Source organism: Dama dama, chromosome 1 (genome assembly GCF_033118175.1).
Source record: "Dama dama isolate Ldn47 chromosome 1, ASM3311817v1, whole genome shotgun sequence".
NCBI lineage: Eukaryota > Metazoa > Chordata > Mammalia > Artiodactyla > Cervidae > Dama > Dama dama.
In genome coordinates, this window is record NC_083681.1 from 64,706,662 (window position 1) to 64,962,480 (window position 255,819).

At 43.0% G+C, this 255,819-nt stretch overlaps 2 protein-coding genes across 4 annotated transcripts; both read left to right on the plus strand.

Moving 5' to 3' along the window:
* The first annotated feature begins 65,574 nt into the window (after window positions 1-65,574).
* On the plus strand, window positions 65,575-68,671 carry FJX1 (four-jointed box kinase 1). The gene has a single exon (XM_061140278.1). It carries the CDS (start codon window positions 65,807-65,809, stop codon window positions 67,118-67,120), a length of 1,314 nt encoding a protein of 437 aa, XP_060996261.1. The 5' UTR covers window positions 65,575-65,806; the 3' UTR covers window positions 67,121-68,671.
* A 46,075-nt stretch (window positions 68,672-114,746) lies between these two features.
* Window positions 114,747-225,567, plus strand: TRIM44 (tripartite motif containing 44). 3 transcript variants are annotated; one of them, XM_061151958.1, is made up of 5 exons: window positions 114,752-115,643; window positions 134,551-134,628; window positions 159,271-159,510; window positions 170,081-170,100; window positions 220,518-225,567. In XM_061151958.1, the coding sequence occupies exons 1-5, from the start codon at window positions 114,984-114,986 to the stop codon at window positions 220,543-220,545; spliced, it is 1,026 nt and encodes a 341-aa protein (XP_061007941.1). In that variant the 5' UTR covers window positions 114,752-114,983; the 3' UTR covers window positions 220,546-225,567. The 3 variants fall into 3 exon arrangements, with proteins under 3 accessions (XP_061007950.1, XP_061007959.1, XP_061007941.1); XM_061151967.1 differs by lacking the exon at window positions 134,551-134,628 and having other exon boundaries at window positions 114,747-115,643; XM_061151976.1 differs by lacking the exons at window positions 159,271-159,510; window positions 170,081-170,100; window positions 220,518-225,567 and adding an exon at window positions 136,011-137,249 and having other exon boundaries at window positions 114,747-115,643.
* The last annotated feature ends 30,252 nt before the right edge of the window (window positions 225,568-255,819 follow it).

Here is a 255,819-nt window from a genome sequence, read left to right on the forward strand (position 1 = left end):
TCAAACACCATGTTCAATGCAAATAGTAAGAAATGGGGTAAGATTTGGAAAACAACAGAATAGGACAGTATGTGCCTAATTGTGGGGCAAGCACTGTAGGGCTTTACTTACAAAGAGGGCATCCCAGCCCCAGGAGCATTCATCATGGACACTGGGGAGGCAGCCCTGGATTCACCTGTTCATTCCCTATGCTGCCACCCAGGGTGCACCAGAAATGGTGCTAAGACATGGACCCTGCTTTCATCAAGCCCAGAGCCCAGGGTTCAGTTCAGTTCAGTTCAGTCGCTCAGTCATGTCTGAATCTTTGCGACCCCATGGACTGCAGCACGCCAGGCTTCCCTGTCCATCACCAACTCCAAGAGCTCACTGAAACTCATGTCCATTGAGTCGGTGATGCCATCCAACCATCTCATCCTCCATCATCCCCTTCTCCCACTTTCAATCTTTCCCAGCATCAGGGACTTTTCAAGTGAGTCAGTTCTTCGCATCAGGTGGCCAAAGTATTGGAGTTTTAGCTTCAACATCAGTCCTTCCAATGAATATTCAGGACTGATTTCCTCTAGGATGGACTGGTTGGATCTCCTTGCAGTTCAAGGGATTCTCAAGAGTCTTCTCCAACATCACAGTTCAAAAGCATCAATTCTTTAGCACTCAGCTTTCCTTATAGTTCAACTCTCACATCCATACATGACCACTGGAATAACCATAGCCTTGACTAGACAGGAATTTGTTGGCAAAGTAATGTCTCTGCTTTTTATTTATTTATTTCATTTATTTTTATTAGTTGGAGGCTAATTACTTCACAACATTGCAGTGGGTTTTGTCATACATTGACATGAATCAGCCATGGAGTTACATGTATTCCCCATCCCGATCCCCCCTCCCACCTCCCTCTCCACCCGATTCCTCTGGGACTTTCCAGTGCACCAGGTCCGAGCACTTGTCTCATGCATCCCACCTGGGCTGGTGATCTGTTTCACCATAGATAATATACATGCTGTTCTCTCGAAACATCCCACCCTCACCTTCTCCCACAGAGTCCAAAAGTCTGTTCTGTACATTTGTGTCTCTTTTTCTGTTTTGCATATAGGATTATCATTACCATCTTTCTAAATTCCTTATATATGTGTTAGTATGCTGTAATGATCTTTATCTTTCTGGCTTACTTCACTCTGTATAATGGGCTCCAGTTTCATCCATCTCATTAGAACTGATTCAAATGAATTCTTTTTAATGGCTGAGTAATATTCCATGGTGTATATGTACCACAGCTTCCTTATCCATTCATCTGCTGATGGGCATCTAGGTTGCTTCCATGTCCTGGCTATTATAAACAGTGCTGCGATGAACATTGGGGTGCACGTGTCTCTTTCAGATCTGGTTTCCTCAGTGTGTATGCCCAGAAGTGGGATTGCTGGGTCATATGGCAGTTCTATTTCCAGTTTTTTAAGAAATCTCCACACTGTTTTCCATAGCGGCTGTACTAGTTTGCATTCCCACCAACAGTGTAAGAGGGTTCCCTTTTCTCCACACCCTCTCCAGCATTTATTGCTTGTAGACTTTTGGATAGCAGCCATCCTGACTGGCGTGTAATGGTACCTCATTGTGGTTTTGATTTGCATTTCTCTGATAATGAGTGATGTTGAGCATCTTTTCATGTGTTTGTTAGCCATCTGTATGTCTTCTTTGGAGAAATGTCTGTTTAGTTCTTTGGCCCATTTTTTTGATTGGGTCATTTATTTTTCTGGAATTGAGCTGCAGGAGTTGCTTGTATATTTTTGAGATTAATCTTTTGTCTGTTGCTTCATTTGCTATTATTTTCTCCCAATCTGAGGGCTGTCTTTTCACCTTACTTATAGTTTCCTTTGTTGTGCAAAAGCTTTTAAGTTTCATTAGGTCCCATTTGTTTATTTTTGCTTTTATTTTCAGTATTCTGGGAGGTGGGTCATAGAGGATCCTGCTGTGATTTATGTCAGAGTGTGTTTTGCCTATGTTCTCCTCTAGGAGTTTTATAGTTTCTGGTCTTACATTTAGATCTTTAATCCATTTTGAGTTTGTTTTTGTGTATGGTGTTAGGAAGTGTTCTAGTTTCATTCTTTTACAAGTGGTTGACCAGTTTTCCCAGCACCACTTGTTAAAGAGGTTGTCTTTTTTCCATTGTATATCCTTGCCTCCTTTGTCAAAGATAAGTTGTCCATAGGTACATGGATTTATCTCTGGCTTTCTATTCTGTTCCATTGATCTATATTTCTGTCTTTGTGCCAGTACCATACTGTCTTGATGACTGTGGCTTTGTAGTAGAGTCTGAAGTCAGGCAGGTTGATTCCTCCAGTTCCATTCTTCTTTCTCAAGATTACTTTGGCTATTCGAGGTTTTTTGTATTTCCATACAAATTGTGAAATTATTTGTTCTAGTTCTGTGAAAAATACCATTGGTAGCTTGATAGGGATTGCATTGACTCTGTCTCTGCTTCTTAATATGCTGTCTAGGTTGGTCATAACTTTTCTTCCAAAGAGTAAGCGTCTTTTAATTTCATGACTGCAGTCACCATCTGCAGTGATTTTGGAGCCCATCTGCATATCTGAGGTTATTGATATTTCTCCCAGTAACCTTGATTCCAGCTTGTGCTTCATCCAGCCATAGCCCAGGGTAGGTTCCCTAGATAAGAAAGTTCTTCTAGAAAATTCTCTCTAGCCACATGGGAGCTTCTCTCCCACAGTTGTCTCTCTGGGTTGGTAGATTCACTTTTCTTTTCCAGATGTGCCCCCTACAAAGTGGAGGAAATTAAGGTCTGGTCAGAGCAGAGAGTGGTATCAGTATGTGCCAGCCATGCTGCGTAAGTTAATTAACCAATACCACACTTCCCTCCACAAAACTAGCCTTTCTTGATTGTTGACTTAGAAGGAGCTGGGTGGCATAAGGAAAAATAGACTCAGCGTTCTGTCAGTCATCATGATTACTCCCAGCCCCATATAAGGCCCCAAATAGTGCATCTTTTTTTTTGGTAATGATAGGAATATCCTAGACCTGAAAGTATTGATTATTTTTGAGACTTCCCTGTGGTCCCATGGTTAAGATACCACACTTCCACTGCAGGGAGCGTGGGTTCAATCCCTGGTCAGGGAACTAAGATCCCACATGCTGTGCACAGCACAGCCAATAAATAAATAAATATAATTTTTAAAAACAACTTCAAAGAAGAGTAGCTGAAGACTGGACCAGAACATTGGCTAGGATCTCTTCCTGTCTGGTTCCAAGATCCTGTTGGCTGCTACCCATGTATATCTGATTGTCAAGCTCCTCTCATCTTAGCAAAATATGTGGTAAATGAATTCTCCAAGCTGGCCTCAGGACCTACAATATGCATGTTCTACTTCTACTAAATCCCTAGCCAATGGAAAGGCCATTAACTCACATCACCTTCTCATAGAGCTGATTCTTGACCTCTCAGAGCTAAACATTATTTGACCATCATCTGCCACCCTCTGAAGTTTGGTCAAACAGAAAAATCAGGACAAGTGCTATGATACACAATAACTGTCCAATCTCTCTCTCCATGGGGACCCCTGGGATTCTAAGTCTTTGCAAGACTAGTGAGGACTTATCCATGACCTTCAGTGTATTGTTTCAGAGAGAATGGAAGACCCCGTGATAAGAAGCCAAAATTTAAAGCCAGGGCACCATCAACATGGATTTATTTGAAAGGATAACTCAAACAGGGAGGGATCACAAGAAAGAAATCAGTGATGTGTTAGGACTGGGAAGTGGAGCAGTAGCAGGCAGTGAAGCCACCTGAACAGAGCACTGAGCATCCCTTTGGGACAGTCTTGTCTTCCAGTGTGCGTGATGAGAAAGACTTTAAAGCCCTTGAGCAGTCTAGGGCACCAAAAAGACTACTGGGTTATATATGAACTCACCAATGGGAAGACCACGCTGATCACTTTGGGACAAAACCCCCCTTTTCCTGCAAACTCTGGTTTTTACATCTTCTATTTAGCTTCTATGAAAGTCAGAGCTAGAAGAGAAATCACCCCCACAGACTCTACCCCATTTTTCAGATGGTAAAACAGTCCCAGGGAGAGAAAGCAACTTGCCCAAGGTCAGGAACATTACTGGGACCTTGGGGAGAAGTTGCTGTCTTCTTTTGATTGGTCCTGGAACTAATTACCCCTTATTCAAAACAAAACAAAACAGGCTATGACTCTTGCTGGCCTCAACAGCATATCTAATGGAATGGGATCATTGGTCATGAGGCCAGAGGGCACTCACTCTCATCCTAGTTATGAATGTCCACATAGCACTTCTCCAACTAGCCAAGTATCTTCAGAGCCAGAGCACCAAACAGCCCCCAGGATAACCCCTGAAGGCGGTCCAGGTGGTGAAGCACTGCTTCCTAATGACATAAAGGCTTGGGTTTAGAGAATATCACAACGGCCAAGGTGTGCAAGGGCTGTCCTGGGCTCAAGGCTGCTGAAGATGATAAAATGTTTTGTCTGGAAATTCCTGCTGTCACTCTTGGGGAACAGTTCTGAATGCTGCTTCCATCACCAGTCTTAGCATTTGCCCCTCTCCTTCCCATTTTAAAACTGGGTCAGAAATCCATGCTCCAGACTGTTCTTGCCTTCTCCTCCCCTGCCCTAATCTGTTACTAAGGTCACCCCTTACAAAAGTTACACTCCCAGAGCTCACCACTCAGCAGCCCTCACACTGATTCCCCAACCCGGAAACTTGTTTATTTCAATCCCACTCCAGCTCTAGCTTGCCCTGGAGAGCCCTCAGCCACCCTCCCGCTGCCCCCACTGGAGATGTCTCCTCCCAGCCCTGCACCAATCCCCCAACTCAAAGCCTCTGAGTCTGAGAAGGGCCAGGAAATCTCCAGAAATGTTTTAGGATTGAGAGAGAGAGAATTTTTTTTCCTCTTATAAAAGAATTCAGAAGACTCAATGTCCCCTTTGAAGAAGACTTCAAATTGTGTTTCATAAGGAAGTCATTGGATGTCATTGGACTCATGATGCTTGACATTCAGACAGCACTCTGTGTGTTGAAAACTCTTTGGTAAGGGTCACCCTATGCTCTCCTTTCAAGAGTCACTAGACTTCCTTCAGTAACACAATGAGTTGTGAAGAAGTGTATTTGCTGAGATGTCGGTCTGCTCCATTTACTGCAGCAGAGGCTCCTGCAGGCTCAGACCTAGACCTCATATCTAGTCTTCATAATATGATTATGCTCTGGCCAAAGGAATAAGCGAGGAGGTGATGCATAGGCCAGGCACTTCCAAGCCTGGCCTATAAAACATCCCATGAAATTCTCTGCTTTTTCCTTCCCCATCTGCCAGCTGAAATGGAGAAGACTTCAAGAAGTTAGAGCAGAGCCCCAAGTAGAAGGATCCTGGATCCATGAGTCACTTGGAAAAGAGCTGATCCGGAACACCCATGCTGGGGTGTTGCAAAACTGAAAAATAAACTTTCATTGAATGGTGCTACAGAAATTTGGGGATAATTTGTTATAGTAAATTTGTTGACTAATATGTAATTCATTACTCTGTTTTTTTGGAGGTACTAACTCAAGTCAACAAAAAGAATCCTTTGGCCTCAAGAATCTGTCTGTTTATGATTAAAGGATCTTGAGAATAACAGAGAAAAAATATTTGCAACATGTGTTAAGGTCAAGGAGTTACAACTGAAACACAGAATCCTAAACATTAAAAAAGTCATCTAGGGACTTCCCTGGTTAAGGGTCCAGTGGTTAAGACTTTGCCTTCCGATGCAAGAGGTGTGGGTTCAATCCCTACTAAGGGAGCCAAGATGCCACATGCCTCAGGACCAAAAAACCAAAAATATAAACCAGAGGCAATATTGTAACAAGTTCAATAAAGACTTTTACAAAATTATTTTAAAAAGTAATCAAAAGATACAAACATAATTCACAGAATTACAAATGGCTAGTAAGTATATACAAGGTATTCATCTTCGTTAGTGATCTGGGAAAACCAAATTAAAAGAGCAAAGAGAATTTGTCACTGATTAGAGTGACACTATTCAGTGTAGGCAAGGGTTTAGGGAAAGATACTTTAGTAAGACTGTAAATTGCTGAAGCTTTTTGAAGGATAATTTGACTCTACCTATTAAACAAAATGTGCTTCCTACCAAAATGTAAAATCTGTGGACCCTGTAGATTAGCAATCATACTTCTAAGAATATTTATAAAAGGGCACAGGATATATATTAAAGGATTATTCATTGCAGTCTTTCTTGCTATATCAAAAAACCTACCTAAATAACTGTCAATATGAGAATGGTTAAATAAATTATGGTACAGACACATGTACCACATGAAATGTTATGTAGCTGTAAAAAGAACGTATAAATGGCCATCCAAATGAAAAAGGCAAGTTTAGGGTTCAGTAAATAATTAACAAATGAGTAGATGTGCATGTGTAAAAGATTACCAGGTGGGGCTTTTCCGATTGTCTCTGTATTCTGCTAAAGCCCACGTTTAGGCTTGGGTGATGAAGACACACACGTTCTAAGAGAAGTTCTAGACACATCCACACAGGTCTTACCAGGAGGTGCCCTTCCCTACGGATCCTGTTGACCCACCTCCAGGTCATATAAGAAAAGGCTGAGCTTCAGTAGAGAATATCTTCTGAAGGGAATCCATGGGAGTAGAGAGCAAAGTTGTGTTTTTCCTCCTTTCCCCTTCAGACTGAGGGAGATGCTCCCTGAGAGAAGCACTCATGGAGCCTGGGTGTGTCTGTCCGCCAGAAGAAGCAACCACATCTCACCCTTCAGCCTAATGTACATTGGGAACAGCTCACAAGCTCACTACAAGGTACTGCTACCTAAAGCAGACAGCGAAAGGGTTCTGGAAGAATCTGAAAGGTAGCGCTTGGAGTTTGGCAGTATGGACATGGAGAGAGACACTAGCCTGAAAAGGCAGAAAGGTGTGAGGCTGGCCAAGGCTCTCTGTGAGGCTGGAAAAAGGACAGAAGGCATCAGCAGAACCCATCTGTGCTTCCAAGGTTGAGCATGTCATGGAGGCACGAGTTTCCTATGCACTGAACCACGACCACTCCTAGTATTTGCAGGTCCCAGACCAAGAGGACAAAGGGAGGCCCACATATCCCATGTCTAAATATTTTTAAAGCATGAATCAAGCTAAATAAAAATAAATAAAACATGTTCTACCAGCCTACCTTGACAAATATACTTTCATAATGACGGGGAGGAAGGCAGACAAGGTGGGGTGCAAGCTTTTGTTGTTCAGTCGCTCAGTCGTGTCTGACTCTTTGGAACCCCATGGACTACAGCATGCCAGGCTTCCTTCTCCTTCACCATCTCCTGGAGCTTACTCAAACTTATGTCCATTGAGTCAGTGATGCCATCTGATCATCTCGTCTTCTGTCGTCCCCTTCTCCTCATGCTTTCAATCTTTCCCAGTATCAGGGTCTTTTCTGATAAGTCAGCTCTTCGCATCAGGTGGCCAAAGTATTGGAGCTTCAGCTTCAGCATCAGTCCTTCCAATGAATATTCAGGGTTGATTTCCTTTAGGATGGACTGGTTTGATCTCCTTGCAGTCCAAGGGAGTTTCAAGAGTAGTCTCCAACACCACAGTTTGAAAGCATGAATTCTTGCCATGCAAGTTTGGGGAGCTATAACTCATCAAATGGTATAAAAGAGATTGATTTCCTTGTGGAGCAAAGGGCCTGGGGTCTCTGAAGAGCTGACATTTGGGCATCAACCACACAGGTTACAACAGTGCCCGTCAAATAAGACCCCTCTCTTTTTTTCCTAATTCCTTCTTCCCCATCCTGGAGGAGACAAAGGCCACCAAGGACACAGCGGTATAGGAAGGGTCACAGAACAGATCACATCACAACCACGCCTCCTCCCTCATCAGGTCAGCACTGAGCTGGGGCTGGGCATCCTAGGAGGGTGGTGGGGAAAGAAACTTTGAATTAGATGAGAGATGATAAAGTTTCAGTTTATACTGGCCTGGACTGTTGAATACTTGCCAGTCGTCAGAAATCTATGAGACCATCTGAGATGCTGAGAAGGGAAATCATTTGAGTTTGGTCAAAGCAAGAAATGGGAGGGGGGAATTATACTAATTGCTGACTGCACGCTACCAAGTTTCACCCACTTAATTAACAAACAAACCCCAAAACTCAAACCAGTTAGTAATACACTTGTATATGTAGAGAAATTTTACAATAATCCCTAGTGTAGTGGTTACCCCAAAAGAGGACGAATGAGAGGGGGGAGGGGACATTTTGACTTCTCAATTCATACATTCTGAGTTTCTTTTGTTTAAAAAATTTTCTAGAAAGACATATGACTTTTGAATGACGTATAATAGCCTCCAGTTGCCCAATAAAGCACTTAGCAAATCTCTTCAACCCGGGGGAAAAAATCTAGCCAAACACAAGATCTGACTTGGGTATAACTTATTTCCCTTCCTAAAGTTGCCACAAGGCCAAACTCTATGATTTTCCTAGGGGGAAAAATGTTGTTTATTATTCCAACTGTTGCCATAGTAGTCAGTGTTTCCGTGTTATCGTCTTTTTCTCCCCAGACATTACTCCACTAATACATGTTCCAGACCTGCAATCTGAGGCATTTCAGCCCGAAGGAAACATACTCGCACTGATGTAAAATCAAATGACAAGGCCGGCTCTGCCCTGGAGTCTGAGTCCTGGCGTTTTCGGTCACTGCATCAGGGGAGGAGAGTGGAAGTGATCTCTGGATCACAAGGGTTGGATCCTGCAGAATTTTACCCAATCCCACAATGACCCACTTTCTCCCCCCATACCTTTGGGCCCAGCTACCAGAACTGAGAATTCACCTGCCAATGCAGGAGACATAAGAGACGCGGGTTTGATCCCTGGGTTGGGAAGATCCCCTGGAATAGGCAATGGCTACCCACTGCAGTATTCTTGCCTGGGAAATGCTATGGACAGAGGAGCCTGGAGGGCTATAGGCAAAGCGTCGGACATGAATGAGCACCTGAGCACACCAGAACTGAGATCATCTCATAAAAGCAACAGAAAAAAAAGAAGAAAAGTGAAGCCTGGAGAACAGTTATTAGAGAGCATATCCCCGGCTATACTCACATCAGCCAAATAAAATGAAGAATCAGAGCAATTCTTCGATTTTCATCAAGACAACTGTTGTCTAGATATCAGTGAGGCTTCCAGCCTTAGTGGGATAGGGGCTTTTTCAGTTTTCACTCAACTAGCATAGTATATGAACCGGCAATAACAATATACACTATTATTCTAATGACACCAAGGATTCTTTGGGACAAGATGTTTCTTCTGGTCATTCTTTCTGAGTTGGTGTTTCTGTGGAATTATTTCTCTTCACTCCCTGACTGACATCCTTTTTCTCTTGTCTTCTCTCCATCCTACCTGCTATTCACCAAATACCCCATTACTTCAGTCCTTCCAAGTACTGTTGTATGTATGTTGTATGTTGTATGTATGTTGTATGTTGTATGTAGCAGACTTTTACTGAAACGTATAATCAACAGAATTACAGCACAGTAAAATACAAGAACTGCCTTAATTTATTGGGCTGGCCAAGATATAAGATGTTATAGAAAAGCCCAAACAAACTTTTTGGTCAGCCCAATATAATTATTTGCTTCTATATGCCTAGACCATCCCTGGAAGCATATACTGCAGAAGGACCTGGAGTCAGAGGCAGTAGGGAGGCTCTCATTTATTCAATAACTTCTGACCAAGCACCTAATATAAGTCACACACTGTTCTAGGGAGGAGATTCCCAGGTAGCTCAGTGGTAAAGAATCCACCTGTCAATGCAGGAGACGCAGGAGATGTGGGTTCGATCCCTGAGTCGGGAAGATCCGCTGGAGGAGGAAATGGCAACCCACTCCAGTATTCTTGCCTGGAGAATCCCATGGACAGAGGAGCCTGGTGGGCCACAGTCCGTGGGGTTGCAGAGTCAGACACCACTGAGCACACACGCACACTGCTCTAGGGACTTGGGATATAGCAGCAAACAGGACAGACAGACATTAACTGTCTTCATGGACCTTTTATTTTGTCAGTGGGTGACCAAATAAAAAACTGTCCACTGAAAAACAAATGCACAGCTTAAAAGTTGAGAATTATGTTTTAACCAGCAGACTTACTGAGGACTTAAGCAAGGGATGAGTGAGTGAGTGCTAAGTCGCTCAGGCATGTCTGACTCTGAGACCCCATGGACTGTAGCCCACCAGGCTCCTCTCTCCATGGGCTTCTCCAGGCAAGAATACTAGAGTGGGTTGCCGTGCCCTCCTCCAGGGGATCTTCCTGACACAGGGATAGAATTCACACCTCTTAACATCTCCCACAGTGGCAGGTGGGTTCTTTATCACTAGCACCACCTGAGAAAACCTAAGTAAGGGTTACAGCTTCTCAGATAGCTCAGAGGGACTGTTCCAAAGAGTCAAGGAAGAAGCCAGGATATACTGAAGTTTCTGCAAACAAAACAAATCAGGAAGTCAAACATCAAAAGATTACTGCTAATTAAAGAAAAAGTCAGACATCTCAAATGAATGAGTTTACTGCTTTTCCATGTAGAGGAAAATGCGAGAGTCTGGGCTTACTGAAATTATTCCTTTGATATGCACCTTAGCTATCTAGGGCCAGTATCCTTTTTTTCCTCCATCCTGAATCCCCTCAGGTTGCAGACTCGAGAGGGGAGAGGGGCTACAGTGGCTGATGGCTTGATGGCCACAACATCTTTTGTTGACTAAAATGGCAGGTGACATTCTTTGTCCAAACAGCAAATTAAAAAGTAAGTAAACAATACAGTATACTAAATAATGATGTGCAATGAAAAAAACAGAGCCAGTAAGAGCTTAGAATGCAGGGGATGGAAGCACTGCAGTTGTAAATAAGCAGACAGTAAAGTCCCACTGAAAAGGCAACATTTGAGCAGAGGCTTGCAGAGTGAGGGAGGGGGTCCAGAGGATACAGGAAGAAGAGGCCTTCAGGGGAACAGCTGGTACAAAGGCCATGAGGCCGGAGCCTGGTGTGTCTGAGGAACAGCATGGAAGCCAGTGTGATGGGAGCACAGTGAACAAGAGGGAGAGGAGAAGAAAGGGGGTTAGAAAGGGAGGCCTAGAAAGCCACCATCAGGAGTTCGGGTTTTTCTCTGAGTCAGATGGCCGCCATTGGAAGGTGTTGAGCAAAAGAGTAACGTGATCTGACCTGTGTACTAGCAAGAACCCTCAAGCCACAAGGCAAAGCATAGACATAGTGAGACAAGGCCTTCCGGGAGCCCAGTTGGAAGGTGATTATTGTCATTCAGGAGACAGACTAAGATGGTGGCTCTCACCAAACTGGTAGCAGATTCTGAATTTTTTAGTAGACTTTTTTAGAGCAGTTTTAGGTTCACAGCAAAATTAAGCAGAAAACACAGTGAATTCCCATTTATTCCCTGCCTGTTTCCCAACATGGATAGCCTCTCTCTCTGTCAATGTCCTGCACCCCATGGGTACAGTTTCTTATAACCATGAACTTGCACTGATGCATCAGTTCAGTTCAGTCACTCAGTCTGCAACCCCATGGACTGCAGCATGCCAGGCCTCCCTGTCCATCACCAACTCCCGGAGTTTACTCAAACTCATGTCCATTGAGTTGGTGATGCCATCCAACCATCTCACCCTCTGTCATCCCCTTCTCCTCCTGCCTTCAATCTTTCCAATGAGTCAGTTCTTCACATTAGGTGGCCAAAGTATTGGATATTGGAGTTTCAGCTTCACATTAGTCATTATCACCCAAAGTCCATAGCTTACAATAAGAGTTTTCTCTTGGTATTTTACGTTTCATGGGTTTTGACAAATATGTAATGACATACACCTACCATTGCAGTGTCATCCCTGACACTGCCCTAAAAATCCTCTGTGCTCTGCCAATCCATCCTTCTCTCTCCCCAACCCCTGGCAAGCAGTGATCTTTTCACTGTCTCCATAGTTTCCCCTTTCCCAGAATTTCATACAGTGGGAATCACAGTCTGTAGCCTTTTCAGATGGGCTTCTCTCACTTAAGGAATATCCTTTTATGCTTCCTCCATAATTTTTTATGGTTTAATAGCTCATTTATTTTTAGTGCTAAATAATGTTCCGTTGTCTGGATGTACCACAGTTTACTTATCCATTCACCTCCTGAAGGACATCTTGGTGGCTTCCAAGTTTTGGCAATTACAAATAAAGCTGCTATAAGCACCCCCATGCTGGTTTTTGTGTGAACATGGGTTTATTTCAGTTCATTTGGGTAAATACCAGGGAGGATTCTGGATTTATTTTGGTATCAGAATTTTCAAATGGATCAGTGGAGTATGAGAAAAATAGAGAATATCTTGTATAGAGCAGTTTGGAGAAAGAATTTCAAAAGTTAAATCTTGGATATATTAGCAGGGGGAGGTCCATTAAACACTGGAGTAGAGGGCCCAAGTGAGCAGTTATTATATGAGCCTGGACTCCTGGAGAGACGTGTGGTAGAGACACAAAGTAAGGAATCATGAGTACATACATGAACTTAAAGCCAGGATGTTTGATGAGATCACACAGGGAGTGAGTATAGTTAAGAAAGAGGATCAAGGACTAAGCCCTGGGGTCCTCCAGCATAAGAGGAAGGCAGGAAGAGAGAAACCAGCAAGGACCTGAGAAGGAGCAACCGTGACTAGGAGAAAAACCAAGAGAGTGGGATGTGCCAGAAGCCAGTGAAGAAGAAAGTGTGCCAAGGAAGAGGGAGTGATCAACCACGCAAATGCTGGTGGGAAGTCTAGTAAGATAAGGACTGAGAATTGACCACAGATTAGGAACATGGGGGCTTCCCTGGTGGCGCAGACAGTAAAGATTCTGTCTGCAATGCAGGAGACTGTTGCAGTGAAAAGGAAAAAAGAGGAAGGAGTTTTTCTCTTTCTTTTTCCTGAGAACAAAGAAGATGAAGAAAACAGTGAGCAGGGCCTGAACATTCCTAGTTGTTTTACTTTAACAGCTCCTAACTCTACATGGCTGTAACTAAGTTTGTTTGTCTACCCACTAACTCTGCACGAGCTACACTTCACATTTTTTTCCCTTTGACTCTTTGCTAAATACATCCCCTATCTGGTGTTTACCCTTACAACACCTTTCCCCTTGTTGTTACAGATCAGAAAGAAGGCCACAGAAACACAAAACTGCCAGACTCAATTACTGGGTTACTGATGCCCGTTTATGATTGTCTTTGAAACAATGCAAGAGGAAGCAGTCAAGATCCTATCACCTTTGTTCCTCATCACCTGACTGCAAGCCCTTGCCCTATAGAAGCCCCTAGACTCCTCATGGAGGGGGGCATAGTTCTTGAGGCAGGAGCCTACTGGGTTCCCTTCTCTGCCGGCTAAGAATAAAAGCCACATTTCTATTTCCTTCAAACTGTGTCTTCATATTTTTCATTCAGCTTTGGTGGGCAGAGAAGGTCAAGATTTTGGCCAGAAACAAGACCTGGGTTCGATCCCTGGGTCAGGAAGATCGCCTGGAGAAGGACATGGAAACCCTCTCCAGCATTCTTGCCTGGAGAATGCCATGGACAGAGGAGCCTGGCGGGCTACAGCCTATGGGGTTGCAAAGAGTAGGACACCACTGAGCTACTAACTTCAGCAACATGGAGGTCAATAACCTGACCTTGAACAGGCACTACTGTGTAGCGGGGGAGAAGAAAGGCTGGGGTAGATTCAAGACACGTGTTTTCAGTGGGGTTGACAGCTCTCTCAAGGGAGGGGAAATGAAATCTTGGGGGATGGAAAAATATTCTTGTTTAAAAAAATTTCATGTATAAAATATAGATAAACATACAGTACATAAACAACTCTATAGAACATCTGCAGTATTAAATGTCATGGGTACTTAGTCACTAAGTTGTGTCCAACTGTTTGGGCTGTAGCCCTCCAGGCTCCTCTGTCCATGGGATTTTTCAGATGTCATGGGTAGGAGAAAGCAATTTTTTTTAAACAAGACAAGAAAGGTTCCTTAGCGGGACAAAAATGGAAAAAGAAAACTTGAGAAACACTGGTTCAAGAGACAGTGTGAGGAAAGGGATTAGAGACAGAAGATAAATAATGCTCGAGCAAAAGTTGCCGCAAAGGAATCAAAGAAATGGAGCAGTAGCTGGTAGAAATCATGGAGTTAAGAGGAGTGCCTTTGAAGTATTTAATAATGGTAAGTGTGGGCTTCCCAGATGGTGCTAGTGGTAAAGAATCTGCTTGCCAATGCAGGAAATGCAAGAGACGTGGGTTCGATCCCTGGTTTGGGAAGAAGCCCTGCAGTAGGAAATGGCAACTCACTCCAGTATTCTTGCCTGGAAAATCCCATGGACAGAGGAGTCTGGTGGGCTACCGTCCACGGGGTCACAAAGAGCTGGACATGACTGAGCGTGCACGCACACACAGACACACACAGACACACACACACTATATATACAGTGCATCTCTAGCTGCGGCAGCACCACAGCATGTGGGATCTTAGTTCCCTGACCAGAGATTGAACCTGTGTCCACTGCGTCCCCTGTGCTATAAGCGCTGTAAGGTGGATTCTTAATCACTGGACCATCAGGAAAGTACCAACAGGATGCTCATAAAGTGTCTCAGCTCAGTTCAGTTCAGTCGCCCAGTCGTATCTGACTCTTTGCGACCCCATAGACTGCAGCACGCCAGGCCTCCCTGTCCATCACCAACTCCCAGAGTTTACTCAAACTCATGTCCATTGAGTCAGTGATGCCATCCAACCATCTCATCCTCCGTCGTCCCCTTCTCCTCCCACCTTCAATCTTTCCCAGCCTCAGGGTCTTTTCAAATGAGTCAGCTCTTCGCTTCAGGTGGCCAAAGTATTGGAGTTTCAGCTTCAACATCAGTCCTTCCAATGAATACCCAGGACTGATCTCCTTTAGGATGGACTGGTTGGATTTCCCTGCAGTCCAAGGGACTCTCAAGAGTCTTCTCCAACACCACAGTTCAAAAGCATCAATTCTTTGGTGTTCAGCTTTCCTTATAGTCCAACTCTCACATCCATACATGACCACTGGAGGGAAAAAAACGTGCTTATTAAAGGTCAGATGAAGTTCTTAACCATTCGCAGATGTGACCTCAGTTTCTCTTCTCAACAACTCTGTCAAGTGAGCACCCTCACGGATCTACATCTGCAGTTAGGAAAATGGAAGCACAGAAAGTTTAAGAAACTCACCTGCCCAAGACCACGCTGCTAAGAAGTATTGGCCCCAAATCAACATTTTAAGATTTATCCTAGATCCTTTCATATTGTTTGACTTTGTTCTCTTTCATAGATGAAAATATTATACATACAATCACACATTGTCAAAAGTTAACACTGGGCCTTTCTCCCCTAAAATTGGTCATTCCCTGTGGCAGGGAATTCCTCTAGGATGGATTCCTGTCTCCTCTACCCTTGGGTCCTCCTCTCCCAGGAGATCTTCTCCACTCTGCTCCAGTTATCAGCTTCCCAAACCCTACCTCTGATGACTTTACCTCCAGAACAATTTTCAACTGCCCATCCAAATTCAGCCACAGCCTGGTTGTGGGGGGTGTTACCTTTCTCAGTTCAAAAAGTCCACCAATGCTTATCAAGCTGATTTCCTTCACAAAAGAATTGCCTGCTTCTAAGGTGAAATTAATTATCAATATAGTGGAAATAAAAACAAAGGCAATCAGCTCGTGCCCTGGAATGCAGACATGCAGCCAGCCATTATATTTGTTAAATTGTAATTTTTCCTGCTACACAGGAATCTTGATCACCCATCCCCACTCCTCCTCTCCCCACCAGTACTTCCTCCTACAGAAAGGAGTTTTATTAACATAACCCAGAAGCAATGTGAGAAAAATTCAAGTAAAAAAAAAAAAAACCTTTGCTTTAATTAGGTGAATTTTTCAGGGAAAACTATATTTGAAGAGTAAATTATTTGTATAATTGTCTTCATTCTTCACTTACTTGAACAGGTTTAAACCAAGTCAGAAGCAAAATGGCTTATTCTGGCTGATAAGCCCTAACCAGTATTTAAGACATATCTATCCATGACAAATTATTTTAATTAAGGCCCGATTTGGGAGCCAGGGCATTTTTTTCTGATCTACAAGGGCCAAATGCAATGGATTCAAAAGAAAACAAATCATTTCCTGGAATGGCCTGTCTGTAAGGCTTTCAGGGCATGGTCCATGCACACACCACCTTCCCAGGCTTGCTTTCTGGTCTTCAGGTCTATCAAACCACTTCCTGCTAGTCTCTCCCATAAATATTTCCAACAACCTTTGGCATGACCCTACCCTCATCCAAAGAAACTGGTCTTGTTCCAGGATCCTCGTTCCGGAACATCCACTGGCCAGCAGTTAATATCCCCAAGGTGAGCTCATTTAGGGTGGGTGGGGACTTGGGGGGAGTTCCAGTGAGACCCACACCTGCCCTCTGCCACTCTAAGGCCCACAGATTATTCCAGAATGTCTTTGCTATCTTCTGACATTTGTCTATAAACATAAGTGAGAAATATACCTTGTAATTCTCCTTACCATCTAGCTCTTAACTGTTGACATCAAACACAGCTACTCACATTGCCAAAAACAAACAGCAATTTCAGAGTCAGTGCAGTCATCCTACCAGAAGCAGGAGAAATATTTTATTTTTCCCCATAACCCTCTATTTATGAGGCGATCTCTCTCAGGAAGAAGGTACTCTTTCTGCTATTATGCAGAGGTGTCCCTTCCTTTTCCCCAACTCCTAACTCTCACTCTTCCACATTTTGTCCCTCAGGTAGCCTCTAAATTACTTACTGTTGGCTCCAGTCTAAACATAGAGGGGTATGTTTGTGTGTGTGTGCTCAGTAGCGTCTGACTCTTTGTGACCCCACGGACTATAGCCAACCAGGCTCCTCTGTCCATGGGATTCTCCTGGCAAGAATACTGGAGTGGGTTGCCATGCCTCCTCCAGGGAATCTTCCCAACCTAGGGACCAGGGATCAAACCCGTGTCTCTTGTATCTCCTGCATTGGCAGGCAGATTCTTTACCACTAGGCCACCTGGGAAGGCCACCACAGGTAAAAAGAGTGCTCAATTCTTGTCCAGTGACCACTTTCATCCCAGAAGATACTATTTTCATCTGGATTATGGCATTTCTTTCTCTAATACTACCTTTTCCCCTTTGTCCCTACTCAAGAATCATATATGAATAGAAATGCATGAGAGCAATATTACTTTATAGATTATCCCAAATCCATTGTAGTGTCTCACTGTAAGTTGATTCACTAATATCAGCATTTGTTATGGATGGTAAATTACTCATAATATATCTGGCAGCTGATTGCAGGGACATGGAAATTCTTTGGTTGTAATCTACCAGAACAGAGTCTAGAAAGAAGAGAAATATAGAGGGAAGATAAACTGGTTCAGTAAGTTAAAGTTATGAATACTGGGCATGAAGCAGAAAGCACCATGGTTAAGAACTCGAGACATGGAGCAAAATCGATGAGGCCTGAAACTTGTTCTGCCCTCAGTAACTTTAAGACTTTAGGCAAATTATTTAAAACCTTTCTTGATCCTGAGTGTCATAATAATAATACACACCTCAGAGCACTGTTGTGAGCATTACAAGGGACAATACTGGTGAAACAGCAAGCACCAGGTGAATCCACACAGTGCTGGTTCCGTTCAGCGATGTGCAATCCACGGTCATAACCCTCTGGGAGGGAAAGAGGGGTCATGGCTGAAAGTTTTGCAAAAACAGTTTCCATACTATTGATAAAGAAAATATTTCAACCCATTTCTGCATGGCACAGATGTTTTAATTAAAAAATATGTAGCTGATTTTGCAATACTGTGAAGTTATTGCTGGGGCTCATATTTATATGATGGGAAACCAATGTTTTGAGACAATAAAATGGTCCATATATTGTTGGATGTTATCTAGATGAGCCATTTTGAAAGTATACAGCTTTGAAATCTGTCTCGGATCCAGACTATTTTGACTAAATGTTTTGACGTTTAACAGTGTGAAACTTATCCAGAAATCTTGGTACTCAGATAAATAGGTTTCTAAAGAGTTTTAAATTGTTTGGATTAAAAATTCTTTAATTTTTAAATAGTATTAAAATATTACAAAAATATTTTGCCTTAGTGATCTGGTTTCAAAAAATGGTTTGAAACCAAACAGGCTTGCACTGTCTTAAAAAACCACTTACATGTTATGAAAACCACATGAAATAGATTTCAAATAAAATAATTTTAAGAAAACCATTCCAAAACCAGTATTTTGAAAAACTTTCCAAATGTAACCGTTGGTGGCAAAGACTCTCTTGAAATTGAAAAGAAACCAGATGTAAATTTCATAGCTTCAAACCTTACAAAATATCATTCTCTTCCACTACTAACAGCTACTTTATTTTAGCTGTTAGCCCAGGATATTCAAGCAGTGAATACAGGTATAGTTTAACACCTGAAAACATGCAGAGATGGAGGAAAAAAGGACTTGCTTTTTAGTGAAGCCTAGGTTTGAATTCCGTTTCTATCACATATTATCTGTGACATCTTGGCAACATCACTACTCTTTTTGAACTGCAGTTTCTATCTTAGATTGGGTTCCCCCAGAAAGCAGAGCCTGGCCAAGGATTTTTATGCAAGTATTTTTGAGAAACAACCTAAGAAAAAGATTGGGAAGTAACATAAGTACAACAGGATAAGAAAAAAAGCCATTCCCAAGGGGGTCTTCTAGAGTTAACCAGCACTGTGAGCACCCGGGCCCAGTGGTAGAGGGAAATTTTGAGGGCTACACGGAATGCCCAAGGGACAAAAGAGGAGACAGTCCTCAACGGGCTCCACCATTCACACCCAGATCACGCACGCGTGAGTGCCAGATAGTTTCTGACTTCCCATATGCAGACTTCCCATACAGCTGTCAGAGGGTCCTGAGACAGTGGAGGGGATTAGAATCTGCCACCCTAAAATAGGCCACTCTAGTATAAGGATTATTTTGAGTTAAAAGCAACTGAGAATCAACAGATGCAGGAAGAAGCCTTCTCAAAGTTTCCCTCATGTGACTTTAGTCAACAATTTCTGAGTACTCCGGCTGCCATAAATTCCCTCTCTGGGGAGTTTCATGGCTGTAAAAAGATGAAAAGACCACCCACACCTGCATAAACAAACATTGTCATAAACTTTCCTATGTCCCATTCATTTCTCTTAAAAACTCATGTGTCTTTCCTAAGAAATCTATTTGTTCTTCCCTTTTCTCCTCCCGCCCTCTCCCCTACCAAGTTAGGTATATAAACCTTGAACTTTAAACATTTAACAAGCAACTACTTCTTTTGCTAGCTTCCACTGGCCAATAAACTTGTCCTCTTATTAATCTGCCTTTGTTGCTTTAATTTGCAGGCCCCCAGACACCGTTCATAAGGGTGCAGTGGAATAGTTTTTCCTCCTCAATAGTAGAAAGTGAGAGAAGTGCGATGCAGCCTAGATGAGACTAGACGCAATGTACCTAGTCAGGTAGGTGATACCTTATGTCAAGCTGGCTGCTGCAGCAATGGCTGAAATAAACAGTGGGCCCAAGAAAGCAAGAGATACCCAATGGAGGTTCCTCACCCATACCATGGAGGCAAAAATTCCAACATTACAGGGGCTTTATTGACAGAGCCTGGGGGTTGCCATTTCCTTCTCCAGGGGATCTTCCCAACCCAGGGATCGAACCTGAGTCTCCTGCATTGCAGGCAGACGCTTTACCCTCTGAGCCACCAGGGAAGCTTGAAAGTCACTCAGTCGTATCCGACTCTTTGCAACCCAAAGGACTATCCAGTCCATGGAATTCTCCAGGCCAGAATACTGGAGTGGGCGACCTTTCCCTTCTCCAGGGGATCTTCCCAACCCAGGGATCGAACCCAGGTCTCCGTCATTGCAGGCGGATTCTTTACCAGCTGAGCCACCAGGGAAGCCCTGACAGAGCCTGTGTTTCCGCATATGGCCTTCATTCCTTGAACTAAAATCCCCTCTTTCCTATTTGCCTAGTGAACAATTCCTTATCATCAAATTCCTTATCCCTGTACTTTTTCCAGATCTAAAGTGAAAGAGGCACTCTTCTCTCCTGGCCTTCCTTCGTAAATCAGGAACATCTGATCTTGTCTCCATCCCACACTCCCCCCACCCCCACCCCCACCCCCAAGCCCTATACTCTCTCCTAGTGAGAAGCAGTAGCTCATCTGAATGCCGAGACGAGGAAAAATCCTCTTTCAGGCTAACCTGATCTTCCTCCATCCCTGAAGAAAGCACATATGCTCAGGCCCATGGCCTCCTTTCTTGGGGTCGTAACTGAGGCTGTGCAGGATGAGGCAGGTTCAGTCTCCCCTGAAGATGGTGATAAGGAAGGGAACTTGGGCAGAAAAAAGGAGCAACTGACCCCAGCCATAAGCCCAAAGCACAATTTCCCATAGTGTTTTACCAGCTACTAAATCTGAAATGCCGGTCCCTATCTGATACCTCAATCTATTCGATCCCTCTGTTACAACATAAGCTTGATAAGAACAGGAATCTTTGTTTTGTTCACTGATGTTTCCCAAATGGCAAGAGCAGAGCTTGGCGCATAGAAGGAGCTCAGTATTTATTTGTTCAATGAATTGCTGAATCCACGGGGGAAGAAGCATGATTAGCACTCTAGGAAACCCTCAACCACCTCCTTAGAGACAGAAACAGGCTTTCTTTTGTGCTCCCTTGGACCTCCCATTATGACCCTAACATAATGTAATTACTTGGTATGAAATCCAGCTCTCCTGTTTAACTTGAAGCATTCCTCAGGCAGAGCAGCATGGAGACCCACTCCTAGAAGATGTTAAAAAATAACAGCTGAATGAATGAAAAAGATAAGGAATTCGATGATATTACACTTTGTCTTCTTTTATTTCTAATGTCAGAGATTTTTTGTTTTAAAGTTAGAACACTTGACTAATGAATCACTCCCAAGCTTGTTCCAGAACTCTGAAGAGAAGAAACAGAAAAAAATCAAAATAAACCAAAAGGGCACATGTAGATAAGGACTCTTGGCTCTTCAGCATCTGTTTTTGAAATCCAAGGAGCGTAAGTGAGTCAAGGGGAAGGGTGTCAAGTTCTTTGAGGGTTTGCTAACATTGTTGTCAAAACTACAATGCCAGGAATGAAAAAAGAGGACTCAAGGAAATAACAAATGCTGTTAAAGCTTTAAAGAATTAGAGGATGGCAAATACATGGAGAAGAGGGCAACAGAGGATGAGATGGTTGGATGGCATCACCGATTCAATGGACATGCTGCTGCTGCTGCTGCTGCTAAGGCGCTTCAGTCGTGTCCGACTCTGTGCGACCCCATAGACGGCAGCCCACCAGGCTCCCCCGTCCCTGGGATTCTCCGGGCAAGAACACTGGAGTGGGTTGCCATTTCCTTCTCCAATGCATGAAAGTGAAACGTGAAAGCGAAGTCACTCAGTCATGTCCGACTCTCAGTGACCCCATGGACTGCAGCCCACCAGGCTCTTCCATCCATGGGATTTTCCAGGCAAGAGTACTGGAGTGGGTTGCCATTGCCTTCTCCGTCAATGGACATGAACTTGAGCAAATTCTGGGAGATGGTGAAGGATAGGGAGGCCTGGCATGCTACAGTCCATGGGGGTCACAAAGAGTCAGACATGACTTAGTGACTGAAAAACAACAACAAAATACATGGCACTTGTGGCAAAAAAACTTTCCCCAGTCTCCTCACTCCATGCCCCCACCTTGCCAGCCTTGGTAAACATCACTATTAAATGAGACAGAGCTTACTTCCTTTGAGTGCTCAAAGTTCTTCCCAGCCGGCATGGCAGAAGAACCCTACCTATTATTCCTGGTCTAGACCTGGTCTCTTCATCACCTCAGGCTGCCATAACAAAATACCATAGACTGAAGGGCTTAAACAACAGATATTTATTTCTTCACAATTCTGGAGGCTGGGAAGTCCAAGGTCAAGGTGCCAGCAAGATGGGTTTCATTCTGCAGCTTCTCCATTTAGGTCTTGGAGGGTCATTATCTTGCAAGCTCTGTGGTGTCCCTTCTTATAAGGGCACTAATCCCATCATGAGGGCCTCACCCTCGTGCCCTCATCTAAAGCTCATTCCCACCCAGAGGCCCCATCTGCATATACTATCACACTGGGGGGCAGATGAAGGTTTCAACACATGCATCGTTGGGGGAGTGCAATTCACTCCATAAGGGCTCCCTGGTGGCTCAGGGGCAAAAAAAAAGCCTGCCTGCCTGTGCAGGAAAAGTGGGTTTGATCCCCAGGTCAGGAAGATCTCCTGGAGAAGGAAATGGCAACCCCCACACAACTTAGTGACTAAAGAACAACAGCAGCAATTCACTTCACAGCATCTGGGGAGCTCCTTAAACTTTCAAAGGCTTGAGCCACTCACCTGGAGATCCTGATTTAGTGGACCAGCAGGGGACATGGGAATCTGGGTACTTAAAAGCCTTCCTGTGAGGAGTGTTTCAACACTGACATGGTTTAGAATTGCAGGCTCATGGTGATAATAAAAAGAAGACCATGGGGACTTCCCTGGAAGTCCAGGGCTTAAGACACTGTGCTTCCATGGCAGGAGACACGAGTTCAATCCCTGGTCGGGGAACCAAGATTCCACAAACAACACAGCCAAAAACAAACAAAACAAAACAACAAATAAAAACAGACCAACTTTCCATCTGTTTTATTATTGTTCTTAAATTCTCCAGACAGCACATTCCCTCATTGCCTGCACCTGCCCCCCCCCTTAGCTCACACCACCAAGCACTCAGCTCTTTGTAAGTAACTTTTCAATTGTGTAGACTAGAGTCACAGGGGACCCAGTTGGTGTTGACTGTCACCATTTGTTATGCATCTAGCAGGGCTTAGTATGTAGGTTCTCAAGGATATCTGCTCAATGAAGAGAAGAGTCAACACAGGTTGGGGCATGGCTATCCCAGACACCACCGTGCAACTCAAGCCACCTCAAGTGTCTAATTGGGAAACAGCATCTATGAACTGCCAAGGTTTGCCAAGACATTCACAGTGAAGGCAGAGGAAAACAAGGGCAGCTAATTCACTCTTTCTTCACTTAAGTTTCATTTAAAAAATTTAGAGATTATGGTTGTGTGTGTGTCGGTGCCCTTTCTTTTACTAAATGATATTAATAGTATAGACCTGCACATGTGGCTACTGAGCACTTGAAATTTGGCCTCTGCAAACTGAGATGTACTGTGAGTGCAAAATGCTCACTGACTTAGTATTTTTAAAAGTAAGGGATCTCATTAATATTTTTCTATTGATTACACATTGAAATTATAAGTTTGGATATGTTGAGTTAATCAAAATACATTTAAAAAAATAGTATGTTTTCCTATGGCACTAATGATCTGCTAAGTCCAGATACAACTCCCATTGAATACTAGTGTTAGTCACTCAGTTCTGTCTGACTCTTTGCGACCCCATGGACTGTAGCCCGCCAGGCTCCTCGGTCCATGGACTTTTTCAGGCAAGAATACTGGAGCGGGGGTTGCCAGTCCCTCCTCCAGGGGATCTTCCCAACCCAGGTCTCCAGCATCGCAGGCAGCTTCTTTACCATCTGAGCCACCAGGGACCCACTGAGTACTAGATAGAGACTGAATTCAGGAAAGAACCTCAGGCGCCATTTGACAATCTGAATCAAGAAGCCTGAGTTGCCAAAAGGCATTTTATAGACACCACCTGCCCCAGTCATTGAAACTGGAGTTTCTTGACCTCCAGGTATGTCACTAGTACTTTGTTTCTAAATAATTACAAGTAAGTTTGAATATACAAAAGTATATTTGCATATTACCTGCACCCATCCTCCTGAATACTTTAAGTCACCTCAAGAAGACTTCTGTATGTAAATGCTACATAAATAGTTGTCAGAGTGTGGCAATTAAAGACTTGCTTTGGAAATTTCTGGAATTTTTCTTGAATATTTTTGACCCATAGTTAATTGAATCTATGAATGTGAAACCTGTGGATATGGTGGGTCAATTATGCACACAATGGAGTATTATCCAGCCTTTAAAAAGAAAGGAAATTTTGACATATGATACAACAAGGATGAACTTTGAGGATGTTATACTAAGTGAAATAAGCCAGGACAAAAAGACAAATATGAGTATGAATACACTTAAATGAGGTACTTAGATGAGTCAAAATCAAGAGTCAGAAAGAACAGTGGTTGCCAGGAGCTAGAGGAGGAAGAAATGGAGAGTTACTGTTTAATGGGCGTAGAGTTTCAGTTTTACAAGAGGAAATGAGTTCTGGAGATGGATGATGGTGATGGCTGCACAACATTCTGAATGTATTTAATACCATTGAACTGTACACTTAAAAATGGATAAGATGATAAATTTTGTTATGGGTATTTTAACCACAATGAAAATTAACTTTGAGAATTAGTTTCCTTATAATAAAGTAAAGCATATTCAAGGACACCTCCTTGTTACTGCCATTGTTATTTTCTCATTTACCAATATCCTCTCTTTTTTCCTTTTCTACATAAACTGTTTAAAATTCAGAATAGTTTCAGATTTGCAGAAAATTGCAAAGAGCATCTAAAGAGTTCCCATATGCCCCACACCCAATTTCTCATTATCAACATCTTACATCAGTATGGTATCTTTGTTACAGTTAATGACTTAATATGGATATGTTATTATTAATTAAAGTCCACACTTTATTCAGACTTCCTGAATTTTTCCCTAATGTCCTTTTTTTTTTTTTTTTTTAATTCTAGGATCTCATCCAGGGATGTTATTTTTAGCCATCGTTTCTCCTTAGGCTCCTTTTGGCTGAGAAAGTTTCTCATAGTTTCCTTGTTTTTGGTGACCTTAAAATGAATCTGGTATTCCATAGATCAATATTGAGATTTTTCTTATACTTTCATCATGACTAAATTGGGGTTATGGATTTGCAGAAAGAAACCACAGAGGTCAAAGGCCCTTCTCACACAACATCGAAAGAGTTCCTTTCTCAACTTGACTTATCACTGATGATGGTGACCTTGATCACCTGGATGAGACAGTGTCAAGTTTCTACAAAATTCCTCTTTTTCCCCCTTTCATACCGAATCTTTGGAAGCGGGTGACTATGCATGGCACACATTGAAGCAGTGGGGAAAAAATACTTCAGTCCCATTCACAGAAAAAAAAAGTAGGTGAAAGGTTAAATCACTTTCCCAAAATGTCAAAATTAGTAGTCTGCAAAGAAAGGATTAAAAAACCCAGGCCTGATCAAGAGATTTTTCTTATGGCCTTTGGAGAAGTCAACAGAAATTCACATATAACAGAACTCACTGTTGGAAGTCACCACATTCCTTCAAAATACAGAATCTCATTGTCTTAGAAAAGGGCACAGGCTGAGAAGTCAACAGATACGGTCCCAAGTCTATGTCCACCCCTAATGGTCATGTGGCCTTGGACACTGAATACCTCCAGCCTTGAGCTGAGTCCTCTGGGAGAAAAAACAATCCATGTTTAGGAACAAGGACTCTGGTGTTTGAATCCCAGCCAAGTCACTCAGCTGTTAATCCTTGGGTGAGTGTCTTGCTGTCTCAAAGTTTCAGCTTCCTCATCAATAAAATGGTGGTAACAAAGACAAATCTCTGTCCAGAAATTCATATAATGGAGAAATATAATTGTACTCTCTATAACCCCAGTTATAGAAATATGCCTGCAGTGAGGGAGACCCAGGTTCGATCCCTGGCTTGGGAAGATCCTCTGGAGAAGGAAACAGCAACCCACTCCAGTACCCTTGCCTGGAAAATTCCATGGACAAAGAAGCCTTGTAGGCTACAGTCCATGGGGTCACAAAGAGTCAGACACTACTGAGCGACTTCACTTCATAACCCAGGTTAATTTTTATCTTGAGCTCTGTTTAGATATGAATGGCAGATACTTACCTCCATTGTCCCAGTGTTTTCTGCCCTTTTCCTGGTGATTGTGACCCAGTTCTGAGGTTAAAAAGAGCTAAGCTGTGGAGGGTTATCCCTATCATCTCATCCCTATCATTTAGCCATCACAAAATCTACAAAAATATCCATCTTTGATCTTTTTCATAGACCAAGCTGGTAGTCACAGCAGTCAGCAACACAGATCCCCACTGGATAGAACCTTCCCCCGTGTCTGGGGCTCTTGCCACAACTTGCTTGACACCTTTGGGTGCCTGAAATCATCCTCCTGCTCCCAGGCCCACTGGAGCATAGAAAACTGGAAGGCAGCTAAGGTGCCACCTGCTGAGACACATCACACACAGCCTCCCTCTCCTTTCCTCTCTCAGTCAGTCTGGAGGACTCTCTTAGATGGTCCCAGTGAATGAAGCTTGGTGCCTTGTTTATGTACAACCACTCTTTCCCATCCCTGGTCTTAGCTCTTGTCTAAGGCTCCACAAACACCAACAATCTTTTCACTTCCTAAGCCCAGGCCAACTGTTCCTGGAGAGGAACTTCTCCTGAAGGAGAAAGGATGCTTTGCACACATGACATTTTCTCCTAAATCTTTCATCTCTGCTTTAAGATACTGAAGTTCCTCCAAAGATCCAGGCTTTTAAAATATAAGATCCAGGAAAATTACATGCTATTTAGTTAACATGTAATAGATCTGTGGCTATTTTTAAGTGAGTTAAAAAAATTTTTAGTAGATTTTATTATTTAGCTGGGCTTCCCCAGTGACCCAGCATAAAGAATCCAACTGCAATGCAGGAGCTTCCAGGAGATGCAGGTTGGACCCCTGGGTTGGGAAGATCCCCTAGAGGAGGGCATGGCAACCCACTCCAGTAGCCTTGCCTGGAGAATCTCATGGACAAGAAGGGTGGCAGGCTGCAGCCCAGAGAGTCTCAAAGAGTCAAACACGACTGAAGCAACTTACCATTATTTAGTATAGTTTCTAATTTGGTAAGTATCAAAAGATATAATCCATATTAACAAGAGTTCTTTAGAGATCTCAATAAATTTTAAGATATAAACAGATGTTAAAAGACTAAAAAGTTTGAGAACCATTGAGTTAGTCTACAGCCATTTAAAAAAAATATCTACTATATGTTAAACATTCTTAAAGAGATGGGAGTACCAGACCACTTTATCTGCCTCCTGAGAAAAGTGTATGCAAGTCAAGAAGCAATGGTTAAAACCAGACACGGAACAACTGACTGGTTCAAATTGGGAAAGGAATACATCAAGGCTGTATTTTGTCATCTTACTTATTTAACTGATATACAGAGTATATCATGTGAAATACCAAGCTGGATGAATCACAAGCTGGAATCAAGATTGTCCTGAGAAATATCAACAACCTCAGACATGCAGATGATACCACTCTAATGGTAGGGTGAAGAGGAACTAAAGAGTCTCTTGATGAAGGTGAACGAGGAGAGTGAAAAAGCTGGATTAAAACTCAACATTCAAAAAACTAAGATCCTGGCATCCACTCCCATCACTTCATGGCCAAGAGAAGGGGAAAAAGTGGAAACAGTGGCAGATTCCATCTTCTTGGGATCCAAAATCACTGCTGACAGCAATTGCAGCCATGAAATTAAAAGACACTTGCTCCTTGGAAGAAAAGCTATGACAAACCAAGACAGTGTATGAAAAAGTAGAGAAATCACTCTGCCAACAAAGGTATGTATAGCCAAAGCTCTGGTTTTTCCAGTAGTCATGTGCAGATGTGAGAGTTGGTCCATAAAGGAGGCTAAGCACCGAAGAATTGATGCTTTCAAATTGTGGTGCTAAAGAAGACTCTTGAGAGTCTCTTGGACTGCCTAAACTGTCAAACCTGTCAATCCTAAAGAAAACAACCCTGAACATTCATTGGAAGGGCTGTTGAAGAAGCTGAAGCTCCAATACTTTGGCCACCTGATGTGAGGAGCCAATCCATTGGAAAAGACCCTGATGCTGGGAAAGATTGAAGGCAAAAGTAGAAGTAGGTTGCAGAGAATGAGATAGTTAGATAGCATTATTGACTCAATGGGCATAAATTTGAGCAAACTCTGGGAGATATCGAAGGTCAGAGGACCCTGACATGCCACAGTCCATGGGGTTGCAAAGAGTTGGACATGACTTAGTGACTAAACAACAGCATATGTCAAACAATGGATACTTTATACCAACAGCTGAGATGTAAAGCAGTAAAGTCAGAGTCTGTCCTTAAGCAGCTCACATCAAGAAGAGGAAATGTCAAATATTATTAATAGATAGACACTGTAGATTTATTTGTCAGAATACTCAAATAAGGGAGCACAAGGATGGCTCCAGGAATGCAGGGCCGATATAGCCTTTAACTGAGATGAACTCTCACTGTTTCTCCAAGATTAATCCTGACTCCTGAGGGGAATATAAAAGGGTAAGGAGGAATCACAAAAGAAGACAAGGCAGGGAAAAACAGTTCAGGCTGAAAGAATTGTAAGTCCACATAATCCAGGGTGAGAAAGAGCTGCTATACTCAAGGAAGAACAAGTAGGTATTAATATGGCTGGTGTGTAGGCCACACAAGGATTAGCAAGCAAAGACTGGATGCCTAACAAAACAGAAAATAAACAGACATTGCAAAATCTCTCATGTTTTCCCTATCAGCAGATGATAGTCATTAATTTCTTCCTGTCACGGAGGACATGGACCTCCATGACTCAGCAGAGATGACCCATGGAAAAGGAATTGGTGCTATGAGCTCTTAATAAGGCTCTTCAAACTAAACCACATGGTGCCTCACCTTGGAAAATCAACTGTGCTCCATGGTACGTAGCTTTTATACTTTTACGTTCAAACAAACCTCTATATTATAGCCTATATGTGAAAGTTGCTCAATCATGTCCAACTCGTTGCGACCCCATGAACTATATACAGTCTATGGAATTCTCCAGGCCAGAGTACTGGAGTGGGTAGCTGTTCCCTTCTCCAGGAGTTCTTCCCAACCCAGGGATCAAACCCAGGTCTCCCACGTTTACCAGCTAAGCCACCAGGGAAGCCCTACATTATAGCCTAGAATACACAATTCATGCGAACTTTTGCAACAAAGCATAAAATTTAAGAGGGCTTCCCAGGTGGCTCAGTGGTAAAGAATCCACCTGCAATGCTCATATCCTCTTTCTGACCCTCTCACTTGCTCATTCTGATGGACTTCACTGGCACACATTGGGAGTGGGCCTACGGAGAGGCTCACCCATCAAGGAACTCAGGACTGGTGTCCTCCAGCCAACTGCCATTGAGAAACCAAGACCCTCAAAGCAGCAGCCCACGAGGAACTGAATCTTGGCAACAACCATCCAGAAGTGGATCCTTCCCAAGTCAAGCTTCAAAATGGTAGCAGCCCAGTTGTTATTGTTCAGTTGCTAAGTCATGTCTGAATCTTTGCGATCCCATAGATTGCAGCACACCAGGCTTCCTGTCCTTCACCAACTCCCAGAGCTGGCTCAAACTCAATGGACTCAAGTCCATTGAGTCAGTGATGCCATCCAACCATCTCATCCTCTGTCATCTCCTTCTCCTCCTGCCTTCAATCCTTCCCAGCATCAGGGTCTTTTCTAATGAGCTGGCTCTTCACATCAGGTGGCCAAAGTATTGGAGCTTCAGCTTTAGCCTCAGTCCTTCCAACGAATATTCGGGATTGATTTCCTTTAGGATTGAGTGGTTTGATCTCCTTGCAGTCCAAGGGACTCTTCAAGAGTCTTCTCTAACACCACAGTTCAAAAGCAGCGATTCTTTGGCACTCAGTCTTCTTTATGGTCCAACGCTACATCCAAACATGACTACTGGAAAAACATAGCTTTGACTATACAGACTTTTTTGGCAAAGTAATGTCTCTACTTTTTAACACACAATATAGGTTTGTTGTAGCTTTCTTCCAAAGAGCAAATGTCTTTTAATTTCATGGTTGCAGTCACCATCCACAGTGATTTTGGAGCCCAAGAAAAGAAAGTCTGTCACTGTTTCCATTGCTTCCCCATCTATTTGCCATGAAGTGATGGCACCAGATGCCATGATCTTAGTTTTTTGAATGTTGAGTTTTAAGCCAGCTTTTACACTGTCCTCGTCCACCTTCATCAAGAGGCTCTTAAGTTCCTCTTTGGTTTCTGCCATAAAGGGTGGTATCATCTGCACATCTGAGGTTATTGATATCTCTCCCAGCAATCTTGATTCTAGATTGTGATTCATCCAGCCCAGCATTTCACATGATGTACTCTGCATATAAGTTAAATAAGCAGGGTGACAACATACAGCCTTGATGTACTCCTTTCCCAATTTTGAACCAGCCTAGATGATACCTTGATTACAGACTATGATCAGCCTTGAGCCAAAGTACTACCTAAATTTTGCCAGATTCCTGACCACAGAAACTAAGAGATAAAAACTGTTGTTAAATTATTAGATTTGGGGATCATTTGTTATGCAGCCATAGATAATAATAAGTGTATTGTCCTTTGTTATGTTAAAAATTGATAAAAATTGTCTTCACCTTTAGTAAAAGAGAGAAAAATTCAGTGCCTTTCCAGGCCAACAGTGTTCCAGAGAATGTGGCAGGTCAGAACTGGAAAATCCATTCCTCAGGAACAAATGTTCACATTTACTGTCTTTCTCCAAGGCATGCTATGAAATTTAGTGTTTAACATGCCCTGTCCAATTTCCTCCCACTTCTGCAATTACACAAAGTCAACAGGTATGTATGTTTAAGTGTCTTCATTCCAAGAGCTGCTACTCTCATTTAAACTGTCCAGTCTCTCTTCTTTTGCCTCCAAAAATTCAATAAACATGCTACTGCTTGTCAGAGTTGACATCGTCCCCACGGTAAAGAAGGATCTGAACTCAAAAGAGATTTTTATGTCTTTGTTTTCCCTGTTAAACTTCTCAGCCTTTTTCTGATATTTACTCTTCATGTCAGTGCCTGTATCTAGAGCATGGACTAATAAATAGTGTTTGCCTTGTAGTTCTGCTTTTCCATTAGCGTTTCCAAATTTAAGCTGGATCTGGCTGTGGCAGGCAAAATTGGACACTGGCTCTATAAGAGTGGGCTTCGAATTCAAAATTGGATGGTGCCTGGGGGTTAGGCAGCCTTCCCACCACCTGAGGCCCCAGAACTGTTCTCAGAGCCTGTGTTAGCCCAAGGCCTGTAACAATCAGACTCAACATGAGATTACATATACGCAAGGGTTTGTTGGGGGAACACAGGGGTCAGAAAAGGCTGGGAGAGCCAGCAGATGCAATGTGAGTCTGGCCCTGAGTGAATAAGAGAGAGAAGGGAAGTTGAGTGAGAACATCTTAGACCACCATGCAGTCCAAGGAAGAGTCTTCAAAGCTGTCAGGGATGGGACTTCCCTGGTGGTCCAGTGGTTAAGACTCCACACTTCCAAAGCAAGGGGTATGGATTCAATTTCTGGTTAGGAAGCTAAGATGCCACACGCCTTGGGGTCTGAAAACCAAAACATAAAACAGAAGCAATATTGTAACAAATTCAATAAAGACTTTCAAAAAATATTTTTCAAATTAAAAAAATTATATAAAAAAAGAATGCAGATGGAACTGCTTTTTTTAAAAGGCTGTCAGGAAGTCTCTAAACCAAAGCCAGCTGTCAGTGGAGTCCTGGGTCTCCTGGCAACGTGTCTACCTGAGTATCCCTGCCCAGCCAGTCGCTGGCTGGTGGTGGGAAGTGTAGCATTAGCCACTCTACCTCCCTGTAGTAGAAGACTGCAAGGAGCCTTCTCATGGTCACCACAGGGGCATTTAACAATGAAAATTCTGAGGTCAGTAAGGCAGGAAGCTTACTCTGGAATAATAGCACTTCTCTCAGAGGTAATACTTGATTTGTCTTTATTGAAAAACTGTGATCTCTATACTATGACCAAAGAAACAGAACTGTGTGTGTCTCATGAGTTACGTAGCTCATTTTCTGTTTTGCCATATTTCCTATTCATTCACTTCTTTCATTGACTCAGCAATGCTTTTGAGAGCCTAACTGTCCTGGTTACTAGAGAATCGACAACAAATAAGTCAACCATGGAAATACCATGTTTCAAAAAAGATGGACCTTAAAAGTGTGAACAAGGAAATGAAGATGAAAGTTTCTGATCATGATCATACCTTAAGGAAAACAAACCAGGATGATGAAATAAACAAGGATTTTTAAAGGGAGGGAGAAGAGAAGCTGCTGTGTTTGATCACATTTTCTGCTCCTTTTCTCATCACTCAGACTTTTCTGAAACACTCATAGAAACTGACTGCCATTTGTTTTCCTCCCCGGCATAAATATCCACTAGGTCTATTCACTCCAGCTTCTGCCTTCTGGTAACAATATTATTGCTGGAAAGTCATATCCCTGGAATACTGCGAGCTTCCCTGTATATCCCTCTGTACACAGGGGACAGGGTTGGTCCTGCAGTGATGAATACACATTTCTTCTGGGTTAGTAACTCCTCTAATTTGTTTTGGATGATTCTTATTTTTCCCTTTAAAAAAATAAACCCCAAACAAACAAGAGTCAAACAAGCCATGTGAGAATAAAGCCTACCAGGTCATACACAGTTCTGGGAACACTAAGCTCTCCCCTAATTAATCACAATGACTGGAGCATTAGCCACAGAACTGGATGAGGAGGAAGCATGAAATGGCAAGAATTCTGGGCTGAAAGGCAGAAGACCTGCATTTTGCCCCAGCTCTACCACTAACTAAATACACAATCTCATATAAATCCCTTCCTCTCTAATTCCTGGCACATAATAATACATAACACACATTGCCGAATGAATGAAACAGGATCTTAAGCTATCACTCTCTGTATCAGCCAGAGTATAGATTCAGATGCTATAACAGAGACTCCAAAATACAATGGCACAAACAACAAAGAAGTTTATGTCTCTGATATGGTAGAATAGTAGTAAGTAGGAAGGACTGATAACTGTACTCTATGAGGTTATCCTGGGACCCAAGTTCCTTCTACTTTCTTCTTCTGGATCCTCTAGGGTGACGCTGCATGGTTGGTGCTAATTCAGCAGCATCACATCTTACCTGCCAGAGTGAAGAAGCAGAAAGTGGAAAGCAAGCAATTTCCTTGTAAAGGAGTGATGTGGAAGTTGCACCTCCCAGTTTCCATTTCTGTTAGCAAGAGTCTGATCACATGACCACAAGGAACTTCAAGAAATGCTGGGACATGTGGCCTCCAGCTGATTATCCAAGTTCCCTGAGATCACCTGTGGAATGGGGTCAAGGGAGAGCCTCTTACTAAAAGGGGAAAGAAGGGATCTCCCTGGTGGTCCAGTGGCTAAGACTCTGTGCTCCCAATGCAGGGAGCCCAGATTCAACCCCTGGTCAGGGAACTAGAGCCCACATACCGCAACTAAGAGTTCACATGCTGCAACTGAAGAGTTCTCACGCCACAGCTAAGATTGAAGATTCTGTGTGCTACAACTGGGACCTGGTACAGTCAAATAAAAAAAATTTTTTTAATAAATAAAATAAAACTAGCATCTAAATAAATAAATAAAGAGAAAAGAAGACAATAGACACATTTGGACATTGAGTAGTCTCTGTCAAGACTATGACAAGATTCCTTACTCAAGTCTGTGGTTCTGATTAGGGATGAATTTTATTGTCATGATGTCTTTTGATCATCTTTTGCCTTTTTCCTAGAATTTTTTTGTTGATTCTAGCTTTAAACCCAATATTGGCCTAAACCTATTGACTTTGGACATATGCATTTTAACACGGGGTCCATGGCTCACACAAACCCCTGGGGGAGTCTTGAAAAAGTTTTATGAGGATTTTTTAATTGGGGGCTTTCCTTTTGATCATAGTATTAAAATTTAGTTTTACCATTTTCTGCATCGTTCTAAAGACATGACATAGTCACTCATGCCATAGGGTCCTAAAGGGCTTGTTTGTTCCAGTGGCACATATGTAGACTTAGCACAGAAATGTTATGCTCACCCCAAATTAAGGCCAGATAAATTAATAGTGTGCTGCACAGAGGGAGTTTCCATTGCAGTTCAAATAGAGAGAAATGGTGGAAAACTGGGTCATCGTATGGCACCCTGTAGGACAATTATATGAAACTTGAAAGAACTAATGAGGCAGTAGTCAATATCATGTTCTCATTTGAGAGGTAATTTGGTTTCAGCAAAACAACATCATCCTTCCCATTAAATTAATGTTGTTAAATTGAATCACATTGGCTTTTTGGTTTCAGCTTGTATTGAATTGAATTGTACTGAACTGAATTTAACTCACTTGAATATAACTTGGTTTTTGGCTTGCTACATATATCAGAGCTATAACAATATGCTTGAAAGCATTATAACTGTAGAAAGCCCTGGGAGGAAAGTGGAAATTTTCTTCTTTCAAAGGGGCCCATATATGACTAAGTTTTAAAAAGCAGAGTTATCATGAATAGTTCTGAAGTCTTGTGAGTAAATAATCCTCCCTGAGAGTGAGGCTCTCCTAGATTAAGATTCTAGCAGATCCTAAAACATTTTTACCCTGTTAACACTTATATAACACACACACACACACATACATACATATATGTTTTTAAGTAATGATTAGATGGCATTACTGATTCAATGGACATGAGTCTGAGTAAACTCCAGGAGTTGGTGATAGACAGGGAGGCCTGGTGTGCTGCAGTTCATGGGGTCGCAAAGAGTCAGATATGATTGAGAGACTGAACTGAAGTAATTGTTTTCTATTTTTTTCACTGGACTACAATTGCTTTACAATGTTGTGTTAATTTCTGCTGTACAACAAAATGAATCAGCTATATGTGCACATGTGGACCTCCTATATGTGGACCTCCTTCCCACCCCACACCCTGAGGTCATCACAGAGTACAGAGCTGGGATCCCCGTGCTATATACTTTAGTTTAGACCTTGTCTGAGTCCACCCCTCAATCTCAATGCCTGCTGCTCCAAAGCTGGCAACTTTAGAAATATTGGCAGCACTTCAGGAGCCAAAAAAATGTTGCCCCAAAGGGAAGGTATATACATTACTCTCTGCTGCTGAGTTCCTGGTGAGTAGTTGATTTCTACTCCCTGAAAGGACAAGGAAATAAAAAGTTCCTTTCTTTACCTCCCATCTAAACCATGACAGCAGTTTTGAGAGTAACTATATGACAAGGGCAATAAACCTCCCCTGGCCCCCAAGGCAATGGAGTAGAAAATGACATATATATAGAGGCTGGGCAGTGGTGCATTCATCAGTCTATCTGGTGCTTGGAGATCCTCTGGGATAAAAGGTGCTCTATAACTGTAAGTTATGGAGACGCTTAATCAACTATTCTCCCACCAACTTGTGTTCTGTCCATGATTTACTGGTACCTCTGTTTACCTACAGGATAATGGTCCTGGTGGACGAGAGTATGAGGAAATAAATGACTCAGTGGGTGATTAATCGTCCTGGTACAGCACAGGGTCCAGTACCAAGATCATTATTTCTATTGTATGACAACATAGAAAGAAGGAACAGTGAAGCATTGTGCATAAATAACAGGACATAGATTTCCTCTCTGCTCAGGAAAGTTCTCCGGTCCCTTCTTTTCAGACTACTCAAAGAGACCCAAACCAGAGTCTGAATTCTCATCTCTTTCCTGAGCCTTCAGAATTGATCTTGGCTAACCCATTTGGTGAGGAGCTAGGGACGTCTGAGAGATGGTTTCCATTCCATTCACTGCCAAGTACAAGAGGAGTGTGGTATTGCAACTTCGCCCTTTCTGGAGCTTGACAGTACGTGTTGTCTCTTAGGAGGCAGCTCTGGGCTGTGAGGATAAGAGGCAGCGGGGAAGAAGATAACTTTGGATTGAATGAAAACTATGAGAAAGGCCAGTGCAATATGGCAGAAAGCTCAGGGCACACAGAGCATCAGCTCTTGGCATTTTGACTAAGTTGACTATTTAACCCAGTTGCTCTAAATCCCACCGTATATTAGAAACATTTCATTTGGGAACCCTAAAGAAAATACCAGTGCCCAGGTCTCCCCCAGAACAATTAAATCAGAAGCTCTAAGAGAGAGGTCTGGGCATCAGCACGTTCCTCAGACACTAGTCAAGTGGAAACAGGATTTCTGAGCTGTGGGGGTAACCCTTTGGGAGCCTCGGGGCATTGATTTCATTAGGAATCCCTCATCAGCCTAAAGAGAACATCAGAGGAGGACAAAACACAAGAGGATTGTTCTAGCTCCAACATTACTGCTTCTGATGGGGAAATAAATCAGTGAGAGAGGATGGGGCCTCATTTTAACTAGTCTGGCTTTTAATAGCCCATCCGCTCTGGTTTAAATGCTTTTTGATAGCCCTGAGCATTTGACCTTAAGCAAAGCACTCGGATATGACCTTGACATTTACCACAATTAAACAAAGAAGATTTTCCTCATTAAATATTATTTTTGTTTCTTGGACCATGAACCGAATTGTGAATGAGATTCCATTTCAGGCAACACAGTGGCATAACCCTCAGTACCTCACAGCTGTTGGCAGCTTCAAGCCCTCATATGCCCTCCAAGGCAGGAGGGAGGCTGGTGTTTCTCACAGGACCTCTTTGCTACTGTCAGCTACTGAGAAATGTCATAGAGGCCAGCATCCTTCAAAGGGAGGGCGGGCAGAGTGCCAGAGAGAGGCAGCCCCACCCCCGTTCTCATGGATACACTATTCCACTCCCTGGAATCCTCACCCACTGAGATAGGGGGTGTAGATTATTTTTGGCAATATCTACCATGTTCAGGTTGAAACTCTCAATTCTTTCCTCTTCCACCACAGTACACAGAAAACCTGGAACGTTCTCCAGGGCCAGTGAGAGAGGAATGGTGAAGGGAGCTGAGAATTAAGAACTGAGAAGCCTGCCCACAAAAGCTCACCAAGACACAAGTGAGGAACTCCTGTAGCAGGGGCCACAGAGGGGTCTGGCCAGACCTGGGGGCCTGATGGTGGATGCGACCAAGTCATAGCACCGGCAGAACCAGTGAAATCCCAGGAGGGCTGGAGACAGCAGAGGGGAGATAGCTGAGCTTGCATCCTGAGGGCTGAGAGAACATCCCTCAGATACACCAGGCTTGGCTCTGAGCTGTAAGGCTGTGAGGTCAGAGGCTCAGGGGACCACACGCAGACAAAGGGCTCCCTCCCCTCTCCCCTGAGGATGGATATGGCTTCTCTGCCCTCCATCTCACATGTCCTCTTGGGAAAGAGCAAAGAACAACTTCTTGAAAAGAGAAAAACAGACCTGAAAGGAAACAGAACATCAGGGATGATTTTGAACCGGAAGGGACTGAGATCTCTTTCACATCTGTTTTTGTGTTTTTCTCCCAACTCTTAAGGGGGGCTTCAGAGTAGAAAGAGATCAGTTATTAAAATCAAGGAAGTTCCCTTCTGGTTCAGCACCCCTGAGCTCTAGTGCGTGAAGTCTGATCTCACCACTGCTGCAACAGAGGAGCAGGAGGAGAGAACCTCCATGCCTTGGAAGGAGAGGTGGTCTTCCCTTCCTGTTGGGAGAGAGAAATTCAGGGACAATCCCAAAGACTGCAGTTACTTTTAGCATACAAGTCACTAGACCCAAGGAGCCATCATTATAACAAAGTAGTCAGAAATATGAAGATTGATTTCTAGAAGGATCATTTGAATCTCTCCCTCCTTTTGCTTCTATAGCAGGTTGCTGAAAGAAGAGCTGAGAAAGGCCCCAGGAATCCAGTTTATGGGGGAACCAGCTGAGCCAGGAAGTGGTTTTTCCCAGGGGTCGAGAGATTAGCTTGAAGGTCTCAACTGGAAGAGTGCTTGCCAGTTTATTTTTGTCAGTTTACTTTTACCTGTTACACTAGAACAGTCCAAGAGCTGTTAGAGCTGAGGTTTACAGAACACGAACCAGCCTTGCCAAGTCAATGAGAAGAAAGATTAGGGGTGTAGCCAGTGGAAACCAAAACTGTGCCTCTGCCATGGACATGGCAGAGCTCAAAACCAGCCTAGAGAGCTGACTGTCTGAGTCTACTCAGTTCTGCTCAGTCTGCAGTTGTCTTACTCTACATCAGCCTCTTATCCGCTTAGCCCAGTCACACTTGTCCATGCTTTTCAGGTCAGATCCATTAGTTGAGAATCCTCTGAAAGTGATGTGTCACTTCTAATATTGTCTCTTGCTATGTAGTTGCTATTGATGAAAAAGCATTTCATAAAACCTGGACTCCTTTAAGGTTTCTTCAAGCACATCTCTACGATGCACATCTTAGTGATCCCTGTTCCTACTAGCTACTGCACAGATCCACGCCAGGGCTGGACTCATGACTCCTTCCACCAGTCTTGCAAATTTGGTTCTCAAGTGGCCATCACTGTGGCATACCTACAAAGCCCTAAGCACGAGGGCAGACGTTATAAACGCATTTTATTTAATCCTTACAACAGCCATGTAAATTTGAGTATCATGAGCCCCATTTTATAGAAGAAATGGAGATGGAAGAAGGTGAAATTACCTCTCCAAAGTTTCAGACTGAGTGATATATAAATCCAAAAATAAAAACACCCAGGCCCATCTTTAATCAAAACCCATGCTCACTTCAACACGATGCACTGCTTCTTTGCGTGCTAAGCTGCTTCAGTCGTGTCTGACTCTTTGCAACCCCATGGACTGTAGCCCACCAGGCTTCTCTGTCCATGGAATTTTCTAGGCAAGGATACTGGAGTGGGTTGCCATGCCCTCCTCCAGGGGATCTTCCAGACCCAGGGATTGAACCCGCATCTCTTACGTCTCCTGCATTGGCAGTCGGGTTCTTTACCACTAGTGCTATCTTTACAGCTGCTCTAACCAGAAAGCTGCCTGCAGCCACACACTAGTGCCTTCTCTCCATCCTGCTGCCGCTGATGTAGAACAAGACCATCTACCTAACTATGATTTTTCACTGTCATTTTTGTAGGAAGAGAATGACTTCTGGATGAAGTGCTAACCAAAAAAGTCTCACCCATGCCCAGATAGTCCCATCATCAATTGCATCAATAAGACTGACGATGTGTCTGTGTATGAGCACGAAAAGTGAACGTGTTAGTCGCTCAATCATGTCCAACTCCTTGCAACCCCATGGACTGTAGCCTACCAAGCTCCTCTGTCCATGGAATTCTCCAGGCAAGAATACTGGAGTGGGTTGCCATGCCCTTCTCCAGGGTGTCTTCCTGACCCAGGGATCAAACGTGGGTCTCTCACATTATAGGCAGTTTCTTTACCATCTGAGCCACCAGTGTATGAGTATGTTCAATATATATTCCTGTGGGTTGTCTATTAAGAAGATGAACTAGCAAGATGGGAAATGTCTGAATGTCTATCTGCCAGTTTATATTATACTCCATTGCTGTCTCAGGAGACCTGTCCATATAGCAAATATCATGCAGAAAACAAATGACTTAAATGGAAACACAAAACCAGTACATGCTTCCATCCCTGCACATGTGCTACTTGCACTACTGACTCCCATTATAGGTGCAGTCTATTTCTCTGCTCTCTTGTAAATTTGAACAGCTCTTGTGACTTCTTTTGGCCAATGGAAAGGAGAATGACCCTGTGCAATTTTTGAGCCAAGACCTCTAGAGATGTCTGCATCTTCCCTCTTGGAACCCAGCTGCCAAGGGAGGAAGCCCAAGCTAGCTTACTCCAGTGGAAAGACCATGTGGATGAACACCATGGCCCAGCTGAAACCTCAACCAACTGCTGGACCTGTGAATGACATCAGCCAGCATCAGCCAGCACCCAATCAACATGCTAAGTGACCACAAACACAGGAAAAAATCCAACTAATACCACATAGAACGGAGATGAGCAGTCTCAGTTGAGTCCTGCCCAAATTACCAGCCCACAAATCTTGAGCAAATAAGCTTAAAACTTAAACTTGAGCAGAGCAGGCTCAGTAATTGCTATTCAGCCTCACCAACCAGATAAGTCTCTCTGGTATAAGGGTACTGTGGCTCTCACAGGTTTTCTATGGAAACATGAAAAATGGGATAATATCCCCACCATGATACATTCTGTTCCTATCACATATGCTGCAGTCTTCCACAAATGCAACCAGGATGCTCTTTAGACACTGACTTTATACGAGGAGTTAATGTTCAGTTCAGTCGCTCAGTCATGTCCGACTCCTTGCGACCCTATGAACCGCAGCACGCCAGGCCTCCCTGTCCATCACCAACTCCCAGAATCTACCCAAACCCATGTCCATTGAGACAGTGATGCCATCCAACCATCTCATCCTCTGTCGTCCCCTTCTCCTTCTACCCTCAATCTTCCCCAGCACCAGGGTCTTTTCAAATGAGTCAGCTCTTCGCATCAGGTGGCCAAGGTACTGGAGTTTCAGCTTCAACATCAGTCCTTCCAATGAACACCCAGAACTGATCTCCTTCAGGATGGACTGGTTGGATCTCCTTGCAGTCCAAGGGACTCTCAAGAGTCTTCTTCAACACCACAGTTCAAAAGCATCAATTCTTCGGTGCTCAGCTTTCTTTATAGTCCAACACTCACATCCATACAGGACCACTGGAAAAACCATAGCCTTGACTAGACGGACCTTTGTTGACAAAGTAATGTCTCTGCTTTTTAATATGTTGTCTAGGTTGGTCATAACTTTCCTTCCAAGGAGTAAGCATCTTTTAATTTCATGGCTGCAATCACCATCTGCAGTGATTCTGGAGCCCAGAAAAATGAAGTCAGCCATTGTTTCCACTGTTTCCCCATCTATTTGCCATGAAGTGATAAACATTGCATATTTGTTTCCTGTTGCTGCTGTATGAATTAACAAAAATGTGGTGGCTTAAAATGATCCATATTGATCATCTGACAAAATGGGTCTCATTGGCTAAAAGCAAGGTGTCAATAGGGCTGCATTCCTTCTAGAAAATTATTTTCCTTGTGTTTTCCAACTACTAGAGGCTGCCCACACTCCTAGGCTTGTGATCCCCTTTCACATTCAAAGCCAGCAATGACCAATGAAACGACTCAATGACTCAATGAAAGTTGTCTTTCTCAATGGATGACTCTTTGACCTCCTTCCTCCACACTTAATGGCCCCTTTGAGTACACTGGACCCACCTGGATAATCTGGGATACTGTCCCTGCTTTGAAATCAGCTGATTAGCAATCTTATTTCTATCTGCAACTATAACTTCCCTTTGCCATGAAATGTAACATAGTCACAAGTTCCAGGAATTAGGACACGAAGATTTTTGGGGGCAGGGGGTCAGAGAGGGCATTATTCTGTCTACCACAGATAATGATCTCAGAAAGAGCAGCATCACATTGATCAGCAACGATCCACACGCAGCTCTTTGCCTGCATCTCTCCTAACGGTTTCAAAATGCCCTCAAAGGAGGGGTAATAAGAAGTCATATTGTTATGACATGTTGATCATGTAGGACAGAAAGGAAACCTTGTTGAAAACAAAATACATTTTATCTCCTGCTTCACTTTAATACTCCTGTGAAGGTCAAGTTGACAAGCCGTCGTGCTTCCCTCTCAATCATGTTGCCAATAACAACACCGAAATGGTGCTTGGGGCCTTCAGACTGGACCGTGTCAACAAAACTGGCCTCCCTGAGTAAGAGGCCATCTGTCTCAGTCTGTCAGATGCTACAGGATTTCTGGTGGCAATGACAACAAGAGGACGTGACTTCCCGTGTTTCTAGCAGTCTGCTGAGCGGTGGGAAAGAAGTCTTACAGCAGGCTCCCTTTCCAGAAGCCAGTGAAGGAGATGAGGGAAGAATGCAGAACTTTTCTGCCCACTTGGCCATATTCTTCTTGTAACTAACTGACAAAAGGTTGATTAAAAAGAGGATACTTTGTATCAAGTAGGTACACGGACTCATCTCATCTGTCCCAAGGTGTGAGATGCAAAGGATTGTCTCTGCAAATGTGACGGGGTATTCTTTCTCCCCAGGTCTCACGAATAAAGGAAGTGAAAGTGGGAAGTACAATGTAGTACCTTGAAGGGAATATACAAAGGGAGAACATGACATTTATATGGTGCTTTTGAGTACACACATATGTTTGTATGTGTCGGGGTGTGTGTGTGTATTCTGGGAGGACCATCAAGGGCAAATACACAAGAGACAAGCAGCAGACCTGAGACTAGATGACTTAGCATCATGACAATCAGATGATCGGACAATGGACTATGCAAAAGAAGTCAGTGTCAGGGTAGGGCACGGGAGACACTACAATGGTTTAGGTGTGGGCTTTGGAGTCAGAAAGAGAAGAGTTTCTTGTCAGACATGACAGAGGACATCAGGCAAGTTATTTAACTTGGTTTCTTCATCTATAAAATAAGGATAAAATAAATGTAAGCTTCAAAGCACTCTGAGGCAGATTGTTACATTGAATGTCCCCAACGAATCTCTTCTCCCAGAATCCATGCCCCTGCATATCTTCCTTCCATACCAACACTGTGCCTAGTCACTCCGTTGTGTCCAACTCTTTGCGACCCCATGGACTATAGCCCAGCAGGCTCCTCTGTTCACGGGGATTCTCCAGGCAAGAGAATGGAGAATGGAAAATGGAGTGGGTTGCCATGCCATCCTCCAGGGGATTCTCCCAACCCAGGGATCGAACCCAGGTCTCCCACACTGCAGGTGGTTTCTTTACCATCTGAACCACTTTGCCATATAATTTGCTTTGACCAACTGGACATCATCAAATGGGTCACCAATGGAACCTCAGTATTTGCACATTGAGGCTCGCCCTTTTGTAGTTCTGCTACAACCATCAAAGAAACCTAAGATATCTTGCTGGAAGGTCACATGGAGGAGACAGGAGACACCCCAGCCAGCAGCCCCAGCTAATCACTCATACATGTTTCACCACAAGGCAATCAGTATCTCAGACCATTCTATCCTGGTTGAGGGCTTCCCTTGTGGCTCAGCTGGTAAAGAATCCACCTGCAATGTGGGAGACCTGGGTTCGATCCCTGGGTTGGGAAGATCCCCTGGAGAAGGGAAGGGCTACCCACTTTAATATTCTGGCCTGGAGAATTCCATGGACTGTATAGTCTATGGGGTCACAAAGAGTCGGACACGACTGAACGACTTTCACTTCACTATCCTGGTTGAGCCACACAGGCAGATGATGGCAGTCACACAGATGACCCCAAGTGAAACCAAAGAATAAGTGCCCAGCTCAAAACGTAGAGTGCCGATCACATTTGTAGAGACAACCCTTTGTATCTTGTACCACCAACAGATGAGTCTATGCACCTAGTTGGTGCAAATTGTCCTCTCTTAAATCATCCTTTTAGCATTCAGTTATAGGAAGGGAAAGGCCAAGCAGACAGAAAAGTTCTGTGTTCTTTAATCCTTCCATCTCTTTCTCTGGCTTCTGGCAAGGGAGCCTGTGGCATTACTATATACCACAAAATAAACAGTGTTGTTTTAAACCACTAAGTTTTGGGGTGGTTTGTTGTGTTAACAATAGTTAACTGAGAAAAGTTCTTGTCAGGATTTAATCAGGTAATGACATGTGCCAACACAGCTCCTGACATAGAAACTGGCTTTCTATGTGGCAACGATTACCTTGGCTTAAGTCTAGACCTACCTACTATCTCCTTTCAACTGTTACCCAGCCCAACTGCAGTGACCTAAGGCCTTTTCTCAAAGGCCAATCACTCCAAAACAAAAACAAAAAATAAACAAAAACCCCACACCAGCATCAAGTCATGGAAAGTTACAGGTTTGAATCTTGGTTTGGGTTTTTTTTTTCGTATTTAAAAAATTGATTTTCACATAATGTGCTTCTGTCCTGTGCTTCATCGCTGGGTCATGTCCGACTCTTTGTGACCCTGTGGACTGTAACCCGCCAGGCTATTCCATCCACAGGGATTCTCCAGGCAAGAATACTGGAGTGGGTTGCCAGGCCCCCCTCCAGGGGAACTTCCCAACCCAGGGATCATACCCAAATCTCCCACATTGGAGGCAGATTCTTTACTATCTGAGTCACCAGGGAAGCCCATGAACACTGGAGTGGGCAGAGAAGAATCCCCTTCTCCAGGGGAATCTTCCTAACCCAAGAATCGAACCAGGGTCTCTGGCATTGCAAGTGTATTCTTTATCAGCTGAGCTACCAGGGGAGCCCTTTCATATACTAGAGGAAAATAATTAAAAATCAGGTAGTGCTACATGTTTTATAATGAAAAACAGTCCCTTGTTTTATCACTTCCATTCTTAAGTCAATCTCTCTTCATTTTAGGAGACTATTATACATATGTACATAATTATAAATATAATACATACTATAATAAAAATAAAAATATAATTTAATACATCATGAGCAAGTGGGTTTTACCTCAGGAATGCAAGGTTAGTTCAACACTAAAAGATTAATGTAATTCACCATATCAAAACACACAAAAAACTCTTCAAAAAACTTCCTGTATACAAATCTTCACCTCAGAGTCTGCTTCTGGGAAAGTTTGCCACTTGAGCAAATATGCTGAGTACTATCATCTTAAGCAAGGTCATGGAATGCAGTGATTTATGTCATTCAGGCTAACTGAATGACAGAGATGGATGGGAAAGCAGGAACCAGATGACATTGAAGTTCTGAGCCCAGACAACTCTGTGAATGGTGATGTTCTTACCAAGATAGAAAACACAACATAGACAGCAGGTTTGTGGGGGAAGCTAGGACACCTAAACTCAGCCATGAGTTTTCTAGCTCCACCGACTTCTCTGATATTTTGACTCCTCCTCTGAAAGTGATTCCCCCCAGGGCACATACCTAATGCATAGCCCAAGGCCCTTTGTCCCCTGGCCCTTGCCTGCTGCCATCCTCTTCCTTCCCTCTCCCATGGCCCCTATACCCATCCATCCTGACCTTCCTTCTGATCTCAAACCTGGCAATATCTGTTCCCATCTTAGGGCTTTTGCCCTTCACGATCCTTCTATTTGGAAATCTTCCCCTCAAGATCTGTACATGGTGGCCTGTGTCTGCTCATTGCACTGAGGCCATCTCTGACCTTCCCACCTAGAACAGCCCCTCCCCCACCACACAGTCAGCCTAGGTAACAGTACCTGGTTTATCTCCTTAGACATGCCTTGCGTGTGTGTGTGTGCGAAGCTGCGCCAGTTGTGTCCAACTCTGTGGCATGCTATGGACTGTAGACTGCCAGGCTCCTCATGGGGAATCTCCAGGCAAGAATACTGGAGTGTGTGGCCATGCCCTCCTCCAGGGGATCTTCTCAGCCCAGGGATTGCACCTGCATCCCCTGCGGCTCCTGCATTGCAGGCAGAATCTTTACTGCTGAGCCACCAGGGAAGCCCATAGACATGCCTTATATTATCTTATTTGCTCTTGCTCGTATTATTTACTAGCACTGAAAGGGGGTACCTTGAGCACGAGCTTGACTTTGTTCACAGGTGTCCTCATAGCAATGGAACATCATCAGTCATGTAATGGGCCATCAAGAAACAGACCCTAACTGACTGACGAGTAGATGGCAGAACTGGCACTCTAACTAGGGCAAACAACCATCCACAGATGCTGAGGGGTCTCCAGGATGCAGAACTTTCAGTGCTAAAACTAGGAAGGTTCCAGGCAAACCAGGAGAGCTGGTCATCCTAACTCAAACCCAGATCTACCAATTCTGTTTAGGCAGCACTCCTTCCTCTGTCCTACTCCTGCGGATTCCAGGACTATCTTATGTGAAGTCAAAGACCCCGTGCTTTACATCAGTGCCTGATGCAACGGAGACACACAACACATACATGTGGAATGAATGCATGAAGAAAATGGCATGGCTCCATTCAATTGAAGCTGAACAGAGTGTCCTTGTATTAGGTCCTTGGCTTGAACCATGTGGCCTGGTTGCTCAGCAACATCATGCCATGGGTCCTACCAGGCATCTCAGATCCTAAGTTGTGAGCTGCACTCAAGTCCCCAAGAAGTTGGCTGGTCATGTCTTATGTTCCCTCCACTAGGGCTGCTGGGTCTCAGCTATAAGCCAAAGACCCCCACTGAAGAAGCTCAGATAGACTCATGCTGTAGGGCAGGCGCAAACTCTAACAGAGAACCTAGAAGAGTGGCTCAGATGTACTTAAAAAAGAAGTTCTTTTCTCCTCGAGAATTTTATTCCTTCTCCTTAGAATGTGATGACAAACCCTGTAGTCCTGCACATAGGGATGGAAATGGGAGGGATGGAACCAAAGGCAGGTCAAAACAGTCTCCGCTCACATCAGCCTCAGGGAGGTACTGCAAGCGTGGGGAAGGTCATTGTGCATGACCATGCAAAGCTGTGTAAGTCTGGGGGACTTAGATGGAGAAAGAGAGTAGGTGGGATCCAAAACTGACTGCTCTAGCAATCAGGGTCTGAGCCAAGAGGCAAGGGAGCGAACCCTCTACTGACACAAAAACACATATTCAAGCCCCTCAGAGTCTCTGCAGCAAGAGAGGATGGGCATTAGAACCCAAATATCTGAGTCTGAATCCCCAAACTCTGGAGCTAATTAAGAAAAGTAACTCTGCTAATTAGCTCTTCCAGTTAACAACTGTGTGACCTTGGGCAGATTATTTAACTCCTCCAGGCATCAATATCCTCCTGCATAAATTGGGATTGCTATAGGAACTGGAGATGCATACGATAGGCCCTGCTGAGCGGTAGCTGTCATCATCATTACATTACAGGTTTACATCCCAGGGAAAACTTCTTGGGCTAAGGGTGGTGGGTGGTTCTGTCCCTGGACAAGGAAGGATTATTATTCCAGCCGTGCTTTACGATCTGGCTTTGGCAACCTCACAGCCAGATGCAAGTAACGAAGCGGGTGGTTTGGGATGCTCTCAACATAGACTGACTGAACCGCTCCCCACCCTCCGGTACAAATCCCTGACTTTCATTTAGATTTAACAGACTTGAGTTTAACAAGATAGCTATTATACTTTGAATAAATACTGACTGGCCAGAAATGCAATGCTCACTGTGAATTAGGAAGGAGGGAGGCCACCGCGGCTCCATCTCTGGTCTATCTCAAGGACAGCTCTGAATAATTAACTTACCATTTTGATAATACACAATGACCAGCCTATTAAACCAAGAATCCTGCATTTATTAAATGCGAACTTAGTGGCAGACAAACAAAACCTGAGTCAATAGTTGCCTCGCCAGTTATTAAAAGCGCCTGCCCCTGAGGATTTGTGTGGGAGGCAGACCACACGGTCCGGGAGGAGGAACCGAGGAGCAACAAGCTTGGAGAAGGTGAAGGAAGAGACAGGAGGCTATTGAAAGCCAGACCCTGCTCAGGTGGGAGGTATTACTCTGACAGTCTGAGGTCGGTGCCAAAGAAACCACTTGAATTCCCCACCAATGCTGTTACCACCCCTGTAGCAGCTAACTGGAAAATCTGCTTTTTGTTTGGGCTTTCTGGAAGTTATTTACTGCCCGTTGATAGGACTCAGAGACAGAAAAGATATGCAGAAAGTGGAGGATATCCTAACATTAAGACCTCTCACCTCAAGAATAATGGAGAATTGAAGAATACAGCCCTGTGTTATAGGTGACTATATGACTATACAGTAGAGATGTTAACAGTATGGGTTTTGAAGAGGAAACAATTATGAAGCTATTGATTGCAACCCCCACTCCAAACAGTTTAGACTTTAAGGAAATTAATTCTCACCCAGCAGGAAATTTAGAAAGACATAGTCTGAGCAGCTGAGATTAGACTCAGCTGCATATAACAGAAAACACCAAAAACAGTGGCTTCTATAAAACAGAAGTTTTATGTACACATACAAGAAGCCCAGATATAAACAGTCAAAAGCTGGCATGGTAGCTCCAAATCAGCAGGGACCCATACTTTTTGTGCTGCCATTTTTAGCACATGGCTTCCATCCTCAAGTTAGCTTCATGATCACATAATGGCTACTATACTCTAGCCATCATGTTCACATCCCAGGAAACAGGAAGATAAAAAGGGGCAGGGCAAAGGGCCACTTAACATCTTATCAGCTACTTGCATTGACATGGGAGTCTGGAAAATGTGTTTTGTATCAGGTACATTGCTACATCCATCAATATAGATTTTTACGTGACTAAAGAAGAAGACCAGAACAGACACCAGGAAGTCAACTAGAAGTATCTGGAGGTTTCTGTGATGGGTTATTTGGTGACTCACCCCACCATCAGGGACCAGATTCTCTCCATCTTGACTCTGCCATCTTCAGTACTGGCCTAGTTCTCAGACTGGTAGCACGTGGCTATGCAGCACTTCCAAATGTCTCATCCAGATGTGCTAATATCTGGAGGCAGAAGAGGGATGCTATTCCTGTAGCTCTCCTCTAGAAGTGAGAAGTGTTGCTGTTGTTGTTCAGTCGCTCAGTTGTGTCCGACTCTTTGCAACCCCATGGACTGCAGCACGCCAGGCTTCCCTCTCCTTCACCATCTCCCAGAGTTTGCTTAAACTCATGTCCACTGAGTTGATGGTACCATCCAACCATCTCATCCTCTGTCATCCCCTTCTCCTCCTGCCTTCAATCTTTCCCAGCATGATGGTCTTTTCCAGTGAGTCGGCTCTTCACATTAGGTGGCCAAAGTACTGAAAGCCACCTCCAAGCTGGGCTTTCCTCCCCTCTCAGATAGTGATAACAATTACTGCCTTGCAGGATGTTGTGAAGCTTAAATGTGATCATGTACATGAAGTACATGTGCATGTGATTTTACAGTTCTGTCTATATGAACAGCTTCATGCTCATGCTACACAAGTAATGTCATAAGTCTATTTCTCAGACATATCAGATCCTGCTTATGCTCCTATATATCAGATTGGAAGGAATCCCAGCCACCACACTCTGTTTCCTTCCCAGCTTTAGGGTGAGAGAGTTCAAAAAGCAGGTTCTCATAATTAGAGTATGCTTGCTTAGTCACTCAGTCATGTCCAACTCTTTGTGATCCCATGGGCGGTAATCCACCAGGCTCCTCTGGCCATGAGATTTTCCAGGCAAGAATACTGGAGTGGGTTGCCACTTTCTACTCCAGGGAATTAGAACATAAAAAGACCTAAATGACCCCATGAGGCATCCAGAAATGGTCCAGATCTCAGAAAAGCCTTCAGCCTCCCTGGTTTGGGGAAGGATAACTAAGGTCAGGCGAAGAGTATGAGAAATTACTACCTAACCTCAGGATCTAAGTAGGCTTTTAAAGAAGTTTAGCCTAAACCAGAAAGCAAGGAGCTCCTATGAGGGAACTTAGTCATTTGTCCAGCCATCTACCCATCCACCCACGCACTCAGAATTCTAGCACCCTTAGGTCCCTCCATAGCTCAGCACCAATATCTAGGCTCCACCCCCATCCAAAAAGTACCACTTTGCAAGCTTTTAGCCAATTCAGGTCACACCCTTGTGTATTAGTCAGGGCTCTCCAGAGAAACAGATAGGTAGATATAAATAATAAATATGAAATTTGCAAATTTCTAAATTTTATATAAATACAAAATTTATATGTATATATAAATATATATATAATTACTGTAGGAATATATAATTAATATAGGAATTAGTTCACATAGCTATGCAGGTCAAGAGGCCTCATGATCTGTCCTTTGCAAACTGGAGGACCAGGAAAGCCAGTGGTGTAATTCAATCTGACTCCAAAGGCCTGAGAATCAGGGAGGGTAATGATGTAAGTCCTCATCTGAGTCCTAAGGCCCAAGAACCAAGAGCATCAATGTCCCCAGGGCAGGAGAAGAAGGATGCACCAGCTTAAGCAAGTAAGTTCCCCTACCTGCCTTGGTGAGGGTGATCTTGTTGACTCAGTCTACTGATTCAAATGCTAATCCCTTCCAGAAACAGCCTCACAGATACACCTGGAAATAGTATTTCACTAGCCATCTGGGGCATGCTTTAGCCCAGTCTTGTCAATACATAAAATCAACCATCACACCCTGTCTTCTGGTTTCTCAAGTCCTTCTCCCTTCCTTTCCATCTCTATGCCTACCATCCAATCCCAGCCCACTCCCATATTAACTCCTGGCCCATTTGGACCAGTTTCATAATGGTCACCTATCTGCCTTTTGATAACCTGGTGCCATGAAGCATGAATCATTCACTGTAAAGCAATTCCTTGATCATTCTAGTCTGTTCAAAATATTTGTGCTGAGTATCAGATGGTAAAAAGTCTGCCTGCAATACAGGAGACCCAGGTTCAATCCCTGGGTTGGAAAGATCCCTTGCAAAAGAGAATGGCAACTTCCTCCAGTATTCTCGCCTGGGAATCATGGATGGAGGAGCCTGGTGGGCTACAGTCCATGGAGTCACAAAGACTTGGACACAACTGAGCAACTAATACTTCTCACTTTCACTTTCATAATGAATTTAAACACACCAGAAATATATAGACTTTTTTTTAAAGAAAAAGAAGAAAGTCCTTTCTCTTCAAATTTCCTTTCCCCAAAGTAACATATTGCTAACAGTCAGGTGTGTCCTCCTGGATCCTTTCCTAGTTCTACATATATTTTATACTTTTTTTCCCCAACAAAACACACTATAGTTTTATCAAAGTTACTACCCTACAAGAGATGGCATGCCTGGAAATCACATGAAGAACCATCCCTACAAGATTCCTCAGGACCACATTCACTCAAAATAATGGAAATTTAAATTCAGCTGCCTGCTAGGGGAGCATTCTGAAGCCCACAACTCCCATTTTTGTCGCTGTTGTATTTCTGTTGTTTCATTCTCCACTGGTTTAATTAATGCATGGTATTTTTATTTGTGTTATGGCCAGAAGCAGTTAGCCCAAAATTCACAAAATTTTTAATTCCAATAAAACTATGAAGTCTAACGGTTCCATTGCCAGGAATTTTAGAGGTTAGGATAGCCAGTGTCTGAAGCAGAAGAAAGAAGAAAAGCTTTCCCTGGGCATCTCAGAAAGAGCAGTCCTCGGAAGGTTCTCCAGCTGGGTATGCAGTCCTGGTAGGTCATGGGCCTTGGTCTCCCAACCATGCCCCAAAGAGCAGACTCAGAGCCTCGGCTTAAAATTATGTCATTACATTGCTGGCTTTGGGAGTAATATTATCTCATAATTCCCAAATTTGTTGTAGTTAAGACTGAGACTGCTGAACTTCCCTGGTGGTCCAGTGGTTGAGTCCACACTGCCAGTGCAGGGGGTGTAGATTTGATCCCTGATCAGGAAACTAACAACATCCCTCATGCCATGCAGTGCAGCCAAAAAATTAAAAATAAATAAATAAACAAGTGAAATACAAAGGAATAAATTTTTTTTAAAAAGCTGTGACTGCTCAATAGTTCTGATTGGTCCCAGAGTCATCAGTGATGGGTGCCAAAGCTACTGGGTCTTGGGCGCTCCTGAGCTGGCTTTCCCATACAGAGGAGGCATCAGGACCAGGTGACCTTGAAGACACACTGGCCAGATTTGCATCTAGCTCTACCATTTAAGTTGTTGTTGTTGTTGTTCAGTTGCTAAGTAGTGTCTGACTCTTTGTGAGCCTATGAAATGCAGCATGCCAGGCTTCCTTGTCCTTCACTATCTCCTGGAGTTCGCTCAAACTCACATCCACTGAGTTGGTGATGCTATCCAATCATCTCATCCTCTGCTGCCCACTTCTCCTTTTGCCTTCAATCTTTCCCAGCATCAGGATCTTTTCCAATGAGTGCACTCTTTGCATCAGGTGGACAAAGTATTAGAGCTTTAGCTTCAGCAACTATCTTTCCAATGAATATTCAAGTTTGATTTCCTTTAGGATTGACTGGTTTGACCTTGTTGTCCAAGGGACTCTTAAGAGTCTTCTCCAGCACCACAATACGAAAGAATTAATTCTTTTAAGAGCTGTGCCAAACTGATCAACATACCCTCTGGACTGTGCTTTCCTCATCTGTAGAAGAGTCTATGAAAATCCACCCGAAAGGGTTAGTGAGGATATGTGAGCTGCCTGGCTTGTTAGCAAGACTTAGTAAATGGTATCCGTTATCAACCCATCCGTTTGTTAGAGATGAAGTTCCTGCCTTCAAGTAAGTAGTTTCTGCTGATCTCCCCCAGCAACATCATCAGAAAAGAAAAAACTCACAAGGAAGGGGTGGATGGCCAAAGACAAGATTTACTGACACTGGGAAGGATGCTTATGGGGCTGCCAGGAGGGGAGAGAGCCAAGCCAGCCACTGTGGTGCTGATGTTGCCAGGAGGCACTGGGAGGACACAAAGCATTCCCCCAGATCCTCCGACTGGCCACACTCCCTGCTTCTCACTTTTTCCTCGGCCTCTTGCGACCCATGACGGCGCTCCTCTTTCCTGGGAAACACAAAAGGTCAGCATCAAAAATGCAATCTGGATTGGAGCTTGCCTCATACAAGACAGGACTGGCTAAATCACTGTGCCCCAGAGCAACGAAATGCTCCCTCCCTCTTCCTCTCTCTCTCTCTCACACACAGAATACACCCTGCATACCTTTGGATCCACTCTGCATGCCTCCTAAACACCATAAAATAACAGCTAGTGATAGAAAAATCAGAAATGCCCTATTCCTTTTCTTTACCCTAATAAAGGTCTCAAAACTCCCTTCCTAACTCTAGAGGCAGTGCTAGACAAAGTTATGGAAATTTTGGATCTGCTAACAGTTGGAGTCAAAAAGACAAGTATTGTTTCTGTCGTGTGGGTGTGTTTGCCATCATAATCAGCACTTATGCAGACCCAGGGCTGGTGTGTCACTCCGTGATGGATCACCAGGCATACAATCCTGCTTGGTTGTGATTTGTGTTGGTTCCTTAAAAGAGATACACAAAATACATTCTGTTAAGATCTTAGAGTACAGCTCTACTTATTTTGTGGATGGTTAAGAGTCTTCTCAATATTATTTTAAAAATAACACAAGATTATAATTTTTCAAAAATCAAACAGCACAGACTATGGGGGTAGGTACCTATAGCATCATGGTCCAGCTAAGACCTGTATTGGAATGTCTCACCTGCTATATTTATTAAATCCCATACCCTATTCAATTCTCATAAAACTCCTGTGAGGCAAGCACTAACATCCCATCTTAAAATCCATAAAAAAATTTTTATTTATTTATCTATTTTTGGCTGTGCTGGGTCTTCCTTGCTGGGTGTGGACTTTCTCTAGTTGTGGCAAGCGGGGCCTGCTCTCTAGTTACGGTTCATGGGCTTCTCATTGCAGTGGCTTCTCTTGTTGCTGAGCATGGGCTCTAAGGCGCAGGCTTCAGTAGTTGCAGCTCGCTGGCCCTAGAATATGCACATTTCAGTAGTGGTGCATAAAGGGCTTAGTTGCTCTGTGGCATGTGGAATCTTCCCTGACCAAGGATCAAACCCGTGTCCCCTATGCTGGCAGGCGCATTCTTATCCACTGCACCATCAGGGAAGTCCAAACTGCGCCCTTATATGCTTTCTTATATACTACCTTCCCTGTCATAGTGGCAAAGGCCAGGTGAACCAAAATGGTGGAAACAGCTGTCCTCAAATGGACCAACTAGATTTCCTCTCTTGGAACATAAACACTTGAATGGGAGGTGACCAGAGCTGAGACACGGTATACCTACACTTTTGAGGGAAGCACCTCCTGCTTGCCTACCTGGCGCTGCGGAGTTCTGGTGATTTCCAGTACCCAATTTTCAGGTCCTTCACTGATGCTGGGAACTACTTCAGCATCCTTCTATCAAATCCCATTTCTGCTTCTTTACTTAGCTAGTCCATTTCTGCCATTTGCCATCAAACGCACCACAATTGACTCAAGAGCAGTGAGTACAAATCTTACAATCACACAAAGATGGGGGTATCAAAATATCATGTTCTTTATTACTCTATATCTGATTTTAACTTTTAACTTGAGCCTTCACACACACCCATTAATACATACAGCATGCTTTTCCAAATGCATCAGGAAGGATAAAGGAAAAAATGTATATGATAAAAAGTAAAAGTGCCGCCCACACACAGGTTTTTTTCTTAAGGAGTAATGCTATTAATCACTAAGTATATCCTCTCAGGCATGTTTCCATGCAGCTGAGTATGTGGTTTTTAATACTTATTGAATGCCTACTATATGCCAGAAACTGTATTGGAATGTCTCACCTGCTATATTTATTAAATCCCATACCCTATTCAATTCTCATAATACTCCTGTGAGGCAAGCACTAACATCCCATCTTAAAAGAAAGAAAATCACGGCGGGAAGACTTCTACATAGTCTAGCCACCCTCTCTGAACCTAAAGAGCCTTGCAGATCTGTTATCATCCCCAAATAAGCAACCCTCTCAATGGAGAAAGGCAATAAGGTCAAGCACCCTACCTCAGTCTCTTGGCTTGGTTTTACCCTGTGTGAGCAAGGGTATCATGTATAGGAGCAGAAAAGTAAGAGAAAACTTCTTGTTTTTCATGATTTCTTCTCTGCCATCTCAGAGGTGTTTTATGACAACTACCCCTCCCCCATAATCCAATGATTAGCGATTACCCCCTCTTTCTGCCTCTGACTCTCATTGATTAAATCCTGTTTCTTAACAGAATCAGGCTGGCAAAGAAAATGATTTCAAGATAATCTCTCTCTTTTTTTCACAACCCTCTGGTTTTTCTTTCCTTCCTCCTTTCTGTCACACTTGCTAATGAGACAAACAGAAAGCACCATTTAAGGGAAGAGGGGCTTTTAAGTATTACAGGTTTTGGGGAACTGTCCCTGGGCTCCTTTTCCTGCCATCCTTTTTGGAGTTTTAGTGGTCCCTGTAACATACATTCAACAGGGATATGCAACCATGTGGAAAACCAGAGGTGGTGACAAAGTCTGCAGATGTGGACTAAACTGAACAAACAAAGTATGAATGCCGTGGGGATGAAATGCCATGGAAAAACTCTGATGTAGAATCCAGATAAAGCGTGGTCAAGTTCCAGGTCTGCCAGGAACTAGCTGTACATCCTTGGACTCATCACACAACCCTCCGAGGCTCAGTTTTCTCCTTCCCAAAACAGCAACAGTCACTGACGCCTGCCCTACCACCCTTCCCTGTGCTTGGTCCTCAGTCCTGTCCGACTCTTTGCAACTGCATGGACTGTAGCCCACCAGGCTCCTCTGTCCATGGGGATTCTCTAGGCAAGAATACTGGAGTGGGTTGCCATGCCCTCCTCCAGGGGATCTTCCCAACCCAGGGACCGAGCCCAGGTCTCCCGCATTGTAGGTGGATTCTTTACCAGCTGAGCTACAAGGGAAGCCCCAACCCCCTCCCTAGCAGGTTATTGTAAAAATTCAACAAGACTGGCACAGGAGAGAACTCAGCAAAACTGCAAGAAGCTCTAGAAATGTATCACCATCATTATTCCTCAGCCCTCCTCCTGCCATTCCTCAGGCCCACGTTGTCCCTAAAAGGCTATCGTTCTTTAAACTCAAGCAGGCAAGAAATGGCCTCTGTTTTTTTTTTTTTATTTCCTTCCTGTTTTCTTCTGGTGAAATGAAAAGGAACCAGAGATATTCAGGAGCCAGTCTCAGTGCCTGGTGCATAACCAACATGCCCAGCCCCATGGAGGCAATTTCCTGCTTCTGCGTGGCAGTTTCAGAGTCGGTTTGCAGTAGGGGTGAAATCAGAGGAGAAATTATAGCAGGTGACGGCCATCCCTGCACTGCTGACCTTAACTCAGGCTAATCTTGTCCTGAGATGGAGAGAGTGCTGTCCTCAGGACCACTGGGTCAGCCAGCCAGTCCAGCCCACTTCTTTTCCAATCCCTCTTATCCACCCCCATATGATATTAACCACGGGGAGCCTTCTGTGCTACAACAGGCCTCTCAGGAGATGGGCTGGGCTCGATCACCTAGCAGAGAGAAAGAGAGATGTAAATACCCGTTTCCAGCATGCCTGGTGTAAGACAACATGCCAGGACCAAGGAAGAGATGAGTCCCTTGTAGGAGGCCCCTTGCTTAACTGGCCAGGGTGTTTCCCAGCTCCAGGAGGTGACATGGCACATAGCAGTTAAGCTAACTTCTGTTTTGGGGCCGACCAGATTTGAAATTCTTCTCCTGTTACATAGCAAAAGTCTCCCGGGCCAATTAGAAGTCTTACTTCTCATGATACTCTGGTTTTCCCATCAATGAAATGGAGGAATACCTCCAAGGGGTGGAGAGGGGGAAGGTCATATGGACCGAATGCATGAAAAGCTCTCACACATCACACCACATGTAGAAAGGACCCCCAGAATCTTTCAATGGTGTCCCCCAGAGTTCCGTTCCCAACCTGATCACAAGGTAAACCTGCACCTGAGGGGGACGAAGCTGAGATCCTGCTGAGGCCTGAAGGGGAGCAGGCCATGAGAGAAGAGGGCAGTTTTGCCTGTTTCTCCACAAAGGGGAGAAGGAAAGCGAAAGGAGAGCTGGATGAAAGAAGGCTTTGCATAATGAGGTGACCCCAGCCCCACCCCAAAAGCCCCTGTAGATCTTCAGCAAAGTTACTAAACTCATCTCTTGGCCCAAGTGGATTTGGGGGTGGGGTCTGTGGATAAGGCAGTGAACCTCACATCCACGCTACTGTGTGTTGGAGTCAAAGGAATAAGCATAGAAGCAGGAGGCAGACAAAGAGAGACAAGCTTGAGGGACAGGCACTCTCAGAAAGGGAGGGAATGTTTCTGGACCCTCCCAGGCCATGGAATAGGAATTTGGGTCAAGATTAACTGGATCTCAAAAGAACAGGGAAGGTTCAACTAGCAACGGGGTTAAACCATTGTCATCTTCATCAACATCACCGTCATCATATATCGTTGACTGTCTTCCATCGAAGGCCGATGGAAAATGAAACCCCAGCGGCCAGGAAGCTAGCACATTCTTAACAAGGGCTGCATGACTGCAGAACTTCTACCCGTTTGCTCACCCACCTTCCTGTTGAAATACAACGCCACCTCTCCATTCACCATCCCCTACCAGGGAGTGTCCCTAAGTTACCCCTTGTTTCTGCATATTCCTTCAGCTCCTCTTCAGTCCAACAGCGATGACTCTGGCCAGGCCTGGAAGTCCCTCGGCCTCCCACTTAGGCTGCTCGCTATTCCAACGACACCCGCCGCACTGCAGTGAGCCCCCAGTTATAAATTACTTACCTACTGGCCATCATTTTAATGTAAATGGATTTTAAAAAGCAGCAAGGGAATATATTTTCATTTGGAGTTAAAGCATCATTTTTTACTTGAATTTGAGCTTGGTCTAGAGGAGATGGCAGAAGAATGGCTCTGAGGTTAATATAGCTAATGATTATGATGGAGATCTCAAGAGCTGCCGATATTTCACTCGCAGCCTCCTCTGGTCCAGCTTCGCTGCCTGCAGTACTTTTTTTTCGCAGTCACTTCCATTAACACCCACCACCTATGATGGAACCATTATGATAATATCTCTGCTCTCAGCAGCCTCGATTGGTCTTGACACATTATCACCCTAAGAGCTCAGCCACGTGGCACTCAGTCCTATTTATAATAACCCTTGGCAGAAGCCACCAAAATAAAACCTGGTACTTACGGGCCACCTTTCATCTAAGGAAATCAGAAAGCTTTACAAGCTTAATTAAGCTTCAGTATCTATCTGACTGATGAGATGCACGGGGCCTGGGGAAGCTGAAGAAGCACAGCCTTGCTAATTGCACAGCAGATAAGGCTCTGGGCTGCAACGAACAAAGAAATCAACAAAGCCAGTGAGAGTCACCTTCTTCAGTGGCAAATGTTTGTCGAGTGAATTTCCCCAGGGTGGGTTGAAAAATGATAGGTGAGTGATAAAGGGGCCACGAAGAATCTCCCATCTGGAGCTTCTCAGTCTAGGGAAGGGACCTGAGATTTGTTTCTTTCATGAAAAGAGGATTAAGCTAATCCAACACACTCAAGTGCTTTTAAGGATGAGGACACTGAGCTCCTGAAATGTAGGAATGAACTCAAGCATGGCTCCCTCTGCTCATCCCCAACATTCTTCCTCCCCAAACCCTGACCTGCAAATCCCCAGGTACCCTTCAAGACCTAGATTCACATCTGTCTCCTTGGTGAGGCCTTCCTCCTAATTCTCTAGTAGAATTAGTTGCTCCCGCCTCTGGGCTCTTGTGTGGTTCTTATTAATATTTCCATAATAGCCAGAGCAATTGATCATAGTTATTGAGCACTTAGCAAGTCTTAATGTGCATTTCATCCACACAATAACATACCAGAGGCAGGTGAGGATTTCACCTCCGTTTATCAGATGAGCTAATAGGTTAAGTGACTTTCCCAAGACAACACAGCTAGTAAGTGCAAGACTCAGCCTGGCTGCAAGCACATGCGCCACAAGACAATAGCAGACTGCTTGCCCCGCAGCACAGGTGTGGTGGAAGAGTTCTATTTATACGCCTGCCTTCATTCTGGTTTGCAAACTCCCGTGTGAGAGGTACATCATTTAGGAATCTTTTGGCCGCGAAGAACAAAACCCCCAACACAGAGTGGGTTAAACCTCCAGGGCACTGCAGAGGCAGGCTGGCTCCAGAGTGGATTAATCCAGGAGCTGGTGACATCACCAAGGGTGTGAGGACATCACCAGGGATCTCCTTCCCTCTTTCTGCTCTGCTCCCCTCAGTGTGTCCCCTGAGCGCCCCTTGCAGTTACATGATGACGGCCACAATTCCAGGCCTGAAAGCTAGACCTGAGCCATGGAGGAAAATGCCATATCTTTTCTGTGTCTTTTTGTCATGGCACAGACATCTTTTCCAGAAACCTCACTGTGGACTTCCCTTCTGGGGTCACTGGCCAGAATGGCTGCCATTTGTCTATGCCTAAATCCAACCCTGGCAAGGGGGTGGAAGGAATTTGACTGATTTAGCCCAATCAGGATTCAGCCTCCCCTCCAGCACCAGGCACAGGGAAGAGGATGGAGACCTGCCAAAAGCGGGAAGGGAAGGGGAAAGGGTGAAGAAGAAACAACCAGTGTTTCCTGATGCAGGTGTTAAAGACAAGAGAAAATCTGATGCCATCACTTTTTGCTCAGTTCTTGGCCTTTAGCACATGAACAATAAATGTCAGTTGAACTAAGTTATAGTAGAGAAAGAAATTCATGTCCCCAAATGCCCAGTCCAGAATTTTTACCATCATACCCTATAACTAGGGTATGATGATATATGACTGAGATATGCATCAGCAACTGCTTTGAAATTTACTAAATTAATTCACCAAGGCTCCAACTCTAGATTCTAGTCTCTAACACCAGTGGCTACAGGAACCTTTTCCAAAAGTAGGTCAAAAAGACAGCTACATGAGATAAAGAGAATCCTATAACCATTAGTCTCAACATAAATTAAAGGTTCGTGTCAACCTTGACTTTCTTTCCAGAAACAGTGTGTTCTTAAATCTGGGACTCAGACTTGCCTGGTGGTCCAGTGGTTAAGACACAGCACTTCCATTGCAAAGATCATGGGTTTGATCTCTGGTCAGAGAACTAAGATCCCACATGCTCCATGATACAGCCAAAATAACAACAACTAGGTCTCACTCATGTAGACAGGTTGATTGACTATGTTTCCAGACCTCCTTCTAGCTATCCAGCAGGATTTACCTGGAGTCAGGTGTGTATAATACCTGTCCCTAACAGCCAGATATGTAAAGATGAGATCAGTTAAGCATTTCTTGGGAGATTCAGATCATGGTCAAATAGATACCAAGAAAAGGAAAATGATCACCAAGCAAAAAAATAATGTACCCTAGGGGGAGACAGAGTAGAGAAGCAACTACAAATAATGAAACTGTGGCCCAGAGAGACTTGAAAGCTACCTGAAGTCACACAGCTAGTAACAGCTAAAACAGGAGTCATACCCAGTTTCAAGGAATATTGTACTTATCTCTGACATGGTCTTTCCCTCTCTTCTGTTTTGAAGAAGCATCCAGAAGGGTGCATGTTGGCATCTTTCCCCCAGAAAGACTTGCTACTCAGAAGACCCAGAATAGGTCAGGATTGAATGAGGCAAAGTAGTGAGAGAAAGCAGTGAGTTCAAGCCTGGCTGGAGGCTCTGGGAATTCAACAAGAGTTACACTGGGAACTTTGGACCAAATGGACTGACTCTGTAGGGAAAGGAAGAGAGTAAATTTTTCAGGGAAGATGCTCATCTGGGGCTTACAGAGGGTGCATTATGTCTCTCAAGGCTCAAGTGAGGCTCGGTGCAGGACAGCAACAGGAAGAGAAGGAGAAAAGTAGAGAAACAGAAAGAAAAGGGAATAATAAAAACTAGGGGTTTGGGATTAACAGATATATACTACTATATATAAAACAGGTCAACAACAAGGACCTATTGTATAGCATAGGGAGCTATATCCAATATCTTGTAATAACCTATAATGGAAAGAAATCTGAAAAAGAATAAATATATACACATATATGTATAACTGAATCACTTTGTTGTACACTTGAAACCAACACATTGCAAATTAACTATGTGTTGTGTGTGTGCTCAGTCACTTCAGTCGTGTCCCACTCTTTGCAACCCTATGGACACCAGGGAGCCCGCCAGGCTCCTCTGTCCGTGGGATTCTCCAGGCAAGAATACTGGAGTGGGTTGCCAAGCCCTCCTCCAGGGGATCTTCCCAACCCAGGGATGGAAACTGCATCTCCTATGTATCCTGCATTGCAGGCAGATTCTTTCCTTGCTGAGCCATCAAGGAAAAACTATATATGTGTGTGCATATATACATATATGTATACACATGTATATTGGACTTTGTCTTCTAAGAGCTTTACATAGAGGTGCTAATTTAATCAGGATAAACTGTAAGGTTATCACTATTAATCAATTCCTATTACTCATTTGTGTAGAAGGTAAAGGCAACCCACTCCAGAATTCTTGCCTCCAGAATTCCATGGACAGAGGAGCCTGGTGGGCTGCAGTCCATGGGATCGCACAGTCGGACATGACTGAACGACTAATATACACATACATATTACTCATCAGATAGTATACTGTTGTTGTAACTAGTAATACCAGGAACACTGGTATTACTGTGTTTTAAAGATGAGGACACAGAGGCACAGAAAGGTCAAGTAACTTACTCAAAATCACAGTTGTTAAGTTTTAAATCTGAACAGTTTGGTTTGAGGATTCATGCTTTTCAGCATTTTACTTAAGAGCCACCCCTGAGAACATTTCAGAGCAAAATCTGAGTTGAGTTTCAGTTCAGTTCAGTCACTCAGTCATGTCTGACTCTTTTTTACCCCATGGACTGCAGCACATCAGGTCTCCCTGTCCATTACCAACTCCTGGAGTTTATTCAAACTCATGTCCATTGAGTCGGTGATGCCATCCAACAATCTCATCCTCTGTCCTCCCCTTCTCCTTCCACCTTCAGTCTTTCCCAGCATCAGGGTCTTTTCCAGTGAGTCTGTTCTTCATATCAGGTGGCAAAGTATTGGAGTTTCAACTTCAGCATCAGTCCTTCCAATGAATATTCAGGACTGACTTCCTTTAGGATGGACTGATTGGATCTCCTTGCAGTCCAAGGGACTCTCAAGAGCCTTCTCCAACACCACAGTTCAAAAGCATCCATTATTCTGCATTCAGCTTTCTTTATAGTTCAACTCTCACATCCATACATTACTACTAAAAAAACCATAGCTTTGACTAGATGGACCTTTGTTGGCAAAGTAATGTCTCTGCTTTTTAATATGCTGTTTAGGTTGGTCATAACTTTTCTTCAAAGGAGCAAACATAGTTTAATTTCATATCTGCAGTGATTTTGGAGCCCCCAAAAATGATGTCTATCACTGTTTCCCCATCTATTTGCCATGAAGTGATGGGACCAGATACTATGATCTTCGTTTTCTGAATGTTGAGTTTTAAGCCAACTTCTTCACTCTCCTCTTTCACTTTCATCAAGAGGCTCTTCAGTTCTTCTTTGCTTTCTGCCATAAGGGTGGTATCATCTGCATATCTGAGGTTATTGATATTTCTCCCGGAAATCTTGATTCCAGCTTGTGCTTCATCCAGCCCAGCGTTTCTCATGATGTACTCTGCATAGAAGTTAAATAAGCAGGGTGACAATATACAGCCTTGAGGTATTCCTTTCCCGATTTGGAACCAGTCTGTTGTTCCATGTCCAGTTCTAACTGTTGCTTCTTGACGTGCATACAGTTGAGATTACTTGAATTTAAAATTTTTTTATATCTGCCATTTTCTTAGTAGTTTATAATTTCCCAAGAGTTTGGCCTCATCATTATTTGCTATGTGACTTCAGGCCAGTTACTGGCCAAGCTTTGGTTTCCCCATCTGCACAGTGGGAACAAGCCCAGTTGTCGGGACGGTGAAAGGAGAACACATGTGCAGAGCTCAGACCTGTGCCTAGCCCATAATAAGTGCTCAGTAAGCATTTGCTGTTAATGTTATTAGTAACATCTCACATGAACTTCACAACAACCGTATGAGGTAGGTAGGGTTTATCATCCTCATTTCTCAGATGTGGGAACTGGTACTCAAAGACATAGGAAATAACTAGCCAGAAATGCGGGACTTAGAAAACCTCCCAACCCCCAGCCTGCTGCCCTGCACCCACCCCTCAACTCCACCTCTTCTCTATTCTCCAGCAGGCACTCTTTTATGAGCCAAATCATTCTTCTAACAGGACCGTGGACAAGAGTGAAGCAGTTGGAAGCTGAGTCTCAGGGAGAAGCTCTGAGGATTGTTAGGAAAGTTCTCCAAGTGAAAACAGGTTCCTGTGTAGGGACAGATGAACAGCACCTGCCCTCATCCCTAAGAAACTGCCAGAAGGGCCAGCCTGCGGTCACACATTGTGGTGGACAGGGCCTTGTGCTGTCCCAGGGAGCCCCAGGGGGACAGCAGTGGGGGGTGTCCTCATGCCAGGAAGTAAAGGAGAATGGGAGCGTCTTCCTCTTACAGGTAAACAGAGAAGTGTTTTTAAACACTGCCTAAAACAATCATTTACATAATGGAGTTAAACTGCCTTCTACTTTGGGTTTGTTTTTTGTTTCTCTTTTATTCCTACAGTTTTCTGCAATTCTGCATTTCAATGCATTTGTTCAAGTTTCTATTAGTGCTTCCCATTCGGGAACCCGGTGCATTCAGTCCGATGTCTATGAGCAACTGGCTGTGATAGGGTCAGTCCACCTTCTGAGGTGCAAGGTCTTAGCTGACTGCTTCAAGTCTTCAGTTTCTTTATCAATGCCAGTAATGTGATCGGAAGATTCTGGGACTGGGTTGAAGTCAGCCCGCCTCGCCTGAAAATCATGTGCCTCCTCTTCTTCTCCGTCAAGTGGATCCTTCACCATTTTTTTTTTCTCTTTTATGAATGAAAGCTCTTATTTTGTATCTTTTAATGGTAAGCAGTTTTTTTTTTAATGACTTGTTACATGCTACTTGCAGAACCTTATCTCATTAACATTCCAATGATTTATTCAGCGAGTTGTTACTGAACACCCACTAAGTGCCAAGCATTGTGCCAGGCAGCCAAAAAACAGGTAAGACAGACTGCTCATAAAGTTTACAATGAACTGTCCTTTATAGTTATAGTTTCTGCTATAAAGACAGTGACACTAACTACTTTGGATTTCCCCACAGCCCCCAGGACATGGCATGGGCCATGGTAGCCAAGTAATATTCTCAGATTTAAGCCCTTAACTGGCCTGTTGAAAATGTATGCTTCTTTCTAGTTAGATGATATTCTACTTATGCCCACAAGGTGGAGATCTTGCTTATAGTTTATAACCAAGCTGAAAGCAAAGCATTCCAAAAAAAATAAAATTCTCAGAAGTTACACCAAAAGACAAAAAATTAAACTCAACTTACTGAGCACCTTTTTAGTGCAATATACTATGCTACCTGGTAAGACAAATAGAAAGTTGTTAAGATATAGTCCTCTGCCTTCTAGGGAAAGATGAGGGTAAGGAGCTTGCACAGAACAGGAAGATGGTACTTTCTAATGAAGTAAGATAGTACAGCAATAGTAATTTCATCATCAGATAAGATCTATATAAAGGCATGATATAGCTACCATGGGGTGCAGAAGAGAGTTAACCAAAACCCCGCATTTCAGCCAATATGGAAACATTTGAAGGTATACTGGGGCAGCTCTGGAAGTCTCTAGATGTGGTCTTCAGAGTTCTGCTTAGTCACAGACCTTAGGGTGCCTGCCCTATAACTCTAGAATGTTCATTTTTTGGCAAATACAGTATAATCAGTACCAGGTGATGCGCTGATGCAGTTGAAAACCCCCATGTGCATCTGATGGGGGGGATAAAGGCAAGAGAAACATGTGAAAGGAAACAGATTTCAAACAGTTGCTTTCAGAGGTGGAATCCACCCCCACCCCTCATCTTGTGTCTTACCTGAGAATCTTGGTTTGGATCTGGGACAGAGTCTCATGCACAGGCTAAGAGTGAGAGCCAGTTCTTATCCAAGAACTTTCCTGGTGGACTGAACTCAAAAGTGTCTGGAAGACAATGTAGTTTGCCAATTTTGTCTTTCATTTTATTATTATTTTTTGCTCCTCCACCCTCTTCCCCAAACACTTTTTCCCTTAAAACCATTAAACCAGTAAGTCAAATGCAATATGGTTGTTGTTTTTTTCATTTGTTGAATTGAAAACCACAGGTGGGGCATAAAGTGACTAGCTAAATGACAGTGAACCTTTAAAAATAAGAATGCTGGCCACTTGACTAATAATAGTGAACTTTCCAGATAGAGGGAAAATCAAGCGGCATGCCACTTGGAGAGCCCCGTTTGAATTTTAGTTTCTCCACTTGCTACCTCTGTGGTCTTGGGCAAGCCCGATCCCTTCTGTGTCCCCCACGAGAAAAATCGTGTCATTCTTAAGAGAAACGGTCTCTAAGGCCCCGTCCCCTGGACTAGGTCGGATCTTGGGTTGTAAGGCTGTCATGGCAACCTAAACATCTCCCTAGACTGTGAGCTCCGTGAGCAGGGGAACGCATCTGTGGGATTTTACTGCTCTGTGTCCAGAACCGAGGACAGACGCTTTGGTGAATGAAACCTGCCTAGGTGTTCTGGCACAGTGAGGTCGAATTCCCAGAGAGTCCCTCGGGAAAGGGCGAGCGACCAATTTCAAAGCGCACAGGACCAGGGTAGTGAGCGCGCTCGGGAAAGGTGGTGTCGGTTCAAAGTTGTTTGCTACAGATGGTTCTTCTAACCCGGCTGGAGTCACATCCTCTGTGGCTCGCAGAGCTCCCCGGGGATTTACAGAAGGCAGGGTGAATCACGCCGTTGGAAACAGACTAGGCAAGAAGACCCGCCCCCATTCACGCCGGGCGGCGCCCGGAGCTCGATCGGGGGTTAGTCTGAACTTTGCAAGAGGGACTCCGCGCCCACTGCAACCCCCGTGAGAGCCAGCGGCCCTTCGTTCCCACCCCGCGCGACTCCAGCTCCGTGCCGCCTGCTCCCACGCCCCCGCGCGGGCGCCTGCAGCCAGGCTTCCAGCTCCCGGCCCCTAAGTCCCCGACTGAGTGTGGGGCCGCCGCTCCCGCTTGGAAGGAGCCATCGCCGCTTTAAGGGGAAGAGGAGGGGAAGGGGGCGGAGGAGTGGGGGGCGGGGAGCGGCGGCGGAGGAGGGGGAGGGGGATTCCCCCCGCCCTCGCTCCCACGTGGTCCGGGCGCCTGTGAATCGCGCCCGCCGGAGGGTCTCACAGCGAAATACAAAAGCAGCTGAGAAGCGGCAGCCAAGCGAGTTCTCAGTGCCGGGCGGAGCGCTGGGCAGAGCCCCGCAGCCGCGATGGAGCTGAGGCGCCCGGAGCCCGGGAGCCAACGAGCTGCCGGGCCCGCCTCGCCACCGGGACCCGGGCGCCAGGGCTCGGCTTGAAGCGGCGGCGGCACCGGCGCGGCCGCGGAGCATGGGCAGGAGGATGCGGGGCGCCGCCGCCACCGCCGGGCTCTGGCTGCTGGTGCTGGGCTCGCTGTTGGCGCTGTGGGGCAGGCTCCTGCCGCCGAGGACGGAGCTACCCACCTCCGGGCCGCCCGAAGACCGACTACCGCGGCACCTGGCCCGGAGCGGCCGCCAGGAGCCCGCGCCTCGCTTTCCTCTGCCCCCGCCCCTGGCGCGGGACGCCCGCGGCGGCTCCCTGAAAACTTTCCGGGCGCTGCTCACCTTGGCGGCAGGCGCGGACGGCCCGCCCGGGCAGCCCCCGGGTGAGCGCAGGCGGCACGTGCCAACCGGGCGGCCCGGGCCGGAGGAACGCGCCGCGGTGCACGGGGGCGTCTTCTGGAGCCGCGGCCTGGAGGAGCAGGTGCCCCGGGGCTTCTCGGAGGCCCAGGCGGCGGCGTGGCTGGAGGCGGCGCGCCGCGCCCGGGTGGTGGCCCTGGAGCGCGGGGGCTGCGGGCGCAGCTCCAACCGGCTGGCCCGCTTCGCCGACGGCACCCGCGCCTGCGTGCGCTACGGCATCAACCCGGAGCAGATCCAGGGCGAGGCCCTGTCCTACTACCTGGCGCGCTTGCTGGGCCTCCAGCGCCACGTGCCGCCGCTGGCACTGGCCCGGGTGGAGGCTCGGGGCGCGCAGTGGGCTCAGGTGCAGGAGGAGCTTCGTGCCGCGCACTGGACCGAGGGCAGCGTGGTAAGCCTGACTCGCTGGCTGCCTAACCTCACCGACGTAGTGGTGCCCGCGCCCTGGCGCTCCGAGGACGGCCGTCTGCGGCCCCTGCGCGCCGCCGGGGGCGAGCTGGCCAACCGGAGCCGGGCGGAGCTGGTGGACCTGGTGCAATGGACCGACTTGATCCTCTTCGACTACCTGACGGCCAACTTCGACCGGCTAGTCAGCAACCTCTTCAGCCTGCAGTGGGACCCGCGGGTCATGCACCGCGCCACCAGCAACCTGCACCGCGGCCCCGGCGGGGCGCTGGTCTTTCTGGACAACGAGGCGGGCTTGGTGCACGGCTACCGGGTGGCGGGCATGTGGGACAAGTATAACGAGCCGCTATTGCAGTCTGTGTGCGTGTTCCGAGAGCGGACGGCGCGGCGCGTCCTGGAGCTACACCGCGGCCAGGACGCGGCCGCCCGGCTACTCCACCTCTACCAGCACCACGAGCCTCGCTTCCCGGAGCTGGCCGCGCTCGCCGACCCCCACGCTCAGCTGCTGCAGCGCCGCCTCGACTTCCTTGCCAAGCACATTTTGCACTGTAAGGCTAAGTACGGCCGCCGACACGGGACTTAGCATTCCCCGGAGGAAGACAGAGTGTGAGACCCCTGGCTGGGGGATGGATGATGGGAGGAAGGGCCGTCGCCTCTGCCACCTCCTGGGGACCAGCCGGCCAACGCCCAGCCGGAGACCCGAGCGCGAAGGCGACCAAAAACTTCCGCTTCACCCACCTGCCCCTTTCTCGCAGTCCCAAGCTGTTTCCTTTTCAAAGTTCTGGGAGGATGAGCTCACCCAGCCTATAAAGGCCTATAAAAGGATTCTTCCCTGTGCCAGCACGGAGTTTGCATCCAAAGAAACCGGCTGCTGCCGGAGTTTGGCCCCCGGGTGGCCGTCTCGGTAGGAGATACAGCCCCTTCCTTGGCAACCCCTCCACCCGCCCCTTCCCTTCCCGAAAAAGGCAAACTTCTATTGGAGCCATTGAGCTAATTCTGCAGTTTCCTACCGATCGCCGCGCTGGTGGCCCCGGAGCAGGGCTCTGACATTGGCTGGTGGAGCCCCTTCCTGTGTTCCCTTTGTTCCGGCTCCGTGATGGTGAGGTCACTGTTAAGAGCTGGGGAACCGCTCCGATAGGACAAAAGGAGCAGGACCTACGGAATGGGGGGAGTCCTGCAGACCCTGGCAGTTTGTCTGACTTGTTCCTTACAGCTTGTCGCCTTGGCCTGAAGGCTACATATGCAGGACTGCCTGTGTGCACGGAGTCAAAGAATGAATTTCTAATCCCTCCCCCTTCCCAGCCGGCCAAAATTTTGACGATGAGGATGTTCACCAGAAGGAAAAAAAATCTGTTTTATGCACTTTACTTTGTTTTTATTTTAATTTTTTATTGAGAAAAACTTTTTTTTTATTTGACAGAATTTGCCTTCTATGTATATATGTGCATAAAATGTGGTGTAAATATACTAAACAAACTTATATTTCAATAAAAGGGAGTTTAAAATTTAGAATTTTAATTCCTGTGGTTTTAACTATTGGAGGTATCTGACATCCTACCTGGTTTTTGAATAAGCTTTAGGGTTTCTCCCTTGTGGATGTGCTTTTATAACAAAGGACGAGTGTATGTATATCCCAGTTGTGACCACAGAACTTAAGAGAGCTGAACAAAGGCAAGAGCAGATTCCCTGTCCTGCTCACTCAAATGAATCCTAGTGCTGGAAATTTCAGAGTTCAGCAGAGAAAGTGGGGGATGGTGGAGAAAGACATGGAAGGAAAGTATTCTATTTCCTGGCAAATAAAACTTTGATATAAAAGGATTTCACTGTAATAAAGTCCTATATTAATCATTTGGCAAGTATGATAGAACCAGATGTGCAGACTAAAATATGACAAATGCCCACCCCCCCTTAAGCTTAACTACGGTGGTCATGTGTTACACCTGATTTTTAGGATTGTAATTACCGTGCATCTCAATGTGTACCGATAATAAGTTGAGCACATGTTGCAAACAGGTAGAGAAAGTCATAAATTAATTCCTCTCTTTAATCTCCCAGCATAAATTCCATTGCATCCAGGAGATCATACTCTCCAACATCTGGACTCATCCAGCTCTCTTAAGAGATTGTACTGGTCAATAACCCCCACCAGCCCTCCTCCCAGTCCCACCCCCACCCCCAGGTACTAACTGCATGGTCCCCTCAGAGCAGCCATTGTCAGAGCAGGAAAGTGTGTAGTACTTTGTATATGGCATGTGGACCCTCAACTTCTTGGAGATTTCAAACTTAGAAAACATCTTTGTATTTTCTTAAGCTTCGTTTTGACCCATAGGAGAGAGGAGAGAGAGGCAGTTTATTAATGTATTGTTTTAATGGCCCATTGGTGTTTTTTCTTGGCATTTTATTTGACATGTGGGTCCAAATGATCTTGCCTGTTATTTTCTTTTTATTTAACGACTTCTAACTCAAAGCAACTTTTGGCTACTTTAATAGATTTTTATTTGACTTGCATTTGTAAACCTGGGGTTTAATAGACTCATGATGGTATTAAATCTCTGGGTTTCCCATCTCACTGTGCATTACAACCCAGCATGTAATTTAACCATTTAATGCCATCCTTATGTTTCAGTGCCTCTGCTAAGACAACTCAAAAAAAGAGTCCATAAACTTTGTGGTGTAAGTCAAATATTTTCATAATACAGCCGCAGACGGTAGTGATAAGGAAAATCTTTTTCAAGACATCGTTAATGTGAAACCTCTGATAGTCACATCTTTAAAAAAGAAGCATTTTCCATTTCTGATGATTAGTAACTGTGAGATTTGCTGCCCAAATCAATAGAGGCTGCTCCAAGAAAAGGATAAATATTCGGCAATCTACATGTTTACCTGACATGTTCGTGAAGAAAAACCATGGGCAGAGGGAAGTTAGAAGTTTCACAGATGCACAGGAAATACACCTTGAATCCCATTTAACTTCAGCACTGGTACACTCTGGGCCAGCAGCATTCTCCACATTCCTCCTGAACTTCAGTTCCAAGCCCAGACTTGACCATGGTTAACCCAGAGCAAGAAACTAAGCATAATTTAAATGGTTCTTCTCAGATTCTTTGGTGAAGCATTTCTGCCTGTTCGAGAAACAAGTTTAATTACATGGTGGAGTTGTTAAGGAAACCAAAACTTCATTACAGAGAAGAGGTTTTAACTGTTGCTGTTGCTTGTGGATAATCGGTAGGCTGTGACATGAAAAGATCGATTAACATTTTGCCATGGTCAGTGAATGCTGCTAGGACCAAATCATTTTTCAGATGAAGGAAAAAAAAAAAAACTTTCAGGCTGTAGCACGATGTAAAAGAGTAATGAGTTCTGCAGGCAGACTATATTCTGAATTCTGTCCCTTACCTATTTACTTTCAGCAAGTCATTTAATTTAGTTCTCTCATCTATGAAATGGAGATTCAATCATAGTATTGTGGGATTTAAATGTTAACATAGAAAACATAGGATACATGCTGCTGCTACTGCTGCTAAGTCACTTCAGTCGTGTCCGACTCTGTGCGACCCCGTAGACAGCAGCCCACTAGGCTCCTCTGTCCCTGGGGTTCTCCAGGCAAGAGTACTGGAGTGGGTTGCCATTGCCTTTTCCAAAGGATACATAGAGATACTGAAAAAAAAACAAAAACTCACTTCCTATTGCTCTTTAAAAAAACAAAAACTCTTGCCTTTCTTACACTTCAGTAAATTTCTACTAATTTTCATTATCAAAGTCAAATTTAGAAGTTTCTAGTTCAGGTCCAGTTTTTTTATATTAATAATAAACTAATTTTTAAATGATTGAGAACCCTCTTCTAGCATACAATCCTGAAAACAGCACTGGATCCTATGGCCAGAGGCATAGATTTGATTTCTACATGAGCTTGAGTGGGTGGTTTCAGGACCCAAGCAGACCCCTGCACCAAAGGCAGCTACACTGCAAATATATGAGGGTGATATTTTCAAGAGTAGATGGCTCATTGAAAATCCATCACCACTTCTGGAAAGCATCAAAAAGTGATGAATCTTTGCAAGAAGAACAATCCTCCTCCCAGTTCCTTCTGCCAAGAGAAAGTAGGCAATTGACCTTTACTCTCTGGATTTGACTGTTGATTAATGCACTTTGTCAATGACATAGTTCTAAACTCTATTAAGAGTGCTTGCCCTCCTGTCTTCGGATCCTGAAGAAAAACAAATTATTTTAACACCTCTCAACACTTCTCCAACCTTCTGCCCAGGACTGCAGCTAGGAGAGTCCTCTTAAGGCCTAGAGGTTGATTATTTGGATTAAATGAGTAAATATTTGTAATATTCTCAGAACTGTGCCTGGCACAGCGTAAATGTAATATAAATGTTTGCTTATTCATGGGGTAGATCGTTTTCTTCTCTAAGTCAAAACCAGAGGCATTTTGAGCCCCAGACAGGATCCTCTTTCATAATCCTGCTGTATCTCTGAAGTCCCAGAACACTTTCTACATGCTTCTATTTTGGCTCAGGAAGACCAGCCAGAGTGCAAGAGCCTGGCAGGAGTTACCTAAAGCCCACAGTTGTCAGCTGGTTGCCTCCCTTCTGAGAATGCCCTTGTATGAGTTGTCGCATGCAACCCCCTCTTTTTCACAGGGAGGCTGTGCTTCTATTTCCCAAATGGCTCATCAGCTCCAGGGAGCAGTAAGCTGTGGAACTGTGTACCTTCTGAGCTACCCAATTGCCATGGATCATCCAAGCCTGGGCACAGATTATTTATCCCTCCACACACCTGCCCTATCCTACAAAACCTCTGATCCTGGGTGGTGCAAGGTTGGCAGGAGCATGAAAGGAGAGGGGAGTCCAGCTGATCCGAAAGCACAGAATTGCTCCAGGAAGGAATAGAATGTCAGCTGCCAAGGTGGCATGGAAACCACAGGGCGAAAATTGACACCCACCTCCAAGCATGCTTTGATCATTAAAGTCAAATGGAAAAGGCATTGTAAGCCCAGAGAGGAGAGCTATTTATGAGTCATGGACTTGGGAAAGTCATTTCCCCTCTCTGACTCCAAGTATCTTACCTGGAACAAGGGGTGTTATATTAGATCGGCAACTTCACAATGTTTTTCACCAGAACCTAGTGGCAACCCACGCTAGTATTCTTGCCTGGAAAATCCTATGGACAGTGGAGCCTGGCAAGCTACAGTCCAGGGGTTGCAAAGAGTCGGACACAACTGAGCGACTAACAACATAACATGCCCTTGTATGAGTTGTCGCGTGCAACCCCCGTCTTTTTCACAGGGAGGCTGTGCTTCTATTTCTCAAATGGCTCATCAGCCCCAGGGAGCAGGGAGCTGTGGAACTGTGCACCTCTGAGCTCCCCAAGTGCCATGGATCATGCAAAGCAAGACACACTTTATGTTGTAACCCAGGATGCACGCACATGCACACACACACAAACCCACCATTGAAACAAAACTTTCACAAAACAGTCTGTACAACACACTTTTAGATTCCATTCAATTTTATTCTATTCCTCCTCTTCCTCTGCTCCCAGTGCTAGTCCTGACCCTCTAAACTGATTTAATAACTCATCAGTGCAGCATAATCTACCCTAGGCAAAACACTGGATTAGGGGGCTGGTAAGCTCCTTTCCAGCTTCCCTGGTGGCTTAGACAGTGAAGAGTCTTCCTGCAATGCAGGAGACCTGGGCTCAATCCCTGGGTCAGGAAGATCCCCTGGAGAAGGGAATGGCAACTCACTCCGGTATTCTTGCCTGAAGAATCCCTTGGACAGAGGAGCCTGGCAGGCTACAGTCCATGGGGTCACAAAGAGACACGACTGAGTGACTAACACTTTTCACTTTTCAAGCTCCTTTCCACCTCCAAGTTTCTAGGGAAGTTCCATTTATAACCAGTTCACCACCTACTATAATTTTCCCCAGAGGGAATCTAGGCAGATTTCAATTTTGTATGTTTTCTAAAATCAAAAGACTGAAGTATATTGCAAAACGTAACTGGAAGAACTGCTCAAAATCTCACCTAGGGTCTTTACATAAACACCTTTAAAATCCCCTAAATGTGGATAGAATATAGCTTTCAGTTTGTTGCTACTATGTCTGCAAATGTTGTGAGGCTTTGGAAGGGAAAAAATTTCTTTGCATCTCTGCCTCAATATGGCCCAAGGACGACTCAGGAGGACGGTTTCTTTTCTGTGTATTCATAAAGATCAGATGTAAGAGTCATAATTTTTTAATGTGACTGTTTTACCAATTTCTCTTTCTGTGTCCTGCTGTGGGGGAAACTGCATTAATAAACTATGTCTCAATGCTGCCTAGCTGGAATTTTTTTCTCTGCAGGACTCCTCCAAATATAGCTAAAGGAATGCTCATTTTATTTATCTTTTCAACTTTCTTTCCATTCTGGCTATGTCTTCTTGATATTTTTGAATTTTTTCTCTTAATGGCACCTTAATTTGGGGGGAGAGTAGAGAACTAATTGTTCATTGAATAACAGCGACTACAAAAAAGTTTTTTTTTTCTCCCTCCTTTGATGCCATATGGTATCCTTTATGGCTTTAACAGTTATTTTACACTCTATCCCAGAAAAAATTAAATAGCTTATGAAACTGGCCTTTTTCCAGTATCAGCTCACAGATTTTACTTTGCTGAGAAATTGTGGGTTAATAATGGAGAAGTGTCACTTTTAATTTGATGGCCCTACATCATGCATTTGTCTCTGCCTGTTTACACCTTCCCCTTAATAATTTTTTTCAATGCTTCTTAAAGTCTTTGTCTCCATCCTATAGCTGGCCTAGAAAAGCAGGAAGAATGGGGGATGACTGTGGCCATGATCCTCTTTATCTTTTTCTTTTTAGTTTTGATAAATTACACACATCATAAAATTTGCCATTTTAATCATTTTTAAGTGTGTACAGTCAGTGATATACTATCAACGTGGTACAACCATACCATTATCTATTTCTAAAACTTTTTTATCAGCCCAAACAAAAGCTCTGTCATCATTAAGCCATATATCCCCATTCCTTCTTTCTACCAGCCTCTGGTAACTTCTAATCTACTTTCTATCGTTGCAGACTTGGTTATTGTTGGTATTTCATGTAACTGGAATCCTACATATTTGTTCTTTTTGTCTGGCTTCTTTCACTTACCCAGCCATGATCCTGTAGGCAACATGACAGAATGTAAGCAGTATCATCTGGGAACTGCACTGGGGTTTGATTTCCATAATTCAATAGACCTGGGTTTTCACACCAATTGATGAACTCATTTTCCTCATCTGGAAAAACAATGGGAAGGCTAGATGTTCTCTAGCATCCCTTTCAATTCTAGAAAATGCTGTGTTTTTATGTACAAATGAATTTGACCCCTAACTTCCAGTTTCTTTTCTCTACCTGAAGACTCCTTAAAAGTCTCAGGTCATGTGCTAAGTACTGTGGCATCAATGATGAGCAAGATAGGTAAGGCACCTACCTCTAAGGAGCTTAGAGTTTAGTGAGGAGGATGGAAAATAATCCAGCAGGAACAATGTGATCAATGGTTTTGCTCAGTTGTATCCAACTCTTTGTAACATCATGGACTGTGGCACACCAGGTTTTCCTGTCCTTCACCATCTCCCCAGAGCTTGCTCAAACTCATGTCCATTGAGTCAGTGATGCCATCCAACCATCTCATCCCCTGTTGTCCCCTTCTCCTCCTGCCTTCAATCTTTCCAGAGGAAAGTGCTGTGGGACCAGGTAAGCTAGTCTGGAGTAGGGGAGTCAAAGAAGTCTTACAAGTTGCCCTTGTGTTTGTCTTTGATTTTATGGAAGTCTCGAAGAAAAAAAGCAAGCTACAAAAAGGATTGTCATTGTATTTCTGAAGATGTCTTGTTGACCAGACTGCAGGAAGCCTTGATCTTTATAGTTTGTCTTGGAGGGTTGAGAGAGTCCCATGATGGTGGTTTAAGCTTTTGTTACAGCAGAGATGCCATCTTTTTTCTGCAATATGATATACACTTAAATATTAGTCATCCTGAGATTGGATTCATGGGAAGATAGAAATTCATATTATATACTGTAAAAGTTCATATCATAGAGAAATTGCTAATACTTGTGTCAGTAGTATTAATAACTCCTTTTTTGCTGAACAAGTGCTAACAAGTAAGACTTTCGGTTATGCATTTTGCCAGGCTGTTATGGAATTAGCAACGACAACCATGGATTAAATATTTACAGGTGTGGAAGCAAAGACTCAAAAAAGTAAATTTCCCACATGACTTGAAGGGGTGGAACTGTGGCTTGAAGTTAGATCTGTCAAGTTTCAAAGAGCAGGTTAAACTTTTTCCTTTTGTCTTCCTTCCTTTTTTTTCCTCCTCTTTTTAAAATCTTAGTCATTTCTAACTGGTTTCTTTAAGATCTTCTCTTTGTTCTTGATGTCCTGTAATTTCATTATGATGTATTTGGATGCAGATCTTTTATTCCTGATAGGAGCATGGTGTGTTTTTTAAGTCTAATGAGCCCTTTTTTTCAATCTTGAAAAATTTTCAGTCATTATCTCTCAATATTTATCTCTGAAATATTTTATCCTCTTTTATTTTTTCTGTTCCTTCTTTCTAGAAATATTACTGGGCATGTGGAGGACCATTTTCCATGGCCCAAGTTCTCTTACATATGTTTTATCTCTTAATCTTTCTATGCTGCCCTCTAAGTAATTCCCTCAGATCCTCTTCCAGTTCACTAGTTCTCTCTCCAATAGTGTCTAAGCAACTATTTTATTCATCTCTGGAGTTTTGTTGTATTTGTCTTGACTTTATTTTTATTCCTAAAAGTTCTATTTGGTTCTTAAAAAAAAAAAACCCAAACTTTCTTTTTTAGAGGAATTTTAAGTTTGTAGCAAAATTGAGGAGATAGTACAGAGATTTCCCATATACCCCCTGCCCTACATATACATAGCCTCCTCCATCATCAACATTTCCAAGTGAGAATTTCCAACCAGAGTGATTCATTTGTTATAACTGATGAACTTACATTAACACATCATCATCACATAAAATCCATATTTACGTTAAGTTTCACTCTTGGTGTTACACATTCTATAGACTTGGACAAAATGTCTATCATCATTAGTATCATTTAAGGCAGTATCCTAAAACTTCTCTGTACTTTTCCTATTCATTCCTTCTTCCTCCTAACCCCTGGCAACTACTGACCATTTTACTGTCTCTATAGTTTTGCCCATTCCAGAATATCATACAGTTGGAATCATATAGTATATAGCCTTTTCATTTTGACATCCAGTTAACTTTAAATTTTAGATAAACAATGACTAATATTGCAGTTTTAGTGTGTTGCATGCACTATTTGAGGTATGCTTATATTAAAATTATTTGTGGGGCTCCCACAGTATTCCAATGGTAAAGAATTGGCAGGAAATCTGCCTGCCAGTGCAGGGGACATGGGATCAATCCCTGGTCCTGGAAGACCCCACATGTCACAGGGCAACTATGCCCATGAGCCACAACTCCTGAAGCCCACCTGCCTGGAGTCCATGCTCTGCAACAAGAGAACCCAGTGTAATGAGAAGCCTGGGCACCCCAGCGAAGAATAGCCCCCTCTCCCCACAACCAGGGAAAGCCCGTGTGCAACAGTTAAGACCCAGCACAGACATAAACAAAAATAAAATCTTTTCTTTGTTTTTTTTCAAATTCAAAGTTACTTAGATTTCTTGTTTTCTTTTATTTTCCTAAATCTGCAATCTGAGTCATAGAAGCATTGTATTTCGTAATTCTGGATTTGAAGCTTATGTCTGTGTGTGCATGCTAAGACGCTTCAGTCGTGTCTGACTCTGCGACGGTAGGGAATATAGCCTGACAGGCTCCTCTGTTCATAGGATTATCCAGACAAGAGTACTGGAGTGGGTTACCCTGCCCTCCTCCGGGGGTTCTTCCGAACCTGGGGATCAAACCCCCATCTCATATGTCTCTTGCATTGGCAGGCAGGTTCTTTACCCCTAGCGCCACCTGGGAAGCCCACGAAGGTTATGTTCATCCAGGCTTCTATCTGTGACACTCCCATTTTGTTTAGGTTGAAGATGTGTCCTCCCCAAGACGTTTTGTCAGGCACTGTGTCAGGCACTCCAGGGTTAAAGGCAAAACTGGCTCACTTTTATATTAATTATTCTGCCTGGAAGTCAAAGTCCTAAAAGATAGTGAAAATTTAAGTACTAAACATATATGACTACAGAAGAGTCTTCCCAGAGAGTTTTATTTTCCCCAACCAGAGTTCAGGCTAAAACAAGCAATCCTGTCTCACATCCCCCTTTGCTGGAAGGATATACTTACCCTTTGAGGTACTTAGCTTTGTGGAGGCCTTGGAAAGATCCAAATCCACCCCTGTCATCCCCAAGACAGGGCACATTAAACCCAGATCATCTGATTACAAAGATCTCACACACACACACACACACACACACACACACACACACACACACTCCTACACATCCGAGCAGCCCCAATTTCAGTTCACACCTATCACTCTGATTTTGATTCTCTCTTTGTTTTGGAACCCGCTGGGAATTTTCCTTACATTTTTATGAGTTCAGCTATGCATTTAAAAAGATGTGTGTTATATTTTATAAAACATTTATAGGTGTTTTACCAAGGGAAGGTTTTCAGGTCATATAGTTTGCCTTATTGCTGGAGACAAAGTCCACCTGAGCTCTTTCTAGGCCCTGCTATCAAATCCCGCTTGCAATAAGCTGGCCCTTACTTGAGGATTAGATGCCCTATTTGGTTATTCAGAGAGATTTCCCCACAGTGGAGACATTTACTTTAATAGGATTTGACCTGAAATAATCCATGAAACAAGTGACCCAGGAGTCAGTAGCAAATTCTGTTCTGTTTGCCACTAGCAAGTTTGAGACGTGAGGCAGGAAAATGATTAAAAGGGGAGAAGAAAGGAAAAGATGGGGAGTAAAAGGGAAGGTGAGTGAGCAGGGGTTGTTGAAAAGCATCGCATGTGGTAGAGTGTCAAAGGGGCAGCCCTTGCTGCTGGAACATCTAGCCCTCAGACTAACCTTCCATCTGCATCAGAGCCAGCAAAAGTGATGCCACAAGGCAGGCAATAGAGCTCGTACCTCCACAGGTTACACTTAGGGTTAAAGAAAGGTCAAGGATCTTCAGAGAAAATTACTTTCCATCTGCAGTCAGCTTCCTGCCTCCACCGCTGCTCTCAAATATGCAAAATTCAGCCATGCCACTTGGTCTCAGGCCCCTTGACACTGAAGATTAGACTCTACCAACCTCGTGAAGAAAACAAAGCCTTTGCCATCACACGTGACTCTCAACCCTGCATTTCCAGGCTCAGCACATTTGGCTCCACCATTTAGTAAGCCCATTTCTAGTGATCTGTTAGCAACACCACAAATGCTAATGAAGGGACTCCCTGGTAGTCCAGTGGTTAAGACTCCATGCTCCCAGTGCCAGGGGGCAAGGGTTCTGGTTGGGGAACCTACTACAGACCACAGGGCACAGTCAAAAAAAAAAATGCTGATGAAGGAAGAAGTTAAGCATCTTTGACTTCTTAAGACATCAAGCTAGTAAGATAAGATGTTTAAAAAAAGTTGCTGTGCAGCTCATTTCTCCTCCATCTCTTTACAGTTGAGCCCTACCCAGAGTCTCCTTACAAAACAACAGTCATGACCCAACTCCACATGAAATGTGTGTCTTTTCTAATGCTGTGATCCTGGGTACATGATTCATACCATACAATTTATTATCACGCCTCTAGAAATAGCAGCTCAGAAGTTGGTGCTTCATGTGAAATCCCTGTTGGGTTATTTTCAAGTGATAACTCATGGCCCAGATATGTGTAGTTATATCAGTACAGTTATGTTGGTTGTTAGACTATCGAAATACTTCTAGCAAGGTTGATGAATGCTTATTACTGCCAGGAGTTCCCAGAGTGCCTCTCCCACTTTCCCAAGAACCCCAGGCCTCCTCTGAGTAATCCCCACACTACACTATGAACCAGTCACTAATAGGTTAACACCCAGAACAGCAGGAGGTCTCTTGGACCTCTTAGTGTTCCAGCATTAAGACCAACAGTAAGTTCTGATCACTCCTTGCGTGATATGAATATCATCCCCTGCGTATAGGGTATAACAGTACAAACTCTTGAAACAGTGCAGTTGTCATCCTAAGCCTTATCCTTGGTTCCCCTGCATTCTTCAAAGCTTTCATCTATTTGGCAAACAGACAATGGGCATCTACTTAGTCACAAATATTTCCTGGCTGCTTACTTTGGGTCAGGCAGTATTAGATGGTGGGGACAGGTCAGTAACTAGAGAGACATGGTTTTCTGATCTTCTGGAGTGTAGAGACTGGTGGAGGAGACAGACATTTAGCAAATCATTACTGTAATAAATGGGCTGACAGGAAAGTACATGACCCTATGAGAGTGTTAATAAGGGGACAACCTCACTTTGGAGGTTGAGGGATGTAGCACTCACTGAGCAATGAGTGGAAATCAGCCAGTGTTAGAGAGGAAAAAAAGGAGTGGAGAGCATTTCAATCAGGAGGAAGTACATGTTTGAGGCCCTGAGAAAAGGAGCTTAAAATATAAGAAGATCATGATTGAAGAGAGTGGCCCCAGGAAGAGAACTGCAGGATTTGAGGCTTCAGAAGTATCTGCTAAGTGCCAGATATCAAGGGCAGGAGATACATAACATGACCCTTGTTCCTTAGCCATATATACTAGTATGGTGGTAAAAGACTGGATTCTAGAGGGAGATGCTCTCGTTTCAATCCAGGCCCCCCCCCCCCTTTTTTTTTTGCTCTATCACCTTGGGCAGAGTTACTGATACTCTCTTATCTTCAGTTTCCTTATCTGAAAATTGGGATAAATAGGCCTAACTTGTTACTGACAAAATAATAATGGACAAAATAATAGTGGACCCAAACTTGGGTCCACTTGCCTACATGCAGTAAAGCCAATCTATTGGCACCAGGTCATGGTGAAGGAAAGTACAGCATTTATTGCAGGGCACCAAGCAAGGAGTCCAGGTAGTTAGTGCTTAAAAGGTACTCCCTGAAGACTTTCAGAGAAAGGTTTTTAGAGACAAGTTGAGACAGGAGGGTAGTGAGGTATGTGGTCAGCTCGTGGACATTCTTCTGCTTGGTTGGTAGTGAGGTAATTGGGAGTCAACATCACCAACCTTCTGGTTCCCACCAGTCTGGGGTCTACATGCCCATGGGCATCATATAGTTAATTTCTTCTACCTGGCGGGGGTCTCAGTATCTGCAAAACAGCTCAAAGGATATGGCTCAGAATATTATCTGTATCCTTTGAGGAGGAAATAAGCATCCTTGATTTTGTTTAATGGCTACCTTTGTTATTTTGTCTTGTTTGAATGGTTTCCTTTCTTTCTGCATTTTCTCACACCTCTGGTTAAATGTAGTCTTTGGAACTCAAGGAAAGCCTAGGAGGCTAAAGTTTTTCTACCGGTAGGAGGCAGAAGAAGGACATGATGGGCTCTCTTCTCAGAAGGCCCCATAGGGTCCTGCTTAGTTACACTTTCATGAGCTAACATATGTAAAGCACTTATGAAAACACCTAGCACATAGTAAGGAAACAGGAAATATTAGGACTGACCACTAAGGCACAAGAAAGAAGTAAAGCACAGATTAAGGGGCTCCTTATCTATCCATCTACGCAATTCAAATGTTGTTACATGGTTAAATATTCTGTCTTTAATAATCCCCTTTAAAGACATCCAGTGTTGTCTGTGTTATTATCACATCAATCGTTACAAGAAGCTTGCTTGTTGACCCCATTCCCATGACCCAGTCTACAAAAGCAGGTTCCATATGTCTTTAGGGGTTCATTTCCATTCTTTCCTGAACCAAGCTCTCAGCATATTCCTCAGAAGAAAAGCCACAGAAACTTAGTGATAGAAGATCATCCAGACAGAGTCAAAGAAATGAGGTCATCATCTAGAGTTGTTGTTGTCTTTTTTTTTTTTTAAAAAAGAAAGAACCAAAGAGGATTAAAAACCACCTGAAATCGATCACCATGAGAAATTCAAACTAGAAAAGGCCCAGCAAGGCCCAGCAGTACTTCTGACAGATTTACAGAAAGCTTTTCTGGGTGCTTAGCTGTTGCCTGTAGAAATGCACAGGGGTCTGGGAGAAAACAAATCATCCCAGGATGCCATCACAAGATTACAGATCCCTGGGGATTCTGTGGGGCTGTCATCAAAGCCATCATCGCATTCGTCACCCTGGCCAGGAACAGGAGAAATTGGAGGTGAAAAGGACCCATTAAATTCTTAAGTCTTTCCCCAGAGAATGCCACATGGAGATCACCCTGTGAATTGCACTCCTGTGAACTCAATAAACTTTGGGATTATCCAAGCTAAAGGCAGGGAGTGCATCCCTTGAAGTTATTATTTTCTGCAGTCTAGTTGGCCTGGGGTTTTTTTCACTCATCTCTGCTTCCCCCACATCCTGTGAAAGACCTTGCACATGAAGTTCAGTGGGCCTGACCCTCCCCTTTGCAAAAAGGGACTGCAAAACATATCCCACCAGGAGGACTAAAAAGACAGAGTGAACATTTGTCAAGGTTGGGGCCACACAGCATGCATTTTTTCAAGAGCATCTGGTTTATTCTGGGAAATTAACCAGTTGTAGATAATTTTGCTGAGTCCTAAAGTTAGATGCCCCCGTAGAGCCAACAAGTGGATATGTGATCTAAGCTCTGAATTCTCCCTCTTAAAACTTTGCTCCTTAAGCAAGAAAAAAATAAAAAGCTTAAAGCCTATTTATTCAATCTGGTGAGATAGTTGAGGGATTCCTGCTACCAGAACTTTCTGCAGCTGCCTAAGTCATATCCGTTCCAAGCCAATGACTTCTTCAATCTTCCTTTCAAGCCTATCAGTGCACCATTTCCTACCATGAAAGTCCTCTTTATCTTAGGTTTAGCAGAGCTTGTTTATGTTGCTTACTATTAAAGATCCCAAGAATACTCAAAAAGTAGAAGGAGTAGAAATGATTTCTGGGAAGATTCTCTGATAATAGATATTGCACCTAAAGCATTGTCACAGAGGTAGATGGGTGTGAAGACTGCAGGGTCAGGGGAGGAAAAATATCTGCTTCTTCCCACCAGCTTGATGGGTAGTGACCTTTGACCTGCTTGGTCTCCTTGTTCTCACCTAGCCCTGGAGCTGTGGAAAGGCAGACTTAGTGGCGTTGTGGGTTCCCTTGTAACAAGCAGCATGTTGGTAGATGTTTAACATTTGACTTTGTGTAGAGCAAAGGGAGAGAGGTTGATTTGTAATGTTTGTTAATTTCCATGGTGTAAATATTCCCACTGCCACCAATTTCAAGCTACCAATGTACTATCATTGAAAACAGAGTTGGGAAGAGATGTATGTGTACCATGAATTCTCCTAAGCCAGTGTGGGCCAGCTCCACCTCTACCCACCTTCTAACTATGGCAGCTGCATAGGAAGGCTTCTGGGTAATAATAATGGCTAATGTTTATTAAACACTTACCTTGTACAGGGTACCACTCTAGGCATTTCACAGGTATCATCTTATTTAATCTAATCATGACCTCTAAGGTAAGCAAGTCTCATGCCCACTATACAGATCAGGAATGGAAATACAAAGAGAATAAGAAATTATTCAAAATCATAAGGCTTAGAAGTTGACGTGCCATGACTTGATCCTTGATAATTTAGCCAGAGGTGTCCCACTTAAGCCAGACTGTCTGCTGACAGAGGGAATCAGATTATGAAAAGCTTCTCTCTTCTAGGGTATGGGAGGTTGCATCAGACTCAACATTCCAGCAGAAATAGCAGTGACAAACTCAATACAGAGTTCTTTTTTCTCCTTGAGTCCAGACTTTATTTTCTGTATGTACATTCTGATTATTTACCCCCGTCTCCCTAGACAGCATATTAAAAAGCAGAGATATCACTTTGCCAACAAAGGTCCATCTAGTTAAAGCTATAGTTTTTCCAGTAGTATGACGTGAATGTGAGAGTTAGACCATAAAGGCTGAGCACCAAAGAATTAAAATTTTCAAACTGTGATGCTAGAAAAGACTCTTGAGAATCCCTTGGACTGCAAAGAGACCAAATAAGTCAATCTTAAAGGAAATCAACCCTAAATATTCATTGAGAAGACAGATGCTGAAGCTGAAGCTCCAATACTTTGGCCATCTGATGTTAAGAGCCAACTTATTGGAAAAGACCCTGATGCTGGGAAAGATTGAAGGCGGGAGGAGAAGGGGGCAACAGAGAATGAGATGGTTGGATGGCATCACTGACTTGGTGGACATGAGATTGAGTAAGTGCCAGGAGATGGTAAAGAAAAGGAAAGCTGGAGTGCTACAGTCCATGGTGTTGTAAAGAGACAGACATGACTTAGCAACTGAAGAAAAACAACCCATCAAAAAGATGGAAGGCATCTTGAAATATTAATAGTTATGCTCTTCTGTGCTTAGTTATTCAGTCGTGTCTGACACTTTGTGACCCCATGGACGGAGGCTGCCAGGTTCCTCTGTCCATGGAATTCTCCAGGCAAGAATACTGGAGTGGGTTGCCATGCCTTCCTCCAGGGGATCTTTCCAACCCAGGGATTCAGCCCAGGTCTCCCAACCCAGGTTTCCCAGCCCAGGGATCAAACCCAGGTCTCCTGCATTGCAGGCAGATTCTTTATAGACTGAGCCACTAGGGAAGCCCAAGAATACGAGACTGAATTACCTATCCCTTCTCCAGGGGACCTTCCTGACCCAGGAATCAAACCGGGGCCTCCTGCATTGCAGGAGGATTCTTTACCTGCTGGGCTACTGGGAAGTCCCATTAACGGTTATAGCTAACAGTTACAAGGACCTACCACGGACCATTTACTTATGCTATATTCTATCTCATCTTCACAATACTCTTAGAGACAGGAGTTATTCTACCCACTTTGCATATAAGGAAACTTAAAGCTCAATTAAATCTGATCTACCAAAGCCCACATCACTAATAAGGGGCCAAAGCAAAGGGGATTTTTTTTTTAAAAATCCTCTTCATTTCATTGATGAAGAAACAGGCACAGGGAGGTGAGATAACTTTTTCCATGTGACCTGATTCATCCGAATGCAAACCCCAGTCCACTGCTGCCAAAGCCCATGATTGTCACACCATTCCAGGGACTTCTTCCATTGAGCAGCTCCCCTGACAATGCAGCAAGAAGTGATTTTTCCTAGAAAGCCCTGTCTGGGTGACTTAGCAAGGCAGCTCTGCCGGGGTTCTATCGCAGGACCAACTGCAATTTCACAGCTTCAAGGGCTGCCCCCCAGCCTCCTGCCATTTGCACTAAGTTTTTCCCTCAGAAAAGCTCATCTCTCTGCTAAGATCAGCAACAGGTTAAAAAAGCCACATCAAAAGAATAATGAGTTTGGTTTCTGGCAACTTCTGATCATCTCTTGGAACCTGCCTTTGGGGACTGGACTGGAGGGGGCAGGGCATGGCCAGAGGGCAGGATTCTCCTTGTGTGTGATGCCAGAGCTGGCTTTTCAGGACATGTGGAAGGCCCAACCTGACTGCCGTGACAGGTGGGGTATGGATGAGGTGCTCCCGTTATTGGGGATAATGAGACTTTTCAGTGTCTGTCAGTTACAGAACAATTGAAGTCATGGAGTGACTGGCAGCTCCTCAGCTAGCTCACTGCTCCGAGGCAGGGCTGCTGAAATGTGCACTGCTTTGAGGAAGTCATTGATGCCGGCACGGGAAGGGTTAACACATCCCGCGTGCTTGCCTGAGCGCTTCCAGCAGAGGGAGGAGGGGGCGGTGTGGGGGTGGGATCTGTGTCACACGCACCCGTAGCAAAACAGTAGGGAAACAGTTTTAAACCATATTGTTCCCCATTCTGGTTTGCATACTAATGTCTTTGGGGTTACTCTCTCTCCTGCTCTGGTAACCTGTCACCTATAAGTGGGGCCCTGGGAAGAGAGGGAATGGCGGGGGGGAGGCAGGCAACAGAGAGCCTAAATGACCCAGCAGCCTGCCCTTGGTTTTATGGAGTTGCTTTGTGGGTCCTTGAACTAATTTAGGGACTGATGGTGGGACAGTCATGCTGGAGCACCTGAGAACTGCCCCCAGGGTACCTCTCAACACCTCTTCTGCTCCAAATAATAAATACAAAGGACACCCAACCTCAAAAAATTAAACATGAAATTACCTTGTGACCCAGCAATCACACTTCTGGGTACATGTGCTAAGTCCCTTCAGTCGTGTCCGACTCCGTGAGACCCTATAGACAGGCTCCTCTCTCCATGGAATTCTCCAGGCAAGAATACTGGAGTGGGTGGCCATGCCTTCCTCCAGGGGATCTCCCTGACCCGGGGATCAAACCTGCATCTCTTAGGTCTCCTGCATAGGAAGGCAAGTTTTTTACCACTAGCACCACCGGGGAAGTCCAACCCCCCCAATTAAAAGCAGGGTCTCAGATATTTGTACACCTATTGACGGATGACTGGATAAACTAAATGTGACATATACATAAAACAGAATATTTTTTAACCTTAAAAAGGCAGGAAGTTCTGACACATGCTACAACATGGATGAAGCTTGAAGACATTATGCTAAGTCTGTGAGAGAAGCCAGACACAAAAATGCAATTATTTGTGATTCTTCTTCTATGAGGTACCTAAAATAATCAAATTCATGGAGGCAGAAAGTCGGATGGTGGTTGCCGAGGGCTGGAGGAATAGAGAAATGGGGAGTTTTTGTTTCATGGGTAAAGGAGTTTCAGTTGGGAAAGATACAAAAGATGAAAACATTTATGTATTTATTGCACAACAATGTAAATGTACTTAATGCCACTGTAGCATACATTTAATATGGTTAACATGGTAAATTTTATGTTGTGTCTATTTTACCACATATTTTTAAAGAAACACACTCATAATTAAAGCACGTACAGAGCTTGGAATTCATTGCCATAATCCATAAAGTGTCGTACAAATATCAGCTAAATGTGCACACTTGCCTTACTGTCTTCTTCAAGGAAGCATCATCAACTTCTTTTGACAGAGAAGGAAATTGAAGTTCAGAGGGGTAAACTCAGTTGCCCCGGTTCCACTATAGTGATGGAGGGTTTAAACCTTGATCTCCCTGTCATCAAATGCAGCACAATTTACATACTCCAAAATGCCTGAAAAAAATCCTGCTCTTTCAGGTGCTCATATGCCAGTCAGATGAAGCTGAACTCACCTGCTTTCTGAAACATGGGCGACTCAAACTAAGAAATACTTTAGAAATCATCAGTAGGACAAGTCTAACTTACAATTCATAGAACCGAAATCTATGGGTACTCTGATAATAGCTAGGTGGAGAGGAACCTGAAGAATGTCCCTAATAAAGATGCAACCATCTGTCACGTGTGGCTTTGGTTGGCTTGAGGAAATTGTTTCACAGGATTCAAAGCATTCCCCTGTAATCAAGAGAGTCATGCCTGGACTGCATTGGTAATAACTACAAACCACTGGTTATTTTTCTAAACCCAGTTGGAATAACTTGCTTATGCCTGGCCAGTTCTCTTTCTTGGTTTGAAATGGTTATGATGTGTCATTCTCAGTATGTCATTCTCTTACAGTTTTGAAAATACTTTTTCCAGGTCTTTATGCCCCCAAAATATTTATATTAGAAATATATAGTCTAAACCAGACAGCATAGCACAGTGATTAAGACAATAGGCTCTGGGGTTCTGCTGTCAGCGCACAAATTCTGGCTTTCCCACTTACTGGTTATACGACCTTGACCTTGGGAAAATTAGTTTGCTTCTCTGTGCCTCAGTTTCTTCATCTGCAATATGGGAATAATAACAGCACATACTGCATTGGATTATTTTGAGGTTTAATTTCTTTGAATACATTGATGCATCTCCTTTTCCAAATTCCAGTGATATAGGAAAAGGAACAAGACCATTTATCTTCAGAAGTGCCCCGTGACTATTTCAGGAGAGGGAGAGGCAGGGACTGGGAGGTGAGGAAAGGTGGCTTTGAACCAAGTATAAGCATCATACATTCTCCTCTGGTACCAATTACTGTGATAAATTGAAGGTGACAAGTTATTTTATGACATAAATGCAAATCAGCATTCACTTCACTGTTATTTTCCAATGCCCTGGCACTTTAATGGTCCCCATAAGTTTGCTTCACTTGCAGCAAGTATCGGTATGTTCACAGTCAGCCAGAGAATTTATTTTTAGGTGGGGTGTGCAATGAACTGAACCCACCGGCTGACTTAGAAAAATGATCACATTCCCATCCACAAATTATTCACAAAGCTAGTTAGCATTTGAGCCTCTGACGGTGAAATAACACAATAAATAGAGATTTGTCAAAAGGGCTCATTTCCACCTGCTAGGCTTGACTTTCTAAATATTAGGCATTCACACACTTGTGGGTGTGTGTGTGTTTAGAAAAACAAAAACCTGCCCCCATATGCAACATTGCCTTGCAAGTGGCAAGGCGTTGAGACCTCCTGCTCCAGATTCACATGGTGCAGAGGGAGGAGAAAGTCTTCCTGTCTGTTGAGCCAGTAAAGCTTACATACCTGAGGCTCTCTTTCAACATGATGTTCACCGTCAAAGGTGATTTCTTGTCCAGCCAGTTCCCCGCTTCTCTTTTGATGTTGTTGGGGGTGGGGGGAACAAAAAGTCAAAAGAAGGAAAGAAAACAGAACCAAACCAAAGAGATAAGCCGCCTCCTCACTGTAAACAGGACTGCCCCTCCCCACCTGCCACTCTCAAGTGTTGGCGTTAACAGACAGTGGAAGCTGTTAAATACACTGCCTAATTAATTTAAAATACAACTTCGGAGCAACAATCCCTAATTGTTCAAAAGTGCTTTTATTAGGGCATAAAGATAATCACAGACTTAAGTCATTAAGAGTCATAATAGAGAAACTAGTGCACAAAGTGAAACATGACCACCAATGTCACCCTTCTTTTGAAGAGCTCCTGGCTGCATTCATTAATTTATTTATCAGCCAAATATTTAGTGAGTACCCATTGTACTGCCCCACCAGTAAGCCACCAAAACGTCTTACATTCTGAAGATCAGTGACTTTTCTTTTTCTAATTTTTCTGTTTCATCCAAGAATAGATGTTTGACAGAGTGTGTGTGTGTGTGTGTGTGTGTGTGTACACAGTTTACATTCTGTAATGCAATCAGCATACAAGGGCAGGGAAGGCTGAGGGAACTGGGCAGTGAGAGGCATTTCGTATGCGTGACACAAAGCAAGGAGTCTTTCTATCCACACCTTTCTTTAAGTGCGTTGTATTAGGCATTCTGTCTGACAAGTTGCCACTTGGAGACACAGTCTTACCCCCTCCCCCACACTCCAACCTGCCACCTGACATTGCTTCACATCAAGTGTTTAATTTCCCGTTGTCTGAAATAAAATGGTATGTAAAGCACGCGTTGCCATGGATGCAAAATCCAACAAGGCGTATAGAGGTTCCTGAAGCTGGTAACTTGGATCTGCCCAGGTAGCAAGGTGCTGAATTAAGGCAAAGGAAGAACTGACCCTCCCCAAAGACGCTTCCTGTAGAAATTTCTCCAGGTGCAGCCGCGCACTCATATATTCACCAGCACCAAACTCTTTCTTTTGCCTGGAGAGAATGTGCCTGTTCCATCCTTTTCTCATCTGCTGTCAAGAAAGTTACTTTCTCCTCCATAGAATGCTTCCAAGGTTCAAGTCCTTGACTGGAAGCTTCTCTGAAAAAGTTCTCAAGCAGGGCTGTTGTGAGCTTTGAGGGATGAAATCAAGGAAGCTTCAGTTGCCCGCAACACTTAAAGCTGGGCGCACTCTACTAAAGCCGGATTTTCCTTCAGTTCCACACCCAGGTACATCCCCAAGAGAAATGCACACACAGCTTCACAAAAGGCTCTCACTAGCATCTTGACGGTAGTGCTATATTTTTTAAATTGGAGTACAGTTGCTTTTGGCTTCCCCAGTGGCTCAGCGGTAAAGAATCTGCCTGCAATGCAGGAGTCGCAGGAGGCACAGGTTCGATCCCTGGGTTGGGAAGATTCCTGGAGGAGGGCACAGTAACCCACACCAGTATTCTTGCCTGGAGAATCCCATGGGCAGAGGATCCTGGCAGGATACAGTTCATAGCATGGCACAGAGTTGGACACAACTGAAGTGACTTAGCATGCACGCACAGTTGTTTTACAATTTTGTGAAAGCTTCTACTGTACAGCGAAGTGAATCAACTGCACATACACATGTATCCCCTCTCTTATGGGTTTCCTTCCCAATTAGGCCTCCACAGAGCTCTGAGTAGAGTTCCCTGTGCTATGCGGTAGGTTCTCATTAACTATCTATTTTATTCATAGTATCAATAGGCATATACGTCAATCCCAATCTTCCAGTTTGCCTCACCACCCCCTTTTCTGCATGGTATCCATGCATTCATTCTCTAGGTCTGTGTTTCTATTTCTATTTTGTAAACATGATCATCTAAACCATTTTTTTCAGATTCCACATACATGCGTAAATATTTGATATCTGTTTTTCTCTTTCCGCCTCACACTACTTTGCGTGGCAGTCTCTAGGTCCATCCATGTCTCTACAAATGACCCAGTTTGGTTCCTCGTTATGGCTGAGTAACATTCCACTGTATATGTGCACCACATCCTCTTTATCCATTCCTCTGCTGATGGACATTCAGGTTGTCTCCATGTCCTGGCTGTTGCAAATAGGACAGCAGCACCATCCACAATAGCCCCCAAATGGAAACTGCCCGATGTTCAACATCAGATTCTAACACCCCAACACCAGAAAATGGAATACTAAAAGGCCATGAGGACGACTGGACCACAGCTACACACAACATGGGTGAATCTCACAAGTGATGTTGGGGAGAGGAGCCAGGCCCAAAAGAGGATGTACTGTGTGTGATCCTATTTGTATACAACTTCAGAACAGATGAAGCTAGTCAGAATAGTGGCTGTCTTTAGGCAGAAAAGGACTTCCCTGGTAGCTCAGCTGGTCAAGAATCCTCCTGCAATTCAGGAGACCCTGGTTCGATTCCAGGGTTGGAAGATCCACTGGAGAAGGGATAGGATACCCACTCCAGTATTCTCCGGCTTCCCTGGTGGCTCAGCTGGTGAAGAAACTGCCTGCAAGGCAGGAGACCTGGGTTCGATCCCTGGGTTGGGAAGATCCCCTGGAGAAGGGAACAGCTACCCACCCCAGTATTCTTGCCTGGAGAATTCTACGGACAGTTTAGTTCTTTCAGTCGCAAAGAATCAGACACAACTGAGCAACTTTCACTTTCAACTTTCTTTTAGGGAGAAAAGGCTTCCCTGGGGGCTCAGATGGTAAAGAATCTGCCTGCAATGCAGGAGATCAGGGTTCAGTCCCTGGATTGGGAAGATCCTCTGGAGAAGGGCATGGCAACCCACTCCGGTGTTCCTGCCTGGAGAATTACATGGACAGAGGAGCCTGCTGGGCTGCAGTTCATGGGTCTGGAAAGAATGGGGCACAACTGAGTGACTAACAACTTAGGGAAAAAGGAAAGCCTGGTCTGGCACGGAACGCAAGGCTGATTCTGGGGGTGCTAGCAGCAGTCCATTTCATGACTGGGTAATGGTTTTGCCTACTTTTGTTTGTGTGATGTATTTCACAAAAAGGGAAAAGTTTTTTAAAAAAACCCTTCAGTCTGGCCTTGAAGCAAGCAAGGGCAGTTAGCTCTCTGGGTCCGTTGGCATCTGCAGTTTCCTCACAGTCACTCTGAGGGAGATTGAGAGGCAGATCCAGGCAGGCAGGGCATAGGAGCCAGGGGAGCCTTTCTGCCTTCATGCAGAGAGTGTCCTCAGTCCCGTCGGTGAGACGGCTGTCCCTAAGGCACACATTAGGAAAGTAAGAGTCCACAACAGTCAGTGGTTATTACCTTTTCCTTAAATCATTTAAAAAATTCAATTGTACAAGGTACTTCCCTGCCCCAAACACACAAACACATTTTTACCTCTTTGAAACGGGGCTGTGCCAAACTGTTGATGACAAGAAAGCACTGGGTCCTCGTAATTGGCAGCTATTTTCCTTTTTCAGTGGTGCGTAAATCTTAGATTTGCTCAAATGCAGTACATCTCTCGTACAATGAGATGTTTTGCTGATGCTCTCTGCACCTCAGAGAGGAGAAGCCAGACCCTCCTGCTTGGTTTCAGGTTCAGGATGGCCAGGGAGAAGCCCTTAAGGAGGTATTAGGAAGGCAGAAGAGAAGAAGTTATTTTTTCCCCCCTGAGATCACGGATAGACTGGTATCTTCGGGCAGACCTTTGAACATCCCCTGATCTGAGGCAGCAGGACCAGATGGCCAGAGACGGTGTAGAGGAGGAAAAGGTTTTCCTCAACCCTTTTAGGATCCCTGGTTGGGTCTGAAAATTAAACTGACAAAGACAGATTCACAGGAGAAAAGCTCAAAGCAGATTGAATTTTTACATGAACATGGAGCCTTCACAAGAGAATGAGCCTTGAAGGAGTGACAAGAACAGAAAGTTTTAATATCTTTCAGACAAAGGAACAATACATTTGTGAAGAATTCATAAGACAGAGGGGCTTAGGCTAGGGGTGGTAAATGGTGGCAAAGTAATTAGGAAGATAAGGTGAGTTTATCAGGGTTTGCTTGTATGGATTTCTTGGCCCCCAACTCCCCATCCTTGGAAGATAAGACCTCCTGATACAGGGAAGTTAGCTTCTACCTGGAGTTTTAGGATCTGTTTCAAGGAAGAAGAGGGGGGGAAGTCAGATGTCTTTCCTGCTTTGCTGTTTTCCCAAATTCCCTCAGTTTAGATTTTCAATATGCCAAGCTGCCATATTTTGGCAGTGATGTGTCCTGAATCTCATCAGTTGCTTCTCTGACCTTCGCTCCACTATCCCCTCTCCCTTCACCTCAGTTTTGTGAAACTCTTGATTCCCTGTTTTATAACCCTTTAATCTTGGAATATATTGAGCAGCCTTTGTTTTCCCTGACTGAACCCTGACGAGGTAGAATTATACACACACATGCACACATACATGGAGAATTCTACCTCTGGGGTCTATTGTCTAGACTTTTCACAGGGCGATGAGGCTGCTACTTATCTCCGGGCCTCACCTGAGGAGCTGGCTTCCACAACAGGACTACAAAAACTCTATAATCCCACTCTGGCTCTGACTTCACCTAACACCTACCGTTCCATGTCTGCTGAGTTCCAACTAAACTGGACCCTGCTGGCTGTCAACTCTTGGAAACGCCTCCTTCTACACTGACTCTGAGACTTCACCCCAGCTCTTCCGCTTGCCTGGGGGCCTCTAATTCCTCAGTGCCCACCCCCTAATCAACTAACTTTCCTCCTTAAGGCATGAATTGTCCCTTTCTCAGGGAGCCTTAACAGAATGGTGGGAAGTAGGATTGCAAATAAAATAAGCAAAAATGGAGGCAGTAGAGGATGTACTGGGAGTATGTGGCAGGAGCCCTAATGTATTCTGGGGATCAGAAATACTTCTCTGGGACTTCCCCGACCCTCCAGTGGTTAAGACTCTGTGCTTCCACTGCTGGGGGAATGAGCTCAATCCCTGGCTGGGAAACTAAGATCCCACATGATGTGCAGCACAACCAAAAAAAAGAAAAGAAAGAAAGAAAATGCTTCCTGATTTTTTGCAAAAACCAGGTCCAAAGAGCACTACAGTATCTCTAGCACCCAGCACCCACTCTGGGACTGGGAGGACACTCAACACATATTTGTTGGTATTCAAAGCCCCCTCTTCATGGGTAAATGAGGCATCTCCCTCAAGACAGATGGGCCTCAGTTTTACAGCAGGTGGAATTGACAGGAGAGAGGAAGGGAGAAATCACATGTTTTCGGCACTTTCTGTGCACTGTGTGTGGTGCCAAGTGATTTGCCTACATTATCATCTCTTAATGCTTGCAAGAATGCTAAGAGGTAGAGGCTATTAATATCTCCCTTTTACAAACGAGTGGACTGGAGCTCAGAGAGGTTAAGTAACTTGGCCAAGGTCATTCAGTCATCCCCAAATCTCAATTCCTCATCCTCTCTTTTATTAGTAATTGTTCATGATGTGATATGTCCCTCACACGGCTGGCAAAAATGTCTCAGAAATAGCAACAGTTGATTTCCATAATAATTACAGGAGGTTGTTTTGAATGTGCCCTGATATTCTGTTTTGTCACTTTGGCAATGACAGGCTTGCATTTCTCCATTGCTTAGCTACAGTGGCTTAATTTTGACCTCTAACCTCCGCCAACTCTGAAATTGCTTTATTTCTCTCCCTTCAAAGGGAGCTAGGGGTGCATCGGTTAGGAGGCCCCGTCACAATTTCCGTCCAAATCCCACTTTTCTCAGTCTGTGAGGAGGTTATTGGTTCTATGAGAGGCTCCCCCACCCCTATGCCTAACTAGCCTCCAGGGTGCTAGTTAGGCTCCGGGAAAAGCAAGTGGGTGTTTAACACCGTCCTGTCATATCACAACCTTGTACATGTCCGGACTTGAGTTAAAATATCTGATCAGGTCCTGGCTACACTCCTTATCGTGTGAACTTAAGTAAGTTACTCTCTTGGCCTCTTTTCTCCTTATAAAACACAAATGATAATAGTATTCACCTTATGAGGCTGTTGAGGAGATTAGTTGTTGTTCAGTCCCTAAGTCTTGTCCGACTCTTTGCGACCCCATGGACTGCAGCACTCCAGGTTTCACTGTCCTTCACTATCTCCCAGAGTTTGCGCCAACTCATGTCCATTGAGTCGGTGATGCCATCCAACTCCTCATCCTCTGTCACCTTCTTCTCCTCCTGCCCTCAATCTTTCTCAGTATCAGGGTCTTTTCCAAAGGGTCGACTCTTTGCATCACATGGCCAAAGTATTGGAGTTTCAGCATCAGCATCGGTCCTTCCAATGAATATTCTGGACTGATTTCCTTTAGGATTGACTTGTGTGATCTTCTCTCAGTCCAAGGGACTCTCAAGAGTCTTCTCCATTATCCCAATTCGAAAGCATCGATTTTTCAGCGCTCAGCCTTCTTTATGGTCCAACTCTCATATCCATACATGACTACTGGAAAAACCATAGCTTTGACTATATGGACCTTTGTCGGTAAAGTGATAGCTCTGCTTTTTAATATACTGTCTAGGTTTGAAGGGATTCGATGATATAACAAAGACACAAGCATAGTGGAGTGCCTGGACCATGGTGAATGTTGAATAAATGAGAGTGTTGATCACAGTCCATGAAGCATTCGTCAGAACTTCACACAGAACACAAGCAGCCTAATCTCCTGTCCAAACAGCAACTCCAGTCTCCTTTCTGTTTTGTTTTGTTTTCCTTCCTCCAATGGACTAGAAGCTAAGTACCCCCAGGCTGCTTAGCTGTGCATTCAGGAAGGCTGTCTCCTAGAGGGAAGAATAGACTGGTGGGGTAAGCAGTTTCCTTGTGAAGTTTTCTTTCCCCCAGTGGCCCTATCCTCTTTCCTCATCTTTCACCAGTGCTCCTGTGGCAGAAAAATTCATTCCCTTTTCTAACTGAATCACAGCTTTAATAAAGCTATTGTATTTGACCACAGGCTTAGGAAACAGTAATAAAACATAATAAGAGAAGATCATTAAAGTTCTATAAAGCAAGCTTTCAGCTTCTTCATTTCCAGTGTCCCCGAGCCTTAGATAAAGGATAAACATTTTTTAATCAGAATCTAAATAACAGTAAACCTCACTTTTCATTTCAAGTATTTTTTCCAGTTAAGTATGTGGTGTTTTCTAATATCCTGTGTAGATCAGATATACTGTAAAAGTTTGTGTGTGTGTGTGTTTTTAAGTTTTCAGGGCACTTTTCTGACTGCCAGTTCCAGGACATGTCTTTGGTAAGGTTGTCAGAGAAGTGAGCCAAGAATGATTAAAATTCTGGAGACTGATTTCTGAGAGAACAAGAACAAATGAGTACCAGGAGGTAAAAGCACTTCTTGGAGGTCTAGCTGGGTAAGCAGCTCAGAAAGACTGAGGAAAAGCAGACATTAATTATATGATGCAACAGGTTATGGTTCAAGAATTTTTTTTTTTAAGAATTTTTTATAAAGGAAAAGAGAAGCTCCCTCTAACCATTTTGCTTACATGAAAAACAGCCATTAAAAAAGCAAGCGCTGAAGTCAGACTCGAGTCTCACTTGAGTCTCATCTCTGGCATTTGCTTGCTGGGTGTCCTTGGACAAGGTACTAAACCTCTATGAGCCTCGACTATCTTGTCTGCAAATGGCAATAATAAAAACCTAATTGTTCGTAAGAAGATTATGCGAAATTAAAAAGGGTAGTTCACGTGAATGCACTTGCACAATATCTAGCACATAAATTGTGTGCTAAGTCGCTTCACTCATGTCTTACCCTTTGCGACTCCTTGGACTGTAGCCCACCAGGCTCCTATGTCCATGGGATTCTCCAGAAAGAGTACTAGAGTGGGTTGCCATTTCCTTCTCCAGGGGATCTTCCCAACCCAGGGATAGAACTGCATCTCTTACATTGTAGGCAGATTCTTTACCCACTGAGCCACCTGGGAAGCCCAAGCTCATTATTAATGTTTATGGAGCTACTACTTAATAGTACCACATTTTGAACAATGAAAGTCTTCCAAAAGAATTATCCAAAGGGAATTTACTTAAGACATTTTAAAGCAAGCTGAGCTAAAACATAAGAAACCTAAATCATGGGTAAGACTGGAGGTGGATTAGCAAACTGGAATTTGACACTTCATCAACATCATCATAAAAAAATGTTTTTTTCACTCTACGGGGACTCCCAAGAAACACATTTCCCCATAATTTGACATCTCTCCATTAGGGAATCTGAACAACTCCCAGCATGTTTTCTTTCTTCACGCTTTATGAAATGATGATGCATATTCCAATAGATGGTATCTAAGATTTGATAAAATACAGTCCTGAGCATTAAGCTTTCTGGTGCTCAGTTCTGAGTAAATAAGCCCAGACAGTTCTGGCTACCAAGTAATTTACAATGTGAGGTACACAGTGTGCAGAGAGCACTGAAACAGCTAAGTGAACAGAACCAGAGAGGACATGTGGCTCTTTATTGGCAAAAAAAATAAAGCTAATTAATTTTAAAAAATTCCTTTTCACCATTTACTTATTGGTGAAATTTCTTAAACAAATTACACTTTAACTTACTGTAATTAAATTTCTTAATTTAATTAATACTTAATTTCTATGAGCCTTGATTTTCTCCTATGACAGGGGTCTAATAGCATCCCTTAGAAGGTTGAGGTGAGGTTTGATGTCACCGGTGCTTGGCGCATAGAAAACGTGGGTTTCCTGGATCCTGTCCCTTCTCATAGCTCCGTCCTACCAAAACAGATGTTCCTCTCCTCGCTGAGCACCCACACAGAGGAGCCAGGCCAGTCTCACCTTAAGACTTCCATCCTAGGTGGACTTCCAAACATCTACTGTCTCAGCTCTTATTCCAATGAAAAATCCCTGCTCCACTGCTACTTTCCCTCTCTGGAAGCCTCTGTTCCAGGTAATTGCCTTGACTTACATCTCCTAATTCTCAGTGGTAAATCCCATGCTTGTTAGTAAATAGGATCTCAATAAAACCCTGGATACCACCAGAATATGGGCTGGTGGCTCAGATGGTAAAGAATCTGTCTGCAATGCAAGAGACTCAGGTTCAATCCCTTGGTGAGGAGGATCCCTGGAAAAAGGAATGGCTATCCACTCCAGTATTCTTGCCTGAAGAATTCCATGGACATAGGAGTCTGTGGGTTGGCATACAGTCCATGGGTTGGCAAAGAGCTGGACACAACTGAGCAACAAACATTTCCATTTCCCCCACAGAATGTGCCCCCCCCCATAAGCTCCATAAGGGTAGAGCCATGACTTTCTCATTAATTGCTGAGTCCCTGGTAGCAATTACAAGACGATATAGAGGAAGAGCTTTGTAGAAGATCTCCTGGCTAAAGTCAAGGTGTCAACGGGGCTGCATTTCTTTCTGAAGATTCCAGGGGAAGACTTGCTTCCTTGCCTTTTCCAGCTTTTAGAGCCTGCCCACATCCCTTGGCTCACAGCCTTTTTTCTCCATCTTCAAAGCCAGAAATGGCAGATTGAGTCCTTCTCACATTGCACCACTTTGACTAATTCCTCTGCCTCCCTCTTCTATTTTTAAGAAGCTTTGTGGTACAGATTTTGTTCACATTTCACCAAATTTTATGCGAGTGTCCATTATTTGTTTTCATACCTTGTTCAAGGTTCCACATTGTCTTTAGTTGCATTGAGCAGCTTCAGCTGCATGCAACAAATTCTGGTAAATTCTCTTTTCATTTTTACAAATATTTTCTAGTTGTCCTTGTTATGACTTCTTAGACACACCCATCAATTAAAAGTGGTCATTTCATTTCCAAATACATGGGATTTTTTAAGTATCTTTGATCTTAACTTCTCATTTTGACATTAATTTCTCATTTAAATACTATCTTCTCTGGAATCGCCCTCTGTGTTTTTCCAGCCTTCCAACTTTATTGAGGCTTTCAATGGCTAAGTCAAAGATCTCTCTTGGTAAATGTCACACTGCACCTGAAAATATATGGGTTATTTTCAAATATCTTTTGATATTGATTTCTAACAAAATTCCACAGTGATAAGAGAACAGACGCTGTATGATTTCAACGCATTTAGACCATGACATTTTTGCACCTTGCTTTATGTCGCTGGATATTTTCCAACGTCTTCAAGTTTATAGTCTATGGGAACTTGAATAGAATTTATATCCTTATGTTGTATGAAAATTGCATAAATCTTAATTTGTTGACTTGGTTCATGGTGATTTTCAGGTCTACTGTATCATTCTATATTTCTGTATATTCATTCTATTAATTTTTGATAGTTTGATATTGAAACTCCTGTCAAAAATCTTATCTACTTAAAAGATAATTGTAATATATAGTGGAACTTTATGTAACTTTGTTCTGTATTTTCCAGATCTCCTATAAATATGTTATACTTTCATAATTTAAAAAATTAAAAAGTGAAAAAAAGCTAAAAAAAAAGAACACTTGGGCATTGGACCCACCTGGATAATCCAGGTTAATCTTTCTATTGTAAAGACAGCTGATTAGCAACCTCAGTTCCTTATGCAGTCTTAATTCCCCTTTGCCATGAAACATAATACATTCACAGGTTCTAAGGTTTGGGAGATGGTTATCTTCATGGAGTCATTACTCTGCCCTACCCTACCAGGTAAAAAATTGCAAGCACCTATGGGCCAGGCATTATGCTGACTAAGCATTTTGCATACATTTTCTGCTTTTGTCCTCACAATAACCCTAGGAGGCAGGAACCATTATAGTTATAATTTTAAACATGCCAAAGCTAAAGAATACAGAAGCTTGAAAGACCTGCCCAAAGTCAAGATCGCAGAGTTGGGTTTGAATCCAGGGACAGGCATAGTCCCAAGGTTTTACTCTTAATGGCTAGACAATATTAGTACAGGTGTTGAAAATATATCTATAGCAGTGAATAAGCTTGGATAAAGAGCGGAAGTTGAAGACTAAAGTTCCAGTGCCCTCAAGTCAAAGTGGTAGCTTGATGGGTAGTTTCATAATGATTAGTTGCACGTCCTCAGGTGGGAGTCTTCTCCTTGCAAATGACAAAAGTCTCATCAGGACAGCTTATTCCAAAAAGAGTGGGTCAAATAAACTGAAAAATGCAGGATCGGGGCTTCAGGTATGCCTGGATCCTGGACTTGAACGATCTTACCAAGAGTCAGTTTTGCCTTTTTTCTCTTGAATCTGCCTCCCTGAGTTGACCCTTCAAGTCAGTGAGACTGTAACAAAACAGCCACGGCAACTCTAGCTGCTATTTCCTGTCAGCATTTAAGTCCAACAAGAGAGGAGTGAATTCCTCTTTCCTAAAGTCCCAGGGAAAACTGCATGGGTTATGCCAGAGTCCCTGGCCCATCTTTGAAGCAACTTCTGATGCTTCAGATGAATGCACATTCTGATTGCTTAGTTATGGGTTATGTGTTCCTTTCTGGACTCAGGGTGGTGTTGGCATCACGAGACCATATAGATTCACAAGAGTGGGGGAGGGATAATTTTGACTGTAGCTAACAGACTCATATTTACAGAGTCTTTACAAGAAATACTAGGTAGGGAGTTCCAGCTTGGCTAAATCTGAAGTTTAATAATGTCAAGGGTCTGAGTGCTTCTCTGGTCCTTGGCATTTACCCCTCATGATCAGAAGGTGGCTTCCACAGCTGGTTCCACATAATAAGATCCTAAAGTAGGAAGGAATGGACAGGGCTTTCTTCTTATGAGTCTCTTTCTTTTGTTCAAGAAAGAAAATCTTTGCCAGAAGGCCCCTCAAAGGACTTGCCTTGATGTATCATCAGCCAGCACTGAGTCACATGTTTATCTCTAAGAAAGCTCATGTTCTTGGACTGAGGACACTAACATCTAAATAACTAGAAAAAAGGTTCTACTGGTAGGGAAGAACAAGGAGTGGCCACTGGGTTGTAACCAACTGTGTCTGCACCAGTTTCCTGGAGGGAAATTGGGGCATTCAGTTACGAGGAGGAGGCTGAGAAGATATTGGATAGCAAAAACATTGGATTTGTATTGGGGCTAAAGTGAGAGCAAGGTAGGTTTTAAGTTCTGGAGCATACTAGAAGCTCACTGGGAAATTCAGAGAGTCCATAAACCAAACCAAGAAATTGGATTGCCTCTGAGCTTTAGGTTACAATGTGGACAGTCAAAACTAGCATGGAACACGGGGATTGCAGTGATTGCTTTGAAAAATAGTCACAACAATCCCTTTGACCCTGCTCCTTCTTTTACAATGTGACTTTGAAAATCTTCCCTGATAACTCAGTTGGTAAAGAACCCGCCTGCAATGCGGGAGACCCCAGTTCAATTCCTGGGTTGGGAAGATCTTCTGGAGAAGGGATAGGCTACTCACTCAAATATTCTTGGGCTTTCCTGGTGTCTCAGACAGTAAAGAATCTGCCTGCAATGTGGGAGACCTGGCGTCAATCTCTGGGTTGGGAAGATCCTCTGGAGAAGGGAACGGCTACCCACTCCAGGATTCTGGCCTGGAGAATTCCATGAACTGTATAGTCCATGGGGTTGCAAAGAGTTGGACATGACTGAATGACTTTCACTTGAAAATCTTCAGGAGGTAAAGTCTCTTCCCCTACCCTTAATTTTGACTGGTCTGTTTCTCTGACAAACATTCTATAATGGAACTAACACCAACCTCTGACCTAAGAAAGTTTGAAGCTTTCATTTATTTTTTCCCTCTTAGAAGCTAGTTGCCCAGTAAATAGGACATAGGGATCCTGCTGGAAGGGCCCTGTAGAGAGAGAACAGCACCAGAGGACGAGTTAACTTGAGAACTGACGCTGACAAATACAGCTGCCAACCACATGAGAATATTCTGGAATATTCTGGCCCCAGATGAGCACCCAGCTGAAAGCAACTGGATGGGCAACCCCAGCTACCACCGCTCAGAGCAGAAGAACCACCCAGCTGAGCCCAGAGAATTCCCAAGATCCTGAGCAACGTGTGTACTTACTTGCTCACTCATATCTGACTCTGCAACCCTACGGACTGTAGCCTGCCGGGCTCCCCTGTTCATGGGATTCTCCAGACAAGAATACTGGAGTGGCCATGCCCTCTTCTGGGGATCTTCCCAATCCAGGGATCGAGCCCGGGTCTCCCACATTGCAGGCAGATTCTTTACAATTTATGCCACCAGGGAAGCCATGAATCATTATTGGTTTAAGCCACTATGTTTTGGGATGGTGTGAGACAGAGCAAGGGCTTCCCAGGTGACGCTAGTGGTAAAGAACCTGCCTTCCAATGCATGAGATGTAAGAGATATGGGTTCCATCCCTGGGTTGGGAAGATCCCCTGCAGAAGGGCATGACAACCCATTCCAGTATTCTTTCCTGGAGAATCCCATCGACAGAGAAGCCTGGAGGACTAGAGTCCATAGTGTGGCAAAGAATCGGACACAACTGAAGTTGTGCACGCACTTTGTATCCGCGCACGCACTTGACAGAGTAATAGGTAGTTAAAACAGAAATATTTTCACTCATTTCACAGAGGAGTCTGAGAAACTAAAGTTAAATGACTTACTCAGAGCCACATAGCTCAACAGGCACAGAGGTATGGTAAGAACTCAGATTCTGCATTCTCAGTCTACTGCTCTGATCATCAAACCTGACATAACTGTTTATATACAGACATAATGAGTGCTTTTGCAACTTTAGTTGATGTGTATACAATGTAATAGCTTGCACTGAGTATTTATTATGTGCATGGCACAGTGCTAAATGCATTATCTCATCTAATTCTCACAGTGAGCCTCTAAAGTAGGTCTGGTGCAACCCCTTATTTTACAAATAAGATAAATGAGGTTAAAGAGGTTAAGTAATGTGCTCACAGTCACTCAGCTAAGTAAGTGATGGAGTCAGAATTCAAATCTAGATATGTCTGATTCTAAAATTCTTGCTCTTTTAATCATCATGGTACACAGCTTCCACTGACTTACAAGGGCATTTTCCCAACAAATCAAGTTTTTCTATCTTGCAGGATGCAGTCATTCCATTCAGCCCAAGTCTGCCTTTCATATTTTAAAGGTGCCTTCAGTTCATTGGGGATTTCAGGACAAAGCCAGAGAAGAAAGGTTTGGCTCATTTAAGACCTTAACCTTGTTGAGTGCATACTCAGAGTCACTAGGACTTAAGGAAAGAAAGAAAAAAATCTTGAGGGTTAACGTCACAAGAACTATATTTAAGGCACTTCCCACCCAACCCCAACACAGTGTACACTCCTCTCAGGATTCATGGGCTCTTCTTATCCTTAAATTACCTTGTGAAGCGAAGGATGAAAGTGCAGCATGTTGGTTCAGCAAATTTGTATGAGTCTTGCTGAGCAGAGGAGAGAAAATAAGGAAGAGGAATGGGAAAGAAGGCATAAGCAGAAAGGAAGTTGGACAAATGAAGAGTCAAATACTGATCTACCGTTTTCAAACTAGAAACCCAAGGTCACCTTCCCTGGTCATCTTATTAGGATCACTATCTCTTGGTTTACCCAGAACAGTTCTGGTCCACGCCTAGCGTCCTGGCACAATCATCATTAGTGTTTCATTTTACATCCAAACAAGGTGTTCTGGTTGGGATGATAAATCACATGATGACCTCCTCAACCATTCACTCCCAGTCAACCACTTCAAGTTTGTTTCATGGAAGAGAACAAGACACTAGATGCTACAAAGTGTGCTAAGGAAACCAGGGTCCTCAGACCCAGCCCCTGACCTCGAAGAGTCCACTGCATGGTAGCAGAAATAGGTAACAGCTTTCTGATGGATAAAACACAGTCACAGAGGCACTGTTGGGTGCAGGGGCAGGCAGAAGCTGAAGTGAGAGACGGGGAAGTGCATTATGGACAGAGGGAAAGCAAGTGCAAAGGCATGGGAGTATGGAAAGCATGGCATGGTTTAGGAACCATAGTAACCAATCCTTCCTATGGGCAAGTGTAAGGCAAAAATCTCCCCCAAACTTATTTTTCAGAAAAGTGTCATATTTTATTTATTCCAAAGTCTATTGTTTTATGAAGTGACCTCCTGTTTACTTTATTTTACCATTTTGTTTTATTGAAGTATAATTGACTGGTAATATCATATTAGTTTCAGGTATACAACATAGTGATTCAATATTTTTACACAGTATGAAATCATCACCACAATAAGTCTGGTTACCATCTGTCACCATACAGAGGTCTTATAACATTATTGACTGTATTCCTTATGCTGTACATTACATCCCTGATGGTTACTTTATTTTAAATAAAATAAATTACCATTTGGGGAAGATGACATTGGGGGAAAGAGAGAAGGAGGGAGAGATTTAAAGTATATTTAGTACTATTTTTTGCCTGGGATGTTGTTGTTCAATCGCTCAGTCATGTTTGACTCTTTGTGACCCCATGAACTGTAGCACACCAGCCTTCCTTGTCCTTCACCATCTCCTGGAGTTTGCTCAAATTCATGTCCATTGAGTCAGCAATGCCATCCAACCATCGCATCCTTGTTGTCCCCTTCTCCTCCTGCCTTCAGTCTTTGCCAGCATCAGGGTCTTTCCCAACAAGTCGGCTCTTAGCATCAGGTGGCCAAAGTATTGGAACTTCAGCTTCAGCACTAGTCCTTCCAATGAATATTCAGAGTTAATTTCTTTTAGGATTGACTGGTTTGATCAGTCTTCTCCAACACCACAGTTTGAATATGTCTTCAACATTGTTTGGGTAGGTCATCATGAATTGGCTTTTTAAAGACCATTTTAAAAACAGCACATAGCTACATGATGGAGAATACATACATACACCCATCAGAGACTTTTTGAAATGTTTCTTGTTATATAAAGGGGTATGAATATGTGTGGCTTGTGATAAAGATTCCAGTGGCACATCACTCGGTTTCAAAAAGTTCTGTGTTACAAAAAACATATAAAACTAAAAAAATGATATATTCTGAAAATCTGCATTCTGTAACCCAAAAATGGCTGTAGTGATGGTGAAAACAGACACTGTTGTCAGAGCTGTCAACGGAGAGTTAGAATTAAATATTTCATGAAACTTAAGAGACAAAGGAATCAATATTTCTATTTTATTAACATTTCAGTAATATTTAATTTGACACATTTAAGCTAATGTTAAACATAGTAAGTAGACATTAAAAAATTTTCAGCTGTATCCCCAAACATTCGTGCATTCAAGTTGGTTGTCAGAGCTTTTTTGAGTGGTCCTCTCTTGAGATAACAGTGGGATTGCCATAAGGATTACCTGAGGTTTAGCATTGTCTGGGATTACCTGAGGTTTAGCATGCATAATGGTTTGTTTTATTGGGGATCAGCCTGTAGAGGTAGGGGAGTAGCTTAGGGATGAAGTTGTAAATGTAAGTATGTGGTCTAATCAGGGAAGACCTGGGGCATCGCATGCCAGGACTGCAATGGCCAATAGAAATCTACTGATGGATATTCATGAGATCAGTATATCTTATTTAATTTGCTTTATATCTTATTCAATTTATTAATATCTTAAACAGTTGGAGAATTATTTTGGTGGCAGTATAGAGGGGAAAGCAGAAATGTAGGAATGTCAACTCATGCTAGAAATACAAGCGCACTGGCAGCCACAATCCCATCAGTCTTGCTTTGTGGTTGCATCTACAGAGTCTAGAAGAGTGCCCAACCCATGGAAAGCAATCAAAACTTATTGAATGAGTGAATGGCCCAGTCTGAAACTGCCTGGTTTCACCCCTCCTTTCACCCTTATCAGAAGAAGCTTCCTGAAGACTTTTCAGGAAAGCACTCCCACTTTTGACTATGTCAGTTGCCCTCTGGTTTATCTGTTTTTTTCCCCTAAACTAAAACCTCTTTTCCCAATCAATTCTACTCCTCTAATGTCTCATCATCACAGTCTGAATAAGGACTATGGCAATGTGCTACCTTAAAACTTTTCTTTGAAAAGGTACCATTTTAGGAAGCCTACTTAGGGAAAGGCAGTCACCTCACCAGTCATTCATATCATGGTATCTTCCATAATATAAATTTCTTCATTCATGAGTAGAATTATAATTGACTTAGGATATTGAGAAAACTGTCTTATGCTATGGAAAAAAATAAAGTTGGATCTATACCTCAAACTGCACACAAAGGTGATCTTCAGTTGGAGCTTATTGTGAAAAGTAAAATCATAAAGATAAAAGAAGAAGATGTTGGAGTTAAGATAGTATCATCTTGAAGTGGAGCAGGACTTAAGAAGGATGGATTTGACTATATCAAAACATAAGATCTCCATTCAAAACAGCATTACTATATACAATGTTCTTGAACATGTAACAGACTGGGAGAAGAAATTTACTTTAAAACTGACCAGGGTTAATAACTAGAAGGTACAAGAAAATATTTCAAAATAGTAGGAAAATGGCAGAGAACTCAAAAATAGGCAAAAGGTAAAAATGGGGTATTCACTATTGAAATACATTTCTAGGCTCAAGATGGAGCTGCTCCTGTTTGGGTTGTCGTATTCCCTGGTAGCTCAGACAGTTCAGAATCTGCAGTGCAGGAGACCAGGGTTTGATCCCTGGATCGGGAAGATCCCATGGAGAAGGGAACGGCAGCCCACTCCAGTACTCTTGCCTGGAGAATCTCATGGACAGAGGAACCTGGTGGGCTACAGTCCATAGGATCGCAAAGAGCTGGACACGACTGAGTGACTAACACTCACTCATCAGCAAACTTAAATTTCCTGTTCCTGAAAATGTTCCACTTGACCAGAAACAGAGTGTATATACAGTCAGCCAACTCCAAACGCTAAGCCAACTCTGGACTGTAGAGTTATTTCCTTGTTCCTTGATCTTTTGAAATATAAGATCAGATATGCAACCCCAGTCAGTCATGCCGTTTCCACATTGCCACTTCTAATGCTCTGCAAAACTCACTCTTGCCCAAAATCCCTCAGAAGAGTGGTGCACTGGGAAGACCCAGAGGAATCGGGTGGAGAGGGAGGTGGGAGGGGGGATCGGGATGGGGAATGCGTGTAAATCTATTGCTGATTCATGTCAATGTATGACAAAACCCACTGAAAAAATAGATAAATAAAAAAAATAAATTAAAAAAAAAAAAGAGTGGTGCATTGGTTATGGACTGTTTTTCCTTGAATAAAGGATATCAAACTTGTTACTGAATTGTTTTATTTTGACATTACATAACAAGTTTATAAAGAGTTATTTATCTTTATCAGTAACCCAAGAAATGTAAATATAATGCTGCAATGAGTTATCACTTTATATTCATAAGATTGACAAAAATTAGAAATTCAGAGAATAACCAAATATCAAGGAGTAGATATCCAAGATTATACCAATCACAACATTCAGTGAGAAAATGAAAGAAACAGAAAACTTTCTTGAGTATCATACATGTAAAGTTTAACATACAAATAAACAAAACAATAAAATGCTTTAAAAATACGTATTCATGAACTTTTATTAAATATGTTAGAGATTCTGTGGAAAAAAGTTGGAGTAATGGGAGTGGGGTATGGAGATAAAGGAAAAATAAAATTAAATCAAATGCAATAAAATAATAAAGATGTATTACATGAACTAAAGACAGGTTACGATCCTAGTAGTATGATTAACTAGCCTATCTACACTCCAAAATAAATAAGTAAATGGATAGCGCAAGCCTCAGGGCGATTCTCTCTCATAATTCCTGATTTACAAAGGCAGTGCATTACCTGCTAATACACACAGTATTTAATTAGTTCCTGTCCACAGGTGACTGCTTTTCCAACTGGATAATGGAAGGCAAATTTAGGGATTTTTCTCACTCCCAAAGAGTACTGATCTTATAGATGATTAAGTGTCTGCCTTCATTCCCTACAGCCCACTCAGATTAACGCCAAGACCACCCCTAAGAAAGCATTTCCAAAAGTTTGAAAAACATAATTTTGCCAAAAAGAATTAGTATTACTCAGGGATCTGGGAGATGGCTTGGAGACTATGAAGGAAGTCAGAGATTAACACACAATTGACTGGATTTTTTTTTTTTAATAACTCTTGGCATTAGTTTCCATACTGTTAAAACCAAGGCAAGGGCGCCACTAGCAAGGGCTTTGTAGAGGGTATCTGAAGAAAACTGAAAGAAGAATTAGTGTGATTTTTTTTTTTTTGCATTCTTGGGGTGAATGAAGTAGTGGTTATGAAAATGAGATATTTCTATTATCTGTTGTGGTTATAGGAATTACTTAACACTATTTAGCAAGTAACATACTAAAGGAATGTAATTAAAATATCTTGATCAGAGCTTACCTGGGGCTATCTTTGCAAATACTTACTTTTGAATGGATGGAGGTATTTGGAGAATTACGATACTAACAAGCAGGGAACCAATGGAGTATATCTATGAGAACTGGGTAAAATGAACTTGTTCAGGAAGGTGTTGGGCCAAGGAATCATTCTGGTATCCATTTCCATAGGCTTCTGAGGAACAGAAAGAGTCAGACCCAGCAGTACAGACTTCATTCTTGCTCTTTTGGCAGGATTGGGATATCATATTTCACTGCACTGACTTTAATAAGATAAGATGTTGGCTAAATAGGAAAAGGAGTACGACAAGGCTGTATATTGTCACCCTGCTTATTTAACTCATATGCAGAGTACATCATGAGAAATGCTGGGCTGGAGGGAGCAGAAGCTGGAATCAAGATTGCTGGGAGAAATATCAATAACCTCAGATATGCAAGTGACACCACTCTTATGGCAGAAAGTGAAGAATAACTAAAGGGCCTCTTGATGAAAGTGAAAGAGGAGAGTGAAAAAGTTGGCTGAAGGCTCAACATTCAGAAAACTAAGATCATGGCATCCGTTCCCATCACTTCATGGGAAATAGATGGGAAACAGTGGCTGACTTTATTTTTCTGGGCTCCAAGATCACTGCAGATGGTGACTGCAGCCATGAAATTAAAAGACGCTTACTCCTTGGAAGGAAACTTATGACCAACCTAGACAGCATATTAAAAAGCACAGACATCACTTTGTCAACAAGTTCCGTCTAGTCAAGGCTATGGTTTTTCCAGTGGTCATGTGAGAGTTGGACTATAAAGAAGGCTGAGTGTTGAAGAATTGATGCTTTTGAACTGTGATGTTGGAGAAGACTCTTGAGAGTCCCTTGGACTGCAAGGAGATCCAACCAGTCCATCTTAAAGGAGATTGGTCCTGGGTGTTCATTGGAAGGACTGATGCTGAAGCTGAAACTCCAATACTTTGGCCACCTGATGCAAAGAGCTGACTCATTTTAAAAGACCCTGATGCTGGGAAAGATTGAGGGCAGGAGGAGAAGGGGACGACAGAAGGAGAAGGGGACGACAGAAGATGAGATGTTTGAATGGCATCACTGACTCAATGGACATGGGTTTGGGTGGACTCCAGGAGTTGGTGATGGACAGGGAGGCCTGGCATGCTGCGGTTCATGGAGTCACAAAGAGTCAGACACGACTGAGCGACTGAACTGAACTGTGAATATGATAACAGCATGAGATGAGATTTAGGTGATCTCAGGAGCTTGGGGAAGGGGAATAAAATCAGTCACTAAAGTGACAATGTAATTACATAAGAATGGGATAGGCTGAGGGGTGCAAATACCTTTCCTAAAGCAGTGGACTTAGAAATTCCACCCTGTTCTCTTTTCAACTTCTAGAGGTTTTTCTGAAATTAAATGTACTATGCTATGAATATTACTAAACCCAGATTGTCTCTTTCGAAGACATGAAAGAGAGAAAAATTGATTTCAGAGTTGAAAGGTAAAGACAGGTAAGTTTACTAGGAAGTGGTTAGGCAGTTGAGGGGTGGGGGTATTACCTATTCATACCACAAGTGAATGTAGTAAGATGGAGTCAGGTAGATCTGAATTTGAATCCCAATTTAGCTATGTTATGGCTGGGTAACATGTAATAAGCTTCTTCACCTCTCTGATCCTAGGCTTCCTTCTGTGCATAGTTTCAAATGTGTAATAAGTTAAGAGCTATCACCTACATAATTAGGAGATTCTTGTGTACTTTAGGAACACACCATTTATTTCTAAAAGTCCCACATGAACAGTCTCAAATGCAAACTGGTCTGTTCTCTTCTCCACTCTCCACGCGTACTGCCTGCTGAGAATCTTATCGGTGTTGCTAACTGAGACAAGAAGACAAGGCCAGTGCAAGTGTGGTACCCCCAGGAAGATCTAAAGTTTTGGAATAGTTTATTATGTAGTGAAAGTGATAGTGTTAGTTACTCTGTTTTGTCCAACTCTTTGGGATCCCATGGACTGTAGCCCACCAGGTTCCTCTGTCCATGGGATTCTCCAGGCAAGAATACTGGAGTGGGTTACCATTTCTTTCTTCAGGGGATCTTCCCGACCCGGGGATTGAACTGGGGTCTCCTTCATTGCCAGCAGATTCTTTACGGTCTGAGCCAATAGACAACTAATATATATTTTATTATTATATGAGTAATAATAAAGAATCCACCTGCCATGCAGGAGACCCCGGTTTGATTCCTGGGTCTGCAAGATTGGCTGGAGAAGGGATAGACTACCCACTCCAGTATTCTTGGACCTCCCTGATGGCTTTGACAATAAAGAATCTGCCCGCAATGCGAGAGACTGGGGTTCGATACCTGGATTAGGAAGATCCCTTGGAGAAGGGAATGGCTTCCCACTCCATATTTCAGTCTGGAGAATTCCATGGACAGAGGAGCCTGGTGGGCTACAGTCTGTGGGGTCGAAAAGAGTTGGACACGACTGAGCGACTCACTCACATGCTCACTCCATAACAAAACCATAACCTAAAATGTTGGACTGCGTTTGGAATTAGATAGAGGGAAAAGCTGGAATAATAACCAAAGAAGGTTAGTTTTGAATTTATGCTGGATCTGCTTCTTTGACTTTAATTCTCATCTTGCTGCTTTTGTGACTGTAGGCATACACAGTGGCTTGCCCCAGGGAGATAACCTGAGCCACCTACCTGGGAAGGACTGTAAGGAAGTAAAACCAACACATTCCCCTGCCTGAAGCTTCCATGCTAGGGGAGGTTTGCAAAGATTGAATAGTCTTCTTACTTTGTTTCCTCACCTCCCCCCATCTCTAATCCATAAAAGAACCTGGCAATCAGGCCCCAACAAGATGGTTATTTTGAGGTGTTACCCAGCCATCTTCTCTGTCAGCCAGCTCCCAAATAAAGTCACTTGGTAGTCCCAACACCTTGTCTTGGATTCCCTGGCTGTCTTGTGAGCAGAGTGAGCTAGGATTTCATAACAGAAGAACTTGGAGGAGAGTATCATAAAAGCCTGAAAAAATTTGAAGAAACTGTTATGAGAAACCTGCTTTTTTTTTTTTTTGGCTGCACCACAGGCATGCAAGATCTTAGTTCTTCCACCAGGGATCAATCCCAATCTCCCTACAATGAAGGCACAGAGTCTTAACTACTGGACTACAGGGAAGTCCCCCTGATGGGTTTTGAAAAAGCTGTAGATAAAGGCTTAAGGGGAAATGAGGAAAATGTTGCTGGAAACTGGAGAAAGAGGGTCTTTGTTATGTAGTGGCAAGAACTTAGCAATGCTGTCACCTGCAATAATGTAGAAAGTGGAAAATTTACCTAATTAATCGGGTATCCTAGTTAAGTACAATTCCAGGTAAAGTGTTGAAGGTGTTGACTGAAGTCTTCTTCCTGATTATAGTAAAATGTGAGAAGAAAAAGATAATATAAAAAACTAATTTTAAAAAAGGACCCAGGGCTTGCTAGATTTGAAAATTCCTGTCTTCTTCAGATAGTAAATAATACTAAAATGAAGAAATGACTTCCAGTTAAAAATAAACTCTCGGGTGCTGCAAGGAAAACATCATCCAATAATGAAGGTAGACAGTGTGGCTGTAAAACAGTTTGTTCAGAACTCAAAAAGATCTACAGAAGTGATTCAGAGAATCATTCAGACAAACAATAGGGCTTTAAAGAAACTTACAAGTGTTGTACCTCAGCAGTTTCAGCAGAATGAGCCTCCAGAGAAGAGAAAAGCTTACCTCAGAGATTTGCAGGTATGACTTTTGTCCAATGGAATGGTTCCCCAGTTAGATTCACAGGAGACTCACAAACTTTTTAAATGCATGATACTGGCCAAAACACTGCCAGCATGGAATAAATGGGACAGAGATAGTACAGAATGAAAAGGAGACTGTGGACCCTGAAGTTCTAATGACAGGAAGCAGACTGACAAACTACACAGCTGCAAACATGAGTTTCTCTTCATGGAAGAGGAAGGATAACTCAGAGAGTAGAATCAAGAGCCCAAGGGGTAAAGTCAAAAGCCATGGAGAATCATTCCCAGGCAGAAGTAGGATTGAGCCCTAATCAGGGCACTTCTAACACGTGTCTAGAAGGATTTTTAGGACTCTTATGGAACTCCAACTCTTCTGTGCCTCCTATCTTTTCTTCTTTTTGAACAGGAGTGTCTGTACCAGTTATCTGAAGCTCGTCCCACCATTGTATGTTGGGAGGCATTCAGGTGAAAAGGAGGAGTTGCATACAGGACACTACACCTGGGGCTTCCTGGGTAGCTCAAACGGTAAAGAATCTGCCTGAAATGTGACAGAACCTAGGTCGGGAAGATCCCTGGAGAAGGGCATGGCAGCCCACTCCAGTATTCTTGCCTGGAGAATTCCATGGACAGAGTAGCCTGTATAGTCCATGGGGTCGCAGAGAGTTGGACATGACTGAAGCAACTTAGCATGCACACATGGGGGCTCAGAGAAAAGAGAAGTTAATTTCAGCTGGAGACTGACTCACAGCCTCAAAGTTGAGAATTATATTTTAACCAGCAGACTTACTGAGGACTTAAGCAAGGGATGAGTGAGTGAGGGAGTGCTAAGTCACTCAGTTGGGTCAGACTCTCTGCAACCCCCATGGACTATACCCTGGCAGACTCCTCTGTCCATGGAAGTCTTCAGGCAAGAATACTGAAGTGAGTTGCCATGCCCTTCTCCAGGGATCTTCCCGACCTAGGTTCTCCCACGTTTCAGGCAGATTCTTTACCGTTTGAGCTACCCAGGAAGCCCCAGGTGTAGTGTCCTGTATGCAACTCCTCCTTTTCACCTGAATGCCGAGCTTCAGATAACTGGTACAGACACTCCTGTTCAAAAAGAAGAAAAGATAGGAGGCACAGAAAAGTTGGAGTTCCATAAAAGTCCTAAAAATCCTTCTAGACACGTGTTAGAAGTGCCCTGATTAGGGCTCAATCCTACTTCTGCCTGGGAATGATTCTCCATGGCTTTTGACTTTACCCCTTGGGCTCTTGATTCTACTCTCTGAGTTATCCTTCCTCTTCCATGAAAAGAAACTCATGTTTGCAGCTGTGTAGTTTGTCAGTCTGCTTCCTGTCATTAGAACTTCAGGGTCCACAGTCCAGAACCTTATCATCTAAAACAGGTCCAGGAGTGGATGAGGTTCCTAGGGTGTGTGTGTGTGTGTGTGTGTGTGTGTGTGTGTGTGTGTGTGTCCACTAGTTGCTCAGAGCACACACACGCACGCGCGCGCACACACACACACACACATACACCCTAAGAACCTCATCCATTCCTGGGCCTGTTTTAGATGATAAGATTTTGGACTTTGAGCTGATGATATAATGAGTTAAGAGTTTGGGGCAACTTGGGAGGAAGTTAACGTATTTTGCATTTAAGAGAGACATAAATCACTAGGCAATAAAGGACAGAGTATGATATCCCGCCTTAAAGATGGCCCTGATTGCCCCCTCTTGATATTCATGACCTACACAAATAGTCCTCTCCATAACTAATAGGCTATGTTGGAAATGATTTTAGACATTAAATTCATGTCTGAATTTAGACATTATAGACATTGCAGGCATTTCCCTGAAATTTCAGTGGTTAAGACTATGCTCCCAATGCAGCGGGCATGGTTCCATCCCTGGTTGGGGAACTAATATCCTGCAAGCATGTAGTGGAGCCAAAAAAAGAAAAAAAAAAAAAACAGTATCTTTCACTTTGTCCCCTATTGGATTGTTTGCTTTGGGATAATTTATCTGCCATATCATGAAGACATTCAAGCAACCCAACAGAAAATGGCAAGGCTTCCTGACAACAGCCATGTGAAGGAGCCATCTTGGAAGCAAATCCTACACTTCTAGTCAAGTCTTCAAATGATTACAGCTCCAGCCAACATTTCACTGAAATCTCTTGAGATACCCTGAGTTGAACCACTCAGTTAAGCCACTCCTATAATCCTGGCTCAGGAATAAGTGAAGTAATAATTGTTCATTGTTTTAAGCTGCTACATTTTGAGGTATTTTTATGCAGTAATGGATTATAGTTTATGGACTATAATAAGTTTCTGTCTCTACATACTCCCAAAGTTTCCAATTCCTATGGAATCAGACCATTCTGATTTCTGTGCAGAGGGATACAGATGGTCCATCTTGTGAGTCTGCCATATTCCATCTCCAGAATTTTATGAAGTCCCTTTTTAACAATTCCATAACTTCTGTCTCTAAGACCCTCTCACCACAGGACTCAAAAAAAGGCTTGTCAAGTGTCAGATACTGACTTATATGATACTTCAACTTTCTGTCAGACAAAATTAAGAACAAACAATAATGACAATAATAACAATGTGCGTGTGTGCTCAGTCCTGTTCAACTCTTTGCGACCCCATGGACTGTAGCCTGCCAGGCTCCTCTGTCCATGGAATTCTGCAGGCAAGAAAACTGGAGTGGGTTGCCATGCACTTCTCCAGGGGATCTTCACAACCCAGGGATCAAACCTTCCACTCCTGCATTGGCAGGCAAATTCTTTAAAACTGTGCCACCTGGGAAGCCAAATAATGACAACAAAGGCATAATTTCTGGAGAAATGAACTGCAAAAAAAAAAAAAAACAACAGAAATGTGTATGGAATTGGAACAAAATGAAACTTTGGATTCCGCCCCTCCCCCCCCACATTCTATAGAATTGCTTTGAGGTTAATAAAAGATTTTTTTCAAAATAAAATCTCTGACAAAAGCTACACAGAAATTAAGCATACATTATATGTACAGATATTAAAAATTATTTTAAATGATTTTTACACCCCCCCCTTGCAATCCCCTGACATTTTGTGAAGATCATCTAGAAACCCTAACTCAAGTGTATCTAAGAGAATCAATAAAAAACAGACACCATTCCATTTCCCTTCCTTCTCTTCAACCATATCTCAGTTTCTCCCTGGACTAGATTAAAATGTCCATTTCCACTTCCAAATAAACAAATCAAAAGCTCTTCTATAAATTGAGAGACATATATATGAGGCAGAGGTGGGGAGCTGCTTACAACAGCAGCCAGTCAAAATGTGTTAAGGGTCATTATGTACACTAATTATAATTTGTGCCAATAACAGTTAAAATACAGTGAATACCTCTACAAGGCAGGTACCTTTACATTTTATCCACAAAATAGGCCTATGAGTAGGTATTACTATTATTTCCACTTTGCATATATATATATATATATATATATATATATATATATATATATATATACACACACACACACATATTTTAAATATGTATACTTAATAGTGGAAAACATACTTAATATATACTTAATAGTGGAAAATATACTTAAAAGTGGAAAACAGAATGATCAATTAACTATGGAGACATAGTTGCCAAACCAGTAGGTTGTAGTACAAGGATCTGCGGGTCCTTGGGCAGTGGTTTTTCCAAGCTTGGCTTTTAAAAAGCCAAAAAAGATCCAGCTCGATTCCTGGCTCTTTAGTATTGGTTAATAAATAACAGTCCCCTTTCTACCTCTTGGAACCAATCTGAATCTAGATGGTCTCCTTACATTAAGGATAATGACGGCATGCTAGAACTCTCACTCGACAAATATTGTCTCTCCCTACCTACTTTCACTGACATCTCAGCCAAACCCAAGGCAAACTCTCGAAAAAAGGCGCAGAGGCTACCATTCTAGAGTTTCGGAGCCCCTAAGAGAGCAAGAATGCAAATAGACTTTGCAAATAGACAAAGCATAGTATTGCTTTAGATGGAAAATGTCTGTTTGCTCATCCTGACTCCGATTCCCTGAGCCTAGAGTGAACAAACACAACGTTTTCCCCTGGAAGTCCCAAAGGGTCAGGTTCAGTCTGGTAAGCAACACTCTATTCTGGCGCCTTGCAGAACAGGCAGCAGCGGGGGCAGAGGCGGGCAGCAACAAATTTGAAGGAAGGAGGCTGAAATGCACCTGCCTGGTGACCTGAGAAGTCAGGTGGACAACTCCAGAGAGCGAGTGGAGGAGGCGGGGCCCAATTCCCGCCTCCAGAGTGAGCGGAGTGAACTGGACACCTCTTCCATCCTTCCCCTCCTTCCGGGGATGCTGAGCCCCCGCGGGAAACGCAGAAAAGGACCATCGCCACTTTAAGTGACTCAGGAAGTGAAAGGAGGCCGCCTGATTGGGGGGAGGAGGGGAGGCAAAGTGGAACCGGGGCAGCGCGGAGGCCTCGCGGCTCCGCGATCTCGCCGGGGGCAGCGGGAGGCCGAGCAGGCGGCACGGCGCGGGGGCCGACCGGGGCGCGGGGCGGCCGCGCCGGAAGTGCCCCAACCGCGGGAGGAAGCTCAGCGGTCGCCGAGCTGCCGAGCCGGCGGGAAGGCCCTGCGCTCTTCCGCCGGACACGGGCTACCGGGAGCAGGCGGCAGCGGCCCCGAGGCTGCGGGACACGGCGCGGCCAGTCCCCGGGGCTGGGGAGGAGGCCGCGCCGAAGCTAGACGGCGAGATCGGTAGCCCCGAGGCCCGGGCCGCGGCAGAGCCTCCACATGGCCTCCGGAGGGGGTGCGGCCTTCGAGGAGCTGCCGCACGACGGCACGTGTGATGAGTGCGAGCCCGACGAGGCTCCGGGGGCCGAGGAAGTGTGCCGAGAATGCGGCTTCTGCTACTGCCGCCACCACGCGGAGGCGCACGGGCAGAAGTTCCCCAGACACCACCTGGCCGAGTACGTTCACTGCGCCGCCCAGGCCTGGACCCCGGGAGCCCGCGGGGATGGGGCCGGGGAGGAGGCAGTCGCGGCCCCGGTGGAGAATGAGAAGGCCCTAGAAAGCGAGGCCGAGGAAGGGAGCGAGGCCGAGGAAGACAGTGAGCCCGAAGAAGCGAGCGAGACAGAGGAAGAGAGCGAGGACGAGAGCGAGGAAGACAGTGAGGAAGAAATGGAGGACGAGCAAGAGAGCGAAGCCGAGGAGGACAACCAGGAAGAAGGAGAATCCGAGGCCGAGGGAGAAACGGAGGCGGAAAGCGAATTTGACCCCGAAATAGAAATGGAAGCAGAGAGAGTGGCCAAGAGGAAGTGTCCGGACCATGGGCTCGATTTGAGTACCTATTGCCAGGAAGACAAGCAGCTCATCTGTGTGCTCTGCCCAGTCATTGGGGCTCACCATGGCCACCATCTCTCCACCCTCGATGAAGCCTTCGAGGAACTAAGAGTAAGTATTGGTCATTTGGAGCATAGGCCCAGAGGTTAGGACATGTGGGTTTCAACTCAGGTGGTCTGCCTGTGGCCACATTCACTTTCACCATGTCCCTAAAAAGCTGGCCTGTTCAACTTGTTGGGAGTAGTGCTTAATGGCCCCTTTTTGATTGAACTCCTCTGAGAATCAGATAAAAGTTCTGGACTCTGACCTGAGAAAAATAAATGTACACGCAAAGTCTAGGGTACAGTGTCTGGAAAATGACAAGCCTCTGGTCTTTGGATGCCATTCCTTGGGATTTTGACTCCATGTAAGCCAGTTCCCACAGCATCTCCGTTGTTGAGACTAGTGCTTAACTTTAAGGTTCTTGATAAGGCAGTCATTTTGCCTACTTGAAAATATGGCAAGCCATAGTTTAGCCAAAGAACCCAATATGTAGTTCCTCTGTAGTTAAAAGACTCTCTAAGATTAGGTTTTGATGATAACTTCATGTGTATTCCTGAGATCCTTTTTAGTTCTTCATGTTTGGTACTTGTTTGGAAAAGAGAATGAGAGGGTGGAGGCAAAATTCGAATGGAAGTGGCGGGTCCCCTGTCCTTTATCTTTTGCAGGAGGACAGGGCCTTTATTTATCTTGAACCTTGCTGGTCCCCTGGAACAGTGTATGGAAATATTATAAATATTAATAAATATTTGTTGAATGAATGAATTTGAAGGTGATTTGCCTGTTATTTATACTGTGGATGCTTCCAATTAGTGAGAGAGACATCTGGAGGTAACCAGGCAGGAAAGTGAGTGATCAGTTCATTAAGTGATTAGTTCATTAGCTTATTGTCATTGTGACATCTTTTGTTTCTCTAAGCAACCTTTCAGTTGCTGGCACTGGGATAGCAAATATTTTGATAACGAAATCTGCTATATTAGGATTTTTCCTCTTTTTTAAAAATTGTAAAATGCACACTCAAAGTGTATGAAAACAAATGCACAGTCTAACAACTATAAAGCAAATACTGATGTAACCTCCACCTAGATGAAGAAATAGATTATTAGTAGCACTATTGAAGCCCAATGCCCCTTTTATAATTTTCCAGTTATAACCATCTCCCTTTCCCATAGGTAGCCATTATCCTGACTTTTGTGGTGGTCATTTCCTTGCTTATCTTTTTATACTTTTACCAGATTTATGCATTTCTAAACTTATTTGAACCTGACACAGTTGATATTGCTATTGTATAGTTATCATGCATTCTTTTGGAATTTGCTTCATTTTTTCAACATTGTGAGATTCATCCAGTGGGTGACTGCAGTTTGTTTATATTCATTGTTGTGTAGAATTCCATTTTATAAATATGCCACAAGTTACCTGTTCTGTCAAGGATGAATATCTGATTTCCAAATTCTGGAGCTTCTGGTTATTGTAAACAGTGTTGGTGTAAGCATTCTAGTATATATCTCCTGCTGCACATCTACATACATTTAAATGGAATATCAACCTAGGAGTGCGATTGTTGGGTCACACACTATGCATATCTTCAATAATATCAGATATTGCCAACTGTTTTCCAAAGTTGTACCAATTTGCATTCCCATGAAGAGTGTCAGAGAGTTCCTTTTTCTCAGTATCTTCACCAATACTTGTTATTACAGAATTTTTAATTTTTGTCAGTCATATGGATATGTCATGGTTTCTTCTTGTGGTTTAAAATTTAAAGCTACTTTGCATGTTATTTGTGTTTTTTCTTTTGCAAGCTACTCATTCAGGTCTTTTGCTCATTTTTTCATTTGGGTTGTCTTTTTTTCATTATTTTACAGGAATAATTTATACACACACACAGATACAGATATATATATATATATATATATATATATATATATATATATATATATATATATATATAAAACACTGACTTCTTTGTTTATGGATTACAAATATCTTCTACTCTCTTTTTCTTTTCATTTTTTAAAAAAATTGTGCCTTGAACAGAGAAGGTCTTCATTTTAAGGTAGTAAACTTTATCAATAACTTCCTTTATCATTAGTTCTTTATGTGTCTTGTTCCACTTAGTATTGATTTTTTGGCTAGTGGAAGTCGGGGTTCAATTTCACTTTTCACCCTGTACAGATGGCCAGTTGCTCTAGCAGCATTTATTGAAAAGTCTTTCCTTTATGTACTGATCTGCTGTGCCACTGGTCATCTATCAAATGCCCATATGTGTGCAGTGTGTTTCTTGGCACTTCTGTTTTTTTTTTTTCAGGATCTATCAAACTTTATTTATTTATTTATTTTTTATTAGTTGGAGGCTAGTTACTTCACAACATTTCAGTGGGTTTTGTCATACATTGACATGAATCAGCAATAGATTTACACGTATTCCCCATCCCGATCCCCCCTCCCACGTCCCTCTCCACCCGATTCCTCTGGGTCTTCCCAGGGCACCAGGCCCGAGCACTTGTCTCATGCATCCCACCTGGGCTGGTGATCTGTTTCACCATAGATAATATACTTGCTGTTCTTTTGAAGGCACTTCTGTTTTATACCATTGATCTGTTAGTATATTCCTGCATGAGCAACATGTTTTCTTAGTTACCATAAGTTTGTAACATGTCTTAATATCTGGTAGAGCAAGCCTGTCCACTTTGTTCTTCTAAAAGAGTGTCTTAAGCAGTCTTGGCCTTTTACATTTCTTAGAATCATACCATGAAGTTCTACATTAAAAAAAAAAAGTCTGCAAGACTTTTTTTGTATTGTATTGAAATTATAAACTGATACAAGGAGCATTAATGCCATTACAAAATGAAGTCATCTGATCCTTTTTTTTAGGTCTTTTGCATTGCCTCACAATATTTATAATTTTTTTCTTGGAGATCGTATACATTACTGGGAAGTTTATTCCTGGGTACTTACTGTTTATAGTGTTGTAAAATATATTTTTAATTTTTCCCTAATTGTATATAGGAATATGATTAACTTTTATATACTGATTTTCATTTAAACTCTTACTATTTTAATAATAAATCTGTAAATTTATTCTACACACATGATCATATTATTTTCAAGAGGGGCAGTATTTGTTTCTTTTCAGTCCTTGTTTTTTTTTTTTTTTTGGTTTTTTTTTGCCTCCTTGCCCTGATGCTGTGGATAGGACCACCAATAGAATGTTGAATAAAACTGATAGTAGGTATTTTTGCCTTGTTCTTAATTGAGGGATAATTCATAACATTTCACAAGTGTGATATAACTTTTTTCCCACATATATATTGCATCAGATTAAGAAAATTCCCTTCTAGTCCAAGTTTAAGAGTTTTTCTTAGTACCGCGTGGATATTGAATTTTATCAAATGTTTTTTCTGCATCTGCCGCATGTTCATGTGATTTTGCTCTTCTGCTGTGCTGATGTGATGAATTGCATTAATTGATATACTTAATAATTTGAAAATCAGTATTATGTTCATATGTCTCAAAAACCTCTTTTTCACCTTTGGTAACTGCTTTTATTAGTTTTTTCACTTGTTCAAGTGTTTGTTTTTGCAAATACAGGTGTGTACATATATATAGTCTTATTTTCATCCCTTCATTATTATATTTTTCAATTAAAACAATTTGCCATTTCTGGGGTAGACTCAACTTGGTTGTGATGAAGTGTCCTTATGTTTTTGAATTTAGCTTATTAATAATTTATGTAGGAGTTTTCATTTATATTTATGAGAGAAATTGGCTTGTAAATTTCCTTTCTTGTAATGTCCTCTTGAGATTTTTCTATCAAGGTTATGTTGGCTTCATAGTATGAGTCAGGATGTATTGCTTCTCATATATTTTCTTCCTGTTTTAATGCTCTGGAAGTGTTTGTATAAGATTGGAATATTTCTTCCTAGAATGATTGATAAAACTGACCAGGGAATCCATTTGCATCTGAAATGAGAGAGAGAAAGAATTTATTTTGTTTTTCTTTTATGGTATTTTTGACTGTGGATTCAATTTATTTGATGGTTATAGGCTTCTCTAGGTTGTCTATTTTCCTTTGAGTCAATTTTGATAAGTTACATTTTCCTAGAAGTTGGTCCAATTTGTTTGAATTTTCAGATATGCTAGTATAGATTTATGAATCATATCCTCTTGCTGTCTTTTTTCATACTGTTGCTATCCTCTTTATTCCTTTAAGAACAATAAGCATGTTGATTTATAATCTGTCACTGATATTTCCAGTATGTGAAGACTTTGTAGATCTGTCTCTGCTAGCTATTGTTTTTGGTGGTGATTTTCAGGTTTCATTATTTCCTTTTGTGCTTGTTATATTTGAGTAACTTTTCATTGCCTTTAAAAAATTATTTTTTGGAAATTTCCCAAGCCTTGGCATGAAGCTGGATTCTTCAAAAGAGGATTTGAGTTTGCTTCTGCTAAGACCTAAGTGTACAACTTGTTTAGGACCCCTTTGTTGTTTTCGTTCCGTTGCTCAGTTCTGTCTGACTCTGCGATCCCATGGACTGCAGTATGCAAGGCTTCACTGCAGTCACTATCTGCAGTGATTTTGGTGCCCAAGAAAATAAAGTCCGTCACTGTTTCCCCATCTATCTGCCCTGAAGTGATGGGACCAGATGCCATGATCTTCATTTTTTGAATATTGAATTATAAGCCAGATTTTCCACTTCTCTTTTGCCTTCATCAAGAGGCTTTTTAGTTACTCTTAGCTTTCTGCCATAAGCGTGGTGTCTCCTGCATATCTGAGGTTATTGATACTTCTCCCGGCAGTCTTGATTCCAACTTGTGCTTCATCCAGCTTTGCATTTTTTGCATGATGTACTCTGCATTTAAGTTAAATAAGGAGGGTGATAATATACAGCTTTGACATACTCCTTTCCCGATTTGGAACCAGTCCATTGTCTCATGTCTGGTTCTAATTGTTGCCTCTTGACCTGCGATCAGGTTTCACAGGAGGCAGGTCAGGTGGTCTGGTATTCCCATCTCTTTAAGAATTTTCCACAGTTTGTTGTGATCCACACAGTCAAAGGCTTCAGCGTAGTCAGTGAAACAGAAGTAGATGTTCTACTGGAACTTTCTTGCTTTTTCTATGATCCAACGGATGTTGGCAATTTGATTTCTGGTTCCTCTGCCTTTTCTTTTTTTTTTTTTTTTTTTTGTTCCTCTGCCTTTTCTAAAAACATCTTGAACGTCTGGAAGTTCTTGGTTCATATACTCTTGAAGTGGCAGTCCCCTCCCCCCAACATCACTTTCTGCCTATAATCAAATGCACCTCCCAGTTTCTTATGATCAGTAAATGTACTCAGATCAATAGAGCTGTTTCTTATACTCTGCTTGTATAACATTGGAACAGTACTACTAAACCTTATTAGAATTTCACCAGTTTTTTCTCTGATGACTTCAGTGCCAGGGTCCTCTGGCCATATTGTAGGTTTTTGTTTTTGATCATGATAGTTTTGAGGAGTGCCAGTCAGGTATTTGGTAGACCGCCCCTCGGTTGGATTTGTCTGATGTTTTTCTCATGGTGAAACTTGAATTGTGGGTTCTGGAGCAATAGAAATTCTCTTTTATGTTTTGCTTTCTTTCATTTAGTAGTATGTCTTAGAAATCACTCCATAGACCTCCCTATTTATTTATTTACTTACCTATTTCAGCTTCAAATACTCCAATGAGTGTCAGTCATTAATTTTTTTTAGCTTTTTTTTTTTAAAAATCACTTTTAATTGGAGGCTAATTACTTTACAATATTGTGATGGTTTCTGCCATACGTCAGCATCAATCAGCCATAGGTATACATATGTCCCTTCCCTCTTAAACCTCCTGGAATCTATAAAGATGGTATGATGGTTCTATATACAGGGCAGAAAAGGAGACACAGACATTAAATTCTTAATTTATGATATTGTTTTTCAACTCTAGAGCACCTATTTGGCTCTTTTAAAAAAAGATCCATTTCTCTTTATCTTTTGGGGTCTGATTCTTGATTATATTACATATTTTCATGATTCTTTTCATCTCTCGTGATTTTTCATTCAATGTTAGACACTCTGTTTAAAAGAACTCTAGATACTAGAGTCATATTTTCCCCACTCAGAAAGGGCATACCATTTGCTCTGTAAGGCAGCTAGGATGAAGGGCTGATCATTTTTATCCAGTAAAAATTTGAACTTCGTCAGAGCTTGATTGCAGCATGAATTAGTTTCATTTCACCTTTGGTTTCATATATTTTGAGGACAGTGTACATTTACCTGTTGACAAGAGAGTAGGTCTCAGAATATTAAAAGTGTTTTGGCATGATAATGACTAGAGAAGACAATCTTTGTTATGCTGCATTTATTCTTTCACCAGGTATTTGCTGAGCATCAGCCAAGAGCAGGTGCTTTCTAAGCGTTGGGAATATAGCAAGATGGAAAAAGTGTGTACTTCTGCTGGAGTGTACATTGTATTGGAAGGAAATAGAACAAATGGGCACATAAGCATGTAGTAAGTGATAGAAAGAAAAAATAAAACAACATTGTGGTTTTAGAGAGGGACAGAAGTATCCTAGTTCTGCCACTGGCTTTTAGACCCTGGACAAGTTACCTAATGGTTTGGCTGTGTTTTTACATTTCTAAAATGGGTATAAAGTTAAGAAATAGTGTTTTGTGAGAGTAAAATAATCTAGTTTGTGATAAAACTTTAACAATGCTTAACACACTGTAAGTGCTCTTTAAATGTTAGCTGTTGTCTTTGTTATTATTATTATAGGAGGAGTCTTGTTAAATGTTTAAGTTTAGAGTTAAGAGGAATTTAAACAATATATGTTTTGAGATCTCAATGCCAGACTGGACGTGAGTGGCTTATATTGGCAGTAGAAGATCAAATTGTTGCCAAGTTCTAGAATAAAGCAAACTTAGAGTAGGCCAGAATGGTCAGAAAACCCGGGTGATTGTAGAGCAGAGGGGATCCAGGCAGAGACAACCTGGAAGCTATGCCAGAAGGACTAAGGCAAACACCTTGAAGGGATAAATTTAACCCTTCATCACTGAAATGACTTTTAAAGTCCTGCCTTTCCTCCTGCGCTATATTTCCAGTTTGGCTCCAGAGGATTCGGTCTCCAAAGGATTCTGCGGGTCCAAACTTGTATTGAGCCTGTGCTCCAGCTTTATTATAGAAACATAGTTACACAGCCCATATTATGACCTCTTATCTGACTCAGAACCTCTCATCTCGGATACGCAGGTTTCTCTTACTGTGACTGTGGTTTCTGATTCTGAAAATAGGTCATGGAGTCTGACAAAGGAGCTTGATCTGGTTCATGGATATTTTCATAGGAAAATTATGTTGCCATGGGAATTTGCATTCGTAGCTATAGTTAATGAATTGTTTTGGTTGAACAATGTAAGTGTAATTACATATATTCAGAACTCTAGACCAGCAATTTAAAAAATTATTTTGAACATAACTTACAGTAGGGGAAATATAGTTTACATTGTGGTCTAGTTTACACACACACACACACACACACACACACACATACATACATTTAGCTAACACAAATGGAACGCTATTAACCTTACTGTGTATGATATGTTCTGTTCTGTTTCTCTTATTTTCTGTCTAAAAAAAATATTCTAGATTCTCCCAGTAAATTCATTTCATTGCATACTAGTGGGTCAAGTCCTGTGGTTTGAAATGCACTTGTCTAGTTCATTCTAAGATCACCTAAAGAAAAGGTGGAGTCTTATAACATGGCAAAGGGAGAAATAATTGACAGAATCCAGCAAGTACTTATAAGCATCTGTGGAGTTTTTAACATTGCTTTGCTATGGACAGATGCAAAGGTTTTGAAGCCACTCCCTTTGTCCTTGGATGTGTCTTTAAGATGGATGGATATTAGGAGAGAAGAATGTTTGGTTAAGTGACAGTGGGAACAACTGCAGGGGGTACCCAGCGAGGGGGCAGCAGCAGCAGGGCGGTTGGAAGGATTTAGGCACATGCTCAGAACAGCTGTGACTCTGGAGGGGCTGGAGGTGGGGGCATGCCACTGCTGCATCTCCTCATGGCCAGTGGCTCTGCCTGTGTAGTCAGCTCCTAAGAAACAGCTCTGGTAGGGAGGCAAAAGGTTGAATTTCTGCTGTAATGTCCTTATTTATAGTTTTATTCCTGACTGAATGGATTTGGTGTATCTTCTAATAAAACCATGAAGCATTGGCTACACGTCATCCACTCAGTGTCTTATTTATTTGTATATGTGTGTGTGTGTGCACACTCAAGTTGTGTCCGACTCTTTGTGACCTCATGAACTATAGCCTGCCAGGCTCCTCTGTCCATGGCATTTCCAGGCAAGAATACTGGAGTGGGTTGCCATTTCCTCCTCCAGGGATCTTCCTGACCCAGGGGTTGAACCAGTGTCTCTTGCATCTTCTGCATTGGCAGGTGGATTCTTTACCACTGCACCACCTGGGAAACACCATTTATTTGTATAGAATAAGATACAAGAAGACAAAAGCTAAGACTAAGGTAAAGGGACTCAGCATTCGTGGTAGATGGAACTCCGTTAGAGAGAGCCTAAAGGGCTTCTGCAGGGTGAAGTGCAGGGGACAAGCCATCAGATTTTGTTAAGGGTATGACTCTTCCCCCAGTCTTTGTTATTAAAATGACACTTATAATCTAAGAATTAAGAAAAAAGATAAAGGTTACCTTGGGGTATTGGAAGGACAGCAAAAAGGCCATTATGGAATAAAAGAGGAGTCAGAAGTAGGTTAACAAGACAGTGTGTTTCTCACCTTGTTGCCACATTTTGGACTCACCTGTGGAGTGGGATTCTTTAGAAAATACCTGGGATTGGCCTCACCCCAGCCTAAAATCAAAATCTTTGGGAATGGTCAGGTATTTTGTAGAATGTCTTTCTCTTGGGATTTGTCACCTGTTCATCTCATGGTTAGACTGGAGTTACTGGTTTGTAGAAGGAAGACCATGGAATTAAGGGTACATACTGTCAAGAGGACTCTTGTGAGAAAAGGCCCAGACTTTCCTTGCTCTCTCCCAAGAAGTGCCCTGTTTTTCTCTTCTCTAACCTTTCAATCAGAATAGAATGGATTAATAGACATATTGTGCTATTAGATGCTTACTTTTCAGGGTAAGTTTGCTGATGTAGTAGATATGTAATTCTTAAGTTACTCTGGGGATAAAGGACTCTGTGTCTGTCATATCACCTTTTCTTGACACAGCCCACAACATGGAGGTTGCCCTGTCTGTCCACTGGTAGCATCCACCTTTTCTCTTCCCAGGCATCTGACCCACAGTTAAGAAGCGAGAGGTCTGTTGGTGTTGGTGTGTTTCCTGCTTGAAGTTTCAGTTCAGTCTGGGATAACTGGCTCAGTTTCACGCTCTTGTTTCTGTTTTGTGTTTTACTATCCAGAGCCAGAGGCTAAACCTGTCATGCGGCAGGAAGGAGCATAGATGCTCATGACCTCTTGGAAGAGGAGGCAGCACAAAGAAGGGGTGAAATAAATACTTTAGTCCAGATATGTGGGGTAGAGATGAGAATCTTGCCTCTGTGTGTGTGTGTGTGTGTGTGTGTGTGTGTGTGTGTGTGTGTGTGTGTGTGTGTGAGAGAGAGAGAGACTATGGTAGGGATCAAGCCAACATGATAGCAGGGGTGAAATAAATACTTTAGTCCAGATATGTGGGGTAGAGATGAGAATCTTGCCTCTGTGTGTGTGTGTGTGTGTGTGTGTGTGTGTGTGAGAGAGAGACTATGGTAGGGATCAAGCCAACATGATAGCAGGGGTGAAATAAATACTTTAGTCCAGATATGTGGGGTAGAGATGAGAATCTTGCCTCTGTGTGCATGTGTGTGTGTGTGTGTGTGTGTGTGTGTGTGTGTGAGACTATGGTAGGGATCAAGCCAACATGATAGCAGGATTAAAAAATCAATATCTATGCCCTTTACAGATGTCAGAAATTAATCAAGATTGAAAAAAATAAAACCAAGCAAGCAAAAGCTTCCAAATACACTGTATTAAGTCCATAATTTATGGCAAATAACCATATGGGCAATGACTCTGATGTACATTGTGTTATGCTAAATTGTTCCTGTTGAACATGTATTTATAAATTAAACTCAGTTCAGATGTATTTAGCTAGCTTTTGATCAGATAGAATAATCTGCTTTTAACTTCAATAGAATATTAGAGAAAATATATCCAGACTGTAACATACAGTTAGCTTTATTGTCAAAAACTGGTATTTTTAAGCTATTTTTATTTATGTGAATCTTGGAGCACTTACGGTGAGCTATGTGACAGATAACTGAGGAAAAGAAAGATTCCTGACATCGGAAAGCTTACATTCTTTTTCACATGCCTATCTGTGTGTAAATATTAGAAAAGAGGTACAAATATTATGTCATGGGGGCTCAGTATTCTCGCCTGGAGAATCCCATGGACAGAGGAGCCTGAGGGACCACAGTCCAGATGGTCCAAAAGTCGGACATGACTGAAACAACTTAGCATGCACGCATGGGGGCTCAGAGAAAAGAGAAGTTCGTTTCAGCTGGAGACAGGTGATGAGGAGCGCTGGGAGGAAGCGGTGTGTGAGGTGAGTCTTTGACGGGTGCACTCTGGGCTGACACCACGCGCGTGTGAGGCGGCCGGCCTCAGTTCCCACAGCGAGAGCCTGTGCACAGTGTATCACATCAATATTGTTTCTCCCCAACACGGCTGTGTCCTGTGTGTGCTATAGATTCTTCTGGGGTTAGGGCTGCATGTTGTTTATCTTTCTGTTCCCTGCACCCAGCACAGTGCCTGCTGGAGAGGAGGTGTACATGATAGGTTCGGTCAATGTGTGATATGAAGAAGAATCATCTCAAATAATCACAGGGCATCAAGAAAAGAGACTATTGCATAGGGGTTTACCGCATCAATGTTTACATTAAGTTCAACTGCACGTAAAATAGTGAAGTAATTTGGAAAAGTCCGAAATAACGGCAGCTCAAACGACGGATGTTTTATTTCTCTCGCCTAAAAGGAAGTAGGCTGTCTAAAGCTGGTATGGAGGAATCATGAAGTTACTAGGAATCTAGGCTGTTCTACCTTTGCTATGGCCTCCCTAGGGTATAGTCCTTGTTATGGACCAAGATGACTACTGGAGGTCCAGCCATATATCTGAATCCCAGGATAGCAGGCACAGGAACGTGAAGAAGGGAAGAGAACCCTTTATTTTAAGAGAACCTTTCAGAAGTTGCACACATTGCTGTTTGTATTTCAGTTGTCAGAGTTCAGCCCCATGGCATTATCTAGTTGCAAGAGGGGGTGCTAGGAAACAGTCTTTTCTTCAGGCCATGGTGTGTGCAGCTAAAACTGGAGTGTCTTACTAAGGAGAAATGGGAGAATGAATATGAAGAACCCATCTGTCTTGCCTTAATTGGCTTTGCCCTCTGTGGGTTTGAATCCTGGCTCTGCTGCTTGTTACATGTGTCATGCTGGAGAATTCACCCCCTCTCTCTGAATCTTGGTTTCATCATTTGTAACATGGCCATGATAATTACTTCTCCTTTTAGGGCTGTAGTGAAAACCAAATAATACATGTAAAGATCTTAGCACAGTGCCTGGAACATAATAATCCCTCAGCGATTAGTGACTCTTCTTACACTTATGGAGCCATCTATGGTTCTTTTCTGAGTTCAATTCCAGACCAGTTAGTCTGACAGAAATAGAAGTTCGGACACCAAGTTTCTTTGGGTGGAAACTGGTCAGCCCCCTCTCCTTCTGCTCCTTCTGCCTGCTCTATTCTGGTGGGTAGAAGGGCTGGTGGAAAACCGGTCTTCAGAGAAGAGGCTCCTGTATATTTCAGTGTCCTGCTGGTGCCTTATGCACTAGCTAACCAAAACACAGCTGGTATGTCTAATTTTAGGTTCACACGTCTTGCTGGTTGTCCTCTTTAAATTCTGTTTTACATTCTGAACTGTGGGAAATTTTTATAGAAGCAGAGAGGAGGCAGGGGCAATACACCCTTTTCATTCTGCTTGGAAAATAGCCTCTGTTTTCTTTCCAGTAGGAAATGGGGACAAGTAGGGGAAAGCCATTATAGGCACCCCTACTGTCCTCCTCTCCACCCTTTGGGTCTGTGAACCCTGGTAGGGTATAACTTGTGTTGAATGATAGACTCTGACTTCATGTGTGTGAAGAATGGAAGTCATATATACCCTTTTATATTTTAACCTTTAAATTTCACTCTGTTGCCTGTGTGGAGAAGGGACACTGTAGGGTGGGTGAGTGGAGCAGTTTTGCTTCTTGGACCTCAAGCAAGCGGGGATTAGTAGAAATGGTTAAGAGTAATTGAACTTGGCCTGTGTTTTAGAGTTAGGTCTGAAAAGACTTGGTGATAGGTTTTCTCAGACCCAAAAATGATTTTGGATCTGAGCAACTGTATAAAGGTGGTTACCTAACATAGGAGTAGATTTGGAGTTGGAAAATCAAGTTATGTGAAGAACATGGAAAAGAATTTTTGGACATGGAGTGGTGATACTAAATTCGGTTTAATTTCCTTTTGTCAGGACTTTGCTTTATGGTTGGATTCTTTAGGAGGACTTCTTATATATTCTATCTCCCAATCCTTTTCCATTGTTTCTCCCCCCAAAAAATTTTGTGAAAATGATAGAAAGTTGGATTGATTTTTTTTTTCTTTTTTAAAGCATGGTACCAATGCAAGGCCACTGGGATAGGGGAAAAAAAAAACAAACATAGGCAGTCAATATTCTTTTGCAACTCAGTTTCTTCTGATTCTTTGTAATACAGAATTCAATATTTAGGAGCCAGTTTAAGATACTAAGTGATTTTGACATTTCTGCTGACACACGACTTTTCTTTTGGCCCCCAGCTGGTAACAGGCATTAGACTGGACTGACTCCTCTGAAACTATAGAGACTGGTTGTCAAGAAACACTTCCTGTTCTGATGCCCGCTTTACCTACCACATTCCACCTTTGTTTCTACCTCTTGCCCGCTTTCAAAGAATGCTTACATTAGAATAAACTATGTCATCTCTGTGTTTTGTATGGACATGTATTCATGAGGTATTCTGAATTCCTTTGAGGAAAGACATGCCACCGTTCTTGGTGTTCAAATACAAAAACCCTTAGAGGTAAAAAACTCTCCGAGCTGCTGCTAAGGGTGGCAACTTCAGATGTTTACAGGGAGCAGAAAGGTGGAATAAATGAGAAGCCATCCAGGGTACCTGTGGCGTACTGAAGGGAGCTTGTCTTGCCTGCAGTGGGTAGTTGCTCCTCAGCTTCCGTCAGTTGCTGCCGTGTGGAAAGGGAACCCAGTGCAGTCAGACCTTTCAGAGTTTCAGAAGAAGCTAGCAATCTTTATTATGTCATATCTCCTGGTTTTTAAGTGTTGGCGATTGATTTAAAATTCCTAGCATGCTAGTGTGGGACAACACCCTAAAAACAAAAGTTGTGTAGGCTGTGGCCTGTGAATTTGTAGGTTCTGATTTGGCCCCTTTTCCTCATTTACAAGTTGAGAAACAGAAACTCTGAGATATAAAATGACTTTTCCAAGCTCACATAGCAATTAATAGGAATGAGGCCTGGGTCTCCCTCCTCTTTATGCAGTGCCCTTTACACTAGGAAAGTCAAACTTTGGGGGAACTTTGAGCAATGCTCAAGTCCCTTTTCATAGAATAGTGCATGTCCTTTCCAAATCTTGTGGACAGTTTGGGGATTTCAAACTTCCTGAAATCCATATATGAATCCTAGGTGGAAAATCTTCTCTTATACCTTTGGTTCATGTTTGCTGCAAAGGGAACAGTGCCCTGGTATTTATACATAGGCAAACTCAAGGAGAGAGACACTCGAAGCAGAAACTCTGGGTCAGTCTTCGCTTCCTCCCTCCCTCCCTTTTTGTGTATTAAATCCTAATTAGACAATAGGAATACGTTTAACTAAGTCTAAGACTCTTCCTACCACTATTCCCACTACCAGTCTCCCCAAGTCATTGCTTTTCTAATCTTTTACATACATATGTAACCCATTGAATAGTTTTACATTTCTTTAAATAAATGATACAGTATGCCTTGTTTGGCAAGTTTTTAAAAATTCAGCATTGTGCACTGCATGTACATACCGGTCTACTTCATTCTTTTTATTTGCCATATCAGACCTCATTTGTAATTCCATAGTTTATGTAGCCACCCACAATTGATGGATTCTTAGGATGTTTCCAGGTTTTGACTATTAAAAACAGTGCTGCAATAATTATTTTTGTGCATACCTCCTTGACACATGTTAGTGTTACTCAAGGGAAGAAAGTGAAAAATGGACTTGCTTGGCATGTGATTTCAAAGTAGCTTTGTTATATCAGCAACATATGAAAATCCCCAACATCCCCGAAGTCTCTCATCACTTGGTGTTATCAAATCAAAACTTTTTTTGATTTGGATAAGTATGATGGATAAGAAATGATATCATAATTAGAAGTAAGTTTGAGCATCTTTTAACATCTTTTCATATGTGTATTAGCCATTTCACATTCTGTTCTGTTCATATCCTTTGTTTGGATTTCTTTTGTGCTTTTTTGGCTTTTTCTTATTTATAGGAATCCCTTATGTATTTTTCCATGTGTTCCTGATACCAACCTCTTCTCTTGTATATGTTATAAATCTTTGCATTTGGATCTTTTTGATCCTGATTTTGCTACTGACCAGCTCTGTAATTTGAGGGATATCATTTAACTTCCCACAGAGCCATTTTTTCCTATTGTATGACGAGAATATACTTGTTGTTCAGTCCCTAAGTTGTGTCTGACTCTTTTGTGACCCCCATGGACTGCAGCAGGCCAGGCTCCTCTGTCCTCCACTGTCTCTTGGAGTTTGCTCAAATTCGTGTCCATTGAGTCGGTGATGCTATCTAACCATCTCATCCTCTGCCACCTTCCTCTCCTTTTGCCTTCAGTCTTTCCCAGCGTTAGAGTCTTCTCCAATGTATTGGCTCATTGCAATTATACTACCTTTCAGTTATTGTGTTACTGTGTAAGGCTAGTGAAACAGTGTATGGACTCTGATTTGGTGGTTTCTGATTTGATTTCCGCCAGCCTTTTCTCAGCTGTAAAGTAAGAATACACTACTTTTTACTTTTATTATGAAATGCCAATGGTAGAGCATAGGAAAGTGCTTTGGAGAATAAAGAATAACTTCCAATGTAGGCATTTTGTCCTTTCTTTGACTTTATTATGATTTATCCCTAGGAGTTAACTTCTATGAAGCATCCCCATCTCCACAGGTGTGGATCAGATTTTGAGGGGTGGGTGTCACAACAGAGCATTTGTCTTGTTTTAATCTACACTCTTCTCGGGGGAGGGAAGAGGTTCATAAACAAGGATAGGCTCACATATGGGAAGGAGGTGAGGAAGAGCAGCATCAAGAGACACTCACTTCATCACCACTCACAGTGCTTGCCCCAAGGACTGTCATAGTAGAATCTGGCCATTTATGGATCCACATGTGTCCAAAGTTAGAATTCTTCTGACTTCGCAGTTAGAACACAAGTTTCAGAGGCACCTCTTCCATTCCACCACAGTAGGGAAATATGTAAGAATGACCTATTCCAGTTACCTTTTGACTGATGAGTGCCCTCAGCAAACTATTAAAACACAATACCACACAATGCTTTGGAGACACTCATACTCAAATACCACCTTAGACATAGACAACCTTGTGCCCCTACCCTGTGCTTTAGAGGGCCCTTCCTTTGCCCATGCCTGCCCCCTTCTAATGGAGAAGTAAATGGCAGCCGACTCCAGCATTCTTGCCTGGAGAATCCCATGGACAGAGGAGCCTGGCGGGCTGCAGTCCATGGGGTCACAAGAGTCGTACACAACTTAGCGACTAAACCACCACCACCACCACCACCACCCCTTCTAGACCACTCTGCCAAGTACCCAGAATCCAAGAATTACCTAATGAAATGTCCTGACCCTGCTCTCAGGACCTGCAGAGGCTTTTTCTGAGCCCATCCTCCAAAAGATGAATTAGACCCCATTAGACCCCACCCCTGATATATGCATTCTTATGTTCCAGGTGTGGCCCAGCGTGACTGTTTGAAAGAGATGTTCCCAGAACTTGGGTGTACTAGCCTGAGCATCTGTGTACAAGGCTTGTTGAGGTGCAGGAAGGGGCTGGGGTGTGTGAGAAAAGAAAGGCAGTGGCTTTGGGGCCAGGGTAGTCCATTTTCACTCTTGCCTCAGCCCTGCAGCTGTCAACTGCAGGGAGAGTCTCCCAACTGCTTATTTGTGGGGGAGGGTTGGTTTTTATTTTTTATTTTTTAAAGCTTTTTTTAAAAAAAGCCACTAGGGACTGTTTTTTTCCACCACTCTTTTACAGGCTGGCTTCACATAGACCCCAATTATCTTTGAGAATATTCTCAAAGAGCGCGGGGTGGGGAGTGGTCTGGGTGAATTTCCTGAAGGAAGGGTCTCTGCCTCTCCTCTGTCACTCGCCTGGTAGGCAGTGCTGCTGTTGCTTTGTGAAGAGGAGGAAGGATTCTGCTGACCCACTGGATTTTTATGAAAGAAGGCTAAGGGTTCCCTTATCTCCCCTCACAAGGCACATCTGCCAGCAAACAGGCTGTCTGCTTCTTAGGGATTCCTTCGTCATCCTGTTTCTCTTCTGAATGTTTTAAGACACAGTTTAGTGCATTCCTTTCTGTTCTCTAGAGCTGTGGGGGGAGGCAGAGCGGTGGGGAAGTCATAATATATCAGGGCTCTTGCTGAAGAGCTTAAAATGGGTGCTGGCAGCTGGGATGTGGGGGAAGAGAGCTTTCCAGGGACAAGTGACCTGCTTGTTCAGCCAATGAGAATCAGGTTAGAGGATGATATCACCAGACAGGCGTTATTGTCTGATTGTCTCATAAAAGCCGGATTGTGTCTGGCAGCTTAACCCTTCTTTAGGTACCTTGGGTCTCACGCACTTCCTGGTATGTGACCTCCAGATTCCTTTTCCCACCTGTCTGCTGTGAGACCAGAGATTAAAGATTTAAATTGGTGATGAAATTTGGGAAGTGAGGTCATCATCTTTGAAAGTACAAATTATTAAAACTTAGAACCACAGTTCGGGTGGGAATGTCAGCTATATCTGGAGAGCACATCTAAAGCAGATATCCATCTTAGGTTACATCAGACTTTTACTGTGGACTTGGGAGAGAATGGAGGGTAGAGGGGGGGAAAAGGATTTAGGCTTTAGTCTATTTTAATCTATATGATGGAGACTTACTAAGTATGCCCTGTTTTGGAGAAATTGGAATTTTCCTCCCAAATTGGGAAAATATCACTGATTCTGAGGCCAATTTTGAAGAACAGATGTTTGTCATGTTTGATTATATTACACTTATTTATTGTCCCTTACCCATAAAAATGACTTGATTTTCTCATACCTCCTTTCCATCACTGGTGAAATGAGGGTAAAGATCCTATCCTATCCCCGAGAAGTTGAGATAAGAAAACAAACTAATTCATGTGACTTTGTGCTACACACATGTATTATTATTAAGGCATTTGTATCTTAAGATTGCATATTCATTCATTCATTTGTTCAGCGTACTTTTTAAAACGCCTTGATGCTGGAAGCAGATACAGAGAAAAGATGTAGTTATTACCTTTAAGGAATTTTAAATATTGTGAGGGAGACAGACAATAATAATAAATATGTCTCATACATCTATTGTCTTTACCATGTGCCAGGCTCTGTTCCAAGTACCTTGATGTATATGAGCTTGTTTTATCTTACTACAGCCCTCTGAAATGGGTGCTATTATTAGCTTCATATTATAGATAAAGAAATTGAGGCTCTGAGAGGCTAAGTGATTTGCCTAAGGTCACACAGACCTAATGGTAGATTTGGGACTTGAATCCAGGCAGTGTAGCTTTAGTCTTTGCTTTCAATCTGTGGTAACCAGTGCAGTAATCACTAGCTATACATGTCTTTAGAGTACTTGAAATTTGGTAAATCCAAATTGAATTGGGCTGTGTGAAATACACATTACATTCCAAAGCTCTGGTATGAAAAAGATATAAAATACCTCATGTTGAAATCACATGTAGCGGTGATAATATTGTGGGCATACTGAGTTAAGTAAAATGTATTCAAATTAATTTCCTTTTGTTTTTTTGACTACTCGAAAAGTTAAAATTATATATGTGCCTTGCATTTTTGGCTTATATTTCTATTGGACTATGCTAGTCTAGATCATTATAATGCAGTAACAACAACAATAATAGGTGACATTTATTGAGCTTTTACTATGTGCCACATATGCTCATGCCTTTACAAACACCATTTCAATTAAGCTTCAAAATAACCCTTTTTATAATCTTCATTTTGTTGAAAAGGGAATAGGTTTTGAGAGTCCGTAACCTGCCTGAGGTTAGTTAACTAGTTAATGTAGACCCCAAATTTGAAATGTTTTATGTCTGACTCAAAAACCTGTGTTCAACCAGCACACTGAAATGCCACTTCCAGTTAAATATTGGAGCATTTTTTTTTTGTTTTTATTTTTGTAAGGATATTTAGTATTGCATACATCTGTATTTGTGATGTAGAAGTTTAAAATCAAAATTACTTGGTCATAAAATAGACATCCTGGATAGAAATCCCTTGCAAAGCTTTGGCTCTCAGTGAATAATGGCCCAGTTGAGCCTTGAGATGAAGCAGTGAGTCACCCTATACAAATTGTGTTTAATTTTCATTTCAATTGTTCTCTCAGGTCACTGGGCAATTTATGTCCCAACCGTCTTGGTCCATAGAGAAGAGGAAAAGGGGCAACACAGCTTTCCTTAGTCGTTTAGTCTTCTTGCTGATAGGAAGGGAAAAAAATGCCTTCTGTTTCATTGTTCCATGAAATACTGTTTGTGTTCTAGAGAGTAACAAAGTGCTGTCTAATGACCCCTGACTTTCCTTTCTTCTAGAGCAAAGACTCAGGCGGACTGAAGGCGGCTATGATAGAGTTGGTGGAAAGGTTAAAGTTTAAGAGCTCAGACCCTAAAGTAAGTGTTGTTTTGGATTTAATTGGATATTGGTACCCCAAGTATTTCATTCTCCTTGGGCTAAATTTGAGGGTTGTTAATGACCGTCCATCTGAACACTGCATCAAGATTAATTAAGCCTGCCCATCAAAAGCAGTGTTCTCATGTGCCTAGAGATAAGTCATCTATTTTCCCCCTTCTCTATTTTATGACTTACAACACATAATCATTAATTGTTTTCTCTGAACTGCAGACAAGTGCATTTTTAATCTTCCTTTACTGGGCCTTTGAGACTGCTGGTGCCTGTGTCCATTAAATCCAGCCAAAGGCATCAGAGATAGAATCAGCTTAATGCTGGGGACTGGAATAAACTCAGGCCTATGCAGTTGGTGTTCAGTACTAGCGTCTTGTCACTCTCCCACTTAACAGGAGCCAGCTGCCACAGTGAATGCCTTTGTCCTCATGACCTGGAGTCTGGTCTGGGAAATGGTTTAAGCTTCCCAGCTTTTTTTGAGAGATGTTGGGGGGTTCTAGGATTGGTATTCTGGGAGGTGCCATACCAGGGTTTGGGGGTGGATGGGGAACTGAGCATGCCTGAGGGATTATGACTCATGCAGCCTCCCTTCTCCTACCCAGACACTCACTGTGGTGCTCCCTGGTCCTGGTGCCAGCTAGCTTTGCCTGAGAGTCAGAGCCTCTCACAATTTAAGAGAGAAAGGAGCATGATTTTAGTTGACTTTTTGTATTGTCATTTTTTTTAATTAAAAAATTTTATAAGAGGAATTAGACTAGCATTTCCTGAGCACCTACTAAGAGCCCAGCACTGTGCTAGGATCTTTACATACCTTCTTTAAAAATTGTGGTAAAATATACAAAATGAAATTTACCATTTTAACCACTTTGGAGTGTTCAGTTCTGTGACCTTAAGTACGTTCACATTGTTATGCAGCATCACTACTCTCCATCTCCAGAACTTTATCCATCATCCCAAACTGAAACTGTGCCCATGAAGCACGAACTCTTCATTCTCCCTCTCCTCTTACACCCTTGTGATGCTGGGAAAGACTGAGGGCAGGAGGAGGAGGAGGGGACGACAGAGGATGAGATGGTTGGATGGCATCACCTACTCAATGGACATGGGTTTGGGTGGACTCCAGGATTTGGTGATAGACAGGGAGGCCTGGCGTGCTGCCGTTCATAGGGTCGCAAAGAGTCAGACACAACTGAGTGACTGAACTGAACTGATCATTGCAGTAACCTTGTACATTAGCTTTTATTTCAATTTTATTGATAAGAACACTGAGGTTCAGAGAGATAGGGCCATTACCCCAAGTAGAGTGTAATTGAGAGCTGAGATTCAAAATCTGATTCCGGTGTTTGTGTTCTTTTTTATTATGCTGCAGGCACTGGGTTTCATCTCCTTTCTCCTATGGAATCACGTTATGCTTCCGTTTTCTAACGTGAAATACTGTATGAGGCAGAGCCACAGACAATACCAGGCTCTTCAAAAGGTGGCTGCAGTCACCAGTCTGCAAAATAATTTTCGTTTTATACAGCATTGAAAATTCTTGGGACATCAGTAACACCTCTTGCCTTCTGGTGTAGTTAGGGTTCCAAAGCATCTTGATACCAAAAAAAAAAAAAAAATTGGAGTAACTTTTGTCAATTTTGGTAGCTCAAAGTAGAAAGACCCCCCTCAAAACTACTTATATTAAAGTAGTTTTCCTTTAGTGAAGGTGAACCAATTAATTATTAAAGATAGCAGGAAGATTTTTTTTTTTTTTACCAAGTTTCTTGGACAACAGCTATCCTGAAGGAAACAAATGTATTTCCTCTTTGTGCCATACCCACATGCTTATGGGCAGTGAAGAGCAAGAGGATGTGTACAGATTACACTGAATGGCTTCTGTGCCTGATGACAATACAGGTGAGGTGCTCTGGGGTCCTTACTGAATGCATATAGTGCATCTGACGGGAACCTTGCCAGAGGTGAACGGACGGAGTAGTCCCCTGAGAGCAACCCATGGAAGCCTCAGGATTTTCCCACAGTGCATCATAAGCTAAAGGATATTTGTTAGGACCTCGCTTGAGCTTGAGGATGTTTATACACACTCACCTTTCTTTCATCTTCTCTTTGTCTCATCCTCGATAATTTTCCACCAGTCTGTTTTATTGTCAAGCCCCTTTCTCGTCCACCATATGTGTGTGCCATTTTTTTACCTGGAGCCAGCTCAAAGAAGGACCAACGTCATGGTCAAATGACTGTCAGATCACAGGGGATGAAAAATGGGGCACTTAAATACATAATTTCTGCAACAAAGAAAAATTTCCCAGAAATAAACTGGTGTCTTCCAAAAGAATCCATGCATTTTTAGTCTGTTCTGTCTTCCTAACCCTACCATCCCTTTCTTATGTTGGCCTATTTAAGAAGAGCAAAATCTCTCAGGCTTTGGGACCTGTTATTTCCTGGTGTGGCAGCTTTAAGTAGAAGCACTGATTGAGTCATGGAGCGCTGAGCACTCTCTCTGCCTCACATCCTCAGGAATTCCCTAAAGCCTCACAAAACTTGATTAGTCCAGACAATGAGGTCTGCTGGGGACTGAGTTAATTTTTACATCTCAGTTTTGCCAGAGAGAAGTGGAAGATGCCTAGATTAACCTTTTTTTAAAAAAATTATAAAATAATATATGCTTATAGATTAAAAATACAAATATTCCTAAAGAAAATTAAAATGAATTTCCCTCAAGTTAACCACTGTTAACATTTTGCTATGTAACCTTGTAGACCTTTTTTCACGTGGAAATAAGTTTCTAAGATATTTTACAAAAATTATACCATAGCTGTGGCTTAAGACACAGAATGTCTAAAACATTCCTCAGTGTCAGTAATATAGACTGATAAATGAGATGCCTCATTTTGTCCAAAATATTCGTCGGATATCCTCTTTTCTTCAGATCAATGGTTCTTAAACTTTAGTGTGCATGAAAATCACTTGGAGGAGCCCCATCCCAGAGTTTCTGATTCAGTGAGTCTGAGGGGACTAGAAACTGTGTCAGACCTTCATTATTTTCCTGCCCTCTTGTGTTTTGGTTTTTTTCATTCTTTTCTGCAAATAGCCAGAAGGGCCTTTGTAAATAAGTCCAAGTGATTTCAACCTTGAAAAAAAATGAAATACATAAAAGTCCAGGCTTAGAAAACAAGCTGAGCTGAGGCAGCAGAGGAGAGGGAAAGGGAGGTGAGTTGTCATCAGCTCAGGCTCCCTGAGGACAGGGTTCCTTTCAACAGTTAAGTCCAACAGAGAAGCAACAAAGCCAAATAAAGGGAAAGGAGTCCTGGTCAGGAATGAGGAGGATGATCACAGCATTGTGGTCCAGGAGTGGGCTGAGTTCTAAGACCAGAGGAACAGCAAGAGATACCCAATCCCAGCTCCTAAGATTGAGCCTGAGGATGGGAAAGAGTGCCGGTGATGCTTGGTAAATAAGGCGCAGGTCCACGTGAAGTTGTGTGCCTGCGTGTTGCTGGGGTGAGCCTAGTTTTAAAGGGGACAGACCTCCAGGGATCCAGAACTTGTATACAGTGGGAAAAAGTTGTTTTTAATAGCAATCTTTATTATGTTTAATTGGAAGTGGTCTATTAAGTAATCCTCATGTGTTTGACATGATCCAGTTTGCAAAAATTTTTTTGCAACCAAACTTTTCAGAAACATCTGTTGCACAAAGCAGGATTTTAGTCTCTAGATTTCTTATATTTATTCTAGACTTTAGGGAAACTAAAAGATGTAGTTAATTTGGGGTTTGTGTGTGTGTGTATGTCCAGGCTGGATTTTTAGGAAATTTAAAGCACATGAGTTCTTCACAGCTTTCCTTTATAGTGACTACGCAATCATCTTTCATAGTTTACCCGGGGAAACCGGAAACTTAAAAAACACATCGATCCCCTTCCTTTCCTTCCCTCTGCTCAGTCTCCTAGAAAGCACTGAACCAAAAGTATAACATGCTAAGCTCAATGTAACCAGCCTCTCACCATGCAGTTAATGACAGCCGTTTTCTCCATTATATATTGATTACTTTTCTTTCCATATAAGATGCACCATTGACTGCTTTCTGTAGCTGGTGTGCTTGAAACAAACAGTTAAACCATGTTTGCATATCTAGAATTTATACTAATTTATTAAGAAGTTATCCTCAAAAACGCATCTTAAACTTGAGCCACGTGGTTCACATTATTCTCTCTGACTGGAGTGGGATTAAACATGGGATCTAATCATACTAAGACTGTCTAGAGTACAATCAGGTTCTTTTCCTTTTTTCTCTGATCTCAAAAGGTATTCTTACTGAAGTGTGAAACCAAAGAATTGTCTAGTAACATGAAATGAAATAGAACTGGGGATTGTTTTCTTGTTTTCTTTTTATTTAACATTTACAGAGCATTTTATAATTGAAAGAGGACTTTATGGTACTTTTTAATAGCTGATGTCATTGACATAGAATATAGCCCAGACCTTCACTCCAGTGCTAATCAGACTATTGTTAAAATGGTAGGTTTTGCACGTACAAATGGTAATGGATAGAAGCCAAACCAAACTTGAATTCTTAGTGTCTTGTTATCACCTGGGTCAAGCCAGGCCCTGTGCCAGTCCTTGTCCTGCCATAAGATAGAAGGCAGTGTTTAATCAACCATCTGAAGCAAATAATTAAGATGCCCCAGTTATTAAATTGGTTCATTCAAAAGTGTTTCTTTGGTTGGAGGGTTATTAGAATTATTGACCTAGTCCTTCACTTTAAATAAACAAGTTGTAAATAGTAATCTTAGAAGACATGAATTGTATCCTCAAGCCCTACGAGCATGGTACCTGGCACATAGTAATAGATTTTCTTCTTCTTGTGCATGCTTAGTCATGTCCAGCTCTTTGTGACCCTGTGAGCTATAGCCTACCAGGCTCCCCAACCATGGGATTTTCCAGGCAAGAAATACTGGTCTGGGTTGCCATTCCCTTCTCCAGAAGCTCTTCCAGACCCAGGAGTTGAATTGTCTCCTGCATTGGCAGGTGGATTCTTTTACCACTGAGCCACCTGGGAAGCCCCATAGTAATAGATATGCATTATCTATTACAACAACCATATGAAAAGAAATACTATTATTTGCCCTGTTTTATGAATATGCAATCTAAGACTCAGAGGTGTTAAATAGCTTGCTGGTAAGTGATGGGAATAGAACTTAACTTCAGATTCATCCTGTTTCAAGTTACACACCCATACTATGGTTGAACCCATGGGTGAGTTGATGTTTATACACATAGCCTGTCTAGCAATATGGCTCTTCACTATTTTTCCCTCACACCCTTCTTTTACCTCTCACACTGGATCCTGCAGGATCCAAATAGGAAACATGCCAGCGCTTTCTCAGGTCCAGTCTAGGCTCTGAGACGCAGAAATCACCCGGAAGCAAGTGTGACCTCTTTGCATCCCAGGTAGACACTTGGGCAGTGAAAAAAAGAGAAGCAAGCTCTTTGCCATCTTTCACCAACTCCCTGCCTTTATAAAAACAAAACAGTTTCCCCTTTTCTCATCTGCCACTTATAAAAGTAATACATGTTCTTCATAGAAAAATATGGAAAGTACAGACAACTATAAAGAAAAAGGGAAAAAAATCTGCCAGTCTGCTGCTGCCTGCAGTGGTTTGTAAGCTTTCAGTACTTTTTTTCTAAGATTGAGGATTCTTGAGCCTCACTCAGAACATCTAATTTGGTAGTTCGCAGTTCTGCTTTTTTAGTATGCGGCCTGATGCATACCGTCAACTTCAAAACACACCAGCGAAAAAGCTGGTTAATGTTGTGGTGCTTGGCCTTTTAGACAGAAGAGTCCTATCACTCTATATACAATTGACCTTTGAACAACATGACTCAAACTGCGAGGTTCCACTTATATAAGGATTTTTTTTCCCAGTAGTAAATACTATAGTTCTACACAATCTGCAGTTGGTTGAATTTGTGCATGCAGAACCCAGAACCGCAGTTATGTAGGAATCCCGTATGTGGAGGGCTGACTCCGAACCAGACAGGGACCTTCAGCCCAACTTCAACAGAGGGTTGCCCATAGCACCGTTCAAGAGACAACGGTATATATACCTGTTAGAATTCTTTGTGTGTGGGTGTGTTTATATATATGTAAAATTATATAGCTATATACACACACACATACATGCATAGTTTGTATCCTGCTTTTATCACCTGACATTATTCCTTATAAATACATATATTTTATCATTTGAATTCACTTCTATCTTTGAACCCCAGTTTCAAAAGCTCAAGTCCTGAATGCCATTATTGCCAAATGGAAACTTTACCTAATAAGGCATTTCTGTTTTCTCCCTAATAGCATAAGCAGATTCTGTGAGTTTATTTATTTGTTTTTTTGAGGCAAGCATGATAGTCAGAGTCTAAGGTTATTCAGGTACAATGGAAACTGAGTTAGTACAAAGTCAGATACACAGTTGTGTAGTCAACTCCAAGCTACCTGTTTCACAGTATCTGTCTCCCCGCTGGCCAGGGTGTCTCCCGTCATGGGACTGAATGAATAAATGCAGAGCACAGTGGGACGTCCAAGGCCATCGGCTCTGGTCCCTCCACTCTAGATGAGAACGCTGAGGCGCCAGGGGAACAACGGGTTCTTGTCCAAGGTCACCCAGGCGGTTACAGCAGAGCTAGAGAAGGTTGACAGCTTTTAGGACTACAGCTCTAGTTTTCCAGTAAGGAGAAATTTTGTCCATTTGACAAGGATGTGGGAAAATTAGAAATCGCATAACTTTCTTGAAAGTGAAAGTCGCTCCGTCTTGTCCGACTCTTTGCGACCCCATGGACTATAGAGTCCATAGAATTCTCCAGGCCAGAATACTGGAGTGAGTAGCCTATCCCTTCTCCAGTGGGTCTTCCCGACCCAGGAATCGAACTGGGGTCTCCTGCATTGCAGGTGAATTCTTCACCAACTGAGCTTTCTGGGGGGGATATAAAATGGTATAGTCACTTTGGAAAATGATCTGGCAGTTACTCAAAAGGTTAAACCTAAGAGTTGCTGTGTTATCCAGCAATTCCATTCTAGGGTATAAACCCAAGAGAGATAAAAACGTACATCCACACAAAAACTGCACACCAGTGTTCATAGCAACATTATTCACACTGTCCAGAATGTGAAAACAACCCCACCAATGCATGGGTAAATAAAATGTGGTATATCCATACAGTGGAGGAGTATTTGGCAATAAAAAGAAATCAAGTCCTGACAGAGGCTGCAACAAGGATAATCCTTGGAAACATGCGGAGTGAAAGTCATTCACAAAAGGCCAAATACTGCATGATTGCATGGTTCCATTTATATGAAATGTCCAGAATAGACAAATTTTTAGAGAAGGAAAATAGATTTGTTGCTTGGGGCTGAGGGAGATGGAGGGAATGGGGAGATAGTGATTGCTAATAGGTATGGAATTTCTTTTTGTGATGATGAAAATGTCCTAAAATTGATTGTGGTAATGATCACACAATTCTGTTACTGTACTGAAAAGCACTGAATTATATGACATGTGAATTATATCTCAGTAAAGCTGTTGAGTGATTATTGTCTGAGTCACTTTTATTCAGCCCTTCACTTGAAATGTCAGCAGTGAATAGTCTTTTTCTTTCCCCTTTCCTCTTCTAGCAGGAGTGAGGGTCAGAGATCTAATGTTAGCCTCTGTTAGGGGAGGCAGCACTTTATAGTTACTAAAAGCTCCCTGGGACAGATGCCTTGATAACTGCAGACTTGAGCAGATCTTGTGTTTAACCTCCCCATTTCTCAGGGTTTTTTTTGTTTGTTTGTTTTTTAGCTGCAAAATAGAGGATGATAGTACATACTTCATAGGGTTGTTAGGGAAATTAAATGAGGTAATCCGTTTAAAATGCTCAGGACAGCATCCTGTAAATGGTGGCTGCTGCCTGCTTTCTCCTAGTCTGAGAACCATCACTGTGTCCAGCGGAAAGGCAGGGGTTCATGGGGGCTGTAGACTCCTCCTTCACCCCCTGCAAGAGTTCCGGAGACCTTCTAATACTGGTGGAGAAAAATAAGCCACCTGTTTTATAACTAACTGGATTCTGCACTTGCATCAATTAACACTTCCCAGGATTAGTGACACTTACAGATTGCAGGTTTCAAAGGGCCATTGCTACCTCTTTGAGTGATAATGACATGCAAATAAATTGAGTTGAGACCCCTAGGTGTTGTTGCCTGGCTGGCTGACTCTGGGCTTTGCAGGGTGACCTTGCTGGTTTTTGACTCACTGTCTATTGCCCATTCAAGTCGAGGCAAACATATCTGCCTCGGGGAGTATGTGACTGTTTCTCCATAGATTTCCAGTAGAAATAAGAAATCAATGCACAAAAGTAATTATGTTTATTGTTATGGAGCAAACTGTAGTTAGCATAACTATCTGGTGCCAAATTAAAATAGAAATAAAGAAATTAAGAGCCACAAAAGAAATTGAGTGTGGCATTTGAGACATGCTAGGAAATATACCCCACTTTAAAGTAAATACCACTGAGATACTGGTTCCCTCCCTACTTCCCCTTCCGCTTTACCTTTTGACTGTTCTCTTTCTCATGGAGCACCCGAGCTCCTAACTGTAGCACCGTACAAATCGACTCCAGGCATTTTAAAACTAGGTGGACATGGTCTCTGAGCCACCTGGTAGGCTGGAGCGTTGTTAGAAATCAAAGGAATTGAGCTTTAAATGGCTTAATAAAATTAACACATCGTGATGTCCTTCTCCCCACTGTTCCAGCTCCTCTGCACTGACAGGAGCCTTGATAATATACTCTCTGCCAGAGCTTAAAGGGCCTATTACGTGGCAAACGTGAAGAAAGCAATGGACTGTCAGGATTCCCCCCCAGCAGACACACTTCACGTTTCCAGTGTAGGATTGTATTTGACATTTAATTTAGGAGCCTGGGTACCTAGATATAAAGCTTTACTGCGATAATAGTGATAAAAAAAAAAAAACCACCCAGAGTTTTATTTAAGGGCCTCCTCTTTTCCTGTCCCCCTCCCTCCCCTTTTCCTTGTAGTTCAACCAGGGATCGAACCTGCATTTCCAGCATTGCAGGCAGATTCTTTACTGCTGAGCCAATGAGGAAGCCCTATAGATGCTTGTAGGCATATATGAATGTAAAATTTGAAAACCGGCCTCTCCCCTGGTTGAGACCTGCATTTAGGCAAAGGGCAAAGTTCATCAAGTCTCTGAGTCTCTGTAGTTGTATGGGGAACTGCCATTCAACCCCACGATCCAGTTGATGACCATCCCATGGTTGAATGGCTTTTGTTTTACTTCTTTAGTGGGTGAAACAGATTCTATGATATCACCTTAATTCCTAAGTCAATCTGATTAAATAGACATGATAATCCCCATTTTACAATTGAAGAAGCAAATATGTAAGAGGTTTAATGACTTGTCCAAGGCCACAGGGCTGGTGATGGCAATCAACTGCCTTTGTGTGATTGCTATACAGAATTAGTAGCAATCATAGGAGGTTATTAACTTTTTACTTATAGAAGATGGGTTGGGAATAGTATACAAATACAGTCTGAGTTTGTTCAGACTTTTAGGGGAAAAGTTAAATCAAGTATCCCATGCTTTCCTTTACTTTTATGGCAAAAGAGCACAGACATTGGAACAGGATGATTTTATTCCAAGCACTGGCACTTAATTACCTCCCTCATTTGATTTGACTGAAACTTCAGTTTAATTATAAGGTGAGACTGATCATAGTTCATCAGGCACTCTGTCTATCAGATCTAGTCCCTTAAATCTATTTCTCACTTCTACTGTATAATCATTAAGGATTTGATTTATGTCATATCTGAATGGTCTGGTGGTTTTCCCTTTCTTCAATTTAAGTCTGAATTTGGCAATAAGGAGTTCATAATCTGAGCCACAGTCAGCTGCCAGTCTTGTTTTTGTTGACTGTATAGAGCTTCTCTATCTTTGGCTGCAAAGAATATAATCAATCTGATTTCAGTGTTGACCATCTGGTGATGTCCATCGTTAGAGTCTTCTCTTGTGTTTTTGGAAGAGGGTGTTTGTGACATTGTACAGGAGACAGGGAACAAGACCATCCCCAAGAAAAAGAAATGCAGAAAGCAAAATGATTGTCTGAGGAGGCCTTACAAATAGCTGTGAAAAGAAGAGAAGCAAAAAGCAAAGGAGAAAAAGAAAGATATTCCCATTTGAATGCAGAGTTCCAAAGAATAGCAAGGAGAGATAAGAAAGCCTTCCTCAGTAATCAGTGCAAAGAAATAGAGGAAAACAACAGAATGGGAAAGACTAGAGATCTCTTCAAGAAAATTAGAGATACCAAGGGAACAGTTCATACAACGATGGGCTCAGTAAAGGACAGATATGGTATGGACCTAACAGAAGCAGAGGATATTAAGAAGAGGTGGCAAGAATACACAGAAGAACTGTACAGAAAAGATCTTCACGACCCAGATAATCACAATGGTGTGATCACTCACCTAGAGCCAGACATCCTGGAATGTGAAGTCAAGTGGGCCTTAGGAAGCATCAGTATGAACAAAGCTAGTGGAGGTGATGAAATTCCAGTTGAGCTATTTCAAATCCTAAAAGATGATGCTGCAAAAGTGCTGCACTCAATATGCCAGCAAATTTGGAAAACTCAGCAGTGGCCACAGGACTGGAAAAGGTCAGTTTTCATTTCAATCCCTGAGAAAGACAATGCCAAAGAATGCTCAAACTACCGCACAATTACACTCATCTCACATGTTAGTAAAGTAATGCTCAAAATTCTCCAAGCCAGGCTTCAACAATACGTGAACCGTGAACTTCCAGTTGTTCAAGCTGGTTTTAGAAAAGGCAGAGGAACCAGAGATCAAATTGCCAATATCCACTGGATCATCGAAAAAGCAAGAGAGTTCCAGGAAAACATTTATTTCTGCTCTGTTGACTATGCCAAAGCCTTTCACTGTGTGGATCACAATAAACTGTGGAAAATTCTGAAAGAGATGGGAATACCAGACCACCTGACCTGCCTCCTGAGAAATCTGTATGCAGGTCAGAAAGCAACAGTTAGAATGGGACATGGACCAACAGACTGATTCCAAATAGGAAAAGGAGTACATCAAGGCCGTATATTGTCACCGTGGTTATTTAACTTACATGCAGAGTACATCATGAGAAATGCTGGGCTGGATGAAGCACAAGCTGGAATCAAGATTGTTGGGAAAAATATCAATAACCTCAGATATGCAGATGATACCACCCTTATGGCAGCAAGTGAAGAAGAGCTAAAGAGCCTCTTGATGAAAGTGAAAGAGGAAAGTGAAAAAGTTGGCTTAAAGCTCAACATTCAGAAAACTAAGATCATGGCATCCAGTCCCATTGCTTCATGACAAACAGATGGAGAAACAGTGTCAGACTATTTTTGGGGGCTCCAAAATCACTGCAGATGGTGACTGCAGCCATGAAATAAAAAGACACTTACTCCTTGGAAGAAAAGTTATGACCAACCTAGACAGCATATTAAAAAGCAGAGACATTACTTTGCCAACAAAGGTCTGTCTAGTCAAGGCTATGATTTTTCCAGTAGTCATGTATGGATGTGAGAGTTGGACGATAAAGAAAGCTGAGCATCAATAAAGCATTGATCAGTAAAGAATTGATGCTTTTGAACTGTGGTGTTGGCGAAGACTCTTGAGAGTCCCTTGGACTGCAAGGAGATCAACCAGTCCATCCTAAAGGAAATTAGTCCTGGGTGTTCATTGGAAGGACTGATGTTGAAGCTGAAACTCCAATATTTTGGCCACCTGATGCGAAGAGCTGACTCATTTGAAAAGACCCTGATGCTGGGAAAGATTGAAGGCAGGAGGAGAAGGGGATGACAGAGGATGAGATGGTTGGATGGCATCACCGACTCAGTGTACATGAGTTTGAGTAAGCTCCGGGAGTTGGTGATAGACAAGGAGGCCTGGCGTGCTGCAGTCCATGGAGTCCAAAGAGTTGGACACGACCGACTGACCGAACTGAACTGAGCTAAGATTAATCATACTATGTTTTTATTAATGAGTACCCTGAAAACAGAAACTTTTAAGATGCAGATAAGAAATGATGCAGGAAGATTGGTCTCATGGCTTTTGGCAGCCTGAGAAGAATTTTCGAAACTGTAGTTATCTAACAGGCCCTGTGGTTCTTGGGTTAGCAGATTGTTAGCTCCTCGAGGAGGTGCAGTAGGGTTTCAGTCAGCCAAAGAGAGCAAATATGATAGAGGCAAGCTCTGCAGTTGAGGAGCTGACGCTACCTTCAGACTCTGTGTAGGTGCTGAGGAGCGGAGAGTGACCTGTCCTTCCTGCGTTTTCTGTGCTTCGTGTCTATGTCATGGAAGTAGATTGTATCTCCTCTTATCAAACTAGAAAAGGCTCCGTGACAATTTGACCATCTACTGAAACTGAGGCAAGGAACCTCTGACTTGACATCTGTCCTCTTCAGTGCCTAGGGTCTGTGAGGAAGTCCTTCCCGTGTTCCTTTGGGAAATTAGAATCTACTCCCAAGGGTGTGGGCTCTCTTTCTCTGGAGAATTGACTGGAGCTGTGTATCTGTGAGAGCTCAGTGGGTACCAAAGGAAAAACCCACCATAAATGTTGCCACCAGGCGCCTCTGTCCATGGGATTCTCCAGGCAAGAAAACTGGAGTGGGTTGCCATGCCCTTCTCCAGGGGATCTTCCCAGCCCAGGAATTGAACCCAGGTCTCTGACATTGCAGGCAGATTCTTTACCATTTGAGCTACGCAGGAAGCCCCTAAATGATCACAGTTACTGTTACCTGGGCCAGCAGAACAGTTCTGCTGATACGTCTGTGTTCCCAGAAAGTACTAAGTTCTTCCCATGTATTATTTTGTATAAACGTCACAGAAATGTCTGTGAGAGCCATATTATTAGCCATATTTTACCAATGAAAAAACCTACCCCTTTCTGAGCTTCAGAAGCACAGAGTTAGCCGGGCCAATGTGGAAAGCTTTCTCTATCACCACAGACTCCACCAGCTTTACCATTCTGACCCTCTGTGGCAAAGAAGACCCAGAAAACCTGAGCCCTGCATCTCAGTGCCCTTTGCTGAGTAGTCCTGGTAGTGTGGGTTGTGTTGGTTTGGTGATCTCTATGGTACGCAGATAGCCATGGCTTTGCAGGAAAGATGTTTGGGTTGAGAACCAGAGTGGAGGTGTGGAGGTGATGGGTGGGTCTTGTTTTGAAATCACTTTCATCTTCAATAGATAAAATAGGCTTTCTTTGTATATTTAAGTCTAAGAGGTTTAAAAATAGTATAATTTCTGTTTAGTTGCCCCTGAAATTTTCAGGGTCAGTTCCTACCTCCCACTTCCTAAACAGTAACTCCTGAGGCAGGAGCCATCTGTCTGGTTTCTATGTACGTTAAGGTAGAAGTAAAGTTAAAACCAAGGTGGAGTAGATGCTTTCACTCGTCTTCATGTTTGTTAAAGGTCTGTGGGGACCCAGTCTTCTACTTTCACATTTCTACAGGGGGCACCCAGAATTTTTTTCTGTTCACTCAAGTCAAGTGTTGCTCAGAAGCTCATGATTGCTTTCTCTGTTGCCACCCTGGAGCCAGGCAGAGAGAAGCATCTTAAGAGTAAGCCACAGAACCACTCAGAGAGAGCCCCGCATCCCTCTTGAACTGTTCTCTGGCGCATCCAGTTCAGCACCAGGACTCCAGGTTCCACATCAAGTTCTCAGGGCAGGAAATTCATAGCAGCCGACAGCTTGAACAAGCAGTCCTGGGAGGAGAGCACTTGCACTGATGCCATCACCGTGGTGGTTAGGTCTCCGTCTCTCACGTAGGGCTGCTTGGCAGTCTGCTGTGACTGTGTCTCACAGATGACTGGAGCACACAGTTGCTATCCACTTCACAGCTGATTAGCAGATTCAAGTGTTTAGTAGGATCTTTCCAGCACCAGGCCTCTGGAAAACGTAGTCCTGAGTCTCTAACACTCTGTGTATGTGTGTGCTCATGTACATGTGTGTTTATGTATGTTGAGGAGGAAAAACCATGAAAGGGAGGATATTCAGAAGAGGCATATTGCCAGGTCTTATACATGAAGCTGATAAAGAACAATAGAGTGCTTAGGTTCAAGTACCAAAATTTATAAGCTCAGGAAGAAGCACTTTGGCAGAAATAGAGGAAGGCTGAAGTATTCTAGGTGAAATATGGGGCTCCTATGCATATTAAAAAACAGAGACATTACTTTGCCAACAAAGGTCCGTCTGGTCAAGGCTATGGTTTTTCCAGTGGTCATGTATGGATGTGAGAGTTGGACTGTGAAGAAAGCTGAGCGCCGAAGAATTGATGCTTTTGAACTGTGGTGTTGGTGAAGACTCTTGAGAGTCCCTTGGACTGCAAGGAGATCCAATCAGTCCATCCTAAAGGAAATCAGTCCTGGGTGTTCATTGGAAGGACTGATGCTGAAGCTGAAACTCCAATACTTTGGTCACCTCATGTGAAGAGTTGACTCATTGGAAAAGACCCTGATGCTGGGAGGGATTGGGGACAGGAGGAGAAGGGGACGACAGAGGATGAGATGGCTGGATGGCATCACTGACTTGATGGACATGAGTTTGAGTAAACTCCGGGAGTTGGTGATGGACAGGGAGGCCTGGCATGCTGTGATTCATGGGGTCGCAAAGAGTCGCACATGACTGAGCGACTGAACTGAACTGAACTGATCCACGAGAATGTGATTCTGCAAGTCCAAAGATACAAACCTAGCTAAAGACTACGTAAGGCAAATCTAAGGTGTAAACACCAAGAAGGAGAGCTTGAAGGGCATATGTAGTTACCAAGTCCAAAAGAGTTAAGGTGGGATTTGAGGTCAAGATTAGAAAGTCAAGGATTCCGGGCCAGGTGGAAATGAGAAAGGAGAAAAAGCTGGCTGAAAACAAGTTGGAGGTAGGATTAGAATCCTAAAGAGTTTCTTCAAATCACTCAGAAGCCCTTTGTGACTTAGAACTTTGTTTCAGAAAATTAGTGGTGCAAGTGAGAGTGGGGCTAGTTTAACGTAGGTGGGTCTAGGTGGGGGGTGGGGATATGTGGGGCTTAAATGGAGTGTTTGAGTCTAGAGAGTGGGTATAGTTATTTAGTGGGGAGTAGTGGGAGATGGTGCAAGAAAATGTATTCATTGGTATAGGGGCAGGCTTCTTCAGCCTGCCTGTGATGGAGAGACAGGTGTGGGATGGCTTCTGACACTTGGTCAGAAGGTACTGACTGCCATTATGTGCCAGATCCTAAGCAAAGATGTCATAATTTTTTCCTCCAGATATTAAGTACATCTATGATCTAGTGGAGTACATCTATGATCTAGTGGAGAAAATAAAACCTGACTCCAGAGTTTAAAGCCTGGGTGACTGCCAGGGGGAGAAGGGAGCAGACAAGGGTTGAATGGAAGATACGAAAGAATAATACTGTGTTTAGAAGGCAGATTATGCAGTCAAACTATGTGCGTTCAAGCTCCAAATTTGCCACCTGCTCTGTGTGTGAATTTGGGCAGGTTTCTTACCCCCACTCAACCTCAGTTTCTTCATCTATAAAACTGATATAATAAGAATTGCTACCTCATGATATCATTGTGATGATTAATTGAAATAGCATGTAAAGTGCTTAGAATAGTGCCTAATATGTAAGTGCTCAAAAGGATTAGCAGTGACAATGAGGAGAAAGAGGGAGAGGATTCCGTTTGATGCTTGATGGTTTAAGTAATAGGAAATTATCCAGGTAGAGATACACATCAAAAGGGATTGTGAGACTGGAGACCTAGAGAGAAAACCTCGGCTTTGGAGCCATCTCCATTGAGGTGGTAGTTGAATCGCAAAGATGAGATGAAACTAATAAGGAGGAAGTTATGGAGAGAAAGCAGTTTTGTCTCCAGAGGACATTTAACAATGTCTGGAGACTCTTGTTTGTTATAATTGGGGATGGGGAGCAATGTATCATCTACTACATAGAGGCCAAGGATGCTGCTTCATATTTTACAATGCACAGTTCATTTCCCCCCACAGCAAATACCAACAACAGATGGAACTTGTGCCAAGGTTGAAAAACCCTTGTGGTTTCCTCAGTCACAGTCGTCTGGAGAGTAAGCGTAATGTTTGCAGGGATGAAGCTGATAAACATAAAGCCAGGGAAGTCCGGGTCACAGAAACCATGGGAGAAGAGAAATTAAAGGCTGAGGGCTGTCAGCAGTGTCAGCAGAGAGGTCAGTCGTGAGAGCAGACGGAGTCAGCAACCAGTAGCGTCTTCAGTGCCGGAGGAGACCGGGGAGCAAGTTTTATGTGACTTTCTACATAAGCTTGGTGGTTAAAGGTAGGAGAGAGGGCAGCGTTACCTTAGGAAAAGGGTTATTCTGCGTTCTTCCTTACTTCTCAATCCGACTGTATCAGGCTAACAACTTCTAGGTCAGATTCCTACTCCTCTGATGCCCCCTCTTGTTTTAGCAACAAATGTGATTAGAGGCAAATCTGGATTAGTGAATTAGTTCCAAGAGTGTAACATTTGTGCAGCTCTATCATTTTAGAGATAAAAGGGAGACTGAATTTAGCTTTTCACTTTTAACAGCTCAGGAGCCTGAGGCCCTGAGAGATTCCCTGACTTATCCAAAGTCACGCAGCTGGTTAGTTCTAAAGGACAGGCCTGAATGCCATCCACGGCCGCTGACTTCCCATCCCAAGTGCTCACTTCTGTGCCACACTGCCTTCCAGTGTTCTCATCCTGGTTCTCAGAGGAAGGAGGTTACTAGATAGAGTGGTTTTCAGTGTGATGACCTAGATCAGGCTGATCTGAGGTGAATCTTTGCTCTGTAGCTTACCTGCTGTGTAACACCAGACCAGTGACTTCATCACTGGGGGCTTCAATTTCCCCTACCCATAAAATGAAAGTATTATTACCTCCCTGAGGATTAAATCATAAACACGCCTGTGATGGCACTTGGAACACTGCTTGCACATGGTCCCTCTTAATATCTTCATTATTATGATTCATAAGACCCTATCTTTGTCACAGATTAAGGGGCAAGAGAATGTCCAGTGGTAGAAAGCAGGCCAAAGTTAGACATGCCTCTGAGTCACCCAGCCTTGCTCCTAACCCTGTCTCCTACTTTGCCATAAGAGCAGCATAGTGAGGGTTGGTGTTGCTGTAGTTATACACGATCTTAAAGCAGATATCTCTCCACTACATTGTGGTGATGTCTTTATGTCGTTGATGAGCCTGGTACTTCTCAAAGTCAGTGACTTCACACTTCAGGTCACTCACTGAGTCAGCTAATTAGACCTTGACAATTTTGAGTCTTCCTGTCTATGAACATCGACTGTCTTTACAATTGTTTTTTTTCTCTTTTAATTTCTTTCATTATAGATTTCCTTATACAGATTTTGTACATATTTTGTTAGATTTATACTTAAGTCTTTCATTTTTTGAGTGCTAATTTAAATGGTATTGTGTTTTTAAATTCAAATTCCACATGTTCATTGATGGTATATATAGGAAAGTGATTGATTTTTATATATTAGCTTTATGTCTGGAGCATTGTTATAACTATTAGTTTGAGAGCTTTTTTTGATGATTATTTCAGATTTTCTACATAAATAATCATGTCAGTTGTGAACAGAGACTGCTTTATTTCTGCCTTCTCAACCTGTAAACCTTTTATTTCCTTTTGTCTTTTGAAAAGGAGAAGTGAGATAAAACATCCTTGCCTTGTTCTTGATCTTAGCTGGAAAAATCTAGTTTCTCACCATGCAGTGTGCCATTAACTGTAGATTTTTTTGGTACACTTTTATGAAGTTGAGAAAGTTCTTCTCTATTTCTAGTTTGCTGAGAGTTTTTATCATACATGGATATTAGATTTTGTCAAGTGCTTTTTCTTGTATCTATTGATATGGTCATGTGATTTTTCTTCTTTAGACTGTTGATTATATATTAGATGAACTGATTTTCAAATGTTGAACCAGCCTTGCATACCTGGGGTAAATCCCCCTAAGTCGTGGTATATAATTCCTTTTATACATTTTTGGATTTGATTTGCTAAAGTCTTATTGAGGACTTAACTTTCTTTGAGCCATATTTCTTTTTTAAAATTACTCTTAAAGAAAAAGTATTACACATTATTGTAGAAAACTTGAACTTAAAAGTAAAAAAAAAAGAAGAAAAGTACTCTTAATTCCAGCACTCAGACATAACCACTCTCCAACATTTTGATGTGTTTGTTTTGCTGTTGTTGTTTAGTTGCCAAGTTGGATCTGACTGTTTGTGACCTCATGGACTGTAGCCCACCAAGCTCCTGTGTCCATGGAATTTCCCAAGCAAGAATCCTGGTGTGTGTTAGTCACTCAGTCGTGTCCAACTCTTTGCAACTCCATGAACTGTAGCCTGCCAAGCTCCTCTGTCCACAGAATTCTCAAGGCAAGAATCCTGGAGTGGGTTGCAATTTCCTTTTCCAGGAGATCTTCTCAACCCAGGGGTCGAACCTGCATCTCCTACATTGGCAGGCAGATTCTTTACCACTGAGCCACCAGGGAAGCCATATTTATTCAAGTCTTTTTAATGCAAATAATAACTGGAACAGTAAATATCATTATTACTTCATTGAGTAAATACTTGAAATAACTAAGTGTTAGCTGAGGTAGCGATCCCATGGTACTCTTAACAAAGTGAGGAAGGAAGGTAAAGAAGACACTAATGACTACTTTTGTCTAGAGGCTTCTGATGATGAGAAAAGTGGTTTGGGAGGAGATTAAATGTTCATTTTAATAACCTTTTCACTATGCTTCTCAACTCCATTGTAAAATCCAAGCAATCCAGGCTTCTAACCATTGTCAGGAAAATTTTTGTCATCTCTTGGAATGTTGGTAATAAAATGTGGTTCATAGTTTTGGGTTTTTTTCATAGTTCTTATCTGCTATGCTTCTAAAAGTGAAGTGTAGTGAAAGTGTTAGTCACTCAGTCATGTCCAGCTCTTTGCCACCTCATGGACTGTAGCCTGCCAGGCCTCTCTGTTCATGAAATTCTCCAGGCATGAGTACTAGAGTGGGTAGCCATTCCCTTCTCCAGGGGATCTTCCTAACCCAGGGATAGAATGTGGGTCTCCTACATTGCAGGCAGATTCTTTACTGTCTGAGCCACAAGGGAAGCTTCTGTTAGATAATTTTCCAAGCCTTAGTGATGGACAATTGTTTTATTCATAAATATTGGCTATTCCCCTCATACACAAAAGACACAGGAAATGGGAGATCCAGGCATCCACTGAAAAAGGACTCTGTCCTCTCTGTGGATGAAGCTCTTCCCTTGTCTGCCCTCACTGGAGCCTGGCAGAGGTTTGCAAGGAGCTCTCTTGAGGTAAAAATGCCAGAATAAATCCACAGACTGTATTGGCCGCCGTAACTTTGAGATTCCCTACCTGGAAGTTTCCGTGGACACTGGCGTACTGTGTTGTGGGAGTGAGGACAGATTACAGCATTGAAAAAGTTCCCCTGGAACCTTTTTTTTTTCTTGGGATGGACTGCTTTAAAGTTATTTGCAGGAGATTTGGCTAATAGAGCAAGTATTTCTGGAAGCTTCAATCAGGGTAGACTCAGATGTGTTGCTTTTGTGCAGCTTCCTGTTCCTGACCCTGTTCTATCTTTCTCAGTTCATCTCAGCAACACTTTTCTGGAACAAATCCATCATGCTTTCTAGCTAGTATGCTTGTTGTTTTTATAATCTTCCTAGTAAGAAAAAGTAAATAAAACCTTGGTTTTCTACAGGCCAGCTAATGAGGAGTTAATGATTTCCAGCTCATGTCAAACCCATCGAATGGTAGTGTTTTCAAGTACAAGCTCTTAATTCAGGATTTTATGTGTTTAATTATGTATATGTAAAGTGACAGTCTGCATGCCTCTTGGGTCTGGTCTGGCTTAGAAATATTAACTATAATAGCATATAGAAAGTACCATGGGATGAGACTTAACTCTTCAAATGTACGTCCTTCATCCCAAGATTCACTTTGGGGAAATAACATCCTAGTGGGGATAATAACAAAAGCAACCTGTTAACAGCAGAAATATCTCAATTAAGAAGAAATAAATATGAAGAACTTGAAGCAGGCAGAAAGGGATCCTTAGAGGCAACATGTTACATCAGAAGGTATACCAAGACCAGAGGAAAAGTTGGTTTCTAAACCATACTTTGTAACTGTACCTCTCTGGGGCTTTTTTTTTGCCCTCACCAGAAAGTTGGACTCAGCTCTGGAAAGAACCATCAGATCTTCACTAGTTAGTTCCGACCATTCACAAATGAGCTGCTCATTCTTTGAGATTACAATGCTGTGTTTAAGTAATTTTAGAAAATGCTGTTTTTCACCAAATACACCTATAAGAAAGATATATCAACTTGCTTATAACTTAGGGCTTTAAAGTTTTAACAACTTAGGGACTAATCAGTTGACCAAAGAGAGCAAACTCTTTTTATGGTTTCATTTGTATAGGGGACCCAGGTCACTCAGGTACAGTTTTCCTGGAGAGAACCTCCAGTGCCTCAGGGAGCACTTCAGGGAGGATGGGGCAGTTTTTCTTTTAACCAGAGTGGTTTTACTTTGGGCTCTATTATACTTCGGGTTTCTACATTAAGACTTTGTTTGGGGCAAGGGAAGTTCTGTGGCTTAAAAAAGGTGTGACAATTACTAGTAGATTCTATAAAAAGGAAACTTCTACATCACCAGTCTTATCAGTCTGTGATACATCCAGCCTTCTCTCTTCTTTGATTATGAAGAGCTTTCTCTTTTGACATAACTTGCGTGTAGTATAGTCAGGAGTATGGGACTATCACTGTCATCTTTGGGAAGCTGTAGGTTAGAGGCTACCTAAATTCTAGGAAACCTACTCAGAAATGATGTCAGTGGCTCCCAACCATCGGTGCTGATGTGAAGGGCCGGCTGCTTCTGGAGAATTGTGAAGTTTATAGCAGGATGAAGTTTTGATGATGGGTTGAAATGAAACCTGAAAGGGAGTTTTGAAAGCTGTTTCATTTCTGCCATTGGTGGGGGTCCTTTCTCCAGAGTGCTCAACCTATTAACCTACTGGTGGCCCAATCCCCCGGGGAGTCTCTCCTATGGGCTCTGGATTTAAATGAATGCCATGACCCAGTTTGTTCTTGCCATTTTGAACTAGGCTGGAGAATACCTCTTGTTGATTAGTAGAGAATTAGCTGGAGCCCATTATACAGAGTGAAGTAAGCCAGAAAGATAAAGAACATTACAGCATACTGACACATGTATATGGAATTTAGAAAGGTGATAACGATAACCCTATATACAGAACAGAAAAAGAGACACAGAAATACAGAACAGACTTTTGAACTTTGTGGGAGAATGTGAGGGTGGGATATTTCAAAAGAACAGCATGTATACTATCTATGGTGAAACAGATCACCAGCCCAGGTGGGATGCACGAGACAAGTGCTCCGGCCTGGTGCACTGGGAAGACCCAGAGGAATCGGGTGGAGAGGGAGGTGGGAGAGGGGATCGGGATTGGGAATACATGTAAATCCATGGCTGATTCATATCAATGTATGACAAAACCCACTGGAAAAAAAAAATAATAATAATAATAATAAAACCTTGCTTATTTTACCCATCAGGTAAATGGCTAAAAGAGCATAATATATAAAAATTTAAATAAAAGTAAAATATTGATATTAAAAAAAAAAAGAGAGAATTGGAGTGAGAAGAAGGCAGAAAGTATAAAAGTATACTTTTATAAAGTATTCTGCCTTCAAATCTGTGGCCTAATCTGTATAAAAATAAATTGCATAAAATAAAGGTTGAAAAACCTATGTAAAGTAAAGGCAAATAGATGATTTATGTTTTAAAAACCATGATTTATTCACTTACTGCAATGTAGTTCCCACCTTTCCTGACTGTGATGTCAGCTTCTTAACTTCAAATCACATGTGTATGTGATATCTAGTGAAGTCGGTTACAGGTCAGTTTTTATTATGCTGTCCATTTTTAGTCACTTGGAAGAGCTTTTCTTAGGAATTCAAAAAGTTTATGCCTTAGTTAAAGATTTAGTCTCTAAAGAGAGGTCTTATAAGACTAAATTTATTTCAAGGGTAGGGATCCAGATTCACTGATAAATGATTACCGTAAAGCATAACACCCTTGAAATATATACACTAAAAATAAAAAGGAATTATATAAATAAACACAAATCACAGTTCTCAATCTGATAAAGAACTTGGAGGGACATTAATAACATTTAACACTTCCCCTCCCCTTTTCTTTAGCACTGGGGAGAGTACCTGCAAAGAGTATGTGGATTCATGAGGGCTTATGTCACTTTGTCACTTGCCTTTTGAATGGATAGTGTTCTGCAGGCCTTATTTTGCACTGATGTTTTTATGGCAGTGTTACAAAAGCTGCTTAAAGTATCAAGCCTATTTCAGTTTTTAAGAGGCTAATAGAAAATGGCCTCATCTTCCTCTCTCCTTTAGTCTTTTTCTTTCCTAGTCTCCTTTTTAGGTTTTCCCAGTTTGACTTCCCTTCTGACAGACTGTTATAGTGAACAGAGCACCAGACTGGAAGCGAGAAGGTTGGAGAACTCAGGGTCTCCTCCAAGATTACAGCTGGGTCTGTTTCCTTATCTGTAAGATGGGGGTTCACTTAGATGACAGCTACTTTCTCTTTCAGCTCTAAAATTCTCTATTGGCTTTTGTCCTTTTGTCTACTGTTCTGCCTCTTCCCTGTTTCCTACCTCAGCTACTCAATATGCAGAGTTGTTTAACAATACTCATAAAATAAACATGGTTATGGGGAAACATCAATACGTGTAGTTGCTGGCAAGATACGGCATTTAGAAATTCAGATTTGGTAGTTTCTCATTTTGTTTGCCTTATGCCCTAGCCAAATGCAGCGGAGTCATATTTTATTTATTCTACACAGTTGTTGTTGCAAAATAAAACAATAATATATTTCACTCATCAGAGAGTAAAAATTTAAAGACTTGATATTATCCACTCTTGGGGGAAGTGTAGGAAAATGCATACTTCACACATTGTGGGAATGTAATTGGTGCTTTTGGAGGACAGTTTGGCAGTATCAGTCAGTAGTTTTAGAATATATATATAAATTGGTTCAGTGATTTCAAAGGTTTCTAGAGAAATTCATATGCAAATATTAAGAGGTATGGCCATTGATGTTCATTGCTGTCCTGTTATTAAAAGCAAAAGTTTGGAAATATCTTGTATTTCTATTAAGAAGGGAAATATTTAATGGATATATTTATTCTTTTATCTCTCTCTATATGTAAATGTCCATATCTGTATATACCTGTATCATACAGGCATTAAAAATAATACAATGAATGAAGTTGCTCTGTATATACTAACTTTTCAAGTAGGAAAGCAAGACACAGAACCATACGTTCACCATGATCCATTTACATAAAAACAACGTAATTGTCTGTATGTGTACAGCATACTTTGTTTTACTGTGGTTCACTTCACTGTGCTTTGCAGATACCGTGTCTTACAAACTGAAGGTTTGTAGCAGCCCTACATTGAGCAATACTCTTCTCCCGACAGTGTATGCTCACTTTCTGTCCCTGTGTCACGTTGTGGTAATTCTTGTAGCATTTCAAACTTTTTCATTATTATTGTGTCTGTTCTGTTGTTGATCTTTGATCAGTAATCTTGATGTTACCATTATAAAAAGTTTATGACTTGCTGAAGGCTCAAATGATGGTTAGCATTTTTTAGCAATGAAGTATTTTTAAATTGAAGTATGTATATTGTTTTTGTAAACATAATACTCTTTCATACTTAAGAGACTACAGTGTAGTATATATTTGTACTTTTATATAACTTTTATATGTACTGGGAAACCAAAAAATTTGTGTGACCCTTTATTGTAATATTCACTTTACTGTGGTGGTCTAGAGCAGAACCTGTGTGTCTCCAAGGTATGTCTGTGCATATATATATATATGTATACACACACACACACACACACATAATGACCAGAAAGGCATGGATCAGACTGTTAACAGTAACTACCCACTGAGGAGGAAAATGGTATTGGGAAAGAGAGAGAAGAAGAATTTCTCTCTTTTTTTTAATATACACAAAGAATCTGTCTGTAATATAGGAGAGATGGGTTCAAGCCGTGGGTGGGGAAGACCCCCTAGAGAAGGAAATGGCACCCCACTCCAGTATTCTTGCTGGAAAATCCCATGGACAGAGGAGTCTGAATGGCTACAGTTCACGGAGTCACAGAGTCAGACATGACTGAGCAACTAAACAACAATATCTATTAAATTTTTAGAAAGTAATTATGTATTACTGGTATGAAAACAAAAAAATGAAAAGGAAGGATAAGGAATCACTTCCTAAAGAATGAAAAAAGCAAAAAGAGTGGCAGGAAATTCATTAACAGTATCCGAGAAACATTGTTCAGAGGATATTCCCAAAACTTCGGGATAGGATAGGACCCACGGTTTGTGTTTTGTCCAGGGCTACCTTGCATTTAGAATAATAGCCCTACTCTCCCATTTCTTTGCGTGTCCAATGTATTCTTACTCGTCTTCTGTTCTGCAGATAACCCGGGACCAGATGAAGGTGTTTATACAGCAAGAATTTAAGAAAGTTCAAAAAGTGATTGCGGATGAGGAGCAGAAGGCCCTTCATTTAGTGGACATCCAGGAAGCAATGGCCACAGCTCATGTGACTGAGATACTGGCTGACATCCAGTCCCATATGGATAGATTGATGACTCAGATGGCCCAAGCCAAGGAACAACTTGATACCTCTAATGAATCAGCTGAGCCAAAGGCAGAGGTAAAGGAGAATGCCTGTAATAAACCAGTAGCATGAAAAATAGGCAGAAGCTGACTGCCATGTTTGTTGATTCTGGAAATTCCCCCATTTTGGTCCCTAAACATGAATGGATTGAAAGCTTCAATATGACGTAAGTGTTTAGACTGGTGTGTAAACCAGTTTGGAAATATTGGCTGCTCGGGCCTGTACTCAAAAACTAGGCCTAGTAAAATATGTGTACACTGTGACTTACAGGAGTGTAGTCAATGGGGCAGATACTGTTCCTGGTTAATGAGGGAAGCCAGAAATCAGAGCCAGAGAAGAGGACAATTGACAGATTCCCAGTTATTAAATGAGCCTATAGACAAAGTCACCGGAGGGATGAGAACTGGGCTGAATGAGAATATGTCAGGAAGTGAGCATAAAGCAGGCCAAAATGAAAGATTGGACTCATTTTGTGAATAGTGAAAAGGTGCCTCAGGCTGGTCTTTTTATGAAGATAATGCATAAATTGGGGGCATGACTATTGGATTGAGGGGCATATGGGCTCAGGCATTGTGAGGATCAGAAATATCAGTGAAAGACTCAAGGTAAATGTTGAATGACAGTTTTAGTCACTACGTTCATTGTTATTTTGTAAGGAGAATAAAAGAATCTTAAGACATTTTACCAAACCACATACACATATTCAGGCATTTAGAATCTATTTCTTAAAAAATAAAAAACAACAAAAATTAAGGTGGCCATTTTTTAAAATTCATGTGCTCAATTGCATCTGACTCTGTGACCTCATGGACTGTATCCTGCCAGGCTCCTCTGTCCATGGAATTTTCCAGGCAAGAATACTAGAGTGGGTTGCCATTTCCTACTTTAGGAGATCTTCCAGACCCAGGGATTGAACCCGCATCTCTTGCAGCCCCTACATTGGCAGGTGGATTCTTTACCAGTATCGCCGCCTTGGGAAGCCCACATGTAAAACATATTCCAGCCACTGGACAGAGGCTGTTGTTGATGAGGTTTCATACCATTATGTTGAAAATTCTGGTTAAGCTTCCGCCAGGTAGGTTTAGGGTAGGCCTTTCTAGAAGAAAACCTAGGAGAGTCCTGTGAACTTTGTAGTATAGCTGCTGACTCAGTGAGCTCAGCCTTAACGAATGATTTTGCCTTGGCCCAGGAGAGCCCAGCCACAGAATGATCCAGCCAACAAAGCAGCCAGGGTACACCCAGGAGGCAGGTGCTGCTGGTGTCGTCCTGACAGGAAGTAAGAGACCGTTGCTTCACTCCTCTAGAGCTTTCGCTTAATTTTCATCAGTGTGTGAAAGGAATAGAATAGCACCTGTTCTTTTCATTTCCTCCTCCCCAGAATTAACAAAGTGTGTGCCTAAATAGGTTTCTAGATAGGTGAGAGGGCATGTTACATGTGTCATTTCATGTAATCCTTATTTCAGTGAGCAGTGTAACCATTTTACAGATGGGCTGCTGAGGTGCCAAGAACTGTAGACGCGGACTGGGTATCATTACTTAGCAGAAAAGAGCCAGGGTTCCATCCATCCCATTCCCGTGCCTGTGCTTTCCCCTACCGTCTGCCACATGTCCTGTTTATACCTGTGGGAAGAACAAGGAGAATCAGTGTCCTGGACCGCTTTGCATTCCTAAGACCTTTTACTCTATGGAAATGGTCACTGTGTGTCTTTTTAAAAATTAATTATAAATAACAATACATTTGTTTTTAAATAAATTTATTTAACATTTTTTCTTTAACATTGGAGTGGACTTTGTGTCCAAAGTCCAAGTAAACAGAAGTTTCAGCCTTAAGAGATCATTGGCATGACTCTGTCCCCAGGTCAGCTCAGATTGGACCCTTCACATTTATTCTGTGTGTCGATGATTTTTTTCAGAAATAAAGATTCAATTTTGAAGAGATCTCCCTCTCTTTTATTTTCACTTCAAATAAAGAATTTAGCCCCTCCCCAACATTAATTGTCCTTCAACTACTTGCTTGAGTAGCTCAGTTTCACTCTGCTTGTTAACTCCGATGGAATTGCTCTTAGGGGTGCAAAGATGACAAGCCCTAAGGGCCAGGCAGTGTACACAGTAAGCTATTAAAAATGAGAAGTAGCATACATCCGGCTAAAGCTTTTACACAAAGCTATTGTTATCTCATGGCTGCTCATTCCAGCTAATGTGGTGACTTACTGATCAAAGCAAATTTCCAGTACCTCTCTTTCACTCAACAGAGGAATTGTTTCCTTCTCTTTGCATTGTATAGGTTTTTAAAAATTTCCTGAATTTTTATTTTGATCAGAAAATCCTACCCAACAATTTATTATGAAAAATTTCACACATATAGCAAAGTTGAAAGAATTTTATAGATAACACCCATATCCTGACACCAGGATTCTGCCATTAACAGTTTACTGTACTTGATTCATTTTACGTATGTAGCCGTCTTTCCAACCTTCTATCCTCAGTTCTTCTTCTCATTTAAAAACAAATAGCACGTTCTGGTTCTGAACAAGATGGAGTAAATGCATTTTCTTTGTACTCTTTCCCACTGATCACAGCAAAAATTCCTAGACAAAACACTGAGTCACCTACCAGAAGATTCTCAAAAGTGGAGAAAAGATGGCAGACTGACCCACAGATCTTGGGATATGAGGAGCCACACCACAATGAGTTCCTTGGGAGGAGCAGAGGCAGGGTTCTTGCTTCCTATATATCCTGGCCTGGGTGTCCTGCAAACTAGAAACACTAATGAGCACAGACTAAAAGAACATCTCCAAGAGAAAACCTGCTCTGTAGCCAAAGGACTTGGAAAAGGGCAGTTCAGCTGAAGAGAAGAAACCCTTTAATCATTTCTGCCTATTCTGGATGAATGGGCACGGTGTTTATAATAGTGACTGTAAAATTCTGGTCTGATAATCCCTAATACTGTGCCAAAAAAACTGCATCCCTTCCCATCCCGAACTGACACCACAGTAGTGGAGCCAGTGAGGGAAAACCTATTTTACACCCTCACCTATAGTAATGGGGTGTCATTTTTTTCTCCATGGAGTCTTTAGGTAAAAGTTTGCACCTACCCCTCACAGTAATTAAGTGATGCCTACCTCCTATGGAGCCTGAAGGTGGAACTCTGACTTCTCCCACTCCTCTGCAATAAGAGGAAGGGAATAGCAAACCATCCCCTGTGGGGTTCTCTGGTGGCTCAAGTGGCAAAGCGTCCATCTGCAATGCTGAAGACCTGGGGTCGATCCCTAGGTCAGAAAGATCCCCTGGAGAAGGGAATGGCAACCTACTCCAGTATTCTTGCCTGGAGAATTCCATGGACAGAGAAGCCTGGCAGGCTACAGTCCGTGGGGTCTCAACTGAGCGACTAACACTTTCACTTTCATATCACCCCTCCCCTTGGGGACTGTAGATGGAGCTTTAACGCCTCCCTCCCGCCCTGCGTTAACTAGGCAATGCCCCTCCCCAGCTGACTCGGCGGGTGGAATCATACCTTCCCCCTTTACTTGGTAGTGTTGAGTTGGTTCCCCTTCTCCTCCTGAACTAGCACCAATGGAAACTAAAGACGGGGAGCTCTGTCATCTGAAGGAGGCGACCAGAACGGCACCGCAGAAGTTTTATAAACTCAGATGACGTGTGAACCATAAGCCATAAAAGTGATCTAGGAAATGTGTTCTGACCCAAAATAGGTTGACAGCCTTCTAGAATAGAAGATATAATTAGTAACCGGATCTTATACTGTCTAGGATATAGTCCATAGTTACCCATTATACCAAGAACCAATGAAATCTCATTTCTAATGAGAAGGAAAATCAGGAGATGGCCACACCAGGAAGACACAGTACTAGGGATTATCAGACCAGAATTTTAAAGTCACTATTATAAAAATGTCTCAATAAGCAGTAACAAATGCTGAAAACAAATGAAAAATATTTTAAAGTCTCAGGAAGGAAATATTAATACAAGATATAAAGAAGAATCAAATGAAATTTTAAAGCTGAAAAATACAATGACAGACATGAAAAATTCACTGGACTGGCTCAATGGCAAATGGGAAATGACAGAGGAAAGAATCAGCTAATTTGAAGACACATCAATAGACCCTCAGTCTGAACAACCAAGAAAAAAGATGGAAAAATAATTGAATTGAATCTCAGAAATCTGTGGAACAATAAAGAAAGCTCTGACGTACATGTCACTTGTCCAGCAAGGGGAGGAAAAGGAATTTCTAAAATTTGGTTGAAAAATATAAACCCAGAGATTTAAGAAACTGAATGAACCCAAGTGAGATAAACCTAAGAAATCCATGCCTAGACTCATCAAAATCAAGCTTCCAAAAACTTAGGACAAAGAACAAATCTTGAAATCAAAGAGAAATGACATTAGACATGGGAAACAATAATTCAGATGAACATGGTTAGAAGTAAGATTTTTTTTTTATATCCACTGAAATTATTAAGTGAATTTCTTCCATTATTCTGGTGTGATGGCTGATTACTTTGGTTAATTTTACAATGTTGAATCTTGCATTACAATACTAAACCTTGCAATCCTGAGGTAAACTCCCACCTGATCATTTTGTATCTATCTGAGTTCAATTCATTAATATTTTGTTGAAGATTTTTATGTCTGTGTTCAGAGAGAGATGTGAGGTGAAAGCGTTAGTCTCTCAGTCATGTCCAACTCTTTGTGACCCCGTGGACTGTAGCCCACCGGGCTACTCTGCCCATGGCAGTCTCTAGGCAAGGATACTGGAGTGGGCAGCCATTCCTTTCTCCAGGGGATCTGATTGAACCTGGATCTCCTGCATTGGAGGCAGATTCTTTACTGTCTGGGCCACCAGGGAAGCCCCCTTCAGAGAGGGATATTTATTTGTTAATTTATATTTTTATAATGTCATTGTGAGGCTTTGGTATTAGAATGGTGCTGGCCTCAGATAACAACCTGAGAAGTTATTTCCTCCTCATCTATTTTCTGGAAGAGTTTTTGTAAGATTGGTGTTATTTCTTCCTTAAATATTTGGTAGAATTTATAAGCAAAAACATCTGTCGTAGAGTTTCTTTATGTGAAGGTTTTTGATAGCCAATTTAATTTCTTTGATATAGACCTAGTCAAATTTTTTCATCTTACATTGCTTTGAAATGTTAAAACTGGTTGTAATTTTCAAGGAATTTGTCATTTTCACCTAAGTTGTTTTAGTTTTTAGTGTAAAGTTGTTCATATATTTTCTTGTATTTTTTAATTGTCCGTAGTTTCCAGGGACGGAGGAGCCTGGTGGGCTGTCGTCTATGGGGTTGTACAGAGTCGGACACGACTAAGGCAACTTAGCAGCAGCAGCAGTCTCTAGAATAGTAACCCATCTTTCATTTCTGATACTGATAATTTTTTATTTTCCCTCTTTTATCCTTGATCAGTCTAACTTATATTTCATTAATTTTATTAGTCTTTTTAAAGAACTGACTGTTGGATTTGCTAATTTTACTCTTTGTTTTCTATTTTGTTTACATCTACTTTTTTCCTACTCATTTTGAGTTTACCTTATTCTTTTTTCTGTCTTCATAGATTGTGGATTTTACTACTTTCTTCTTTTATGTAAATTTTTAGAGCAATACATTTTCCTCTAATCACTGTTGAATCATACAGTTTGGTTATGTTGTGGTTTCTTTATCATTCAGTTTGAAATATTTTTTCATTTACCATGTGATTTCTTCTTTTTGTTCATTGATTATTTAGGAGTATATTGTTTAGTTTCTAAATATAGGGCCTTTTCCTACATACCTTGTTATTTCTAGTTTAGTTTCATTGTCAACAGAGAACCTATTCTGAATGAGTTCAGTCATCTAACACTTACTGAGGCTTGTTTTATGACCTGTCATATGGTCTTTCTTGTTGAAAGCATATGCACACCTAAAAGTAATATGTATTCTGTAGTTTGAAGTGTGGTGTTCTTTAAATAGCACTTAGGAGTTCAGATAATTTATGTTTTTACTTATTTTTATGCCTAGTTCTATCAACTGCTGAGAGAGGGATGTTACATTTCAAGTATGATTAGGGATTATCTATTTCTTTAATTCTGTCAGCTGTTCTTCAGATATTTTGAAGCTCTATCACTAAGCAAATACGTATTTATGATTATTACATCTTCCTAATGAACCAGTCCTTTAATCATTATGAACATTCCCTTTTTCTCTATTAATGCTCTGTCTTGATATCTGTTTTATCTAATGTTAGTAAAGCCAGTCTAGTGTTATGCTTACTGTTTTTGTGGTTTATCTCTTTCCATTCATTTGCTTTCAATCTGTCTGTATCCTTAACTTATGTCTCTTATAGATAACATGTCTCTGGGTCTTGGTCATTTATCCATTCTGGTAATCTCTGTCTTTTAATTGAAGTGTAATGTCCATTAACATTTGATGTTATTATTAATATGGTTAAATTTAGGTCTACCCTTGTATGGTTTGTTTTCTATTTTTGTTCTTCTCATTGTGTTTTCTTGCTTTCTTTTGGATTTTTGAAACATTTCCTTGAATCCCATTGTAATATATCCATTGGCCTTCTCGCCCTATTATTTTGCATTATTTTTCAGTGGTTTCTGTAAGGATTATAGTATGTATCCTTAAATTTTCAGTCTACTTAAAATTAACTTTTACATAAAGTGTAAATAGCTTGAAACTATATAGGTCAATTGACCCTCTTTCCATATCCTTTATGTTTTAGTTGTCATATGTATATAATTTATATATGTTATAAACACTGCAAGACAGCTATAATTTTAGCTTAAAACTGTGTTTTTAAGGAAATTAAGAAGGAAAAAGATAATTTCATATCTGTGTGCTTGTGTGTGTGTATGTAGTTTTTATGCACGTTTGTAATAATAGTTGCTTAACTCTAAATTTACTTAAGGTTGTTTACATAAACTTAAAGCAGTTAATTTTATGGTATTAAAAATTATACCTTGATAAAGCTGATAAAATTATGTCTAGGTGTCCTACCCACCCAAGTGCTATTTGCTTTTTTTTTTCATGAAGATTATTCTAAAGCCAGCAAATTATTTGCCAGTATAATATATAGCCAGCAAAATATATAGCTAGTATATTTATTTGATTCCAAGTTAAGGCCTTATCTTTGAGAGTATGAGTTTGCTCTTTGGAGTGGAATGTCCTATTTCTGGCATAAACCATACTCATACTGTTTCACTTATAAGGTCCAGTTTCAGTCTGTTTTTAAGTGAGGAGGATAACATTTGAAGAAAGTTGAATGTAGAATCCTTGTTTTATGTAGTTTTTTTATACCATTTTTAAATTGAAGTATTACAATGTTGCATTAGTTTCAGGTGTATGTCAAAGTGATTCAGTTATATAAATATATCAAATTTATATATATAAGTGTGATATATTTATATAACTGAATCACTTTGATATATATACACACATATATGTTTATATATATATATATATTCTTTGCCAGATTCTTTTCCATTATACATTATAAGATATTCAATATACCATTCCCTGTGCTATACAGTCAATCCTTATTTTTTAATCTATTTTATATATACTACTATATATCTGTTCCTGGAGTAGGAAATGACAACCCACTCCGGTATTCTTGCCTGTCAAATCCCTTGGAAAGGGAAGCCTGGGCAGGCTGTGGTCCATAGGTCTCAAAGAATCAGACACTACTGAAGCAACTTAGCATGTATGCAAGTATGTATCTGTTAATTCCAAGCTTCTAATTTATGCCTCCCCACCCCTTTACCATTTGGCAACCATAAGTTTGCTTTCTGTGTCTGTGAGTCTTTTTCTGTTCTGTAGATAAGTTCATTTGTACCACTCAGTCTGCTATTGAGGAAAATATTCTGAGTGAGGCTTGGCCTTTAAGGATGGGAATTAGCTCTCAGAATAGGAATGGGCATTTCAAGTAGTGGGGAGAGAATGGGCTCACCTTTTACTCGCAAGATTGCTAATCCTCCGAATGTCTGCTGACCTCTTCAAAATTGCCTTATATGTATGCACATTTGTTCTTGCATTCATTTGTTCATTTCTTCAAAAGTGAAACTCTCACCCTGTTTTTCCCATGCTTTTTGATAGTGATTACTGTTGTTTTAAAAAATAATCACTTACCTATAGGCAGCAGAAATGGATGAATGAAAGCAAAGCCCATCTTCTCTGTTCTTTCACAGTATCCCTAGAAATGTTATCAAATAACATTTCAGAGAAGTACAATAATGACCACCATTTGTTGAGCACTTATGCTAGACACTTGCTTAATGTTTTATATACATTTTCTCATTTAATGAATCCATGCAGCCACCCTGTGAGGTCAGAATTAGGATTTCCATGTGCAGATGAGGAAACTGAACCTTGGAAAAGTTAAGTAAATTGCCAAAAGTGTCACTGTTGGAGTTGAAGAGCCAGAATTCAAAGCCATGTTTCTCTAACTTAGAAAGCCTGTCTCTTAACCATTATACTAAGATAAGTGATTGTGAAGATTTCCTCTGAATCATGGAAGGACGTTTGGATACTTTTTTCCTTACAGTTCTCCTAGATAATTATGTTTTAACACCCAAAGATAATTGGAAAATTGTATTGAGGTTTAAATATGTCATTGATAGTTATGTAGCTCATATTAAATTTAAATTATATGGATTTTTTTCACTAGATTATAGTTCCCATAAGACATGCCATTCAAACAGACGACAAGAGAAGGTTTCCATCACCCCATACCCTCCTTCCACCACTTGCCCCGCTTCTCATTAGTTGATTAGCACCCTCAGCAATAGTGCAGATTCCTCACAGGCTTCTAAAAATGTTCTTTTTTATCCAACGTCCAGTGCATAACCTGTTGAGAATCACCTTTCTGACCGCAGGTGTCCTTGAGAGGCTTGTGCCCTGGCAGTCTCCCGTTACCTCTGTTGCATTACCAGCCCCTCCAGCCCACCCACACCACTGCCACCCCCACATCTCCTGCCCAAGACATGCACATACACATCCCCATTCTCTAGTTTCACAGAACTCAAAATTCCTTAAACCTGCATTTTATAAACTGCGGTGGCTTTGCTCTTGCTATTCCAGTGCCCTCCCTGTTTATCTTCTGTTCTCAACCTGGGAAAATCCTTCCTATTCCCCAAGGGGCAGTATAAGTGCCACGTTCTCTGTGGAGCCTTCTCCCCTTCTCCAGGAGAGGCTGTGTTTATCACTTTTCTTCTGACTCTCCGAGCATTCCGTGTACATCTTTGGTAGCACCCTTAAGACATTTAGGCATAGTTCACTTTCTATCTAGTTCCCCTGCTCCAGAATGGGAGCTCCTAGAAGGATAGATCATGAGGGGTTTTTTGTCTATTATCTTCAGTGCCCTCAAGTAAGAGCTTCTTAATGAATCATACTGAATTGTTAGTGATATTGCTAATAACCTTTATTAAGTGCATTCTATGTCTTAGGCACTGTGCTTGGCATTTGTACACATTATTTCACTTAATTTCATGCTTACCCTATATTATAAGGAGAGTTTTTACCCCTATGTTACTAATTAGAAAATTGAAGTTAAGAAAGGCAAAATAATTTGACCAGGGTAGGACAGCAAGCAAGTGATAGAGTCAAGATTTGAACCAAGTGTCTGACTCCAGAGCTCATTCTCCTTTATACCTATAGGATCAATCAGTCAATCTATCCATTAATCAAATAAGTTCCTGGGGAGTTATCTCCAGCTAAGAGATACAGTCTCTATTGAAACCAATCCTGAATGACTAAAGAGGAGGACATCAAAGATACTGTCACCAAAAGGATAAGTGAGGTCCCTTGGAGAAGGCTTGAGTGTCATTTGAAAAATCTTGTTTGGTCACAAAAAGAGGCTCAAAGAAATCTACTGTGATCACTGATAAAGTTAGGCTCACAGAATACAGTACCTGGAAAAATCACCATCACACATCGCTTTTGTGAAGGGTGGATGAGAAGTAGAGAAATGTCATTGTTTGGAGAATGGTGTGGCTCATCAAATGCCAGAACTGTCCTTTTACAAAGAAGATCGAGGTCCAGATTAATTAACTGGCTTGCCCAAGGGCTCATAGCTAATAAATAACGGAACTTGGACTAGAATTCCAGTTTCCCGAGTCCCAGTTTAGAGCCTTTTGCATAGTGTGCTCTCTTTTAAAGCTTCTGTATTCATGTTTGGAGGGAAAAGATGCTAGGCCGAGGCCGAAGTGAGCCTTTGAGGGGAACAGCTTGATGCTTTTGGAGCTGGTCAGCTTTTGCCAGAGACCCGCTGCTATTTTGGGCTCTCACTTTGCTCAAAACTAAATACTGCCAGCCATACAAATAAAGGGCAAGGCTATTATTTAGGCCTCCTAGGTCTATGCATTCACTTCTCTGCTTGCAAGGGCAAATTATTAGTTCATCTCTGCTGGGTAGTTTGAACATAGGATTATATTAGCCCTTGTCTTAGCACTTAGATGTCGACTAGCTTGTCTCTGTTGTAATGAATGTACAAGCTTTGCTTTCAGATTGGGAGAGAAGAGGGAAAACAAAAACATCTCAGTCAGTCTCTACTGATCCTGATTTCTCATGTTGTTTCTTTCTGTTTCTTTCAGGGCGACGAGGAAGGACCCGGGTAAGATCACATTACTTTTGCTTATGTGTTCTCAGAATTGAAGTAGAGCGACATTTGTGGCCTTTGAAGGCCCCATGAAATATGCCAGCCAAGGAGCAGCACAGATAAGTGATCTCCATCTTAGGCCAGGGGCTTTGCAGATCTTATTTTGTAAGATTCCCATCTCCCCCCACCATCTATGCCATTTCCTGTCTGTAACCTTCAGATAAAGATAAGCTTTAAAGTATACAATGACAGTAACTCTGCTTTATTCTGTAGCACATTCCGAATACCTTGTTAAGACCAGTAGGTACTATATTTAAATGGTAATTAGGTATCAGGTGGGCTGAATAGATAAACTTTTGCATTGTTCTTCCTTGATTGGAATTGGATTGCTTTAAAAAAAAAAATTAATGGACTCTAGATCCAATATTCTTTATTTCTGACCTATAACCTTGTGTCTGACTCAAGACAGCTATACAGTGAACCCAAGGTCATAGGTATACAACACTTTGTTTAGGAAGAAAAAAATGCTTCTTTGTGCTGTTGTTTCACCACATGAGATTTAAAAGTGCATTTTTTCCATTGCCGCTGCTTCTTAGTAAACCTGGACTTTGGTTTACTTATCTTTGCTTCTTTCTGCTCAGCAGCGAGAACGGGCTCTAGGCAATGCTGTAGCTCTGCTGTGAACACAATCAAGGGGCATTTGTACAAAGTAAAATGCAATGTCCAGATGGGCTCCCTCTGTCACATGGGATCCAGGACTGTTAAGGCTGGGAGTTGTCAGAAAGATCATCCAGGCCACTGCTATTCAAACTTCAGTTTTAGTAGAAACAGCTTTTTTTCAGATGGGCCTTGGGTAGAGTGTATACAAAACATTTTTTGTCTGGTTAAAGTTGGGGCCACATCTACCGGTGAAACTTCTCTATTCCTTACAATAGACCCCGAGAGGCTGCTGCACAAACCCAGGGTTCCTGAGGACTCAGTTTGAAAATCACTCATCTAATGCAAGCCTCTCATTGAAAGAAGCTAAATGAGTTGCCCAAGGTTACCTCACTGGAGCCAGGATTTGCTCCTTCTTTGCCTTTGTTTACAAATACGGTTCCTTGTTTTTCCTTCTCCCTCCACACATCCTGAGCCCGTCTCGGTGCCAGATGTTATCCCACGTCTGTATTTCCTGCTGCTTCCTTCCCTGGGACTGTAGTTCTCAGCCTAAATCTCATTCCTTGTCCTCTGTGGCTAATGGTACAGCCGCCCCCGCTTTAAACCCAGAGAGCTTCAGGGGATCCCTTCAGATCCCATCCTCCAGCCATCCTCAGGAACAGGCTCCCTTTGTGTTGTGGTTCATTTCTTTCCTTCCTTCCTCTCTCCCTGTCTCTTTTTCTCATGACCCTACTGTGTGTCAGGCACTGTGCTATACACTGGGCATATGTGGAAACTAAGACAGACATGGTCCCTGCCCTTGCGAGTCCTCAGTCTAGTAGGAGAGACAGGCACATGACCGGGCACTTGCGGTCTGGAGGAAGTGCTGCGATTAAGTGAAGTTCAGGCTGCTTTAGGAAGGGCTCCTGAGACAGTCTTGGGGAATAAGGGGAGGCTAACCAGAAAAGGTTTTCTGTAAACGGAGGTCTGAAGGATGAGCAGGCAGTCAGAGAAGAGGCAGAGACAGGGCTGTTACAGGGACAGGGAACAACTTGGGTAATAGCTCTAGACAAGAGAAGAGTGGAGGAAAGAAACCAGAGTCCGGCTCACTGAGGGCCCTTATAGGCCTCCTGAAGTGGGAGGGCATTAAATAACTTAAAACATGAATTAGCCTGAGTAGATTTGCATTTTGGAAGTCTCGTCTGCATGCTCATCTGCATGCAGAATGGGAAATGGATGGAAGGTATTTCAGAGCCTGGGAGACTAGTAAGATCAGGCTCGTGATGTTGGGAGCCTATATCAACATCTTCTCTAGTTATTGACCAAGTTTTCACCATTTTACACAGACCTCTGGTCTAAACCAGAGGTTTAGACAAACTCATCAGATTATCTGTAAACCTTTGGTTTAGACAGACTCCACCTCTTCTCTCAAAACTAGCTCTGGCTCCTTAAAATTCAGACAAAGTAGAGTCCTAGACATTTTCTTCCCGAGAGAGAGGATTCAAGCAAGACCAATATAAAGAAAACACTTCAGCCTATGTAGTGTACATATTCTGCACATAGAAATGGCATTTCTGTCTTGTGAGCGCCTGGTTAGGATGGACATGTTCATCTTGTCTTTATGACCACATACCAGAGTCATGTTGACCTTATGAAGGGACCTAATGAGGAGATTAACTCCCTTCAGAGATACTGTTCAGTATGAGATACTGGCTTCAGAGTTAATTACAGATTCCTTCCTGTCATTTTGACAAGATAGTGGTGAAGTGTTTAGAGTTTCTTTGGGCTTCCCTGGTGGCTCAGTGGTAAAGAATCCACCTGCCAATGCAGGAGATGTGAGTGCGATCTTTGGGTCTGGAAGATCCTTGAAGGAGGGAATGGCAACCCATTCCAGTATTCTTGCCTAGAGAATTCCAGGACAGAGGAGCCTGGCAGGCAGCAGTCCATGGGGTCTCAAAAGAGTCAGACACAAGTTAGCAACTAAACAACAACAACAAATAGGGTTTCTTTACTAGCAACCAAGATATCAAGCTTTCTCCCTCACGCCAAGCTGCCTGCCATGGATGTCAGTAGGGATCTGTTGGACCGGGACTTATTTGGTAAAATGAGCACTTGAAAAAAGCGTGTTCCAGTATGGCAGAAAGAGGAGTCAAATTTTCCTTTTACCCTTTAAATTCCTACCTGGTTCCATTCAGTTTGTGTTGAACTACCATTTGGCTCAATTTATTCCAATTAACACCTCAGGGCAGAGTGCCTTTGATCTGAAATTTCTCACATTTATGATATACACTTTACCATCTCAGTAAGCCAGAGTTTTGTTCCAAAGGCTTCTGTATTGCTGACAGTGCTAAATGAGTTTGATGTGTGAGGAAGACAGAAGGAAGTGTGGGTCTCCCCGCACGGGGGACGGAAGAGACATGAATCTGGAGACGCTGTGTTCCAGGTCTGCTCGGGAGTCTTACACCTCTGTCTCCTTTGCTAGTATTCTTACCACACAGCTCCTTCCCCTTTCTGCACAGAAGTCCAGGGAGATTGGATTCCAACCACTCTCTATGGTGGTCGGAACAAAGGAAATATCCTGTCCTTTTGAAACATATTTGTCTGAAATAGATCTATATTTTCCTCCATTCCTGCCAGCTAGAGTCTCCCTGCCTTCACTTTTGACTTCCCAAGCCGGTTAGATTTGAGGTGGCCAAGTATTCGTGCTTTTTGGTCATGTCTGTTCCTTGTTCTGAATTCTATTGTGTACTTTTCCTGCTAGTTAATAACAATGATGATCAAAGATACCATTTTTTGAAGTTTTACTGTGCACAAGTGTTTTTTATATACTCTCTTAACCCTCATATAAAGCTTATGATGGAGCTATTACCCCACTTGTAAAAGAGAGGAAATGAACACACAGAAAGATTAACTTGCCCTGGATCACACAGCTAGTAGAAGCAGAGCTAGGATTTAAATCTAGTCTGGTTTCAGAGCCCACGCCCTCATCCATGATGCGGACTATCTCCCAGGGGCCAGCCCACTTCTCTCTGTGACCCTGAATGAAAGGCATGAGGATTCACACTCACTTGTCAGAGTATCACTTTGATCTCATTCCTCTAACCTGGGAATTCTTACTTGCATTGACGTTCAAATGTTGGCCTCTGTTTTCTGCAGGCTACTTTTCCTCTCCTTAGCCTCTGTCACTTTAAGGGGCTATTTCTTCATCTCATCCTCATACAATGTGCCCTGAGGGTCAGCAATAAAAGGGGTGCTTTTAGACTCCCTTGGGAGCAGGCAGCCAAGCCTTCCTTTGACCCTGCAGAATCAGCTGCCATTCTTGGTAGTCCCTCTTCAAATCCATGATCCAGTTATACAGATGACAAGGATTCTTGGAGGGAGTGAAGGAACAGAAGTCCTAATATGTAGAACATGGATATTAACCACTGTGGAATCACCTTTTAAGAGGGTATCTTTAAAGCCCAGAGTGATTTTTTTTTCCAAGCCAAAGAAAAAAAAAGCAATTTACACTTTTGGCAGCAATTTTCTGTCTTCTCTATGCTATTATGGGAGATCTTGTGTTTGCTCCCTCACAGATTGGCTCCTTCTCGACTCCTGCTGGAGCCTGCTGAGAAGTAATATATATTCAAGGAGAGGAGGCGGCAATAGGCTCTGCTGCCTTGAAAGCTGTTGTGTAGTGGGAGGAAGTCAGAGAGGGAAGGACCCTTAAACTCGTGTGTTCTGAGGAGAAATTAGCAAGATCAATATTAAATTTTCATTTGCTATTGAGATTTTCTCTGATTTTTTTTTTTTTTAACTAAAAGGAAAATGGCTTTTTAAATAGTAACAGCCATACGAGGATTTCTGTAGAATTTTTCATCTTCAGAGCTGGCTCTTATTCAGGCAAAGAGCTCCCGCTGAGATCAGTGTGAGTCTGACCATGCTGATTCTGTGATCCAACAGGCAGTAGTTCTGAGAAAGTAGGAGCTCAAGGAGAGTCAGCAGACCTACCTTCTGTTCTTGGTAGGGGACCGACTGTGCGACCTTGGGCAAGTCGTTTAACCTCTTTGTCTCTGTGTAGCTGGGTTTTATTTTCCTGTAAATACTAGCCCTTCTTTGCCCTACTCTGCCCCCAGTTTTTGGGAATATAGTGTGTGCAGGAGTACGGTTATATATCAAATGTGGAATGGAAAGAATCTGCTTATAGCAGATTATGGATTCTATAATTTGGTAGAGTTTTTTCCCCTATATTTCTCAATTTTGTTTCTTTAAAAATTTTCTTGGTTCTATATATTAGGTACTCTTTTCCCCCATGCCCTAAAATAACAACCATATGCCTGTCCTCAGATCTGGCATTTCTCTTCCTAATTACTTAGTTTGTAGAGATAAGAGGGCACTAAGTCAGTGATACACTTAGGTATCTTTTATCCTCTGATGGTAAATTTGTGGTTTGGTATTTACATTGCCTTCATTTAAGAAGACCTAAGTGGAAGCCAAAGAAAATGGCTCTGATACTTGTGACATGGAGTGGAACTGTCAGGATTGCCTATTATCCTCACGTGGGGCTCTAACATCTAAGTTGGTCTTCAGCACAGAGAGTGTCTTTGCTGTCACATTTCCCTCTTGTGGAACCTGAGCTGACTTTGTTTTCCTCTGCTGATGTGAATTGTTTATCCTCTCCTCACCCGGATGAAGGATGAAGCCATGAAATGCATTGTCCTGCCTCTCTTTAATAAAAGCAAGCCTGCTTCCTAAAGTAATTGATTTTCATATATTTGCCTGTGAGAGCCACAGCTTTATTTTATTCTGTGCATATTGCCAATAACCAGAGAATCCATTCACAGCTGGAAAACTCAGCCAAGGTGACTCTAGCTTATTCTACCTACCTCACAGTAGCAATACTAGCTTGGAGCAGCCTGCCTTTTTTGGCTTCATAATGCTAACAAAAAAAGGCCCAGGAGGAAGAGACCTGGATGTCACTTTTCATAGTGTGGTTTTATGCTAAATCAACTTTGGTTTGCCATCCAGTGCATAGTTATGATGCTTGGCAGGCTTACCTCGTTTATATGTTTGACCTCAGAGCTCATCAGAATAACATTCACTTTTAGGAGCTCTGTTCCCTTATCTCTTTAGCAAGTAAAATTGGAGAGGAATTTTTTCATTCGTTTGTTCAGAAACATTTTCAATTGTCTATTCAGTTGCCAGGCCCCATGCTAGGCCTCAGAGATACGATGATGAAGAAAGACTTTGGCTCTGTATTTGAAGATCTCAAAGTCTAGTTCAAAAGAGAGAACTAAGTAAACAATTTTAATTTCACATGTAAAGGCAATATAGTAATTATAATTATTATAAAAAAAGCATTTATTGAATGCCAACTATGTTGTTGATGCTGGGAAAGATTGAGGACTGGAGGAGAAGGGGACGACAGAGGATGAGATGGTTGAATGGCATCACTAACTAAATGAACTTGAATTTGAGCAGACTCTGGGACATAGGGGAGGACAGAGGACTCTGACTGCAGTGCTGCAGTCCAGGGGGTTGCAAAGAGTCCGACACGACTTAGCGACTGAATAACAGTGATGTCAGTGATGCTGTCCAACCAACTCATCCCCTGCTGCCCCTCCTCCTTCTGCCTTCAGTCTTTCCCAGCATCAGGGTCTTTTCCAATGTATCAGAAAGTACTTTAAACATTTTTTTAAATTTCTCATAGCAGCCCTAATAAGTGGTTAATACATTATCTTCATTTCTCATCTGAATGAGAAAACCAACTTGCAGAAAGGTTCTATGGACACTAACAAGGTCACTCAGCTGAAAAGCGGTAGAGCCAGTATTCAAGTACTCTGATTTGAGACTGCGGGCTCTTGACCACTACAGTACAATGATTCTCTACAATAAATACATTGGATGTAGAATCAGGTACAGCTAACTCCAAATAGAGAATCAGAAAAAAATAGCGTTTGTGCTGGCGTTGAAGGATGGGTGTAGGGATTAGCTTTTCTAGACAGACAGGGTAGGAAGGCCATGCAAGCACAGAGATCAGCATTTCTGAAGGCTCAGAGGGATGTAAACTCTTATGCTGTGTGGGGAAGGGTGTGTAAGTGCGTGACTGGCCTGAGGCAGGAGATGGGACTAAAGGGCGGCTGAGTCTCCCTTGTCCAGGGTCTTGTGTGCCATTTGAGGCACCAGATGGTTTATACCACTTCCTGCTGGCTTTGCCTCTTGACTACAGCAGTGCCCTCCCTTCTCATAGAAGAAATGGATGGACTTTTGAATCGTATGGGTCTCCTCCTGTAGTCATAGCTCATGAATTGTTATGTGTAAATTGTTTGCTTTTTCTGTGCCTCGGTTTTTCCATCAAATTGCACATCTTAAGCTATACTGAAAGGACAAGTAGTTTATGAAGCATTAAAAGTATTATCCTTTTGGGTTTCTCCTTTTATATAGAAAAGCAACTGAGATATAGTTGTAAAAGGAAATTGTTTGTTTTTATCTTATTTATACCTGTTTTGACAGCTCCCACCTTCCTCTAACTTAAAGCCAAATTTGGAGAGTAGATACCTGGTTCCTTCTAAATTAATGGAGATAAGGAATACTAAAGAACCAGCACTTTCCAAACAGATTTAAGACTCTAGATGTTTCTTAGAAGCTAGTCAAAGAACTAAATTGATGTCACAGGTATCCCTGAGTTAGATCCAGTGCTGAATAGTCTGGTTGGAGCTTAATTCTCTTCTTCCTTGTTTAATCTTCATAAACATTTTGGACTGGCTGTTAAGGAGTCACAAAACTCCAGTCTGTGTTTGAAGAATAAGTAAATCTGATGTCCTTGGTTCTGCCCCCTCCTCACCCCTGGCAGCCACAGCCACATGTCATTAACGGTGTCTTTTTCATTTTAGGAGAAACCTGCTGGTCCCTAGCATCTTCTTTCCTACTGCCTCTCAGTGAGAGGCAGGCAAGAGGTGGATAATTCCCTTTCCCCAGTAACTTCCAAGGAGCCTTCCTTTCTCTGTAGGCTCTGTATGGTTGAACTGCATTCAGCACTTTACCCAGAAACCCACAGCAGGTGTCTGTACCAGATGCTGGGAGCAGAAGCTGGTGTGTTTTTTGTTTGGGGATTTTTCTTTTCAAGATGGTATGAAGTTTTGGAGTCACTGCGTGCAGGTTTCTTTAAAACGAGAACTACAACGAGGAAACTTCAGAACCTGAAGGAGGTGGCCAAAGGCTGAGCTAAGACTGGGGTATCCTAAATGGTGACGTCTTTGCCAAGGAACAGTACTCTTGTGCCTGTCCTATTTGGACCTGGGGCCTGTGAGTGGTTGTAGGTTCGTTTAAAAAAAAAAAAAAAAAAAAAAAAGAGTTCTTTAGCCAGAAGCAGGGGTGTTAGGAAAGAAAAAGACTTCCTTACATAAATGCCTCATTCCTGCACTCCTAGCACCACTACCAATTGTTCCCTGTAGATTGTAATGTGGTTGTAAAACAGAAAAGTGTTTTGTTTCCTTGGTGAGTACATGTCTCCTTCCCCCCCTGGTTCTATCAATTCTATTTAAAGGAAAGTGAGACTGAGCGTGAGAAAAACAGTAGAGAGAGGGAGGAGCTGACAGAATTACAGAGAAGGTAGGCAAAGAAGCATTTCTCAGCTGTCCCTGGCTGCTAGATGCATCGGTTCAGATGCTGTGGGGCAGTGTACCGTTTTATCCTACTTCTCAGGTACTGCCACTCAGACAAGGACCGGTTAAAACCCACCTAGCTGCCAACTTTGCCCTGACTTTCAGGGCTATTCAGGATTAGCACCTAAGCAGCTGTCATAGTGATACCTGCTTATGTGTTGTACCTAAAATAGGAGTCAGACCTACATATATTATTCCAAAGCTTTAAAAAAAAAAAAAAAACTCTGTTAAATTTAGTTATTCTCATCCCCTTTTCACAGATGAAGCAATTGATACTACAGGAAGTTCTTAGGCCATGGTCACACAGTTAGAAAGGATTAGAACCCAAATCTGTCAGGCTTAAAACTCTGTGCTTTTAACCTGCACACTATACTCTCATTCTTAGGAGATGGAAGATTCGTATCTTCCAACATCTTGGCTAGCAATAAGTAAAGTTAATGGGTGGAATGGTGACAAGCCATGAGGGATTTGGCATTTTTATCAGAAAATGTTGTTTCCCTTTTCTTTATTGAATGCCAGCAGCAGTTTGTATGAGGCAGAAGTCGAGGTGGAACTTGCCAGGAAACTGCCTAAGGTGGAATGAGCAGAAACTTCTCTCCCCAGACAGGTAAACATTGGTTTGCTCCCTGGCTCTTGTGGAGCCAGCAGCTGCCATCGCCTCTTCTGAAAGAGCCACTGTTCACCGAGTGGCAGGTGCGGGCCAACTGTTGTCATGACAACGGCAGGAGAGGCAAGCAGTTTAATTCCAGAACTGATAATTAACTTGGGGGTGGGGTGGAGGTGGGGAGAGAAATGGGGGGATAATTGTTTCAGGAGGGGAAACTTAGCAATTACCAGCAAGCTGCACAGATAAAAAGGCCAGGCACAGACGCCCCAGCTCAGCATGCCCCTGGAATTCAGCACTCATCCCTTCTGGTTAGGAATTTTTGATAAATGAAAATGAAGGGTCGAGTCCCCAGCCAATCGAGACTCTTTAAGTACCAAATAAGGAAAAAGGAAGTTATGTAGGCTGTAAGAAAGAAATGCAGGGGGCCAGATAAATGACTACCCTAAATGACATCACCCAACCAGCAGCAATCCAGAAATGCTATCTAAACTCTGCAGGGGGAATTCATGCCTGGAGATAAAACAAGACCCACAAGGCACACCCATTGTGAGCTTCAACTTCTGTGGATGGAGTCCGGGAGAGTGGCTTATTAGAAAGAAAATAAAAAGACTTACAGAGGTGATGAACTTGTTAAGGTCCTTGATCATCATGGCTAGTCATCTATCAACTCCTCAGAGACTGCAATAATGAACGTGAGCTAAACATTCCACATGGATCATCTATCTCATTTAATCCTTACAACAGCCTGGGACAATTGTGCTGGTATTATTCTCATATCAGACTTACACATGTTCAGTGCTTTACCCAAGGTCACAGAGCTAGTAAAGCAATGTACTGAATCCTATTATCCTATTAATTTATGTGTTTTTAAAGTAAAACCTATAGTACTCTGTGGGGATGTCATGGTCCCAATCTAGAGTAAAATCAGGCTTAAGTAGATACAAACAGTTTACAATAAAAAGGAAAATATTTTTTTCCAGTAGAAGAAAGATAAGCTACAAAATAAAAATTACTAGATAAGCAGTGCTGGAGAATGTCCTGTCGTGGGTTTGAGATCTGTCAGACTCGCGGTTCACAGATTAGCCCTGTGTCACAGGTCAGCTCGGATCAGATGACTTAGGTGTGAGTCAGGATTTCTTCCAGACTTGCTCTGTGGCTCAGGGCAGGTTAAGGCTTGGACGAGGGGGTGACCTTGCACAATGCAAAGTAACTGTCCAAAATCCTCTAGTGACCGATGTTCACCAAACTTCCATGCCTCATGTGTTTTTCATGGGAAACTGCCATGGTGTACAGCAAGACTCCCTGTATTCCAGAGCGTGTGTGTGTAATGCACATACATGATATGAGAGAGAAACAAATAGGGTTGGCGGTGGGGGGCTGTGGAGACGGAGAAAATGCGGGGAAGGGAGAAAGAAAGATTTTACTTTAAAACAGTGAGTCTCAGTGAAAGGAGAAACATGGTGTTCATGTAGTACTTAGAGCGCATTGTTCCAGGCATTGTTCTTTGGTGTGCAGAATACAGTTTTCAACAAAGCATTCATGGTCCACATAGCCCTCAAAGAGTTTATAGTCTAAAATCTCAAAGACTGAAGAATGTAAATGGTATGTAATTTAAAAACACATCTTAAAGAAAGCCATTAGTTCTTCTCTTAAAACCTATTACAAGAACTAAAACTTGCCCAGTCCTTCTGGCTAGTAGGAAAATGTGTAAAAGATAGAATACAAGAGAGACATAGATTGATAATCACTACTTAAAACTATGAGCTTCCCTTCAGTTTTTCAGAGGTTTGACAAACTAGTAAGTTGATGTTGCCTTTGCAAATGAAACAATTAATATCAAAATTTGGGCGCTCGACTGACATAATAATTATGCTGGAAAATGTAATTTTGTCTGTATAATGGAAGCGGGATTACTTCAAGGAGATCTCATTAATGTTCGTTCATCTACAAAAAGCAGTGTAACCTTTCTTATTAGATTATTGCAGGGTCATGATACAAAAGGCATTTGGAATAATTCTCAGTCTTTTGTTCTAAGAAAATAAATTAAACACTGTCTAGGAGTCTAGATATGGAAATTGAAATCATTGAAGACAGAAAAACAACGTAGTCACTCATTCTGAATTTACATAACCTTTTTATTTCTGTAGGTTTCATTCCACTTATCCATTTATTAAAATAAATTATATCCAATGTCTGTTATGTTCCAGGCAGTGCTAGATGTTGAAACTGTCATAGAAATCAAAAGCCAAAACAGTTCCTTTTTGCATGGTGCTTACCTTATAGCAGTTGGTCTCTCCTCCCCATTTCAGAGCCATACATCTATTCTCTGTTCAACTCTCTCCAGTCTTAAAGAATCAGCACCGTACTAAAAAGATGCTCGTCACGTGCAGTTATAAATGGAAATCCCCCAATCCTGGGCTTCCAAGTGTATTAGACTGAACACTGATTATCTGAGTTGTTGACTTAGTCTCTTAAACTAAGGTTCTAGGGTCCAATAAGTCTGGCAAATGCTGCTTATTTACCCAGCTCCTGAAGTTCCATAAGTACCATGGCATAATAAAGGCTTTGAGCACTCCTGTAAATAGTAAGACTTACTTATTTTGTTTAACCCAGCATTCCCAAACTTCTTGACCATAAGGATCTTTTATCCCCTATCACATAAATACCCTTTAGCAACAGTGTTCCTCATCTGGAGGAATGTGGCTCATCGTCCACTAGATATTAAGAACTGTTGCTGATGAATTGCCATCTAGAAAGAGGGTATAAAAAACGTAAGACAATGTAGAAAGAGCTCACATCTCTCAGGTTGAAATCTTGTATTTTTAAAAAACTAGGTCTTCTGAACCATTTCTCTACTATTATTAATATATGTCCAATACAAATGGGAGTGTAGCTATCAGAGGTTCAAATAATGGAAACTGATACACGATCCTGGGAAAAGAAAGTCTGGAGAAGGCCACTGGGAGTTTTTTTAATTGGCATGAAAATGAAACTCGGATGTCCATGATTCCTTTCAAAAATAATTTATCTATCATAAATCAGTTTTTTGTTCTTCTGGTCTTAATAACATAATTCCTTTCACTCTTTAACAATAAAAAAGTTGTAATTTCTACATATCCCAAGCACCCAGCATATTATGTAGTACAGAGTAGGCTCTCAGGTATTGGTTGAGTGAATGACTGAAACAGACAATGACAAGGAATGTTACTAAATACAGAGCAATACAGAAGAGTGCCCTTTTTCCAGTTTTAGGTCAGTGTATAAAGTGAGTGTATCCTTTTGTCATATGATAGTACCATGCTTAATAACAAGTTGAGGGAACCAAGAAAATTTATATGTATAGAAGTATCTTTCAAACTGTTACATGCTGGGTCTAAGGAGTTGTCCTGTTTGGTGTTTTGTTTTTTTTTTTAATCCAGTGATCATGGAAGTGCTCAATATTCTGTGTGTCAGAAATTTCCCCAGATGACCCGGCCCTAATACCAAGTGGATTATACACCAGGATTGCAGTATTCTGACTTAAAGAGAGGAAGGCCGTGAGACTATGATGTCAGGTCTTTGATAGAACTTCTCTGTCCCTCAATTTTCTCATCACTCATTTAGGGGGCATAGAGCACCCATTCTGTCTGTATTAACGATTAAGTGAGAGAACATATGTGAATAATAGTATATAATAAATGCAAATTAGAAATGTAAATGATGCTCTGTGCCCTTCATAAGTATAAGCATTAGACAAGCAAAATGATATAAAGTTAAGTCTTTTCATAGTACTATTTAAGACATAACCTGAGGTTCATATATGAATTATTTAACTAAACATTTATCAGAAGTAACAAAAGAAACAAGCAGTTCACCTTTGATTCAGTACCTTTACAATTTACATGGTATACACAGGTGGCTCAGTGGTAAAGAATCCGCCTGCTGAACAGGAGATATGGGTTTGCTTCCTGGCTTGGGAAGATCCTCTGAAGAAGGAAATGGCAACCCACTCCAGTATTCTTGCCTGTGGGCTATAGTCCACAGGGTCACAAAAGAGTTGGACTCGACTTGGTGACAACAACATAGACATCTTGTTTCCTTATTCAAACAAACCTGAGATGTAGTTTTGCTTACCCCCATGTTACATCGATGAGAAAGTGATCTGTGAAAGTGATGAGGAAGTGATCTGTTCAGGGTCACCCAGCTAGAACCAGAAGCGGCAAGAGTCAGGACTTGCAGTGAGGCCTTCTTGTTCTCCGTCCCGTACCTTTGCCCTCACAGCTGCTTTTGTTCAAAACATCACTCTTGCTTTTCTCCTCCCTCCCCAGCATGTTCTACCCTTGACTTCTCCTTTTCAGTGAATGGCATCATCATATCTCAAGCCAGTAACCTAAGAGTAATACTCAGTATCTCTCTTTTCTTCACATTCCACATCCAATTAATCAGTAAACTTTGTCAGATTTACCCTCATCTATACATCAAATCCAAGGACTCCTCTCCTCCGCCCACTCTCCATACTGGTCCAGGCCACGTAATTTCTCTCCAGGCATTCTGCTGTCATTCCATTACGGCCACTGTTACTCATCTTTCCCCTCCGTGTAACCAACCGCGCCCGCCCCCACCGCCCCCGCCCAATCCATTCTTCATGTAGATACTGAAATGTTCTTTTGGAGACAAAGGAAGTCATCTAACTATTCAGAATGCTCCAGGATGAAATATATCATGTCTGGAGTTTGCTTCAGAATCACCTGGAGGAAGAGGACCTATAAAGGCACACAGGAGGGGGTTCCACCATCCTCACGCCCGCTGTTCACCCCCGTGCTCGCCGCAGCCACACAGCTCTCTCAGTGTCCTTCAGGTGGAAGGGACGGTCCTTCACTTCAGGGCCTTCGTGCGTGGGTTCCCTTCTGCCTGGGTGTTCCTCCTCAGATCTTCACACGGCTCATTCCCTCTCATTATCTAGGCCTCAGCTGAAATGTTGCCTCTTTGGACCTTCCTCGCTTCCTTACCTGCTTTGGCTTTCTGCTATACTTGTCACTACATGAAAATGGATTATATATGTAACTTATTTTTCCCCCCACTGGAAGTAAATGTCATGAGGGCAAAAGCTTTGTCTTTTTCACCGCTGTCCTCTCAGTGTCTGGAAAGTGATAGGCACACAGTTAATTTGAATAAATAAATCGCTATGCAAAACCTGTTTTCGAAGTTGTGGAGAGAACTCTGGTTTGGAACAGGAAAACCTTAGACTCACTGGATCATGTCCTCAGCCTGTCACCTCGCGCAGGGCATTGACCTTCAGCCGTTATTTGCAAATCTGCTTTTGATATCCGCCAGCAGCCTGTGAGCTTCTGAACGGTGGCAGCTACACTTGGTTTTTCTTCATCTCAGTAGGAGACATAGCAGGTCTGTTAAACTATTCGCTAACTGAACACACGAGCAATACTTAGCCGTGTTCCAGGCTTGGAAAATGACTGACTAGGGCTCAAGAGCCCTCAGCTATTCCTTAGATAATAACGATCATGGCCATAATAGCAAACGCTGATAAAAGGGCCTGCCACAGGCCAGGTGCTGTTCTAAGAGTTTTATGTGTCATGATTTCATTTAATCCTTTTGACGGCCCCATCGGGGTAGAGGCTGCTACTGTCCCCATTTTCCAGACAAGGACAACTAAGCACAGAAGAAGTGAATAGTTTGCCCAACGTCGCATAGCCAGTGAATGATAGAGAGCCAGGGTCTGAACCAAAGGCATCTGGCTGTGGAGTCTGTATTCTTAACCAACTCTTTCTTCTGCCTTTGCAAATCCTCAGTGTAGGCTTACAGCAAGATAGATAGACAGAAAAATAGATGATTTAGTAAATAGATATTTAAGAAAATAAAAGTTTGGCTGTGTGTATCTGCTCTAAAGAGGGCTTTTAATCTAAGTATTCAAGGCTAGTTTCTTGGCTCTTTTCATTTAAAGCTGCACATCTGCCCCATCTGCTCTGTGTGAGCCTTCTGAGAAGGGCAGGGATGCAGCAGCGAGAGCTTTGCGTGGAGTCAACTATGCTCTCAGGACCATGGGGAGATTCGGACGGCGCCCGTTCCCTGTCCTTGGCAAGTGATGGGCTGCAGAGGTGCCTTCAAGTCTGTGGCCGCCCTTTTAGCTGCGGACTTGTGTGCCTTGTGATGATGAAGTTGGACAACAGCGGCCTGTCTGAGCCAGCAGTAGTACAGGCCGCTGTCTGGAAAAGCAGGGTGTGAACTCACATATATCATCGTGAGAGAGTTCCCAAAATAAACGGGGTTTTTGTGCTGACTCTTGCTTTTCCAGCTGAGGCCCGACTGTTTCCTCTTTCTTCTCTTAAAACAATCTTTCTAGAAGGCGTTTCTCTTCCTACCTGCCTTTGAGTGACAGGGCTGACATCTGAGAAAAAGGAGAAGTGATCTACTTCTTTGCAAGTTACATCTCCATCAGACCTGAAAGTTGTTTAAAATTCATTCTTTGCCTCTGGAGCTCTTGAGTCAAGGTGAGGAGTACTCAAGTCAGCCTTCTGACTCCATGAGAACTGGAAGTAGGAAGAGTGAACTCTTGTCCTGAATCAACCAGCATCAGTCAGTAAAGACATCTTTAGGAGGGACTCTGCCTGCAACTAAGGGGAAATGGAAGAGGAGGTTATATGTGTGTATTCCACTATTATATATAAATAAGGGACTTGGACATCGTGGATTTTGGTATTGAGGGAGATCCTGGAGTCAATTCATATGGAAGAATGATGTAATATATGAAATAATCAGACAGCTTTAAGATAAAACCCTCATTAAAAACTGAATGCGTGTTTTATACTCTGTCACTGTAAGAGTTCAAAGAATCAGTGTGATGCACTGGGTAAAGAATACAGGCTTTGGGGTCAGAGGTTCTGGGTCTGAATTCTAGCCTCATCACCCATTAGCTCTATAACCTTAGCCCTACTATTTCAATTCCTTAGGCCTTGGTTCTGTCATCTGCCAAATAGAGATGACAACAGTATCTAAAGTTAAGATTAATGCGAGGACTAGTAAGATCATTCAGTTAAAAAGAAAAATTCTTTTGAGTGCCAAATCTGAGCTAGGCACTGTTCCGGGTGCCTGGGATATGGAAAAGGCCCCTGAAGTCTCAGTGGCGACAAGCCTTTACCTCTGTCACATCCTGCATGTCCCCTGTGGATCAGCTTTAGCTCTGCCCCCTTCTCCTTCATTCCAAGACCAAGGCTAAAGAGCAGGCCCGTGTGGCACATGCTGGCCGGCAAAGGGAACAGAGCAGTGGCAAGACAGTGCAGCTCACCCCAGAAGAGCAGGGGCTCACTTTTGAGGCGAGCGACAGAGGGAGAGAAGAGTCCGGAAGGCTTGCAAGATGAGAACATTTTTGTGGTGATTCAGATGAAAGAGCTTGACGTTCTAGGCTTGGATTAGAAGAGTGGCCATGCGGAGAAAAGAATAGGTGGGGGAAACGTGGGTATGGGACTGGCAAGAACTTAGCGAGTGGCCGCATTTGAGAATAAAGGAGGAAGATGGAACTCAGTCAGAAGCACTGGCTTCCAAGCCTTGCTCTGCCGCTACCTACTTATGTAAACTCAGGCAGATCATTGAACGATTCTGGGCTTTGAGTTCAACGTTTATAAAATGAAAGGCCTGAGTTTGATGTGGCCCCTGAGGTTCCCTCTAGCTCTGTCCCTCTCTGGCTCTAAGACTCTGAAGTCTCTGACTTAGGAGATCACAGACCACTGGGAGTGGTGCTCATGGGAGGGAAGATTGGCTTAGAGAGAAGGTGTTATAGTTATGACTCCAGTTTGCATCTGTCTCAGACCATTGGGTTGTGAGCCTCTCCTCTTTGACTTTGCTTAGAGCCCTCTTTCTCCTTGGCTTCATTTTGAATCCAAAAAGGAAATAAAATTTCTTTTTCATCTCCAAAGTGGGGTCCTTGAGGTCATGGGACTAATGTAGCCTTACGGATAGTGTTCCTCCAGCATCTTTTGGTATCCTGGCATCTTTCTATGCTTCCTTCAGCATATTTCATGTTATGATAGCATCTTCACAGTGTCAGCCTGGGAGTCTGTTTGAGAGGAATCCTTATCCCCCCTGCCCCAGCCTGTCACATACCACATATTCACAGAATCAGAAATTTCTGCCACTCTTCCTCCCTCTCAAGGGCGTGCTTCACCCTCTCTTATCCTGTACTCACTCCTTCCCTTGGGAAGAGGAGTAACTTGTCTGATTGGTGGGAGTCTGGCAATTATTTGACCTCTCCTCTCAGTTGCACAGGGTAAATGTGTTAACAATCACTGCCCTGAAAAGACAGCGTGGCCATGTCTTTCTCTCTTCTCTTTTGCTTTCTTGAACCACTGGGTTCAGGCAGGATGGACCTTCCTTGCTCTTTGCTCTCCATTAAAATAAGCAGACTAGGAGGAAATTATCTCTTCTGGATGCAGATAGGTCTTTGTTCCAACTTCCCCATCAATGACTAATTAAGTAAATTAAGTCACTCCTTCCCTGGAATTCAGATGACTTTAATTTAGTGGGGGGCTTCTTCCCTGGTAGCTCAGCTGGTAAAGAATCTGCCTGAATGCAGGAGACCCTGGTTCGATTCCTGGGTTGGGAAGATCCCCTGGAGAAGGGATAGGCTACCCACTCCAGTATTCTTGGGCTTCCCTGGTGGCTCAGCTGGTAAAGAATTGGCCTGCAAAATGGGAGTCCTGGGTTCGATCCCTGAGTTGGGAAGATCCCTTGGAGAAGGGATAGGCTACCCACTCCAGTATTCTGGCCTGGAGAATTCCATGGACTATATAGTCCATGGGGTCGCAAAGAGTCGGACATGACTGAGCAACTTTCACTTTTACTAATTTAGTGGGATAAGTGGCAGGAGGCACCTACTGTAGCTTTAGAAATCTCAGCACTATATTAATTGGGTCGCCACTAACAAAACTAATACCTTGATTATAGTTTAGTTCCTGAAGTCTCTGCTCTCCTTGTTTGAAAATATAATACACACCCACTATATTAATTGGGTCTCCACTAACAAAAGTAATACCTTGATCATAGTTTAGCTCCTGAAGTCTCTGCTCTCCTTGTTTGAAAGTGGAGAATGCAGTGAACAAGTGACAGAATGGTCTTCAGCGGAACCCTTTCAGCATCACGTCACACTTGGTAGTGGCTTCTTGTCCCCCTCCCTTGGCTTTGCCCATAGGAAAGTGCAGCTGTGAAAGAGGGGACTGGTTTATTGTGCATCAGATGTATTGCATCAAAGCTGAGTTGCCATCAACCAGTGTCTGCCTGCCCTATAAACTGTGTTTCCAGGAAACTGGCTTCCCTCTTATATCCTGATATTTTTAGCCACTTCACCCAAAATGCTGGATTCAGTGCTCTTTTCATATGGTCATTTTAGTTAAATGACTACTTTGAAATTTCAGTATCAAATTAATGGTACAGTCTAAGTTCACCAAAGATGAGAGTTGTACTTAATAGTTTGAGGTTTTTAACCTCCATCCTGTCTTCCACTACAGTCAGTGTTTTGAAATATAACTTTTTGACAAGCAGGTATTTAAATTCTGACATGATTTTTGTACCTTTTTAAAAACTAAAATTATAGGCCAATTCAGTTTAAATGGTTAAACACAATTTGCGTGCATGGTTATAACCCCACTTGATTCGTTACAAAAAATTTTAAATCTTAATTATTGTTTCTAGGAAGTCTCCCGGGAGGCAAAGCTAATGAGCCTTGAATTATTCCATCAGTGTGTGTGTCAGACACTGTGTGAGGCGCAAGAGGGTTGAAGAATGAGCCATGGGCCCTACTCTCAAAGCACTTGTAGTTCGATTGAGAAATGAAGCTCATGGGCAAAGAATTATAATATGCCGGTATGAGAACCCACATAGAGAGATGTGCTAAGTGCTGTGGGAAGCAGAATAAAAAGTGACTAATTCTTCCTGGGGAATCAGGGAAGATTTCACAGGTGTTGACCCATTTGAACCAGTGACCTGAACTGAGCTATACAACAGTAAGTTGATTGATGGAGATTAGAGAATGGGCATCATAATTGTACGTTCTGATAGTGACAAGGGAATTTTGAACTGTGGTTCACGAGGGGAAAGTATGTACTATATCACTATTTAAGTCCTTTGTCAGCATTGTGCTTTATTTTATAAGAGAGCTTTGCCAACATTTATCCTTCTGGTTTTAGAAAGAGCATAGACATAATGGAAATAAAATTGGCATATTTTGAGGAGCCATAATTTAGAGTTTTTCAGTTTTGAAGTTTCAATCATTCATTCTCTTCTCTTTCTCTGTCATCTAAAAGAAAGAGATTTAATTTCTTTTTAACTATTTCCTACTCTTTTAATTGTTCTCTGTTATAACTATGGCTCCTGTTTCTCACTGTATTAACCAGAGGCTCTTTGATTGTAAGGAACAGAAATCTACCCTAACTAGTTCAGATAACACAGTGGGATATGGAAAAGATATGGTACACTTTTCACAGGACCCAATCAAAGGAAGTGTTTCTGTACCTGGTGGGCATAGGCATGGAAACTGGTTAAGACCTGAAGTTGCTCTCGCAGTCTGTGATCTGTCTCTTTCTTTCTCCTGCTTCACCCTCCACCCCACAGAGCAGACATCTCTGTTCGCTTTGTCTGTCCTCTTTCCCTATAATCTCAGCTTGTCCTGGCAGCACTTTGGTCCCTGCTATATAGCAGTTTTCTGATGCAGAATTCAACATTGCTTCACCACAGTCTTGAGAGAAAATCTAGCCAATTCATGTCTATTAATTAGCTACCCTTGAGTTAGGTGGTCATGCCTGTCTTGTCAGTTACTATAGAAGGGGGGTGGGGCTGGGGGGTGAGGAGTCATGTGGTTTGTAGGGCTTTTCTTGCCCCAGGTAGGGACAGGACAGAAGGGTGAACTGAAAAAGATAAGCAAAAATTAAACAATATTCTGCTGTGCTGCCCTAGAGAAGCAAACTGGCATGTAATCAAAGATGACAATTTAACTTTTCTTAACAGTTTTTTAATAGTTAGACAGCAGAGTGCCCCTAAGTGCCTGTACCTAGTATCTACTGCAGAACAACTTCATTTCTTATACACTTAGCATTTCACAGATAAACAGAAGATGTACACTCAACCAACATGTGACAGCACCCCTGTTTCTCATTTGCTGTTGCCTCTTAAAGGTCAGGGTATATGAGAAAAACCATGAATTTTAAGTCACTGAAGTTACTTCCATTTCTTGCTAATTTAGTGGCCATAAGCTAGTTCCAACCTCTTAGAATCTGTTTTCTGATTCACAAAACAGAGCTGACTTGTACCTCCCCCGCCACTCTAGATGCTTGTGAGAAACATATGATAAATGCACATTGAATGATTTTGTGAATAGTAAAACACTATTCTGATGAATTCAGTTATTAATCGATTATGTTAGTGGTGCCAACAAAGATAGTTTCTTGGTTGATATTTAGCATGAGTTACTGAGGGATTAGACCCTCTGGCATCTGCTCATCTAAGGCAGGACATGCATGCCTTTTGGCAGGACTTGTAAACACACCAAGTTTCTGCTTCTTTGCCTCTCAGGGCTGTCATTGCGCACTTGGAGTTCCTCAGATGAAAAGTATAATGGAAGATCATAGGTACGCTGCTCCCCCATCAGCGTGCATGTCATCATGACTCCTGTTCATGACAGGAGCCTTTTGCTTTGCTTATTTGTGAGCTGGAACTATTTTAATCATCGTAATGGTATTAAGTGGGCTGTTATCTGGGTGCTTCTTTTAATTAGATGATGGTAAGAGAAAAACATGGATCACAAATTATTCCCTTTTGCAAATAAGTAAAAGCTGCTAAATAATTTATTGAAGTTCACTCAGCTAATAAGTCGAAGAACTAGGATTCAACCCAGTTCTGTTTGAGTCTAGTTCCCACATTTTCCCCACTATGCCTTACTGCCACCAGATCTTAAGAGTCTATGTGTTTAATTTCTACCTGGGCTCTTCAGACCCCAAAAGGATCTATGAAGATAGAAATAAGTCTGTGAACTATTTTCAGTATTTCAAAAATTGTAGTGAGAAAAATCTTACATTTAACTGCAACAGAGAATAATTATGTTAACTTTTTTCACCCCATGGTGACCTAATTTGTCAGTTATTGATTATTTAATTCACACAAGAAAACTAATTAAATATTCAAAAATGTTGTATGTTAGACAAAGAGTTTCAAATTCTGAAGCCTTTGGAGGGTACATGGACGTCCTTGATGGTGAAAAGATTATGAAATGCAGCCTAATCCCCAAACTGCAAACTCATGGGTCATCAGTCAGCCAAATCTAGCCCAAAGATGTCTTGTTTGCCTCATAAAATATTTTTTTCAACTGACCAGCATTTAAAAATTGAAAGATTTCACATCAAAAAGCAGATTTTTTTCAGCTTCTTTTGAAAATTCAGAATCTTTAGCAGTACTGAATCTGTATTTACCCATGACAATGATCAGCTGGCTCCTTAGAAGGGGTATATACTTTGCAGTTTACCAGACTCCACCTGGCCCAATTTATTTGTCTCATTCATTCATGTTACCTATGGGGCCCCTGTAAGCATTGGAATCTCTGATGCCCAGACTCATCCAGTCTCCTTAATTTGCTGCTTAGTTATAAAGTTAAACCCATCCCCTAGTGGTAGTCACACACATTTTGTACCCTGTAGTGTTTGTGTCTTGGGCTTCTTCTTAAGGTCTTTCATGCACACTTGTCTGTTTGGCTCTACTGTATCTTTGAGAACAGGAGTCACAGTCTCATTATTGTTTAAGGGGTTGGGAATGCAAAGAAGAGTAAGACAGAGTTCCTGAGAAAGGTCAAGTAGTCTAGTGTTGTTTCTTTTTAAAGTATCTAGGACCCTAATAAGTACCAAGTGCCTTTTCATGACCTACTTGCTAGAGTATTGTGAAACAGAATGGGGTTGGTGTTGGTGTCAGAAAGACCTAGGTTAAAGTTCTGGTCACCATTAATTTTCCATGTAAGCAATTTACATAAACTCCTGGGTTTCAGCTCTCTTGTCTGTAAAATGGGTATAATTATAATGCCTGTGGGGTGAAATGAAGATCGAATGATCTGATGCTCATAAGGGTTAGGCTCTGTGCTTACCATTTAATAACTGTGAGGATATGGTAACTCTTAGGGTTAAACATGCAGTTGACACTAAGTTAATGCTTGTTGAATTAACAAATGAACAGGTAGAAAAAATTGAGTATAAGGATTTAAATGTGTTTAAACAAGTAAATATCTATCAAAGAAGATGTCACCAGAAGTGTGTCTAGCAGGCTTGGAGACCACAAAGTTTTGATGGCTTTGAATGTTTGATTTTGATGAAACTACAGTAAGCACATGCTGTGGCAGAATCAGCACCCAGAGCTCCTTAAGCCCACGGATAAGCTTGCCTCTGTGGAATAATATCGGCCCCAGTTTAACGTAGGTTGGTATAAGGTTGAGGAGGGAGGAATACATTTCTAATAAACTTGCAAAGTAGACTCAAGCTCAGTGTTTTCAGAAGATCCTCAGGACTTCACAACTGGCCCGTGGGCTAGCCTCGGTGGTACAGCAGGTTGACATGATCTCCATGAAGGATTGTTGCGATTGCTAAGGTGACTGCTAGAAGGGGGAAAAGCATTAGACGACTTTGCCGGGGCTCCTGGACTGCTTCCTCCTTCTACAGCCTCAAGGGCCAGGCAGAGGGGAACAGACTTACTAACTGTGTGCCGCTGCTGTCCCATTTAATTGTTACACGGATCCGCTGAAACAGTTTACCATTCAGATGACAAAACTGAAGCTCAGCGAGATCAAGGGACATGTTCCAATTAGGACAGTAGCAGAACCAGATATGGCTCTTTCCATATCTCCACGGAGCCTCCCACAGCCGACCTCTCCCTCCTAAGGATTCTTCTTGGCTCTCAAGCCCATCCTCATCCTCACCCCCAAAGGGAAGCTCAAGTAAACTGCCCACTCTCTTCTTACTCATTTTCAACACATGTTTATTAAACAGCTCTATTATGCCAGGCACAGCTCCTATGACTAAAGATACACGATGAGCAAGACAGATGCGATCCCTTCCCTGGTGGAATTTAATTCTAGTGAGAAGAGATAGATTAAAAAAAACCCTAGTAAACCATTAAATGAAGAAAATAATTTCAGATAGCAGTGTTAGAAAGGAAATGAAAAAGGGTGACATGATGGAAGGGGGTTGGGAAGAAGAAGCTGCTAAAGATAAGGTGTTCAAAAAGGGCTAAGGAGGTCACTTTTGAGCTGAAACCTGACTGAACAAAGGGGCCAGCCAAGCAAAAATGGGCATGTGCGCATTAGAGGCAGAGGGAAGGGGGAGTTCAGACTTGAGGCTGGCCGCTAGTGACCATCACAGCAGGCCACTTCACCTTTTAGACTTTCTGAAAATATAACAAGCCTCATAATAGAACATGTTTTTGATTTATAAGCTGAATCATAATATTACATTATTCAGCATAACTCTTTTTCTGAGTATTCTGTAATGTGGCTTCAAGAAGGCTATGATCTCTACAAGTCATGGAGACAAGCTGGCTTTATCAACAAAGGGAGGACACGTGAGTTTACATGTATCTCCTTCTAGAGAACCACACACCTCAGGCTGAGCCTGAGGACCTCACACTGTTCGTTCGAGGATGGCAAGGACCCAGGTATGGCAGAGTCAGCAGGCGCCCCCAGAAACCCAGTCACACACAGACAGAACTCAGACACCTAGGAGGCGGGCTGCTGGGTGGTGTGAACATTTATTTTGGTGCTATATAGCATTATTCCCAGGATGCCTTTGGTTATCACCACAAGGAAGGAAATAAAATTCTTTTTGTGTAGGTAAGTATGGACTCAGTCAATACACAGCAAAAAATAGTTTAGGAGGTAGAAATAGGGGACTGTCATGAACTCAAACTAGGATCAAAGGGAGTGACTTAAAGCAATAAATCCCTGCTTAGACCTAACATAGGCTGTCCCAACCCAGGTACCCGAAAGTAATAACAGGAATTAGAAAGCTATTTGCAATATCTCAAAAGTATGAGTGGACAATGAAACTACACAGGGTCTCATTTACTTCTCCTTTCCCTTCAGGTCATTCTTTCGTTGGTTTATTCAGTATTTCAGTAAATCCTTAATGAGTTATTTCTGTGTGCCCGGTATTAATGATAAGCACTACGAAAACTTTTAAGTGGGTAAAACAGGGATCCTTGTTGTTGAGACATTTAAAGCCTCTGGTGGAGCAAAGAGACAAGGAGATAGCTCATTACAAAGCAGTGGAACATGTACTGATCCAGGCGTTATGGAGTGCTTTGAGAAGTCCAGAGGACGGGAGAAATGCAAAGGATAGGGTCTTGGAAAGCTTCCTAGAGGAGACATTACTAAACCTAAGTTTAAAGGATATAGATAAATTAGCCAGATGGGTCCAAGGGAATGAAGTTCTTGGCAGAGAAAAGATCCTGTACTTATATATAGGGCTTTTAATTCTCCAGAGTTCTTAACGCTTTGTATCAGAATTGTGTTCAGCTTGGAATAAGAGAAAACTCTGGTATCAGTAGCTTAAGCAAACAGAGGTTTATTTGTTTCACATAATCAGTTTGGAGGGAGGTGAGTGCTCGCTTTGGTTCTGTGGCTGATGATGACAGTACTGCCATGTTCCTCTGAGACTGGCTGGGCTTTTCCTTCGTGTTCGTTGCCTTATGATTGAAAAAGGGCTGCAGCTCTGGGTGTCATATCCATGTTCAAGCATGAAGAAGGGCTCAGAAGAAGGGCCATGTCTGCATTAATCAGAAAAGTATACACTTTTTCCAACAAACAGCCCCCCACGTACAGCCGGAAGACTTTTCCTTCCATGTCAGAGGCTTGAACTGGGCTCCGTGTCCCCATCCTCCACTGCAGTACAGGCTTGGTATGCAGACATTTAACCCTTCCGCACCCTAGAGTAGAAAGCAGCAGGGAGAGTGAGTTGAGAATGGCTAAATCAGCCAATCAATAGTATCTGCCAAACTTTCCATTTCACTTGCTCTTTGTAATAAGCTCACGCAGTAGGAAGAGCTGGTGTTATTAGCTCCACTTTGCAGAAGAAACTGAGATTTGGAGAGCTAGATGATGCCTGAAATCACAGAGTTGAACATTTATTTAGTGATAACAAAAAAAGAAAACGGAAAGCTAATGTTGACATATGCTTATTACACACCAGACTCTAGCTGAGCACTTAACATATGGTCTCTCCTTTCCTCCTCAGGCAGTCCTTGCGGTCTATCTCCTCTTGTTAGAAATGAGTAGTCCGGGTATGGACATAACCAAGGGCGTATTGACGTGACTTGCCCAGGATCACAGAGATAGCATACAACAGAGCCAGGATTCAGACCTCAGTTCTCCAGAGTGTCAGCCTGACGCCCTTGTTGCCTCTGCTACCTTGAAACTCTCATAACTTTCTCCCTATGAACCCAGTGAATGTGCCAGCTCACTGACATTACCCAGAGCCCTTGAAGCCACCTCATCCCAAGCCCCTCTTACTCCTTCTAATTTATTTGACCCACTCCTGTTTCTTCATTATTGCTTTATGGACACGGAATCCAGCAACACATTATTTCAAATGTCCTGCCATTATGAATACATTTCCTTTCATTGTAATAGCACCAGCCATAATGAATACATTCTGGATCTGTGCAGATGTCACCGGTGTTTTCAGTGCTCCATTCTAATTTATGTTGGGAAATGAATACGTAAAGTATTGCCCAGACTCCCATTACTCCAGAGAAAATGAGGGCCGCCCTGTGTGTGTGCATATGTTTTTGCATTCATGCAGCAGATAGGATGTTTGGGTCAGAATAAATTGTGTGCCTGAAGTAGGAGCCTGGCTCTTTCCGGGAAGGGCACATTGGAAGTAATGTGCTGTGAACATCAGCAGACCTATGCAAGCAGGTTTCCTAAGGGATAGAAGGGCCTACACACTGGGCATAAATTATAGTCAGATGTTGTTAGAAAGGCAGAGAGAGAGCCTTGCTGACTGAGGGGTCCAAGTTTGGGGGTACCCCCAAGATCTTCTTCCCCTCGTGTGTACAGCCAGCAAGGTTGATGTGCTCGGTACCAGCCAATCTCATCAGTCAGCACACACCGTCACAGCCTTTTTGACCTTGAGGGTAAATAGTGAGACAGGCCCACCAGGGAGCAGAATGTGCTCAGTTTGGAATTAATTATGTGACCTGGTCTTTATGGTGAGAGTCTGTCTATGAAATAGAGGGATGGTAATAGTCACGAAGTCTGAAATGCCCGATTGTAGTAGAACATAGCCCCTTTATGGAGAGAGGCTGGGGCTCTTAGCTCTCCAAGAAGTGGCCTATCCTATATTTGAAACAATATGTGGGCCAAGAAGTGCTAGACATTTAGCCTGCTATCTGCAGGGGGTTCTTAGGGTGATATCTTGTTAGGTATCTCTATACCAAACATATCCTTTCCAGGGCTTGTGATCTCAGCAGTTAAAGGGTGCCTGGAAGATAACCTGTGAGGCCCAATATTGAGAATCCCCATTCAAAGGTTCTAGGAATTTTAAAGGAGGTGATGTGGTGGTTTACAGAATGTAAGAGTATCCTGAATTTCTGTAAAATCCTATGTTTTTATACCACACCTATTCCAGCGAAGGCTTTTAGATATTCAGGAGTTGCCTGTTAATAAAAAATTGGCCACTCAGTGATTGCAAGGCCAATTAAAGAAGAAATAGAGGTTGCAAACTGAATTTAGAATGGGTAATGGTGTGGGCATGCATGTTTCTACACACATATGCAAAATGCAAATATTGGGGGAGTTCTGGAAATGTTTGGTTTTGCCTTTAACAAAAAAAAAGGGCAAGCGTGACTCTAAAATTTGGCTTGGGGGAGCAAAATTTCTTTCTAGTCTCTAAGTAATCTTAAATCTCACCAGATTTTTATTGCTGAAAATCTACTATCAAAAAAACGAGGCTGTGGAATTTCAATATCTGTCCTTTTCTGTTTCATAGGGAGTGCTTTTTCCTCTGAGTCTCTGGAGCCTTAATTTTTATACAATTCGTCACCTGACTCTTCTGTCAATACCTGAAAGACAGGCTTGAGAGAACTAGTTTTCCCAAATCTACCAGTTAAGACCAGTGCAGTCCTCAAAGAAGTTATTGCTCTTCCCTTCCTTCATGCCACAAAGCTACTTGCACTTGTCCTACACTGAAAAGTCTATTTTACAAGAAGTTCTGTAGAACCAAATAGACTGTTTGGGGGTTTAGTTAAAACACAAATGAATCTAGCTCTGAGTTGAATCTCTTGAGTCTTAAAGTCTCCATTCTTGCAAATTCAAACAACTGGAATGGCTTGCTGTATCCTCGAAAAGAAAAGGAGTCAAACAGTAAGAGAATGATTGTCCACCATTTCCTCAGGGGCAGTGATATGAAGCACAGTTGACTTTTGCCCTGCGGCAGGGTTTAGTCTTGCTTCAACCTGGAAAGCCTTTCTGAAAGTGGTGCAGAAATGGGGATGCAGATAGATGCTGTCTCCTGCAGCAGTGGCTTCAGGTTTCCATGGACTTGGAGCAAAAGAAAATGCAGTTTACCACCAGCTTTGAGTCAGAAGTACCAGAGATTAAAACCCACAGAGAAATGTAGGTCTTTTTGCCCCTGTTGGGGTCAGAGTGAGGAGCAGGAGCTAGGATACAGTATCAGCCTGGTTCTCCTTCAGCTCACTGCTCCCTGCTTGATTAAGCTGGCTGGCAAGCCAGGGAACCAACCTAAACTGCCCTCCCGAGGAGCCGCCCATCTTACGAGAGTTCCTCAAGTAAATGTGCCTGCAGGGGACTATATAACTAGAAGCAGAGCCATTTGCATTAATTCATCCTACACATGTCTTTTGCCTCCTAAAGTGCTCAAGGTTCCTGCCATATATGTGTGTGTGTGTGTGTGTGTGTGTGTATATATAGCATAAATTTCTAGTCTCTTAAGTAGCTGTACTTACAGTCTGCTCTAAGATGATTGATGGGCTTCCCGGGTGGCTTAGTAGTAAAGAACCCACCTGCCAACGCAGGAGATGCAGGTTGGAGCCCTGGGTCCGGAAGTTCCCTTGGAGAAGGAAATGACAACCCACTCCAGTATTCTTGCCTGAAAAATCCCACAGATAAAGGAGACTGGCAGACTACCGTCCATGAGGTCGCAGAAGAGTTGGATAGGACTTAGCGACTGAACAGCAAAGATGACAGAACAGATAGGGAGAAGAGCAGCGCCCAGGAGAATATGACTGTTTCCTGAACGCAGATTGTCTGTGCTTCCACTGCCATTCTTTTGTAATAGTTGTTCTTGGCCCTGAAACAAACTCAAGATTTAAAAAAAATTTTCAGTAATAAATAGTATCTACTGAACGGGAACTAGTTGGAGCTAAACCTATGTATTTTCTAAAACTGCCTGAAATAAAAACAAATTGCAGTAATAGCTGTCATTAAGTATTTACCTTGTGCCAGATAGAATACTAAGGATTCTAATAAGGTGTCTTATTTAGTGTTCACGACTACTCAATTATAAAGGTTTTGTTGAACCTCTTTTACAGATGAGCATACTAAACTCAAAGAGGAAAGTGACCTAGGTTACATTGTCTGCTTATCTCAGAACCCAGTCCTTCTCTTCTAGGTGGCTATTGACACCTAGAAGATTGAAGAAAGATTCCATCAGAGACTCAGTTAGCCCACTTAAGATAGATAGGTTTGCTCTTCCTTTAAATGGGTCCCAGGAAAGGCCACTGTGCTCTACAGACCCCACACCACACGCTTATACCTGATTTACCCAGGAGATAAGTAAAACAGCGGGTAAGTCAGAATGACACAGCCCTGGCAAGGAGTCACAGCTCACATTTCTTTTTTTTTTTTTTGGTAGGAAGAACATTGGCTTGGCAGTCAGACAAACTTGAACTCCAAACATGATCGAGCCACTGACTTCTCTGAACGTCAGTTTACACATCTGTAAAATGGGGAATCAAAATGTCTTCCTCACAAAGATGCAGTCCAAATTGGATGAGACTATATATGAATACCTATTATAATACATGCCATTGAGTAATTTTTTTAAAATACAAAGTTACTTAAAATTTCATTTTATTCTGTTTCAGCAAAAGGTTTCCCAGGCACCCTGAAATGTTCTGGCCCTAGCAGTTGAGTGGTTGAAAAATGCAGTGTTCTGCGTTTCCCAAAGGAGGGCCCCTTCTTTAGAACCAGTTGTGCTATTTCTGGCCTGTTTTTCCCTCCAAGGCAGGAGGTGGGCTGCTGCTTTCCTTTCTGCCCTCCCTATCCCATCTCTCCCCAAAGTATTCTCTCACCTCCCACTTGTGATTTCCTTAAGTGCTTTTAACGGTCGCTTGACACTGGAAGGATATTCTCAGCCGGCATGCAACCTGTAATCGCTGCTTGTTGCTGACGTGACCTTGTGGCTGACCTCTGGGAAAGCAGTGGAAACTGGAGGAGGCAGCCAGGCTCTGCTCTGGCAAAGCAGGACGATGGGTCCCAGAGCACCTGGGAGGCCGAGGGAGGCACGGCCCCAGATGCCTTCCCACCTTGGCTCCCTCTGAAGGTATGATCAGGAGAGAACTATGGGATGGGTAAGCTTCCATTGTTCTTAAACAACTCCAACCCCAAACAAAATGAAAACAGAGACAGCGAGCACAGGGCAGCTGGCAGTAGGTTTCCGCAGTGTGCGCGTTACCCCTGTGAGAGACGTGCAGCGCCCTTAGGAGCATCCTGCATCGCTAGGGCCCACCAGCCATCATCCCATGGTCTGCCCCCCACCCCAGGGCAGGGGTCTAGACTGCCTCCCACTCTTCTTACCCTTCTAATTCCTATTGTCTGAACCAAGGGGAAGGTGATTGAGGTAAAGGAAATGGAGGAAAAGTGCAAAGCCGTTACCTCCATTTCACAATTTTTAGACACAAAACTGCTCTTCAGAGTTGTGATAAGTCACAGTATATGCCTTTGAGAGGCTGCAAGCTGTCCAGGGGAGGAAAAGGCAAGCATCCTACCAGGTTAATAGCACCCCAAGAGATAACCTGTAGTGGAGGGGGTCAGTGCCAGGGAAGTGGATTTCAAATTAAGTACTTCATCCCTGTCTTTGTGACTCTTGAACTTTTCAGGCACTTTGCCCCAAACCACACAGCCTGGATGGCCTAAAGAGGCTCCCAGTGCCCACCGTGTTCATAGCCCCCCTTCCTGAACACTTCAGTCCTGTTCACCTTGCACTCTACTTCCTTGCCCTCATGGGCCTTCTGAAGTTTGGACTTTATAATGAATGATCCTGTTTACAGACATGGTTCACTGCTCCAGCTGCCACTCTGCCCCTTCAGGGCCTTGCCTCCATGGTAATTTTCATGCATGTTCTCTTAACTATGCTGCTTCTAGCTCGCCTGGTCTCATCCACCCGCCCTCAGGATCCTCCATTTCTACCACTCCGCCATGAGCTGGGGAACCGCTAAGTTACCCGGGCCCTACTGGCAGGACCCAGACCCTGAGAGTCTGAGGCGGAACGATGAGTAGTCTCTGTGGGCTGGGGTCTCTGTAGGGCTTCCCAGGGGGCACTGTGGTAAAGAATCCACCTGCAATGTGGGAGCCGCAGGAGATGCGGTTTTGATCCCCGGGTCAGGAAGATCCCCCGGAGGGGGAACTGGCAACCCACTCCAGTATACTTGTCTGGACAATCCCATGGACAGAGGCGTCTGGCAGGCTACAGTCCATGGGGTCACAAAAAGTTGGATATGACTGAGCATGCACACATGTAGGCTAGAGGGTCAGCACAGCCTCATGGAACACGTGAACTTGAAAGCTGGTATGATTTGAGTAGGGCAAGAGAAAGGATATTGATATTGCAGGCTGGAGCAAGAGAGGGCCTTGTTATGACTTGTTAACAGCTGTTAAAACCGTCAGTGTGAAGGAGGAGTTTAGAACTGGAGCTGCCACAGAGATTTAAGGATTATCTGTGGATTTCAATGCTATTACTGTTCTTTACCAGAGGGGAGGGGAGGGGGAGTTGGAATGAAAGCACGAAAATAAAGCCTCTAGTAAGGAGTTATGTCAGATTCGTGGAGTCATTCTACTCTCCTCTCCTAGACGCGTTTCACATTCCTGTGGTAGACGCTCATCGGAGGGTCTCGTTTTGACCCCTAGCAAGGGGTTTTGACCCCTCGTTTTAGCCCTTCACAGTTACCCTGCGACTGCTGATGCCACTTAAAATGAGTCAGAGCTAAGCGGGTGATCACGTTGTCTTCTTTATAGACCAGTGGTTCTGGCCTTCGTTGCCGGGTTCCTGCAGTTAATCTAGCGCCACTTCCAGAGACTGGTCTTCCCATCCTCCTCTGTGGGCAGGAGGAGGCATCTGAGTAGCCAGCAGAGTCCTCCGTCCCACCGGGCCCCGAGCACTATCAGAAATCAGACTTCGATCATAACAACAATAGCACAAGTCTAATTATGCGAGGCAAAGGATGTGTTAACTAACCTTACTATGGGAAACATTCCACAGTGTACACATGGATCAAATCGTCACGTTGTATACCCTAGATGACACAATAGCATATGTCCGTGATGTCTGTAATAGAGATCAGGAAAGCTGGCGAAATGAAATCAGGCTTCAGAGAGATTGGAGAAGCCATGTGAGAAAGAATAGAGCTTTCTCTTTCCATGGGTCAAGTAGTTCCATAGACTTTCCTTGAACTCTTATATACAGAATTCTCATCTTTTTATTCTTTTCTTTCTTTTTTGTATATATTTTAGCCTAGAGCCGTAAAAATAGTTTTTAGGGAACAGTGGCCTTATTGTCTCACAGCAAAATTTATTTTTAATTTAGAAACAACCCCTAAAGGGCTTCTCTTATCTTTTCCCCAAAGTGATGAGCTGAAATATTTATTTTGTTAGCCCTCCGACCCATCTGTGCTGGGCTGGGGGAAGACTGTGTAGCATGTTTTAAGCAGTGAGCAGGTGAGCGGGTAGGGAAGGCAGGAGGTCTGTGTACTTTTATTAGTTTCTCATGTTTACTGATATGCTTACTGTCCTGTGTAAACTTTAATTCAGACTCCGAATGTGGAGTCTGGAGAGCATCTGATCCAGGCAGGAGGAAGGGGACAGAGCTACGTGGGGAAAGTTGCAGGTACTGTCTTGCACACCATTTCCTGATAAGAACAGCCGCTTAATGAGCATTTGCCATGTGCCATATGCCTCTTAGATTCATGAAGAACCTGTGAGCCTGTTGTATAGACTTGTTGTTACAGGTGAGGAAACTGAGGCCGGGGGAACCAGGTAGTAAGTGGAGACCCCGTAGACTGGGCTTCCTTGGTAGCTCAGTTGGTAAAGAATCCGCCTACAATGCAGGAGACCCCGGTTCGACTCCTGGGTTGGGAAGATCCACTGGGGAAGGGATAGGCTCCCCACTCCAGTATTCATGTACTTCCCTTGTGACTCAGCTGGTAAAGAATCTGCCCACAATGCAGGAGACCTGGGTTCGATCCCTGGGTTGGGAAGATACCCTGGAGAAGGGAATGGCTACCCACTCCAGTATTCTGCCCTGGAGAATTGCATGAACTGTATAGTCCATGGGTTCACAAAGAGTTGGACATGACTGAGCGACTTTCACTTCAGGGACTTGGAGCACACCAGGCTTCCTTGTCCTTCACTATCTCTTGCAGTTTGCTCAAACTCATGCTTATTGAATTGGTGATGCCATCCAACCATCTCATCTTCTATCGCCCTCTTCTCCTCATGCCCTCAGTCTTTCCCAGCATCAGGGTCTTTTCCAGTGAGTCGGCTCTCTGCATCAGGTAGTAAAAGTATTGTCTGCTCTGGCTAGCTGAGCGCTGTGACTGGGCCAGTGGAGAACAGTTGCCTTCCAGGTATCAGAAATCAATCTTATAACATCTGATATATGTTGAGACTGAGCCATAGACAGGTTCTTCTGAAAACAGATGAACCAGGTCTGAAGTGGTAGGGTTATGTCATTTGAGTGTAACAGCAGAGCTGGCTTCAGGAAAACCTAGGAGGAAGACAGAACATGTCTTTAATAATCTTTATCTGCTTCCTTCAGCATCCTATACTTATACCCCAGTCCTGGCCCTTTAAGGAGTATTACTTCTTTTCCCCCAGTGAAATTTAACCATCCATCTCAACCCATCGGCCTCTGAGATGACAGCTGACTCACTCAAAAACTCACCTGTGCTCAAGTGCTTATGGTGATCCCCTGGCCTCCTCTTGTCTTGTAATATCGACTGATTTTTAACTCTGGGAGCTCAGCTCGAGTGAGTACCTTAGACTTAAGGTAAGTGACTTTGATAAGGTCTTTAGATTTAGTGGCTTATGCGGAGATCTTTTGAATGTAACGAAGACTATGGCTGCTTTCTGCGTGATGTCATGTTGGGTATCTATTCATTCCTCCAATGCCTAGGGCAGCCCTTTGAGTGAGAGCAGTGGTCTTTGTTCAGTCATGTGACTGAGCAGTGGCAGGCAAAAGGATGATGGACGTGTCGTGTTCAGTTCCTCTTCTCCCTTTGCTTCGGCTCTCCTGCTGGGCGTGTTCATGTGTGTGGGGTCATCCTCCTCTCTTCTGGCCAGACTGATGCTCTGTCTCTGGCAGCGCTGGCCTGGAGTCCAGGGAGAGCCTCAGGTAAGATGCTGAATGCATATTGGACGTGATGTTCATCTCCTTCCTTGGCTGTCTGCTCTGAGCAGCCTTCCTCCCAGTGAGGGCAGATTCCTACAGGCCAGACTTATTGACTGTATCATAAGCTTTTGGAATATTGGGAATGGAGATGAGACGTTCTTAATTTCTTCTCCATTTCCCCGGGAGACTCCTGACAAGAGTGTGTATGCAGGGGCAGGGATAGGACACAGTAATAAAGAGGCAGGGAGCCAGGCCTCGGTCTGAATGGTGCCCTGACACAAACGTCTCTTCTGCACTCATCTCAGAGAAGAGGTGCTAGAAGAGGTGCCTGAGTTACTAACTTGGCACAAGAAACCTCCTCGTAGTTCCCTGTTTCCCTGTTCCACAGCCCTCTTATAGAAGGTTTCCCCCATGGGCCCTAGGCCCTTGGACAGGTGAATCTGGCTTTGGCAAAGAGGGAGTCCTTGGTTCTTCTTAGGAACAAGAGTCCATTCCCTCTAGACCCCCAGCATCATGCACTGCGCCTGCATGCCTCGTCTAGGCTGAGTCTCAGGCTTGCTCTGATGATACAGTCCCATTTGAGCAGCCCTATGCCTGCCTTCCACCGACGTGGGATTTATATTGAGTTACCACTGGGTGTTTGGTTTTCCCCCTCCTCGAAACATCTGTTTGTGCTGCCTGGGGGAGCATCACACGGAACCCAGGCTGCACATTTTCAACATAGCCCATATTCACGTTTTGGAGTGGAGTGCTGGCAGTGTGGTAGACGCCATATGGAGCTCTGACACACTTCTCATCTCTGTTCTTTTCCGCATCTCCTTAGGAGAGACTTCAGACCCATGAAGATAAGCATTAGGAGCTGCTGATGAGATGCTTCTCCTCTCGGCGTGCCCTCTTGCACTTGATCTCTAGCCATTCTGAGTTTTTCACAGCTCCCTGAACATGCCAAGCTGTGCCGCATCTTCAGAGTTTTTTCAAGCTGTTCCCTCCACCTGGCATGCCCTTCTTCTGGCCCCATAGTCTTCCTGGATCATACTAGTCCATCTGTCCACATTAAGTGATAGCCTTTGCTGACTCTGTAGGTGGAATTTAGCACTTCTTCCTTCTCTCTTAACACACAGGCTACATTCTTTGCCCGACTCTGAGCTCATATCTGGTTCCGCCCTGCCTTCCCATCACCTGCCTATAGCAGAGGCTCAGCCACTGTGAGCTGAGAGAAAAGCAGCTGACCTCAGGATGAAGCAACATAACAAGAGTTGACTTTCAGTTGAGTGCTCATTTCTTGCTAGTGAGGATGCTAAATCGTTGACATCTGTTGTCTCACTTAATACTCGTCGACTCCGAGCAGTAGATCCTCATACATTTGCCCCTCAACACACGTGCACCCATATTCACTATCTCAGAATCCTGCTTTCTTGTCCTCATAGTACTTTCTACCATCTGAAAGTATTAATTTGTGTAACTCCCTTCTTAGTTGCCTTTCTTTACTAGAAGGAAGTTAAGCTTCATGAAAACCAGACTTTGTCAGTCTTGCTCACTGCTATAATGCTATCATGTGTTACAGAACCTAATATATTGTGAATACTCAGTAAACATTTGTTCACTGAGAGAGTGCATGCATGAATGAATGGCTCCCCATTTTGCAGTTAAGGAGATGAAGACTTAGAGAGGCTGTTTTGCCAAAGTCGCACAGCTCAGAAGGGCTTGGGTGGGAACTCTGGTCTTCCTCCAGAGTGGGCGATCCTAACATGTCACACCACCTCCTGTAGGCGTTCTCCTAGCAGGTGGATCTTAGCACTCCTAGGAGGAAAATCTGCTTTCCTGCTGCACCTAGCTTCTGCTTGTAGGTCAGCCTTCCCCACCGCTCCCTTCACCAGCTGACTCCCTTCTCCTTGGCCGAGCAGGTTGTGAGAGAGACTGTGTACCCATCACCAGATTTATTGTAAGTGCCAGACATGTTGGTGAACACTCGGGGTAAACAGTGAATGAGCAACAGATCCGGCCTCCGAGGAGTCCAAGTAGCAAAGACTGACATTTACAATACAGCCACGTAAAGACAGGCTGAATCCCTGAAGCCCTGCAGGCTGCACGGGCTGAGCAGACATCCCTCAGACCACCTTCATCACCAGTTCCCTGAAGGCACACAGCAGGGCATTATCTCAACTTAACACTGATTTTCTTCTCTAGCGGGGTGGAGTGAAAATCAGCTGAAGCCTTGAAAGATATTTTCTGTGCAGCCTAATTAAATAGGACCTGGGTGCCTGTCACCTCAAGACAGATGGAACTGAAATTGAAACTGATGTCTGACCCAGAGAGACTCTGTCCAGGGGATGGTGTCTTAGGGGCGGGCCCTTTTGCATGACTGTTTGCTGAAGCTCGCAAGAACCAAGGTGAGAATCAGAGGGAAATGGCTGACTTGCAGCTGGCTTGCTGTAGGGAAGTCACAGGCTGGCTGTGGTTGTAAAAACTGAGAACATCTGGCTGTATCTTTTTTAAAAAAGAGACTCTTGGGATCCTCTAAGCAGGGAAGTGGTTTTCCAGTACCTGGTTTGGATTTGAGTCTGCCAAAGCCTTGGCAAAGTCTTTAGCAGTCAGCAAAGGTTACCGCCCATGCTACTGGTATTGAGGCATTACCAGTAACCTGGCTGAATAAATGCAGCCAAGCTGACTTCACATGCCCCCTCACAGCTGCCTTCACTCAGCACTGAGTCCCCTGTCCATGGTTGGAAGCAAGGGCCAGGCCCTGGTTGTAATCCAGCTCTGCCCTTGGGATGTCATTCATTTCTCTACTTCTCACTTTTTTCATCTGTAGAATGGAGTGGTGGTGTCATTATAGAGGGTTACAGTTAGGGTTAGGCTTATTAGTAAATAATGTGAAAAGTGAAAGTGTTAGTCACTCAGCAATATCCCACTCTTTGCGACCCCATAGACTGTAGCCCGCCAGACTCCTCTCCCATGGAGTTCCCCAGGCAAGAATACTGAAATGGGTAGCCATTCTCTTCTCCAAGGCATCTTCCTAACCCAGGGATTGAACCCAGGTCTCCTGAACTGCAGGTGGATTCTTTACCATCTGAGCCACCAGGGAAACCCATTAGTAAATAATGGTAGCATCCATTTAGTGAGTACTTACAGGTATCATCATCCTCATTTTACAAACAAACATGGAAACTTTAAAGAGGCCTTTCACTCAGGGTCATACTGCTTTCCTTTTTTTTCACAATTTGAAAGATTTTTACTTCAGAAATGGTATTTTAATAAAATAATTTGTTTCAAGCATCAAGAAATTTTTTGATATATAATATAAATTTAAAACAAAAAATTTTCAAATGTTGATATCAGAGTTTATAAAAGTCTTTAAAATGTTCTATGTAAATTTTGAGATATGGATAGGAAGAAAACTATGTATTAAAAGTAGCAAAACATGTAATAATTCTGACAATTTTAGTATAATTGGATTAGTAAGTGATTTCAATATGAAGTTTGCATTTGATTTCACAGCATATCACAGGGCTTAATTGAATTTTTCTATTAAACTTTTTATTTTGTGTTGGACTGAGGAAACCAGATCTGAAAGAGACACGTGCACCCCAGTGTTCATCGCAGCACTGTTTATAATAGCCAGGACATGGAAGCAACCTAGATGCCCATCAGCAGATGAATGGATAAGGAAGCTGTGGTACATATACACCATGGAATATTACTCAGCCATTAAAAAGAATTCATTTGAACCAGTCCTAATGAGATGGATGAAGCTGGAGCCCCTTATACAGAGTGAAGTAAGCCAGAAAGATAAAGAACATTACAGCATACTGACACATGTATATGGAATTTAGAAAGGTGATAACAATAACCCTATATGCAGAACAGAAAAAGAGACACAGAAATACAGAACAGACTTTTGAACTTTGTGGGAGAATGTGAGGGTGGGATATTTCAAAAGAACAGCATGTATACTATCTATGGTGAAACAGATCACCAGCCCAGGTGGGATGCACGAGACAAGTGCTCGGGCCTGGTGCACTGGGAAGACCCAGAGGAATCGGGTGGAGAGGGAGGTGGGAGGGGGGGATCGGGATGGGGAATACATGTAAATCCATGGCTGATTCATATCAATGTATGACAAAACCCACTGGAAAAAAAAATAATAATAATTAAAAAAATAAATAAATAAAAAGCCAAAAAAAAAATAAATAAATAAAGACCTATACTATTCTGGGATATATTCATTAAAAAAAAAAAAAACTTTTTATTTTGTGTTGGGGTACAGCCAGTTAACAATGCTGTGATAGTTTCAGGTGGACAGCAAAGGGACCCAGCCATTCATATACATGTATCCATTCTGCCCCACCACTCAAGGTCATACTTTTGATGGAATGAGGTTTGAAGCCATGTCTCTGATTCTTAGCTGTGGGCTTTTGTACCGTCACTACGACCACAGTAACCACCCAGTTCTCCCATTCCTGGCTCTACACCTCAGCTGACATTTCATCCAAGGGAAGGAGAGGGGCCGTGAATAAACTCCCCTTTACTTCCATCTTGGCCTGGATGACTCTTCCTCCATAGACCATTAGGGCGAGGGGCAAATAGTTGAAGTCTTAGGATCCAAACCTGCCTTGAGTCAGCTCACAGCTGGATTGTAGATGGCTGGAAGTTGCCAAACATGCAGCTATTTTATAAGGAAGAAGGGAACATTTCCTCACGGACCTTAGCGGGTTCTTCAGATTTCTTTGCTTGGGAAGGACTGCACATGAACTTGCTTCTACTTTATCCTCAGTGACACAGCATTCCTTGTCCATCAAACATGCACATTCTTTACCAGGAAGGCTTAGTCATTTGTAAAAGTAATCATCATTTATGATACAGCATTTTAATCCACACCTGGTGCCCCTGGTGGTTATTTGTGCCTGGTGATCACAGTGACAGTTAGGAAAGAAATGAGCCCAGGCTCACCTGTGAGTAAGCTGTCCATGAGACTCCTGGGCAGTATCTGTAAGACCAGCAAGTTGCCCACACCTTGCCTGGGGACACTTGGAATGTTTCTAGAACAGTAATTCTTTATGGGGTTGTTTTGATCATTCACTCAGAATAACTGTGTTGAAGTTTCACTGGTGCCAGGCACATTATCAGGTACCAGTGACATAGAACAAAATAGTTAAGGACCTTTACATCTCAAAACAATTTTAGGTAGTGATCAGTGCTGTGAAGACAACACGACAATCTAATGTAGTAGCACAGGGGTGGGGTTGCTACTCTAGACTGCTTGGTCAGGGAAAGTCTCGGAAAAGGTGACATTGGATCCAAGACCTAAGTGTTAAGGAGCCAGTCATTCCAAGCTGAGACGGGGGAAAGCTTTTGAGACCTAACAGCAAATGCACAAGACTTAGACAGGACCAAGCTCTGCTTATCTGAGGAGGCAAAGAGAGAGCTAGTGTGGCTGGCAAGTGGCATGAAATAGGTCAGAGACGTAGGCAGGGGCCAAACTTTTATTCTTTATTCAGGGGACTTTAGTCTAAGGCTCTAGGAAGCCACTGATGGATTTTTAAGTGGGCAGTGACATGATCTGTTATGCATTTACAAACTATTACCCTGAGTGCAGTTTGAAAACCAAACAGTAGTGAAGTAAAAATAGAAATAGGAAAACCAGTCCAAAGTCAACTGCAGCAGTTCAAGCAGGAGGTGGTGGTGGCATTGGAGAAGAGGCATGGACAGCCACAGGATAGAAGTGCAGTGGGAGTAGACAGAACTCGCTGGCGGACTCAGTGGGATAGGGAGATTTTGAGCACAGTAGTTGGTGTTGTTGACTGTTGTTATTAGCCAACAGCCTATTATCAAACACCAAGAGAACAAGCTTGAGAAGCAATCTTGAACCCATTCAAGTGGCAGAATGATGCCTGTCATGCATGTGTGACAGCAGCATTGACTCTTCTCTCTTGTTAATAAATGACATTCTTAGAGAAAATGAGGCTTGCAGATATGATGATATGTTCAGGAACCAGACACTCATGTTCAAGTCATCTCATGTTCAATAGAGGCCCTCTTTAACTTGTGGCCTCTCTCAGCTTTGGTTTCCTCATCTACAACTATACAATGTACTGGGCACTTTCTAGGTGCCAGGTTCCATGCCAGCTCTCTCTGTATAGGTCCAGCAGTCTCTATGTTAATCCTCAGCTGATCCTTCCAGTAACTCTTCTAGGTAGGTACTAAGTTGTCCTCCATTTCCAGGTAAGAACACTAAACTCAAAATCCCACAACTAGTAAATGGCAATGCTGTGACTCAAACCTAGGTGTTCCTAACTCTTAAATCTGCATTCATAACCCTCTGTGACATGAGAAGTCGATTCCGAGAGTTGGTGTGCTTCCAATTTCCAACTTTCTACAACTTCCGGACCTCAATTTAAGGTCATCTTGGGACTCAAAACTACTGAGAACTAATATGGGACATTTGGGGGGAAAAAGCCTACTATTCATACAGAGATTAGAGATTTATGTCAAGAGTGTATTTATTTATTGATCTTTTCTCCTCTCCCTTTGGTAACTTGTAAGATACAGCAGCTGAGGCAACAGGAAATTTGAAGTCCAGCATTTTATTAAATCTTATGTTTAAGATTTCTGTGGAAGGAAACTGCCTGAGAGAGATTTGGTTTCTATTATGCACTTGCCAAGAAAAGATGAGGAAACTGGGTCGTGTGGATTTCCTGAAGGTGCAGGAAGCAGGGAAGGTAAACCCTTGAGCTATTTTCTGCTCCTAAACCCCTACCCCCTGGAGTTGCCCAAGGCCTAATGGAGGCTTTGGGAAGAGTTCCTTTCAGCCCTCACGACAGGAGGTCGTCAGTTATGTGAAATCCAGCCGTAGTGGAAGGGAGGGGAGGGAGGTTGGGGAAGACCAACAGATCGGCAGAGAAAAGGGAGAGCTTACAGCCCACCTGGCATTTCCCTCTTGAAGTTCAACAGGAAACCAAATAATCAGCCCCTATGGCATTTCCCTCTTGAAGTTCAACAGAAAACCAAACAGTAACATGGAAGTTATTGCAGAGAGAAGAAACACACACCATCTCATCCCCACAGACATTGTTCTACATTGACAAGGGTGTGGGGAAGATGGACATTCTCCTACCTATTTGAGTAATGATTGTAAATCAGTACAGAATGATTTCTGGAGGGCATATTAACAATAATAGATCAAATACTTTTAAAAATGCTTATCCTTTGCTTGTTGGGGGAATATCTGATTCTTGGACTGGGACAGGAAATATATAGGATGAGGCTAGAGTATTTTGTAGTGTCAGAAAGTAAGGAATTATTTCCCCAAAACCTCAAAACAAACCTCACATTGATGAGGGTATGTCAGAGGTCACAGGATTGGACTATTACTAATACAAGAGCTCCCAAAGGCCAAAGCTGAACAATTTGAGCAACAAAATAAAGTAGCATTAGATTATAACCTAAATGTAAAAATAAGTATCTATGAGTCCATACTGATGTAAACAAATGATATGTAAATAAATAAATGAAGAAGAGACAGATCTCATGTTCAGAAAACTTCAAATGATTTTCGATACTCTGCCTTCATCCAAGGGGAGCATAACTCCTCACTCCTTAGGTGTAGCTGCTCATCATGACTTGTTTCCAAAGAGTACAGTAGGTGAAGGGGGTAAAAGAGTAACCTTCCAGTGGAAAACCTTTAACAAGTACTAGCTCAGCGAGGTGATCAAGGTCAATGCTGTCATGTCAATAGCATGTGCCCTTGATACGATGTGATCAGAACAGCACTTTACTTCTCTGATTTTCCTTCTTAAGACCCATAACCATGAGAAGAACATGAGACAAATCCCAAATGAGGGACGTTCTACCAAATATCTGACCAGTACTTCTCAGCACTGTCCAGGTCATCAAAAACAAGAAAGTCTAAGAAACCGTCAAAGCCAAAACAAGACTTAGGAGACCTGATGATTAAATATAATATAGTATCTTGAGTGAAATTTGGAACAGAAAAAGGACATTAGGGAAAAAGCTAAAGGAATCTGAATCAAATATAGACATGATATATGTTTATATAATTAATAATTATATTAATACTTTAATATTATATTAAATATTATATAAGTATATATACTTATATAAGAAGTATTATATAAGTATAATACTTATATAAGTATTAATACTAGTATACCAAATTTGTTGATTCATTCTAACAAATGCACTAATGTAAGATAATAATATTCGAGGAAACTAGATATTGGAACCCTCTGTACTATCTTTGTAATTTTCCTTTGACCCAGGAGTTTCCCTTCAGGCAGTTTTTTTCTTTGGAAATAACTAAGGGTGAACCTTACAGCTGCAGGGGCAGCTGTGAGGGCTGAGAGACAAACCCAGTGTCTGTTTCCTCCTCCTTCCATAGTCATCCTACCCGTATCTGGAAATTTTTCATCTTAAAAAAGAATTTGCATGTACCTTCCAACTCATTACAACAACCCTTGGAGAGAGATAATTATCATCTCATTTTTCAGGTAAAAATTGAACCTAGAGCTCTTAAATGGCTGTCTCTTACTATCTGGGTTACCAAGGGTCAGAAGATGAGGTTTATGTCTCTCCTTTTAACGAGTGCAGTTTCATATCTGAGGGTCCTGGAATCTTCATAGGCTAGATCTACCATTTACAAGCTGTGTATTTCAAGCAAGTCATGTAGCTGCTCTTGGCCTCAGTGTTATCATCTGTAGGATGGAGATAATAATACTTATCCTAAAGTCACTATTAGGGTTTAGTGAGACTGTGTATATAAATCGCTTAGCCCAGTGCCTAGAACATGAACTCACCCATCTGCAAACAATGGTTATTATTGAAGGAGAAAAGATTCATGGGATAAAGGATTAAGGAATCTAGAAAGAGAAGTACCCTTCTCCCTGTTTCCTGTAATTTGTGAAGAAAGACGCAACAAGGCTGGTGCCACTTTAGACTTCAAGAACCACGATGAATTAGGTTACCAGAGCTCACTGTATTAGATAGAGTCTGCCCTAGGTCTTGAGCAAGCGCTACAGTTCATCAACCTGGCATTTGGGCCCAGCCAGAAAAAGAAGTGAAAGAACTTGAACTCCTGAGGTCAGCCCTCAGCTTGAGTTTGAGAAGCATGGAGCAAGAGGGTAGTGCACAGGAGGGAAGGGAAAAAACAGTATAAGTGAGCGCTTATGACAGTGTAAATGCTGCGCTAGCCCAGCGAGTGTGGAAGTCAGAAAGGAGCTTCACTTTTGTCTGGTTTGAAATTTTGTAAATTTCACTAAGGTGAAATTCACCAGGTGAGGAAATGAGGTGGCACAGCAAAGCTAGGACTAGAACTGTGGGGTCCTCTCATGTATTTCTCAGTTATCCCAGGATAAACTGAGGAATCTTGCTTTATATTTGTATCTCTTTTAAATTTACATTTGTATCTCTTAAAACTAATTTGTATTAGTCCCACAGTCAATCAGTCAGTTCATTCGCTCAGTCGTGTCCGGCTCTTTGCAACCCCATGGACTGCAGCACACCAGGCCTCCCTGTCCATCACCAACTCCCGGAGTTTACTCAAACTCATGTCCATTGAGTCGGTGATGCCATCCAACCATCTCATCCTCTGTCATCCCCTTCTCCTCCTGCCTTCAATCTTTCCCAGCATCAGGGTCTTTTCTAATGAGTCAGATCTTCGCATCAGGTGGCCAAAGTATTGGAGTTTCAGCTTCAACATCAGTCCTTCCAATGAATATTCCAGGCTGATCTCCTTTAGGATGGACTGGTTGGATCTCCTTGCAGTCCAAGGGACTCTCAAGAGTCTTCTCCAGCACCACAGTTCAGAAACATCAGTTCTTCGGCTCTCAGCTTTCTTTATAGGCCAACTCTCACATCCATACATGACCACTGGAAAGACCATAGCTGCAGCTAAATATATGAGTTCTGATTCCTTCTAGGACAGTAACCCCCTCACTTGCATCCCAGGCTGTTGGGACAGGTGACGTGGGAGACAGGAGCGGCAGCTCTGCTGTGGCTGGTGGAGGAGTGTTTCTGATCTGGGTATTTGGCCCATCCCCCAGCTGGGCTGATCACACACTCCCTGGAGGAGAGCCACTGCAGCCTTAGGCGGTGAATGGAGACTTCCTATTAGTTCCTCATATGGTACCTGTGTGACTTCGTTTTTGGAGAACACCACATCTGTCTTTTGAAATCCCAGCTGAGTCTAGCTTTCCTCTCTTAATTGATACCTCTTAATTTCTCCACCTTCATGAGTGAAAAATCTTTTCACAGCAATAATAATAAATAGCCAAGGACTTGGCAGTGTAAGTGATGCCAAATCAAGTTAAGTTGTATTATATTCTCAGGAAAAGAAAGTAACTTGCAAGATCAGAGTACTTACCCACCTCATTTATTAACTTCCTCGTGTAAGTGTCCATCTCTGGGGACGGAAGCTGAAAACCTGAGCTGCCTGTCTATCTGGACTGTCTAAAAGCTTGTCAGGCAGGGAGACACTCTTCCATCATAATCACTTTATCAGCAGGTGTTGAGGGGCTCAGTAGGACAGGGGCTTGTGGCCTGCCTCTAACAATGCCTTCAGTTTCACAAGCACAAGACAGAAGGGATTGTTCTTGGAGAGGTGCCCCCCGCTGGCAGAGGAAACACAGCGGTCTGCTGGCTGGGCTTCTTAGTCGTGTTCTGTCACCTGGACCCCTACCCCCAGCAAGTATTAAATGTCAAATCACTCTCCCAGTCACGCTTGAGAAATTCTCAGTTCCTTTAGCTATTCTTTTTGTTCTTACACCCCCAAAAATAATTTAGAAAAAAATCGTGTGTCTTCTTGCCCATTTTAACTCCTAAAATTATACATCAAGTTTAGGTAGTTGAAAAAGATGTTATTTCTGACATAGTGTGTTGCTTTATATACATTTTTGTCAAAACTTTGACACTACAGACACAGCTTATTAAATTTATAGGCAAGATCCACTGTATAATCTCATGGACAAAGATGGTTTATATGGTCAAAGCATCCAGCCCAATCAGTTCTGCTTTCTGTCAGATCCAAGTCTGGTTTCATTTTTCTTTTTCAATTAAAATGAACATATTAGTACACATTTCATGACAGGTGTCTGACTTCTGAATATGAATTCTTAGATCCGCGGATAGACAGATAAAGGCACACAGCTTTGCCAGGAGTTTACTACCTGGATGAAATAAGGAATTATATCCTTCACTATTTCTTACCCTGCTCTCATAGAAGCAAGGCTTTCTAAAATTGTCCTCTGGCGAGATTCAGGAGGATGAGGGATATGCATTTCTTTTCTGTGGTGGGGGGAAGGTGATTGTAAAAAGTGGGAGTGACTGAAGACAGAACCTCTAGATCACAAGCATGTTCTGGGAAAGGTCAGTTTTAAGAAAGCGTATATATGGAAGGTACAGATCTGGACATTAATTTCCTTTGAATTAGCCATGACCAGATAAACCTCCTGGAAGATCACTAGGTACCACAAAGGTATGTGTACCCTAGTTTCAAAACCTCTGCTTTTAGATACACCAGCACTCTCTAGCTGGGTCAGTCTGTGACTGAGGCCAGTGAACCGGGTTCACACATTATCTGTCCTCACCAGTGTTTTTCAGGAACTGAGATCTAGAGATCTGTCAGGTAGAACCTGGAGGAGGGCCTGGCAACCCACTCCAGTATTCCTGCCTGGAGAATCCGCATGGACAAAGGAGCCTGGCGGACTACAGTCCACGGGGTTGCAAAGAGTCAGACACGACTGAGTAAAGCATACGGGTCAGAAGCAGGGAGCTCAGCCTTTCTTTCTATTCACTATCCGTAGGTCTGTCTCCAAGCAAGCAAAGCAGGGCACTGTCGCACTCTAGAACTTTAAGGACATTTGGGGACAGGAGCACACATGCCCTGAAATGTAGCATCTCAGATGCTAGAAGAGCAGTGTGGAAGGAAAGTTAGGCAGGTGCTGCTTCTGGATAAGCAGAAAGGCAGGGTGCAGAAGGGAGCCAACATTGTATTTATACTGCATAAAACACATAGAACTCTCACAGTAACCCCGTAAGATATACAGTATTACCACAAGGAAACTGAGACCCAGAGAGGTTGACCAGCTCACCCCAAGGCCCACAGCTCATTAGTGTCAGAGTGAGTGGGATTTTGAACCTAGTTTAGTTTGGTGACTTCAAAGCCATTATATAAGTGCTCCTCTAAATATCTACTACAGAATGGGCTATCTAAAACCCTTAGTTTATTCTCAAAACAGCAGTAACAAAACAAACACTTTAAAAATTTCTGAGTATCGGGTGGAGAGGGAGGTGGGAGCGGGGATCGGGATGGGGAATACGTGTAAATCTATGGCTGATTCATATCAATGTATGACAAAACCCACTGAAATGTTGTGAAGTAATTAGCCTCCAACTAATAAAAAAAAAAATTTCTGAGTATCACTCCAATTATAAATCCAGTATGAGGGGTAGAGGATGATAAGTGGCTAAGATGGAAGACTATATTTCTTCCCTTGGAGAAAGTAACAGCTCCTACAGGCTAAGATAAAATCCTATGAGCACAGATCAGCTCATATACAGAGTAAAGAAGGAGCATTTAAATGACTTCTCACACCAGTTATACTATGTGACCCTCCAGGAGAGATCACGCGCAAGGAGAACAGAGCTCTGTGCTATAGATTCAGTTATAATTTTTTCTTCTTTATTGTTGTTAAAAAAAAGGTTATTAATTGTGAAAAAGATGCTTTATTTGAAGATGCTATTCTGGACAAAAATATTTCTCTCCTTCTACCCCCATCTCTCTCTCTCTCTCTCTCTCTCTCTCTCTCTCTCTCTCTCTTTTTCTCTCCCTTTCCCCTCATCCCTCCCCTCCCCATCTCCCTCCCTCACCTACTGGACTGTGAAGTCCATGAGGGCAACTACTGTGATTTCATCTTATTCATTGTTGCGCCTAGTGCCGAGACTAATACAGAGTATACAGTCAAATCAACCAGTGATGTGGACTTCCCTGGTGGCCCAGGGGTAAAAACTCTGCCCACCAGTACAGGAGACGTGGGTTCAATCCCTGGATCAGGAAAATTCTCTGGAAAAGAGAATGGCGACCCAGTCCAGTATTCTTGCCTGGGAGATCCCATGGAAAGAGGAGGCTGAAAGGCTACAGTCCATGGGGTCACAAAACAGTTGGTGCCAGAATCCCAAGGTCTTATGCTTTTAAACTGTGATGTGAGCATGGTCATTCAGGCCCCATAACAGATCTCTTTCAGGATAATGAGAAAAGATATTATCGGTCAGGGCTTCTGATCTTTTCCCCAAGTCAACTCCTCTTGTCTTATAGTAAGGGACCTGGCCACTTGAAAGGAACTTAAATTTATTTATAATTTCATTATACTTAGTTTTGGGAGGTTGTTGACCCCTTTTTGGGTATAATGAAAATTATGGCCTCTGACCGACAAGGAACACACAGACAAAATTTTGTATACAATTTCAGTAGGTTCATGAACCCTCTAAACTATGCATCTCAAGTTAAGAATGCCAAAAAGTGAGCCGCAGTTTAAGGGAAGGGCACATGCTGATGCTAGACCTCTCATATTTGAAGGAAAATAGACAAAAGAACATTGAGCTTGCTTTGGGTATAATACTAGAGGGGAGACTATGGCGCCAATTCCAACCGTGCTTGATTCTGCCAAGACACTCTCATGAAAGACCCTTTGTTCCCTTTGGGATGGATGCCACCAAACACTGCTCCTTAATGACAGTTCACTGACCAGCCCCTCCAAGCATGCTCCCTTCCTCCCAAGACTGGACAACGGGCAGAAAGAGGGAATAGAATAGGGCAAATGGAACAGGGCAGAGTTTGGATAGTGAAGGTTGCTGGGTTGGATCTTTTGGCTCCTAGAGTACACTTGCCTTAATTTCAGGTTCCGTGTCTTAAAATGCTTTCTCCCTTAGCAGCAGTTCTACAGGTCTGTTGTCAAGCATATTTTCCCTTACAGTCTTTCCCAAGTGGATGCAAAACAGCCCCAATTTTATATAGACATAGATAATCCTTTGTAAGGTGAAAAAAAAAAAAAAAAACAAATTTCTAGGTCATAGCTGGGAGCTAAGGCACCCCAGGCCTTTCCTCTTCATAACTCCTGTCTTGACCAGAGGAAAGAGATTTTCCCTCTCTTCCAAGTACCCTAGCCTGAATCTGTGAGACTTTCTCCAGCCAAAACTAATCCCTAAGTCTCAAGGACACAGACCTTACTCTATGGCTGAGGATTTTATGTCTCTCAGAGCTTCATTTTCCTCATTTGCCAAATGGGGAACATAATAATATTAATAGTAGTCCCTACATCCTGGGATTGATGTGAGGAGTAATGGAAAGAATGGGCGAGGAGGGCTTAGCTTGGTGCCCTGGCACACTTGATCAGGCTGACTCTTATTATTTTCAGGATGTTGCTGTTGTTCAGTCACTGAGTCATGTCTGACTCTCGCGACCCCATTACCTGCTGCACTCCAGGCTTCCCTGTCTTTCACTATTTCCCAGAGTTTGCTCAGAGTCATGTCCATTGAGACGATGATGCCATCCAACCCTTTCATCCTCTGTCGCCCCCTTCTCCTCCTGCCCTCAATCTTTCCCAGCATCAGGGTCTTTTCCAATGAGTCAGCTCTTCACATCCAGTGGCCAAGTATTAAAGCTTCAACTTCAGCATCAGTTCTTCCAGTTCTCCCAGTATTCAGGGTTTATTTCCTTTAGGATTGACTAGTTTGATCTCCTGCTGTCCAAGGGACTCTCAAGAGTCAGCTCTTCGCATCAGGTGGCCAAAGTATTGGAGTTTCAGCTTCAACATCAGTCCTTCCAATGAATACCCAGGACTGATCTCCTTCAGGGTGGACTGGTTGGATCTCCTTGCAGTCCAAGGGGCTCTCAAGAGTCTGCCAACACCACAGTTCAAAAGCATCAATTCTTCGGCACTCAGCTTTCTTTATAGTCCAACTCTCACATCCATACATGACCACTGGAAAAACCATAGCCTTGACTAGATGGACCTTTGTTGATGAAGTAATGTCTCTGCTTTTTAATATGCTGTCTAGGTTGGTCATAACTTTCCTTCCAAGGAGTAAGCGTCTTTTAATTGCAGTTAATTTAATTGCAATCACCATCTGCAGTGATTTTAGAGCCCAGAAAAATAAAGTCAGCCACTGTTTCCACTGTTTCCCCATCAATTAGACATGAAGTGATGGGACCGGATGTCATGATCTTAGTTTTCTGAATGTTGAGCTTTAAGCTAACTTTTTCACTCTCCTCTTTCACTTTCATTAAGAGGCTCTTTAGTTCCTCTTCACTTTCTGCCATAAGGGTGGTGTCATCTGCATATCTGAGGCTATTGATATTTCTCCCGGCAATCTTGATTCCAGCTTGTGCTTCCTCCAGCCCAGCATCTCTCATGATGTACTCTGCGTGTAAGTTAAATAAGCAGGGTGACAACATACAGCCTTGAGGTACTCCTTTGGAACCAGTCTGTTGTTCATGTCCAGTTCTCCCTGTTGCTTCCTGACCTGCATACAGGTTTCTGAAGAGGCAGGTCGGGTGGTCTGGTATTCCCATCTCTTTCAGAATTTTCCACAGATTTTCAGGATAGTGACCCCTAGAAGTTGTGGAGGAGGAGAAGCCAGGCACATTTGCTACCTCTGTCCTTCTAACTGTCCTTCCAGGGCTCTTACTGACGCTGCCTCTTTCTTGCCCTAGTACTTGTATCAACAGTGTTCTCTCCAAGGACCAAGCCAGCAAGGCTCTAACCCTGAGCAGCTGAGCTTCTGGCCGTGCTTCTGAGACTCACAACTCATTTGTGGCCCCTGACATACCACCAGTACCCAAGATGCCCTGATCAAGGCAGCTTTGAATGACTGTCCATTTCAGCATCTTCCTTCCCTCCCTTCCTGTTTTTATTTCTCACTCCCTTTTAGAAACAGCTATTTATTGAACACTTCTGTGTGCATAGCACAGTACTAGTGCCAGATAAACAGTCGTCGATAAAATAGACAGTACTGCTCCTCTTTTTATGCTCTGGCGGGGTTAGAGGGAAGCGTAAATAGCAAACAAATGATTTATAGGATGTGATAAGGGCTATGAAAGAAATAAGATGGAGATGGACAGTGACCAAGGAGTCTGACTGAGAGAAAGGACCTTCTCTGGGGCAGTGACACCTGAACCCCGTGACTATCCCTGTGGCATGAATTGAAACCTTGGTTTTATTCCAGGTGAGAAGTGCCACTGAGTGTGCAGAATGATAGCTTCTCTTTGCTTTTCTCTTGTAACAATAGGTGGGTTTAAGCTTTGTGGGCTCAGTCACGTCCGACCCTTTGTGACCCCACAACTGTAGCCCACCAGGCTCCTCTGTCCATGGGATTATCCAAGCAAGAATACAGGAGTGGGTTGCCATTTCCTCCTCCAGGGGATCTTCCCAGCCCAGGGACTGAACCCGCGTCTCCTGTGTTTCCTACATTGGCAGGCAGATTCTTTATCACTGAGTCACCTAGGGAGCCCTGGCTTTAAGGCTTAGGGGAAGTCAGACTCCCAATTTTTACCAGCTATTTATTTTGTCAAGTTAAAATTAAAAAATGCTATGACAAATCACTTGTTCCTTTAAATAGCTATTCACCTGTTGTGTACCAGGCACGAGCATTTTACCTCTATTATCTCATTTATTCCCCCAGTAACCTGAGAAAGCAGGTTTCATTATCATCATTATCTCTGCAGTCAAATAAATCAGAACATGGAGAGGTGCAGAAGCATGCCGCTGGCCACAGTGCCCCGTGGTGGTAGGGCTGGAATCCAGGGCAGTCGACGGCAGAGCCTCAGCCTGCTGTCAGTAGCCAAGGTGGGCCTCCCGTCTTGTGATGTCTCAGCTCACCTGGTTCTCCTTTCCTTTGCAGTGGCGCCGATGAAGAAGAGGACACATGAAGGCCCGCCCTCCCCGGTGGACACCCCCCTCCCCTTGTGTGTGTGTGTGACAGCGTGTGTGCAACGGCTTCTGACCCCTGTGAAGGCTGCCTGTGCAAGCAACGTGCTCCCGCCAGATGTGTCTCCCAGACCCACAGCAGGCACAGAGCTCTCCGAGGAACGGCCAGTTTTACTGTTACTGACCGTGCTGCTCATTCTCTCGTCGCGGTCGGAAAAGGACAAGTGCCCCTTTGCTCAACCAGGAGCAATTCCAGGGTCCTTCAGGTCATTCCCTCAACAGCTGCTTTGAACTTCCTCAGGAAAGCCAGCCCCTGTAATGGTGTATGCCCAAACAGTATCACTTCATTAAGAAGGATCTGAAATCATCTTGAAGGGCAGTCAGGATGTTTCCCTCCCTGCTTATAACCCCCCACTTTATTCATATCGAAGCATGGAATAAATGAGGGGGAAAGTAGGGCTGAATCAACCCATGTGATTAGTCTCTACAAGTCCAATTATACATCTGTGAAAATGTGGTTTCATGAAATAAGATGGATGGCTTGAAAATCGACAGAGTTAAAAGTTAAAAATATATAAAGATATTTTTAGTACGTGAGGTTATCCTGGACTTCAGATTCATAATTCAATCCTGTGGAAATGAAAAAAAAAAAAAAGATTGAAGAGGTAGAAAAGAAATGACTTAAAAAAAAAAAGAGGGGGACCAAAAAGATCTGATTAAAAGTTGAAATCGAAGTTAATATTTCTGAACTTAAATTGCCTAGGTTTCCAAAATAGTCACTAAAGGATCTGATGGAACCTAAATTATTTGAGTGGATTCTGAGGTTTCATGGGTCTCGTCACATCGTGAAAGTCTGGAATGTGCGCCACAAATGGGAATTTGCACTGTAGGTTTTGCTCCCCTTCCCCTAGCTTAGCCTGATTTGGCTTCAGTGCAGTGTGGGGAGGATACTTGGCCCTCTGTGGTGTGTGAATTGAGTTCCACCCCCTGGCAGACAGACCTTCCTTTCACTCTAGGGAAGGACCCCTCCGACCCCGGCACTCACCACCTCCAGGTCATCTCCCACCCCCTGCCTCTCCCCTCTTACATGCCGTGAGTGGAGACTCACTGTGGTTGGACTCTGGCCTCTCCCCACTCCCAAATCACATTTCCTTACAGCCAAGCTTTTTACTCCCAAGTAAGCAGTGATGTCCTAGGGAACACAAAGCTGTAAACTGAAAAGCATGCATCTTCTGCAGCAGCAGTTTTGACTTAGCACATGTTTTGCAGTCAGGGAATGATGTTATTTTCAGATAAAACAAACACAGTTACATTATGAAATAGAATGTTCATATATATAAACTGTAAAGATAAAACGGGAGACTTCACAGAGGACTTTTATTTGCAAGCGGGCTGTGTGTTCCCCCTCCTCTGCCGTTAGTGGTATGTGGGTGTTCACTTCTGAGAAGTACAATTGGACCTGCAAACATCCAAGAGCCTTGGGGTTTCTGCTGACTCAGGACCCAGACTTCTAGTGCTTCTGAGGCAGAACCAAAGGAACCTGCATCGGGGGGATCTTCCTCTTTTCCTGCCTGCCTGCCTGTGACCTGTATACCTGTCAACAGAGCTTTAGGGCCCACTGATGTGTGTGTGCAGGATGGTTTTGAGGTAGAAACAATGCTTACTGCCGGAATCCTGTTTATATCACTGTTCAATCCTGTGCATGCTGTGAAATGACTATTTCTTTGACGCCGGAAGCTACCAGGCATATACGCTTCTCGGTTAAGAGTACCCCAGCTCACTAAATCATGAGGGACACTGAAGGCTGAGAGTAGTTTGGGCTGTTTTTTTTTTTAAAAAAAACCAAACTATTTTTTCTCTTAAACTGGTGGCCAACAAATGGCTGAGACATTTTCGGTGCTTTACCTTTCTACACAAAAAACTGGAGATTTTGGCATACCACTAATTACATCCCCCAACCACATCCAGTGCAACTACCTTGAAAAGAAGACCAGTGGCCATTCTCAAAAAGAGTTTAAAAAATCAGAAGATTAAGAAGACTCTAGGATGTGGAAGCTTGTGTTGTCTTTCCCCAGTAATCATTGTTTAATCTCCAAGTGGTAGCCTTATCTTAGCAATGGACAGCTTATTGGCTCCTCCATAACTGATCATAGGTTATTACTTTAAATCAGTATTCGGGAAACCCAGGCATTTATGCAAGGGATATGAATGGAAATATAAAAATACATACCAGCCTGTCTCAATAAATTATCATATCTCTATAATCCTCGAGGAAAGCACTTTGGCTTTTACCTAGAAAGGATTTCAGATCTGCTTTATGGGCTCCCGCTGTCTTCAGTACCTGATAAAACTTTAACCAGGGAAGCATTAAACACAGCACAGCAGCCTCTGCCCAGGCTCCTGAGTTCCTGCCGGCAGCATCTATCAACACAAGAGCTAGAATGCTTCCTGCAGCGGCACCAGCTTCCCCAAAGCTGGGGCAGGCTGCTTGGCCTTAAGCCCCAGCACGAGGCGGCCTCCCTCCTACCAGGTCAGTATAGTTGCTCCAAATTGTGTCCTGCCTGGCTGCAGGGTTTGCAGACATCCTTAGGGAGACATCAGCAAGGGAGACGGGTAATGACTGTCTTCAGAATGAATTGGGTCCTCACAGCAATCCCTGGATGCCTTCCAAAGGTTGAGTATCCGAGGCTAAGAGGAGATTTGAACTTTGATTTGGTGTCATTAAATCCAGGGCAATTCCAAGAAGTGCCTGGAGTCTCTGCTCTGACGGCCCCAAAGGGAAATGATTTGAAATACTGAGGACCCTGCACCAAGGCCCCATTTCCCAGATGATAATACAGATTTGTAGGTAAGAGTTAACTTGTCTTGAATTACACAACTAGGAAGTATGGGAGCCAGATTTTTGTACCCGGCTCTTCCTAACTCTGCTGCTGCTAAGTCGCTTCAGCCGTGTCCGACTCTGTGCGACCCCATAGACGGCAGCCCACCAGGCTCCTCTGCCCCTGGGATTCTCCAGGCAAGAATACCAGAGTGGGTTGCCATTTCCTTCTCCAATGCATGCATGCCTGCTAAGTTGCTTCAGTCATGTCTGATTCTGTGCGACCCTATGGACAGCAGCCCTCCAGGCTCCTCTGTCCACAGGATTCTCCAGGCAAGAATACTGGAGTGGGTTGCCATTTCCTTCTCCCTTCCTAACTCTTATGTATCCCTAAAACACAGAAAAGGCTGTGGGTTCCCCTGCTACAGTCTGGCCATTCCACTCTAAGGATTCTTTTTCACAGTGACATTTCGTGACAGTAGTTTGGGCCCAGAAATGGCATCAGGGTAGCCTTATTCTTCCAGTTTAGCAGATACATTAAGTGCATGTTGCTAATTTGAGCCTGCACCCAGGAATGGAGGAGGCCTTTCCTTTTTGATGCCATCCCTCATAAAGAAGGGGGAGTTGAAGCCATCTAGGCCAGTTACTGGGCTTTCCCAATGGCTCAACTGGTAAAGCACCTGCCTGCCAGTGCAGTAGATACCAGAGACGCAGCTTCGATCCCTGGGTGGAGAAGATCTGGAGAAGGAAATGGCAACCCACTCTAGTATTCTTGCCTGGAGGATCCCATGGGCAGAGGAGTCTGGCGGGCTACAGTCCAGGCTCAAAGAGTCAGACACTCTGAGCATGCACGCAGCCCATAAGGAAAGCGTTTCTAGGCCTTTAGGAGTGTGGGACTTCTCAGAAGTAGTGAGTGAGCAGTGTTCTGCTCTCTATTTGAAAATGCCTGCTGCTGCAAAGGAAATCTTCATATTCTAGTAAACCTAGCTAGTCTGTGCCCTGTGAGGATGTGACCATTCAAAGTCCAGTGAATATAGACGTTCCTGCAAATTCCTGGTGTGTATATGTACACATACACACACACTCAGTTTAACAAGTAAGGGAACTGCAGAGCAGTCCCCTCCTTATCTTACATACCACGGCAGAGGTTTCTGCCAGCTCTGATCACAAGTGTCACCAGGTAATCAGAGCTTTGGTGCTTGCTCAAGAGATTCTTATAGGAAGAGCAGTGCCTTGGCAAAGGTCAGCTCCTGAAGCTGAGCCAAGGTGACTCCTGAAGGAATTTACACTCCAGCCCTGCTCCAGGATGTCTGATGATACGGGAAATTTGGATACCCAGCCATTTCGGTGACCTGAGCATCTGACCACTCCAGTCAGGCCTGAGGGCATGGCTGAAGAATTCATAACTGCTAAGAGTGGTAGGGCTTAGGAAGCTCTTTCCTCCACTTAGACAATATTCTCTTGCCCATACCTGAAATTGGCACACTCACATAGTAGCTGTTTGACACATGCTTTTCTCTAAGAAAATCAGTTGCATGTTTACTGTGTGCCTAGCACGTCTAAAATCTTCTGTTTAAAACACAAATCGATCTCATTATGAGTGGACTCAGCCTAGCCCTAAGAGAAAAAAAGGCCTATAGAGGAGACTTCAGATCTCATTAATACTGCCTTACCCAACAGTGTGTTGGAAGCCCCACTCCAGCTCATTCCAAGAGCTATAAGGCCCGAGAACACACCAGAAACAGCAGAACAGGTGCCAGAGCAGGAAAATAAAAATAAACTAATTAAAACACTTGTGGGTATAGTGGTACAAAAATGCCACAGGGCCAGGTCATATCATGCTGGGCTTGATATGACCTTGGGGGGACAGTAGATTTATACTTCATGGGAGTATCCGTGACCAGTCTTTCTACAGTGACCAGTCTTTCATACACTACATGGATGGGGAGAACCAACAAATCCACTGTCCTCTGCCTGTTTTCCCTCACACTGTCACATTCCCTCCTCAGTCATCTTCCCCTTTCACCCTTTACATTAAACAAGGGAACACTCAATCTTTTAAGGGAATTATACGTTTGAGTTAATGTTGCAGTATATCATTTTCATGCTGTAAATTATTTTGTAAGAGAGATTTACCGCTATCCCAGGATGTTTGGACTCGGCGCCCCTGTGCATTTGGAAATCAATAAACTATTCCTGGAAATACCATTTGTCTCTCAGAGTTTTGCACAAAGGACCCTGCTAGGTGTAAATATTCACGGTGATCTGCACTCTTAACCATGATCATGCCGCAGATGATGGTGTTTTGGTTATGAGAGATGGGATGCTTCTTCACCCTGACTTCTCTGGAGTGACTTAGGAGGTCTCTGGGAGTTGCAGAAGGACAGATTGAAAATCATAGTTATTTAAAGAGACGTTTTCTCCTCAAAGTGAAATGATCCATGCCTACATTAAATTTTTTGAGCAAAGTAGATTATAAAGTGAAGAATGCTTGGTCCTGAATGATGTTTTCAAATAATGTTAAAGCTTTACAATTTGGATCAGCCCAAGGGGGTGGTCAAACTTTAATCTTTACCATATTTCCTAGGGGGAAAAAAATGTTTTCATAGAGCAAATTACAGTTAGGCCAGCAAAATCATCTTTGGGGAATCTTAGAAGTACACATTTGATACAACTGATAAAGAGGATTAAGGTATAAATGAAGCAGTTCTCATCCAGTTTGTAACACCAGGAGCCAAGGATGCATTAAAACCAAGAGGCAAAATGTGAAAACTCAAGGTAGTAGATACTGGATGAATTAGAAAGTACAAGTCCTACCTAAAAGTATTAAAATTCAATTTTTAAAAACCTACCAGCAAGGGTGTCTGGAGGAGCTGCAGTTTATGAGCCCTGCTCTAAAACAATTTTTAACAAATTTGTCCCCATTAAACCCCTTTAGTTAGCTGGGGGCTGTGTGAACTTTGGAGAGATTGTTCAAGTGAGGGTTCTAGAGCAAGTCAGTCACCCAAGGTCACCCGGTGAACCAGGCCAGCAGACTCTCTGTCTCCTGGAGTAACCATTAGGCCCACTTCCTCCCATCTCTCATAACCTCCCCCGCTGCCGAGGACACTTCTGCCTGTGAGATGGGGCTGCCAAGCACTGTGGTACTTGGGGGTCTCGGTGTTCTAACAAACCACAGTGTGTTTGGAGGTTTTCCTCCCTGCTTCCTGGTGCCAGCAACTCAATACCACATCCCACTGCCCCAGCCTTTTCTCATTTTATCATCTTTCCCTCTGAAAGCTACAACTCTTTATTTTGTCTCATTGATCTTTGCTTGGTCCAACTTACAGGTGGCCCCATTTCCTTCACACTCATAAAAGAGTGAAATTGCAGCTGGTTTGGACTATCTCCTGGCCTTAAGGAGACACCAGAGGTGGGTACACCCAGCTGAAAGTCAGGCTGCCAGTATTAGCAAGAAAAGATGATGTCACGGAAAAGGAAACAAAGTCAGTAACTGGCTGAGCAGAGTGTCTGTACTAATGCCTCCTTCAATGTGAGTCTCCAGGCTAAAGCATTCATTTTGTTAAATAATAGCTACCATTTAGCGAGCTCTTTTTCCAGAGCAGGCACTGTCCTCATTGCTTTTTGCATTATCTTATTTAATTCTCATCACACTGATATTATTCTCTATTTATTGCTCAGGCATCAGAGAGTTAAAAGCTACACCCAAGGCCACACCCCGATAAATGAAAAGGTAGGATTTAAACCCAGATCTAGCTGACTTGGGCTTCCCTGGTGGCTCAGATGGTAACGAATCTGCCTGCAATACAGAAGACGTGGGTTCAATCCCTGGGTTTGGAAGATCCCTGGAGGAGGGCATGGCGACCCACTCCAGTATTCTTGCCTAGAGAATCCCGTGGACAGAGGAGCCTGAGGGGCTACAGTCCGTGGAGTTGCAAAGAGTCAGACACGACCGAGCGACTAAGCACAGCCCAGCATGAACTGACAGAAAACCCCAGCTCTCAATCTCTCCTCTCCTAGCTGCCCTGATTCTACCTGATGCTGGTGAACAACATCACCCACGCACATCCTCCCCACAGACACAGGCAGTGTGGCCTTGGGGCAAAGGAATTTGTCTTTTTAGGCCTTGTTTTATACCGTTTGTGAAACACAGAATACAGTGAGGGAAGGCAGGCTAAGAAGACCAGTGAAATCCTCTCTGACCTGAAATTGCACTTCGGGAAGGAGGGAATTACTAGACTTGCATTATCTCCTTTCTTCCAAGGCCATAAATCATTAAATCACCAGCGGAGGCAAAGCCCTGGCTTCTTGGGCTTTAGTCTTAGAATCCCCAAAGTCAGCCATCTCTGGCACCGAGTCTGTCATTTAATTAAACATCTTGAAGGCGTCTCCAACAGCTTGACATCAGGCCAGCTTCATATTCTTGGAAAGGGACTGTAAAGGGAGCTTGTCTGTTTTATAGTTCATTTACTGAGTTGAGCCATCTTGGCCATAGCATACAATCTGCCTTACCGAAATGGCCCACAATTTTCACACCAGTTTAGGGATTCAGTCACAACTCATTTTCCTAGGGCTCAGCTAGCTTCACTTATCCCTACTTCTTAAACAAAACCCACACAAGTGGTTTGACGATGAGTAATTGAGGCAGAATTGGAAAGATCTGAAACCTTGACTGGACCCTTTTAAAAATGACTGAGAACCAAGGAGCGAGTAAACAAGGTTTCTGATGAGTTGAAATAAATAGTATGAAGCAAACACATAAGAGAAAGGCCATCTGTCTCCCCATAAAGCACCTACTCAGAACCTATTTATTCCTGTTTCACACATACTTGGAAATGTTTGCTGCCTGGTTTCCAGGCCTACAGCAGATTAAATTTAAGGGCGGGAAACAGATATCTAGTGGAAACTCAAGTCAAGAAGGAAGAAGAGCTGACAGCAATACAGAAGACAAAAAAAAAAAAAAAAGTTTAAATTGACTGAAAAGCTCAAAAACCACTGTTTTAGGGTGGCATTTAGCACCAAAAATAGCTCTTTACACATCTCAATTTCTAAACACTCATATCATACATATGACCATATAATTACACTCAAAATGATGACCCTGAAACTAAATTATGCTCAGAAGAAGGCAAGAATTTCCATATCAAATTTTAGAAATATTTCTATCACAAATGGTACAGAAGAATGAAACAAATTTCCTTTTTAGGGGTTAAAGGAATAAACCTGGGACTATCCAGAACATTTACCGTAACAAAACAAAACATCCCCCTACCCAAGGTTTTATTGTTCCAGGAGCCTCTTGTGATTAGAGAGTTTCTTTTCATAGCTTTGTAAGTGACTTTCATGCTACAGTGCTTTGCATATAACGGCATGAACAATGGAAGTGCCAAGTTTCCAATGTGATGAGTAAAACTAATAACCAGAATACAGGTCAAATTCTGTTACAACAAATACTGCTACCATAAAAATCACTTAAGCATCCCTGTTATCTCTAACCCCCTGTCAATTGCTCATTTATTTCAAGCAACAGTCATTACAGCAAAATTGGGGGATAATAAAAGGAAACCGGACCCTCTCCGCAAGTTGAGTATAACACAATTTAACCTGTAATAACGGAGTCTCACTTGTATTTCTGCAGATCTTTGCTGCAAGAAGAATAAACTTCATAAAACCAGCCTGGGAAGCTGGTATTTAGTAGTTGTTGCTAGGAAAAGGAAGAATTCAGCAGCAAAGGACACACGGAGCTGTGTGGCAAACTCTCCCCAGGGAATTTGCTCTCCAGGGCCACTTTTGACCTTAATCCACGTCAGAGCCATCCACCACAGAGTCGCTCGCTTCTAATAGTGATGTAATGCATATATTAAGCCCTGGAATGGAAACATGATTCATTTCCCATGGGTCACTGAGCACTTTGTGGCAACTCAGCCCTCATCTGATGACCCTAAGATAAAAGAAATTTATAAGCATGGGACTGGAACTATCCCTTCTCCCAAGATGCACTGCTTTAAACACTGCATGATTGTAAAAGCACATGCCATGTTGATTATAGATAGAAATGATCTAAGTTAATCAACTGCATTCCACCTGGTATATGGGCAAGGATTTTTTCCCCGCCTATCTATTTTTTGCTTGTAGTAATGATGAGTTTTGTCATTTGCTACCGTTTTTTCCCCCTACTTTCTTTTCTTTCATTCATTCTTTCTATTACTTAAATACTTTTTATGACTACATGGCAACCAGTATTCTGTAACACCCTTAGCAGCAGAAGGGATTAAATCGTAGCTCGTGTCTGAACAATACAGTCAGCAATAGGAAAAGGAGAGGGGAGGCAGAGGGAAATTGTCCACCTTTTCCTGATGATAATGCCTGGCTCAGGCCCCAGATTCACATCATACTCTGAAGAAGTTCATAAATTCTGGGCACTGCTCAGTCTGAGGAGGCAGGCAGTTTCCCTTCATACCTCTGGCTGAGATGAATGGTCTGTTGAAGTCATGCCTTTACAGGACACGTTCCCCCCTGCCTGCTCTCTCTCCCCAAGCCAGAGAGTAGTTCAACATTTACATGTCCCAGGCCAGGAGGTCAGGTTATGAGGAGCCTGAATGCTTGGCTCTTGAAAACTCTGAGTCCAGGTGTAGTCCTCTGGCTTAAGGGTGGCCGTTTGCTGCCTCACCATTTTTATTAGGACATCTGGAAACTGCAGGTGTTAATTGGAAGGAACTTTTCTGTATTTGGTTCCTCTCCACACGTTGAGGCTTCTAAGACCTTTTGACCCAGCTGTATGAGTCTATCCCAGTGTCACACTGTCCACGTGGGAAGAACCATGAGAGACAAGTAAGATTGCTCCTTGGTTTGGCGGCGGTGGTGGGGGCAGGGTGATGGTGGTGGTGAGAGTCAGCGTGGTGATTGTGGGTGGAGAAACCACTGACAACAATAAAAATGCGTATTTTTCCTCAGCACTTAAAACCGCTTTCCCATTTGCTAACAGGTGGGTGTGATCTATTTCCCCCAGACTCCTTTTTCCCCTCTGGCCTGTCAGGCCTGAGATACTGGCCTATCTGATCAAACAAGGGCATTCCTTCTGAGGCCAAACCTAGCCCACTTATGGGCCAACTATACTTGCCTGTTAATTTACTCAAAGCTAGGTTGCCTTTTAAGCCTTTCTCCCCACCTCTGGCATGAGGACAAGACATGTGGAGGAAGAATTAGGTCACCTGGGGGTCCACTCTTGCATCTGGTTAAGTGGTGTAGAGAAGCCAAGATTTCTAGAAGCGTCTGGTCTTTTGCCGTTTCTGAGATGGTGAGAAAATCCATCTGAAGTGTTTATGCCCCTCTTGATAGCCAGGCCATGGGCTTTCTTTCATATTGTGCTCCAGAAGCCAGTCTCCGCCCTTAGAAGAGACGATTTCACGATGACTTACTTCCCAGTAATCACTGGAATGGTCTCACAAGGTCACGCACGACTGCGGCGTTTCTTCAGGCCTGGCACACCGTCAGATGGCAGACCTGCGGAACAAATGGGAGGCTAGCCTGGCTCACGGGGCTGGCAGAGTGAGCCAGAGTTCAGGCTTCCCCTGCCTTTCATCCTCCCACCCTCCTTCCTCTGCTCCTCCGCCCCCTCTGCTTCCGGCCTCCCCATCTGGAAACTATGAGCCTCATGGATTCCAGGCACCAGTTCTCAGATTTCAGATGTTTGGGAAATTTCTTTGCTTGGGTCATTCTTCAAGAGTAAGAGAATTCAATTTGGGAGGAAAAACAGCTGAGACCCTTTCACAGAAGAGAAAATAAATAAGGTGGGGTACGTATCCATCCCCTTGCCCACTCCACTCCAAACCCCCACACACTGTCTGATTCCAGAAGAAATACTGAAATTCCCTCCTGGGAGGGGACAGAATGGAAAAAAGTAAAAGTCTGCACTCATAAAAACATATTTTTCTCCCTCCTGGGGTATAAACAAAACTGGCATCAGATAATAGGATGTAATTGATTTTGTGTGTGGCATCTGTTGAGGAAGAGGAGGGTCTCTGGAGGGTAGACCTAAGAGTGACAGAATGAAGCGAAAAATAAAATGCAGCCTAAATTGTCAGGGAGAAGCTATAACATTAAGAGCCACTTAACCCCAGTGTTACAGCTCCAGGATAAAGAACCCTGTGTGGTCCTCTGTCCTCAGGAAGTGGAATGAGCTTCCTCCTGAGACTTAGTTTTAGAAGCAGACAGACTTGGTTCTAGTACTGGCTCTGTTCTTAAGTAAGTCTGGGGAATTAAATAAGCAGCTGGATCTACCTATTGGGGCTTAGACAGTCCCCGACACATCGGAGGGGCTTAATAAGTAGTAGTTCACCACTGTGTATTGTGACGACCATCCCTCGTCAAAATGGAGCCCCCTCTGGGGCTGCGGATGGAGCCTGTCCTCATCTTGCCCCACACTAGCTTCTCTGATCAGCCTCTAGCTCCCCTAAGGGCTAGTTTCGTAGCCCTGTCTACACACCTACCCAACTACACTTTCATATCTGTACCTCTTTAGAGTTTGTATTGTTTGTTCACCACTGTACCACCGATTGCCTGACACAAAATATATGTTCAAAAATATTTGTGGACATGCTGACTGACATCTTGATAAGCATTCATATCCAGAGTTACTCCAGATATTACATCTTGACGCAGAAAACTAGGCAACACCCTGAGCGACATCTACCTCAGCATGAGTGCCCAACGCACGTGGTGGCATCAAAAGGTACCTTCCTTCAGAAGAGGGAAGAGAGTTAGGAAACCTCAGGGCCATCCCTGCTCTGCCACTAACAAGCTTTGCAGCATGTGGCAGGTCAGCTTCCCTCTCTCCAGACTCGGAAAATGAGGGCTAGAGTCAGCTGGACTGGAGGATCTCCCTGTCTCTTCTAGCTCTAACACTGTAAGGTCTTAACAAAGCTGGAAGTGGCAGCGGGAATGGCAAGATGCTTCCTCTGAGAATCCCAATCCTTCTTCCTCTGTGTGTGTGTGTGTGTGTGTGTGTATGCACATGTACATGCAGATGTGTGAGCATGGGGTGGAGAGGAGCCCCTGAACTGGGGCTGTCCAGGAGAATTAGAGTCATGTGGATTTCATGAGAGTGACATTTGCCCAAATGCTTTGGGTGTAATATCCCAGTTACCCCCAGATTCCTATGTGGAAATCTTTACCCCCAGTGTAATGGTGTTACTCCTTTATGGAGTAATTAGGTCATGAGTGTGAGCTCTCACGTGCACGTTCAAGGAGAAGTCAGCATTCCGCAGCCCACTAGAGGGCCCTCACCAGGACCCGGCTGGGACCTCAGACTTCAGCCTGCTGAGCTGTGAGAAATGAAGGAATTCCTGTTGAAGAGCCATCCAGTTCATGGTGTGGTGGTATCACCGGCCGAGCAGACTAACACCACATGTGCATAAGCTGTGGCAAACTCTGCAGTGGTTGAGTAAACGGGCGAGCAGAAGAGTGGGCTAGACAATGCTGAGCAGGTTTCTTTCTTGTGGGACTTCCCAAACCTTTTCATACATTCAGTTGCATTGTGGAACCTCAAGAAAGGGTAGGGTATTCTTTTAAGGCATTCCCTCTAACAATTTTAGGAAGCACTGATTTAGGGCTGAGCCTAGCTGACCTCATTTAACTGGTAAAAAAACTGAGGCCCAAAGAGGTGAAATGATTTGCCTAAGGTCATCCAGCTGTTGGGAAACCTAAGCCACCCTCTCCCAGAAGAGAAAGTCTGTTTATTGGCTCAAGAGTCCACATTAGAACATTCTAGGAGACACCCCAAGAGTCCTTCTCTGATGGCCGAAGAGAAGCACTGCATAGGCTGGGGTTCTTAGTCTCAGTCCCGAGCAGACGTTAGCATTCGGCATTCTGCAAGCTTCCTTGCCAGAGTGGCACCAGCTGGAGCCAAGCTGTGGTCCTCTCTTGCTCTCCCTACATATTTATAGCTCTTTCTCTCTCTCTCTCTGGTTTTCTCCCTCCCCCACATGCGGGCTCTCTTTTCCAGGCTGCGTTCTGGGTTACTGTTGGGACAAGTAAAAACCTCACCGGCCACTAAATTGAGACCCCCTACCATAACAGTACAGCAAGCATCAGGGCGAAGGTGCTCAGTAAGCCTTGTGGATCGGTCAGCCCTTTTGTTCCCAGCTTAACAGTTAACATCCATTTCTAGCACTAGGAAATTAAGGTCACTAAAAAAAAAGGCATTTGTGTGTGGCCTCTAACAGCATCGACTATGGACCATTCTCAAATGCCTTCCTTTAGCCTTGAATCTTCAGGTGCCCTTGTGGGGGCATCGGTGTGGCAGGCAACAGCACAGGGATGGGAGATGCCGGTGAATGTGTGTGTGTGTTTGTGTGTGTTCATGCGTGTGCGTACGTGCAACACCAGAGGAAAATGGGAGCACATTGGGAAGAATACTGACTTGGCACCCCTCCAAACTCCCGTTCTTCAAGTGTGAGGTCAACATTTACTTACAAGAAAGGGTGGCAGGCACCTTTCTCTGAGTGTGGTGAGCAGGCAGGAGGGGCTGTTCCCACCTGCATTCCATACACTCACAGAGACAAAAGCCGTGACTCCCCTTTTTAGAAAAGACCATCTGTTGTTATTCCAAATTACTCTTTTGGGGTCTCGTCCCACCCACTTCCAAATGACTGTTAGAGCGTTCCTTGCAGTTCCACATAAGTATCTCCCTGAATGGACTTCTTGAAAGTATGGTTTTCTACCTCATTACAATTTTAGTGACGCTTTGACACCAGCGCTCACCCCTAACCAGCTGGACATGAGTCATGTACACATGTGTGTGTGTATCGTCAGGCTGATGGTTTAGTGATGACGCTGTTCCTTAGATAGAAAGCATGCAGGACGCTCCCCATGTGGTCACAGACTGTCTCCTGATAGGGTTCATGCCCTTCCAAGTAAGGAAGAGACACAGGGTGGTATTTTCTTAGGCGATTATTAGATCCAGTGGAATGTAACAAGAGCACTGCTCAATGATAAGGGATAAATATCCCCACTTGCTGGACCAGCTGTCTTTCCTCTGCCTCCTCTTTCTCATTCCTTTCCTTAGCTGCTCTGACCCTTTCTCTCCCAGGGACAAAGGTACATCACCAGAGGAGCTCATGGACACAAACATGCCTGGAAAATGCAATTGCCTGAGTGGTCCCCAGTTCTAATTATGATGTTGCACATCTTTCAAGGATTTCATCCCTAAGAATGCACATCACCTAATGGCCTTGAACTACATTTACCACCATCTCATTTCAGGGACTTTTAGCCTGACAGAACAGAACAACAAGACAGCCAGGTAACTGAGGGGAAAAAAAAAATTACTTCAACCAATTGTTTTGCAGAGATTAAATGAAACAACTACTCAGGTCAATTGGATTATGCATTTTAAAAAAGAGATTTTGTAGGCACAGCTGGAATGAAATCCTTGTGTGACCTTGAGCTTAAGGTCCTTGTACTAACACCAAACTCAAAGATTTGCTAATGAAGACTCAAGATGCTGACACGTCCAATAATATGCTTCCAGTTGGATTCCTTTCCCTGCAGTGGTGGCCAAGTTCACTGTACCTCTTACCCAAGCTCTCTCTTCCTAAAATAAAGATAGGTTGTTTTCTGAGTGAAATAATAGATCAGAATGCCTGGGCTGGGTCTCACATTTATAAGTCACTTTAAACAAGTAACTTACAGGCCTTGTGTCTCTATTTCCTCACCTCTAAAATGGGGATAATAAGAAGAACCTACTTTTCTGGGTTGATATCTGACCAATAAGAATATACATGGAAAGTATTTACTATTGTGCCTGGCACATAGTAACTCCTTAAGAAATAAGGTAGTTGTGATTAATATTAACACTGTTATAATAAATTAATTGATGAAGGATAACAAAGACTTTGGGGGGGGGAAGGCTTGGAAAGGAAATTTGGCTATATTCAATCTTATGTCTAGAAATCTAACTGAAAGAAATATGACACATGTTAAGTTTTTTGCATGAGAGTGTCTTGGTAGCATTGTATTTAACGGCAAAAGTCTGGCAATGACCTAAGTATCCATCAGCAGAAGACCAGCTAACTATCTTAGAATTCTTCCATGTAGAGCAGGGGTCCCCAACCTCCAGGATCTAATGCTTGATGATCTGAGGTGGAGCTGATGTAATAATAATAGAAGTAGAGGGCACAATAAATATAGTGCACTGGAATCATCCCCAAACCATCCTCCCACCCCTGGTTTGTGGAAAAACTGTCTTCCACGAAACCAGTCCCTGGTGGGGACCACTGATATAGAGGACTACTCTACAGAAAATCAAGGTGGGTTTCTCACCGCCTGCTCAGCTCAGCCAACAATTCTTTTGAAAATCACCGAGACCTCTGTATTTAGACTGGCAATCATAGATTTCCTTCCTGCAATCACAGGATATTCTCTGAGATGCTAATGAGATGATTTCGTTTTACTGGGAAGAGTGGATTTGCATCACTCAAGCCAAACTGAAGAGGCACAAACCCTGAAGAGGAAGGGATTAATGGGCTTGGCTGAAGGATGCCCAGGTTCCTAGTGCAATCCCGTCTTCTTCCTGTGACTTTTAAGTCTTGGGGTCACTAGGGCGAAGGAAATGAGTTAAGGACCTGACTTCCGGTCATTGGAAACGCTCCTCAGAGCTCCCTACCATGAGAGGAAGAAAAATTCATCTCTTTGGCCATTAAAACAGACAAAGTGAAATGACTTTCCCCATCTCTGTGGCTCTGCAATCCCAACCCCTTGGTCTTCTCCCTGGGGTTTACCTATTCCCTGTAGCCAGAAACACTAGCTTGTGACTTGAGCCAGACACGATCCAGCCACCTGGCCACTTTCCAGCCTTTGCTCCTCCGAAGTAAATGCTCATTCCTGCTGTGTCTTGGTTCTACCAGCCAGGAGCACTAATCAACAGCCTCTTCCTCAAAACAAGAGCCATCACTCTTCATCCAAGGTTTTTGTTTGTGTTTTCTCTCTATCCCTGGGCTGCCCTGTACATCCTCTCCCCGGACCCCATTCTCTTTGCAGAGGCAGGCTCCATTTTATCTCAATTTCATGAAGAAGAAGAGAGAGCAGGGAAACCCCTTCTGGGCAGTCTATACCTGTAAACTCCACCTCCTGTTATAATGGCCCCATTAAATATATCCTTGAGCACTCCATTTTGACCTTGACCCTTCAGAGTTCTTCCTTCTTGCCTTTTAGAGGCAAAGTGAAAAAGCTGGAGAGAAGACCTCTGCCCCCTTTAGAAATTAAGAGCATGCAGCAAAAAATGAGCTTGAAAGCATATTGAAAAACAACCGCTATACTAAGTGCGGTTAGCAAGGACGAATAAACTGGGGGGACAGGCAGAGTCAAGCCTCCAACTGCCCTGAATGGAGAGTATTATCCCCGGCTGCCTCTTAAGAGCTATTGTAAGTCAAGTCTGACCTTTCCTCTAGCTCCCGTTTTGACACAGTTTTTGATGAATATCGACACCTACATGTGAAGTGAGACAAGACTGAATCCTTGGCATCTCAGGTCCCTTGCCCCTGTAGCCAGTTTCCTCATTAATATGAACTGGAGGCTGTGTTTCCCCATGCAGTGCCAGACTAGGCCAGCAGGGGTCTGACATTAGTTGCTTTTAACCCACCTTCACGTCGGCTATGAGAACATGAAGTGAGGAGCTAATGAGCCATGGTTTGAGATAGCAGAAACTCATAGGTATAAATAGTGCATCCTTTTCTGTAGTAAGACTATAAACACTTCAGCCCACATGGCATCGATTTTCCTTATCTACAATGAAGTGCTTGGCTTAATCCTGTTTTCATGTTTACACAGAAAATACATTCTATAAGGGAGTTACCTTAATCCGGGAGCTTGGATATTCCAGATTTCTGTCTGAAACAATTTGTCAATTACTGTTCCATCCCTAAAGAAGATGCCAGGAGATTCAAAAGTGATGTCAAAAAAAAAAGTATCTAAAAAAGCAAAATAAATGTCTTATAGACACTATGGTAAAGAAGGGCATGAGTTTAGTACTTATGGATCTATTTTAAGATTGGTGTTTCAAGGAATGAGTCTTTACATTTTCCCTGAATATATTTTTATTGTGGATGATTATTAGTTACAATAATTATTAATTACCTAAGGAAAGTATTGTGCCTTCCAGTTTTCAAAGTCCTTTCACACATTACCTCATCTGGTCCTTTATTGAAAGAAAGAATTGTTAGTCTCATTTCACAGCCAATGAAATTGAGGCTCAGAAAGGTAAAGAGAGTTGCCTGAAATCACACAGCTAGTGGTGTCAGAGTCGACAATTTTCCATGCCAATATAGCAATTAAAGTCCATGTATGTTAATAGACTTTACCAGGTGCAAACAATTCTATAATGCAACCCAGTTATGAATTATATCAATGCTTTTTTGCATTAATACACCTAATTTTACTTATTAGTATCTATTTATATCTTGTTGCTATGTTGGAAAGTAATAATACTCTAATTTCCTTAAATAATGGAATGCATGCTTTTCATTAAGTTGCACATTCCTTGCCTTCCCATGGCCCTGTTCTACTTTCTGTTGTTTGATGAGATGGCCGGAAGTGGGAAGAATCCAGCCTCCCAGGATTCACAAATGCTATCTTCAACAGGCTGCCTCTGCCAGAGAGAGAAGATCAAATCGGTCTTTAATCCTCAAAACAATCTGAGGAGTTAGGTACTGTTATTTTTCCAGATGAGGAAAAAGGCAGAGAGAGACCTTTAAGTGCTGGAAGTAAGATTTGTATTCAGGGAGCTGGACCCTGTGGGCCCAACAGAGAAACCTCCAGGTGGCACAAGGGGGTAACAGGAAGGACTCTAGAATGTCCCGCAAGATACCGGACACTTCTCAGTGTGAGATGAAAAGGGGTATGACAGGAAGGACTCTAGACTGTCCCGCAAGACACCGGGCACTTCCCAGGGTGAGATGAAAAGGGGTATGTGGCTATACCTTGGATGAGAGACATGTTAACATATTTTTTTCAAATCAGGAAATACAGATTTAAAGGAAGTTTACAACATGATTTTGATGCTAAACATTCTGAGCTGTTCAGGTTCTCTTAGCATCTCACTTCACTTTCTCCTCTCCCTTTTAATTAGAGGTTTAATGACCCCACGCACAGTTAAGGAAAGACCCCCGAAGCCCAATTATCTGTGACCTCCACAACCTGAGAACCTGCTGTGTGTGGAGGATTTTGCAGTGTCTCTGAAATGGGTGTTTCAGGTAGTCTGTCTAAGGAAGAGTGCTGTAGCAGCCACCTGCCCCTTCCGGGGCTGGGAATATGCCCTGCCTCCTAGCCCCCGGGGTAGGGCCTGATTGGTCCAAAGGAAGCCCCTTTGTCGGTGAGTGGTTCAGAATGAGATGTGACCTGCTGGGGCTTCTGGGAGATTTCCTCAGAGTTGGGAGAAAGCCATTAGAAGGTTCCAAGGCCTTACCTCTCCTCTTTCCCCATTTGGTGTGTGAATTGATTTATTATTATTATTACTTGTAATTGTCATTACTAATTAATACCATTAAATTAACATTAGTAATTAATAAACAGGAACTTCCTTTAAAATGGAGTCAGGGGACATCTCTAGCGGTCCCCTGGTTAAGACTCCACTTTTTCACTGCAGGGGGCGTGGGTTCGATCTCTGTTTGGGGATCTAAGACCCCACGTGCAGCAAAGCAGCACAGCCAAAGTTCTAAAAATGGAGTCAGGAGGCCAGAGAGGGGGCTCTCATGCCCTGCTACTCAAGGTCAACTGCATGACCCAAAGGAAGAAGCATAACCTTGCACTCCCAAACAGGAGGTGCAACTACTAGACTTTCCTCAAGGAAGACTTTCTCCTTGCTCAGCCAACAACCCAGCCAGTGAGAAATGCAACACTGAACTTCTACTCTTCCTGAACTTTTACTTTTTTCCAATGAACTTTCCTTCACAACAGCCCCTCCTAGTCCCCTGCTTTTTCCTATAAAAGCAGGCTCCCTTCCTTTATTCTCCAGACATGCCTATGGTTCACCATAGATTGCATGTCCTGAATTGCAATTCTTTGCAAAATTTTGATGGTAAAATAACTTGCTATTTTAATAGTTTTAGGGAAGCAGGTGCCTGGGTGTGACCCGGGCTCCTGAGGAGGGAACCAACCTGGGGAGGCAAAGCAGAAAGCAAGGCAACTTGGAAGAAACGTGTTAGGACCTGTGCCTGAGATGCTTTAAATGGCTTAAGGTTCTAAATCTCACAGCAGCCCCACTGGGGAAACCTGTTTAAGGCCTTTCTGAAAATAAGAAAACCAAAGCCAGGGAGATACACAGAGGTGCCCTAAAATGAGTCAGTGACAGCGCTGGAGTTGAACCCAATCTGGATCTGTCTGCCTCCAAAACCTGGGCTGCCCTTCATCACACAGTCTGCCACTCATCCGAAAGGGGAGGAAGCTAAAGCAACATCTTTCTGTGCTTGCCAAACCAGGGACTCCCCCAGTCCAGGCCTCCCTCCTTCCTTCCTCCCCACTCTTTGAGGGCAATTTCTCTGCTCAAAATGACCTCAGCTCTTCTCTCCCACCAAAGAAATTCTTCCCATTCCTCAAAGCCTACCTCTAGGTTGAATTCCTGTTCTGACCTTAAAACAGATTACATCTCCTCCAGCCCCTACCAAGCCTTCTCTCAGCTGAACTTCTGACCTTGTCCTCTGTGCCCCCTGTTTGGCAGTTCCGCAAGTTTGTGTTATTCTTTGGGTTCTGATTTATCAACATTTAACTGTTGATGACATCATGGGGTACTTCTTTCCTGTTGTGTTCTCTCATCTCTTCCCATGTGCTCTGTGAGCCAGAATAGTTTTTCTAGCTTTCCAAGAAAGTGAAAGTGAAGTAAAAGTGTTAGTCACTCAGTCATACCCCACTTTTTGCAACCCCATGGACTGTAGCCCACGAGGCTCCTCTGTCCATTTAATTCTCAGCCAAGAATACAAGAGTGGGTTGCCATTCCCTTCCCCAGGGGATTTTTCTGACCCAGGGATTGAACCTGGGTCTCCTGCATTGCAGGTGAATTCTTTACCATATTGTTTTCCATCCTCTGGGATCTTTGCTCAGGACACTGCCACCTACTTGGAATGCTCTCCCTTTCCTCATTTCTACTTAGTAGTAAATTAATTTTTGTGTCTCATCTCCTTTAATGACCTGGGGACTTGATGAAGGAAAGATCATAGTCAATTTCAAGGAAAGATCCTAGTCAATTTCATCTTTCTTTATATCCTCACAGCACCGAGCACAAGTCCTGGCCCATAGGAGACATTCAGTAAATGTTTGTGAAATGACTTTTACTCAGATATGAGAAGACTGCACCTAAACATATTTTCAGGACCTAGGAAAAAACTCTTCTTTGAAATGGATCTCCCAAGAAGGTAGTATTTTACAGCCAATGGAGTCTTATTCTTTTTAAAGCTGTTTAAATGACTATTGGTTTCTCTACTGTATTTTAAATAACACTAATTTTGGTGCTTGCCCATAGGCAGTGCTATAAAGTCTAGCTTTCTTTTTTTATAATCAGCAACACTGATAAATTAAACCCAGGGCACGCCCATGTGTGCTAACACCGTTCGCTGTTCTCCAAAATGTTCAAGCAAGGCTCAGGCGGCCTCCACCTCCTGCACCTTCTGAGCAAAATTCAGCCGAAGACTGTCTGGGTTTGTTGGGAACCGGGGAGCTTCTGGTGGTTAATTGAAATCCACAGACACCTCCAAGACCTTGTTGTACTTAACAGTGTTGACCTTCTCTCCTGACCAGGTGTTAATAAGTAGGAAATAGAAGACACTGAAGCTTGGCTCACTCTCTTCTGCCTTAACTCCAGCCAACCAATAGTGAAAACTCAAGAATACTCAAAAGGCGCAGAAAGATTTAACAAAAGCTCCCCGCCACCTACTTCCCACCCCTGCCAGCTCCTGACTTACAATAATCTTCCGAAATGATTTGCTGTCTTAAGAAAGTCCTGCTAGAGAAACCGTGTTGCCTGATGGTAAATGTACAGATACTGGAAGCAAGCAGACTTGAGGTCAAGTGCACTTTCAACAGGGGCAGGAGTAAGGGGGACAGTGCTGTTGTGATCTGATTGTGTCCTCCCTGCAAAATTCGTATGTTGAAGTCCTAACCCCTGAAGGTGATAGCAGTGGCAGGTGGGGGCTTTGGGAAGTGATTTGATCATGAGACTAGAGCCCTTGTGATTTAGGTTAGTACTCATATGAAAGAGGTCCCAGATATCTCCCTCACCCCTTCCATCATGTGAGAATATCATGAGATGCCTGTGACCCAGAAGAGGGCCCTCCTCCCATCGTGTTGGCACCCTGACCTCTGACGTCCAGCCTCCAGAACTGTGAGCAACACACATCTGCTGGTTATAAGCTTCCCACTCTATGGTATTTCACTATAGCAGCTCGCAGGGGTCTACAGTGGGCATTGAGCAGACTCCTGAGCCTCTCGAAGCCCTAGCTTCCTTATCTGTGAAAACCTACCTCCCAAGGGCCCGACTGAAATTTAAATGGAAAGATGCTCCATAAACAGTAGCTCTTAGGATCTGCACAGACTCAGGCCATCTTCCTACTGGAATCTCATCTTGCCAACAGACTGGGTGTGGAGCCACCCTCTCGCCTCTCTCCTGCTCCTCTCTGAAACAAAAGAGCAGCACAGAGAACTGGTCCCTGCATTCGAGGCTATTTCTTTTCCTTCTCCAGGTGTTCACTGCCAGCCAGGCTGCACACGCCCCAGTGGCTCTCACTGTCCTCACTCGGGGCCCTGCAGAGGCAGGTGTCCTTTGGAGACAGATGGTGAGGGTTTGAGTTCCGCCTCCATCTGGGATGTCTACTCTTTCCAGCTTGTCCTAAGTTGTCCCAGTTTTAGCACTGAAAGTGCCACATCCCAGGGAAAGTTTCAAGCCCAGGCAAAGCAGGACATTTGGTCATCCTCACTCGACTCCTTGAGTGGGCAGTGGTTCTGACTAACAGTACCTCTCCACAGCTCCATTCTGCAGCCGTCCTTGGTGATTGGACAGCTGGAAGTGAGTTCCTGGATCATCATGTCCCAGAAACTCAATCAGCGCTCAGGGCCCCTCTAACCCCAAGCTCACACAAAGGCAGAGCTGCCCTTGAGAATCTATGAAGTGCCTGGTCTCAGGGTCACCTCTTTCCTTAGGGGGTGAGGGAGCTTTGACATGACCACACTAGAGTGAGCGCTCCAGTGACACCCGCCCCCGTGTTTCTGAGTCCCCCTTGAAATCTTGACTCTCCCCAAGCCAAAATGAACCCAAGGACAAAGGAGGCCAGTGGGGTTGAAGGAAATGGGGAAATTTCTCCCCAGGATGCCAGCTGTAGGCTAGAGGTGAGGAGAAGGTGAACAGAAATGGGGCAGCTGCTTCTCGTTAATGAGAGCAGAGCCATTGTGTGCCCCAGGAACACATCAACTGCACTAATAAACTTGGAAATCAATCCTTGTTGCCGTGCAGGGGGTTGGACCAGGTCAGCCCGCAGCCCGGGCTTTACGACTGGACGCCCTACAGGGAACCTTCAGTTCCTCCTCCAGGTTGACGTTAACACAGGACGAGCAGCCACCGCGAGCCTGGCTGAGCCGAGTGCCTGCTCCCAGGGTGGCTTCTGCTTCTAGTGCTTAGCAACTTTATTGGTTGCTGGGGGCTTAGAATGTTGAAACAACTCTTCAAGGTAGACAGTATCAATATCTCCATTTTCCAGTGGAAAAATATAATCTAGGACTGGGAAGTCAAAGAGCTTTTCACAGTGTCACACAGCTAGTACAAAGGGCGCTGGTCTTCAGGACTTCCCTCATGGTCCAGTGGCTGGGAGTTTGCCTGACAATGCTGAAGACATGGGTTTGATCCCTGGTCGGAGAAGATTCCACATGCCACAAGGCAACGAGGCCCATGCTCCATAACCAATGAGCCCGCATAATACAACGAAGACTCAGTGCAGCCAAAAATAATAATCTTTTTTTTTTTTTAAAGAGCAATGATGTTAAAACCTTTTATATCTCAGAGCCTTAACAGGAAAATGAATTCTGAGCAAATACCCCCAATGTATATGCATAATTTATTTATAAAATACAGCCATGACTACTGTTCTATTAATTACATTATAAAACATGAAAATAAATGGTAAAATGAATGAGATCATACTTATTAACAGAAGGTCCAATATTTGCTTCTCTCACCCCAGTAGGTGATCTTGTACCATTGCTGAAGTGGGCACTTTGGAGGCATAAGCCCAAATGACTGTCAGAGCCATGCAGGCAACATAAGTTAAGTAAAGTGGACTGAATGTAAGAGAATCAATGGTATAGACAGTTGAGAAATGGCAACTGATTCTCAGCCTCAGTGTTGGGCCAATAGGGCGGGGTGGGGACTGTGGCAACAATGAGAACAAGTTCTTCATTTGAAGGAGTCAGCTGTCCCTCAATTTCAGTCAAGTTGCTATATGTGGACCCAACATATAGGTTGGTTTCCAACCTTCCAATATTTCAGTAGAAGTCAAAATTTCAGGGTTTTATGTGAAATTACACAATTTTAAGATGCTAGACACTGGTTTTACTTTTTTACAAAAATCTTGGGATGCAAGTGGGTTAAAATCAGTTGCAGTCCTCCAAAGGTCAACCAGTGGAGAAAAGGGGTGAGCGTGGCCTTTGCAGCCAGTCTTGTTTTCACCTTAACAGGTGATTTAACCTCTCTGTGGTTTTGTTTGGGGGCCCGTTAGGGGGAATAACAATTTATCTTTATTATTTGAGGGTTTGCCTGGATGTGTGTGAAGCACTTATGTGCCCGGCATGTGACACAGGCTCAGTTGCGTGTGCCTCCAATCATTAGTGGGGGCCTCCTAGATCTCAGCCTGGCTGCACTGACCTAGTTCCTCTGCCACTCTAAAGAGGCTTAACCAGAAAACCCCCTTCCCTGGCATCTGAATTCCAACCCTACACTTGGCAGAATTTATTCTCCCGTTCAGAAAGGCAGTTCTTTCCCACTCTGGCCCCTTTGTTTCCAAGAAGAATCCAGAAGGAAAAGGAAGGAGCAGGCTTTCTCCCCAGCAGGCTGGAGTGGGAGGCAGCATGGAACCAGTCACATGCACTGGAATGAGAGTCACAGGACCTGAGCTCTAGTCCTGGCTTGGCCCCTGACGAGCCGTGTGTACTTAGACAGACTGAACTACTCTGAGCCTCTGTTCTACCATTTAGAAGTGGACACATTAATATTGAACCTCTAAGAGTAATCATGCAAATATAACATTAATACATTGTGCTGGATTTTCTCCACCTACCTCACCCTGGATCCTGTCTCCACCCTTCTCCTCCCTGCTTTGTGCCCCAGGGCACACTGCATCAACACGCCGGGCTCCAGTCCCCAGGAGGGTCAGGGATGGGATATGCCAACAGGTGAGCAGTAGATGGAAGGAAAGAGAGGCAGGGTGTGTGTATCCCCAGCTCCCTCTGAGCCAGGGCCCCAGTCTACAGTCGTAGACAGTGGTGGTGCTCCTCTATGGAAGGCTGCAGCTCTGCCCAGACAGTCCAGGCTGACTGCTCCAGCTCCAGCCATCTCTCTCTTCTTCTTTTGGAACCCACTTCCTCCCCTTCCTCCCCTTTCTCTGTCAGCAGGGTGGTAACAGCTATCTGGCATCACCAGCTCCAACGGAGTTCACCACCCACGGTTGACTTCCTATGCCCTGGCCCACACCTTTGTAAATGGTCCCTCATTACGCCCTCCTGAACTACCCTGGTCATGCCATCTTTTCTGCCAAGATCCTGACCATTACACATACATAGCACATGGGATCTTTTTTTTTAAACCTTGGAGCCTTGGATGTAGACGGCACTTAGTGTTGCTGGAATTAATTTGAAATCATAAGCTTTTCTGTTTCACCCTCAGGCTGCCAGAAAATCCAATTATCCTGATCCCTCATTCCCTGAGTGCCCCAGCCCACTGAAATCCGTCCTCATTGATGGACAATTCATTCATTCACAAATGTTTGTCAGGCAGCTACCAAGTACCAGGCCTTGGATTAGGTCCTGAAGCTCTAAGTGAGATCAAGCAAACAATGTCCTTGTCTTTTGGGATTTCTAGTCCCATGCCATTATGTGAGAACTGTTACCAGGAGAACAACCTTTCTGCAGGCTACCATGATACCAGCTGACTGGCCAGAGCTCCTTATGGCTGACCCAGTAATGCCCTCTCTGCACTATATGAATTTGTAGTAAGTGTTTACAGCTGACACCATGAGTTGGCTGATCCAATTCTCCTTCAGAATCTTAGTCACCATCCAGCTCAGTTCTGGCTAATAAGACATAAGTATAAACCATCAGGAGGCTCCCGATGAAGAACTTGCTTCCCTTATAAAAAGGAACAGACTCCACTGGTATAAATATTATTTTTCTTTTTTGCCTTTTCCCTTTGCCAGCTTAGAAAAAAATACGATGTTTGGAGGTGCAGTGACCACCTTGGCACCATGAGACAACCAGCCTACCCTCTAAGGGCAGCAGAGCAGAGAGACCGAAAAGAACTTATTCGTATGATGTTATTCAGCTGCCACTTCAGTTCAGACTGCTTGACTCTTGATTTGTAAAAGACAGATAGCTCCATTTGTTTAAGACACAGGTAGGTAGGTGTATTACATATATTCAAGAGAGTTAATATCCAGAGGAAAGACTCAAGATTGTCTGATCCAACTCCTCCCCTTATATATGAGGAAATTGAGGCACAGTGAGAGGTGAAACATGCCCCAAATGACACAGTCCAACTAGAACTCAGGTTCCCCAGCTCGTCCTAGTCCACACTCACAAGCTTCTACAACCTGTGCAAAGATTTGTGAACTTAGGGTGTAGCTCCACTGTTTCCCTAGTTTACAGGCTCCTTGAAAACAGAGCTTATCTCTTTCAGTCCTGCCTGGCCTCCTTAAACAAGAAACTGACAGATTCACGAAATACATGCTTCATATTTTAAGCCATTGAGTTTGGGGGAGGGAGTTGTTACACAGCAAGAGCTAACCAATACAGCATATTTAGGGACCGTAAATAAGCATGCTAAGCTGCTTCCGTTGTGTCCAACTCTTTGCAACCCCATGGACTGCAGCCCGCCAAGCTCCTCTGTCTATGGGATTCTCTAGGCAAGAATACTGAGTGGGTTGCCATGCCCTCCTCCAGGGGATCTTCCCAATACAAAGACCAGGCATTGAACACACATCTCTTATGTCTCCTGCATTGTCATGTGGATTCTTCACCACTAGTGCCACCTGGGAAGACCATGGACCATTTACAGTAAGCCAAATCTATGTTTAGAGGTTTATATAAATACTTCACTTAATTCTCACACTGGCCCATGAAGTAGATATTGCCATCCTCATTTTGTAGATAAAATTTCTGAGATTTAGAAAATTTAAATAACTTGCCCTATAGGATTTCCTTTGTTTCAGTAGCCTCTCTCTGCGTTTTGCTCCTTCTGAAACTGGTTTGGCTCTGAAGTCTCAGGGGGCCGTTTTTCTCGTTTCAAAGTCTTAAGACCTTCCTTGTTTTTCTCTTTTTATTTATTTATTTTTTTTCTTTTTTTTTTTTTGGTGACCTGATTCACTTTTTTTTTTTTTTTTTATTAGTTGGAGGCTAATTACTTCACAGGTTTTTCTCTTTTTAAAAGAGCTTGTCTCAGTACCCAGACCCTCGAGGGGGCGTCTGTGAATACTTTTAGCCAGTGCATGGGTGGACATTCTGAACAAGCCTGGCCTTGTCAGCAGTTCTAATTTCTCTTTCCCACAAATCCTGTTGGCTCTGCCTGCAAAATCGATCTTACTCTGGTCACTTCTCTTCACTTCTTTTACTACTAATATGGTCCAACCTGCCGACTCCTTTTACTTGCATCACTGCGGTAGCCTCTTGACTAGTCTCCTTGACTCTACACTTCCCTACTATGGTCTTCTTCTCATTTCAGCTGGAATGACATCATTTGAAAATCAAAGTCAGATTCTAGCAATCTACACTTTGATGTCCTTTGTGTTTTTTATGTAATTTTATATATTTAGTTTTGGTTGTGCTTGGTCTTCATCGCTGTGTGGGCTTCTCTCTAGTTGCAGCAAGCGGGGGCTACTCTAGTTTGGTGGGCAGGCTTCTCACTGCGGTGGTTTCTCCTCTTGTGAAGCACAGGCTCTAGGGCACGTGGGCTTCAGTGGTTGCAGCACGTGGGCTCAGCTGTGGCTCCCGGGCTCCAGAGCACAGAGCTGTGTGGTGCACAGGCTTGGGATCCACAGCACGTGGGATCTTTCCAGATCAGGGATGGCACCCATGCCTTCTACATTGTCATGCAAATTCTTTACCAATGAGTCACCAGGGAAGCCGATATCCTTTTTGTTTGTAAGGGCTGCCATAATAAAATGCCATAGAAAGGGCGGTTTAAACAACAGAGCTCATTTTCTCATTGTTTTGGAGGCTGAAAGTCTAAGTCCAATATGTCAGCAGGTGTAATTTGTTCTTAGGTCTCTCTCCTGGGTTTGTGGATGGCTGTCTTCTCACTGTGTCCTCATGTGGTCTTTTGTCCATGAATGTGCATCTCTGACATCCCTCTATGTATCCACATTTCCTTTTCTTACAAAGACCAGTCATATTGGGTTAGGGCCCACCCTAATGCCCTCACTTCAGCTTAAGCATCTCTATCAAGGCACTGTCTTCAAATCCAATCACCTTCTGAGGTACTGGGAGTTAGGACTTCAACATATTAGTTTGTGGGGGTACAATGCAGCTGTTTTACACCTTTTCATGATTTCCCAACTAACTCCGACTAGAACCCCAAGTCACCTCCTCGTCCTCTAAGGGTCTGTGTGCCCAGAGCCCTGCCACATTTCCAGCTGCATCTCCCCCTACCCCCTGCTTTGCTCCATGTGCTCTGGTCGCACTGACCTCCCAGCTCCTCACATCTAGAACGTGTGCTCCTGTCTGCAGGGCCTTCCACTTTCTATTTCCAATAACATTTCTTCACCCCCATATCTCTTCAAAGGCTTGCTCTGACTTGGTCCTCTGTTATTTTGTCCTAATACTACCTTCATGATGGTCTAACTTCTTACTTTGCTTTATTTTTCTTTGAAACCTTTATTACCACCTGCCATTATTTTGTATTTGTTTGTTGTTCAATTGTCTTTCTCCCCGACTTGAACTCCATGAGACAAAGACTCCTTTGTTTTGTTCCCAGGAATATGGTATATCTCCAGGGCCTAAATAGAGTAGTGCTGAACAAAATGTAACACCCAATAAATGTTTGAAAGGAAAAAAAAAAATGCAATGAAAAGAATGAATGAATGAAAGAAATGAAATAGAATGAAAAAAATTAATTGAATGAACGAAAATTAAAGTGAAAGAAAATCCCATGAAATTTTTTAAAAAATTCTTTTTCATGCCACTATGATCTTTGTTCTTAATTTCAATGTTTGAATTGAATTAACCACTTATCTTCTGGAACCTCATTAGGCATCCCTGAACACTTAGTAGTAAATCTCTCCCAAGCTGTCATCAACTGATCCCAATGCAAGAATTCAGAAACTTGCAAAGATTTTCTCATTTATCCTTTTTCTCACCTACAACTGACAGTCCCAAGCAAAGATGCACCCCATAACTTTGACAATGAAATAATTGAGAAACTAATATACAAACAGATTCTTCTATTTGGGGTAAAGAATTAAGGTCATTTGAGGACAGAAAAATGGGAGAGGGAATGTATACCAAAGTTACACACTCCTCAAGTCAACAATCCAGTGTTTTCACTGCCACTTTGAGTGGACCCCCTGCTGTAGCCCTAGTGGCAGCTTTTGGAATTGCAGGCAAGGAAGAAGTGGGAAGCAGAGAGAATTAACACTTATTTTAAAAATTTAACAACTATTTTAAGGGGATCATAAGACAGCTTCCCTTGGTGGTGCTAGTGGTAAAGAACTTGCCTGCCAAAGCAGGAGACATAAGAGAGACATGGGTTCGATCCCTGGCTTGGGAAGATCCCCTGGAGGAGGACATTGCAACCCCCTCCAGCATTCTTGCCTGGAGAATTCCACGGACAGAGGAACCTGGCAGGCTATAGTCCATAGTGTCACATAGAGTCGGACACGACTTAGCTCACAGCACACACATGACAGAGCTGTCTCCGCCGTGGAAAATCAAACCCAGTCTTCAGTTAAAACGGGATCTAGAAGCACCACTCTGCAAGGTGCAGATGTCAGAACCATTTTAACATCTTTGTTCTGGTCCTATAGATACATTTGATGAGGAATATCTGACTTCTCACAAGAAGCATGCAGGAAAAATATCTGTCCCAAGAGAGCCAAGACTCAGAAATGTGACATTCACAGAGGTAAAGGGAGCAGGACTTGAACCTAAGGTAGCTGATTCTAAACTTTGAGGTCCTCCCAGTACTTGTCAAAGGGGATAAACCTCACAAGCTTATCTCATTGCAGCCCACAATAAATTTCCCAAGTCCCTGGGATTTGAATTTCTCCCCCAGTTGTAGTCTCATTAATTCAATGGCCTTTATCAATTGCTTCCTGGGTGCCAAGAACTGTGCTTTGCCCAGTGGTTCCCAGAGAATGATGAGTGAACGATGATAACGACAAAATTCAAGTGGTGAGAGAGCAACTCCTAAGGGTGTCAGAGCTCTTTCTCCAATTGAGTTACTTTCTCACTGCTGAATAAATTGTAATTTGAAAAGCTGATAAAAGTGCCTTCTTTTGGTGAGCCAAGCCAATCAATATGTGCCATTTAAAATTCTCCTTTCTGCTTTTCTCCTATTCAGGCAGGCTGGAGAAAAAGCAAGCATTTAAGGGCTGAGGTTACTGAGCTGAATTTCTTAATGGAGTGATTTCTGTTGTTGGAGTGATTTGTTTCTGAAGAATAGGCAGTCTGGGACCGGCTAAGTGGACTGCTTTCCTGGAGTGAGAGGAAGACAGGGCTTACTTGCTTCCTGTCTGCTGGTCAGGAGGGAAGTGGTAAGGGAGGGGGAATAGCCCCTGAAGGAACCTGCTTGGAGAGACATGGACTCCCACTGGCCCCAGGGACCTCTCCCTGACAGCTGTCGTAAGTATTGATCAATCACAGAAGCGTATTTCTAGAACAGTAGGTACCTGATGTAGGACACACATATTCACATATCAAACTTGGAAACTTTGGCTCTAAAATCTTCAAAGGGGTTATTTCTACTTGGTGGGCTTACGAGTGACTTTTTTTCCCTTTTTTGTTCCATTTGAGAAGAATGTCTCAGGTTTCTTCTATAGTCTTTTATCCCCTACAATCAATAGGTGTCATGGGCTAGCATAGATATCATCGGGCAACTCTCCACCCACTTTTACTCTTTTCATTCTCACTTTCATTCCCTTTTCAAAGTGATGACTTTAAAAAATAAAAAGTTCTCTCTCCCTCATCTCCTCTGTACCTAACAGGGCTGAGAAAATCCTTACTCTGCCAAAGAATTGATGCTTTTGAACTGTGGTGTTGGAGAAGACTCTTGAGAGTCTCTCGGACTGCAAGATCAAACCAGTTAATCCTAAAGGAAATCAACCCTTAATATGCATTGGAAGGACTGATGCTGAAGCTGAAGCTCCAATACCTTAGCCACCCAATTCTGGGAAAGATTGAAGAAAAGAGGATAAGAGGGTGATAGAGGACAAGATGGCTGGATCGCATCCCTGACTCAATGGACATGAGTTTGAGCAAATTCCGGGAGATGGTGAAGGACAGGGAAACCTGGCGTGCTACAGTCCTTGGGGTCACAAAGAGATGGACACAAATGAGCAACTGAACAATGACAATATGTTCCCCTTTGGTTTCTCTCCCTTCCCTTCCTTCCTCCTTACAGCCTTGCTGAGATTGCTGGGGATTCCAGGATGTAAAAGGAATTTCTCCTACCCTCAGCCACATGCCTATCCATCAGATCCCCACAGATGTTTCACTTAGGAAGGAACTGCCATGGGCTCCAGCAGGGTAGGTGGCAGGAACAGGGTTGACACATGGCAATAAGGCTATAAATCCATCCTGCGTAATTTCCTTCTTCTGAGCTCCAGGAGAAAGGGGGCTGAGTCATGTGACCAGGACCGCAGAGCCACAGGATGACCTTTGATGTACAAGGGTGTTTGGGGATTTGCCAGTTTCTTCATTTGTCAAAAGGAGAGAATCTTTTGACAGGTGTCTCTGCCTCACAGGTGGCAGCTGCTCCTCTGCCTCTGAGGAGCAGATAAAGTAATGGATGCAGAAGTGTTCCAAAAGGTCAGAGTCCTAGAGAATAATCACCAGGCCTCTCTTCTTCATTTCTTCCCTGTGTGTCTTCTCTCAGCTTCCCCCAAGCCTATCCCAGTCTAGGCCATCATCATCCCATCTCTGCTTCTTCGTTCTCCATCTTTACTCTTTCCTCACCTTAGTCCTACCTGTATACTAATGCCCCATGATCTTTCTAAACCCCACTGCTCAGCAAAGCGCATCCCTCAACAAAAATTCTTTTTGACCAAAACAGAAGCCCAAATTCTTAGCCTAGTGGTGGTAGGCAGAATTCTAAAAATGAGCCAGTGACACTCATCCTTGTATAATTCATTCTCCTTTGAGTGTGGGTGGAACCTGTTAATAGGATGAGCTAACACTTCCATAATTATGTCATAAAGCAAAAGGGAAATTACCCAGGTGGACCCAATTTAATTATAGAAGCCTGTTAAAAGCACAGCATTTTCTCTCAGCTAGTAGCAGAAGAGAATTCAGAAATCAGAAGCCTGGGGAGGATTCAACAATAACCAGCAAGGAAGTAAGAACTTCAGTCCCACAACCACAAGGAAATGAATCCCACCAGCTGAAGGAGCACGGATGTTGATTTTTCCCCAGACCATCTGGATAAGAGCCCAATCTGGCCAAGGCCATGAGTTCAGCCTTGTGACTTTTAAACAGAAACCCCAGGTGAACCTACCAGGATCTCCGGCCTACCCAACTATGACATAATAAGCAGTGCCCTTTCAATCTGCTAAGTCTTTAGCAGTTTGTTATGCAATATGTTCGTTCAAGCTGCTTTAACCAAATACCATAGGCTAGGTGTCTCAAAAGCACAGAAAATTATTTCTCACAGTTCTGGAAGGTGGAAAGTCTGAGATCAGGTTGCCAGCATGGTCAGGTCCTGGTGAGGATCCTCTTTCTGGTTTACACATGGCTGTCATCTTGCTGTGAATTATGTGATAGAGAGAGAGTTCATCTCTGGCCTCTGTTCTTGTAAGGGCATCCACAAGGGCTCCTAATCTCATCACCTAATTACCTCCCAAAGTCCCCGCCTCCCAATACCATTGCATTGAGGGTTAGGGCTTCAGCCTATGAATTAGGAGGAAGGTGCAAATGCTCAGTTCCTAGCATGCAGCAGCAGGCAGTAAATACACTTAATATTTCAAGACCTTAAGAGTTCTTAGTCATCCTACATCTCCAATCCACCTCTCAAACTTAAGCTCTGGTGTGATTGTGGGATTCAAATCTGAACTCTATCACTTGCTGACCTGTTAATGACGTCTATTCTGTATCTATACATTTAGGATATTTATAGAACCTTCCTCATGAGACTGTTGGGAGGATTAAATTAGATAATCTACCAAAGCACTTACTACAGTATCCAGCAAAAAGTATATGCTGGATAAATCATTTTTTTCTTTGTGTTGTTATTATAGTCTCTGAAGATGTTCCTCTGAAGTCAAATGGGTTTATTTACTAACCTAGGAAGATTCACTCTTTTCTTGTCTCACATCATGCCTCTTCCCCTTACTGCTCTACTTCTCAAATATCCATCCTTCCAGGCCTTGCTCAGATTCTTCCCTCCTCCACAAAACCCTCCCAGATCCTTCTAGTTCATAGTGGTCTAGTCTTTGGGTTAACTGCTCAAGTACCAGAGAATGATGTAAATACTTAGACTCATATCTGATCACTTAAAAGGATGGTTTTTATTGTAAAAATAAATGCCTGTTTGTTAAAGATAATTGGAAAATCCACAACAGTTGAAAGCAGGAAACAAGTCACCTGCTGCTATTATTTAATATCTCCTTCCAGTCTTCCTGTTTTTGTTCTTTATGGATATATAAACATATAGGTAAACACTTGTCTTCCAGAGAATTAAATCTGTGCCGAGTCCACCCAGGGCAAGTGTCTGCCTGAGAAGAGATTTAGGACACATCACAGAAGGAATTCAAAGGCAAAGTACAGTGTGACACCGAGCCTGAGTCATGAGAAATAGGATTTTGCAGAAAACCAGAGGTTTAGCCAAGGTTCCTGCATTAGTTTCCTATGGCTGCTGTAATGATTACCACAGACTTGGTGATAAATGAACGAATTAGTTCTCTGACAGTTCTGGCAGTCAGAAGTCTGAAAGGAGTCTTCTGGGCACAAGGTGTTACTAGGGTTACCTCTGTAGTCTCCATGGGAGGCACTTCCTCTGCCCTTCTAGCCTTTACAAGCACCCACATGACTTGGCTCATGGCTACATCACTCTGATCTCTGCTTCCATAACCACATCACCTCCTGACTCTAACCCTCCTGTCTCTCTCTATGATAGGGACCCTCGTGGCTCCATTGGGCTCACTGGATAATCTAGAATAATTTCCTCATCTGAAGATGCTTCATTTAATCATATTCACAAGGTCTATTTTACTTTATAAGGTAACATAGTCACAAGTTCCTGGGATTAGTATGTGGGCATCTTTCAGGGGCTACTATTCTGTCCACACTGTACCCTAGAAAATAGAGCATGAGGTAAGGATTATATGCTGCTCATTTTAGCCTTATGTATAAGCCTAGGTCAGTAAGAGTGAGGAAAAAGGGAAGTAAAGCAAGTGAAAGTGTTAGTTGCTCATTAATATCTTACTCTTTGTGACCCCATGGACTGTAGCCCACCAAGATCCTCTGTCCATGGAATTCTCCAGGCAAGTATACTGGACTGGGTTGCTGTGCCCTACTCCAAGAGATTTTCCTGACCAAGAGATCAAACCTGGGTCTCCTGAGTTGCAAGTAGGTTCTTTACTATCTGAGCTACCAAGCAACAAGAATACAAAGCAATGTAAGATGGTGATAATTGAGCAGAACAGGATGTGCTGAGAAAAGACACAGCAGCTTGCTCTGCAGGTGAATGGTCCAGCCCTGTGGAAGTCTCCAAGCAGGCTATTTGGAGACACTGTCTCTGGAGCAGTCAGTTGAAGGAAGAAATGAAAGGGAATTTATCTGTGAGGTCCCCTCCCAATTCTTATTTCCCATTGATCAACGGTTGCCCCACATGAAGTGAATCCCTACACATATTCGGGCTGCATCATTTGGGACCCTTTGAGAGTTTTTGGAAGGCCCTTTAGTGTGGTGCTGTGCCTGAGTCTGGAAGTGATGGGTGGAACCAGATGTTCACTCCATGAACTTTTGGTCAGCCTCAGCAAGCCTACAGGGAAGTGATGGCCGAGACAGTGCGATCGGCTGAGGGGCCAAGCTGCAGGTGGAGCCAAAAGAATGCAAGAAAGACAGTGAAGTCAGGGGAATCTGAGGACGTCCCTGAGATGTATCCAAGACACTTCACCTCTGAATGGCTCAGATCCATCAGACCCTCCCATTATATCCTCTTCCAGATCATAATATAAGGTGTGTGGTTATTTTTTGAGAACAAGATGCCCTGGCTTCTCCCTGAGACGTGAGGTAAAAATCCAGTCACAAAGTCCCTTCATGGTTACAGACAATCTGAATTTCCAATAGAACTGAAGGCAAGAAGATGAATAGAGCAAGCAGCATTCCCCGTTGTGCTGGTCCCAAGGCTTCGACCACTATTCATCACTCCCTCTTCTACCACCCATGTTCCTCCTTGGAACCTCTCTGTTCCTCCTTGGGCTGCTTTTCTGTGGATCTGCATTACTAGAACGTGTTGTGCCCTCTCTGGTGAAATGGGAGAAGATGATTTGACTCTGAGAATTTATTATTTTCAAAGTGACTTCCCAGCGGGTGGAGCTCCCGTGCGAAAATTGGCTCTGTCTTCTATCACACAGTCTTTGTGTGATAGAAGACTTTGCAAGTCTTTACAAGTCTTTGCAAGGCTACAGTCCTTGCAAGTCTTTGCAAGGCTACAGTCCTTGCAAAGTGTCGGACACGACGAGCGACTTCACTTTCACTTTCACCATTTATTGAGCATCTGTATGTCAGGAGCTATGTGTGTGGGTTAGTCACTCAGTTGTGTCCAACTCTGCAACCCCATAGACTATAGCCCACCAGGCTCCTCTGTCCATAGGATTCTCCAGGCAAGAATACTGGAGTGGGTTGCCATTCTCTTCTCTGGGGGATCTTCCCAACCCAGGGATTGAACCAAGGTCTTCTGCATTGCAAGCAGATTCTTTACCATCTGAGCCACCAGGGAAACCAGAGCTATATGAGGCCTTTTTCTTTTTTTACATAGTTGATAGGAAAAACAATGTTGACATAG

What these genes read in the sequence shown, in the direction of transcription:
- FJX1 (XM_061140278.1), top strand. Translation starts at nt 65,807, where the DNA reads ATGGGCAGGAGGATGCGGGGCGCCGCCGCCACCGCCGGGCTCTGGCTG.
- TRIM44 (XM_061151958.1), top strand. Translation starts at nt 114,984, where the DNA reads ATGGCCTCCGGAGGGGGTGCGGCCTTCGAGGAGCTGCCGCACGACGGC. An exon ending in CAGCTGAGCCAAAGGCAGAG is followed by an intron (nt 159,511 to 170,080) that starts GTAAAGGAGAAT and finishes TGTTTCTTTCAG; the next exon opens with GGCGACGAGGAAGGACCCGG. An exon ending in GGCGACGAGGAAGGACCCGG is followed by an intron (nt 170,101 to 220,517) that starts GTAAGATCACAT and finishes TTTCCTTTGCAG; the next exon opens with TGGCGCCGATGAAGAAGAGG.